The sequence below is a fragment of the Maniola jurtina genome, chromosome 23, assembly GCF_905333055.1.
Source record: "Maniola jurtina chromosome 23, ilManJurt1.1, whole genome shotgun sequence".
In the NCBI taxonomy this organism is placed as follows: Eukaryota; Metazoa; Arthropoda; class Insecta; order Lepidoptera; family Nymphalidae; genus Maniola; species Maniola jurtina.
Genome location: NC_060051.1, coordinates 9,055,487 through 9,312,105, shown reverse-complemented (window position 1 = coordinate 9,312,105; position 256,619 = coordinate 9,055,487). Strand labels below are relative to the sequence as shown.

At 37.8% G+C, this 256,619-nt stretch overlaps 7 protein-coding genes and 2 long non-coding RNA genes across 18 annotated transcripts; 5 read left to right on the top strand and 4 right to left on the bottom strand.

Annotated features, from left to right (window-relative positions):
* Positions 1-1,906: 1,906 nt before the first annotated feature.
* On the bottom strand, positions 1,907-22,287 carry LOC123877184 (histone lysine demethylase PHF8-like). The gene is made up of 23 exons (XM_045923701.1): positions 22,172-22,287; positions 21,615-21,700; positions 20,567-20,749; positions 19,692-19,804; positions 19,254-19,390; positions 18,669-18,864; positions 17,750-17,845; positions 17,504-17,649; positions 16,982-17,108; positions 16,371-16,493; positions 15,867-15,983; positions 14,875-15,467; positions 14,101-14,324; positions 13,494-13,633; positions 8,336-8,461; positions 7,645-7,855; positions 7,049-7,193; positions 6,375-6,497; positions 5,608-5,717; positions 4,819-4,921; positions 3,761-3,944; positions 2,960-3,035; positions 1,907-2,292 (listed from the first exon to the last, which is right to left on the bottom strand). The coding sequence occupies exons 1-23, from the start codon at positions 22,270-22,272 to the stop codon at positions 2,213-2,215; spliced, it is 3,540 nt and encodes a 1,179-aa protein (XP_045779657.1). The 5' UTR covers positions 22,273-22,287; the 3' UTR covers positions 1,907-2,212.
* Positions 22,288-26,990: 4,703 nt separating this feature from the next.
* On the top strand, positions 26,991-44,314 carry LOC123877173 (facilitated trehalose transporter Tret1-like). Of its 4 annotated transcripts, XM_045923681.1 has the most exons (5): positions 26,991-27,437; positions 40,740-40,742; positions 40,907-40,955; positions 41,988-42,123; positions 42,774-44,314. In XM_045923681.1, the coding sequence occupies exons 3-5, from the start codon at positions 40,935-40,937 to the stop codon at positions 44,117-44,119; spliced, it is 1,503 nt and encodes a 500-aa protein (XP_045779637.1). In that variant the 5' UTR covers positions 26,991-27,437; positions 40,740-40,742; positions 40,907-40,934; the 3' UTR covers positions 44,120-44,314. The 4 variants fall into 4 exon arrangements, with proteins under 4 accessions (XP_045779637.1, XP_045779638.1, XP_045779634.1 ...); XM_045923682.1 differs by lacking the exon at positions 40,740-40,742 and having other exon boundaries at positions 26,991-27,449; XM_045923678.1 differs by lacking the exon at positions 40,740-40,742 and having other exon boundaries at positions 26,991-27,460.
* A 4,186-nt stretch (positions 44,315-48,500) lies between these two features.
* Positions 48,501-85,901, top strand: LOC123877174 (glycine receptor subunit alpha-3-like). The gene is made up of 9 exons (XM_045923683.1): positions 48,501-48,865; positions 49,492-49,639; positions 53,246-53,328; positions 54,762-54,988; positions 70,927-71,061; positions 72,408-72,508; positions 73,024-73,184; positions 82,922-82,994; positions 84,755-85,901. Exons 1-9 carry the CDS (start codon positions 48,786-48,788, stop codon positions 84,881-84,883), a joined length of 1,137 nt encoding a protein of 378 aa, XP_045779639.1. The 5' UTR covers positions 48,501-48,785; the 3' UTR covers positions 84,884-85,901.
* On the bottom strand, positions 79,494-80,215 carry LOC123877188. Its single transcript, XR_006798518.1, has 2 exons — positions 79,994-80,215; positions 79,494-79,703 (listed from the first exon to the last, which is right to left on the bottom strand). It is a non-coding gene; the product is annotated as an uncharacterized LOC123877188 (long non-coding RNA).
* Positions 85,902-91,957: 6,056 nt separating the features above from the next.
* LOC123877161 (chloride channel protein 2) lies at positions 91,958-139,218 on the top strand. 5 transcript variants are annotated; one of them, XM_045923656.1, is made up of 25 exons: positions 110,816-110,958; positions 111,927-112,137; positions 123,723-123,882; positions 124,389-124,511; positions 125,607-125,735; positions 126,062-126,195; positions 126,803-126,959; positions 127,374-127,462; positions 128,001-128,122; positions 128,336-128,437; positions 128,875-128,977; positions 129,481-129,609; positions 129,990-130,152; positions 130,284-130,375; positions 130,903-131,041; positions 131,524-131,627; positions 131,947-132,147; positions 132,588-132,681; positions 133,132-133,288; positions 134,176-134,299; positions 134,717-134,833; positions 135,133-135,234; positions 135,846-135,932; positions 136,486-136,657; positions 137,352-139,218. In XM_045923656.1, the coding sequence occupies exons 2-24, from the start codon at positions 112,057-112,059 to the stop codon at positions 136,639-136,641; spliced, it is 2,865 nt and encodes a 954-aa protein (XP_045779612.1). In that variant the 5' UTR covers positions 110,816-110,958; positions 111,927-112,056; the 3' UTR covers positions 136,642-136,657; positions 137,352-139,218. The 5 variants fall into 5 exon arrangements, with proteins under 5 accessions (XP_045779614.1, XP_045779612.1, XP_045779613.1 ...); XM_045923657.1 differs by having other exon boundaries at positions 111,894-112,137; XM_045923655.1 differs by having other exon boundaries at positions 110,816-111,016.
* Positions 139,219-144,961: 5,743 nt separating this feature from the next.
* LOC123877175 (inhibin beta B chain) lies at positions 144,962-166,076 on the bottom strand. Its single transcript, XM_045923684.1, has 5 exons — positions 165,673-166,076; positions 149,267-149,373; positions 148,598-148,816; positions 147,995-148,270; positions 144,962-146,753 (listed from the first exon to the last, which is right to left on the bottom strand). The coding sequence occupies exons 1-5, from the start codon at positions 165,980-165,982 to the stop codon at positions 146,598-146,600; spliced, it is 1,068 nt and encodes a 355-aa protein (XP_045779640.1). The 5' UTR covers positions 165,983-166,076; the 3' UTR covers positions 144,962-146,597.
* A 6,520-nt stretch (positions 166,077-172,596) lies between these two features.
* Positions 172,597-231,187, bottom strand: LOC123877164 (ATP-binding cassette sub-family D member). 3 transcript variants are annotated; one of them, XM_045923663.1, is made up of 16 exons: positions 230,896-231,187; positions 222,890-222,914; positions 186,929-187,558; positions 182,020-182,148; positions 181,263-181,467; positions 179,803-180,034; positions 179,203-179,342; positions 178,361-178,533; positions 177,728-177,902; positions 177,255-177,361; positions 176,582-176,738; positions 176,145-176,298; positions 175,719-175,865; positions 174,965-175,189; positions 174,189-174,314; positions 172,597-173,265 (listed from the first exon to the last, which is right to left on the bottom strand). In XM_045923663.1, the coding sequence occupies exons 3-16, from the start codon at positions 187,091-187,093 to the stop codon at positions 173,118-173,120; spliced, it is 2,283 nt and encodes a 760-aa protein (XP_045779619.1). In that variant the 5' UTR covers positions 187,094-187,558; positions 222,890-222,914; positions 230,896-231,187; the 3' UTR covers positions 172,597-173,117. The 3 variants fall into 3 exon arrangements, with proteins under 3 accessions (XP_045779619.1, XP_045779621.1, XP_045779620.1); XM_045923665.1 differs by having other exon boundaries at positions 230,964-231,187; XM_045923664.1 differs by lacking the exons at positions 222,890-222,914; positions 230,896-231,187 and adding an exon at positions 211,802-211,975.
* On the top strand, positions 196,525-209,631 carry LOC123877187. Its single transcript, XR_006798517.1, has 3 exons — positions 196,525-196,536; positions 197,905-197,907; positions 209,558-209,631. It is a non-coding gene; the product is annotated as an uncharacterized LOC123877187 (long non-coding RNA).
* Positions 231,188-233,051: 1,864 nt separating the features above from the next.
* LOC123877176 (guanine nucleotide-binding protein G(I)/G(S)/G(T) subunit beta-1) lies at positions 233,052-256,211 on the top strand. Its single transcript, XM_045923685.1, has 9 exons — positions 233,052-233,300; positions 244,020-244,156; positions 246,788-246,933; positions 250,130-250,300; positions 250,817-250,939; positions 251,944-252,145; positions 252,599-252,815; positions 253,140-255,655; positions 256,184-256,211. Exons 2-8 carry the CDS (start codon positions 244,100-244,102, stop codon positions 253,244-253,246), a joined length of 1,023 nt encoding a protein of 340 aa, XP_045779641.1. The 5' UTR covers positions 233,052-233,300; positions 244,020-244,099; the 3' UTR covers positions 253,247-255,655; positions 256,184-256,211.
* The last annotated feature ends 408 nt before the right edge of the window (positions 256,212-256,619 follow it).

Sequence of the window (256,619 nt, the reverse complement as noted above, 5' to 3'; positions counted from 1 at the left end):
GATGCCGCCCCAGATCATTACAGATCCTTCTCCATAAGCAAGTTTCCTCGATGCAACACTGAGAATAACGTTCTCCAGGGCAACGATAACTCTGAGGTCGATCATCTCACTCTGGTCTCATCAGTGAAGAGTACATTACCCCACTGTCCTAACGTCCAGTCCCTATGCTCTCGAGTAAACTCAAGTCGTGCTTCACGGTGGGCTACCGTCAATGCTGCGCCTGTAGCAGAACAGAAGTTGGATATCGGGCGTCGGCATTCGTACAATGGACTGGTCAGCTCGAAGTCCGGACTTAAATCCGATAGAACACTTATGGGATGAGCTGAAAAGTCGGGTTCGAGCCCGGATAACTGCTCCAACAAGGCTTCCATAGCTGGATGCAATTAAAGAGTATTGGAAGGCAATTCCTCGAGATTTCATCGTCAGGCTCGTGAGGTGGATGAATACGAGGATGCTGGCAGTTATCCGAGCAAGGGGAGGGAATACTGAATACTGATCAAAAACTTTTTTTAATTTAATTTTTGTTTCTGGCTTTAATTTTTGTTTTCATTTCATGATTACTAACGATTAACATGGCTGGAAAACACTCTTCTTTGTAAAACCCTTAATAAACACTTAATTAATTGATTAATCCTAATGAATTTCCATTCATTTTAATCATCATAAAATGCACTTTCAGCAGGTATAATTTTTATAGTTGTAAGTTTTTTACTTTTTGAGAAAATCGAATCAGACTTTCAAGGTAGCGGGTGGCCCGGTTTATTTGCTGTCCAGTGTATAAAAAGTGAGTTCATTTCTAGCACTTTTAGTTGGCGCATGTCTGTTAATAAAAGTTTTTTCTTATAAAATTTCTAGGTTTTGCCCGCGGCTTCGCTCGCATGAATTTTGGTTTATCATAAATCCCGCGGAAACCGTGGATTTCAGGATAAAATATACTCCTTCAGGAGTTCTCCTACATCACAAGTCTCAACTGTTTATCCTATTTGGCTGAAATTAGAAATGGAAATAAATTATACCCTGACTTAATACACAGGCTACTTTTTATCGTGATAAAGCCATTCAATAAAAAAAAACAACATTCACGCAGGCAGCGCCGCAGGCAAAACCTAGTAACTTTATATTTAAAGAAACCTTTTATTATCAAACATTAATTTAAAACACCTTAGATGCGCCAGAAATCAACTCTTTTATCAACTTACTTTACATTTTGTTATGTAGGAAATACATAGTTATTTATACAAAATACTTATGTACGTTTTGGTAATTATTCAGATACATAACAGTTTTAAATAGGTATAGAGGGTATAGAGTAAGAAAAAATACAGACCAGGTACTTTTTCATATAAGTAAAAAAAAAAAGTTCTTATTATAATTTTGACGACCCTAAGGGCAGACGAAGTTAGAAAAACATCACATTACAGATTGTATCCTAACATTGTCTGCCCTAATATTTCTGTAGTAAAGATAGTAGTAAAGATTTAAAAAACTTACCTCCAAGCAGTATTGAGTAATGACACAAATTTTCGGGGTCGGTAAAAAAGAAGCGTGTGCGTGAACCGAAGTTACTCACGATTGTGACAAAATGGCCACCAATATTTTGACAAATGACATTGCAAAGTTGCCATGATTAAATATGTATACTTCCCAAATCACTACAATTAGTGTTTCCATAAAAGGAAAAAAAATATTGAACTTTTTAAATTTTAGCCGATGTTAGGCATATAAGTTGAAGTTAGGAGACTCTACGGTTCGGTGAAAATTATCCTCAGTCAAGCATAACATGTCTATGGAATAATGCCATTGAAAGAATTTTTTGCTCTTTCAATCAATACAATAGCAAAAATTTTTTTGGAGATCGCCACTTTACTGGATATATAATATAACATACCCAGGTCGATTTTTTTTCGTATGAAATGTAGCCTATTTCACCCGGTCTTTTCGTTATTATGGTCGAATAACGAAAAGACCGGTTGAACGTTTGCAATAGCTGAGACAACGAAAGAATCTATGGGCATATTATCATCTCATTTTTCATGTTATTATGATTTATCAAACACCTTCAGTATAGCTATACTGATTGAAGCAACTCAAAAAAAAATGTCCCAAACTTTAGGGTAATTTTTGGGTCAAAAACGGGCCGACAGTGCTGTGTCCACTACATATACAATTAACTATGTTTACAGTAACTAATGTTTTAATTAATTTACTTAAGCTAATATATCATTTTGTGTATTTTGAGGATTTTGCCGAGACGCTGTTTCGCAGTCTTCATACCCTTTTTCAGTCTCATATCTGAAAAGGAATTTAAATTAATTAAAAACATAACACGAAATAAAACTTACTATTTTGGGTATTCGAATTTTTACATTTAAATAGATTAAAAAAAATATGAGTTTTTTTCATATTTTCAAAAAAGGCACAAACGGAGCTTAGAATTATAGATTTGATTGGAGTGGATCGGATTCGGGTTTATCGATGCGATTCGGTCTAATCCAGTCAGTCAGTCAATATGAATATTTTTACTGTAAAATTTTCAAAAATCGCAAGGAGAAAAATCGAGAGGAGTAACTGTTCAGGGTAATGGCTCTCTTCAGTAGTGGCTATTCAATAAATAAAAATTAATAAATCGGTAGATAGGACTCGCACACTCCGTGCAACACTGCCAGTTAATGACGGACAGTGCCATCTATATGTGCTAAAGTAAACTAGTTATTTCTTCCTGAACTTTTTTTTTTTTTTTTGTGATGCAACCACAAATTCGCGGTTTTCCGATTTATTCCTTTACTTGTGCTATAAGACCTATCTACCTAATAAATTTCATGATACTAAATCAACGGGAAGTACCCTATAGGTTATCTTGACAGCACGACAGACGGACAGACAGACAGCCAACAAAGTGATCCTATACGGGTTCCGTTTTTCCTTTTGAGGTAGGGATCCCTAAAAATGATAAACTCACTCTTGCTAGTCGCGGGCGTGTGCACGGGCGGCGGCGGTCGCTTGCTCTTCGTCGCCAGCACCGCTCGCTTCGCGCTCTGCAAGTTACACCATTATTTACATTTTCGGGTAACAGCTGATTTAATCTTTCAGGAATATGGTCGCTAACTAAGAAAGCTCCGAGTCACTCAGTGGGTGATGGCTAGAGCTATGCTTGGAGTGTATCTACATATTCAAATCAGAAATGATAGATCCTTTAGAGAACCTAAAAGAGCAACTCTGCAGATTGCGTAGCTGAACTGGCAATGGGTATAGACTGTAGACAACACACGTAGACTGGACGACCTCACCACAGATAGCTAGAAGTGGTTGGATGGGGAAGCTTGAAGATCGAGTGTAGTGGCGCTCATTAGAGAAGGGTTATGTCCCACAGTGGACATCTACAGGCTGACGACGATGGTGATGATGATTACCTATGGATGATGCTTGTCACACACCGTATGATTGTGTTCGTCTCGTGCGGTCACACAGTGTACGTGGAGACCGCCATAAACGCAAGCGCAGTGAGCGGGAAATTTTTCCTCACCACTTTGGGGCCATCCATAAATAACGTAACACGTCAAGGGGGAGGGAGGGAAGTGTGACATTGTGTGACAAGTGGGTGGGAGGGGTCCTCGTGACGTTACATTCAAAAATGAAATAAAACATATTTGGGAACTGCTGTTTAATTCAATAATTATTTCTATATGTAAACTATGTGACTTCACACTAGGGAGTCAAAATCATGAAATTCATGTGACGTAATTGATGGATGCGCTATTACCTGCGGATGATGCTTGTCGTGCGCCGCGTGGTCCCTGTGCTTGTCGTGCTTGTCCTGCGCGTTGCTGATGGCGGCGGCGTGCAGCGCGGCGCGCACGCACTCGCGCCGCACGGCAGAGCGCGCGGGCCCGCGCAGCCGCGGCACCACGCGGCCGAGCCGCGCGCGAGGGGACCACGACTCGTCTCTAACAAACAAAACAAAACGGCTCAAAAGCGTGTCGGCCTCACAGTTCCGATGCCATCAATAGATTATAAACCTTAATAGCTCAACGGTTATAGGAGCGGACTGAATTCTGAAAGGTCGGTGGTTCAAACCCACCAGTTGCACTATTGTCGTGCCTACTCCTAGCACAAGCTTTACGCTTAGTTGGAGGGGAAAGGAAAATATTAGTCATGATGAACTGAACGTGGCTAATATTCTTTACTTATTAAAATACAAAATACAAATAGATCCTATATTTTACATGCTGTCAAATACCCTATTCCAGTGTTATGCGAAGTTCATCTCCTGTTTGGTTATATACTGGTGCCGTACAGGCCATTGCCACGCGCAAGAAAAAATAAGAAAAAAAAAAATAAAAGCCGGCGATAGAAAGAGAGGCAACTTCTAGGTAAATATAGCGGCAGGTAATAAAGCGCTGTGCGACCTGAATTGCACTTTATTGTGTTGTAGTTAGAGTTACAATTTATTTAAATGATTTTGCAGAGCGAAACTACTGTACCACTGTACTAGTATGTATTCTGAGACTATCACACTTCACACTAATCACACTAATATTATAAAGGCGAAAGTTTGTATGTTTGTATGTGTGTGTGTGTGTGTGTGTGTGTGTGTGTATGTTTGTTACTCCTTCACGCAAAAACTACTGGACGGATTTGGCTGAAATTTGGAATGGAAATAGATTATACCCTGGATTAGCACATAGGCTATTTTTTATTCTGGAAAATCAAGAGTTTCCACGGGATTTTTAAAACACCTACATCCACGCGAAGTCGCGGGCATCAGCTAGTACCTAATAGAAATAGGTTAGTTTACTCAGTTATAGTTAGTAAACTCACTTGTCGGTTTTGCTTCTGCTGTCGGTCCTGCTGCGCGGCGCGCGGCGTCGCCGCACCGACCACTCCTCGTCCTCGTCCGAGCTCATCTCCAACGACGGGTATACTGCCAAGTTATACAGAATATCTGTTTATCTGTTTGTATATACTTTTTTTCTATTCACTATTAAGGCAAGCGCTTGACCCTAATCACACCTGATGGAAAGTGATGATGTGGCCTAAGATGGGACGCGCTTATTGTATAGAAGCAGGCGTTATTTTGCGGAAGTCGATGATATACAAGAAATCAAAAGCTTAATTTGCTATAATCCGCTAAACCAGACAAACCAAACCAAAAAAATTGTATGGTGCAACATGTTGCACCATACTTTGTTTATGTGTGTGTACAGTGTGCGATATGCGACTTGTATCTGAATAAATAAAATTAAAAAAAATTAAAAAAATGTTGGGCACGGCGATCTATCGAGTCTAATGATTACATTGAGTTGGTCCTTGGCAAAGCCATATGGAAACTCTGAGATACAGGTTTTCCAAACTTAATTCAGGCCCCCCGACACAATTTGTAAAAAGACCTATGTAAAAAAAAAAACAAATCATTTCATCATATAGGTGGCAGCAGTACTTCTTGTCAGACCGAACCTGTCGGATATCTAATTATCTTCTCTAAGAAGTCAAAGTATAAAACTACTAACTGATACGCCCTGGCTTCGCTCGGGTACTAGTCCGCGCTGCTGGCTGCTTTGCGCGACTTTCGCTACTACTGCTACAGCAATAAAGCTCAATATCGCTTACCATACTCCTCGTCTCGATGCACCTCCTTAATGACGTCTTCTTCATCATACTCGTCGTCATCCGCGCTGCTGGCCGGTTTGCGCGACCGCGACCGACTTCCACCACTACTGCTATAGAAATAAAAGTCAATTTTCAATAACATTAACAAATGACCTTTAACGTTTCGGTGCTATGCGCTTTTTATGCAATTAAATATCACTTGCTTTAACAGTGAAGGAATACATCGTGGAGAAATGCATGCCTGAGAGTTCTTCATAATGTTCTCATAAATTGAAAAGTCTACCAATCCACACTGGGCCAGCGTGGCTGACTATGTAATGACCTATGCCCTTCTCATTCTGAAAGGAGACCCGTCCTCAGTAGTGAGTCGGCGATGGCCTTATGATGATGTACCCGTTACTTACATTATAACTCAGTCGCGCTAAGTATGCTCCTCGCTGGTAAGCGGCGCCTCTCCCACTTCCCCGCTCACCTCCCCGCGGTCGTCTTATCGCGTCAGTACGGTTCGCATGCCGTACCTAAGCGTTAGTGTGACGTAATCGACGTTAGGTGCAAACTTAGCTTGACCGAGTAGTATAGTATGTCGTTAGACCAATAAATAAGTCGAAAGGTCGGCGGTTCAAACCCCACCCGTTGCACTATTGTCGTACCTACTCCTGGCACAAGCTTACCGCTTAGTTGGAGGGGAAAGGGGAGTATTAGTCATGATTGGCATGGCTGATATTCTTTGAATAAAAAAGGCTAAAATCATTAAGAAGATGCCATACCTTTCAACTCTAGAGGTATCAGTGGTCGGCTGGGGGGTGTCTACTGCTAGTCCGAAGGTCCGCGGAGGGGCCTCAAATCGCTGCTCACCGATACTCAGCATACCCGCCACTGCCGCATCCTCGCTAAAGAAATCCAAATTAAAAGGTACCTTAAAACATCATTTTTTAGGGTTCCGTACCTCAAAAGGTAAAACGGAACCTGTATAGGATCACTTTGTTGTCTATCTGTCTGTTGTGTCTATCAAGAAACCTATAGGGTACTTTCCGTTGACCTACCTAGAATCATGAAATTTGACAGGTAGGTAGATCCTAGGTAGGCACACATGGAAAAATCCGAAAACCGTGAATTTGTGGTTATATCACAAAAAACCTTATTAAAATGTGGTCTTGAACAAATAAATTAGTATTTTCGACTTTCAAAGTATGATTACTATACCAAGTGGGTTATCATATTAAAGGGCTTTACCTGTATCTCGGATCGAGCCGAGGATTGTTTAAGAATAGACATTCTTTATTACGTTTTTTATTTATTTTATGCATAATAAATAGTTTTTGATTTATCGTGTAAAATGTCGAAAAAATATGTCTATAGTACGGAACCCTCGGTGCGCGAGTCTGACTCGCACTTAGCCGGTTTTTATGTCCTTGTCGATATGTGCTAGATTTAGACTTACGTGTCATTAACAGGCTGGTCTTCGGCCAACACGGACGCCTGGATGAGCGACTCGATGCCGTTGGCGGGCACCGGTCTCGCCGGCGGGGGTTGTTGTGTTTGTTGTAGCGCCGCCTGTTGTTGTCGGTATGCGCTGCTGTTTGACGCTGCCACAAACCAATCCACGTTATACATTAAAAAACATACATACACACACATGCTTTATCTAGCGTGATTGAACTTTGTACAACGCCATCTAGTATCTATAGAAACTAATAATCCAGGTAACCTAAGTACCTGTGAGGATACGGGCAAGGCAAGGCAAGGCTACTTGCCCGGGCAAGGAGGCTCGGCCTCGAGACCCTGATAGACTTTAGTTTGTCGAGAAAACACCACAACAAAGTAATCAATCATGCATCATATAAAAACCTCAACCACATAGGTATGGTGTGCATATGCTGAGCTGCGGAACACGTTCAATGAAGCAAGACATGCGCAAAAGCGCAGTGTGTATAGTGAAGCAAGCTTTTCTAGCGCGATTGAACTCTTTACAACGCCATCTAGTATAGATGGCTGGAAGCTGTAACGAAGTTTTTATGGATAGTTCAGATAGTTTACCTGCATTTCGATGCGCATGATGCCTCTGGTGTTTGGGTTTGGCCGCTCTCCGCCTTGTGGGGGGAGGGGCTTCGTCTATGTACAAGTCCGCGTCCTCGTACTCGTACGTACTGGAGACACGTCTTCGTACCGGACGCTCGGACCGTCGTACCGGAAGTGGGCTTGCGTTGGCTGGTGGTGTTTGTATGACAGGCTTTTGTTCTTCGACTACCTGTTTAAAATTAAAGAATGAACCGGTCAAGAGCGAGTCGGACTCACACACGAGGGTTCCGTAGCATTGTACACCGTAATTTTTTTTTGTGATGTTAGCACAAATTCAAGGTTTTCGGATTTCCCCCTTTACTTGTGCTATAAGACCTACATACCTGCCCTTCATGATTCTAGGTCAACAGGAAGTAACCTATAGGTTTCTTGACAGACACGACATACAGACCACAAAGTGATCCTATAAGGGTTATTTTTCCCCTTTTGAGGTATGGAACCCTAAAAAACAGTGAAGTGCAATTTTTTACACACAAAAGTTGGCCAGTGTAAAATGACGTTTATAATACTTAGGTTGAAATCTATAGAGCGCACTTTGCTTACACTTAAATTTCAGTTAAAACGAGACAGATTTATGCCAGCAGTACAACGCTGTCTCGTTTTAACAGTGCCTTAAGTCTGAGCAAAGTCAAAGTGCGCTCTGCCTTACATAGTTAGTGGTCTGGAACTGGTGCGCTACCGCGGCGTCGTAGGACGGCAGCTGCGTGTGCGCGTACGCAGGGTCACCGCTGAAACTTGCTGCTTGCTGCTGATTAAAAAGCATAAAGTTAAAGTTCTTTTGTAGTTGTACGGGAGCGGTTTGGGGCGGACCATACTAAAGGGTAATTTCCCATCGAGCGCTGGGAAATTTCCCTTCAGTGGCTAGGTAGCGCCAGCTGGCCGACGCACGGTGGGGCAGATCCGGGAATTAGCTGGCCATAAATCGATTTCTCAAAAATGGCCATTGACAAACAAAACTTACTACCTTAGGTAATTAAGTAGACACCGAACATAATGCCACCTCTCCATTCCTCTAATTAGGGGTGTTCACCATTTTGTGTCAGTCTAAACCTGAGCGTCACTCTACGTGTTCATATTGCGTTAACTGATTCAATTAAAACAACTTTTTAAAAAGTGATTTTTATATGTTAGTGAGTTATTTTTGAAAAAAATCTTAATGGATTCGATTATAACAGGTAAGCGCCCATATATTACATTTATAAAAAAGTTTGAATAACGATAAAATAGATATTTTATGGCACTTGCAAAATAATGCTTCTGTTGCGGTCGAAAAATCATCTTTTAGATACTCAAAAAGGTTTTACTTTAACTTCCCACCGAGTCCCATCGGTTTTATTCATTGTAAATAAAAACTGACTATTATCCCTAATTGAATACATCGAGATTAGCTGCGGTCTCCCGCGGAATCCATATTTTGAAGGCTATGAAGTACATAGCGGAAAATCGCCGTATTTCACAAATTTCTTTTTTTTCGGTTTAAACCGGTTTTTATTTCCTTCCAGAATAGAAAGGCACTTTAGGGACTCGCACCGTAACACGTGGATTTCTTTTTACTAAAATGCAATAACAAGACTTGCCCGATTTTGATGCAAAATTGATTTATCTTGAGAGATATATTCTATCACAAGATAAATATTGTGATGAACAAAAGAAGGAAGTTAAACATAATTTCTCACGTCTAAAGTCACAATTTAAGAAAAAATGGATTGAGTCACATAAAAAGGCCCATACTTTCATTCAAAAGAATGATGAATGGTTAAAAGGAACATACGAAATACCGAGACCTAAAAAGCCTTCTTCTGGTAGACCATCAAAGTCGTTTGAAGATTCAAGTAAGAAAAGTAAACGCAGAAAAACACTCAAAATGCGTAGCACTATAGAAACAGACCATAAAACTTTATATTGAGTTGTATCCCTGGCACCCTATGTCTCCAACAATGCATAAAATCTTAATACATTGTGCAACTGTAATGGATCATGCACTTCTGCCTATTGGATTACTATCCGAAGAAGCAGCAGAGGCACGAAACAAACATTTTCGCCAGTATCGGTATTTCGCAAGAAAATGCTCAAGGGAGCAATGCAATTATGACGGCCTTAATAGGTTGTTGCTAAGTTCGGATCCATTAATATCGAGCATAAAGCCAAAACCTAAAAGAAAAAATGTGCCTCATAGCAAAGAAGCGTTGGAAATGCTTATTTCCGCTGAACTCAACACAGCAGAATGTCCTCTCATGAGGAATCTGAACCGGACCAACTTGACAAGGATGAATTGAGCTCTAGCTCTGGTGAAGACACTTGGGATTGATCTGAATCACATTATGTTTATTTTTGTATTTTTTTATTTACCATTGCATCTTTATTTTCTTAGTTTTTGTTTTTATATTTTCTTAATTTATCATAATCACGATTTTAATTTACTATTATAGTTTTAGTGTTTTTAGTTTTTTACTATGTTTTATATAGAAATAAAATCTGTTTTGGCACTTTATTGAATTATTTGTTTTTCGTGTCAAAAAACGTTTGTTTCTCCTTATCGGTGAAACTACTGAACCGATTTGGCTGAAATTTCGAATGAATATAGATTATGCCCTGGGTTAGCACATAGGTTACTTTTTATCTTAGAAAATCCATGGTTTCCACATGATTTAAATCAGAATTTCGACAAACAGGATTTAAAACCAAAATATACGCAAGCGGGGCCGCGGGCATCAGTTAGTTTTAAAAAATAAGTTCCCAAAATACTAAAAAATATAATTTAACCTATTTACAACACATATATGGGAGAAAATAATATTGGCCGCCTAATTCTTGGATCGGCCCCACTGTGCGACGTATGTATGTATCTTAAAATTTCTATATTATATATAATTTATAGTGCAGATTCCTAAACGCTCCGTTAGCGCGATTCAGATTTGTGTTCTACTTGAGCTTCAGCTGTAAGGTACTCGTGCTGCCATCTAGTGAAAGCGTCGTGAGTGGCGTCCGACTTGGGTTCGTGTATCGAGTGATTGTTTATTGATTACTTCATATGAGTGAGAGGCGCCATCTGCTTGTGAGTGTGGCAACCGCCACATAATTATGTATTAACAACACCCATTTTGAATTAGTAATGAAAGTCATAAATATTGCGCTAAGAAATAAATTGAAAATATGTCCTCCACTGAGAACATTCAGTTAGCTGGTTACCTGGTGTTCCACCTCAGGGTAGCGCTGGTAAGCAGGCTCGCTGTAGGCCAGCTCGGGCTGCTGGTAGATCTGCTGGTAGCCCGCGCGAGCTGTGTCGCCGTACTGGTTCTCTTGTTGCATGACCTCTGCTGAGAACATTCAGTTAGCTGGTTACCTGGTGTTCCACCTCAGGGTAGCGCTGGTAAGCAGGCTCGCTGTAGGCCAGCTCGGGCTGCTGGTAGATCTGCTGGTAGCCCGCGCGAGCTGTGTCGCCGTACTGGTACTCTTGTTGCATGACCTCTGCTGAGAACATTCAGTTAGCTGGTTACCTGGTGTTCCACCTCAGGGTAGCGCTGGTAAGCAGGCTCGCTGTAGGCCAGCTCGGGCTGCTGGTAGATCTGCTGGTAGCCCGCGCGAGCTGTGTCGCCGTACTGGTACTCTTGTTGCATGACCTCTGCTGAGAACATTCAGTTAGCTGGTTACCTGGTGTTCCACCTCAGGGTAGCGCTGGTAAGCAGGCTCGCTGTAGGCCAGCTCGGGCTGCTGGTAGATCTGCTGGTAGCCCGCGCGAGCTGTGTCGCCGTACTGGTACTCTTGTTGCATGACCTCTGCTGAGAACATTCAGTTAGCTGGTTACCTGGTGTTCCACCTCAGGGTAGCGCTGGTAAGCAGGCTCGCTGTAGGCCAGCTCGGGCTGCTGGTAGATCTGCTGGTAGCCCGCGCGTGCTGTGTCGCCGTACTGGTACTCTTGTTGCATGACCTCTGCTGAGAACATTCAGTTAGCTGGTTACCTGGTGTTCCACCTCAGGGTAGCGCTGGTAAGCAGGCTCGCTGTAGGCCAGCTCGGGCTGCTGGTAGATCTGCTGGTAGCCCGCGCGAGCTGTGTCGCCGTACTGGTACTCTTGTTGCATGACCTCTGCTGAGAACATTCAGTTAGCTGGTTACCTGGTGTTCCACCTCAGGGTAGCGCTGGTAAGCAGGCTCACTGTAGGCCAGCTCGGGCTGCTGGTAGATCTGCTGGTAGCCCGCGCGAGCTGTGTCGCCGTACTGGTACTCTTGTTGCATGACCTCTGCTGAGAACATTCAGTTAGCTGGTTACCTGGTGTTCCACCTCAGGGTAGCGCTGGTAAGCAGGCTCGCTGTAGGCCAGCTCGGGCTGCTGGTAGATCTGCTGGTAGCCCGCGCGAGCTGTGTCGCCGTACTGGTACTCTTGTTGCATGACCTCTGCTGAGAACATTCAGTTAGCTGGTTACCTGGTGTTCCACCTCAGGGTAGCGCTGGTAAGCAGGCTCGCTGTAGGCCAGCTCGGGCTGCTGGTAGATCTGCTGGTAGCCCGCGTGAGCTGTGTCGCCGTACTGGTACTCTTGTTGCATGACCTCTGCTGAGAACATTCAGTTAGCTGGTTACCTGGTGTTCCACCTCAGGGTAGCGCTGGTAAGCAGGCTCGCTGTAGGCCAGCTCGGGCTGCTGGTAGATCTGCTGGTAGCCCGCGCGAGCTGTGTCGCCGTACTGGTACTCTTGTTGCATGACCTCTGCTGAGAACATTCAGTTAGCTGGTTACCTGGTGTTCCACCTCAGGGTAGCGCTGGTAAGCAGGCTCGCTGTAGGCCAGCTCGGGCTGCTGGTAGATCTGCTGGTAGCCCGCGCGAGCTGTGTCGCCGTACTGGTACTCTTGTTGCATGACCTCTGCTGAGAACATTCAGTTAGCTGGTTACCTGGTGTTCCACCTCAGGGTAGCGCTGGTAAGCAGGCTCGCTGTAGGCCAGCTCGGGCTGCTGGTAGATCTGCTGGTAGCCCGCGCGAGCTGTGTCGCCGTACTGGTACTCTTGTTGCATGACCTCTGCTGAGAACATTCAGTTAGCTGGTTACCTGGTGTTCCACCTCAGGGTAGCGCTGGTAAGCAGGCTCGCTGTAGGCCAGCTCGGGCTGCTGGTAGATCTGCTGGTAGCCCGCGCGAGCTGTGTCGCCGTACTGGTACTCTTGTTGCATGACCTCTGCTGAGAACATTCAGTTAGCTGGTTACCTGGTGTTCCACCTCAGGGTAGCGCTGGTAAGCAGGCTCGCTGTAGGCCAGCTCGGGCTGCTGGTAGATCTGCTGGTAGCCCGCGCGAGCTGTGTCGCCGTACTGGTACTCTTGTTGCATGACCTCTGCTGAGAACATTCAGTTAGCTGGTTACCTGGTGTTCCACCTCTGGGTAGCGCTGGTAAGCAGGCTCGCTGTAGGCCAGCTCGGGCTGCTGGTAGATCTGCTGGTAGCCCACGCGAGCTGTGTCCCCGTACTGGTACTCTTGTTGCATGACCTCTGCTGAGAACATTCAGTTAGCTGGTTACCTGGTGTTCCACCTCAGGGTAGCGCTGGTAAGCAGGCTCGCTGTAGGCCAGCTCGGGCTGCTGGTAGATCTGCTGGTAGCCCGCGCGAGCTGTGTCCCCGTACTGGTACTCTTGTTGCATGACCTCTGCTGAGAACATTCAGTTAGCTGGTTACCTGGTGTTCCACCTCTGGGTAGCGCTGGTAAGCAGGCTCGCTGTAGGCCAGCTCGGGCTGCTGGTAGATCTGCTGGTAGCCCACGCGAGCTGTGTCCCCGTACTGGTACTCTTGTTGCATGACCTCTGCTGAGAACATTCAGTTAGCTGGTTACCTGGTGTTCCACCTCAGGGTAGCGCTGGTAAGCAGGCTCGCTGTAGGCCAGCTCGGGCTGCTGGTAGATCTGCTGGTAGCCCACGCGAGCTGTGTCCCCGTACTGGTACTCTTGTTGCATATCCTCCGCTGAATACATTCCTGGAAAAATACGTCCATTTAGTAATTTATTATGGCCATTGGTACGGATTCTGAGCATAACTAAATTGTAGAGTATTCGTATCCTCTTCTTACTAGTGTGATATGAAAAGGATAGACACAGTTTGAAAGTTTTTTTTTTAATTTAGAGCTGTCAAACCTCATGACTTGCCAGTCGCGAGCCTATTCTTTTTGTAGCGAGCACTAAGTCTTCAAATGTAAAATTGATTTTCCGTCTTTTTTTTAGGAATATCACAAAAAAAAAGATGCAGATACTCTATTTTTAAGCTTAAAAAAGCATAAACTTAGCATCCACCTATACTTTATCTCTGTTACGTAATCCCATACAAATGACAGAGACAAAAATCTCAGTGGGCGTTAACCATTTTGAGTCACCAACCAATCACAAGGTCCTATTTTGAAATGGTTCACTGCTGAAGTGGTTTGAGGATATGTGTCAAGTTCCTTACCTGCTCCATAGTTCATCTCCTGTCCCTCAGGGCGTATGTTGGGGAGATTCTCGTTGGTGAAGAGAATCTGCTCTTCATGGTAGTCTCCAATGTCCTTCTTTGAGATGGTCCACTGTTGGAGCGGTTTGAGGGCGCGCTCCGTTCGTATCAGATGGGATTTGAGGATGGAGTGTTCCGGAAGGCTGTATGGAGGCGGTTCTTCGCGTGATGATGATGGGGAGTTGCTGAAAGAGAGAAAGATGCCTATAGGTTGCGTCGAACTAGTATTTGACTCAAGACAAAGCGATGCTACAACCCATAACATGATTAGACTAAGAACTTATAAACCTGAAAGTTTAACACAAGGAGGAACGATCAGCGACTATTAAGTTTGGATCATTGTGATTTAGGCAGATACCAGGTAACAAAGTATAAAATCTTACGTCAAAGTATATGGCTACATAATATGACTCAACTAAGCTAAGTCAAATCATTTATTCAAAATAGGTACCATTGTACATTTTTTGATCCTCAATTGTTGGATTTGTAAGATAATGATGTAATGGTGATAAAAAAGATTGCTCTTGTGTAGCATACTTTTTTAGAAACATCGTTTTAACAATTGATAACTCAAAAACAATTTTTTTGGGGTAAGCTGCTTTTTAGAAACAGAATCCATCCTTGATATTTAAAAAATCTGCAATACTTTTACAAAACTGTATAAGATACAAATACCTCATAAATATTTCAATACTTTTGAGTCTTTTGTGTCTTACACAGTTCTTAAAAACTTACTTCAACTTAATCTTCAAGCCAACCTTCTTATCTTGTCTATCCACATATCCGTTCCCATCTTGATAGGCAACCTCCTCATAATTTTGATATGCATATTTCTCCGAAAAATCCTTCTCCAAACCATACTTAACATCAGGTACGCCGTTCACATATTTAACATCATCTGTCATAATTTTCACATCGCCTTCCACATATTTAACACCATTGTCCACATATTTAACATTAGCGTCCAAATACTTAACATTAGGGTCCACATATTTAACATCACTGTCCACATATTTAACACCACTGTCCACATATTTAACACCACTGTCTATATATTTAACACCATTGTCCACATATTTAACACCACTATTCACATATTTAACATCGCTAGTGACATATTTAACATCCTGTAGATATCTCTCTGGGTATACAACTTCTTTATTGTCTATGTAGAATTTGTCAGCATATACTTTTTCTTCAAAATCGCCATTTGCATTTGGTTGCATATGCATAATAGGTTTGGGTAAGGTTAGTTTCAGCGATTTTTTTGGTGTTGCTTGCTTTTTGCTCTGAGCTTTGTTTGGTGAGTGATTCTTGACTTTTAAATCCTGCAAAAAAAAATTAAGTAGTATCAATGATGAAATTCTAGAACTTATAGCAAATACCTTCTAAATTGAAACTCAATTGTTTGGTTGTTATGGATATCTGAGCTAAAAGGTGGTGAAAAAGTTGACAAGTATTAATTTCCACTATTTTATTAGTTTTGCTATTTGTATTTCTAACCACAATGAAGTGGACAATGTATATGCGTTTAGGGCATGTTTAGGGTATGTATGTTTGTATGTATGCATGATACCATTTTTCTAAAAAAAGACTATTTTGCCCATTTCATGAGATATTTTGCATATGTATTACCCCTGCACGCGTAACATATTATAGTGTTATACTTACGATAACTTATGGGCTACCAAAAATGATCTGTAGTCTAATGGTTATAAAAAAATTACCTTATCCTTAGTACTAGAACTCCTTTTCTCCAAAACGCGCAACTCCTTACAAAGTTCTCTGACCAGTTGTCCAGAGTTTAAGCATTTGGGCACGTTGTCACGTTTCGACGAATCCGACTGTTAAAAACAAATGGAAGTTTCTCAAAATAAAAATTGTGAAAATTAAAAATTTATAACACCCCCGACAAGTGAAGGTTACAGTAACTAGTAAAGAGCTGATAACTTTGCTGAGCTGAACCAGCCGTTTGAAAGTTACTTAGTTAAGCTCCTAAACTAATGAACCGATTTTAATTTAGTTTTTTTTTTGTTTGAAAGGAGGCTTGATCGAGAGTGTTCATAGCATAATCCAAGAAAATCGGTTCAGCCTATAAAATATCTGAAAGTTATCAGCTCTTTTTAGTTACTGTAACCTTCACTTGTCAGAGGTGTTATAAATTTTTAATTTACACTTGTTTTTCTAAATAATGATGCAATTTCTGAGGAAGTGGGATGAAAGATACTTACGCTTTTGAGTGCATGCCACTCTTTGAGAGCATTGGATAGTATTTTGATCCCTCGCAGCAACAAGGGAGGCAATTCCGCCGGCGGAGTCGACACGCAGCTCTCGCTTAGTGTGAAGTCTTCATCCTGGTAATGAAAAACCTTCAATTTACCTCAATATTACAAAATACAACTTGTACTGTAAAGTCATTTTTAAAAACCCGGCCAAGCGCGAGTCAGACCCGCTCACCGACGGTTCTGTACTCGGGTATTTTTTCCGTCAGTTTGCACGATAAATCAAAAATCATTATGCAGAAAATCTGTATTAGATTGTATAGGTAATATGATATGATATTTCATATAACTCACAGTGTATAGTTATCTTACTTTGAAAATTGAAAATACTAATCATTATTTGATTATTTTTGTAATGTGACCACAAATTCACGGTTTTTGGATTTTTTACTTGTGCTATAAGACCTACTTACCTGCCAAATTTCATGATTCCAGGTCAACGGGAAGTACCCTCTAGGTTTTCTTGACAGACACGACAGACTGACAGATGGACAACTGTTCATTTTGTTCGTGATCTGTCATCAATGGCGACTATTCTATATCAATGGTACTGTACTTACCTGAGTTTCTTCATTGTGCCTACGGAGCGTAGTCAGTAACTGCGCAGCCGCGTACCAGTGTAGCGCTTCGAAGAGGGGGTATCTGAACATCATGGGCGTCTCCACTCGACCCTCGATTTCATAGATCCTGTAAAAAATATAACCAAGTTTTGATTTTTAGGTTTTTATATCTCGAAAAGGAAAAAAGGAACGTTTATAGGATTACTTTGTGATCTACCTGTCTGTCTGTCGGGTCTGTCAAGAAAACCTATAAGGTAAATTTAGCGAATAAGGTAGGTCTTATAGCACAAGTAAAGGAAAAATCTGAAAACCATGACATTGTGGTTACAACGCAAAAAAAAAGTTAAAAATGGATGATTTTCAAAAATCCTTTCTTAGCAGATGTCTACGTCATAATAGCTATCTGCATGCGAAATTTCAGCCCAATCCGTCCTGTAGTTTAAGCTGTGGTTTGATAGATCAGTCAGTCAGTTATTCAGTTATTCAGTCAGCTTTTCCTTTTATATATTTAGGTGTACTTACTGCAACTGCATCTCAATAGCGTAAGAGTGCAGCAAGTTGCCGCCGAACACCAGCGAGTCGCACGGAGTGTACACCGCATGGATCCAGCCCGTCGGGATGAATAACGTTTCACCCGGACCAAGTTCCGCTGTACCGTACCATTCCACCTGGAACAAAGTAGTCATTTATAGGATATTTTACACCAAAAAAGAAAAAATCTAAAAATGATTCAGTTTTTTTTCGAGTGTCTACTATAACCAAACTCACCATATCACCAAAGAACCTCTCGGACTGGTTGTTGGCAGCGCTCCACTGCTGGTACAACGCCAGATTTGTAGTAGTTGGCGGAATCAGGTAGAATATCTGGAACAAATTGTATGGGTTTTAAAATTAATGTGGATAGGCCTCTCAGGGTGAGATCTACAGATTGCACTCTGACTTTGCTTAGACTTAAGCGAGCGACTTAAAACGAGACAGATGTATATCTCGCACATAAATCTGTTTCGTTTTGCTCTTAATCTCACCCTCGGAATGAGAAAATTAGGCCATAGTCTAGATGAACCTGAGACGCGGGTTTGCAAACTTACTTCAGGGTTCCCAACACAATTCGGAATGACAATACTTTCTAATGTCTGCGCGCGCAGACATAAGACAGTATCGCTGCATGGTAGGCAATACATTATGAGCCCATTCCAGACACCGAGTGATGTCGGGCGGATCCACTAGATTGCACCTACAGAGAATCATACTACAAAAGGTATTCATATTACCTTTCGTCCATGCAGCACGTGGTACCACACAGTGGTTCCGCCGAAATCCACGTGGAAGTCGGTATAAGAGGCGCGCGCAGACATCAGACAGTATCTCTGTACATACAGGCCATACGTTCTGATCCCAGACTAGACGCCGAGTGATGCCGGGCGGGTCCACTATATTATACACATGCTGCAATAATACTACAATAGATATTCAAATTACCTTCCGTCCATGCAGCACGTGGTACCACACAGTGGTTCCGCCGAAATCCAGGTGGAAGTCTGTATAAGAGGCGCGCCCAGACATCAGACAGTATCTCTGTACATACAGGCCATACGTTCTGATCCCAGACTAGACGCCGAGAGATGCCGGGCGGGTCCACTATATAATACACATGCTGCAAGAATACTACAATAGATATTCAAATTACCTTCCGCCCATGCAGCACGTGGTACCACACAGTGGTTCCGCCGAAGTCCACGTGGAAGTCGGTATAAGAGGCGCGCGCAGACATCAGACAGTATCTCTGCACGGCAGGCCGCGCCGGTTCGCCGCTTGCAGGCCATACATTCTGAGCCCAGTCTAGACGACGAGCGATGCCGGGCGGCTCCACTAGATTGCACATGCTGAAAAAAAAATGCGTACAAGTGAAACTTACTGAAAGTGAGTGGCCATTTTCAAAAACTCGAGAAATTTTCTGTTTTATGATCACAAGGAATTCTAGTATTCCTTATAATCTGTTAGTACTCAGGTATTTTTTCCGTCATTTTGCACGATAAATCCTAAGCTATTATGTATAAAAATAAATAAAAAATATTATAATATAAAAATCGGATTCCTTTCTTTACTTTTGCTGTAAGACCTACCTACCTGGCCATGATTCTACATCTACGGGAAGTACCCTATAGGTTTTCTTGACAGACACGACAGACGGACAGACAGACAACAAAGTTATCCTATAAGAGTTCTGGTTTTCCTTTTGAGGTACGGAACCCTAAAAAGAAGTGAAACTAACTTAGTTTCAGTAAACTCCAGGCTGAGCACGTTGAGCACTTTGTCGTCGCGCAGCTCGGGCGGCGTCTCGAAGTACTCGACAAAATCTGCCAGCGGCATGCGCAGTGTCGTTTGTCTGCGCACGTCTATTACTTCCACCTGTAAAAGTAAATAACTTCAGAAATTTAAGGAGACATGCAATATTGAAACACTTTTTCAGGCAATTGAGAAGTCTTTATATTTTTGTTTCATCATTAACATGACAATTTTATTGTTAGTTTGCGGTGTTCTATTCGTGCATGTTTTACGCCTTTCAGCAGATGCTATTGGTTCATTTTTTAAGTTAGTAAGATAACATAAATTTTTCTAGAAAATAATTTGTACTTGTCAATGCAAAATGAACCTAAACTATCTTCTTTCAAAGTTCAAATTCATCATTGAATATTAAAACTTAAATTACCTCTAACTGTGCTCCACAATATCTCAGCACGGATCTGACATTGAAAGTGGCAGGGTTTGGGATCTTCATGTCCAAACCCTCATTAGTGTTGAATATTACCGGCTTGGTAAACCCTGCAACAAATTCATACAACCTGTAGATTTTATTGAGTATTTATTTGGAACAGTAAAACGAAATGATCAAAGAATCATATCAGAGAAGAAATTCTGGTCCAAAAGTGCTGGAATGGCAACCTCATATTGGAAAAGGCTGTGACCATCACACATGTCATATGACCACAGAAATGTGGTTTTTGGCGCGGTCTTTCAAACAACTTTTATCATTCATTTTAATTCTCATACAGATCTTACAAAAATATCATCATCATCTTCTTCAGTCTGTGGACGTCCACTGTTGGACATAGGCCTTCCCTATAGAGCGCCACCACACTCTGTCCTTAGCCTCCCTCATCCAGAAAAATATCAATGGTGTGCTTATTATGCAATAAAGAATAATTTAAAACAATTCCCGATTTCCAAAAATTAGTCAAATAGAATATTACACACAAAAAAATCTCTTCTTTATAATATTAGTGCAGATTGAGCAAAAATATTTTGTTTGAATAGATTGATAAGTATGACAGTGTTCACAGTTTCTGGCTATTCTTTGGTAGAATGGTGAAGCAAGAACAGGTTACCATTATCGCTGTTGTATAAAAGCAGGTGTTACTTTGTGTAAGTCCATACAAGGAACCAAAAGCTTAATTTGGTAGCTTGCTTTTCCTGCATGTTAAGCAGTGGGAGGGCGGGCGGTGCAAATCGCATGCTACATAGTGCACTATACTTTTGTCTGGTTTAGTGGACTATAGCAAATTAAGCTTTTGGTTCATTGTATACCATTATCTCTGACAAATTCCTCGGTAAAGTGCTGAGGTCTCATCCGTTGTAGAGATGCAGCAGTTGGGCGCAGAGGCCGGGCGGCGAGTGCTCGCACCCAGGCGGGCGTCCCTGCTTGAGAGGGCCGAGTCTCCGCCCCTATCTCGTATCTGTCCGCACGGTGGTTGTTTGTGGGAATTTTCACTGAAAATATTTTGTTTTTTTTTACTTTATTTTTTTAATCACTTAAATCTAGCCTTACAGGATAATTCCTGATTTGCTTGTGTAACATTCAAAATAAATACTTATGAACCTTATAACAATATTCATCATTCACCTATGATATATATTCATCATATAATATATTATAGGTATCACCACCAATTATTTTCTGACCATAATCAACCTCAACAACTCTACAGGGGTCTCCTCTCAGAAGGAGAAGGGTTTGGTCTACCATGCTGGCCAAGTGAGGATTGGTATATTATGATATTTTAATGTATTTATTTCCCTATTTTACTGGCAAGATGCATCCTGGGAATAAACAGGCTTTATCCCAGAAAATCCAAACTATTCCCATGGGATTTACCCATGAGAATAGTCTACTAGGTTCATCATAAAGTCTAATAAGAATACTTTATAATATTGATGCCTTAACATAGCCCTAGATTCATTTCCGAAGTCTGTCTATATCTAGTAAGTGTATCAAAGAGTCACAAAACCAACTATAAGAATATACACCATATTCTTAACTTGTATTCCTCTTATTGTTGTACTCAATTCAAAAAACAACACAAATGTTAAGCTTATTCTGTCAATTCAAGATTTAAAAACATATTATTGCCTTTAAATGGTCGTCTGCCAGTGCTAAGCCTGAGATCTTTAGAGCATTCTTTAACTTTGCTCCGACTGAGTTATAACTAAACAGATTTACTGAGCTAAGTCAAAGTTCGCTTTATAGATCTCAGCTTAAGTACCTTAATAGCACATAATAACACTGTATCGTTATTATTGCATAATGTTATACTGTATACAAATAGCGAATCTATAAGGTACTGTTTTTACTTACATACAGAGGGTCCATAGGTTTGAGAACATTTTGGGCAATGGTACTTGTCAATATCATCTGAATGGTATATTTTGACATCGACACAGCTGAAAAAATAAACAATCAGAACCTTATTATTTTGCACTAGGAGCACCTGCATATTTTGATTAGTAAAACATTAAAATCTAGATATTAACATGTAATACACGTGATAAGCTGAAGTTTTGAAAATTTGTTTATGCGTTTCATGTTTCTAGTATTAGAGGAAATTAAAAATAATATTAGACAAAGCTTTGGTATAAAGAAACACGCATTTTATGGCCCTATGGTGACCGACAATATAAACAAACACCGGGAGCGAGAAATCGCCTTAAACCCCAAAAAAAATATTGGGAAGCTTTAAATAGGAAAGTTACATTACCAATATCGTAGTTTTCGGTTGATTTAATGTACAAAAATTAAAGAAAACATATCTTTACAACATGATGGCCGAAGAGCCGAGTGCTGTCAAATTGATTCAATTTTTTCTCACACACAAAAGGGCTTTAACTGAAAAACTTTGACATTTTCCACTTTACCTCCCATGAAACCACTCGCGGCAGCAGTCACATTCTATCATAAATTGTCCAAGATTATATGGTTGACCACACAAACAATAGGTTTCCTTCGATGACGCCATTTTGATGGCGAATAGACAATTTTCTTTTTTTTTTCTCCACGTCGCTTTGGGGTGGTCATTTAAAAAATGCTTACAAATCATAGACAATAATTCACATTTTGATAAAATCGAATATTTTCAAAAAAAAATTAGCATTAGATTCAATCATGATTCAATGTTTTTATCTAATGTAATTTGCAAATTAATTAGTTTATCAGGAATCGTTCCAGATTTATCTCCTTTATTTCTCTAAGAAAAGCGCCTGTACAAATTATAAAGCAAAGATTACTAAACGACAATCTAAACGTGCTCTATATTTTTTGGCAGGCGCAATGATGGCGATTGGCGTCTTTAGCTAAAGACGAGGCAATGCAGCACCGAGCATGTGTTACTCGTAGGTCTTCGATGTAAAACAAACCGCTTTTATTCTGAACAATAAAATTCCTGAAGTGCATTAAAAAAAATTACTATTTTTCTTTAGATAGGTAGCAGTAGAACCTACTGTTCCTATTTACTGGCCTACATTTTATATTGTTTGTGATCGTATGACAATGCAAGTTGCATTGTTGCTCGACTGTATCTAATCTACTAGAATATCAAATGCCTACATAATAAAGTACTAAGGTCTCCTACAGTAGATATATAGGTTTTTTTTGGGTTCTTTGAAAAAAACATCAGGGACTACCCCGCACATTCTTTTTGCTTTTATTTTCCGGGACAAAAAATTAGGTAACTAGGTCTGTGTCTGTCTGATGTAAGCTACGAGTAATTCTAGATCTTTCATTAAGTTCTGTGGAATGGCTTGACCGTGGTATGCTGACAGACAGACAGACAGACACACTTTCGTATTTATAATATTAATTTAGTAGTCAGGAATGTATGACATGGAGAGTGACACAGGCTAATTTTCATCCCGGAAAATGAAACAGTTCACACGGGATTTTTAAAAACCTGAATCCACGTGAAAAAAGTTACGAGCAAAAGCTAGTTTTCAATTACTTATGTATGTATAAGTTATAACTAAGTGCTTACTTCCTTAATTTTTGGTTCTTTATTTGTGTATGTAATGAATTAAATAAATAACTATGTATAACTATTAACAGGGCTCTCTCCGTCACTCGTTTCATACAATCGTAGTTCCAATTTCATTTGAATATTCTAAAAATATGTAGTTTTACAGTTACAGGGGCTCAAAGATTTGTATGAAAATTTTTAAGACTGCGTAACTTTGAAACCGAATATTTTAACAGAAATCTAGAAAACCACAGACATAGATATTAGTTTCTAGAATATGTCTGCAAAATTTCATGGACTTTGGTTGCTTAATATTCAAATGAAATTGGAACTACGATTGTATGAAACGAGTGGCGGAGAGAGCCCTCTATCTAATGATCGTGTGCATGATGTCCTTAGGTAGGTAGTAGCTGTTCCAATGCAAAATGTATTATCATAGGTAAATAATTAATTACTTACTCGTATGTTGCTATCTAAATTCGCAAGGTGTACAAAGTCGATAGTGCCTGGGCAGAGTGAACTTTGCACGGGTCCAGGGTAAACTTATCGGGGTTACGTGCGTTTTACCTAGTTAATTAATATCATTTGCTTTAACGATGAAGGAAAACATCGTGAGGAAACCTGCATGTCTGAGAGTTCTCCATAATGCTCTCAAAGGTGTGTGAAGTTATCCACCCTCACTATATAGGCATTAGTGATAGGCTAGCTATGAATCGAGTACTTCTCGTTTTGAGTGGAGACCCATTCTCAGTAGTGAGCTGGATAAAACCCGCATACCTGAGAGTTCTCTACCTATAATATTCTCAAAGATGCGTGAACTCGGGCTATCTGCACTAGTTCAGCGTGGTAGACTATAGCCTATATTATTCTAAGAGGAGACCCGTTCTCAGTAGTAGGCTGACGATGGGTTGGTAATGATGTGTATTTGTGTAACATCGATTCTGCCCGGGCAGTGCCTTTGCCCACCCTGTGAACTTTGACTGTAACATAGCGTTTGTACTGAAATTCATTTATGTTATTGTTATTATTACCTACTTCCCGGTTTAAACATTATTTTACTCGATTAGATCTATTTTGAAATCATGAATAAAACCAATTAGTTTATCGCCAAACGTCGATATTTTGAACGCTTTTTTTCAATTAAAATGAAACGTGCTCAGTTTAGAGATCCTTTGTTAAAAAATAATTAAATCAGAAATCATGACTTGACAAAAGATATTATAGACTCCAGACAGGCAAGCCCATTCATCTTGCATACGAAGGATTCCATCGAACGATAAATAGGTAGGTAACTAGAGAACACTTTTTAATTTTCATGCCATTTTGCAATTTTTTGGGTTCCATTCCTCAAAAGGATAAACAGAATCCTTATAGGAACACTTTGTTGTCTGTCTGTGTGTCTATGTATCTGTCCGTCTGTCCGTCTCTCGTGTCTGTCAAGAAAACCTATAGAGTAGGTACCTACTTCCCGTTGGCCTAGAATTATGAAATTTGGCAGGCAGGTAGTTCTTATAACACAAGTAAAGGAATAAATCCTAAAACCATGAATTTGTGGTTAAATCACAGAAAAAAATTAAAATGTGTTTCAATTTTCAAAGTATGATGACTAGGTATATCAAGTGGGGTATCATATGAAAGGGATTTATCTGCAAATTCTATAACAGATTTTTATTTATTTTTAAGCATAATAGATTTTGATTTATCGTTCAAAATGTCGGAAAAAATACCAGAGAACGCGGACCCTCTCGGTGCGCGAGTCTGACTCGCACTTGGCCGGTTTTTTATTATTTGTTGTTATAGCGGGAATAGAAATACTCTCCTTTATACATAGTACCTAAAATAAGTAGTTCATTCTGACTGTTCCGAGTGTAGTCTTTGATACAAAATTCCTAGTCACAATCGTCATAATAAATACTGAAAATCAATGAAAAAGTGGTTGTCCCTTTGTTGAGTCAACACCAAGTTTTTGTGCCAAAAATTCGCGTTACTAAAAACTGAACAACTGAAAACCTTGCTGACTTTTTATAGTAGGTACTAGGTAGGTACCTAAGGCAAAAAAAACATATTTCGCTAACAAAATATCAGTTTGATTCATTCATTATTTTTTCAATCATAATCATCATCATGATCATTAATCAACCCATCGTCGGCTCACTACTGAGACCGGCCTTCTCTCAGAATGAGAAGGGGTCTGGTCATAGTCCACTACGCTGGTCAAGGAGTGCGGTTTGGTAGAATTCACATACTTTTGATGAGAACATTATAGAGAACTCTCAGGCAATAGGATCCTCATGGTGTTTTTACCCGACTGCGGCAAAGCCAAAAGGAAGGGTTATGATTTTAGCAGGCTATGTATGTATGTGTGTGTTTGTATCCAGATTCTGTGTGTTCCACCGTAGCGCCTAAACTACTGGGCCGATTTTGAAGAATGAGGTGTCAATCGATTCGTTGTAAAGATCCGGGTGACATAAGCTACATTTTATAAGAAAAAAGAATATTAACGGATATAACATGAAAAAAAGTGGGGGTCTCCAAATTTTATTTTTTTGCTATTGTATCGAGTGGGGTGTCAAATGAAAGAGGAGAAAATTCTGATTTCATAAATATATGTGCTACAACATTAAAATATACCAAGCGACAGAAAAACAATTTTACTATAATAATTTTCTGCGTTTATTAAGACGATCGCAGTCGGGTTTTAGTTTTCAACTTTATCTTGTTACCGTAAAAGCATGTGACGCATATACCTACCTAGTCAGAGGCAAGTTATACATGTCCGGGATCGAATCGAACCCCGTGGGTAGCCGAAGTCAAGAAATCGCAAGTGCGTGTCCAACTTTACCCCTTTTTAGGGCTCCGTACCTCAAAAGGAAAAAGGAACCCTTAGGTATGTGTCACTTCGTTGTCTCTCTGTCTGTCTACACTAGGTAAGTGATAGTATATAATGAGTACATTTTGAGAACTCACTCGCCATATTTGCTCTATGTACTATTATGCGACTATTATGTATTGTCTAAGTATGTGTAAAAGGTCATGTCAAAAGTACGGTTTACCCTTAGATTAAGGACTAAATTCGTGTTTTTGACACATAGTTCAGATCAGTTGACACATAGACAAAATATGGCGAGTGAGTTCTCAAAATGTATGTACAATATACCTACCAGTTTTAAGCAGAGATAGATGTCAAGGGCGAACGTAGTACCTAATTTGCTTATTGTCCGGAAATGAGTGCCGATGCTTCTGGTTTCAGGTGATAAATTCATCTCTTTTAAGAAAAACCGGCCAAGTGCGAGTCAGTCTCGCGCACCGAGAGTTCCGTAATCGGGTATTTTTCCGACATTTTGCACGATGAATCATAAACTTTTATGCATAAAAATAAATAAAAATCTGTTTTAGAATGTACAGATAAAGCCCTTTTATATGAAACCCACTGATAGTTATCTGAATTTGAAAATTGAAACACATTTTTTGTGATGTAACCACAAATTCACGGTTTTTGGACTTTTCCTTTACTTGTGCTATAAGACCTCTACCTACCAAACATGATTCTAGGTTAACGGGAAGTACCCTATAGGTTTTCTTGACAGACACGACAGACAAACAGACGGACACGTAACCCTCCTTTTGGGCCTCGCCGCAGCGCAGTCGGGTAAAAACTTATTATTCCACCATGGATCTCTAATAACACGTAAGAAGCAGTGTTGCAATCGCGTGCGATGCACTGACGACAGTCGATTTGACGGTGAGGGAGAAATCGACCGCTCACACACACTTTCCCCTCACTAGTCGACGCGTTCCTCAATTTAAAAACGCAACTTTTTAATTTTTAAAAATCGAATAAAGATTACGCCCGCAAACAGATGGCGCGAGTTCTAAAATTAAATCGAAAAAATGTGAAAGTGAATGCTATTTTTTAATCGATTAAAACAAATTAATTACCTATGTTAAAAAAAAATAGAATTTTTTAAAATCGAATGAAGATTACGCACACAAAAAAGATGGTGCAGATTATAAAATAAATATACAAAAAATGTGAAAAGTGAATGCTATTTTTAAATCTTATTATTATACGGTTAAATCAAATTTATAAATGCTTAAAAAATTATATGAAATTGTTACGCTGTGAAGTTGCGTCAGCCAATGCGTGATGTGACCTAGATGTGAAAAAAAAAGTTTGGTTCACGGTTGTAAGTAGGTAGGTACCTATACACGTAATTTTTTTTGTGGTTGCAAGTATGATGGCATTGAAGCATTGGTCAATGAATAACAGCAATGGTTATCTAACACATGAATTCAAACGACATTATACTTAATATCATCATCGTCGATCGATAGGCGTCCACGGCGGACATGGGTCTCTTGCAGGGTAGACTGCCTCATAATATGAGATCGCAGTCAAGTAAGTTAGCGAACTTATATCAGAATTTAAAAAAAAACTAGCACTAGACCATGCATAGGAACTATAGACCCTATACATATATACATTATATTATATTTAAAATTATGTTCCTGGAAAAAACATATACAATTGAAGATTATGTAAATAATGAAAGAGCGTGGATTTGACCTGCAGCTCGCAGCAATGCCCGGGACTAATACTGTATATCAAATCTTTAAAAAGAGCAACCGCCGAGTTTCTTATTGGTTCTTCTCGTAGTAAAGGCATTCCGAACCAGTGGTAGATGCATTTGACAATTCAAAAGTACATACCTGTAAAAGTTTAATTGAATAAAAATATTTTGATTTTTTTTTAATTCCCGGCTAGGCTATTCCTGAGGCCTTCTCATTCTCAGAGGAGATCCATGCTCAGTAGTGATAATGATGATGATGATGATCGATTTTAAAAGTCATAGTTTTTCTTATGGCTAAGAAGATATTTACTATGACTACCTACCTAACTCAGTGATCTGATAAGTTAATCAGTTGGTTACACAATTCGAAATCGCGTGATTGCGTGTAAAGTTAAATCCCATAATTCAGATATTCTAAATTACTTACCTACCAAGCCATAATTACTGGCTAAACAATATAATTAATTTGCTCTTCAAAAGTCAAATCAAATTTCAAAAGTCATTATTGTAAGAATGCTAGGTAAAATGTTAAAAAGAAACTGGCCAAGAGAACACGTAGCTATCATCATTACATTAACCCATCGCCGCGCCGGCCCACTACTGTGCACACAAGTCTCCTCTCAGGTTGAAATCTATAGAGCGCACTTTGACTTTGCTTAGACTTGAGTTTCAGTTAAAACGAGATGGATTTATGACCGCGGTATAAGGCTGTCTCGTTTTAACAGTGTCTTAAGTCTGAGCAAAGCCAAAGTGCGTTCTATAATAGTTGACCATAGTCTGCCGTAGTCCGTGTAAAAGTGCACACTTTACACACCTGAAAACATTATAGAAAACTCTGAGGCTTTCTCACGATATTTTTCTTCACAGTTAAAACAAGTGAATATTTGGTTGCTTAAGACGCACGTAACTCCGAAAAGTTAAAGGACCTGGATCGAACTTCGGACCCCCCGAATTCCTATTCGGGGGGCCGACGAGTCACAGCTTTTAGCGTACCTGCCGCGTTTCCCTAAGGTACTTATTTTTTATTTTTCAAAAACTGTCTACGAAACCTACTAATGATTTTAAAAGCCCATAAAGATATCACCTCGAGAGAGTAAACCAATTTTTTTCGACTCAACTTTTCATACTCTTCTCAGTACCTAACCTGAAAATTGAATTTTTCAAAATTTACTTATATTTTATACTTTATTTTTAAAAATATGTCTGTGACACACAGACAGACGCGCAGGCGGACTGGACGAAACTTTTAGGGTTCCTTCTTTTATCACGGAACAATAAAAATGATTAAATAGGTGTTCGTAACCTCACGGGAACTCTGATTTTCCAAAATAATTCCAAGGATGCAAGCTGTCTCTGAGCCAGACTTTTTCACATTTGGCTCAGCACTTGAGGTGATCAAAGTGAACAAACAGACAGATAGACGTCGACACATAGAACCTATCTGTTGGTTCGTGATGGCATGCCGTCTTGGAAGAGCCATTTGTTTTCGCGGATTAAAAAACACCTAGCCTGTCATTCTCCAAATCTATTTCCTATCTTTTTATGCAAAACATCACGAGTTTCCTAAAATACCTAAATCCCGGACGACTTTCTGGGCATCGGCAGATTTTCTTATTATAATACTTATTGATAAGTATTTTAAAAATCGCAAACAGTACAATAACACCTTCTCTACCTCCCTCTACCTCTATTTATTTAATTTAATGCGATATTACGTGTCTAGAGACCATTTCAATCAGTAGTACTATTTCCTAGTAATAAACCTAACAATTCTTCTAAATTAGCTTTCTTCAAAGTCAAGGTCGAAACGTGTGAATAAGCTTATAATTTGTTTCCCAAACGTCAAAGATTTAGTTCTCATCGCCAGTTCATTGTTGGAGCAATAGGAATGGTGCTGTAGTTTTTTATGTTGGTGTTTTTTTTTGTTGTGAAACGCGATTTTTTTTACGGTAAGTTTTGTGAAAAATAACCTAATCAGCATCATGATAATAACAGAACCTTTTTTAAAATCATAAAAAATAATAACAATGATTTTTTATTTATTTTGTTTAACACATTCGAAGCTCTTGATTTTTAATTTTTAAAAACTAAATTTTATTTAGTAAACCCTTTTTTTTTTTTTAATTTAAATCATATTTTTATTTTGCATAATCTACTAATTACCTACTTAACGCAGATTGTAGAGCGATCTATAATTATATTTTGATAAATTATTTAACCGATTGTAAAAAAATATATTTTGGTAGTAACTTTTCTTGTTAAAAATCTGTCTAAAGAAAAAGAAAAAAATTAACAAGTGTTCATAGTTTCAAGTTCAGCAAAAAGTTACGGGAAAGGTAAACTAGAATATAAAAGTTTTATTATATTTTTTTTGGAAAAAAACGGTAGGAATTGAAATTAATATTCAATAGGTACCTATGTAGTACGGTAAGGGTGAGTGGTAATAACTCAGGGGTCAAAAACTTCGGTCTCCTATTGGAGGGTCCGAGGTTTTGATCCCGGGCACTCATCTCTAACTTATCGGAATTATGTGCGTTTTAGGCAATTAAAGTATCTCTAATTGCTTTAACGGTGAAGAAAAACATCGTGAGGAAACCTGCAACCTAGGAGTCCTCCTAATCCGTGTTTATAATGTTCTTAGTGGTGTGTGAAGTTTGCCAATCTGCACTTGGCCAGCGTGATGGACTATGGTCTAAAACTCCAAACTCATTGTGAGAGATGTCCCGTACTCATAGTGGGCAGGAGATGGGTTGTGACGATGATGATAATGACTTACGTATAAGTATTATATGTCTAGCGGTAATTCTTCTAAAAGGATTGCAGACAAACATGAAAATATAATATTTGCACACATTTTACATACAAACATAAGCTTTGTATATATTTATTATTCGGTCAATGCTATCCATCTGTTTTTGCTAAAAAAGCAAATATAACTTAGGTACCTAATAAGCTAGCTGATTACGGCTGCATGAATTTAGATTTTTAGGGTCCCTTACCTCAGAAGGAAAAAAGGAACCCTTATAGAGAACCCGAAGCGATCCGCTTCGTTGTGTGTCTGTCCGTCTGTCGTATCGGTCGAAAAAATCTATATCCTTATTAGTAGCGTTTTTACAAACCGGCAATTTTCCGATTGATGGAATAGGGCGTAAGTACTTGATCGTTTTTTTTTTGATTCCGCAAAAAAAGAGTTTTTTAGAGTGATTGTTGCTATCTCGTCTGCAAATGGTTTTACTGTCTAAAGGTGCAGACACACTACTGGCAGAGTGAACTAGAGTGAGTAGGTTTGATCTTGAGTCGACGATAATATGTCAAATATTATACATAGATAGACAGTACTGAAGTAAAATAACAGGTAACACACACATAAAACACACAAACCAAAACTTAAATTATGACCTAAAATCATGAGAAAATATGGCACCTTAGGGCTACCTGCGTCAATCATCGAATCAGGATCAAACCGAGAGTTCCCTCACTCTAGTTCACTCTAGTAATGATGTGATGTGTTGCAATTTGACAAAGCTATCCGTCGTAACGTCCATTGTGCAAATTGATAACATTGCGTTATATTGTGTCGCCTAACGTCTTCAGAGATACAGAAAAATACCTATAATAAACTTGAAATTTTGTATTTAGGTTATGACGTCTCTGGTTATTCAAATCATAGATATGATTCAAATAAACAAATTCCTAAACAAGTGTAAATTAAAAATTTAATTTAACACCCCCGACAAGTGAAGGTTACAGTAACTAGAAAAGAGCTGATAACTTTCAAACGGCTGAACCGATTTTCTTGGACTATTCCGCGCCTACGATCCAAAGTATCTGAGTTTTCCAAAACATCATTTTCAAATAAATAATTATGTATCAAGGCAACGTCCATCTTGACAGCTTGACATTTGTTAATTGAAATAATATTATGAACCTAACGGTTATCTAACCTTTTCTACAAGAAAACTAGAAAAGAGCTGATAACTCTTAAACGGCTGAACCAATATTTCTGGATTATAGCTAAGAACACTCTCGATCAAGCCACCTTTCAAACAAAAAAAAGTAAATTAAAATCGGTTCATTCGTTTAGGCGCTACGATGCCACAGACAGATACACAGATACACACGTCAAACTTATAACACCCCTCTTTTTGGGTCGGGGGTTAAAAAGCCGGTAACGCATTGGCGGTTCCCCTGGTGCTACAAAATGCAAATGTTCATGGGTTCAATATCAGGTGATTCGCCTGCTTGTTTGCTCCTAGGTATTTAATTTTGACAAGTGTAAATTAAAAATTTATAACACCCCCGACAAGTGAAGGTTACAGTAACTAGAAAAGACCGAAAATACCTGATAACTTTCAAACGGCTGATGGACTAAATTCCGCGCCTACGATCTAAAGTATCTGAGTTTTCCAAAACATCATTTTCAAATAAATAATTATGTATCTAGGCAACGTCCATCTCGACAGCTTGACATTTGTCAATTGACATGATATTATGAATTTAACGGTTATGTAACCTTCTTTTCTACAAGAAAACTAGAAAAGAGCTGATAACTCTTAAACGGCTGAACCAATTTTTTTGGATTATAGCTAAGAACACTCTCGATCAAGCCACCTTTCAAACAAAAAAAACTAAATTAAAATCGGTTCATTCGTTTAGGCGCTACGATGCCACAGACAGATACACAGATACACAGATACACAGACACACAGATACACAGTTACACAGATACACACGTCAAACTTATAAAACCCCTCTTTTTGGGTCGGGGGTTAAAAAATGTAGGTTTCCTCTATACTTCAGAGGCTATAGAGTCTATAGCTTAATATCTACCTACTTACACCTTCTACTTAGAAAGGACTTTCAGATATTGCATACGGTGCGGGTCAAATATAAAAGTAGAAACTTACTGACTGATATACATATTTATTACAGTACCTACCTTAGCATAAACTAAAGAGGAATTTGTATTGAAGTTCCCGAAGAATCCAAAGATGTTTTGGACCCACGCTAAAAAAAATCTAATAATTTTACATCTACATCGGCAATTTCGAGGGCATAAGCTCGTCTTGTAATTAAAAAAAACTGTCTAAGCAAATGTCTGAAGTACCTATTTCAGATACCTTTGAACCATTTGATTCTACTCGGAATCATTATAAAATCGGTTATGCCTTTATTCTACTCAATTGTAAAACTGCTGATCCGTAAAACCGAATACGGAAACAGACATAATGCAGAATGGAATTTTATTGTTGTCTTTTCACTAATTTTACGGAATTAAATGGTTTTTTTAATTGGAAGGGCAAGATGTTATTCACTTGTTTTTGGTTTATTGATTTGTTGGTTTTTCCTTCAATCACGTTGCAACTGAGCAAAGGTTTGACGTGATTTTTAACTCCCGAGCTCCCGACCCAATAAGACGGGTGTTATAGGTTTGACACGTGTATCTGTGTATCTGTCTGTGGCATCGTAGCTCCTAAACGAATGAACCGATTTTAATTTAGTTTTTTTTTTATTTGAAAGGTGGCTTGATCGAGAGTGTTCTTAGCGATAATTGAAGAAAATTAGTTCAACCGTTTGAAAGTTATCAGCTCTTTTCTAGTTTTCTTATAGAGGTTTTTGTGTCGGGGGTTTCTTAAAATTTTGATTTATCATCTAGTGAGAAATAAAGCCTTATGTAGGGTATAATTTGAAACGTAAATACGCATTACAGTCAGCGCCATTACTTATTTATAACATTTCGCAACGTTACGTGCGCTTATACAATAAGGACAATTTGATACCTAAAGACTGACGTACATTAGGTATCCATTATATTATTATCGTTGTTGCGCACGCAAAATCTGCTATGTATTTTTTGAGAATTTTCGTTTCTGAAATCTTTTTAACCTACTGCGGCAAAGCCAAAAAGAAGAGTTATGATTTTAGCAATCTATGTATGTATATGTATGTATGTTTGTATCTAGATTCTGTGTGTTCCACCGTAGCGCCTAAACTACTGGGTCGATTTTGATGAATGAGGTGTCAATTGATTTGTCGTAATGGTCCGGGTGACATATTCTTTACGAAAAAATTTACCTAACGGATGTTGCATCAAAAAAAGTGAAGGCCTCCAAAAAATTTTTTTTTTTTGGTTTTGTATATAGTGAGTGAAAGAGGAGAAAATTAGTGTTTGCAATTTTCAGCCCAATTAGACCGTAGTCTATACTAGGGCCATTGATATAAATGACAAGGGCTGACAAAAATCATCGGCTTTACAAGATTAATTGATTTATTTATTATTCTTGCTTTTAGTATACGATAGGATTCACTACCATGACTACGGAACCCGACGTTGCATCTTCAAACACGTACTTGACCGGTTTATTTCTTTGTAATTTACACAGATCATGCTCTAAATTGGCATTGATTCGTTTATATCAATTCCCTTCATGTCACGTTTTAAAGTCACTAAAGAATTAATTTTTTTCAATATCTAGCCGGATTTATCAACAAAAGGTTTATTTTATTTGTCATTTACTTTTTTTACTTCATTTCAGTTTTTATTTCTGCCTTGCCACGTGCCAATCTCACAAAAAAATGTTATACTTTTATTGCGGTCTGTGTTTTATTGATATCAATTCTCAGTAGGGAGGTAAACAGATGGTTATTTGAGTGTTATTTTTAACCCCCGATCCAAAAAGAGGGGTGTTATAAGTTTGACGTGTGTATCAGCTGTGTATGTTTATCTGTCTGTGGCACCGTAACGCCTAAACGAATGACCCGATTTTGATTTAGTCTTTTTGTTTGAAAGGTGGCTTGATCGAGAGTGTTCTTAGCTATAATCCAAGAAAATCTGTTCAGCCGTTTGAAGATTAGAGGTTTTTGTATCAGGGTTTTTAAATTTTTATTTTTAAGTTACTAGATAATGAGACTTGAGGTACTTGTAGGTGTAGTACGCCACAGGTCGAGATGGCCGGGGTAGGTATGAGGCGAGCGGAGGCCCCGCACATCGTTATCCCGCTCGGGGTTAACGCGGGGGTTGTACGATTGTGCGGGGTGAGTGGTGACCCCACCCTGATTGCCATCTTGTCCTGTCGCGTATTATAGGTACCTACACGATCTTTAAACTAAAGTAAGTGTTCTCTTTCTTAATGCTCCTCGTGAATCATAAAACTAGATTTTTAACCTGTCCAATTTATATGAGTTTAGAGAAATTGTATACGACAGAATAATTAGCTCTTCATTGATTATACAAAAATAAGTAGGTACTATTTTTATTAAAAAAGTACCTAAGTTTTCTTAATACTAGACTTATTATCAAGAATCTAGGTACAATAGTCAGAAAGGTAGACGTCTACCTCCTATTCTTGGGGTCAGGGGTTCAATTCCGGGCACGCACCTTAAACTTTTCGAAGTTATGTGCGTTTTAAACAATCAAAACATCACTTAGCTTTATGGTGAAGGAAAACATCGTGAGGAAAACCTGCCTGTCTGAGAGTTCTCCATAATGTTCTCCAAGGTGTGTGAAGTCTGCCAATCAGCAGTTGGTCAGCTATGGTCTATGGTCAAACCCTTCTCATTCTGAGAGAAGAGTCTGTGCTCAGTAGTGTGCCGGCGATGCGTTAAACATGATGATGTTAGGAAACTAATAATATATTACATACAAATTACAATGGAACCCTAATAACTTGACATAGCATTGCACAACCTTATAGCAGACAATGCAGAGTAATCTGATAAACAATGAAATAATGATTGTTATAATGCAAAATGACTTAATTGCGAAGTGCTGACTTCAACAAGTCCTACTTATCTATTACAGCTACAATATTAAGTTATTTAATTATTATTGTCTAACTAGATGATAATCGCGAATTTATCCCGGTGGATTTAGGTTTGAAAATCCCGTGGGAGCTCTTTGATTTTCCGCAGTTAATGTAGGCTACATTCACTTCATGTCACTCTCCAGGTCTATAACTATATCAATACAAAAAATCATGTCGATCCGTTGTTCTTTTGCCACGTGATTGAAGGACAAATTAACAAACATATTTTCTTATTTATCAAGACACAACTTCGTGTGTCGAATGGTCGAAGCCAAGTAAATACTCCCTGGCCCGCATGGATTTAAGTTTTTAAAAATCCCATGTGAACTCTTTGTTTTATCCGGGATAAAAAGTAGCCTATGTCACTTTCCGTCCTATCGGAACTATCTCTACGCCAAAAATCAAATCGATTGGTTGCTTAGTTAGGGCGTAAAGGAAGGACAAACAATCACACTTTCACATTTTATAATATTAGTGTTATTGATAAGAAGTATGTACAGAAGTAGGTATCTGTAGGGATTAGTAGGTTGTGTTCTATTGTATATAACTAACTACATGAAATTATAATTTAAGTGTGAAAAGAGCAAAATCTACTGAGTTTTATGTCGGCTCTTCTCAATAGAATTTTCTTTCCGAACGTAGAGTCTTGACACGCATAAGCGGTACAAGTTGTCCTATTGAAATAAATATGTCATTTCATAATATTCTGTGGTACAATAGGCAACAGCTCAAACCGCTTGCTGGGTCATGAAATTTGAGATTTTGCTGGTATGTCTCTATGACTTCAGTAGACTCTAAGGGCGCCTTCAAAGCCGCAAAGTGCCGCGCAAAGGCAGCGCGGCTGCAGCGCTGCAGCCGCGCTGCCAAATCTCATGATTCTAGGTCAACGGGAAATACCCTATAGGTTTTCTTGAAAGACACGACAGACGAACAGTTTTCGGTGTAATTTTTTTTTTCTATCCCGTGACAACTCGTTAATTTTCCGGACGGGGCAAAAAGTAGCTTATGTCCATCCCCAGGATGCAAGATAGCTTTGTAAGTTTCTTTGGTAAAAATCGGTTAAACGGATGGGTCCTCAAAAGCTACCAGAAAGACAGACAGACACTTTCGCATTTATGTATAGGTACATCTAAGTAAATATACCTACATTTAATATGTACACTTTAATAATATTTAACTTGTCTTTACTTAACGGTATTTCATACCTATAATAAGGAAGTATACCGATAGGCATATATTTATGACCTTAACACTAATCTAAAGTGACATAGTATCTAACGGGACCTAACAATAGCATATATAAATCTAACCCTGACCTCATTTGTATAGTAAATAGCTCAAAGATTAGTAATAACACAGGTAATAACTAGGTAATAACCACAGAATTCAAAATCGGCACAGAAGTGGTAAAGCAGCGTGATGTCTAGGGAAACATTATCATCGTCGTCAACCGATATGCGCTCACAGATGGACATTGGTCTCTTGTAAGGATTTCCACATGCCAGGGTCTTGCACTGCCACCATCTAGCGGTTCTCTTGTTGGTTGTTCTGGTTCTTCTACGGGGATCCTCATTCCTAATTTGATTACGTAAAGAAACTCCGAGTATAATTACTGTCTTTATGACTTTGAGCCTTCTTATAAGGCTCATAGTTAGCCATGCATGTCTCGGATCGAATAGCAGGTAGGTATGCCATTTCTATTAACTTACTTAATTAGAATTCTTTGGTAATAACCTTCAGCTAGTGCATCTAAGATCTAAGTAAACGATCTAAGAACGCAATAGGTACATGATAATTGATTACCTACCTAATAAATATTATATCTGCATTAATTATATAACGAGCTCATATTTTATCATCTACTAGCGATCCGCCGCGGCTTTGCACGGGTAGCTTATTACAATTTCGTAGGGATCTCTAATGTTTTTTATTAAAAAATTTTTAATTATAGCCTAATGTCTATACATATACAATGAATCGAACCCACTTCCACTTATTATTATAAGACCACTGTGCCAGGGAGGTCCTATAAATCCTATTGTCAACTACGGTTTTAAATATCTCAATTTTATATGAAGTAGCGATAATAAGCCCATTTTCGAAAAGCCTACGAGCTAACCTACCTATGATACAACATACCATATAGTATGTTACCGCTAATGTGAGGAAACTAGCAAAACACGTCATCCCATCGCATCGGTCCAAAGTTATCTCGAAGATTGTCTCTTTCTGAATTTGTATAGAATCAGGCGTTACCTGTGGCGTTATTTCATGATATGAACATAGGTAAGTCCATGATATGAAAAGAATCAAAAAATGCAGGAAAAGGCAGCCACCAAGCAAGCCCCAAGTACCACCACGCAACACCACACAAATCCACCATGTTTAGCAGTGGGAGGGCGGGTGGTGCATGTCGTATGCTGCATGTTGTACCATACAGATTTGCCTTTTAGCGGATTATAGCAAACTAGCTGATCCCCGCGACATCGTCCGCGTGGATTTACGTTTTTCAAAATCCCGCGGGAACTCTTTGATTTTCCGGGATAAAAAGTAGCCTATGTGTTAATCCAGGGTATAATCTATCTCCATTCCAAATTTCAGACAAATCCATCCAGTAGTTTTTGTGTGATTGAGTAACAAACATCCACACTTTCATATTTATAATATTATTAGGATTAGGATTAGGATTAAGCTTTGGTTTTGGATTCTTTATAATTCTTACTGAATTTCTATGCCTATGAAACTTTCCTGTGGGGTGCTGTAGGTAAAATATGTTAAGAGTGCTCTCCATAATCGCTACAAGTTAAGCGTGAGTGCATGCTGTTGCAATCAACATTTATATGCGGGGACATAAGAGTGACATGGACAATGTTTTATATAACTACGCGAATCAACGTTTGGTATATTATTCGATATTTTTAGATGACATATATCGATTTGGTTTAGTTTTAGATCTACGAGTAGAACAACAAATAATATTAGAATAATATAATCGGAGTATATTCTATGCATTTAGATATAGAATAACTAGGTAAAGTGGAAAAAATTCCGGATAACCGGGCTACCTTCAGACTGTCCCGTATTCTGTACTCTAACGGTAGCCCATACATAAGTTAAGAGCATGTAATCGCTCTTGATATAATGGGAGTTGGGTCACATTCATGACGACCGCGATGCGAGGCTTATAACAAAAGACGTGTAATATAACAATTTTGTTATACTATATGTATGTGTATAACACAAGTATGAAGACCGATTTCATGTTACAGTGTCGATACTTTTAATTTCTTTTCTTTTTAACCCCCGACCCAAAAAGAGGGGTGTTATAAGTTTGACGTGTGTATCTGTGTATCTGTCTGTGGCAACGTAGCGCCTAAACGAGTGAACCGATTTTTTATTAAAGGATTTGTGCCATCTGAACATGTCACCCTTGTAATAAATCACAATAAGTCTAATTATCGTCTTTTTAAAGTTACATTCAATGGTTTATACAGGGTGGTAATTAGTATATAATGACGACACGTACCCATGCTACTTTGATCTGATAAACACAATGCTGAAGTATAATGACGAAAAAAGATATAAAAATTTCCGTACAAAATTTAAAAAAAAAAAAAAGTTATTTAAGTTTTCATGACCCTAACGTGCCCTAACTCATAGGCCTTGGCCTATCTAAAGATGGCCAACGATCTCAGTGAGTTAGGGCACGTTAGGGCCATAAAAAAACTTGGTCATAAAAAATAAAAATAAAAATTGTAGTAGTAGTTGAATTTTCAAAAAAAAAAAAAGAACTCAATGGATGTTTACGTCATAATTGCCAAATTGCAGCATAATATATCTAGTAATTTGAGCTGTGCGTTTATAGATCAGTCAGTCAGTCAGTGAAAGCTATGATTCTCGAAACATCTCTACCTATTTGTTTGAAGTAAAATCTTGAGGCAATTTCGTTCGTAAATGATTCTTCATGTAAGAAACTATAAAATTGCGAAAATAGCTTTAAGGCAAACTTTACTTAATAGTTACTCCAAATGTGTTAGGTTTATTTGAAAATATTTATTAGTTTTCAATATAATAACGTAAAACTAAACGTTGATTTGCGCTATCGAATCATCGTCCATCTTAATATTGATCGGAACAGCATGCAGTATGAGCTGACGCGTAACTAGGGCCGTGAAGAGCACTCTTAACAGGGCTCTCTCCGTCACTTACTCCATACAATCGTAGTTCCAATTTAATTTGAATATTAAGCAACCAAAGTCCATGAAATGTAGACATATTCTAGATACTAATATCTGTGCCTGTGGTGTTTTAGATTTTTTTTTAAATGTAGTTTTAAAATTACAGAGGCTCAAAGATTTGTATGAAAATATTTAAGAACGCGTAACTTTGAAACCGAATATTTTAACAGAAATCTGGAAAACCACAGGCATAGATATTAGTTTCTAGAATATGTCTGCAATATTTCATGGATTTGGTTGCTTAATATCCAAATTCCAAATGAAATTGGAACTACGTTTGTATGAAGCGAGTGACGGAGAGACCCCTCTTAATGTGATAAGAAAAAGTGCATGACCTTCAGCGATGAGGAATATGACGCAGAGAAAAAAGCCACTTCTCTATCTTTGTAGTCTCATTATAAATGGGTAAAACGTTACATGAACACTACTTAGTTTAACCAAGTACCCTCACAACCCAGTTTGAAGTATAGTGACATTTTACGAGTACATGTAACTTAAGAGACACTTAACCTGATTAAGTGTGCGTTTGTCACGGAACAATGTCAATTGAATAATGTGTGAGAGGGTAGTTACAAAAATTACATTTAATTTTTACACGGAAAGTTATTGCACTAAAATGCGTTCTCATTTGATGGTGCTCTAACAGTTTTAAGGCCAAATTTTCAATCGTCAAATAACTTTTATCTGTGAAATAAATTTGACGTATTGACAGATTTCCTATACGAAAACTGTCAAACCCACTTTATTCCTCAGATAAAAGTTATTTGACGATTGAAATCTTCGGCCCTTGGACGTCAATAATTACAATCAATTAAAAGTATAGGTAAACGTAGTTAACTGCCTTTACAAAGTTGATTGAGTTTGTAATAGAATGATCCTTCGAACCAGATTCGACCTTGTGGTTCGAATCTAATCTTAAAAATTCTTGGATCCAGCTATGAGATCAGATGCAAAATTTTATGGTACTAAAAATCAAACATAATAATTTACTTTTTTATAAATTAAGAAATAATATTTTCTGTTACAGCTCGAGTTCTTGATGAAGCCGTTACAAGATGAAGCCCTTTATTAAACAGGTAAGTCAAAAACGTTTGGAGCCTACGGCACGGTAACAGGCTAAGAGTGATAAGCTAGTAATTAATCATCCATCATCACCATCGGCCTCCTATTCGGACAGTACGGGGTTCGACCTCGGGCACGCACCTCTAATTTTTCGGAGTTCCCTACTAATATGTGCGTTTTGAGCAGTTAATGGAGGTAAACATCGTAAGAAAACCTGCACGATACTCCAAGCAAATTCTTACTAAATACTTCGCCCTCTGAGTGACTCTGACCTTCCTTATGAGGCCCTTTATTATTTATACACAATACACATGCTAATGCCCGCGACTTCATCTGCATAGTCTATACAAATTTCAAACCCATATTTTACCCCCTTGAGGTTTAATTTTCAAAAATACTTTCTTAGAGAATGTCTACGTTATAATAGCTACTTGCATGCCTTTCAGTCCGATCCGTCCTGTAAGTAGTTTGAGCTGTGCGTTGATAGATCAGTCAGTCGGCTATTCTTCTTCTTATCATTATCATCATTATCAGCCTTTGGACTTCCATTGTTTGACATAGACCTTCTCTAAATAGCGCAACCACTACCCAGTCCTCAACCATCCTCATTCAGCCACTTCCCACCAGTCACTTTCTTCTATATTAATATTATAAAGAGGAAACCTTTGTATTTTTGTATTTTTGTACGTTTGTATTGAATAGGCTCAAAAACTACTGGACCGATTTCAAAATTTCTTTTACCATTACTTAGAAGGATTCTTCCGAATCCGTATAGGCTATATTTTATGACTTCTATAGAAAAGTTGTAGAACTCAATAATGCCTACAAAAAAGTCCGCGATAGTATAAACCAAACATTTATATTTTAGCCATTATAACCACTTTTCCATTAGTTTTACGATAAATTATAACTTTGACTTGCACCCGTGCGAAGCCGGGGCGGGCCGCTAGTTTTAGATATATACATTACTAGCTGATGCCTACTTGCTGATGCTAATGCTTTATAATATTAGTGTGATTTTAAGATGCTCTACTCCAATGTTCCAGGCGTTCGTGGTATCCGGCGCAGCGCTGAACATCGTGGGTCACGGCTGCGCGCACGGCTACCCAGCTGTGCTGTTCGCGCAGCTCATCACCGACGGAGGCCCAGTCACGCTGACCGATCATGACACGTCCTGGATTGGTAAATACCTCCTCATTAATCCTCCCTCCTTGAGTCTGCTCCTGCAATACATTTTTTGCTGGTAGGAACTGGGAAGCTTCAGCCGTGGCTAGTTACCACCCTGCCGGCAAAGCTGTGCCACCGAGTTATTCAGCGTCTCGGTTCGATACCACGTAGAAACCGATCAGGTGTATGGATTTAATGACATTGCTATACCCCTTCCAAGTTAGCCCGTTTCCATCTTAAATTGCATCATCACTTACCATCAGGTGAGATCGCAGTCAAGGACTAACTTGTAGTCGTGTAAAATCACTGGTGAGGCTGACCGCAATTTATCTGAAGCTTCCAAAGGATGGCAACGATTTCATCCGCGTGGATTTAGGTTTTGTAAAAATCCCGAAGGAATTTTTTGATTTTCCGGGACCAAAATGATATATGATAATATGATAATGATAAGTATGAGTATTAGATCTAATCCCTTACTTTACTTGCTTAAACATCGACAAAACGAAGCTAAGAATTATCTTTTGAACAGTCGAAAATATTGAAATGTCCATTATGTATTTTTGGAGCTACTAGCTACAATCTTTGAAAATCTACAAACGTACAAATATTTCAAGTACTCTTTTTGAATCTAAGTGTATCTAATTTGAATTCTTTCTCCTTTTCAGCGTCAGCAGTAGGCGTGATGGGTATCGTCGGTAACTTCATATCACCAGTCCTCATGACCCGCTTTGGCAGACAGAAATCTCACCTCATCTGTACCATCCCAGCGTTACTCGGCTGGATCGTATTCGTTCTAGGAAACTCTGTACCACTTTTCTTACTAGCAAGATTTTTGCACGGACTTGCATTAGGTCTACGTACTCCTTTAGCTGCCATATTGGTAGCAGAATATACAGAACCCAAATACAGAGGAGCATTTCTGGGAACTTTCGCTATATCTTTAGGATTAGGAATTTTGTTATCGCATGTCTGGGGAGCGTATTTGTCTTGGAAAAATACTGCTATAGCCTGTTCCTTATTTCCTTTAATTTCCATGGTAATAATAAGTTTATCCCCTGAATCAGCGAGTTGGTTGATTTCCAAAGGCAGATTTGAAGATGCTAAGAAAGCTTTTAGATGGGTACGTGGGGAAGGCGAGGCGCAAGTAAAAGAATTAGAATCCATGATCAGAGCGCAAGAAAGAGAGATTCAGTCAGCAGAAATGAGGAAGAACAGACAAGTAAGAAAGGAGTTTAAGATAAACAGGATTTTCCGGTCAATAACGGATACACTTAAAACTATAATGAGGATATTTAAGAAGAAAGAGTTTTATAAACCTTTGATAATAGCTATATGTATGTTAATTGTGTTTGAATTTGGTGGAGCACATATGGTGCCGGCATATGGAAACTTAATTTTACAAGCAGTTTTGGATAAAAGCGACGCTAAAGATGTAGCGTGGCAGTTTACTGTAATAGATTTGTTACGGACAGTTTGCGCTTTACTCGCTATATTTTTACTCAAAACAGTTAAAAGACGAACAATTTTATTTACTAGTGGTGCTATGACAGTTTTGTCTCTTGCGTTAATATCTGCTTTTGTTTACTTGAGGAAAGCTGAGATTATTACTCAGACTTGGCTGTTGGATACTGTACCTATGACTTTGATGGTTCTTTATAGTGTATCATTTTGTTTAGGCTTAGTACCTTTAAACTGGGTAATTTGTGGAGAGGTGTTTCCTTTGACGTACAGAAGTTTAGGGTCAACGTTATCCACTTCATTTTTGACCCCTGCTTTTGTTGTTTCTATGAAAACAGCTCCTCACTTTTACTCCTCTATAGGCGTAGAAGGTGCTTTCCTAGTCTATTCTGCTACGTTGACAGTATGTCTGTTGGTCATGTACGCGATGCTGCCAGAGACAAAAGACCGTACTCTGCAAGATATAGAAGACAGTTTCAAAGGCAAAAAGAATTGTGATATCGAAGTACAACTAAGTTTAATGGACGATAAAAGTAACCTAGTTAGTAAATAAGAACCAAATTATTTAACAATAGTATAAACAGTAATAATAAGGTTAGCAAAAATTTAGCGCTATTATTATACTACCTAAACACAATCCAATATACACTATTTGTCTTAAGCTTGTAGTTTTAGTACAAAACTCATCAATGCCTACGACGCGACGTAGCACTGACCCCGCGGCACCTATCTACGCAACGTTCGTAAACTTTTAATAAATCGCGTTTTTGTGGTAATTATTTTATCTTACCAGTAATCATCAGTATTGTCACCTGACTTCCTTTTTGCTAGCGTTATAATTACTTATGTAAGAAGCGCTGCCCCACGTTGGGGCAGCGCTTCTTACATCTGGCGCCCAACGTGGAACTTTTCCCCCGCTTCTTACATCTGGCGCCCAACGTGGGGCGCCAGATGTAAGAAGCGCTGCCCCACGTTGGGGCAGCGCTTCTTACATCTGGCGCGCAACGTGGAACTTTTCCCCCGCTTCTTACACTTATAATTAGAAATAAGTACCAAAATAGTTACTATTTCGTATACTGCGAGTTGTGATACGTTTTTGTACCACTATTTTGTAATAATGTTAATAAATAAGAATTTTGAATACCAATACCAATGTACAAAGACAAATAAAGCTTATAAGTGACTTTATGAAGTTTTTGTTTCATTGAAACTGGACCCTATTACCATTATTAAGCTTCCACTATCCGTCACTCCGCCCGTCCATCCGTCTGTCTGTCAGCGGGTTGCACCTCGTGAACCGTAATAGATACTGAGTTGAATTTTAATAAAATTTGTATTTTATTACCTCTAACAACAAATAGTAATAATTTCACAAATGTAAATTAAAAATTTATAACACCCCCGACAAGTGAAGGTTACAGTAACTAGAAAAGAGCTGATAACTTTCAAACGGCTGAACCGATTTTCTTGGATTATAGCTAAGAACACTCTCGATCAAGACACCTTTCAAACAAAAAAACTAAATTAAAATCGGTTTATTAGTTTAGGAGCTACGATGCACAGACAGATACACAGATATACAGATACACAGATACACACGTCCATCTTATAACAACCCTTTTTTTGGGTTGGGGGTTAAAAATGACCGCCATGAAAATTAAAAAAATTACCACTGCCCCAGGGAAGGTTTCTGCGATTCAGCTAAGGAAAACTAAAGTAAGTAGGTATAGCTACCTAATTTATTCAAAAATACCGAAGCGACAAATCTTTCTTATTCGGGATCCAGCTGCGGGTGGCTGACTCCTGGAGAGCGCAGCGTCGCCTCTTGAGCACGCAGACGGGACGTCTCACATTATATATATATATTTAGCACTAACTGAGAGCTGTATTACAACATTTATTTGAAATTAAAAATAGCGAGCAAACGAGCAGGCGGGTCACCTGATGTTAAGTGATTACCGCCGCCCATGAACATTTGTAGCACCAGAGGTACCGCGGATGCGTTGCCGGTCTTTCAGGAATTTGTTGGTCCGCCCCTTGAATAACCCCATGTATCTAGTGGGAGCACCGCCGATGGGAGTTGATTCTACAATTTGCATGTTTCTTTTCCGTTCCTCCGTTTCCTTTTACGACGTTTTTAGGGTTCCATATCTCCAGAGAAAAAAGAAACCCTTATAATATTACTTCGTTGTCTGTCTCTCAAAACGTATAATGTACTTCCCGGTGACCTAGACTTTTTGAAATTTGCTAGATAGCAATATCGTAAAGCGCAAGTAAATCCAAAAACCGTGAATTTGTGGTTACATCAAAAGTGATATTTCTTGTACAACAGTACGGAATCCTTCGTGTGCGAGCTAAGAGCCCAACTTTACATTCTATTATGATTTAATTAATACTGACCAAGTAAAAGCCTTCATAGAATGATCACAAAAATACTGGCTGCAGCTCTGCACTGAACAGCCAGGCTGATTCTTTGTGCAAAAAATGAGCAGCTATTCTCTTACTAAATAACCGCGGTAATAACATCTCTATACACTGCCTTTAGAAATCAGGCAAACGTGCTCAAGTGAGGCAGTGGCGAGCCTCGATGCTGATCCAATAATAGGCGAGGTATTACAAGATACCCCACTCTTGGAGATGGGGCAAGTGTTCTTACATGGTGTACCGATTTAGGTCAAGTTCGACAATGGAGATCAACACCAAAACCAATCACTTGCGCTAAACAGTAACTTTTCCAAAATATTCAATTTACTAGAGGATGCCCGCGACTTCATCCGCGTGGATGTAGGTTTTGAAGATCCCGTGGGAACTGCTTGGTTTTCCAGGATAAAAAGTTGTCTATGTCAATAACATGGGCGCAAGCTACCTCGGTACCTTTCATAAAAATCGGTTGAGCAGATGGGTATTTAGAGATCCCGTGGGAACTCTTTGATTTTCCGGGATAAAAAGTAGCCTATGTCCGTCCCCGGGATATAAGCCTACTCTGTACTAAATTTCGTCAGGATCGGTTAAACTGTTGGGCCGTGAAAAGGTAGCAGATAGACAGACAGACAGACGGACGGACAGACAGACACACATTCGCATTTATATTATATTATATTATATTATATTAGTATATATATATTATATTAGTATAGTTATATATTTGTATGGAAGAATGGAAGTATGGATAAAATCTATTTAATACTCGTAGTTCTAAGCTTGAGGTAAAATCCCATTTGTAGAATAAAACTTAATGTAGCCTGTGTTAAATTCAGAGTTCAAACCTCTAGATTCCAATTTCCAGACGACTTCCCTGGCACAAGTGGTAAGCGGTGTGAGAGGCCCCGGGTTCGATTCCGGGTTTAGGATTTTATAATTTCAAAATTTCTGGTCTGGTGGGAGGCTTCGGCCCGGGCTAGTAACCACCCTACCGGCAAAGCAGTGCCGCCAAGCGATTTAGCGTTCCGGTACGGTGTCGTGTAGAAACCAAAGGGGTGTGGGGTTAATAAAACTTGCCATAGCTTTTCCAAGTTAGGCCGGTTCCATCTTAAACTGTTTCATCACTTACCATAACTTGTATCTGAATTTAAAAAACAACCCTCAAATCTATTCAGTCATCGACCATGGTGGCGGGAAGGAGTAGGGTAGGTAAGTTCTACCTAACAAACATCCAAAGTTCATATTTTTACATTAAAATAAGTAAGATCATCATCATCAACAACAACCCAATGCTGGGTCATTACTGAGCATGGATCTGGCCATTGTCCACCACACTGGCACAAGTATGCATTAACAGACTTCGAATCTGGCAAACGTCGCGATATTGATCTTTAGAGAAGTGACATTCAATTGCTTAAAATAAATAAATTAGTAAATTAGTAAGATCATCTGATACTGACTTGTCCATAATTTGTATTTGAATCTTATAGTAAACCTAAAGATAAAGTGTACCTCCCTATCTAGCTACCTATTGGTATAAAAATTCTTTTCTATTGAACATTCTAAAAATGGAGGTCCGATTCTTGTACATTTCAAAAGGAAATCAAAATCCCTCAATTTTTCATTTCAATAGACGTGTTTTCCATTTTTTCTAACGAGCATTTGGCAAACGCTGCGAAGGACCGTCTATACAAAAAAGCTTTGTCAAAAATTCATTAATATTTTGCCAAAAATAGCCTGTATCAAAAATTAGTGTGTTATTTACCTAAATACTTAACAGGGTTCACTCCGTCACTCGTTTCATACAATCGTAGTTCAAATTTCATTTGAATATTAAGCAACCAAAGTCCATGAAATTTTGCAGACATATTCTAGAAACTAATATCTGTGTCTACAGTCCATATACAACCCCATATAATCTAGTGGGAACACCGCCGATGGGAGTTGATTCCACAATTTCATATGGAAAAAAGGATCTGGAACAACAGGTGGTCAAAGTACACCAGTCACCCAGGCGGTGAGGGTGAAGGTTTTCTTTCACCGTTAAAACTTTTTATTTTGATTTTTAATTTCTTAAATTATAAGTGTAAATTAAAAATTTATAACACCCCCGACAAGTGAAGGTTACAGTAACTAGAAAAGAGCTGATAATTTTCAAACGGCTGAATTGATTTTCTTGGATTAGCTAAGAACACCCACCACCTTTCAAACAAAAAAAAACTAAATTAAATTGGGTTCATTAGTTTAGGAGCTACGATGCCACAGAAAGATACACAGATACACACGTAAACTTATAACACCCCTATTTTCGGGTCGGGGGTTAAAAACGCACATAACTCCGAAAAGTTAGAAATGCGTGCCCGGGATCGAACAACAGACCCCTGAACAGAGGTCCGATGAAGCCACACTAGGCTATCCCTATGTTAGTTAGTATTTTAATAAAATTCCTGCATACTTCATCACGCATGTGCAAAATATTTGAAAAACCATTTTTTTCACGTCGCCCATCACTGTTTCGCGCGCTTTCGACGGCTGCTGTCAAAGCGGCGGAGTTTCAAACTTTTAATTTTTTAATTTTCCCAAAAAAAATATATCGAGGCAACGGGCGTTACATTTTCAGCCCAATTATGTCGGACAAATGACAAAATATAGATAGGAAATAGTTTTAATTTAACAAAATTGGAGTGGGAATATTTCGATGTATTTTCTTTTGATTACCTGATTAAAAAACTAGTTTCTTAAATTATTTATTGAATAAATATGTAGAATAATAAATAAGGAACGTGATTTAAGTGAAAATGGCAGCGGGAAGGATATTATGGATGTCCTTGCTACTAATTCGCCTATGGCTCGGTGCAGGCGATCTTTGCTATGCACAGTAAGTATCAAGATATGGCTAAGATTCGATTTCAATTATTCAAAAGTAGATGATACCCGCTAGTTCATGCACGTAGATTTAGGTTTATTGAAAATCCCGTGGAAACTGTTTGCTTTTCTGGGAAAAAAAGTTGCCTGTGTCCATTTCCGGGATGCAGTTTACCTCCATACCAAACATATAAATAGGTTATTAAACGGAGGGGGCCTTTAAGAATCCTGTGGGAACGTTTTGATTTTGCGGAGTAAAAAGTAGCCTATGTCCATCCCTGGGATATAAACTAACTCTGTACCTTTCGTCAAAATCGGTTAAACTGTTGGGCCGTGAAAAGGTAGCAGACAGACAGACAGGCACACTTTCGCATTTATAATATTAAAAGTATGGATGGATTACTATCCATACTTACTCCATACTTGGATGGGTTTCATTGTATGTACAATTTGTAAGATAATGATTGTTTGGGCAATGTCAGTGACCTTGGTTCTTTGGCGGATCTCTGCATTTCGAATCTTATCCTTCACAGAAACCAACATAGCTCTCTCCATAACTCGCTGAGTAACTTTAAACCAAGACACAGAGTACCTATTCGCATATAAATAAAATTGGTATGTTTGTCACAATATGGCCAGGTCAACGCTGGTGGCGTTCCAGGACCTGCTGCCCGAGGATCCCCGCCTCTACGACAAGATGCGGCCTCCGAAGAAAGACGACCAGCCCACCATCGTCAACTTCCACGTCACCGTCATGGGGCTGGACTCCATCGATGAGAACTCCATGGTAAGATAGACCAGCACCCGTATTCACAAACGTTACTATGAGGTCCCATAGTGCGCTCGAACTCACAGTGTAGATTCCACCAATCAGATGACTGTGTCACTTCAATTTACAATGATCTGATTGGTGGAACCTACACTATGCGTTCGAGTGCACTGTGAGACCTCATAGTAATGATTGTGACTACGGCCGTGAGATCTGTAGTCTTTGCTCAGACGTCAGACTGAAGCTGAGCTCTACAGTACTTTGACTTGGGTTTGATTTTTTACAGTTGAAAAGAGACCTATTCAGCCAGATAGCGCTATCTCCTTTTAACCGTGTCATGTCTGGGCAAATTCCAAGTATAGATTTTTACCTAAAACAAGGCAGATTTATTAATGTCTAACATAAATGCGTCTAAAAAAGCTCCGTGTAAGTATTTAGTTCCAACTGCTTCGTAAAAAGGATAATTTGCATATGGTATTAAAATGAACTGACGAATGCAACAAAAGTATAGGACTTATCTACCTAGGTTCAAAGGTGTAAAGTAAAATAATGCCTACTTTCAGTTTTAATTAAGTATAGCTGCATTGAAGTTAAAAAAATATTCAAAAAACGATGCTTTTCAGTTGTCTCGGATAAAAAAATAAATCTCGACTTTTACTAGCATATTTCGTATCTTATACAGCTCAAAAAATCAGGCAACCCTATCTTGTAAGCCTTGTAACTACTTAACATCAAAGCTTTTTGTAAGTAATGATGCAGTCTAAAAATAGAACCAGCTAACACGAACGAGATGTGGCATTTATTACGACCATCTCCATTTGAATGTAAAGAAATGCGAAATCGCTAACTGTACTTGGCCCTTTCAGCTTTGATATTATCCATTAGGTTATTAATATTTTTGTGAGGTTTTTAATATTATGAATAAGTTAGCAAACGATCGTAGGTGAGTCACCTGATGTTAAGTGATTATCGCCTTCGGTAGCCACAAGGGGAACCACGGGTTTATCCACACATTTGGAAATCCCACATTTGGAATCATTTTGATATCAAAGTACCCATTCCAATAAAATTGAGTGCGGGAGATTTTTGAAATGCATGACCAACTCTACCATGATCGTATGAACCTACCAGTACCTACCTACCATGAACCCATCGCCGCACGGGCTCACTCTTCTGAGAATGAAAAGGGTCTGGCTGTAGTCTACCACGCTGGCCTAGTGTGGATTGGCAAACTTCACGCACCTTTGAGAACATTATACAGAATTCTCAAGCAGAGAAAGTTTGAGAACATAATAGAGAATTCTCAAACATGCACGAGGTTTTTCTTCACCTTTATAGCAAGTGATATACCTAATAATTGTTAATAATATAAATTATGCGAAATAAATACACATTAGTACGAAAAGTTAAAAATGCGTGCCCGGGATCGCTATGGCATGCGATTTAGAAATTCCCGTAGGTACTCTGCATGTACTCAAATCCTGTCGTAAAATAAAAAAATAGCTTTGAATTCAATCTGAACTCTTTCTTCAGATGCTTCATAATTAATTTTAAGCGCACACATTAAACTTTTGCTTTGCATTAAGACTTTCTAAGTGCAATTGTCTGTGAAAGTCGACTCTTCAGATTTTGTCTGTTCCAACTAGAACTCTCCATGAATACGGATTTCGCGACTTTTCTGTTTGACTGTCACAGGAAAGCATTATTTAAATACTGCTGCAACTTTAGTGAAAATCAGTACACGAGTATATACAGGGTGTTTGGTAATTAGTATATAATGACGACACGTACCCATGCTACTTTGATCTGATAAACACAATGCTGAAGTATAATGACGAAATAAAATTATAAAAATTTCCATACAAAATTAAAAAAAAAAAAATATGTCAAAATTTTCATGGGTCATGAAAACTTTGACATATTTTTTTTTTCTCTTTAGATAGGCCGAGGCCAACGACTCAGTAAGTTAGGGCACATTAGGGCCATGAAAACTGGGTCATAAAAAAAATTAAATATGGAAAATTTTATAATTTTATTTCGTCATTTTACTTCAGCATTGTATTTATCAGATCAAAGTAGCATGGGTAGGTGTCGTCATTATATACTAATTACCAAACACCCTGTATACAGTACATATTCAAATATATATACCTAAAACTTGACCTGAATATCAAGCAGGCGAAGCATATATTATTTAAAACAAATATTTTCAAGTGCAGTGTCAAGTGCAAATAATAAATATCAAAACACGATCGTCATACCTATTAATTAAAAAAAAAATAACGACTGCAATGCTAAACACGAAGTAAGTAAAAATTAAAAATAATCGTATTGGAAAATACTCAATACAGCCGCTACGTTATTTTTTTTTTTTCAAAAATTTTATAACTGATGTAAGGATTCTAATGATACCCCATACATCCAATTCAGAAGTTATGGTGAAATAGAGAAACTCGTTTCCATACATTCAAACCTAAAAATGAAAGCTAATGAAACAAGTACATACAGGCATCGCAAAAATTGGTTTTAAAATACCTTTGCAATGAGAAATCTATGGTGAGACCAAAAATAAAAGCGCGAGCGAAGCGAGTTTGAAACAAAAACAAATTGACGAATTTCAAGACTTTATACAATATTTTTAGGATTCCCTATCTCAAAAGGAAAAAAAGAACCCTTATAAGTTTAATTCGTTGTCTGTCTGTCTGTCGGTCTGTCCTATCTGTCGTGTCTGTCAAGAAACCTATAGGCTATCTAATCTATTTACCTATAGGGTTTTATGACTGGATTATTATAATGGATATTTAGATGGGGTTTGAATTCCGTCTTTCTCTAAGGTCAATAACAGTCGACTTTTCAGTTTTTGTCTCCTCAAACTAGAGTTATCTATGAATAGGCATTTTACGACCCCCTTTGATCCACGGCGCGGCAAATTGCGAAGCTCGCGGAAAGAATTTGCAACCGCAATTATTAAACCTAGATTCTACTAAGTATAGTTCAGAGGCTTACTGATCCATTGAAATGATAGTTTTAAAGAAAAGCCTGTAAGTAAGTACTTAAATATGCTTATTTGCTGGGCAGATTTCTTATTGCTATCTTGACTTATGAACTGATGATGGCAAGCGGCCTAATGCATTGAGGCTGGTTCCCTGACACATTGTAAATTATAAAAAAGCATGGATTTGATTCGCTCCAGCAGTGCGCGGGGCTGTAATTGCTTGTATAGTATGGAATATTATTGTAAATTGAACAATTGAAAAGAGCAACCGCCGAGTTTCTTGCTGGTTCTTCTCGGTAGGAACGGCATTCCGAACCGGTGGTAAATTATTTTGAGGATTCAAAAGCACTTGTAAAGTTTATTTGAATAAAAATCTATTCTATTTTATTCATTCCGAATTTCAGCCAAATCCGTTCAGTAGTTTTTGCGTGAAAGAATAACAAACATACACATAATTATATACATATTCACTTCACCTTTGTAATATTAGTGTGAAGTGTGATATTCAATTTTTAAAAACTAAAGAACTAAGCTTAAATAAAAGTATATAGCTAAGTTAACCTATGTAAGCTGTAAGTTTATGGAATAGCCTACTTCCTATTGGTTACATATTTTTGTTTTTGTTCCAGACTTACGCAGCGGACATATTTTTTGCTCAAACCTGGAAAGACTTTCGGCTCCGACTGCCGGAAAACATGACGACTGAATACAGGTGATTAACATTCGCTTTTCTTTGCACAACTTTTACATTTACTCAGGCCATTAACTCATCGATGTATGAACTCAACTCTCTAAAAAACCGGCCAAGTGCGAGTCAGATTCGCGCACTGAGGGTTCCGTACTCGGGTAATTTTTCGACATTTTTGAACGGACGGACGGACGGACGGACGGACGGATAGACAGACAGACAGACAACAAAGTGATCCTACAAGGGTTCCGTTTCTCCTTTTGAGGTACGGAACCCTGAAAAGGCATTTTTTTTACTTTTTCGTTTCGCCGAACGGGCCAAGAGGCGCAACTATGAAAACCTCGATGGGAGCTTCATATTTGTGCCTTTTGGCGTGGAGACCTCTGGGCCGAGGGGCCCGGGGGCTCGAGCCCCCGAAAAAGAGCTCGAGCTCTTTTTGAGGAAATTTCGAAAAGAGTTATCGAGTCAACCGGGGACCCGAGAGCTGGCAGCTAACTTGGACAAAGAATTAGTTTGGCCATCCAAAAGGTAATGCTGCCAGCATCTTGGGTACAAATTACAATGCCTCGCTGCGGTTGTCTCGTTGAGGTTTTAGATTCAATTTAGTTAATTTTAGTTTTTAATTTTTTTTAAATATTTTAATTTGTTTTTAGTTTTAATTTAGATCTAAGTTTATTTTATTAAAAAATTTTTTTCAAATAAATGTATATTACTTTATTTTTTCCATTTATTTTAAATCCTTACCTACAAGTAAGTGTATGAGTTTGTTTGAAGGAAGTAATATCTGGAACTACTGAACCGATTTTGAAAATTCTTTCACTAGTTTTCAATATTCACTAGTATCGTTAAATTCGTTTCATACGAGTATCTTGTGTTTGCTTACCTCTCGCAAAATTATTTATCCTTATATTTTACTGAGAATTTTGAATAATCGAACTTAGCATTGCTTTGAACTCTTTTCCTAGACCTAAGAGGAGCTAATGATTTGAGCTCCAATGGAAAAGAGTTCAACGAGCTATAGTGTGCGACAGGATGGGATGGCAACCGGGGTGGGGACGCCCTGCACACCCGCACAGTCCTAGCACTGCATGTGGGTGTGCAGGGCGTCCCCCTGCCTCATACTCCGATTGCCATCTCAATCTGTCGCATACTATAGGTACACCCACGACATCAAACGTATCTTAAGGAGCAATATTAAAACTACCCTCACCAGTTTCAACGATGAAGGAAAACATTGAGGAAGCCTGCATGCCCGAGAGTTTCCATAATCAAAGACAAAGTCAAAGTCATTTATTCAAATTTGGTATTGTACACTTTTTGATTGTCAAACAATTATGTAGTGGCGAGTGGCGATAATTAATTACATTAAATTAATCTTTTCAGAGGTGTATGAAGTCTACCAGTCTTCAAATACATATCTACTCGTATAGCAGTAATTATTGTCTTCATTCCACCAGGCTGCTCGAAGTGGACTGGCTGAAGCAGATGTGGAGACCAGACTCCTTCTTCAAGAACGCCAAATCCGTCACCTTCCAGACCATGACCATCCCCAACCACTACGTGTGGCTGTACAAGGACAAGACCATCCTCTACATGGTGAAGCTGACCCTGAAGCTGAGCTGCGCCATGAACTTCCTCATCTACCCCCATGACACGCAGGAGTGCAAGCTGCAGATGGAAAGCTGTGAGTCATTATTGATTTTTTAGGGTTCTGTAGCAAAGTGCTAAATTTTAACTTTAGACGCGATGGACGGATGGAATTTACAAGAGTTCGCCTAATAGATTCTTCATCCACTCCACCTTTTTTTAAACCCCCGACCCAAAAAGAGGGGTGTTATAAGTTTGACGTGTGTATCTGTGTATCTGTCTGTGGCATCGTAGCTCCTAAACTAATGAACCGATTTTAATTTAGTTTTTTGTTTGAAAGGTGGCTTGATCGAGAGTGTTCTTAGCTATATAATCCAAGAAAATCGTTTCAGCCGTTTGAAAGTTATCAGCTGTTTTCTAGTTACTGTAACCTTAACTTGTCGGGGGTGTTATCCCGGGATCGAACCCCTGACTTGCGATTAGGAGCCGGACGTTCTAACCACTAGGCTATCACAGCCTCCGCAAAAATTTGCACAATAATGTACAATCGTCAATAGCATGCTTGTATGAAATTAATATTTCTAAAAATATCATTAATTAACACTGACTAATTAATAACACAATGGTACGTAAATAACAACACAAATAGATAAGATCTAGTAATTGCTTTCAGTGAGGGCTTCATTTTAATAGCAGAAGCACTTGTCATGATGGAAATAGTATTCGAATACTTTCAATACTTTATTAAAATTTAATGAAAAGCGTTGCCATAGCTATAAGCACTCATAACACAAAAATATAATTTTTCAATAGGTACGTTCATCGTTACAAAATGTTTTATTGCAATTCTCGATGCATTGCAATTCTTTAATAAGTATCTCATTTTCAATTATCTATTAGAAACGCATGGTAGGGGGCTTTCCAAAATGCATCAGAAGCAAAAACGGAACCCTTATAGGATCACTTTGTTGTCTGGGAGAGACAGACTCTCTGTCTGTTTGTCTCTTTGTCTGTCTGTCTGTCAAGAAAACCTATAGGGTACTTCCCGTTGACCTAGAATCATGAAATTTGACAGGCAGCTAGATCTTATAGCACAAGTAAAGGAAAAAAATCCGAAAACCGTGAGTTTGTGGTTACATCACAAAAAAATTTAAAATGTGTTCATGAACAAACAATTAGTATTTTCAATTTTCAAAGTAAGATAACTATACCAAGTGGAGTATCATATTATGAAAGGGCTTTACCTGTACATCCTAAAACAGTTTTTTATTTATTTTTATGTATAGTAAGTAGTTTTTGATTTATCGTTCAAAATGTTGGAAAAAATACCCAAGTACGGAACCCTCAGTGAGCGAGTCCGACTCTCACTTGGCCGGTTTTTTTTAATGCATAATAATTTTTGATTTATCGTGCAAAATGTCGGAAAAAATACCCGAGTACGCAGCCCTCGGTGCGCAAGTCTGATTCGCACTTGGCTGGTTTTTATTATCATTAACAACCAGTGAAAAGTAGCTTAAAGCCTAGGTATGTGTACTACGGATTAAAAATATGTTACAGTTTTTATGGTATTAAAAACTTCGTACGTATGTTACACGTGGAAATTTAACTCTCGGCACTTTTGGTATTATACTCTCAGATTAAAACTTTCGCCTCGTTTTTCACTGCCGAATTTGATTTTCGAAAAAATTAAAGTGTAATAACTTAAAATTTAAAAAACCCCCGACACAAAAACCTCTTTAAGAAAACTAGGAAAGAGCTGATAACTTTCAAACGGCTGAACCGATTTTCTTCGATTATAGCTAAGAACACTCTCGATCAAGCCACCTTTCAAACAAAAAACTCAATTAAAATCGGTCCGTTCGTTTAGGAGCTACGATGTCACAGACAGATACACAGATACACGCGTCAAACTTATAACACCCCTCTTTTTGGGTCGGGGGTAGAGACTTGAAATTTGCACAGAATGAGTATTTCTGTTGCCGCTATGAGTAAAGAACATATACATAACAATAACAAGTGTTATTTCTTGTTGTACGGATCCCTTACTGAGCGAGTTCAAATCGTACTTGACCGATTTCAACACGGGGTCTATGTCCTAGTGAAATAATAGTTTAAAGAGCCTTTAGGAACTCACAAGTCTTGTCATTTTCAAGTCCTGAACTACCTACTATTTGTGATCGAATAAAATAGTTTTTTAAAATAGAAAATAAACCAAAAATCTCCCGTAAAGAAAAATGTGTCATGTAGCAGCTGTTTTATAAAGAGATGTTAGGTAGTGAAATAATGAAGCGCCTTGGCACAGAACACATCTATGTGGTACAGGAAGCGTCGAGACGGACAAAAGACCGACTTAGATGCAAAAACTGACTTCCACAGGTTTTAGAACTGTGTCTGTAAGGCAGACGATCGCTTTTTGGCTAACCCCATTTTTAAGCGACTACTGCCGCCTTTAAAATACTTAATAGCCTTGTGATTAAGACCTCTCAAGGTCTCCTAGTCGGCGTGTCTGGGGGTCTATTCCGTGCACGCACCACTTATAGAGAGAGAGCCAGCAAGGGCCAGACCTTCGCTATTTCATAAAAGCTGAAATTTTAACTGTATTGGCCCCAACAAACGGAATAACGATTAGCGACTATGAAGTTTCGATCATGGAGGATTGGAAAAAGTGTAAAAAAAACGACAGAGTATAGTGTTTTTTTGGAATAGTATTGGAAATCAAGTCATGCATTGTCAACTCAGTATCGTGGCAACCCCCTGTCACCCCCTAAAAGGGTTAAGAGGGTTGCCATGGTGCTCAAGCCACCATGGCTATACAAAGCCAGTACAGCCACCATGATCCAAACTTCATAGTCCATGATCGTTCTTTCTTGTATTTGGGACAATACGCAGAGAAACGTTCAGCTTTTTTAAAATAACGAAGGTTTGCCCTCGCTGGCTCTTAGACCATCATTATCTTAGGCATTAGGATAGTATTGTTTTATCGGTGAAAACATCGTGAGGAAATTACATGCATAAGAGTTCTTGATAATGCTCTCAAAAAAGTGTGAAGTCAGCCAATCCGCACTTGGCCAGAGTGTGGCCTACTTTTGGCCTAAAGTCTAAACCCTTCTCATACTGACAGGAGACCTTTGTCAGTAGTGGGTCAGCGGTGATCATGATGATAATGAATGCCTTCTAACTCCTTTTGTGGATGCATTCTGTAGATTTGGAGTCATGCCAATGACAAAACGAAATGATGATCCGGCTCGAAAATACGACCCATAAACGTAAATTAGTACGTCGACGACCTTCCTGGCGTAGTGGTGAGCGCTGTGGTCTTATTAGTGGGAGGTCCCGGGTTTGATTCCCGGCAGGGGAAATTTGGAATTTAATCAGTAGAAACCATAACTCGAAATTTAAAAAACCCCCGACGCACAAACCTCTATAAGAAAACTAGAAAAGAGCTGATAACTTTCACACGGCTGAACCGATTTTCTTCGATTATAGCTAAGAACACTCTCGATCAAACCACCTTTCAAACTAAAAAAAACTAAATTAAAATTGGTTCATTCGTTTAGGAGCTACGATGCCACAGACAGGTACACAGATACACACGTCAAACTTAAAACACCCCTCTTTTTGGGTCGGGGGTTAAAAACTGGTTCCTAATTAGACATTCAAAATAAAGCGTAAAATAAATTAAAAATATATAATTTTATTTTGTAGGGCTCTTTCAAAATAATTACAGTCTGTGTGCGTACTTCAGGTTATTTATAATGATGTTTTTGAACTGGTAACCTTATTAACCAACCAGGCTTCAATTAACAAAGGCTCTCTGGTGCAGAGTGGTGCTGTAGTCTCAAATCGGTGCTCCAGGGTTCGATTCCCGGTAAAGGCTAATTTGAAATTTATAATATCTAAGTTTTGAGTTTTCGGCCGTAGCTATATAGGTACCTGCATAGGTACTGCCTTACCAGCAAAGACTTGCCAAACGATTTAGCGTTCCGGTACGTTGCCATGTAGAAACTAGAAACCGTGTGAGTAATTAAAATTGCCACAAGTACTCCTTCCAGGATAATCCGCTTTCATCAAAAGACTGCATCATCACTTACCACCAGGTGAGATCGCAATTAAGGGCTAAGTCATCGAATCAAAAAAAACATGCTTTTCAAAATAAAATAGCGAGTAAACGAGCAGGCGGGTCACCTGATGTTAGGTGATTACCGCCGCCCATGAACATTTTCAGCACCAGAGAAACTGTTGATGCGTTGCCGGCTTTTCAGGAATTTGTTGGCCCGCCCCTTAGGTACTTTTATTGTATAATTGCATTTTCCGAAACTTTACGTAAGTAGTACTTCTGCATGCACCATTAAAGCAAGTGACACTTAATTTCATAAAAATTAAAAATACACATAGGTAAAGTAACTTCGAAAAGTTAGAGATGCGTGTCCGGGAGCGAACCTCCGACCCTCCCAATAAAAGGCTGACATCTTCACCACTAGGCTACCACCGCTTCAAGGTTTTTCGAAATGATAGTTTATTTATTTTAAAATAAATTATACCTAATAAAAATAATATTTTTCAGTAGGTAAATGTTTTTACGCTTGCAATTTTTTAATAGCAACGTTGCCTAATTAAAACTTTGCTTTAATTTTTATGGTTAAGTGTTTCATCTAATTAAAACGTAAAGTGTGTTAATCTATTTATTTAATTAATTTAAACGTTCATACTGAGAGTAAATGGTAGGCAAAAATGAGTTGCACTTCAAAATATGATTAAATAATATGCATATAGTAAAAAAATGTTGGCATAATTTCCTCTCCTTATGAGAAATTAACAGTAGGTATAGGTATCATTAACTGCTAATCAGTATTGTTCAAAATACAAGAATAATTCCAAAGAACGACCGGTACGCGTTCTTCGCTCCAGAACACACCTGCCCCATCGGTCAAAATGTGGATTGGCTTTATTATATCTACAACAAGGGGGTCTTAGGATGTTATATTCCTTCTTTACCTACTCATCATTCTTTACATTCTTTACTTACTTTTACAACACACACAACAACACAACACAAGTTTAAAAAATCTATGCTGAGAAAAGCATAATATTATACTGGTAAATCTCAATAGATGGCGCCACCTACTTCAAAACTGCATTTAATCGCATAACAGGGATGTGGGTATTCCTCACTCACTCTATCCTATATATCCTTTCCTTTCCCACTCATGGACTCAACGCAACGCTAATGTACGAACAAAAACCGACACCTCAGTGCAATATAATCTATTGCTGGCGTGAGACACTACTTTCGTGCATAATAAACAACCGCAAAATCACCGCGACACGCCATGTGACACACCCCGGAGTGCAACAGCGATTTACAAATATACCCTGGCCAGGGATGGTGAAAGTGTGGTGACGAGAAAGCTGCAGTTCGGAACAGACCTTTGAACCATTCCAGCCACGTAAGTCCAAATTTACCTAACCACTCCCTGGAGGACACACCCCTTTTTTTCTCCTTCGTCGAATGCTACGTTTTTATGGGGCAATTAACCGCTAATACAGTCCATTAAAACCAAAAATAATTTTGACCGCACGTTTTCAAATATGGTGGCATAAGGCCCCCTTTAATTTTTATTTTGGAGCTACCATATTTTATGGTCCTTCGAACCGGATTTCAGAATCTTTTAATCGGATTTATGGGCTTATCCATCCGATTTCATAATAAAATTGACTCGACTCTTTAATTTAATCAAATTATAGTAATATAATTTTTAGTACCGCCTACCTACGTCGAGTCAATAAGTTTGAATTATTTCAAGTAGCATTCACGATTTATGGATACCTAATGTTGCATCGTGTCGTAATATTGCAGAATTATTAGATTATAAGTACGGCCTACGATATACCTACGTAATTCTATCGTTTGATATTCTAGGTTAGAAGTAATAAAGTATTTTTTATAAAATTTCATATTTACCCGCACACCTTTATTATTTCGGTATAAGATTTAACCATAATATAATTCCGCAAACCTGGGAAATAAAACGTATAGATCTACTTATAGGTACGTAGTAGTTAACATTTAAGTTGTCGTTACTTATAAGACGCGAATAAGGTAGGTACCTACATAAGTTCCGCTGTCGATTTTATGAATAGACTAATGTAGGTACGAGCCATTGCGCGCGGAGTAGGTATTCAACCAGCATTGTGATTATTGTATGCACTCAAATACGCGTTCCGTAAATAATATTTTTACGTTTGCAACGCAATAATTTAACCGCTCGCCTAAATATAGGAGTTGTGTGTTTTCACAGTATAACCAACGCATTTTATAGTATATACTTACCGCTAAACTATATTGGTTACATAATATCGATATTTTTTAATTGACATATTTAACCAACCTAGTTAAATACCATATTACCTTGTGTTCGATTTATTTAGGTACTTTGAGTTTTAAAAATGACTACAAAGGGTGATTCAGATTTACCGCGTACACATGACGAATGTCAAATGTTAATATTGGAATCGAAGCGCGATGCGATGTTTGCGCGAATGCAACGAATCTACGATGCCGCCTTGCAAGTAGAAATTGATTCTAGTAAACTACCTAATCTTTTATGCCAGTCAGGTAACCTAGACATTTTACGAAAGGAATTCGAGCAAACACTAGATTCATATAACGCTATACAGTTGAAATTGAATCCTAAAAATCCTATTAATTATCAATCATGGATGTCATTCGAGGAATTATTTTGTTATGTCAAACAAGTCTTAGCGACTAACAGCAATAAAGAATCTGAATCTAACATGGCGTCTTTGTCAAAGTTCCCTAAATTAAAATCGCATCTTCCGCCTATTGATCTTATTTCATTTAATGGTGATTTAACTAAATGGCCGTTGTTTTATCAGCAGTTTAAAAGTATGATTCATGATAACCCGAATTTAAATAATAGTGAAAGGGTATTTTACCTAGTCGGAAAATTAACTGATAGGGCTGCCGCAGTTTGTTCAGGGTTGCCAGCAACAGCTGAAAATTATAATATCATCTGGGATGCCTTAATACAGAAGTACGACGACCCCCGCTCGCTCGCTTCCGCTTATTTAAATCAAGTGTTGCAATTCAAGCCACTTGCTAATAATAATGATACCGCACTAGATAATTTCATAAACACTTTTGATTCATCGGTAGAAGCACTTAAACAGTTAAAAATTGATTTGACTGATTTTATATTCCTTCATTTGGCTACGCTTAAATTAGATGAAGATACCGTTAAAATGTTTGAGCTTATTAATCGTAAAAAACAAATTCCAACATATAAAAGTCTTATAGATTTTGTGAAGGAACAGAGCAAGGTGCTGTCTAGAGGGAGCAATGTTAATGCACAGTTGCAAAATAAAGCTCGCTCTAAACACATACCTACACCTGTCACGAGGTCTACTAAGTCTACTAAGTCTTTTGTCAATACGGAAAGCGCTCGTAGCTCACATGAAAATCATAAGTGTGTCGTATGTAAAAATGAAAAGCATGACCACTTATACAAGTGCACTGAGTTTATGAAATTAACTCCTAGGCAAAGGTACGAAATTGTTAAAAATAATTCATACTGTACAAACTGCTTAAGTACCTCGCATAAATATTCCGCTTGTAGCAGCACTAAAAACTGCTCAAATTGCTTTCCGCTTAAACGTCACCATTCAAGTTTGTGTTTCGCTAAATCTAGTAAATCAAATTGTAGTGTCGTTGTCAATGCGCCAACGTCACATATCTGTCCGCACCTTTATAATTGCTCATTGTCGCAATCCGCTAATTCGGATGATATGCCTCGCACTGTGCCGAGCAATCATTCTGAAAATAATGTAATTCAACCCGCTCATGCGTCAGCTCCGACGTCCGCTCCGACGTCCGCTTTGACATCCGCTCGGACGTCTGCTTATACGTCCGCTAATCAACCCGCTCATACGTCTTCTAATCAACCCGCTCATACGTCTTGTAATTCACCCGCTCATACGTTTGCGCATACGTCCGCTTATACGTCCGCTAATTCGCCCGCAAAAATTAATGTATCAGAATCGTCTAATGATTCATCCGCTAACATTGCCGCTTCTTTATGTACTATATCTCGTGAACATCACGACCGCACCGCTACAACCGCCTTATTGGGCACCGCTAAAATTAAAGTACTAGATAAGTACAATCGCTCTCACTTTGTGCGTTGTCTCATTGACCCCGGCTCACAAAGTGATTATATTTCTATGGCTTGCTGCAAGAGATTATCATTACCTGTTCACACGCAAAGCCGCTTCTCTGAAGTTCAGGGAATCGGTGGCACTTCTCAAAAGATACTTGGGATTTCCGACTTTAAATTTAAATCTCGTTTTGATGATACTAAAGAATATTTCATACGCCCGCTTGTGGTCGAGCAGATTACGTCACAGCTGCCCGATGCGCGTGTAGACGTAGCAGCTATGAAATCTTTAATACGAAATATACCTCTCGCAGACGATGAATTCTCGGAACCAGGAACTATTGATGTGTTGTTGGGAGTAAATCGCTATTGTGAAATCTTACTTTTCAATAAACTGACAGGTGGTGATAATTCGCCTTCCGCCGTTGAAACCACGCTAGGTTATATAATTCTGGGTGACGCACCAGTCGTCCCTCAGCTCCCGCATACCGCTGCTTTTTGTGCATTTGCTCGCGAACCGCTTCATAAAAATAATAATTTAGAAAACCTTCCGATCTTGGCAGAACCTGAAATAGGATTCTTGAACATTGCTCAGCCAGATTGTAAAAATATTAACACCGCAACAATTAATCTTAACTCTGACGATAGTTTCGCTGTTAACATTCTTTCTAAGGACACCACTGCAAAGACAATCAATACTTGTATCGCAGGTGAAGAGAATGATTTGATGCTTGATATTAAAATTTCCAATTCTGACTTACGCGTAAGAGACAGTGAACCTATTCAGAAGAGTTCGGAGAAGGATTCTATTTCAGAGGTTCTCCCTGAGAAAGGTACCGCGTCTGGGTTTAAATTGTCACATAACTCTGTCATATCTAATGATGTTATGTCGACCACTCTCTTCAGAACTCTTCGTTCATATTGTAACCTGCACGCTGAGATTCTTAATACTTTGTTCAATGTTAGGTTTTGTAAAATCGCTTTCTTTGAAAACGTGAGGCAAATGTACCTATATTTCGAAATAAATTCCCCGCACCGCAAACATCAAATAATCTTATATAGATTTGATAGTGATGACCCGCCTTGTAAACATACATTTAACCGCGTCACTTTCGAATTGCGCTCCTCTCCCTTTTTGGCTCTTTGCACTCTGCGCGAAGTTGCTAAGAAGGAGAGAGAGAGATGGCCTCTTGCCGCTGCAATTTTCGAAAGGGACATCTGTATTGGTGACCTTGCTTCCGCTGCTTCTTCCACTGAGGAAGCAGTTGCGATAGCAAACGAGCCAATCCAGATGTTCAAGTCTGGAGGATTTGATCTAGTCAATCGGACTAGCAACCCCTCTGAACTGATACAATGTATACCGCGGTCTGAAAGTATATCTTTTGCAGATGAGCATACTTTCAAGCTTCTAGATATACATTGGTTTTCCGCATTTGATAATTTTGTTTTTAAAGTTTCGCAACCGCTTACATCTTGTACAAAAAGAGCTATCCTCTCAGCTACCGCACGTCTGTATGATGATTTAGGCCTTGTAGGTCCAGTCATTTTATTCGCTAAATTAATCATAAAAGAGTTATGGCTTTTGAATATGGGATGGGATGATTCTCCACCGCAACACATTGTTGACCAAAATAAAATTGTTTTGCTTACTCGTCTAGTAAATTCGGTCTACGCTACAATATCATCTCGCGTAAAAATAAAGGAAGTTCTCGCATTCCCAGATTCAGAAGTCGCCCTCTGCTGGGCACTCTCGTCACCGTACAAATTTAATATTTATGTAGCTAACCGCATTTCTGAAATTCATACGCATTTGTCGCCACTTAAGGTGAATTTTTATCATATCTCAGAGGTTCAAAATCCTGCTGACTGTGTATCTGGTGGTCTTATGCCCACACAGTCCTCAGGATACGCACTTAGGTTGGAAGGTCCTTCATTGATTTCTGTAACTTCAGAAGAATGGCTTTCAACCAGGCGCTCACCTTGCGATAATTCATACTTACCTGACGATGAATTTCCTTTTCAAAAGTTTTCAACCGCTTTGATTAAAGGTTTATATAACACCTCTCAAAATTTTGAACATAATTCAGTTATTGATTTGAGTAAACGAATTGTAGTTCGAATTATTTATCTAAAAACCGCTACATTTGTGCTAGTTCTGTTAAAGGACTACCTAAATGCGAGATTATATTCGCTATTATTAAATAGGTTTCTATTATTGTACTCTATAATTCAGTCCTTCTGGAAACATTTAAAATTTAAACACTTGTACTCATTGCGAGTTCACATAAAGTTCAAAGTCACTTCGCATCCAGTTAAGGAAAGAGTTGTAGTTTTCTTTATTATGGAAAACGCACCACCCCTCCAATGGCCAATTGGAATTATTACCAAAGTGATGCCTGGCCGAGACGGAGTGGTTCGTGTCGCACAAGTTCGAACAAAGTCTGGAACATATCTATAGTTAAGCTTTGTCCGTTGCCAACTCAGTAGTTTTAATTTATATTTAAGTTGTAGTTTTACTTAGTTTTAAGTTATCTGCAATATTACGCACCCTTGCAATATGGGTTTTAATTTATAAGTTTAACGCTACTTTATATCCTTTTTACTTAATAATTTGATGAAGCAGAGCCTTCATGCTGAGGGGCGTGGTAAATCTCAATAGATGGCGCCACCTACTTCAAAACTGCATTTAATCGCATAACAGGGATGTGGGTATTCCTCACTCACTCTATCCTATATATCCTTTCCTTTCCCACTCATGGACTCAACGCAACGCTAATGTACGAACAAAAACCGACACCTCAGTGCAATATAATCTATTGCTGGCGTGAGACACTACTTTCGTGCATAATAAACAACCGCAAAATCACCGCGACACGCCATGTGACACACCCCGGAGTGCAACAGCGATTTACAAATATACCCTGGCCAGGGATGGTGAAAGTGTGGTGACGAGAAAGCTGCAGTTCGGAACAGACCTTTGAACCATTCCAGCCACGTAAGTCCAAATTTACCTAACCACTCCCTGGAGGACACACCCCTTTTTTTCTCCTTCGTCGAATGCTACGTTTTTATGGGGCAATTAACCGCTAATACAGTCCATTAAAACCAAAAATAATTTTGACCGCACGTTTTCAAATATGGTGGCATAAGGCCCCCTTTAATTTTTATTTTGGAGCTACCATATACAATCGAAGATTATGTAAATGGTAAAAAAGCATGGATCTGACTCGCTCCAGCAATGCGTGGAGCTGCAATTGCTTGCAGCATGGCATATAATTGTAAATTGAACAGTTGAAAAGAGCAACCGCCGAGTTTCTTGGCGGTTCTCGGTAGGATCGGCATTCCGAACCATTGGTAAATTATTTTGACGATTCAAAAACACTTATAATTACTTATAAAAATATATTTTATTCTATTCATCAAAAAAGATAAAAGCAGCTCCCAATTTTTTAATCTTTTAATTTAGCAGTAGGTAATTCTATAGCCTTGCTCGTGTATTTAGGCAGATACCTCGCGTGTAGAGAGCTTCGTTGGCGCCTCGTTAGATATTCAAGAGCTCTTCAAACACTGCCTGAGGTCTAATTTTATCGTTTAGCTCTTTGATCTTTTTTATATTAATATTGAATATTAATGATTTACCGAATAATACCTGAAAATATAGGATACCTATTACATAAGTACTAGTACCTAGTACCTAAGTACTAGGATACCTATTACCTAAGTACTATCGAATTAGTAGGCAAGTGGTAACAAGCATAAGAATACAGTAATAGAATACATAGAAGTGGTAGAGAAGGTAGGTATATTAGAGGGGTAGAGAAGTGATAGATAAGTGCCGAAATTGCGGGCATAAGTAGTTATGTACAATATTATGAAAAGCAGAATCCGTAAAGGTAAATTTCCACCAAAAAACCGGCCAAGTGCGAGTCAGACTCGCGCTTCGAGGGTTCCGTACTTGGGTATTTTTTTCGACATTTTGCATGATAAATCCAAAACTTATTATGCATAAAAATGCGTTTTAGAACGTACAGGTACTCTTTCATATGATACCCCATTTGGTATAGTTATTTTCAACACACAAATTCACGATTTTTGGATTTATAAGACCTACCTACCTGCCAAAGTTCATGATTCTAGGCCCACGGTACAAGTACCTACCCTATAGGTTTTCTTAACAGACACGACCGACGGATAGACAGACAGACAGACAACAAAGTGATCCTATAAGGGTTCCGTTTTTCCTTTTGAGGTACGGAACCCTATAATGTCCCTCACAAGTCACAACCTATAACTCCAAAGAACTTGAAAAACAAATAACAAGCAAAGTCGAGTCGTGTAATAAACAACCTTTAAAAGTCGCCCCACAGAAATAGCCTACAAGACTTACCTATTTATGGACTCCGCCACTTTATAACGCGGCGGTCCTCCATCGGGCCCTCAAAGATCTCTGCGATAAAAACGAGCTGACTTCAGAAGCCCTGAGCATTGTCGAGACCTCTTGGCCCACATTTTACGTGCTCTCGAGAAATCAATCTCACTGTATCACCCCACAAACTTTACCTACAGAGTGGAGAGCTTTCGAATGTTTGCCGATCGAGCATACTCTATTGTTGGGGGCTTTAATGTCATATTTTCTCTCTTTTAGCGCAATTAATTTTTGCTATAAATAAAGATAAAAAGTAACCTATAAATATCTGTGCTTTCTCCACAAAATACAATGGATACATCATACAGGGGACTATGTAAACGTGAAATCTCGAATGAACTCCTTGATTTTTCCGGAACAAAAAATTAGCATATCTCTTTCCTCGGGATGCAATCTTTATCTGTATACCAAATTTCGTCAAAATCGATTAAAGCAATGAATGTGAAAGGCAATCAAACAAACAGACAGACATACTTTTACATTTACATAAATATTACTTGGTTCACATTATTTTTAAGTGAACTCGAGAAATAAGTCCCAATGTATCACCCCACAAACTTACAGAGGCTGGAGTAAAAACAAGTGATATTTAATTGCTTTAAACCGCACTTCTCCGAAAATTAGCTTGAACCGAAAAGACAAGATCGACTCCGGACCCGACAACCGAAAGGCCGACGTTTTAACCAATACCACCAAATCAAAATAAAAATATTCTTTTTCAATTTAGCTTTTACAAGTACTTTGGAATCGTCAAATGCATCTACCACTGATTCGAATGCTTTTCCTAACACGAAGAATTCTCAGTAAGAAACTAACCACCACTTTTTTATATAACACACTTTTTAGGACCCTTATAGGATCCCTTTGTCTGTCTGTTTGTCTGTCGGTCAAGAAACCTATTGGGTACTTGCCGTTATCTTAGAATCATGAAATTTGGCAGGTAGGTAGGTCTTATAGTACAAATACAGGAATAAATCTGAAAACCGCGAATTTGTGGTTACAAAAAAAAAACAAAATATGTTTCAATTTTCAAAGTATGATAACTATATTATTGGCGTCACTCAGAAAAGCAGGTATTATTTAAATATTTTTATCGAATTATTGGAATGTCCTCTCCAAAACCAACACAAAAAAACACAAGTTTAATGTGTAAGGTTATCCGAGAGTTTTAATCTAAACAAACTAATGCCAAAATAAATAATTTAATTAGAGCGTGATTGCTATCACAACATCTAATTATTCAGTTCACAATCCAAATACCGAAAATATGCGATATCGCTCCGAATCTCAGAAGGAGACTGAACTAAAACCTTCAAAACACCCGTATTTATGCAAGTTCAATCTTGTTGGCCTCCTAGTAACAGATTGTATGACATCGAATGAGCCAAATATCGATTTTACCAAACTACCTTCATCAGCTAAATTAATAATTTTATATTATTTTTGACAACTCAAATCAACTTTTTAAAAACAACCTTACAGTTCGGCCGTCCTGAATTTAACACGCCCTCGTGTTTCTAAATAATCTTGTCATGTCAGTCGCGGGCTTCCTTGCCCTAAGTCAAATCCAAATCATGGGCTATCCTGCCCTCCGTCAAATCATTAAAACCTACCCTTGAACTGCCGAACTCTCAGTTTTAATATCAAGTCAACAATAAATCCAAACGACTAACTTCTCATTCGATGTATACAAAATCTGAACCACTTATTGCAAATTACTTTCCACTTCACAAAAGACTAAATTCTTTAAAAAAAAACTTAAAAATTTTAATCACCAAATCAAACTCAATAAAAATTTTAATCAAATGTGGGTTGTTTACAAAAAGATACCAAAGCGAAATTAAGACAACGTGAGACACATCCCGCTTCTGAATTATTGGCGTCACTCAGAAAAGCAGGTATTATTTAAATATTTTTATCGAATTATTGGAATGTCCTCTCCAAAACCAACACAAAAAAACACAAGTTTAATGTGTAAGGTTATCCGAGAGTTTTAATCTAAACAAACTAATGCCAAAATAAATAATTTAATTAGAGCGTGATTGCTATCACAACATCTAATTATTCAGTTCACAATCCAAATACCGAAAATATGCGATATCGCTCCGAATCTCAGAAGGAGACTGAACTAAAACCTTCAAAACACCCGTATTTATGCAAGTTCAATCTTGTTGGCCTCCTAGTAACAGATTGTATGACATCGAATGAGCCAAATATCGATTTTACCAAACTACCTTCATCAGCTAAATTAATAATTTTATATTATTTTTGACAACTCAAATCAACTTTTTAAAAACAACCTTACAATACCAAGTGGGGTATCATATGAAAGGGCTTTACCTGTACATTAAAAAGATTTTTATATATTTTTATGCATAATAGTTTTTCATTTATCGTGCAAAATGTTGGAAAAAATACCCGAGTACGGAACCCTCAGTGCGCGAATCTGACTCGCATTTGGCCGGTTCTTTTTCCATTCCATTCCATCAGCCTGTATGCGTTAACACAGTTGGACGTAGGCCTTTCCAAGCCATCATTTATTTTATTTACATAATTAACATGCTTACTTGGGGTTAATTAAAACTGAACAATGTGACGCTGCAGTTTGCAACTTATAAAATTCTTTTTATTGAAATCGCGGCTCAAAGAGAATAAGGTCGAACTGAAAACTGAAGATGATTCCACTTCACATTTCTTTGACCTTCCTTTTTATATTGAGTATTATCGATTGGACTAATGACGTATATTTTTTACTTTCTTCTAGTAGAGGTAAAATAAATATAAGCGTTTTGCTGCTAAAGCACATCAATGAAAGTTTTTTTTGATAAAGAATATTAGCCATGTTAATCATGACTAATACTCCCCTTTCCCTCCAATTAAGGTTTACCTTTACAAGCTTTAGCTTGTGCCAGGAGTGGGTACGACAATAGTGCAACGGGTGGGGTTTGAACCGCCGACCTTTCGGAATTCAGTCCGCTCCTCAACCGTTGAGCTATCGAGGCTTATACTTTGTATAATATAACTTTATCTTGGCACTAGAAATCTGGATCTGCCGAGTCCTACCAAAATTTAGGGGTCCTAACCCCTCCCAGAGGATATGGGCAGGGGGGAAATTTTAAAAATGCACAATTTCCAAACTTCAATATATTTCTTCTATCTTTACAAGTACTTTTGAATCATCAAATGCACTTGCAATTGCATCACTGGTTCGGAATGCCTTCCCTACCGAGAAGAACCAGCAAGAAACTCGGCGGTTGCTCTTTTCAGGCTTGATATGCAATATTATACCATGTAAAGTGGTATTAGTGGTGGTGGTAAAGGTATTTAATTTCTATGTAAGTCTGAAAGTTTACAAGTCCGATGTCGCTATAACCGTTGTCTTATGCCAAAAAAAGTTAATACAACACAGGAAGTTAAAAAGAACTTTTATTGCAGTATCACACACGACAGATGACCTGATCTTCCAGTGGGACCCTGAAGTCCCCCTGGTGGTGGACGAGAACATAGAACTGCCTCAGCTGGAGCTGGTGCAGAATAGAACTGCCGACTGCACGCAGGTTTATTCTACAGGTAAGTGTGTTTTTACCCCACTGCGGCAAAGCCAAAAGGAAGGGTTATGATTTTAGCAGTCTATGTATGTTTGTATCCAGATTCTATATGTTCCACCGTAGCGCCTAAACTACTGGGCCGAGTTTGATGAATGAGGTGTCAATTGATTCGTTGTAAAGGTCCGGGTGACATAGGCCACATTTTAAAATTGGGGGTCTCCAAAATTTTTTATACGTACATACTTACATAGACTGATAAAATCATAACCCCTTCCTTTTGGCTTTGCCGCAGTCGGGTAAAAATAAATTAGAACACGAATCCTGAAAAAGATGTTAAGCCTTGATCTAAAAACTATGCTTGCTAAGAGATATTAAACTCGTGAGAACATTGAAAACTGTTTCAAGATTATCGTAAACTAGAGCATAAATATGATTAGCCTAATCCCTGTGTTAATTTCTTCTAATCTTCGAGAATTTTCTGTTAACTTTAGATTTAACTGAAGTTAAGTTAAACCTTGTCCTAGTTTTGAGTTAAATAGATTATGGTATATGCTTTTATGCTTTTGTTTTTCAGCCATACCTACTGTGAAGCTCATTTTTCATTATTAAATTATTTTCATTTTTTGCAAATAAATGGGATCGATGGGGGCTTTTCACAATTTATTTAGATTATTTGTGTTCCCGACATTCGTACCAATGTTTAGCTCTATGCGAATTATTGTAAACTTGAATGTCTATTTTGATCGGACTATAATAATTATAATATATTCCATAGTGAAAACGGCCAAGTGCGAGTCAGACTCGCGCACTTAGGGTTCCGTACTTGGATATTTTTCCAACATTTTGCACGGTAAATCAAAAACTATTATACATAGAAATAAATAAAAATCTGTTTTAGAATGTACAAGTAAAGCCCTTTCATATAGTACCCCACTTGGTATAGTTATCTTACCTACTTTGAAAATTGAACACATTGTAATTTTTTTTTAATGATGTAACCACAAATTCACTGTTTTCAGATTTATTCCTGTACTTGTGCTATAAGACCTACCTACCCGCCTCATGATTCTAGGTCAACGGGAAGTACCTTATAAGTTTCTTGACAGACACGACACGACGGACGGACAGACAGACAGACAGACAACAAAGTGATAAGACCTACCTACCCGCCTCATGATTCTAGGTCAACGGGAAGTACCTTATAAGTTTCTTGACAGACACGACACGACGGACGGACAGACAGACAGACAGACAACAAAGTGATCCTATAAGGGTTCCGTTTTTCCTTTTGAGGTACGGAACCCTAAAAATCAGCTTGAATGTATTTTAAAGCTTCACTAATTAAGTGTTTAATTGCTTGCTTTTCAGGAAACTTCACCTGCCTTGAAGTGATATTCAAGCTGAAGCGTCGGCTTGGGTACCACTTGTTCAACACCTACATACCGACCTGTCTAATTGTTATTATGTCTGTAAGTTACCAATACTCGTTTACTTAAAATGCCATTTTTTTTTATTCACTATAGGCAAGCGCTTGACCACAATCACACCTGATGGAAAGTGATGATGTGGTCTAAGATGGGACGCGCTTACCTAGAAGGTGCCTATTCACTTTTGTCTTAAAGATACCCGGATTGTAATTGCCATAAGCCTACTTTGTCGTATCAGTTTACAAATTGCGAAGAACCAAATTAAATTAAGCCTCAATAGCTCAACGGTCGGCGGTTCAAACCCCACCCGGTGCACTATTGTCGTACCCACTCCTAGCACAAGCTTAACGCTTAGTTGGAGGGGAAAGGGGAATGTTAGTCATAATTAAAAATGGCTAAAATTCTTTAAAAAAAATTGAATATCGCGGGCAGACCCGTCTCATGCACCATAATCGAAAACAATCAGTTCAAACTGGTAACTGGTGTTTTAGCAAGTCTTGATTCTCGTCCACCGTGATTTTATCTGATGGGTGATGACAGTTCGGTTGTTGTTGCAGTGGGTTTCCTTCTGGATCAAACCTGACGCAGCCCCGGCGCGCGTGACGTTAGGCGTCACGTCACTACTGACTTTGTCGACGCAGCACGCCAAGTCCCAAGCTCAGCTTCCACCTGTATCGTATCTGAAAGCTGTTGATGCATTCATGTCTGTTTGTACTGTGTAAGTATTGTAAGGTTATTTTTAAAAAGTTGATTTGAGTTGTCAAAAATAATATAAAATTATTAATTTAGCTGATGAAGGTAGTTTGGTAAAATCGATATTTGGCTCATTCGATGTCATACAATCTGTTACTAGGAGGCCAACAAGATTGAACTTGCATAAATACGGGTGTTTTGAAGGTTTTAGTTCAGTCTCCTTCTGAGATTCGGAGCGATATCGCATATTTTCAGTATTTGGGTTGTGAACTGGATAATTAGATGTTGTGATAGCAATCACGCTCTAATTAAATTATTTATTTTGGCATTAGTTTGTTTAGATTAAAACTCTCGGATAACCTTGCACATTAAACTTGTGTTTTTTTGTGTTGGTTTTGGAGAGGACATTCCAATAATTCGATAAAAATATTTAAATAATACCTGCTTTTCTGAGTGACGCCAATAGTATTGTCCTCTTTTTCCTCCGTGTTTTAATCATTGAAATCATCATTGTCAGCTTTAAGGCTCTTTTTATTTTATTTTATTTTATTGAAAAGGCACACATAACTGGTTGTATTTAAAAAATATTAAACATAAAAACAATATATCAGGATCTAAGTAACAAACCCTAATTACCTAGTACCTACCCGTAACTTTCTATGTGTAAAATTATCTAATTAAATATACTTATGAATTATAATAGATGATCAAACGAACTTCTTGAAGTGAAGTTCGATCGTTATTATATGAGTCGCTTCATTCGAAGATATAAACAATGTAGTCCCCTTAACCTACAGGCAACATCGCACGATTTCAGAGAGTAATTGACATTTACCCTCTTTTTTTTTTTTTTTTTTTAATCTACCTACACTACGACACTATCGACGTTATCCATTCTTTTAGAGATTTATCCGAACAATACTTGTAGGGTTAAAAGCATTGGAATAAAATGAAATGTGATTTTATGACGGGAGAGGTGGGTTGTTATTATATCTTCGAATGAAGCGACTCATATAATAACGATCGAACTTCACTTCAAGAAGTTCGTTTGATCATCTATTATATTTCGTCGCTTCATTCTTCAGATATAAACAATGTAGATGTTTAGAGAAATAAGTTTTGTTCGGATAATGTATCTTTTTATTCATGAAACCGAAATATCGACCTCATATCAAGACCGTATATTTGTAACGAAAATATAATCCTTGAAGACTGCAGCAGGACATATTATGTTAATAATAATAATTTATTGTCTCGAAAGAAAGGTAAGACCGGTTGATCTCATCCGGGAGCAGAAGTCTTGACAATATCTGTTATGGCCATCATAACTCCGGTTGGATTGATTGATATATTACTTAATTTGATCTAAGTGCTTGTACCCTATGATTTATGTAGATTACCTATCAATAAGATAGCTAGTTTTTTGGTAATTTTTGAATATTTAACACAGCTAACTTATACATTATAGTACAATTGAACACATGATTGTATACCAGTTGTGGGTCACAAGTTAAAGTATATTTTGGCTTATCAAGTTTAAGTTTGTAAGCTCCTTGCAAAAGTCGTTTTATGCAAACGTCGGAAACAACATTAAAGTTAAGTATAAGCAACAATGCAGAGCGATGACTATTGAGGGAGTCATCATGAATAACCTTTATTGAATTGCTTCGTTAATAAAAGAGAAGAACAGATGTTTCTAAAGCGCTACAACCGTCAATGTTATGTGAAGAGCAAAACTGACCCCATTAGGTACCTATACTGTTTGATATTCGTAGTACTGCCGACTTGCGCAGCCATCATTAGGTGTAATGATTCGAACGGGGTGTGAAAGCCATCCCCTACCCAAAGCTTGTAGAGAGGAAGGTGCTCCCCGAATTGAGATTTGCATGTGGTTCTTGTTTCCAAAGAACGAATAAGTCACATTTGGCATTAACGCGAGAAACAGAGGTCAATATCGGGACAACCAAAACGTCCCTTAATAATCCGATAGTTGTGATCTTATAACCCCCATTCTGTATTGGTGCTAATTAATCTTTCTAGATTCAGCAGGATTAGGTATCTTTCGTGTTCACGTTAGATGCGAACAGCTGCTAAAATATTGTACGCTTCTCACACCACTGCCAAGTGCGTCTTGCAAGAGCGTTTAGATGTGGGAACTAGGATTCTACCTAGACGGTTTAAGTAACTTATTGTGGTAGTATTGTTTACAATCTACACTCAGCAAAATTTTGCAGTTATTATCATGACTGTTGAAGCTTTTTAGTCCCAGGAAAAGCTAAAAGTTCTATTTAATTTATATTGTGTACCACTACAGACGACACACCAATTAATATATTCTAGAACCGTTTCGGGAATATTAATCTTAGGATCGTAATCATTATTTGATATTTTGTTGTAATGCTATCTAGCTTTTCAACAATTTTGTTTAATATAGAAATCAATATCGAACTACTGGTCAAACAGGCCCTAGAACACCTGTTAGATAATAATAATACTGTGCATACTCTCTAATTGTACACCTTTGCAACCCGTGAGCGTATATGTAGATAACTGTTTAATGTAGATACGTTTATCAATAAGAAGCGACAGTTTCATATACTGCGTTTCACATACAACTCCAAGGAAGTTACAGTTTTGATATGGTTTTATGAACTTTTATCATAATTAACTACGAAAAGATTCACCAATTATGTACTTCTAGAAATTTTTAATGGAATAAATAGCATAGTCCAGTTTAAAATGATGTAAGTAATATTTTATTCTGTAACAACAAACAGAATTGAACGAAGGAAAAACAAAATTGAGAATTAATTTTAGTAAGTAGGTACTTGTTTATATTAGTCTGAGTAATCTTCCGCTAGACTTACGAAGTCAAGCTTGTAGTTGGAAATTGCCAACCTTAAAAATCCAATGTACAGTATACGACGTACAGATAAGCGTCTGTCAAGCGAGAACAATGTTAACATATTATTTGTTATTTTAAGTTGTAAAATATTGCATCGACTAGACTACTTAATACCTGCGTTCAATTGTTCGATCGCGATCCAATGGTTGGCCATCCCTGCAATATGTCATCTAATCTAAATTTATTACTGACTTGTGACAATGTACCTTCATGATATTCGTGAAACGCTCTTGATGCTGTGGCTAGTCCGCACGGCATGACAATAAACTGTATGTGTAAAGTCCTAGAATCAGGAATCTGAAAGTTATACCTAATCGTTAGTATTTTTGATCGGATTTCAATGCAAACTAATGAGTAGCTGGTTTTAGGTCAATTGTAGTTAAAAACCGCCTTGGGATTAAATTTAACCACTGTTCTGTCCCATTTTGCAATATGTATATTTTGTAATTTATTTAATAACTTTTTTAAGCAAAATCGCTTGCTTCCGTTAGGTATAGGAACTAAAAATATTTTGAATAGGTATGTATTGATAATGGGTTGTGATATGACGTGATAATATCACGTTGTTTATATTGTCATCCCCTTATTCTAGAAGGTAATTTTAAATTGCTGCATGCATATTTCGAAACACATGGTACATGAGGGTTGAAAATGCGAGACTGATGTCTCTCGAGTCCACAATGGAATTGTTAAAACCTGTTCTATCCTTCATATGATAACACAACTGTGTTGAAGGTTATGTGAAACCATAAACTAAGGTTGATAATGTGAATTGTATTCCGCCTGCATGACCTTAGTTATTTGCTTTGAAATGCTTGACTCTTCGAAGCATAGGAGTTCTTTGCTTTTGACTGCGATGGGTAAGGCCGAAATGCGGTCACTGGCGGTCTCTTTTTACCCAGTTTTCCTGAGCGACCGTATGAGAGTCCGACGACGATTGAACTATACTGGTGTAGTAATTTAATCAAATCACGATATTTGGTCCCTCGATCTTGTGTAACCTCCCGGTGCGCGTCAAAATACAAATATCTACTACATAAGCCAGAGGAGTTTCCACAAACTGGCTAAGCTCTTATGAATGTTTTCTCCAAAAGTCTAGCGTATAAGATGTGGAAGACCCCAACGCATACAGTAGCTTCGAGTCTAGGGCTCCAGACTCTATCGTTTGCTTCGACGACGACGGAACAACCGCATCATCCACGAGGATTGACTTATGCGGACTGACTTAAGCGGGAAACTTCATAATTATAAAAAACTGACAGGCCAGTTAGTGACTCTCGGTGTTCGACGTCACTCGTAAGTATAAAAAATACGTCGATTGAGCGGACGAATCAGGGGGTAGGTATTTAACACGTTGCGCATTAGTATTGCTACAGAATAATATAACAGTACTGTATTGTCTCGCAGATAGTAGTTTGTAAGTAGTTCCGTGCATATCTTTTCAAGATTAGGTACACGTATTTTCTACATAATTGTCATAAATTATGACTCATAATTAGCTCGCAGCTAATTATGTTATCGCAATTGACTCGCAGTCAATCCCGATTTGTTTATAATTTACGTAGGTAGGTACTAGGTACCTACTCGTAAGTAAGATGTGATCGGTTAAGAAGAACACTTTTTATTAAGAACGTATTTTCTACATAATTGTAATAAACTATGACTCATAATTAGCTCAAAGCTAATAATGTTATCACAGTTTCTTAATATTTTAAGTATTACCCCGTAAGTAAAGCGCGATTGATTAAAAAGAACACTTGTGGCACTTAGTAACAAAAACTTCGACTAACCTGTAATATTTTCATCGTTCGATGAATCTAACCACGGTCTTCAATATTTCACCTTATCCTTTTCTTCTAATTTTACCTTTATATTTCTCTAATTTCCTCTTGTCGGTACTACTTTTCGGTATTTTTACTAGGCGCGTGCACTCGTTGCCTCGCACGAAAAAGGAATGGATAACGTCGATAGTGTCGTAGTGTAGGTAGATTAAAAAAAAAAAAAAAAAAAAAGAGGGTAAATGTCAATTACTCTCTGAAATCGTGCGATGTTGCCTGTAGGTTAAGGGGACTACATTGTTTATATCTGAAGAATGAAGCGACGAAATATAATACAAGATGACGTAGGTATTTTGATTTGTTTTATTGTCCTCTGTTGGACATAGGTCTTCCCTAGTGAACGCCAAACTACCCGGTCCTCAGATTTCCTTCGGCCACATACCACCACCTTCTTTATGGGTACTTCTCTGATTTGGCGCAAATCGGAGAAAATAAGAGAATTTTTTAAATTGTGAAAATTGCTGAACTAAACTAAAATATAGGTGAAATTAAAAAGAATGACCAAGTTATATCAAATTGCACCCATGAATTTCAGAGATATATGCATTTGAAATTTTCAGTTACTGAAGGTAATGATTTCTAGTGTGCTGGTAATGATTTTGGTGGAGAAGGCGTTGATGTTTATCTGATGGCAATGAAGCAATATTTCATTTTCAAAAAATAACGTGTTTCTTCATCTTATTAATCAAGTAAACAGAATTAATAACGGAAATATTGCAAACTTTAACAAAAATATTATTCCAGACATATCATCACCTATAAATTTTACTTGAAATGTATAAAATAATCATGCTGCGAGAGCATATTATCACGAAAACAAATGTATTGTGATAGAACAGTATGAGCGAAAACATGATTATTTGATTTGCATAGAAATGGTAGACCTGCGAAGGGTGTCGTATATAAACATTTTAGTTGATGATAAAGTTAAACCAATTTTGGACCCTGAAGTCAAAAAGAATTTGTAAAACGATTTATAGAAAATGATATGTTCGCAGACACATGTCAAGGAATCATTGCAACATCTTGGGAATGTTAAGACATGCAATGAATACCGCACTATCAGCCTCATGAGTCATGTTCCAAAGATGTTTCTACTTATCAGCTCTTAAGGGATTAGAAATAATTAATGTGACAACTACTTCAATGAGAGTCAGTTTGGATTTAGATTTGGTGTTGGAACCTGAGAAGCATTATTTGCTATAAACGTACTAGTCCAAAAATATAGAGACATGCAAACTGATGTATGAATTTCCTTCATTGATTATGAGAAAGCCTTTGACCGTGTACATCAAGTGGTACTTATTCGTCGTTTGCAGTATGTTGAACTCGTTGGCAAGGAAATAAAGATCATTAAGAACCCTTACTGGTGGCAGACTGGGACAGTAATAGTTGAAGTTGAGGAAACAGATGAAGTAGCGGTAGGCCATAGGGTATGACAAGGACACATCTTATCTCCGCTTCTGTTCAACTTATACTGAGACGCTATCATCTCAGAAGCATTGGAAAATAAGGAATGGGATGTCAAGGTAAACAAATAAATATAAATAATATTAGATACGCTGATGATACTGTTTTTTTTGGCTTCTAGTTCCCAAGATCTTTAGAAAATAATAGATAGCGTTTATAAATGTAGCAGAAAGTCGGGTCTAAGCATGAATCTCTCAAAGACTAAGTTTATGTACAGTATCAAGAAAACCGCAACAAACCTCAATAAGAACTCTCACATGTACAACACTCGAAAGAGTTTCAATGCACAAATATCTTGGTACATGGGTAAATGAAGAATGGGATCCAGATTCTGAAATAAAGACCTGAATTGAAATTGCCCGTGAATTCATGAAAATGAAAAAAGTACTGCGCAATAAGCAACTGCTACTGAAAATTACTGCGAGTAAGTTGGGTTCAAAAAATAAAAATGACAAAGATGCATCGGTAAAGATAGAGACCTAATTTTGGCGATCAAATGCAGAAAGGTCGGTTATCTGGGGCATGTTCTCAGACATGACCAGTATCAGTCGTACGCGTACTATCTTTAAGAGGTAATCTGCCATTAATAAAGAAAGGAGTATTAGTCCAATGGAAACGTACATCAGAAAGTATTTTTACTTTTGGTGAATTCCTGGCTTTCCTGGAAACTTCTTCCGTTTTATTTGTTTAACTGATAGAGTTTCTTGTAAAGGTTTGTTATATAATCCCATCCTCGTTGCCACTGAAATATACTACAAGAAGTTAATAACCATGGTCATTTCGATACGCCATTTTATTCGAAAACACGTCAAACCGTCGAAACAAAAGCCTAATAATTATTGACATACACCATCGACAATGTATATTACACAAAGCTAGCCCTTGACGTCAATTGTAGAGGTTTTGACGAATAAATAACATCTTTTATAACTATAGGAGTAGTATGTTCACAAGGAGCATATTATTTTTCTGTGGATGATTTTCTTCTAAATCCCTTGTTATCTTAAACAGTATTTTCTCAATCGGCTTACTTCTTTTTATTTTTTCTATATGTTTTTTTAATTTTCAAGTATTTTTTTTCTCTGTACTCTTTGTTGTCTTGCAGTCAACAAAAAGTTTTGATTTTCTATTCTTCTTTAGTCTCAAAATAATCCGTAGAGTTAAGTAAGGATGTCTTCCTCACCACTGTTATTTATCTTGCTTATCGACGAAGTTATGCGTCGTGTCACCAATAGTCCGAAAGGGATATCATGGAGCAGTAGGCAACTTGAAGACCTTGACTATGCGGATGACCTTGTTCTCATATCAGATTGACTCGAATACATTAAGTCCAAATCAAAATACCTACAAGACAAAGTTCCTTAACTAGTCTGCCGATTACCACAAAGAAAACAGTGAAGATGAGGATAAGTTCTACTGCTTCAGAACCATTTTATTTAGAAGACAAACCAATTAAGCAGGTGGAGGAGTTCTATAACCTCGGTAGGATCATTTCTCCTAGCGGCGGTGCCGAGGCTGATGTCAATAACTGGATTATAAAAGCTAAAGCTCTCTCTGTTTGAATCGCTTGTAAATTCAGTCTTCTTATACAGGTGTGAAACGTGGAAACAACTATATCACTAATCCACAGAATTCAGGTTTTCCACAATAAGAGTTTCAGTGTTATTCCCCGCATTTTCTGGTCTAACACGATCAGAAATGAGGACTTGTGGTACAAATGCCAATACAGTAAATAAGGAAATAGCTTTGAGGCGATTGTGATTGGATATTTTGCGAAGAGAGGAAGAAAACGTTGCTCAAGTGGCATTTATTGAAACCTGCCTACCTGGCAGCCTGGCGGTCAAATGAGACCTGGTCGAACAACAAACTCCTAGAGGAGGCCCATTGAAGCAGACCTTAAAAGAGTGGAATTCTCGTGGAACCATGTCAAAACAGCAACCAAACGTAGGGAGACCTAGAAAACAACTGCTGCAGCCCTAATATCCAAGAAGGAATGAAAGGACTCCATCATTCTTCTTTACGTTTCGCATATTTTTCTAGATCTTTCTTTAGTTCTTCGTTTTTGTTTGTTCTTTGTGTTTTTAGTCTGCGCTAATTTTTTTTCGCGCGTTTTTTGACTATTTCTTTTCACTATGGTAGTTTCTAAAATCGATATATGATGGTTATTTTTAATATTGAAATACCTCGAGTTGCAAGGATTTTGAATAGTTATTTCTAAATTGCTTGTAACAATATGGGCTACTAATTCAACTGATTAGTTACACAATTTTGGAACAACATTATTTCCTGAAAAATTGATCACCTCCTTCAATTCAACATCATTACCTTCAATTTAAAAACGGAAGGAAAATTACGGTAATGATAGAGCGTAAATGAGGTTTTGGCAGTTTTAATTTTATAACGTCGTATTTTAAAATGCAATATATATGAACATCAAACTAGATACTTATGTTGTTATTAGTACATGAAAGAAAATAAAATTATTAAGAAAAACTAATTGTTTGTCCTAAAATGATGTTGAAGGCAAAGAGTGAAAAGTCGTGCCAAACACCAGTTTTGGCACCAAAAGCGTAAATATTTTTTTTTCTACAAGTGCACGGCCACTTTCCGCAACATGCCTAGATAGACTGATTAGGACTTAGTACGGGGCAGGGGAGAACGGATGGCAATATGTATACTAGAAGGATATTTTGGAGGTGCCATCTCAGTTGCAGGTAATGACTTTTTTTCTGTGCCAAACATTTGTTATTTTTTTATGACGTAATTATATGATTCGTACGTGTAAAAATGCATTTTAATTGCTTCTCAGGATGTATATAATAATATGTGAAAAACTCGAGCTCGTTTAAAACCGTCTTCTTTGAAAATCATAGCGATTTTTCCTGAGACTCCTGTTTTACCCGTAGAAGGAGGTGAGTTTTTAATATCAAAAATATTATTTCTGAAGTAACCTTTGTAGTTACAATTTTGAATTTTGGGGCACCCGTAGCTGAATATACAAGAGTTCTTTTGTAATGCAATTCTCATCTGTAACTTCATTCATTATTTTTTTATTTGACCTGACATGCGATTTGCGCCAAATCTGAGAATCACCGTTATATCATCAGTCTTTTGTGCTATCTGAGGGCACGGCCCATAGGCCCACAGTACAATGACACTTCTACGCAGTCTCCACTCTACGGCGTTTAAATGAATGGCATTTTTTTTTTTTGGTTTGCTGCGCAAGTTATTTCAACTATGTCGTCGTTGGAATTTGCAACATATGCTTATGAAGGATTTGTGGCTTAGTTATGACAGTGCTTATCAGTCGATTGCTCTGGTTAAGCAACATTGACATAAGTTGATAACTAGATGGGCCGAATATGGAGGTAATAATTGACCTTTTCGTTTCCTCCGAACCTCGAAGAGCAAGTTAAATCGTCAGTCACGGTTGTTAAGATATTATGAAGAATCAAAATTCTGTACTTTTAGATGCAGTGGATACATGAACATATTATACCCCGTATAATATATCCATAAATTGATAATATTTTTGAATTTTCATTTCAGTTTCGTGTTCATGGCACTGATGGAGTACTGCCTGGTCAACATCATCCTTGATGACAGAGGCGGGAAGCCGAAGGTAATGAATAATACTTACTTTTAGGGTTCCATACGTCGAAAAACTGATCTCTAATAGGATCACCCGTGTGTCTCTCGGTCGGTCTGTCGGTCTATCTGTCACTGTCAATTTGCTCTGATTCTACTGGACCGATTAAGTTGAAAATGCACTATTGCCTTATCTCCGAGACCACTGAAACTAAGTGCTACTCCTAAGTCCAAACCTCACTCTATTGTGCTAGTCTAAAAGTCGAAAAAAGAAGGGAACACTAAGGCTGAGATCAGCTATAGAGCGCACTTTAACTTTGCTTAGACATTTAAAATGAGACAGATTTATGCCAGTGCAGCGGTATAACGTTGTCTCGATTTAACAGTGTCTTAAGTCTGGGCAAATTCAAAGTGCACTCTATAGATATCAAGGTAAGTGGACAGCTCTTCTTCGAAAAGTCACAGTTATTTGAGCATATTAGATTTTAGGATTTTATCATCGCTAATCTGTGTCGAGGACATTGGGTCGAATGCGAAAAACAACCACATCAATGACCAACAAAGATATTATGCTGTCATCACTTATGATGGATTGGATGTGAATGTAGGACAATTGATTCAGTCCAAAATAAATCTCGTAAATATGTCGTGTTGTGTCTGTGTAGGCTAACACTAAAGGCATTGTTAACAAGGTCAAGCAAAACTTCAGAATGCACCAAACAACTGCTTGCTTACTTTGTATCAAGCACAAGTTAAATCGTACCTACATGGAGTACTGCTGTAGTCACTTTTATCAGAGTGATCTCTCGGTTTGACCCTGAACCGACGATATATCAAATGGTGCTACAGCACAGCTATGATGACGTAAAATCAAGGAATAACAAGTGTAAATTAAAAATTTCTAACACCCCCGACAAGTGAAGATTATAGTAACTAGAAAAGAGCTGATAAGTTTCAAAAATCTGAACCGATTTCCTTAGATTATAGCTAAGAACACTCTCGATCAAGCCATCTTTCAAATAAAAAAAACTAAATTAAATTTGGTTCATTCGTTTAGGAGCTACGATGCCACACACAGATACACAGATACACACGTCAAACTTATAACACCCCTCTTTTTGGGTCGGGGGTTAAAAATTGCGTCAAATATGTACTAACATTTGACGCCTGCCAGTGACGTCTGAAGCCTCGACGTGTTGTTAGAAGTTCTCTGTCGTGAACTGTGCCTCCATGATGGCTCCGCTAAGTAATAACCACGGTAATATCGGTAATATACATAATATTACCGTGGTAATAACTAGCGGCTTTAGGATACCGTTGATCGTCAACCTAGGAGACTAAACGAAGAATCTCCTATACCTACTGGCAACACTTCTTGATCACCGCCGCGATGCCGTTGCCGGCTTGCCGTTGTTTTATTGAATATATTTCGGAGAGTGTACTCAGGAGCTGTTTATCTTGTCTCTCCTTCCCCTTTTTACCACCGTACCACAAGATATCGAGAGAGTTTCCATCTTAATATCTCCGACATATTTAAAACAAGAGTAAATAGGCATTTTTTACGCACATGCATCCTATCTTAAACCACATCATAACTTTCCATCAAATATCATTGTGGTCAAGCATATGCCTATAGTGAATGCAAAATGAGAAAGATTTTCAAAGTTAGCCCTTGACTGTGATCTCACCTGGTGAAAAGTGATGATGCAGTCTAAGATTGTAGTGGTTAACTTGGAAGTATAATATAAAGAATGACTGTACCAACCATTCCTCATACTCACTGCATCTTTCCAGGAACCAGCGGAAGCAGCCAAGGCCCGCATGCGCGCGGTGAGCATCGACAGATTTTCTCGGGTCTTCTTCCCTCTCCTCTTCGCGGTGCTAAACGCCACCTACTGGATCCAGTTCGCGCAGTACATCTGATTGTCCTAAACGACACGTTATTGTGTCCTTACTTCCTTCATGCATCTTCAGATATGCCAACTTGGTGACCGATTGTAAATGCCAATTTATCGTACAATCGACCGATTAGGACTCTTGGATTCTAGGCGTTAATTTTAAGTTGCTCCGGTTTCTTTAAACTCGACCTACATCGACAGGTCTAAATCTAGTGCTATCCTATTCCACGAGGAGCTTTAAGAAAGAGAGTAATACCTTTAGATTTGTCCCTTTAGTCTAGTTAAGGTATAAGAATAAGCTACAATGGCTGTTATTCCTTGGAACTTGCAATCCCTCTAGCAGCTTTTTTTTTAAATTCAAGCTTCTCTACGGGAGCTATGAAAAATGCTATCATTTGAATATCTGAGCTGCTCCCTGATAGGTACGACGCTCAGCTTCTGAAAAAAAGTGATATAACCTACTGGGCATCGAGTCCAAATTATCTCAAAAAAAAAATCTGGACCAATTCGCTAAAAATTGCATTTCTGGAAATTAAAATCAAGATTTCTATCGATTTTCAGCAGAATCTACTGAAATATATATATTCTGAATATATAATAAAAAATTCTTCATTGTACGTCAGTCAGCAGCTATACTTGTTCTGATGGTTCAATTGATTACATTTCCTTGGCAATTTACTGGTGGAATCTAAAGTTTTCTGGCTTGCGTTGCTGGCAGATCTGTAGATGCTACTCAACCTTTATTAATTGGAGCTAATCTGTTACTAGTCATTGCTATAAATGTAACGGTATTATGTTTGATTTCTTGAAAGCATTCTGCTGAATGCAGTTCGTACTTCTCTTTAAATAATAATCTGATTTAATTTAAACCTTTTCTTTCATGAGTATAGGTCTAAACTTTTAATGTTATCTTAAGTTTAACTTACTTTCGAATGGTGTTTTATTTTTCCGCCTTTCACTCTTTTTTACCCCACTGCGGCAAAGCCAAAAGGAAGGGTTATAATTTTTTTAGATAGCTTTAGAGCCAACTCATTTTATAATTTATGAGAGTAAAAAATATATCGTAAATACATCTTTATTTTTTATTTGAAATTTTTATTTTTTTTTATTTTTTAAAATACCGTGAGAGATTACCATCACACTAATATTATAAAGGCGAAAGTTTGTGTGTATGCGTGTACGGATGTTTGCTCTTTCACGCAAAAACTACTGAACGGATTTGGCTGAAATTTGAATGGAGATAGATAATATCCTGGATTTGCCATAGGCTACTTTTTATCCCGGAAAATCAAAGAGTTCCCACGGGATTTTGAAAACCTAGATCCACGCGGACGAAGTCGCGGGCATTAGCTGTTATAAATATATTATAAGAATCCGGCTTTACTCATATGGGACTCAGCTCGCAAACCCGTCAGGGTTGAGGCCGCGTTTGCGAGCTGAGTCTCTATGAAAAAGTGGCTATGACATATTACGGACGGACAGACAGACAGACAGACATGACGAATCTATAAGTGTTCCGTTTTTTGCCATTTGGCTACGAAACCTTAAAAAGGACCCTTGATGGGTTCGAAATTAATCGCGCTTACGTCAACTAAACACGATTCTTATATATTTATAAATCTATTTGCATAGCAAGATTAATTTTACTTACCAATTTCAAAGCGATTTTAAACAAAATAATATTATTATTCAAATGACGATAATCGTTAATGAATTCAAGAGACGCAAGTGTTAATTTTATAGCTTTGTTTTATAAGTAGTTCTCGGAATAAAATTTAAACTGATCACTAACTTTTTCATTTTATATAGCCGTGAATTGTTCGTTTCTCGTATCAAATTTCTCTAATTATATTATGTAAGTCTCGAAATTTATCTTGCAAATAAAATAAATAACTTTACCTAATTTTAATCTATCCATTTACCTTCATGTGGCATTTAGGTTTTAATTTAAAACTACTTTATTTTTAAATGTCTTTTTTTACTTGTCGCTTAGTTCGCAATTTATTTGTTCTGATTAGACATCAGATATTTTGTAACACTTTAAGAGGAGTCTCTCCGTCACTCGCTTCATACAAATGTAGTTCCAATTTCATTTGAATATTAAGCAACCAAAGTCCATGAAATTTTGCAGACATATTCTAGAAACTAATATATCTGTGTCTGTGGTGTTTTAGATTTTTCTAAAAATATGTAGTTTTAAAATTACAACGGCTCAAAGATTTGTATGTAATTTTTTAAGACCGCGTAACTTTGAAACCGAATATTTCAACAGAAACTACGATTGTATGAAGCGTGTGACGGAGAGAGCCCTGTTACCTAACTACTTTTAGTAAATTATTTACTTCAAGCATAATTTATCTTTCTTCATTCATCTTATCTGTTATCTTAAAAGTCTTAAATCAATTTTTGTGATAAAGAAAGATTATGTTATGAAAGAATATTGTTACTGTATATCTTATATATTTTAATTGTTAATACTTAATTAAAAATATCTTGAGCTGCATATGGTACCTATACGATAAAAGTCAATTCACATAGAGATAGTTATATCGAGAAGAAGGAAAATATATAGCTCCACCTAAATTAATTATATAAGATTGTGAATACATACATGACAAATTAAGTATTGTTCTTCGCGGTTTAAATTAGACTCTACTTATGATAGTTTTTGCGATATTTTCATTTGGATTAAGAGTTGAAAATGTAAAAACCTAAACAGTAATGCTAATTCGGTTGTCCTCAATATTTCAAGAGACCCTACAAGAACAGGTAATTAATAAATTTAAAACAACTCCTTATTTAACTTACAAACGTAGACCTTTCCCTTTCCTTTACCTTTTATTTCCCTTTCCTTTCTCTTTCCCTGCCCTTTCCTATTCCTTTCCTTTCTCTTTGCTTTCCATTTCCTATCCCTTTCCTTACCCTTTCCCCTCCCTTCCCTTTCTTAGTGGCAAAGCATTGACAAAGCAATCGTGGTACCATGAGTATTCGCCACTTCTCTCTACTGACTGACAGCCTGGGAAGATCAATGCCACGACAGCCCTAGCTCAGTCAATCCATCGTAAGGGCAACCTTCCTGGAAATACTTTGCCCCTCTTACTTCATTATCTGTTAGTTTAGTTTTACAGTGGCCAATGGCCATACATGACCATAATCAAGGATTGAAAGACTTGACTTTGAGAACATGATGGAGAACTCTCAGCCATACACGTTTCCTCGCGCTATTTTTCTTCACCGTTAAAGCAAGTGATATTTAATTGCTTAATACGCAATTAACTTAGAAAAGTTAGAGTTGCCGGAAACCGAACCCGAGTAATGGAAGGCGAATTATCTTAACCACTGGGCTATCAGTATATTTAGTTTTGAGAACAACCGATTAGCACCAATATTATGTATATTGTATTGTGATAGCTACTGGATTAGGTACCTGTATCCTATATAATTTAAATGTTATCTACATACTCTCTATAAAATTTATTTCAGTTGATAACTACAAAAATATACGATACGTTTTAAAAGTGTTGTTTCATTCGTTTCATCATCCTTTTTTAACCCCCGACTGTGAATGATCCGATATTGATATAGGTAGTTTTTTATGTTTGAAAGGTGACTTGATCGAGAGTGTTCTTAGCTATAATCCAAGAAAATCGGTTCAGCCGTTTGAAAATTATCAGCTCTTTTCTAGTTACTGTAAACTTCATTTGTCGAGGGTGCTGCGAATTTTTTATTTACACTTGTCATAAAAGTAGAGAGCAAACGAGCAGACGGGTCACCTGATGTTAAGTGACTACCGCCGCCCATGAACATTTGCAGCAGCAGAGGAACCGCCAATTCATTGCCGGCCTTTCAGGAATTTGTTGATCCGCCCTTTAAATAACGCCATGTTGAAATTTAGTGGGAACATCGCTGAGGTCATTAACCCAGGGCCGGCTTACTACTGAGCACGGGTCTCCTTTGAGGTTTTTGCCATAGTCTACCACACTGGCTAAGTGTGGATTGGCTGATTGGAAGTAGGTACCTAAGTATAATATGTATATCTTAAAAATAGCAATTTACGATGTCCACGTTTCACCCTACAAACTGCATCATATTATTTTTAGGGTTTTGTATCCGAAGGGTGCCAACGGGACCCAAATTCTGTCCGTCCGTCCGTTAATCTGTCAACGGGTTGTATCTCGTGAACTGTAATAGTTAGCACAGAATGTGTATTTCTATTGACGCTATACTAATAAATAGTAAAAATTTCAAAATGGCCGCCATGAAAATTAAAAAAAAGGTGTTATTTCTTGTACAATGGTACGGAACCCTTCGTGTGCGAATCCGACACACACTTGACCGATTTTTCACAATCACGTGAATTATTAGAGAAACTGTATGTAGTCTATCGAATTTAAAGATAATGAAACCTAGATTGTTTCTAATTTTCATCGAATTTTAGTTGATTTTAGCTAGCTATTAGGCCATTACAGACGCCTGTCACAACTCGGGATATTTTAACTAGGTACCATTTAAGCTATATTACACAGCAAAACAATGGTACTTAACGTCCTCCGTGTGTACGTATAAATAAAATTGCTAAACAAAAGTTATTCATGCTATTGTTTCAGTGATCAGCCATTATGTAATGCTTCTGACTAGATGATGTCCATGACTTTGTCCGCGAGGATTTAGGTTTTAGCCTTAAGAATCCCGTGGGAACTCTTTGGTTTTCCGGAATAAAAGTAGCCTATGTCTGTCCCCGGGATGTAAGCTAACTCTACAGGGTGTTTGGTGTATATAAAGACGACACGTACCCATGCTACTTTGATCTGATAAATACTTACAATGCTGAAGTATAATCACGAAATAAACTTATAAAAATTTCAATACAAAATTAAACAAAAAATTATGTCAAGCACACAAACATCCTGTATACCTTTGATAAAAACCGGCCAAGTGCGAGTTAGACTCGCACACTGAGGGTTCCGTACTCGGGGTTTTTCCAACATTATGCACGATAAATCAAAAACTATGAAAGCCCTTTCATATGATACCCCACTTGGTACAGACAGACAGACGGACGGACGGACGGACGGACAGACAGACAGACAGACAATAAAGATTTAAAAATATTAACTATTATAAGTATGGAGTATTGCAGTATGGAAGTATGGATTTGGCCCGGTTTTATTTGTTACAGTTAGGTACTAAGTATAATATATATATTATTGGCGTCACTCAGAAAAGCAGGTATTATTTAATTATTTTTTATGGAATTATTGGAATGTCCTCTCATTTACCAACACAAAAAACACAAGTTTAATGTGTAAGGTTATCCGAGAGTTTTAATCTAAACAAACTAATGCCAAAATAAATAATTTAATTAGAGCGTGATTGCTATCACAACATCTAATTATTCCGTTCACAATCCAAATACCGAAAATATGCGATATCGCTCCGAATCTCAGAAGGAGACTGAACTAAAACCTTCGAAACACCCGTATTTATGCAAGTTCAATCTTGTTGGCCTCCTAGTAACAGATTGTATGACATCGAATGAGCCAAATATCGATTTTATCAAACTACCTGCATTAGATAAATTAATAATTTTATATTATTTTTGACAACTCAAATCAATTTTTAAAAATAACCTTACAGTTCGGCCGTCCTGAATTTAACACGTCCTCGTGTTTCTAATCAATCTTGTCATGTCAGTCGCGGGCTTCCTTGCCCTAAGTCAAATCCAAATCATGGGCTATCCTGCCCTCCGTCAAATCATTAAAACCTACCCTTGAACTGCCGAACTCTCAGTTTTAATATCAAGTCAACAATAAATCCAAACGACTAACTTCTCATTCGATGTATACAAAATCTGAACCACTTATTGCAAATTACTTTCCACTTCACAAAAGACTAAATTCTTTAAAAAAAACTTAAAATTTTAATCACCAAAACCACAGAACTCATTAAAAAAATTTATCAAATGTGGGTTGTTTTGAAAAAGATACCAAAGCGAAATGAAGGCAACGTGAGACACGTCCCGCTTCTGAATTATTGGCGTCACTCAGAAAAGCAGGTATTATTTAATTATTTTTTATGGAATTATTGGAATGTCCTCTCATTTACCAACACAAAAAACACAAGTTTAATGTGTAAGGTTATCCGAGAGTTTTAATCTAAACAAACTAATGCCAAAATAAATAATTTAATTAGAGCGTGATTGCTATCACAACATCTAATTATTCCGTTCACAATCCAAATACCGAAAATATGCGATATCGCTCCGAATCTCAGAAGGAGACTGAACTAAAACCTTCGAAACACCCGTATTTATGCAAGTTCAATCTTGTTGGCCTCCTAGTAACAGATTGTATGACATCGAATGAGCCAAATATCGATTTTATCAAACTACCTGCATTAGATAAATTAATAATTTTATATTATTTTTGACAACTCAAATCAATTTTTAAAAATAACCTTACAATAAGTTAGTTTTAGGTAGAAAAAGTGGAAAAAGCTCTGTACGAGAGTGGAGGCAGGAATAGGTATATTTCTAGGCATGCGGGACACCGGGACCTCTATCCAGCAAGAGGCGTCTATCGGTTTATAATGATGATGATAATGATGATTACCTACATAAGACCCTTTGTCTTTAAAAACAGTAGTATTTTTATTTCCTAGCCACATAATTATTTATTTATCGGACAAAGACATCGGAGAGGAATATTTACAAGTTGTAAAGATAAAATAAATCATAATAATATGATAAAGTGTATTTATTCGCGAACATTTTGAGGTACCTATATTATATTCCTACCTCTTTCTTATCTTATCAACTGGACAAAACAAGGTGTTTGTGCACTTGTTTTATACAAACAGATAAAGACACTAATCAAAAAAGTAATATTTAATATTTAAATATTTCGAATTTATTTCAATTCAAATCTAACGCGGAAAAGTCTAGGAAAAGTTGATTGAAATGAATAGTTGCGTTCAAATAACGATAACTTTGTAGTCTTGTTAGTAGATCGAACGTCCTTTCAATTTAACATTTAATTCAATTAATTGAGTAGGTAACTTTATTTCGTCTTTTATTAAAGTTATATCATTGATATGAAAAGATTACAACAGATCGAAATCAGTTTATTGTGATAAGCCGATAAATTCCTAGTTCACGGCCAAATCGTCCCCGTTTCCCAAACATTGAATGCACGAACTGTCACCGCGTTCGGTAAATATTTGACAGCCAACAATTGTCATTTCAATTCAAACTGTCAACTTCGCAGTCGGTCATTGGACGAGATGTGATTTGAACGTGTTGATTGTAGCTATATTTCCTGTTGCTCACGCGCAATTTGCATTAAATCGCGTTTATTCAATTACAAAATAATCGTGTGATACACACCGGACCATGAATAAGGAGGTGGTTACTGAACGGACGTCATAAGTCAAATCAAAGCCGGTTAAAAAAAAAAGTTACAAGTCCGCGGACCGCGCTCGGCCGACTGTGATTTGCGGAGTGCAAAGTTTTCGCGTAGTGTATTGTTTTGGAACTTAGTTTATTTTGATTTGTGAGGAACTGCAGCTATGAAGGAACTGAAAAAGGAAGAAACCTCGGACGATGAGTCCGGTCTGGGATACCAGAACACTTTGGTAAGTGTTGAGATAAGTTTGCGAAATAAAAGTCGAAAGTTGAAACTTTCTTTTCCATCTAGAAAACGTTTCCACATAATAATTTCTTTGCAGGGTTATTAACATCCGTGTAATTTTGCAATATTTATGTCAGAAACAATCGTAATCAGTTCTGCTTATCCATATGAATAAATAATAAACAAGTCTGCGAACTGATTTAATGATTGTGTTTTAAGTACCTAGACGTCATAAGCAATATAAAATCTTTATAAAATTAATATTTTATAATTTTTCGCCAACTAGAATTTTCTGATCATACTCTGATGTTTATACTGTTTCAGTGAACTTTAAAGATAATTTTTATTAGGTATGTAATTAAGTAACATGTTATACCTTAGGCAATTGTTGTTCCATTTAATCTTTATCTTAATTTAGCATCATAATTAAATAGTTACTTAATATAGCACAGATCTGAGTTGTCTTTTTTTTAATTTATAGATCAGGCTTGGCTATTTATATATTTAAAGACTTCCTGTATAAAATCGTTCTCAAGCTGACAACAATTTATTTCTTTGCAATATTGAGTTGATGGTGAGACAATTTATCTACCACAAAGTTTTTTAAATAAAACATTAAACCCTTGTTAATTGCCTGATAATGACTTTGAGAGCATAATGAAGAAATCTGATATACAAGTTTGCTCACTATGTTTTCTTTTACTGTTAAAACAAATGATATTCAATTGATGATAATGCACATTGTGCAGTATGATACAGTGTGAATGTATCCAGTCTTAGGTGCATGTCCGTGGTTCGAATGCCATACCTCCCAAATAGGAGACCAACTTCACTATGTTACCTAATAGCTCAACTAGCTATTAAAGAACCAGCAAGAAACTCGGCGGTTGCTCTTTCCATTATGCCATACTATACATATAGCAATTGCAGCCCCGCACATTGCTGGAGAGAGTCAAAGTAAGTGAGTAAGTATTGTAAACAAAATACTAATTCAAATGTATGTAGCAGTCTCCAACTTAGATAAATATCTATTGTCTATTATCTAGAGCACAAAATTTGAAGTTTTAAGCTCAATATATCTATGCATTCAGACACTATTTGCTAAATTAATCGGTCAGTCCAGACATTTATACCATACTTAGTTATGTAACAATAGAAAAACTGTGCATTTGGAACCAATTGGGTCATTTAAATGCAAATTCAACAGTTTTGTGATTTCAAAACTCATCAAAATAATAATTGACTTGAATTGTAGTGTAACTAACACAATTTACATAAATTTTGCTAAATTGCAAAGTAAGTCACATGCTGACTATTAAAAAAAAGTAGTACACATAATGTATTATGTTTTGCCAAAAAGCGACACAGTTCCTATAGGGGGAGATGCTGTATGCATTATTCTTCTATGTACATATTTGCCCACTGGGTCATATAAGTTCCATGCTACTATAATCAAGATAGTAGGAGTATGGGAATTAAGATGATACAGCAAATTTGTCAGTGTGGATTTTTTTTTAAATCTCATGGGAAGTGGGTTTGATTTACAAAAGTAAAAAGTAGCATATATCACTCTCCAGGTCTTCAACTATGTTAATTTTTGTATCCATGCAAAAAAAAGGATTATGGGTCTAGGATTAAACTGTCATATTAACTATCCATTCCAAGCTAGCCTGCTTCCATATTATATGCTTTTTGTAGTATATTTCTATAAAATACTGCAAATTAAGTTTGATTCAACATGCTATGCCTGGGATAAACTGTCTATAGTATTGCTAATATAAGTAGACATGCGTCGGCATGTGTTAAATTGCAGTTTCTTACTGTACAAGACACAAGCTTTGTCTACTCCTAAATGTGTTACTCTAAAAAATATGCTGTAAGTATACCATTATAATATTATAAAAATCTATTGTATGACTTTGTCTAGTCCAAATTCCATGCATATTAGTTAACAATAATATTTGAATGTTATTGAAAGTAATAGAGTTGTAATTGTAATTCTGCATGCCTCTTTATGTGTTTGTCGAATCTGTGAAAAATTTAAATGTTAATGGCTTTATCTATTAGTATAATAGGCGTCTAGGTGTATTATTACAAACATGTGCATTTACTATCTATACTAATATTATAAAGAGGAAACCTTTGTATTTTTGTATGTTTGTATTGAATAGGCTCAAAAACTACTGCACCGATTTCAAAATTTCTTTTACCATTACTTAGAGGGATTCTTCCGAATCCGTACAGGCTATATTTTATCCCGGAAAATAGAAAAAATAAATGTCCACCCGTGCGAAGCCGGGGCGGGTCGCTAGTAGATAATAAAACTAAAATCGAAACCTAATCTACCACTGGTTTGGGAAGCAGATACTTCTGAGAAGTTACTTTTTTTTTAAACCTTTCTTCTTTCTGTGCTACACATATCCTATAGCTCTTCTTGATAGACACAACAGACAGACAGACAGACAGATAACAGAGTGATCCTATAAGGATTCCTTTTTTCCTTTTGAGGTACAGAACCCTAAAAACAAACTATTACAATATGTTCTTACATAAATAAGGAATGTAACTATTAGGTACAGTCAAAGGCCCTAAGTGGTGTAGCACCTTAATGATCATATTCGCGTGGCACGTTTATGCAGTATGCGTTAGGTGTGTGTGGCGTATCTATAGAAAAAGGTCATAAGTACGACAGACTTTTGATGCAATAGTTTCGCGGAATCGCTACTCGAATTCTGAGCTGCTGGGCTGGTGGATGCAAAGCCGACTGTTTCCATGCAACCTTGTCATTAATTAGAAATTCGTCAATGGTATTTAATAATCTTTAAGCGTTCAATTCGCTTGTATGCCAAATGATATGGAATTGAAATTGATTCATATGCGAATCTTTTTTAGATTCTCCAGGGCTATGGACGACTCATCTCATCAATCGATTCAATCATTTTCGAGCTGAATTGGAACACGCAAACAAACCTCTTTACTTTTCACATTGAGTGTAGGTATTAACTAGTTCGATAAATCACACTAATATTATAAAGGCGAAAGTTTGTATGTGTGTGTGTGTGTGTGTGTGTGTGTGTGTGTGTGTGTGTGTGTGTGTGTGTGTGTGTGTGTGTGTATGTTTGTTACTCCTTCACGCAAAAACTACTGGACGGATTTGGCTGAAATTTAGAATGGAGATAGATAATATCCTGGATTAGCACATAGGTTACTTTATATCCCGTAAAATCAAAGAGTTCCCACGGGATTTCGAAAAACCTAAATCCACGCGGGCGAAGTCGCGGGCATCGGCTAGTGATAACATAATTATTGATCCTAATTCGGTTGTACCTACACACAATCTTTAACTAGAACAAATTGACAGATCGAAATCTGCTGCTATCCTTTTTTGCTGGGAGCGTTATGAAAGGGATGGCAATACAATTTAGACCCGATAGTTTAGACTTTAGAGGTTAGGAAGCTAAATAAGCACCAATTTGAGTAATTTTGCTGTACACAAACTCTAAACTTAATAGACAATATAAAAAATACATATATTGCTATCTCTTTCATAATGCTCCCTACTGAAAAGGATAGCAATAAAAGGTCTATCAATTTAAATATACTTAGATATTATGTACAAAATAATTAGCCACATTAGGCACTGATTCTATTGAAAATTTTTAGACTATTTGCATCTTTTTCTTATCAATGCCAATGTATGTATATACTTAATTAGAAAAGGACAGACCATGGATGTATGTACTAATAATTCTTATTAGGGACAGACAAACTTGTTTTAAGACCCTATAAATTATATATTTTTTGTCATTTTCTCATCCTTTTTAGCAATATTAAAAAGAAAAAGATGCAGATACTTAAGTATTTTAAAAGCTTAGACAAAGACATAAGAATCGACGCCGTCTCGTTAGATAGTAAGTAGTAAATTATAAGTGTACTGATATAAAATACATTAGGAAATGAGATACCACGAGCCTTGGAGTCAATGCAATGTTGAGGAAAAAAAAATGCACTAACTACCTGTACTTAGTTAACTATTCTTTACTTCACGATCACCTATCAACTAAACTCCGGGAAAATGTAGTTTTTTTCTAAACATTTTGTAATTTATGGGGTTACGTAACTCATAATGAAAAACTTAAATAGTTAGATTGTTGTCCGTCTATCTGTCAAGGCCTATTATTCTCAAAAATAAAATATTTTTATAATTACCGAAAATGGCTAGTCCCCCCCCATTCCATTATCGTTGGTCAGTAGTGGGCCGACGTGTTTAGATTTTGATGATGAATAGAGAAACATAATGTATCTAGGATATTTAAATGAAAAAAAAAAATTAAAAAATCTTTATTTTTCTCCCATTATTAGTAACAAATTGTGTTGCTGTTGTTAACGCCCACCTCAAGATTGTCAAAATTAAGTACTGATGAGAAGAAAAAAAAATTATAATCTTAAAAATCAATGTGTGTTTGTATGTGTGTGTATGCGAGTGTTTTAAATTGTATTCAGGTTGAATAGATTAAACACGCACAAAAACATTTTGGCTGTGCTTTAAAAAACAAAAGTGTTTATGACGTGAAATAATAGACTAGAGCGCTAATACCCCGTGTTAACCAATCTAGCTATCTTAATCCACACAGACTGACAGATCTACCTACTATAATACCTACAGAATTTGTAGCCTCAATAGCTCAATGGTTCAGGAGCGGACGGAATTCCGAAAGGTCGGCGGTTCAAACCCCACCCGTTGCACTATTGTCATACCTACTCCCAGCACAAGCTTTACGCTTAGCTGAAGGGGAAAGGGTAATATTAGTCATTATTTAGCATGGCTAATATTCTTTAAAAAGAAGAATTGGACGCTCAAGGCAAAAAGTTTCCAAGTCCATTTTTGGCAGTTTTAAAATGACAATGCAGGTTAAAAGAACCGAGCCATATAAAGTACTAAAACAGTAAGTCCTATAAAAAAATAAAAAAGCATTATCTTGTATATTTAGTTGTATAGGTAGGTACTTATACTTAGGTACTTTCCACGAAGATCTAGGTTAATTAAATTAGGCTTTGATCTAATTAGCGTATTTTTGACGAATGTAGACATCAGTAGGTAGTTATCTGTGTTTTGGTGGGATTAAAGCGATTAATTTTGTTCTTGTTTTAGTCACTCAATTCTATTGTTTGTAATGTTTGCATATAACTTGCGACGGTAATTATTAAGAATGAAAGGCTCACTGGCGAACCAATCATGCGGCAGCATAGAAACCCCCGCAGTCGTACTCTTGCCACATTTCAAATCCATACTTTTTAATGTTATAAATGCGAAAGTGCGTCTATCTGTCTTGTCTGCTAGTCTTTCACGGCCCAGCAGTTTAACCGATTTTGATGAAAGGTACCTACAGAGTTAGCTTACATCCCGGGAACGGACATAGGCTACTTTTTATCCTGGAAAGTCAAAGAGTTCCCACGGGATCCTTAAAGTTCCATCTGTTTAACCGGTTTATATGAAAGGTTCAAAGGTACCTTGCGTCCCGGAAAATGACATAGGCATCTTTTTATCCCGGAAAATCAAAGAGTTCCCACGACATCGACTATCAAAAATCATGACAAATCATGACTGACAATGCACCCTATCTTGTAGGCATTGGCAATATACACATCTACAACCGCTGCACAAGGTCTTCGCCAGCGAAGACGAGGTCCCCGATTTCTAACGTCAGCCGTCACGTGGACTCACGCCACGGATTCGGGGGCGTACCGTTGGACTAATCAAGTCCAACAACGAAAAAGTATTCAAGGGGCGGACCAACAAATTCCTGAAAGGCGGTTCTTCTGGTGCTGCAAATGAACATGGGCGGTGGTAATCACTTAACATCAGGTGACCCGCCTACTCGTTTGCTCGCTATTTCTTACTCAAAAAACCCAACCCATACGTTCCAACGTCATCCTAAGCAGTTGTGCGAGTGCTAGATTCGCCAAAGATGGTCTCATGAAATATTGCAAGAACTGGTAAAAGTTCGAACTTAGGTCATACAAAGAAACGGGTTTTGAAAACGAGCGTGCTTACTGCTTAGTGCTTACCATTAGGGTGCATTCACGTAACACCGTATATGAGCCGGTCCGAGATCGAAGATCTGTATTTCTTTATTTCAAGTTATATCATGAACACTCGTTCTCACGAGATCTTTTTAACAGGGCTCTCTCCGTCACTCGTTTCATACAATCGTAGTTCCAATTTCATTTGAATATCAAGCAACCAAAGTCCATGAAATTTTGCAGATATATTCTAGAAACTAATATCTGTGTCTGTGGTGTTTTAGATTTTTCTAAAAATATGTAGTTTTAAAATTACAGGGGCTCACAGATTTGTATGAAAATTTTTAAGACCGCGTAACTTTGAAACCGAATATTTTAACAGAAATCTGGAAAACCACAGACACAGATATTGGTTTCTAGAAAATGTCTGCACATGGACTTTGGTTGCTTAATATTCAAATGAAATTGGAACTACGATTGTATGAAACGAGTGACGGAGAGAGCCCTCTTAATGGAATTACGTAACATAGAGAGCGCTATACTAACTTCTTTCCGCGGATAGAGTATAGCACATACCGTAAGATCTGATGAGTATCTTTCTATCTGCAATTAATTTTATGCAAAGAGCAATCGCCGAGTTTCTTGCTGGTTCATCTCGTTAGGGCAGGCATTTTGAACCAGGTGGTGTATGCATTTAACTATTCAAAAGTACTTGTAAAATTTTATTTGAAAAAAATCTTTCTATTTTTTTTAATCCAATGAAGCAAGCTGTAAGTTAACTCTTTTGCGAAAGCGGATTTAAGGCGTTCATGCAATACTGTGCCTCACCCGTGCTAGGTGTCCAGTCAAAACTATAGACAGCTCCACGGTTGGCCCGTGAATGGTGTAGCATGAATCCACCTTAATATGTTTAAAACGGTATTTCCCTTCCGACCTAGTTATAAATTATGCGTTGCAAAAAAAATGCAAAAAATCAACGATTTGCGCGATGAAGAACAATTTATGCAGTAATGCCCGCATGGGTAGCATTAAATAAATTGTAATTAGCTAATCGGTAAATACCCAAACGAAAGAAATAGAAAAATACTCTTTAGGCAAAAACCCCGTTACTTTAACAACCCTAGCCCTCGAGAGGACCTGTGGGTGATGGACACAGGGCGGTCCGTCGTTTATAGTGTGGTCCTCAGGTTAGTTGGCGTGCTGTGGTTCCGGCATGCCTCTAACGGTGTTTGGGACGCGTAGTGCTCCAGTGGTGGCTTTGCAGAGGCGCACATCCGCTGGCGAAGTAACGAGGTGTTGTCGGTCATTTGTGCTCCGTCATCAGCGGTGGGATGGAACTCCGTGAGGTTTTTAGTCGGTAGGAGTCCGACATAACCACTGTGCACCCCCGTGGTCAGTGGTATCTATGACGGATTTTCCTCACGAAAAACAGGGGTACAGGAAGCGAGTTAGCTGTCATAACTCACGGCATGACATTGACTTTGTACAGATTATCTCGCCTTATCAAATCCGCTATCACAGCTTATATCACACCTAATGCGTATGATAGCTTATCTGATAACGCGGTCATGTGCCTAATAGTCGATACGCCGAATTCTTTCAATAAGGCTACCTTTTCACCAGAAAATTGCGAGGATGTCTAATGTCCATCTTGGACTGCATAATCACTTACCACCAAGCAACCCTTGCACCAACTTGATTGCATTCAAGAGCTAACTTGTATAAGAAATAAAAAAATGAACCTGTATAGCGTTCGTAAGCTCATAAGAATATCGCCTAGTGCTTTAGAAAGAAAGAAAAAAAGAAGGAAAGGAAATAAGAAAGAAAACCGTTTATTTCTTAAGTAGGGATGATGATGATTGATGACTACTCGTCAAATCAGCGACTTTTTATTAAACGTCAACACGCTCGCTTAGTAGGGTATGGGAGCTTGTATGAAATACACAGATGTGACGTCATACACATTTGACGTAGGTACTTCTTAGTTAAATCGATAGTAATTTAAAATCGTTAGTAAACTAGCTGCGATTGTGGATTTTACCAATTTTGGAAGACAAAGAAACCAAAAGCTTAATTTGGTTCGTCACCAATTAATGTGTCCACCGTCCACCAAATCCAATGCATCAAGCCTGTACTTGGCAGTGCCATCCCATAAATGGTTTGAACGGGTACATGCCATTATTCATAGAGAATAGAATACATTCATAGAGAATAGAATCTCTCTGAATATTTAATAATTGAAGACAATACATTGTAAGTAACTTATTGTCTTGAGTTATTAAATGTTCACTATCATTTACGATGTAACCCAATTCCTGAGAGCTATTTTTAGCAATTTTCCTTGTAGAGCGGTTATAAATAGCGGCAGTACTAATTGCGTTTATTGCTGGATATTCTATATCGTTCCGCTGATTCACGGACTCTTTAATCATCATCATCAGTTCTTAGAATGCCATAGCTGTGCCGCCCCGGCGTCACAAGAATTTCAGAAAACCCTTGCTTTGTAGAGATAGATAGATAGATAGAACACTTTATTGCACACAAAAACACATGTAAAGGATCACAACACAGAAAGAAGAAAACAGAAAAAACAATTGTGTGCAAAGGCGGCCTTATTGCTTGGAGCAATCTCTGCCAGGCAACCTTTCCTTCCTTATAGAAAAAAATATATGCCCTCAAGTTCCTAACCCTGGCGGCGCGCGATGAAGCTATTCGTTGATAATAATTTAATTATGTTATTTGATGTCCCTTTTTCATCAAATGCAGTCTTACCGAAAGAATTCGACCTTTTTTATTCAGATACTAGTTAGTCCTTGACCGCAATCTCACCTGGTGGTAAGTGATGATGCAGTCTAAGATGGAAGCGGTCTAACCTGGAAGGGGTATGGCAGTTGTACCTCTATCGAATACGTCACGGCTGAACACAATATTGGGTCTTTGGAAGGTTGAGGGCTTTTATTTACGTCCAGATAACAGATCTCCCGTTTTATGTGAAACTGGAGGTATCGCCTCAACTGGATGTCCAATGCTGGTTCGCTGGCGTCAAGCACAGCTGTCTGTTGATAAACGCCTATCTCCAAAATAAGTAAATAGCTGCAGTACTTATTGGATTTATTGCTAGATATTCTATATCGTTCCACTGATTCACGGACTCCTTAATCATCATCATCATCATCAGTACTTAGAAGCTTACTTACGTACTTACCTGCCCCGGCTTCTCTCTTTGATGTCGTTCCTCCTGTGTTGGGAGGGAATGGTATGTGGTTGGGGACAATGCGCATAGAAACTTTCAGCTTTTATTAAATAACGAAGGTCTAGCCCTCGCGGACTCTTAGTCCAATAGGTTATTCGTCATTGAACTTCGCAAATCGCAACAAAGAAAAAACATAAAGTAGATAAGGTATTTAGTATTTACATACGTATTGTTATGTTACAAAGAAAAATCGTTGAAGTACCTAGGAATATCAAAAGTCAAATTTCATTATCGCCTGTTATCACCTATGTTCCAATTATGACTAGGTACTAGTACAGTAGCTTAGTGGTTTAAAGTATGCACAAACCTACTTACTTAATACTTAAGAGGGCTCTTTCCGTCACTCGTTTCATACAATCGTACTTCCAATTTCATTTGAATATTAAGCAACCAAAGTCTATGAAATTTTGCAGACATATTCTAGAAACTAATATCTATGTCTGTGGTTTTCCAGATTTCTGTTAAAATATTCGGTTTCAAAGTTACGCGGTCTTAAAAAATTTCATACAAATCTTTGAGCCCCTGTAATTTTAAAACTACATATTTTTAGAAAAATCTAAAACACCACAGACACAGATATTAGTTTCTAGAATATGTCTGCAAAATTTCATGGACTTTGGTTGCTTAATATTCAAATGAAATTGGAACTACGATTGTATGAAACGAGTGACGGAGAGAGCCCTGTTATTGGACCATACGCCTAAAATGAGTGCTGCGTACCTAGGGCAAGGATAATGTGCGATTTTGTTTTACCAAGTTTCCCTCACAATTGTTTATAAGTACACTAGCTTATGCCCGCGACTCCATCCGCGTGGACTACACAAATTTCAAACCCCTATTTTACCCCCTTAGGGGATGAGTTTTCAAAAGTCTTTGCTTAGCGGATGTCTACATCATAATAGCTATCTGCATGCTAAAATTCAGACCGATCCGTGTAGTAGTTTGCGCTTTGCGTTGATAGATCAGTCAGTCAGATTTTCTTTTTAACCGACTTCACAAAAGGAGGAGGTTCTCGATTCGTCGGAATCTTTTTTTAAATATATTAAGATATATTTCACGGTCTTCGAATGCATAAAAAATAGTGGAATGTGATGTCAAAAACATTTGCTGTCCTTTTTTTAGTTAAATCGATAATTTTGGGTATTTTACTTACTTTGAAGACCAATAATATTGCTTACTAAGGAATATTATACCTTATATAATTTATTTTTGATATAGGTGGCATCCCTAACAAATAGATTTTCGCAAGACCATACTTGGCGACTGACCTAGACAATATTGCTTGGTCAACACCATTGTATTATGAATCTTTAACAATGTACAATGCCTTACGCATCCATTACAATAAACAAACAATAAATATTTATGAGAGCAATCTAGTTTGTCGTGTGAGGTGTAACCTTTTGACGTCACTATAAATTATGACGTCACACATCGCCGGCCGCGAGCATAGATTACTTAAATTGCGGCGGATTTGCGGTGAGATTACGAGACTATTATCTTAACATGTTACAGCTAATATTCAAATTGAGTCCGATTCAAAAGTTTCTAGTTCTTCACACGCACTTTATCCATCGACTACTCAAACATAGCTTAGAAACGTGGTTTCATTATCATCAACCTATAACCGGCCCACTACTGAGCACGGATCTTCTTTCAGAATGAGAAAGGCATAATTCAAAGTCAGTCACGCTGACCCAGTGCGGATTGGTCGACTTCACACACCTTTGAGAACATTATAAAGAACTCTCGGGCATGCAGGTTTCCGCACGATGTTTTCCTTCACCGTTAAAGCAAGTGACATTTGATTGCTTAAAAACGCACGCACATTAACTCTGAAAAGTTAGATACGTGCCCAGGATCGAACACTCCTCGACCCAAACTACTATAACAACAAATAATAATAAAATCAAAATGGCTGCCATGAAAATTAAAAAAATTAAAAAACATTATTCGACAGTTCCGAAACCCTTCGTCCGAATTGCACTTGACGGTTTTTTATTACTTCACGATAAAAGTAGTCAAAGTTTTGAATATTAGAAGTAACTATAGGTTGCGTAAATCAGTCGGTCTCACGTCCAATATTCGTACTAGTTAGGTGTCAAGGTTTAATTATATTATTTATCGGAATTTCAGGTGTCTCGTTATAGGCTCAAGGTAAGTACTTGTGCTGTAATTGTGTACTTGAAGAGTGAAGATATTATGAAATTGGGATTATATTATTTCGTAGATACTTGTGTTTCTTGTGAGGAAGCATCAACGGTGAAGAGATCGATGTGGTATGCAGAGTGTTTTTGTATGGAGCTTCTGTAGATCTCTTTTTTTCATGAAAATAGCGAACAAACGAGGACCTGTAGATTTCTGGTCCTATCATAAAAATCCTAAGGCCTGTCGTTTAACTGTAACACTGAAGTCAAAGACGTGTTAGTGCACTGTACATTGTACATAATATTAGGTTTCTCGGCAAGAAACCGTACTATGGTAAATATTTGCGCTCTTAGGAAGGTAGGTGCTTATGTGAACTACTCATACATGATACTAGATCGTTACTCTCTTCTTTATGTTTGCCATCATCATCATCATCATCTTCATCATGGTCAATCCATCGCCGGCTCACTACAGAGCACGGGTTTTCTCTCAGAGTGAGAAGGGTTTTGGCCACAGTCTACCGCCAGTGGAGTGCAGTTCATAGAAGCATAAAAGAACTGCTTACACAAGTTAAAATAGCTTCGTGCTCTTTTTTCGTGATTTTTCATCAAGATATTCAATAATAGGTAATCTAACTAAGTAATGCCTACCCTAGCTTCAAATTCTGCGCATGTCACTGTCAAGTGCGCGTTGGCAGACTTTAAGTTTGTACTACTTAATACAAAAATCTGTAGCGAAACGAATTATAAGAGGCTTTATCCTAGCGCACTTCAAACGTAGTCTGGTTGATCTGGGTCTCATATTTTGGATACTAACCAATCAAACTCGCAGACTCGCAACTCTAAGCAAACTCGAAGAAATGTAGACACGTTTTAGTAATTATTATCTGAGTCGGTGGTAGGTATATCCAGATTTCTATAAAAATATGTAATTTTTACAACGCATATCAATCGATTATGATTGTCAAGCAACGTTGACCAAAGTCGGTAACTGGATGGGTGACCGACTTAGAGGTCCGAATTTGGCCTTTTTGTTTCCTCCGTGTTCTCGGTCCGTCTCTATTTATTATTATTATCACTAACATCTCTCGGTTATTATCACTAACATCTGATAATAACTGTAAAACGTAAGAGTCGAAATATCGTTTTCTTAGTCGAATTGTACGCGGAAGGATCTGGGAACCGCATTATTATCTCAAGAGAACTCCTACTATTATTGGAAATAGGGTCACGGCCCTCAGTAATGAGGAATACGACAGTAATGATGTAATTTTAAAGTTCATCAAAAAGAGTACAATAGTACCACATACGAGTAGTACCAACTTTGAATAAATTATTTGACTTTTGTTATACCTACCTAGTAGGAGTCTACTGTATATAATATCTCGTTGAAATAGTTGTGGTGTCTCGGAGCGGACATAATAGGTATCGCCCCCTCGCAAGACGTCCATTATGTATGCTCCTTCACGTACGATAATTGCTCCAGTGTGCTATATGTACGTACAGACGGCACCGCGTGCAAGTTTGCGGAAGACATTCGTGTCAATAGAATAGCGTTGACGGCACAAGATCATGTTTTAAGGTTCCGTACCCAAAGGGTAAAAACGGAGCCTTACTAATGCCATTCTGCTGTCTGTCTGTCTGTCCGTCTGTTCGGATCATGTCACAGTTCTGTACTTAGCTCGTAGACGAAATGAGTTACAAATCTGAAATTTTGGTATTTGGTGTAGAACGTTGGCCCAAAACCAAATATTGAATTGAGCATTCAATGAAATTATTTTTCAGGGGGCTTTCATACAAGAAAAACCGGCCAAGTGCGAGTTGGACTCGCGCACCGAGAGTTCCGTACTCGGGTATTTCTTCGACATTTTGCACGATAAATCAAAAACGATTGTTCGCTACAATTTTAACTAGATGTTTTTCCTTTTCTAACACAAAGTGATGTCAGTGCTCTAGCTCGTACGCTCTTTAGCTCCAATCGATAACCGTGTGTACGCGAAAAAAAAAAAAAGCGGGGTTTTTTCATTATTTAGGTACTTTTGTAAGATTCTGCTTCGTGCGTTCAAGGTAGCAAGTGTTTATAATGAAAGGGCTTTTCACATGATTTTTCACATGCTACCTGTGAAATGGTCCACCTCTACTACACACAGGCTAATCCATAATTCTGTGTCACGAGCTATATGCCACTCACGAAGTAGGTACGTAATTATTATAATAATTACAAGTGGGCATTATCAAACACTTGATCTAGTAACTTGTTGCGGTTAGCTATTAATTATAGTGATAAGCACTGGACATCATAAGCACTTGATTATGTAACTAGATTTTAGGGTTCCGTACCAGAACGGTGCCAACGGGACCCTATTACTTGTACTAAGCCTTCGCTGCCCGTCCATCCGTTTGTCCGTATGTACGTCTGTCTGTCAGTGAGCTGCATCTTGTGAACCGTAATAGATGTAGGGTTGAAATTTTCAAAGAGTGTGCATTTCTATTGACGCTATAGCAGCAAATAATAAAAATTTCAACCTGGCAACCATAAAAATTTAAATATAATCACGTGTGCGAATTTTATTCGCGCTTGACCGATGTTTTAAGTGCGAGTCGAACCATCGTACAAGATTAATATATTATATTATGTACTTTTTTAATGTAAGTACATGGCGACCATTTTAAATTATTATTATTCTTCGTTATAGCGACAATCTATACTAATAAATAAAATTGGAGTGTCTGTCTGTAATTTCGAAATAACTACCTCATATTAAGCTCATATGGTTATTTGAACGATACCATAACTGAATCACGTGATTTCAAAGTTTGTGAGCACGCATACCAAGATAATTATAAATTTTACATTCAAACGCATGAAAATTTAATAATAAAAAATTTAATTAAAATATTTCCGGCAAATCAAATCCACGCTGACCAAGCAAATCTTGTTCGTCTAAACGTGAAGTTTTATTTTTTATTAAAAATATTAGAATCCGTGATCACGGAGCTTTCAGGATTGGTGGCTCCTCGCCTACAACGACACACTCTGTCAAAATTTTTACTCTCTAGTCTCTACCTATTGCGGTTCATGAGATAGATACAGCCCGCTGACAGACAGACAGACGGACGGGCAACGGAGGGTTAGTAATAGCACAGTTTTATGATCGTACAACTGGTTGTAGGGTCCCGTTGGCGCCCTTCGGGTGGGGGCTAAGTACACGCGCATTTAAAATACGAATATTACTAGGATGGGAAGTTAAATTAATTTAAAGAATTGAAGAGCATTAATAAACGATATCATTTCAGCATGGTTTAAAGAAATATTATTTTACTCCAACACTCAATCCCGGGTTCGATTCCAATCAGGGGTTTGGAATTTTATAATGTCAAAATTTCTGGTCTGGTCACTGGTGGAAGGCTTCGGCCCGTGGCTAGTTACCACCCTACCGGCAAAGCCGTGCCGCCAAGCGATTTAGCGTTCTCGTACAATGCCGTGTAGAAACCAAAGGAGTATGGGTTTAATGAAAACTGCCAGGTTAGCCCGCTTCCATCTTAGAATTCATCATCACTTACCACCTGGTGAGATTGCAGTCAAGGGCTAAGTTGTATCTGAATAAAAATAACTCAAGCCTCCATAGCTCAACAGTTAAGCAACGGACTGAAATCTGAAATGTCGGTGGTTCAAACCCCTCCGTTGCACTATTGTCGTACCCACTCCTATCACAAGCTTTACGCTTAGTTGGAGGGGAAAGGGGAATATTAGTCATGATTAACATGGCTAACATTCTATTAAAAATACTATCAATTTACTCAAACGATCTATAAATAATTCCAAGGTTTACTTATTGAATAGCGAACTGTATCCCTAGAGATCTAGATTTTACACGTCGTCTTAACTTCTTACCGCTAGGATTATAGAGTTCACATTTCTATAACAATATAGGTAGCTTTTAGAATGATATAAGGACTACTACTTGACTATTAGTAAAATTCCCACGGTAGTTAGATATGGTACGTTTTGATTTCTAAACAAGTGTAAATTAAAAATTTATAATACCCCCGACGGGTGAAGGTTACAGTAACTAGAAAAGAGCTGTTAACTTTCAAACGGCTGAACCGATTTTCTTGGATTATAGCTAAGAACACTCTCGATCAAGCCACCTTTCAAAGAAAAAAAACTAAATTAAAATCGGTTCATTAGTTTAGGAGCTACGAAGCCACAGACAGATACACACGTCAAACTTATAACACCACTCTTTTTGGGTCGGGGTTAAAAATAAGTTTCATGCTGGCGTAATGACGTCATTTCCATACAAACCTTCAACCCCTTACAGCCCTATTTTCGCATGAAAAAGTAGCCTATGTCCTTTCTCAGGCTCTAAACTAGTACAAAATTTCATTTAAATCGGTTGTACCGGGTGTTAAAAAAAATTAAATAGTAATTAGGTAGTTCAGTAGTTTAGGTGTGATTGCGTAACACACAGACAGACAGAGTTACTTTCGCATTTATAATATTAAGTAAGGATTAAGCTTGCTGTTCCTAAAATAATATATTAGACCTAACCAGGGTAATTAGGTAAATATAGCCTGAGCTGTGCACACTTAGCCTAATGTGAAAAGTGACAATGGAAACACGCAGTATTCACGGTCGTGTGTACTTCCGCACGACTTCTGTATGAAATAGTATTGTGGGTAAGTTTTTAGGGTTTCGTACCCAAAGGGTAAAAACGGAGCCTTATTAATGACACTAATTTGTGTCTGTCCGCCTGCCTGTCCGTCTGTCTGTCTGTATGACCGCGTGTCACAGGTCTCTAGCTCAGAGACGAAATGAGTTACCTACAAACCTGAAAGTTATATGGTGTAAAACGTTGACCCAAAACCAAATATTAAATTGTACAAAATCTAAATCCACGCGGATGAAGCGGCGGGCATCAGCTAGCCTCTGTAAAAAAAACGGCCAAGTGCGAGTCAGACTCCCTAAGGGTTCCCTACTCAGGTATTTTTTCAACATTTTGCACGATAAATTAAAAACTATTATGCATAAAAATAAATAAAAATCTGTTTTAGAATGTACAGGTAAAGCCCTTTCATATGATACTCTACTTGGTATAGTTATCTTACTTTGAAAATTGAAACACATTTTTTTTTAAATGATTTAACCACAAATGCGCGGTTTTCAGATTTATTCCTGTATTTGTACTATAAGACCTACCTACCTGCCTTTCGTGATTCTAGGTCAACGGGAAGTACCCTATATTTAGGTTTCTTAACAGACACGACGGACAGACAGACACAACAAAGCTGGCTGTCTCCGCTTATAAGACAACAGTACTCACTACTAAGGTTAAAATCTATAGGGTACACTTTGACTTTGCTTAGACTTTAGTTTCGGTTAAAACGAGACAGATTTATACCAGCGGTATAACGCTGTCTCGTTTTAACAGTGTCTTAAGTCTGAGCAAAGTCAAAGTGCGCTCTATAGATCTCAGCCTGAGTCACATAGGTAGCCGAATTTACAAAAAGTCACGTGCAAAAATTCGGGACCGGACAGTTATCGGCAAATTAGTGTTGTGAATAGATGTCGATTAACATTATAGTTATCGATGTTGGGGGACTCGCTAATGTGAACTGCAAACTCTTACACACTATAATAATATGTATAGTAGGTATAATATGATGAGACCATGACAAATGTGTTAGGCTTTGGACACAATGTGTCTTTAAATTACAAGATGACTAGCTTAAACTCAAACTCAAAATCACTTATTCAAAGTAGGTAATATTGTACACCTTTTGATAGTCAGAATTATTAGATTTGTATGATGATATAGTGATCATAATTAATTACGTAAACTTAAAACTAAAGCTACGAGGGTTACAAACGCACCCAACTCTGAGAAGAGCCCATAAAAAACTCAGCCGGGTATTCTTTTTTTAATGATCACCATTTTACCAAACCACATACGTATTAGGACTATCAAAGCTGTTTAACAACTCATTCCCAAGCTTTCTTATAAATTAAATAATCCTTTACATTTTAGGCCCGCGACTTCGTCTGCGTGAATTACACAAATTTTAAACCCCTATTTTATACCCTTAGGGGTTGAATTTTCAAAAATCCTTTCCTAGCAGATGTCTACATCACAATAGCTATCTGCATGACAAATTTCAGCTCGATTCGCCCAGTTTTCGATTTTTCGGGGCCCAAAATAAGCCTATGGCCTTCCCTAAGCCTATGGGATGCAAGCTAACTGTGTACTAAACTTCAAAATGGCCACTTGGCCAGCGTGTTGAATAATAACCATTTGTCCTGCGTGGTGGAGTATGGCCAAACCCTTCTCATTCTGAGAGGAGATCCGTGTTCAGTAGTGAGCTGGCGATGTTGTTAACCTATAACTTTTTTTTTAGTCACTATAAGCAAGCCTCATGCCTGATGGAAAGTGATGATGTGGCATAAAATGGGACGCGTTTACCTAGAAGATGCCTATTCACTCTTTTTTTATTTTAATTGGTAGGAAATACAGTTCGCGGAAGAGTATTCCAAACCTTAGCCATGTCATAGCATAGGCCATGCGTATGGGGAATGATGACGTCAAAACGTTAAATGCGTGAAGATGGGATGTCGACGACATAAGGATGGAATCTCGCCCGATGTCTTGCGGTTCAGTGATAAAAGGGCAAAGTTTGCCTAGGATTTGGTGCGAGTTAGTCCAAATAGAATTCGAATGATGGACCGTTTATATTTCAGTCGGCCGCTGAGCCATCCTTTAGGTCTCATTTAATCATGAAAATAACACTGGGCTATCAAGTAAATGATTGAGTAACATGAAACATCCTCAGTTGAAAATGAAGCAGGAAAATTAGCTAAATTAGTATAGTGTGTCCACGGCTTAAGTTTCAGAGTTTTCAGCGTGTGTTGGCGCTCATGATTAGGTCAGTCTACCTGTACCGACACTCCGCGGTCGAGGTGTTGGATCTTTACAAAAAAAATTAAAAAAATCGTGGTTTTAAAAAAGTGTAAAAAAAGAAATTTTAAAATTCGCGGTTTAGTTACGAGGTGTGATTCTTTTACTCTCTCTAATACTCTCTTTTTTTTGTCTGACGTAATTTTTGAGGTTAATATTAATTTTCTGATAGGGAGTGAAGTGCATAATTAAATTTAATATCACTCGCTTGAAATTTAAAATAATTAATTGCATCTCATTTAAATTTGAAATATTTATCCCAAGGATATACCTAAGTAATTGTATAAAAGTATGAGTCAACTCATTATAAAATTATTATCTCCTTAATCTACATACCTAACACTTGAATTACCTAACTTCACTTTTTTATATTTTAACTTAATAATTAGGAATTCTGAAAAAATCTTCTTAGTATGGGTTGCCTGGCAGTGATCACTGTAGTGATAAGGCCGCCCTCTGTTTGCGTCTCCTGTATTTTTATTCTTTGCAATAAAAAATATTAAAAAAATAAAAACTGACATTTTGCACGATGTATCAAAAACTATTATGCATAAAAATAAATAAAAATCTATTTTCGAATTTACAAGTTAGGCCCTTTCATATGATACCCCACTTAGTATAGTTCTATCTTACTTTGAAAATTGCAGCACATTTTTTTGTGAATTAACCAAAAATTCACGGTTTTCGGATTTTTTCCTTTACTTGTGCTATAAAACCTACCTTCTTGCTGAAATTTCATGATTCTAGGTTAACGGGAAGGGCTCTATAGGTTTTCTTGACAAACACGATAGACGGACAGACAGACAAACAGACAACAAAGTGATCCTATAAGGGTTCTGTTTTTCCTTTTGAGGTATGGGAACCCTTAAAAGATGCAGATACTCTTTTAGTTTATAGAAAGACAATAGAATCGGCGCCATTAAATATGACTTGATAAGACTGAGAGAGCTTTAAAGTAGGGTCAGACAGTATTATAAACCTAAGGATCCCGTTAAAATTGTAAAAATGATTGAGTAAACTTTTTAAGTAAATGCTAAATAACTAACAATAAGTTATTCAGTCATCGATATCGATTAAAAAATCGTAGCAAACGACCACATCCCTTTTAAAAACAAAATGCATTCGAAACATAAATAGTGAAATTAAAAAGTGTCATAGATTTTAGTATAAAGTGCTAAAGATAGGTAGACATGAAGTGGAGGAAACAACAGACCCTGGTGTCCGGGGACACCTCGGAGGAGGACATCGGGCACAGCTATTTGGGGACATTGGTAAGTTAAAGAGTTCCTCGGCAACCTGGGCGGTCTACTTGGCTTCTGGAGCGAGCTTGGATGACTGGAGTGAAGACTTCGGCGGGGAGGGGCAACGCACGCACAACAGACGGAAACGTTTAAGTGCGGAAACCAGCCCAGAGAGAAGAAGAAGAAGAAGTTAAACAGTTTAACAACTGTGACGGCTTAGCGTAGTGGCAGAGTGAACTAGAGTGAGGGAACTCTTGGTTTGATCCTGAATCGACGGTATCTATATACTATATAATAAATAAAATTGCAGTGTCTGTCTGTAATTTCGAAATAAATACCTCATATTAAGCTCATATTATTTGAACGGTACCATAACTGAATCACACGTTTTTAAAATTTTTGTCTGTGTGTCTGTCTGTTTAAACGGGCTAATCTTCGGAACGGCTGAACCGATTTTAACGGGACTTTCACAAACAAGTAGAGGATTAACCAAGGAGTAACATAGGCTACTTTTTTAACCGACTTTCGAAAAGGGAGTTGTGTTTTTCTACCTATGTACACTGATATCTCTGAGATTTCTGAACCGATTTGCGTATTTTTTTTAATTGTTTAAGGAACTTTGCGACGTTGTTCCATAAAAAAATTGGATTTCAACTCCTCATTCCTGATGCTGCAGGGGATCTGAGCAATCCACGCGGGCGAAGCTGCGGGCATTATCTAGTGTCAAATATTAGGCTATGGTGACATAAAATCAAAGAAAAATAGGGCTACTAGGGTAATGATAATTTTAATAATTTTAATCCTATTCTTATTGTATTTTTAATATTAACCATTTTATTGTACCTAAAATTGTATTTGCAATACCCTGACAGGGTCTCATGTATTTAGCTTTTAGCTTTAAGCACCCACCATCAATTAATGTAAATGTACATGAAAGCAAATAAATAAATCTGAATCTGAATCTACTTTAAAGCTACCTGCGTCAAATGTACTAACATTTGACACCTGCCAATGACATCGAAGCCTCGACATAAGTTCCCTAACTGTTCGCATGAACTGTGTCTAAACTCTAAAAGAAATCTCCACCTATGTAGATTAGATAGTCTAAATAGTGGCTTCATAGTTGCTCCTAGATAAGCGAGTTAAGTGGTATTTTGTACATACGTAGAGTTAGAAAACCTCTAAACCGACATGTTCGTGTTATACACGTAGTTACTCCTAAAGGTATCTTTAAAACAAGAGTGAATAGGCACCTTCTAGGTAAACGCGTCCCATCTTAGACCACATTATCACTTTCCATCAGGTGTGATTGTGGTCAAGCGCTTACCTATAGTGAATAAAAAAAAAAAAGGTTGCACAAAAAAAAACGTTAACGAGATCTCGGTCACCCATCTTCCCAGACCTTCAAAAAAAATGTTTCTAACTGCATGCGACACTCTTCCAAAAAAAAATTATTGAAATCATACAGGTTAACTTTTCGAGTTATCGTAAACTGTGCGTAAATCAATCAATCTGCCTATCACCGGTACATTACAGAGCACCGGTCTCCTCTCAGAGTGAGAAGGGTTTTGGCCATAGTCTACTACGCTGGGCAAGTGCGCATTGGCACATGCGGATTGACCAATATGATCACACTATCACATCACACTTCACACTTATAATCCTATCCTCATCATAATCCATACTAATATTATAAATGCGAAAGTGTGTCTGTCTGTCTGTCTGCTACCTTTTCACGGCCCAACAGTTTAGCCGATTCTGACGAAATTTGGTACAGGATTCTCGGGGACAGACACAGGCTACTTTTCATCCCGGAAAATCAAAGAGTTCCCACGGGACTCCTAAAGACCCATCCGCTCAACCGATTTGTATGTTTGGTACCGAGGTAGCTTGCGTCCACGTTGACATAGACAACTTTTTATCCCGGAAAACGAAACAGTTCCCACGGGATCTTCTTAATAATCTTATAAATGTGAAAGTGTGGATGTTTGGATGTTTGTTAATCACGCAAAAACGGCTGAACGCATTTAGATGTGGAATGGACATAGATTATACCCTAGATTGACACATAGGCTACTTTTTATACCGTAAAATCAATAAGTTCCCATGGGATTTTTAAAAACCTATATCCACGCGAACGAAGTCGCGAACATCAGCTAGTAAGTAAATAAATCTACCAAAATTACGCTGATCAAATCGCTACCTTTTTTCGTCCCTTTCCCGTTCATAAACCAAGAGATTTGTGCACACCTGAAAAGTGCACTAGAGCCTTGTATTGACGAAAATATCTTCGCCAAAATTCGTCAGCTAAAAAATGACAGGCGATGGAAGAGTTTTTAAACATTCTTTGTCTACGCGATTAACTGCTTGTTTGTACAAAGATTAGCGCTGCGGTAGGTAATTACACGGTAACTAGGTATCTCCTAATTATAGCTACTAATTACGTTAAAAAGTGTTTGATTGTTCATGTAGATCGCACCTGTTGGGTTGAATATCATGTGATTTTTTGATTCCATTACAAGTTAGTCCTTGACTGTGATCTCACCTGGTGGTAAGTGATGCAGTCTAAGATGGAAGCGGGCTAACCTGAAAGGGGTATGGCAGTTTTTATCAAACCCATACTCTTTTGGTTTCTACACGGCATCGTACCGGTACGCTAGATCGCTTGGCGGCACGGCTTTGCCGGTAGGGTGGTAACTAACCACGGCTGAAGCCTCCCACCAGACCAGACCAGAAATTTAGAAATTATAAAATTCCAAATCCCTGCCGGGAATCGAATTCGGCACCTCCCACTAATAAGACCACAGCGCTTACCACTGCGCTGTATTTTTTTTTTTTATATTATTATAAAGTTTTTTTTTTCAAACGATTTGCGCAAGGGCTGTCAGCAGATTGTTATTTATTGTGACCATCTTTGTCAATTAAAATGTAAAATAAATAATAATAAATAAAAATGCTTTATTTATTAAATTAAGTTCGCTGGAATTAAGTCTTAAATTAATTGTGATTAATCAGATTTGGAATGTATTAGTAACCGGGCGCTAGTTGCACACAAAAAATAAACTTACATACACATTTTATTATTTGCATTTTGTCATAATCATAATTAGTATAATTACCTTACTACAAAATAAAAATAAAATCAATACAATGCTGCGTGTTTGCTCACGTCCGTCCCACTAACCGAATGTAAACATACCGTATCTTGCGCAAATAAATAACTGACTGGAGACTATCTGTTCGTCTGTCCGTCTGTCGTGTCTGTCAAGAAGAATATAGGCTACTTCCCAATGAACTAGAATCATGAAATTTGGCAGTTAGGTAGATCATACCACAAGTAAAGGAAAAAATCCGAAAACCTTGAATTTGTGGTTACATCACAAAAAAAAATTGTACATGATAAAAAAATTAATATTTTCAATTTTCAAAGTACAAACTATACCAAGTGGGGTATCATATGAAAGGACTTTAATGTGTACATTCTAAAACAGATTTTTATTCATAATAGTTTTTGATTTAATGCAAAATGTCGGAAAAAATATTTGAGTACGGAGCCCTCGGCGCGCGAGTCTGACTCGCACTTGGCCGGTTTCTTTTACATGGAAGTTTTAATTTGTTTCACATATTTTCTTAATTTCCCCAAAGTGGCAACTGGCAACCCTATATTTGATAGGAAGCCCTAAGTGGTAAAGTAGCACTTACGATATGCAAACCAGTCAAATGGCCTATTGCACGCTACTTCCACTAATGTAGTAAGTACACTCATTTACTTAAACTGCGTGTTATTTTATAGTTCTCGCTACTTTTCTTACATTTTGAAATAAATAGTGTTTTTATCTCTTCGTTGGTTTGGGGATGATTGTTATACACTTTCCTCAATATATTGTGATGTGTGACAAATAGTTAGGGACATATTTCTATCGGAGTTTCCGCAAAGAATTTTCCTCGAAGAATGGCCTACTTTAAGCAAACCAGCCATCTAGTCATAGATAACAGGAAAAGAGCCACGTTTTTCGTCATGTCATGATTGCTGACAAAAAAACTACTAGTATTAATAAATACTAGTATCTAATGAGAAGTCAAGAACAACCCATCACCGGGTCACTACAGAGCACGGGTCTCTGACCAATGTGGATTGGCAGACTTCACACACCTTTGAGAACAATATGGAGAACTCTCAGGCATGCAGGTTTCCTCACGATGTTTTTCTTCACCGTTAATGCAAGTGATATTTAATTACTTAAACTCTAACTTTTCGGAATTATGTGCGTCTTAGGCTGAAATCTATAGAGCGCACTTTGACTTTGCTTAGACTTACGTTTCTGTTAAAACGAGACAGATTTATGCCAGCGGTATAGCGCTGTCTCATTTTGACAGTGTCTTAAGTCTGAGCAAAGTCCAAGTGCGCTCTATAATAGACTACTCTGTGCTATAGATCTCAAGGGCTCCGTACCCGAAGAGTTCCAACAGGACTCAAACTTCTGATTTTAACTGGATCCGATAGTTGCGTAATAACGTCTAAAACCTTTGTGTTTAGTATTATCCTTATAGGAGCAAATTCAGGGTTAAGGTCCGACCCGGTCCAAAGTCGCGATCTTATCGGTACGGATGCTGCACGCACGCGATGCGTATACGACGGATGAGGAACTGAGATGATTACCAAGATTATACAGAATTAACTGATGTCCGCGACTTTGTCCGCATGGATTTAGGTTTTTAAAAATTCTCTCTCTTTGGTTTTTCGAATAAAAAGTAGCGTATATTACTCTCAGCTCTCCGTCCTTTTAACAATCTCTACTCCAAAAATCAAGTCGATTGCCTGCTTAGTTAGGGGGTGAAGGAAGTACATACAAACAGACACACTTTCGCATTTGCAATATCGTATCTACTTAGTTATCTAAGCTGTGTGCAAATAGCAGGTAAGTGGCTGCGAACTTGATTGCATTGATCTTGACAGTGATGTCTCGCGGCACGCCACGTATGGAAACGTCACGCTGTATGGAAGGCGATCATGACGTCACAAGGCATAAACGACAAATATTTGTCCATTTTTAAGGTTTCCGTACCTCAAAAGGAAAAACGGAACCCTTATAGGATCACTTTGTTGTCTGTCTGTCAAGAAACCTACAGGGTATTTCCCGTTGACCTAAAATCATAAAATTTGGTAGGTAGGTAGGTCTTATAGTATAGCACAAGTACAGGAATAAATCTGAAAACCGCGAATTTGTGGTTACGTCATTAAAAAAAAAATTAAAATGAGTTTCAATTTTCAAAATAAGATAACTATACCAAGTGGGGCAATATGAAAGGGCTTTACCTGCTGTACATTCTAAAACAGGTTTTTATTTATTTTTATGTAAAATAGTTTTTGATTTATCGTGCAAAATGTTGGAAAAAATACCCGAGTACGGAACCCTCAGTGCGCGAGTCTGACTCGCATTTGGCAGGTTTTTTAACATAATTTATATAGAGTCACTAGCTGATGCCCGCGACTTCGTTCGCGTAGATGTAGGTTTTTTAAAAATCCCGTGGGAACTCTTAGATTTTCCGGGATAAAAAGTAGCCTATGTGCTAATCCAGGGTATAATCTATCTCCATTCTAAATTTCAGCCCAATCCGTCCAGTAGTTTTTGCGTGAAGGAGTAACAAACATACACATACACACACACACACACACACACACATACAAACTTTCGCCTTTATAATATTAGTGTGAAGTGTGATACAGTCCAAGACCCTATTTAGAAATTGTTAATTCTCAAATTGCCCCTGCCGGGAATCGAAGCCAGGACCTTCACTTACAAGACCACAGCGCTCCTGTGCCAGGGAAGTAGTCAAGACGGCAGGTTGCAACATAATTGCAATAAATTGCAGTAAAGGTCTAGTCTATAATGGAAATGAGCAAGTATTGCACATCGTACTAGTTATCTAAGGTATGTACAAACAGCAGGTAAAGTGGCTGCGAACTTGATTGCATCGATCTTGACAGTGATAGCGGCGCGCCACGTCTGGAGGTTAACCGCCGTCTGTCTGTTCGTCTACGTCGCAGAGTCCATACTTAGATCCATACTAATATTATAAACTAGATTATGTCCGCGACTTCGTCCGCGTGGATTTAGGTAGATAGATAGATAGAACACTTTATTGCCAACAAAAACACATGTAAAGGAACACAACACAGAAATAAGAATAAACAGAAAAAACAATTGTTTGCAAAGGCGGCCTTATATTAGGCCTTGGGAACCCTTTGATTTTCCGGGATAAAAATGAAGATGTAGGGACTCGGCTCCTTACGAGTCGAGTCAAAGAGAAAGTCAAACCCCCGACCTTCGGAATAGAACACCAACGTCTTAAACCACTAGGCTTTCACGATCTTTACTATCAGTTTACCAAATTGCATAGCCTTAATTAACACGAAGCGATAAAGCTATTACTCCGCAAAGTAGGAAGACCAGTCTCAACTCCCAGCCACCTGAGCCGTCTCGTCAGATAATTCCCGCCCAGAATCCCGTGGGAGGAAAGGATATACGGTAGGATGAGGTAAATTTAATAATTGCCCATTCAATTGTTGTGACTCGGCCGTGTGTAAACTATGCCGAGCGGATAGCAAGGATCTGTCTACTCGTATTTAAGAGAAGTAACCAAAGTCTTTATGTTGCCAGTGATCATATAATATGGATCCGAGACATGGTCGCTAACTATGGGTCTCATAAGAAAGCTCAGAGTCACTCAACGGGCGATGGGGTTTGTCTACGTGATCTTTCGTACGAGTCTGTTTTCTTTCTTTCATAATATGAGGAAATCCGCAGGAGAACCAGAGTATACAAGTATAAATTAACCGAACCGATTTTCTTGGATTATAGCTAAGAACACTCTCGATCAAGCCACCTTTCAAACAAAAAAATAAATTAAAATCGGTTCATTAGTTTAGGAGCCACGATGCCACAGACAGATACACAGATACACACGTCAAACTTATAACACCCCTCTTTTTGGATCGGGGGTTAAAAACGGGTTGCAAAGCTCGAATGCTAGGTACAAAAAAGTGTGGAGTGGTGTGGAGCTTGTGATTTTTTTGCTATCGTTTCTAGTGAGATGTCAAATGAAACAGGAGAAAACAAGAGGAGGAGGAGTTCATAAATATAATGGACTAAGAGCCAGCGCGTGCCAGACCTTCGTTATTTTATAAAAGCTGAAAGTTTCCCTGCGTATTGTCCTCAACACAGGTAGAAACGATCAGCGACTATGATATTTGAATCTTACGTCAAAGTATGAAGTCATTTTTTTAAAACACTTGAATACTATATTAAGATTTATAAGCGGATATTAGTTTTAACTTTATCTTGTTTTAATTCGGTTAACAACATTGTGTTTATTTACGTGGTAATCAATGTTTCGTTGGACGCATACGTGCCGCGTGAGACACTCATTATCTGTGGCCACTAATTATACTACTCATTAGATAATTAAGACATACAATATAAACTAGACGATACCCGCGGTTCGTCCATTGGATTTAGGTCTTTTTAATCCCAAGGAAATTCGATTTTTCGGGGCAAGTTTTTCCTTTTTGGGATTCTGTACCGCAAAAGAAAAACGGAACCCTCTTCACTTTCTTCTCTGTCTGTCCGTCTGTCATGTCTGTCAAAAAATCTATAGGGTATGGGTATATACTTCCCATTGACCTAGAATCATGAAATTTTGCAGGTGGGTAGGTCTTATAGCATAAGTAAAGGGAAAAATCCGAAAACTGAATTTATGGTTACATAAAAAAAAAATGTGTTCATGAACAAATATTTAGTATTTTAAATTATCAAAGTGATATTGATAGACACGGCAGACGGGCCGACAGACAGATAGACAACCTAGCGATCCTATAAGGGTTCCGTTTTTTCTTTTGATATATGTAACCCTTAAAAATATCTACCTATGTAAAACACTGTCTCCCATAAAAAAACTAAAACCCGTTTTTAACCCGTAAATCAAGAAGTGGCAAGTAGCAACCCGAAATCTTCATTATACGAGTAATTGGGTATTTCAAAGCACAAAATTGTGTATTAGCGATGTATCAGTGACGTCATTATGAGGAACATTAGGTATTACCTATTCCGCAAAAACAAATAAATCGTGAGCTTGCAATTATTACATAACGCAATCTCGGCTTCTTTGTAGGAAAACACATTATGGAAAGAGATTACTTACCTATTTTTTGAGTGTTTTTAGTCGAGTCAGTTAAAAATCAATTAAAACATTTCATCATCAATTCAACCTTCGAACGTCCACTGCTGAGCAAAGAGCGCCACTGCACCTGGGCCTTAGTCTTTCTCATCCAGCCAGATGAGAAAGGCTGAGGGCGGCCTTTTTTTTATTCAGATGCAGTTAGCTCATTACTGCAATCTCACCTGGTGGTAAGTGATGACACAGTCTACCAGACCAGAAATTTAGGAACTATAAAATTCGAAACCCCTGCCGGGAATCGACCCCGGGACCTCCCACTAATAAGACCACAGCTCTTACCACTGCGCCAGGAAGACCGTAAAAACCGTTGTTTTATAATCTGTACTATGTAAGGATACACTACACCCCTTTTCTCTTATGAAATGGCGGTTTTGAATACAAGGCAAAATCCTTGTGTGCAGACTTTGAACTGAAGATTAGCGGCCTAAGATAACTGGAGCAAGTTAAACACTTGCTGGTTTACCTTGTGTTGAATTTGGAGAAAACGTTTGCCATTTTTATACCCGCTTTAAATACTTAGGCACCTAATAAAGCTGATTCAAAAACTCCTCAGAAGACCTCTCTTACCGAGAGTTACATTTTCGTGCTGTTTGCCGTGGAGACTCTGCCCTGGGCCTGACTCTGACTGTGCTTTGATAGTTAAGTTTCAGTGAAAACGAGACAGGCTCATGCCAGCGGTATAACGCTGTCTCGTTTTAACAATGTCTTTAGTCTGAGCAAAGTCAAAGTACGCTCTCAGCCTTATTCCGCAAAAAGTAAGCCACCCATTCTGTCACCAGATGAGGCAATGACCCGCGGTAAAGTCTCTCGTAATTTTTTTTATCACTAATATTCCATTGCCCTAGCGTTTCCCTGGACGAGGCCTTAGCCAAGCCAAGCTGAAGCCATTTACCAAAAAATCCTGTAAGTATCCATAGAAGGTTCTGCCTAATTATTCAGAGTGATTAAAATTCGCATCAAGCACAACCTCTCATAAATACATAAGAAGTCAGTCCGTCCTTCTGTCTGTCCACGTCCGATGAATTTGTAGGCTCAGGAACTGTTTTCCTCTATGCAATTTGCGCATCGATTTCGCATTATCCTACGCTTTGATATGTTTTATTCATAATCGATATGACAACCTATTGTTTTATAGCAGGATACGATAGCTAATATCATCAGTAAGGTAAATGGTCGTAAAATTATTCCGAACAGATGTCGCCAACGTGATGATAATGATTTTTAGGGTTCCGTAAACGAAAGGTGCCAACGGGACCCTATTACCACAAAACTGTGCTATTACTAAACCTCTGTCCGTCAATGGGCTGTTCATATTAATCAGTCAGTTTCTCCTTTAATATAGATAAAGAAAAGGTGACTGACTGACTGACTTATCTATCGCCCAGCTTAAACTACTACACGGATCGGGCTCAAAGGCATGCAGATAGCTATTACGACGTAGACATCCGCTAAGAAAGGATTTTTGAAAATTCAACCCCTAATGGGCTAAAAAAGTGTTTGAAACTTATGTAATCCACGTGGACGAAGTAGTACATAATGCACATAAGCTGGTGTAACGTATAGAAGGGCTCTTGTTTGTTCGAAATGACGCGTCCAATACGTAGTACTTACATACGGGTCGTTAGTATGTCAGTCAGTCAGTTTCTCCTTTGATAGATAACTTACTATTTTGTTTTGTGCTATTGCACAATAAAGTAACGCAGACCGACGACACTCAACACTCGAATATGCGCTAATCAGGCAGTCAGGTATTAACACTTTCAAAGAGCATTGAAAATTTAGGTCATTTAAATTTGACACATGATAAATATCTGTTATATTGAAGGCACGCATCTCTCACTTTTCTGAGTTATTGCGTTTTAAGCAATTACTTCCCTTAACGATGCAGGAAAACATCGTGAGGAAACCTGCATGTTTGAAAGTTCTCCATAGTGTTCTTAGCTAGCGTGGTAGATTATGGTCAAATCCTTTTTATTCTGAGAGGAGACTCGTTCTCAGTAGTGAGCCGTTGTGTTAGTGATGATGTACTAGGAAGAAAGTAGTCGTGGAATCTTGTGTCCAAATAACACACGCTTACATCTTTTTGTACAAATCTAATTTGTCTTTCATCTTTAACGTACATTGCAAAGGCATCCGATCGTTTATCTTTGCTAAACAGAGGAGATTAACGATATCTTTGGCAAACAAAACCATGTATTCAAGGCTAGCTTAAGCGATTTCACCATAGTTTAAATCATACGCCATACAGTAGCAGTGAGTGTAATTTTTTTTCTCTACTACGGCCAAAATTAAAATCAATCTATCTGTAATCTGTCGATAAGTTACTTAGCAATGTTGTTATTCGTCAAAAGTCTTTTTGACAAATTACAGCGTTGCTAAGTAACTTATCGACAAGTTAAAGATAGATTGAGCATTAATTTTGACCGTTATACGACGCGACCGAAATAATCTTGCTATAATATAATATTAATCACTTGTAATAAATGTTATATTATGTGGAGATCATAAAGAAATTGAGTGTAAAAAACTGTAAATTATTAAAGACTTATTAAAGAATAATTACAAGTGTTTAAGATAATAATAGATAGTTTGATGAGTTACTGTTTCTTAGTTTAGTAAAATAAATATAGAGCATAAGAACTTAAATATTCTGGATCTAATATTTACTTCAAATATATTTGAAGACATACAGAAAATAAAAATGACACTACTTCTTTTCTATTTTCTGTAGAAAAGCTAAGTATGGGAGGGAGCTTAAAAAATGAATCAAGAAGAAATTATTGAAAGAGGAAGAAGGGTTCTGGTAGTTTTACTTACTTTACTACTTATCTACGAATTAAGTACAATATATTATAGTATTTAGTTGCATTGAAAAACTCTTGAGATAGAGGCAATAAATTTGGACTCTACGAAAATCTTTTGTGATATGTTTAAAATTCAAATGGCGGTGAAAACTGCGTTTTCAATCATTCATTAGAGTTTCAAACTTTAGAGGATATTAAAGAATACAGACAAATGTAAATTGCGTTTGTTTTATAGTTTTAGATCTATTGATTCGTTGTCTTCTTTTCTCTTCTAAGGAAATACAAGAATAAATAAAGAAAAACCAATAACCAAAAGAGCGCAGATACTTTTTTTATTGAAAACATTACAATTAAACTTAAAGCTAGCCTTATCTAATTACTATACAAATCATGCCCGCGTGGAATGTTGCCAACAATACTCCTGCATTTCCACGCTGGACAGCCAGGCTGATCCGTTGCGCAAAAAATGAGCCAGCCCTTCTGTCACCCTATGAGGCTATTATAGAACGTCGTCTTGAATTTTAAAACTACATAATAACTGCATAACTAAATATATTTTCTCTTCTCTTCTAGATGTATGGTCGCTATCAACGCGACCTAAGTGAAGCGGCAAGAGAAGAGGCTAGAAGACTCAGAAGACTAAGAAAGAGAAGACGGAAAGATGACAAGCTGCGGCAGAAGGAGTTGGAGACGGGCAAACATAGACCTAGGGGGAAATTTTTTAAAGTATTAGGTAAGTTTAAATTACAGTTCTAGATGCTAGGCAGTCATTAAAATTTATACTTACCTACTTTACATAGACTTAGGGAATAAAACATTTTTTGCTATTCAATGAACTAAGGTTTCTCTATTTAAATTATTACTATCTAATCCATTGTGAATTTCTTTTGACTCATAAGATTACAATGCAAGGCTTTTATTATCTGAACTTACAGTCGTGTATTTTTCGTTTTATATCAGCATGTGCTCAATGATTAATTTCTGGTAAAGGCTTCTGCTGTGGCCATTTACCACTCTACCGGCAAAGCCGTGTCGTAGTAACACTAACAGATTAGAAATATGAGTTTGAGGATAATAAAAATCGCCCTATCCTTTGTCCTTTGACGAGATCACAGCTCAGTTAAAAGCTTATCTTTATGGATATAAAACGTTTGCTGTTTAGCTCTTTCCCCATCAATATGTAACTGGTCATTATAATAACCTGATACAAAGCTTATTCAATGATATAAAGTTAACTAGGTTACGTGTGGAGGCATACGTTCGCGCGGCTCGGCGAGGACTGGGTGTTCCTGGCGCTTCTCGGCATCATCATGGCGATACTCAACTTTGCGATGGACAAAGGCATCGCTGTTTGTAATAATGGTAAGAAAAACATATATAACACCTTCTAAATCAGACCAAAGAGGCCAGTTGCCAAATCCAACTCAGCTGGGCAGCGTACATGAAGCTTCGAGATGTCTTCTCGGCCAAAATTCCTCAGTGCTTGAAGACCAAAGTCCTCGAACAATGCTTGTTAGCAAAGATGACATTTGGAGAAGGAAAGCCTCATAAGAAAGCTCATGAGTCACTCAACGAACGATGGAGAGAGCAATGCTTGGAGTTATTCTACGTGATCAAATCAAAAATGAGGAGTTCCGTAGGAGAACCAGAATAACTGACAAAGCTCTACTCGACTATGCGATGGACAATGGCACCTCTATATTTGTATTCATGCTAAGAAAACTAATAGTGGAGTCATTTTAAGATCAAATATGAAGCATACATACAGCTTTCAAGCCATTATAGGTAGACGTCATTTATCTTATTCAAATGTTAATATCTGACCTTAAACTGCATCATAACGGTGTCGTTATTGTATATTACATGCATCTTATACAATAATAACGGGCACTTATAATTCACTAACGTGACCGCGAAGACATTAGCCTTTAGTAACTGAATTGCAAAGTTAATGCATTGCAATTCAGTTACTAAATGATTTACATAATACTTCATGTACTACAATAACGTTATTATCTTTATTATCTTTACAAGCAAGCTGTGGGATGAACAAGTAAGTTACTTACTTATGGGAATCATATATAGATACTTTAGCATAAAATCGCAACATCTGCTCGCATATAATATTTTTTTTCAACGTTTCTGATATGAATCACTAAGATGTGGATTGCCCTTCCGGCTTTCGAGTTTCCTGCCACGTATAACTTGAGTACCTTCAAGGCGAGGGTGAATAGACATCTTCATAGCAAGCGTGCTCCAACCTAAACTCCATCATTGCTTTCCATTAAATATGATGATGATTCCATCAAAGTGCAATCCTGTTATTTTTTTATTAGCTTTAGGAATATGGGTCTGTGCCAAATTAAATAGACAAAATTCTAAATTTATTTTTTAAAGAATTTCAGGGGATCTTTATCATTATCGCCGTAAAGTAATCAATTAAATTTTTACTTGCAGCTCGAATGTGGATGTACAAAGACTTAGCCACGTCTACTTTCAGTCAATATGTAGCGTGGGTCTCCCTCCCTGTATGCTTAATTCTCTTCGCCGCTGGATTCGTCCATATAGTAGCCGCTCAAAGTATCGGTAAGTTTAAACCTTTGGCCATTACCTATTATCTCATTTGTTGAATTATCTAATTCTGTAGTCACTTGGATATATTTTACTTCAGATAAATATAGCAAAATATTACTTTTGTTATCAATGAAGTTTATGAATAGTAGTGGTTCTAACTCCAAGGTATACCTTGGGGAACACCAAGCAACACTTTTACAAAGTGCTTTCGCATCTGCTACTGAATCTATCATTGATTCAGAATGCCTTAGCTACCGATAAGAAAGAGCAAGAAACTCGGCGGTTGCTCTTTTTAAAATAGTTTGTGTAAAGTAACAGAGATTTAATTTTATTTTTAGGTTCCGGTATACCAGAAATGAAGACAATATTAAGAGGTGTTCATCTGAAAGAGTACCTAACGTTTCGTGCTTTAATCTCTAAACTCATTGGTCTCACTGCCACTCTTGGATCTGGTCTGCCGCTTGGGAAAGAAGTAAGAATTTATTTACAAAAATACGTCAACTCAATCTTCTTAGTTCTAGATTAGAACATCAATAAAGCTTGGAATTAATAAAGCTTTAATTTTTTTAAGGTTCCGTATCTCAAAAGGAAAAACAGAACCCTTATAGGACCACTTCGTTGTCTGTCTGCAGGTCTGTCTGTCCGTCCGTCTGTCCGTCCTTCTGTCGGGTCTGTCAACAAAAGCTATAGGGTACTTCCCACTGATCTATAATCATGAAATTTGTAGTAGGTATCATAAATGTAGGTAGGTAGGTCTTATAGCACAAGGCAATGAAAAGTCTGAAAACCGTGAATTTGTGGTTACATCACAAAAAAAATAGTTAAAATGTGTTTCAATTTTCAAAGTAAGATAACTATTCCAAGTGGGGTATCATATAAAAGGGCTTTATCTGTACATTCTAAAACAGATTTTTACTTATTTTTATGCATAATAGTTTTTGATTTATCGTGCAAAATGTAAAATACTCTAGTAACCCTCGGTGCGCGAGTCTGACTCGCACTTGACCGGTTTTTTTCAATCATCGTAACCAATCCTGCCATGTCCATCTCATTGAATAACTATAGAACCATTATTCCAGGGCCCATCAGTCCACATAGCGTCAATGGTAGCCGCATTGCTGTCCAAACTGGTGACGACCTTCCAAGGCATCTACAGCAACGAGTCGAGAACTACGGAGATGTTGGCCGCCGCTTGCGCCGTGGGTGTCGCCTCGTGCTTCGCCGCTCCTGTCGGAGGTGATGATATTATGTTTGATTTTTTTTCATCATCATCACCATCGACATCATTATCACTACTTTGCCTCCTTGGTACAGTGGTAAGCGCTGTGGTCTCATTAGTGGGAGGTCCCAGGTTCGATTCCCGACAAGGTTTGGAATTTTATAATTTCTAAATCACTGGTCTGGTCTGGTGGGAGGCTTCGGCCGTGGCTAATTACCATCCTACTGGTAAAAACCGTGCCGCCAAGCGATTCAGCGTTCCAGTATGATGCCGTGTAGAAACCAAAGGGGTTTAAGTTTCATTAAAAAAAACTATCATATAAACCCTTGACTGCAGTGTCACCTGGTGGTAAGTGATGATGCAGTCTACGATGGAAGCGGTCTAACCTGAAAGCCTTTATCTTGAACTGAAAATGTAAATGTTTCTTGCAGGTGTCTTATTCTCCATCGAAGTAACCACCACGTACTTCGCAGTCCGCAACTACTGGCGCGGGTTCTTCGCTGCTTGCTGCAGTGCTATTGTGAGTACAACACCTATGAATAGTCATAATCCAGCTGGATAGGTCCACCATTGTGGGCCACCATTTTGAGTCACAAATCAATCACAAACGAAACTATGCTTTCGAATTGAATTTCGAATGTTTTTTGAAAACATTTTCGAATTTAATTTCGAATGTTCTTTGAACATTTTTGTAATTAGTTGGTGTCTCAAAATGGTTAACGTTCAAAGATGGATCTGTCATTTGTACTGGATTACAGAGAGGATTGTAAAGATAGCGCTGTACTGACTTCTTTCCGTGGATAGAGTATAGGTGGACAGCAGTGGCGTACACAGAATTTGCATCCCGGGTATACATTTACAAATGAACCTATTTTCTGGAAGGTCATAACGAAAATAAGCATCAATTTATTACAATTAGAGTAAGCAGAACTGTTGAGCCTCTATGAGCTGTATGCTACTGGTGGACAGATGATATCGAACGAGTCTGCGGTAGTCGTCCGTGTGTCCCTCTATCGGTTGGCTATGATGATGAGATGATGATGGATCTTGTTTCGCAGATGTTCCGTCTACTGGCGGTGTGGTCGGGCGCGATGCCCACGGTCAAGCCACTGTTCCCCACCAACCTGCCTCAGGACTTCCCGTTCGACCCTCAGGAGTTCGCTGTGTTCGTATTACTGGGGTAAGGAACCTCGAAACTTATACAATTGTGAAGTTTATATCAATCTCTCAATAGAATAGAATAGAATTGAAAATATTCAAGTAGACGTTTACAAGTGTTTTTGAATCGTCAAAATAATTTACCACTGGTTCGGAATGCCGTTCCTACCGAGAAGAACCAGCAAGAAACTCAGCGGTTGCTCTGCTCAACTGTTCAATTTCAATATGTTGGCAGTATCGTGTGTGGATTGATGGCAGCGCTGTGGGTGTTCCTACATCGGCAGTACGTACTGTTCATGAGAAACACCAAAGTCCTCAGCAATTTCCTACAGAAAAAGTGAGTGCTAAATGTTTTCAATCTATTGTCTTTTGTAATAAAAGGTTTATTAAAAGAAACCGGGTGCGATAACAGGATAAGTTTAATATTGAGATACTTTTTTAATTTTATTAAAATTGCTAGCCTACACCCGCGAAATTTTCAAAAATTCCTTTTTTAGCGGGTGTCTACATCATAATAACTATCTGCATGCCGAATTTCAGCCTGATCCGTCCAGTAGTTTGAGCTGAATTTAGATAGATCAGTCAGTCAGCTTTTCCTTTTAAATATTAAGATATATTTTTTTTAATTTGAGATCCTCGTCTTTCAGTTTGATAATAATGTGTATGGTACGAGTACAGTTTGTATTTTCTAATTTAGCCGCTGAATGTGACTCCCATATAAAAAAAAATTAAAAGTATTATAACGTAGTTTTCAAAAGTATGTCGTATTTGCAGTCGCTTCATCTACCCGGGATTCATGACGCTGGCGGTGATGTCGATTCTCTTCCCGCCCGGCATCGGCAAGTACATGGCGGCCGATCTGGGCAACCAGGAGCAGGTGAATATATTATACTAGATAATGCTGGCGACTTCATCTTCATCCCCGTAGATTTCGTTTTCTTTAAATCCCGCGGGAACTCTTTGATTTACCGAGATAAATAGTTGCATTATGTCCATTTCCGGGATGCAAGTTACCTCTGTACCAAATTTCATCAAAATCGATTAAACTGTTGGGCCGTAAAAAGCTAGCAGACAGACAGACCGACAGACACATAGACAGACACCTTTTCGCATTTATAATATTAGTATGAATTAGTTTCAAACTAACATCTATCTAGGACAAGTTTAACGAACGATTCTTTTTCTATCGCGTAAACTCTCTCTTTAACTCTCACTCTATCATAAGAGATAAGAACTACGCGAGTGCCGTCGAAGGGTCATACCACCGTAGGTATATTTCCCGGGTCGTATGACCAAGTGAGCCCGCCCTGAAACTACTAGGTACTACCACTATTTAAAATCTAAAAAGCGTGATCTCTACTTTAATATCTTTTTTCACAGGTGTTGTCTCTATTCGCCAACTTCACCTGGTCGGACAGTCTGACGGCGGAGCAAGCGGCCATCGTGGACCACTGGCGGACGCCTGAAGTGGACCACTTCGGATGCCTCATCATATACTTTTTCTCTATCGTGAGTTAAACTCAGGTGTTGTCTAGTCTAGTCTAGTTGCCAACTTCACGTGGTCGGACAGTCTGACGGCGGGCATCCACTTAATAGCAAAAAAAAAAATTTTGGAGACCCGCACTATTTTTGATGTAACATCCGATCAGTCAATTGAGTTCGTATAAAATATAGCCTATGTCACCCGGACCTTTACAATGAATCAATTGACACCTCATTCATCAAAATCGGCCCAGTAGTTTAGGCGCTACAGTGGAAGAAGGGACAATAGACAAATTTAACAATTCCAACCATCAAAAGAGTACAATTGTACCTGCTTTGAATAAATGATTTTGACTCTGACTTTATCCTTCTGAGTTCTTTTACACTCGAGTATGCATTTCTTACAGTTTTTCCTGAGTATGGTGGCTTGCACGCTACCTGTGCCGGCCGGTATCTTCGTGCCGGCGTTCAAGATGGGCGCTTCGCTGGGCAGGTTCACGGGCGAAGTGATGCACTACTTCTGTCCGCTAGGTGTGGCCTACGGCGGGCACATACAGAAGATTCTGCCAGGTCAGTCATTAATAGGGAATAGTCAGGTCTATTTTAACATATAGTGAGTGGCTTTGTATGTGTTTTTTCTGTATTAATTTTGTGGTGTACAATAAAAGTATATTCATTCATTCATGGTTTGTTTCTATCAGGTGGGTACGCGACGGTGGGCGCGGCCGCTTTCACCGGCGCGGTGACGCACACCGTCTCCACCATCGTCATCTGCATCGAGATGACGGGACAGGTATGTGGGCCACCACCCTAACCTCGAGAGCATCGATAGCTCAACGGTTGAGGAGCGGACTGAATTCCAAAAAGTCGGCGGTTCAAATGCCACCCGTTGTACCTTTGTCGTACCCACTCCTGGCGAGGAGTACCTACGCTTAATTGGAAGGAAAAGAAGAGTATTAGTTATGCTTAGCATGGCTAGTATTATTTCTAAAAAAATAATAATAGGGTACTTTACACCAAGTGAGAAAGAATCGGGAACCCCGCTCAAGTGCGAGTTGCACTAGCATATGTAGAGTTACCATCGTACAAGATACATATTTTAACATTTTTATGTGCAACACTGCAAGTTAATGACAACAGCGCCATCTATTTCGTGAACGCATTTGAATTCTTTTTGGTGTGATTTAACCACAAATTCACGGTCTTCGGATTCATTCCTTCCGTATACTTGTGCTGTAAGATCTACCTACCTACCAAAGTTCATGATTCTAGGTCAACGAGAATTACCCTACAGGTTTAATAAACCATTATATTTGGCAGGTGACCCACTTGCTGCCAATCATGGCAGCAGTTCTGGCAGCCAACGCGACAGCGGCGCTACTGCAGCCCTCGTGCTTCGACAGCATCATCCTCATCAAGAAGCTGCCTTATCTACCCGACCTACTGTCGTCTGCCAGCCGTAAGTGATTTTTTAGGGTTCCGTATCTCCAGAGAAAAACCCGGTCAAGTACGAGTCGGACTCGCACATGAAGATTTTCGTATTGCAAGTCATTCACGGACAACGCCATCTATGATGTAATTTAGTAAACTAATACCTTATTCATGAACACAATTTAATTTTTTTTTGCTTGTACTATAAGATCTAACTACCTGCCAAATTTCAACGGACAAATGCCAGATAGATAGACAGATACAGACAACAAAATGATCCTATAAGGGTTCCGTTTTTTCTCTTGTGGTACGGAACCATCACGAATCACGTCGATCCGGTGCTCGGGTGTGACGAAGGACAAATAAACAAACACTTTAGCATTAATAATATGGGCAGTGAAAGGTAGTGAAATGTGGATATTTATATTATAGGGCACTCCCTATGATATAAATGTCCTTATTTTTCATCATTCATCGGCATGATACAGTGAAACTTGTCCTTGCTCGCAGGTATGTACGACATATGCGTGGAGGACTTCATGATCCGAGACGTGAAGTACATCTGGAACCGGATGACCTTCCAGCAGCTCAAGGACATCCTCAAGGAGAACAAGGTGAGTTCTAGACTATTCCTATCCTTTATCCCATACTAGATGACGCCTGCGTGGATTTAGGTTTTTAAAATCCCGTGGCAACTCTTTGATTTTCTGGGCTTAAAGTAAAATAAATCACATCGATCCGTTGCTCCGTTCTAACGTGCTTGAAGGACAAACCAACAAACAAACACACTTTCACAATAATATGGGTAGTGATGTAAGGCGTCACCCAGAAAAGCGAATATTATTGAAATATTCAACCCGTTGAACTGTGTCCGTTATTCTGGTCCTACACAATATCTTTCACGAATCTATCATTTCAATTCTATTTCCACAGACAATCAAGAGTTTCCCACTAGTGGACAGTCCATCATCTATGGTTCTGCTGGGGTCTATTCACCGCTGGGAGCTGGTGCGGGTGATAGAGCAGCAAGTGGGCCGCTCGAGGCGCCTGCAGGTGGCGGCGCTGTGGCAGAGAGAGGCCGAGGCGAGGCGCCGGGACGAAGAGAAGAAGACGAGGCGCCCTTCCCGCTTCGAGGTGAGTGAACTACCCTCATAGGAAGAAGAAAGGGCGTACCGTGTGACTCGAAAGAAGAATCTCTTATGGCGTAAAGTATCTGGAGAGTGGAAACTCAGGCTGAGTTACCAATCTATACATTTTTTCTATCGAGCTTCAAGAAGAAATTTTATTAGCGTGATAAAACTTAGTACAGCGCCATCTAGTTTGTTTAATGGAAAGTGCTATCCCTCGGTTGCTGCAGTTGAGAAAAGCAAAGCTTGTCTGTGATATCTGAGTGCCTCATAACCCCTCATTTGTGTTGACCACGACTGCTCAGCCAAGATTGCTAAAAAGAGAAAAAGACGGTCAAGTGCGAGTCGGCCTTCTTCAGGTAATCGGACCAGCGAGTTTGAGGGATAATTCGCTCAACTGCTTAAATGAGCTCATTCATTTTGGTCATGATGATCATGTTTTTCCAGGTGACGCCAGCGCCAGACATGCTGCAAGTTCCCGGCAGTGGAATGACCCGGGGCAGTTCCCTGACCACACAGGACCAGGGCGGCCTTATACCAGGTCAGTCAATTTTTGTTTAACTTTTCAAGGAAATGCACATTCAGCCTTTAATTAGCCAAGAAATTAGCTCTAGCATCGACTAATTTGTGAGTTTAGTCGATACTAGAGCTAATTTCATAAACTGGACCCTTTCAAGTAAAGATTTTTATGTAAACCTGTGAGGATGAAACTGCCATTGTCGTAATTAAAGTGCCATGTAACCCTACTTTGTCGTATTAATTTACAAATTGCGAAAAACCAAATTAAATTTGAATTTCGTGGGCAGATCCGTCTCATGACCCTTAAGAACCTCGTCAGCATTATGTAACTCTCCAACAATTTCTAGCTTTACTAGAAATTACTAGCTTGTTTATTGCATACCGAAAAGAACCAATTAATGTATTGTTTTTAAATCACAAACCAATTCCTGAGCAAGTAGCAGGAAAATTGAAAATTTGGAACTTGTTTCAGCCCCTGGACAACTGTTCAGGCCAAAATCGATCCTCAAGAAGACAAATTCGTTCACTTTGACCCGCGGCGGAGGGTTGGTGTCGCCCGGCAGCGGGCCGCAGACCCCCGTGGCACTACACCCCTCCGTTTATACCACTGTCACCGGCGCGGAGACCAGGTATGTTTGAAAGACAAGAAAAAAACCGGCCAAGTGCGAGTCAGACTCGCGCACCGAGGGTTCCGTACTCGGGTAATTTTCCCGACATTTTGCACGATAAATCAAAAACTATTGTGCATATAAATATATAAAAATCTGTTTTAGAATATACAGGTAAAGCCCTTTCATATGATACTTGGTATCTTACTTTGAAAATTGAAACACATTTTAATTTTTTTTAATGATTCACGGTGAAACCGTGAACAAATTCACGGTTTTCGGATTTATTCCTTTACTTGTGCTATAAGACCTACATACCTGCCAAATTTCATGATTCTAGATCAACGGCAAGTACCCTATAGGTTTTCTTGACAGACACGACGGACGGACGGACGGACAGACAACACATTGATCCTATAAGGGTTCCGTTTTTCCTTTTGAGGTACGAAACCCTAAAAACAGGTCAATTGAAAGAAAGAAGAAAGAAAACACTTTTTCAAAGCTGTGTGATTGACAGTGCGCTAAGCCTTCACTGTCCATCCGTCTCTCTGTCTGCCAGCGTGCTATATCTCATGAACTTTAATAAGTAGAGAGTTATAGCAACAAAAATTCAAAATGGCCGCTATATGAATTGAAAAAATTAAAAACTGCATAATCTTGTAGCATCAGTGTGTGAATCCGACTCGCACTTGACCGGTTTTTACTGCTCTTAAAGCCCTTTCGTGACTCATCCTTTTTCATACACCCTACTACCCCTTCGTTTCGAAAATTTCTTCAAAATCGGTTAAACTGTTAGATCGTGAGAAGCTAGCAAACAGACGGACACACTTTCGCATTTATAATATTAGTATGGATGTTCATAAATTGTAGCGGCGTATATGGTTTAAAAATTTTGCTTTCATTGCCAGAATTCGGGCAGCATTCGAGGCAATTTTCAAGAGGTCTACCCTCTTGCCCGATGTTGAAAGCGGGTTGACTGAACAGTTGGGCGGCTTGCCTCGCAGCCCCTCTATCAACAAGAAAGTGCAATTGGTAAGTGCAAATTAGGGTTTTATTTTAGTTTATTTAGATACAAGTTAGCCCTTGACTGCAATGTCATCTGGTGGTAAGTGATGATGCAGTCATAAGATTTAAACGGGCTAACCTGGAAGGGGTATGGCAGTTTTTACTATACCCATACTCCTCTGGTTTAGTTTGGTTGGAACGCTTAATCGCTTGGCGGCACGGATGTGCTGGTAGGGTGGTAACTAGCCACGGCCGAAGCCTTCCACCAGACCAGATCAGAAATTTAGTAATTATAAAACCCCTGCCGGGAATTGAACCCGGGACCTCTCACTAATAAGACCACAGCGCTTACCACTGCCACTGCGCCAGGGAGTCCGTCAAAATTATCGTTATTATCTTGTGCCTGTTTAACATGAATGTAAGTCGACATGTGTGTTTGTGCAGCCTCGCGAGCGAGTGTGCGACATGTCTCCAGAAGACCAAAAGGCGTGGGAGCAAATGGAAATGGCCAAAGAAATAGACTTCGACCGGATGCTGCAGATCGCGAGAAAACGAGAAATTGTGAGTAAATCTTATAAAATGCGTAAAAAATGAGTTCTCACGCACCATTTTAACTTTATGTGTCAAATGTCATGTCAAAAGTACGATTATAGTCATTATTTTAAAGGTGTATTTCAATACGGAAGTCATGTACAGTGTCTGTATCTGTCGTGTCTGTACGGACTATACTTATATTATAGTTGATACTATTACTTTACGCTTAATTGGAGGGGAAAGGGGAGTATTAGTCATGATTAACATGGCTAAAATTTAAAAAAAAACCCCATACAAGTGATAGAGACAACGTTATATTTTTGCAGCTACAAGACGTGGATGATTCGGAGTTCGAAGATGAAAACCTGTACATCTGCCACATCGACCCCGCGCCCTTCCAGCTGGTCGAGCGGACCTCGCTGCTTAAGGTACTATCCCAGTCATACATTCATTCTAAACTTTAAAATTCATTTATTCAATCAAAGTTCTAACCAATTTTTAGGGTTCCGTACCTCAAAAGGAAAAACGGACCCCTTATAGGATCACTTTGTTGTCTGTCTGTCTGTCCGTCCGTCCGTCCGTCCGTCCGTCCGTCCGTCCGTCCGTCCGTCCGTCGTGTCTGTCAAGAAACCTATAGGGTACTTCCCGTTGACCTAGAATCATGAAATTTGGCAGGTAGGTAGGTATTATAGCACAAGTACAGGAATAAATCTAAAAACCGCGAATTTGTAAAAAATTAAAATGTGTTTCAATTTTCAAAGTAAGATAACTATACCAAGTGAGGTATCATATGAAAGGGATTTTACCTGTACATCCTAAAACAGGTATTTATTTATTTTTATGTATAATAGTTTTTGATTTATCGTGCAAAATGTTGGAAAAAATACCCGAGTACGGAACCCTCAGTGCGCGAACTATTTTAGTACAGAAAGTTATCTTAAATATTATTTATAGTAAATAATTTTATAAATAATTGGCTATAAATAGTTAGTAGCTAAGTAATACTATAAAATATTGGCTATATATTTATTTATTGCAGGTTCATTCGCTATTTTCGACCCTGGGCGTGAGTCGCGCGTACGTGACGGCCATCGGGCGACTGATAGGCGTGGTGTCTCTCAAAGAGGTGAGTCCATTCATTTATTTGCTATTTATTCTGTTACGGTTATGGACGATGCACTTGAAAACTGGAGTGGTTTAATCACACTTAAACGACGGTCTGACGAATATCTTGTTAACTTGTCGCGTTTCAAAGCCAAAGGTAAAGTTCTTTCGAGCGGAGGCCGAGGACCGTTGACTATCTAGTTTGAAATATTATTTTAAATAATATCCTACCAAGATAGAGCCACAGTTTGGCGATCTATACAGTTGCGCAACGCCTTTGTTATATCGCTGTCTCGTGTTAACAGCATCTTAAGTCTGAGCAAAGTCAAAGTGCGCTCTATAGATCTTTGCCTTAATGTCTAAGTTACAGCGCTATTTCAGTCGCGTTTATTAGCTTTTTAATAACCGACATAATTCCGCGAGCGAAGTGAGCAAGAAAATTTTCAACATGCATTTTTTATATTTTTCCAGTTATAGTGGTAAAATGTATAAGGCTCATGAGACATTATGTTGTACATATTGACAACATATTGTACCTACATTTATTGAATAAATCATTGAATTGAATTTTCCAGCTCCGCAAGGCGATAGAGGACGTGAACTCCGGAGCCCTAACCCCCCTGACTAGACCGGAGCCTCCCTCGCTGCCGTCCCCGGTGCTCATCAAGGTCCCGCGCTCGGAGCCCGCGCCTCCCTCTGACAAAGACACTGACAAACTCACCACACACTGACAAATCCACAGAAAAAGTAAGTGAAACTTTATTCATTGCATTTAGTTACTAACCCCCGACCCAAAAAGAGGGGTGATATAAGTTTGACGTGTGTATCTGTCTGTGGCATCGTAGCTACTAAACTAATCAAACGGAGTGCAATATTATCTACTTTAAATAAATCATTTTGAGTTTGAGATTATTTTTTACTAGCGACCCGCCTCGGCTTCGCACGGGTAGATTATAACAATTTTTGTACGGATCTCAAACTTTTTTAAAAATAAAATATAGCCTATGTCACTCAGGGATAATGCAGCTTTCTATTGGTGAAAGAATTCAAAATCGGTTCAGTAGTTCCGGAGATTACTTCCTACAAACAAACTTACAAACTTTACCTCTTTATAATCACGATCAACCCATTGCCGGCACACTACTGAGAACGGGTCTCTTCTCAGAGTGAGAAGGGCTGCTATAGTCACGCTGACTAAGTGCGGATTGGCAGACTTCACACACCCTTGAGGACATTAAGGAGAACTCTCAGACATGCAGGTTCCCTCACGATTTTTTTCTTCACCGTTAAAGCAAGTGATATTTATTTGCTCTAAACGCACATAACTCCGAAAGTTGAAGGTCCGTGCCCGGAATTGAACTCAGACCTCCTCACAATAAGACACCGAAGTAATAAACACAAGGTTACAATAATTACAATGGGGATACTTTTTTTTTTGCAGATAATGAGACGAAATATACAAACGATATGATAAGGAAAGAGACAAATATAGGTAACCAGCTGGTGCCCTCAAATATGACCGCGAAAGATAAATGACGATTGATACAGTATTTTTAATGTTAGTCACAATTCTAAACTAATGCGAGTTTTCTAAATAAACTCCATAGATAAAAATATATTACTATCATATTTATTATATTAATTATTGTTAATTTTTTGTAAATGTAAGCTAGTTAGTAAATCAATTTTTGACAGGATTTCGCCATCTTGAATTTTTTCAAGGTCACAAAGGTTGTGTATATATTTAGCTTTTTTATTTATACATAAATTATTATTATTACTGTAATATAACATGAAATATTTCAATGTTTTTTTAAATACATTTTTTTTTAATTGATTTTTATACAGTACTAGGCAGGATATATTGTACATCGATCTTTAGAAAGAGATATATTAGAGAATAATTGACAGAGACACCACTCTACAAAGCCGAAAGCTCTTTCTAAAGGTCGATGTACAATATTTTTTGTCAGCTACTGTAGTCATATTGTGTTAGACAAAATATGAACCACGTGATGATTTAAAATTTAAATAAATGATTATATTTTTTGGAAGTATCTAGACAAGCGGTCGTTTGATAGTGAAAACTAAGATTACAAGTTTTTTATAGCTTTTAAAATCTGTTTCTTAACGCTAACTATTAAGGTTCAATTTTTAATGGAATAATTTCATTTGAGGCTAAATACTTTTTTTAATCAAACGACCGTTTGTGGCTTTCTACACTTCCTTATTTAAGAACGTGAAATTGATTGATTGAGCGATTTCCAGCAATTTTTTTTTCGGTAAGGGGCGTGTTTTGCTGTTAGCATTTGGTCTAGTTAAAATCTTAACAGCGATCTAAATTTTTTCCAAAATCGAAGGCTTGTGATCGAAGAAATCATTCCAAAATGTATAAAAAATTTAGTTTGTAAGCGTATAATTATTTAAAAACTAATTACAAAAAACCAAAACCTGCCAAGTCTAAAAGACATTGAAAGTATATGAGAAAAGAAAACATAAAATTGTGCCATTCTATTTTACCACCGTTTAGCAATCATACAGTTCAGAAACAACAATACATCGCAGGTGACTGCTGCTATTGTAGTTTTAGTAGTATTTCAAAACCCTGAAATCCTGATGATCGTAAATATTGTGGTTGACTAAATTTATGATAACTAAGTATTATTGTTGGTAGAGCAAATATTTCAGTGGGCGCTAACCATTGCGAGTCACCAACAAATCACAAACGAAACTATGTTTTCTAATTGAATTCCGAATGTTTTTGAAAATATTTTCGAATTGAAATTCGAAAGTTTTTTGAAAACATGTTTGTGATTGGTTGGTCAAAACGATTAACGCCAACCAACAGTTTAGTCTTTGTCATTTCTATGGGGTTACGTTAATAATATTTTAATAACAAGATTGTATTCATGACTGTCTTTTGTATGCCGTAAGGTAGAATTTGGCAGAACCTAACATTAGTATTAAGATCCGTAAACTAACCCAAAGCAATAAAGATGAATTGAATTGAATTGTTGAAATTAATATAGCGCTCTCTCCGTCTAATTTCTTTCCTCGGATTTTAGTACGTTTATTTCTGAACTGGATGATTGCTAAGCTGTGATTTTACTCAACAGCGTCAACTTTTGACCTATTTATAATTAAATGTATTTTAAAACGTTTTTAGTTAAGGATAATGTCCAACTATTAAGGCAACTTTGGAGCGAACGCCCAACTCTGTGATGTTTTAAACTTTTAAAAATAACTATGTAAGTAACAGATTTTTGTCTGTCTTTTTATATTTAAGGTGAATTATCACATTACTGTTACTGTTGGGTACGTAGGTACCCAATATAATTTATTAAGTTATTTTAAAGTTCTCAAATATATACAAAGATATTTTTTTTACTAATTTTTTTTTATACTAAGGCAGGCCAAAGGGCGTAAGTCGTTTAGCACCTTAATGATCATGTTCGCGCAGCACGGTAATGCACATGCGTTAGGTGTGTGTGGCGTGTTTATAGAAAAAGGTCATAAGTGAGACAGGTTTTTGATGCAATAGTTTCGCGGAATCGAATTCTGAGGCTGACTGTACATTAAGGTGATAAATGCTTAGACTGTTTTTACATTGGGCTAAATATTGGACACTTCCTTCAATTGAGTATAATTCGTATAATCCGGGAAAATTCAAATAATTACTTTAGCGATACAAAAATTATTCAAATAGCATCACTTTTTTTATAACATATGGCCAATGTTTATAATTTCCATTGATTTTTAGAAAATGTGATTATTCGCCTTAATGTAATTTAGTGTAATTTTAAATAGTAGTAGCATTTTTTTTTGTGTTGATGGCGAGAACTATGATTAAACTGTTAATTGCATAATTGGGATAGTCATTTTTATTTTTATTGTTTTAGTACGATTTTGAAGGAAATATTTATATTTTGTATTTTTTTTTAATTATTACCTTTACTCTGAATCTTAAGATTCAAGTTGAGATCTGTAGCTATCACTTTGGCATTGCTCAGATCCGATCCGATCCGAGTCCATGAAAATACGGATATAAAAAACTCGGACCGAACTCGGATATTGCTTACGCACTAATCCGATCTCTGATCCAAATCCAAGCTATTCAGTGGACATTTTTGACATATCTACGTCATAAGACAGATTTGGATCCGAGGCACATCCGAGATATTCTCACGGATGAGGAAAGAACTCCGATGACGAAAGTCTGAGCTAGTGCGTAAGCTACCATACAAATAGTTCTATGACTACTTCTGAACGTATTTTCACGGATTCGGATCGGATCCAGTGCGTAATCGCCCTTAAAATAGATTTAAAACGAGTTTGATGGTATGTTTATGTGAAGACATAAATCTGCCCCATTTTAAATTTGAGCAAAATCAAAGTGTGCTGTAAAGAACCTCAGCATTAAGTAGGCACCTAAAAATTGGTAAAATGAAAAAAAAAAAATTTAAAGGGTTTATTTCATTTTATCGGTTTTAAGTAGGTTAGAAAAAGTCTAATTTCGACTTTTTCAATCCTTGAATGCATTTTTCATTGATGGAATAAATCAAAGTGATAGTGATACTTGAAATACAGACCTCTATGGATTGAAATTAATATGATAATATCATTGACACAAGAACAACAGAGGCTCATGCTATCTCGCTCACAATTCGCGCGTAAAAACATGGCGCCTAAGCAACAACCAATAGCGGACGGAGATATTTTCGCGCCATTCATAAATAAGATATCTACGCAAATGCATGGCATAACTTATAAAACTGGCAAATTGTGTAGGTATATGATACAAGAAACTTCTGACCGAGTTTTGCTATTGTGATTTGTTGCTTTATATACGTATATATATATGTATATGTACCCTATTTATTAATAAATAATTATTATAAATTATTTAATAAATGATGTGTTGTGCGTTGAGTCGTAGTATTATTTAAATACCTACCTCAATACCTTTTTTTAGTTTTTACGGCAGAAGTTAATAATTCTTATAATCAATCTATCTGTAAGATTATAAGACGCTATTTGTCAAAAAAACCGGCCGCACACGAAGGGTTCCGTACCTTTGTACAAGAAATAACACTTTATTTTCATGGTGACCATTTTGAATTTTTTATTATAATGTAGCGGCAATAGAAATACACAGTCTGTGACAGCTCTCTTCCTATTACGGTTAATGAGATAGAGGCCGCTGACAGACAGCGGAGTCGGGTACGGAACCCTAAAGAGATCATCACCTCATGATGCAGTATCTCTCTTTCAACCTACTCCCTCAGTGATTTCATAATATCTATTATGAAATCACTGAGGGAGTTGGTTGAAAGAGATTGATGAGAGATGGTATTCAAGGGGCAGATCAATAAATTCCTGAAAAGTTGACAACGCATTGACGGTTCCTCTGAAGCTGCAAATGCTTATGTTTGGCAGTAATCACTTAACACCAGGTGCAGAGTCTACTATACTGGTTCGGAAAATAGTTTCTACTGAGAAGAGCCGGCAGAATTTCAACAGTTGCTCTTTTCAAATCATAATAAGTCATTGATGTTTTGCAATCCCTTTCATAATGCTCCCTGGGACAAAGGATAGCACTAAGAGCGATTACGCAATCATTCAATCCCAATCCGTGAAAATACGGATATAAAAACTCGGATATTACTTACGCACTAATTCGATCTCTGATCCAAATCCAAGCTATTCAGTGGAAATCTTTTACCATATATCCGATTTTAATCTGAGGCACATCCGAGATATTCTCACGGATGAGGGAGAGAACTCTGATGACGGAAGTCGGAGCTAGTGCGTAAGCTACCATACAAAATTAATAGTTCTATACTAACTACTTCGGAACGTATTTTCACGGACTCGGTTCGGATGAGTGCGTAACCGACTTTAGTGTATATTTAGACCTGGTAGTTTTAGAAATTGTGTAGGTAGAACATAATTAATTCTAGACTTATAAAGGCATTTAGAAGAATAGTAAAGAAAAGGTTACAAGGAAATGTTTAAATAAAAGATAGTTTGTAACGAATTTAATATTTTTATTTAGTCTGCATAACTCTAAAACTATAATACTCGAGCACTGTATGTCTGTACATCAAACTATTTTTTGTGAGAACAGTTCTAATTTAAGTACGAAGAAAGTAAAGCTGCTGTTCTTTTGCTAAAAAGCAGCTAAGTAACCCCAAAAAGTAGTTTTGGAGTTATCATCGCCAAAAAACATGGGAATTCAGAAAAAATATTTAAAAGTATTGGTTTTTGGTTTTTTTACTAGGTAAGTTTTAAAATAAAATAAGAAAATATTTAAAGATGATTTCCTTACCTTAAAAAAATCAATAGATTTATTTATATTGATTTTTTTATCGAAAAAAAAGTTCTTTTACTTATCTAACTACATAAAAGTAATTAAATAAAGTACTTATGGTAAGTATTTTTTCTTTTATTACAGAAAGTGATATGCTTAACGAGGTATTTTGGCTTATTGATCTATTCTAAGAAAAGATCTCCTTACGCCAGTTAATTGGTTGGAGCTAGTAACATCAATGCCTATTTGACATGGAACTTATCATTAATGTGAGACCTTTTGGTTTTACTGTCGCTAGCTCCTTGACTTTGTAACGTAGCAAGTTATGCTGTTATTGATGTGGTAGTATTAAAAAATGCTCCATCTTAAGAATTAACTTGGTGTGTTTAACTTAATCTACGAGAAAGCACATGTACTCTGTGGAGTAAGTAAGGTTGAAATCTATAGAGCGCACTTTGACTTTGCTTAGACTTAAGTTTTAGTTAAAACGAGACAGATTTATGCCAGCGGTATAACGCTGTCTCATTTTAAGAGTGCCTTAAGACTGAGCAAAGTCAAAGTGCGCTCTATAGATCTCAGCTTAAGTGTTCTACAAAGCGTAGGTAAGTACCTACTTTGACTTTACTTAGATTTAAAACGAGACCAATATATCTGCCTCGTTTTAACTCTAAGTCTAAACAAATTCAAAGGAAGTAGACAGACTCTATCTATAGATCTAAGATCTAATTACAATATAGAGGAGCCCGTGAGTTCCAGACTTTAGTTATTTTATAAAAGCTGAAAGTTTCTCTGCGTATTGTCCCTAACACAGGGAGGAACGAGCATGCTATGAAGTTTGGATCATGATGGCTTTGGGAGATAACATGGGTCATCATGTGTTATCTCCACACATAACAAAAGTGTAAAAAATCTTACGTTAAAGTATAAATATAAAGTCTAATTTTTTGATATATTCCTAGGAATAGTATTAGAAATCAAGTTGGGGGCAATACGCATAGAAACTTTCAGGTCTGTCCCTCGCGGGCTCAGGCCGCGATCTATATTGACTTTGCTCAGACTTAAGACACTGTTAAAACGAGACAGCGCTATACCGCTGGCATAAACCTGTCTCGTTTTAAGTGAAACTTAAGTCTAAGCAAAGTCAAAGTGCGCTCTATAGATTTCAACCTTAGTCGGTCAGCTTAACGGTGAGTCACCAATTTAATGCAGCACTTTCCAATAACTCTCTGCATTAATTATAGCTTAATAAGATACACGTAAATATTACCTATTTGATAATTTATCATACCAAAACAATTTCGGTACACATTTTGATGAAGGATACAAAATTTTGACATAGACTGTTTAATAGATCTTTTACAGTAAAAGGAAAAATATCGACAACGCTTTGACCTCGTAGAATGAGAAGGGTTTCGGCTAGACTACCACGCTGATCAAGTGCAGATTGGCAGACTTCACTCACCTTTGAGAATACTATAGAGAACTCTCAGGCATACAGGTTTTTCTCACGATGATTTCCTTCACCTATGTTTAATTGCTTAGGTAAAACACATTTAACTCTGATAAGTTAGAGGTGCGTGCCCGGGATCGAACCCTCGACCTCCCGAATCGAAGAGGCGGACGTCTTAATCACTGGGCTATAACGGCTTTTCTGTTCCGCTAACTAATTACTTTAATTACCAATAATTACGCACTCATCCGATCCGAGTACGTGAAAATATGGATATAAAAACTCGGATATTGCTTACGCACTAATCCGATGTCTGATCCGAATCCAAGCTATTCAGTGGACATCTTTGACATATCTACGTCATACGTCCGATTGGAATCCGAGGCACCTCCGAGATATTCTCACGGATGACGGAGAGAACTCGGATGACGGAAGTCGGAGCTAGTGCGTAAGATACCATACAAATAGTTACTGTTCTCTGACTACTTCGGAACGTATTTTCACGGACGCGGATCGGATGAGTGCGTAAGTAAGCTACCATACAAATAGTTCTATGACTACTTCGGAACGTTCCCTTCCGGCATCAGTTTTCCCTTCCAGCTATAATATGGGTACCTTCAAGTCAAGAGTGAATAGGCATCTTCTAGGCAAGCGCTAGTCTATATAGGTAATTTAAAAAAAAACGTATTTTCACGGACTCTGATCGGATGAGTGCGTAACCGCTCTGACCGTTTGGTGTGAACAAAGCCATTTGGTTTAACTAATTGTAGTACCTATCACAAGGGAATTTACAGCTATTAAATAATAGGCATATTGTTGTGTGTAAACAAAAGTAAGTCATAAATCTTTGAAGCAATTAAGCAGAAGTGATAAGCTTTGGTCGTGGAGCGACGTGAACTTAAAACGAGAGGACTTTGCTCTGTCTGTATCTAAAACACTCTTGCAGCTCTCATTAAGCGTTAATTAATTAATATTTCAATTGTTATCACTAGCATTATCTTTAAAAAACAACGAACCAAAATATCCGATGTTTTTCGGGTTCCGTACCTCAAAAGGGAACCTTATATGATCACTCTGTTGTCTGTCTGTCTGTCCGTCTGTCCATCTGTTCGTCTGTCGTTTCTGTAAAGAAAACCTATAGGGTAGGTACTTCCCGTTGACCTAGAATCATTATATCAAAAATTTACATGTTTGAAATAAAATATCCTTCATTTTAATTAAATGCATACCAAAATATTCAAATTAACTTATATACTTAGGTAACTATCCTTTCCATAAAAAAATTGCCTAGGTACTTAGATTAATGTAGGCTTAACATTTCTTTGATTTTTTTAACGAAAATTTATTAATAGTTATTTAGCTAGCAACCATTGCAATATTTTTATGAATAAAGGATAACTTTTTTAACTAACCCTAAGGTTTAACTAATGATAAAAATAAAAATTATAATATTAAATCTATCAATTAAATAACGTAAATGCACTTTAAAGTAAATAATTCTACATAAATACATCACAATTCACAACAGACCTTACACAACTATAACATAATATCGAAACAACAATATCACATAAACTTAAGTAGGACAACTATCACCCATTTTCAATTAAATCTAAGGGTGGTTCCACATCTGGATCTTTTCGTTGGTTGAAAAAAACAAGGACATTTTTTTCGAAATTACTACGGGATAAAGAATAAAGAAGATTTACATTGTCCGCGCGGATAATAAGTAGGTTTAATATGCGTTTCGCGATTGTTAAAATATGTGTACATTTTGTAGCAGCAGCCTTTGCTAAACCGATCATTGACACATTCGAATAGATGGATGATTGGACAAAATTACAATATGGCCAAAGCCAACCTGAAGCGTGATATGAGACGTGACCAATGAAACAGTTAGATGTGGATCCACCCTAATCTTAGCATATTACGCATTAGTACCTAAGTATAATATGTACATATTTAAAAAAAAATTGCTTTATCTGTATGTACATTCGTATTTATATAATCTATCATACACTTTCATATATCCAGGTACCTATAACTATCATTCAGTTTTCGTTCATCTCTTTCAGGCCCGTATTTATTCATCACATAAATTAAACTATAAATGTCGATTCAGCTAAATTCACTAATCACACCGCACTAAGGGCTAGTTTACACCAACCGAGTGTTCGGTCGAGTGTTGAGGCAACGCACTTGGTCGAGAAACTAGGCTTTAAACGAATTGTTGACTAAAATTGGCAAGTCGGACTAAGTATTTGTTGGTAAGTAGGGTAATTATCTTGAAACTTACAACCAAATCTACCTATTTATTAAGAGTTTTATTTTTGTAATAATGTATGTTCAGTAGAGTGTGTAAGCGAACGATAAAATTAGTTTATTTTGATCAATGATTATTGAAATTTTAACAAAATAGCAAATTGAGTATATTTAGATGAAATGAAAAATGGAATAAAATTTGACCGTTACTGGCACATTCACAATCACAATTTAATCTATTGAATTGAGTAATTAAAAATTTGGAACTTGAATACTGAACTCAACCTATCACAACTGGCTTGATGTGAACTAGCCCTAAAATTTCTTAATATTAAAATTAAGGCTAACTACACGGGTCTGCCCGCGAAATTCATATTTTAATTTGGTTTTTCGCAATTCGTTAACTAATACAACACCGTAGGCTTATAGCATTTTAATTACGCCAATGGCAGTATCATCTTCACAGGATTACATAAAAATCTTTACTTGAAAGTGTTCAGTTTAAGAAATTAGTCAAAATAATGAGTTTGACGTGAGTTACAAATTAGTCGATACTACGACTAATTGTAACTGTCTAATAATGCGAATTGCGAAAAAACAAATTAAATTTGAATTTTGCGGTAAGAACCGTTTAGTGCGCCTTAAACCTAAACATAAAGTAACTCTCACATACACCCACACGACTCCACCACCATATTGGGTAAAGTCTTCTGCGTCACTGTGTTGTTGGAGTCCATATACAGGAGTTGGAGAGAGCTGAAGGTGGTGGGCGCACAGCACGGGTGGAACTCGGCTCGCCTCTCCACTGTGTAGAAGTATTTCTGGAAGGAAACAGATACTGATAACCTCTTTTAACTAGGGCTTGTCGAAGGAATTTTCTTATGGAATCTCAGAGTCACTATAAAGTAAAGTAAAATAAAATATTCTTTATTGTACACCATAGAAATGAATAACAAAATAATGGATGTTTGTACAATTAGGCGGCCTTATCGCTAAAATAGCGATCTCTTCCAGGAACTATAAGAGCTATACTTGGATTCTCTCTGCGTGATCAAATCAGAAATGAGTATAGTAAAGAGGCCTATCCCCAGCAGTGGATATTGAGGTACGGAATAGTAGTATGGGGTTGTTCCACACATCTAAGAATACTTTTTATAGCACAGAAAAAATGTGTGAGAGCTGTATGTGGAGTAGGACCTCTCCATTATCATGTAGGCCGTTATTTAAGGGACGAAAGCTATTGACACTACCATGCCTTTATATTTTAGAAGTAGGGATTTTCGTAAAAAAGAACCCGCATTTTTTTGAAAATTTGGGAGATAAAAGTAAAGTTCTACTTAGGGATCCCACAAAAAAAAGAATGCCAGGCTGTAAAAGTGCCATTCTATTAAAAACTGCGCAGTAAAATCAATCATAGTTTACAATAAAATACCAAAGGCGTTTAGAGAACTTCCATTAAACTTATTTCAATTAAGGCTTAAACGGTGGCTAATAGAAAGGTGTTTCTACACAGTAGATGAATTTTTGACATTCAAAGAATAGTAGTTTAAATAAATAGACAATCACTAAGAAAGGATTTTTGAAAATTCAACCCCTAAGGGGGTAAAAATAGGGATTACAAATTTGTGTAGTCTACATGGACGCAAATGATCATTGTATATATTATATATAATTAATTAATTAAGGTTAATTTACTGAATTATGTATTAAACATTGCTACGCACATTAACAAATGTGTGATATAAATGTAGGTAGTTGGTTATTCCTGTTTGTACAGTTAAGAAAATAAAATTGTTTAATTTATTTGAAAAAAACTGGTAAATGCTGGATCCACACTGCATTGTATGTACTTGCATTTAATATAAGTGCCTCTATAAAATATTTGCACGCCATCGCATGGCAAATGTGGTGATACTAAAATGAAAATGAAAAATGGACGTCTATTGGTTAACGATGATGATGATGATGATGATGACAAATGTTTAAATCTTACTATGGGTAAATACGCTTTTGAAATAAGAATATCTTATAAAAGAAATAAGATAGAAGATTTTTAACTTACTCTAATAATGTTATGGTGGTAGCTATCCGCCTGGGACACGGCAGATATGGGTGCGCAAGTCCCCTTGCAGAAGTAGGCGTGATACCCCGAGGGCTGGATGATCCAGTCGTCCCAGCCCAGCTCCTGGAAGCTGACATACAGCGGCTCGCGGCAGCACTCGCTGGTGGAGGCGCCGCACTCCAGCGTCCTTCCTCGTCGCCGCTTGCCGGCATACTTGGTGTACAGCACGAGGAATGGACGGTGCTTCTCGTGGAAGGAGAGCGGTGCTCGGCGTAGCTGTGGAAGAGAAAACCAGGTCAGGTAGGTGGAAGGGAAAATTCTAGTCTGTCTGTGTAGTGTGTACACTGTACTGTAAATTTCTAGGTAGGTATTGCTAAGATCCTAAGGCAACATGCACAGACAAGCAGAGGTTTCTCTATGTTTGGTCTATCAGAGAGCAGAAAGGATCGACAAATGAGGTCCTAGTCAGCTCTTCAGTGTCGAAGCATCAATTGTAAATAGATCTGAATATCTTCGAATTTTAACATTGCAACTGAAACTCAATCTATGCATTTTTTTGGTATCTTGAACTGCTGCCACCCTTGCCTAGCACCCTGGTCTCACCTGGCACGTCCTGCACGCCACGTGCAGCGTGTGCCACCGCTCACGGCCTTCCAGCCACACGCGCACCGCCCAGGCCAGCTCCACCCGCACCCAGCCCTCGCCGATGTCCGTCTCCTTGATGGCGATAGGTTTAGTCTTCTTGAACTGCTGCTGGTGGTCCCAGTGCGCTGCTTCCGATATCACGAAGGTTTGGTTGTATTCGTCGAGGGGGTCGCGCTCCTGTAGAAGATAAAATTAATGGGAATGATTAATAGCTTCTTCTGTTGGCAGAATTGGACTTAGTTATTGGCATTGCAGAAAGAATGTCAATCCACACTCAGTGAGCGATGGAGAGAGCTATACTTTGAGTTACTCTACGTGATCAAATCATAAATGAGGAGATTCGTAGAACTAGAGTAACCGACATAGCTCAGCGGATGGCGAAGCTGAAGTGGCAATGGTCGGGGCACATATTTCGAAAACCCGTGGACGGACGACATCAGGCGAGACGCAGGGAGCCGCTGGATGGCGGCGGCGCAAGACGGTGGCGTGTGGAAGTTCCTACAAGAGATCTATGTCCAGCAGTGGACGTCCATCGGTTGATGATGATGATGATAACCCACCTGGTCATTCTCACGCTATTAATATAAAAAATTATACACTATAGTCCAAAATTGATACTGTCGTTACCTTATAGAACCACAGCTCCACAACGGTGACCTCCTCGGGCTCCACGTCGGGAGGCAGCTCGAACTGCAGGCAGATGAACGGGTACCGACCTGACGTTAGACATTCCCCTGGAACAAACAGACATACACGTTAATTATTAATTAGTACTAGCTCTAGCAACAATCCGCGCTATGGAGCGGGCTAAGTTGGAGATCTGTCTGAGGAACAAAATTCGTAACGAGGAAATCCGTAGAAGAACCAGAGTGACCGACACAGCTCAGCGAAAGTGGCAGTGGGCAGGCCACGTCTGCCGCAGAACTGATAGCCGCTGGGGTAGACGTGTTCTGGAGTGGAGACCGCGTATCAGCAAGCGCAGTGTGGGACGACCTCCAACCCGCTGAACCGACGACCTTAAGAAGATACTCGGAAGTTGGTGGATGAGGAAGGCGGAGGATCGTGTGTGGTGGCGCGCTCTTGGGAAGACGCAAACAGGCTAATAGATTGAGCCACCCACGCAACTACGCTTGGCGACAATATCATCATCATCAACCCATTGATCGCCGGCTCACTACTGATCACAAGTCTCCTCTCAGAATAACAAGAGTTTTGGACATAGTCTACCACGCACTTCAATTACGGATTGGGAAACTTCACACAATCTTTGAGAACATTACGGATAGCTCCCAGGCAGGTTTCCTTACGATGTTTTCCTTCACTGTTAAGGGGCTGTTTTTCGCAATTTGTAAACTAATACGACGAAGTAGGCTTATGACATTCTAATTGTGACAATGGCAGTATCATTTCCACGTGTTTATATAAAAATCTTTACTTGATAAGGGCCAGTTTAAGAAATTAGCTCTAGTATCGCCTAATTTGTGAGTTACAATCGATACTAAAGCTAATTTCTTAATTACTGGACCCTTTCAAGTAAAGATTTTTATACAAATAGGTGAGGATGATACTGTTCTTGTCGCAAATAGAATGCCATAAGCCTACTTTGTATTAGTTTACAAATTGCGAAAAACCAAATAAAATTTGAATTTCGCGGTCAAACCTGTCGCATTCACCTGAAGGCAGTGAATATTATGATTGTTTGAAAGTGAAACGCACATAACTCCGAAAATTCAGAGACTGCGTGTCTGGGATTGAACCCTAGACCCCGAGTAGGAGGCCGAAATCTTAACCACTAGGATATCTCCGCTACTTAGCTTAGCTACCAACCAAGCTATGTATTTGAAGTTTTAACGAAGACAAAGTAGGTAAGTACCTACCTACTAATCAACTTTAGTGACGTGTTCCAGTCACCTGCTCCATATGTAATACTTTTAAGCACTTAATAAAGATAATTAAAACTTAACTGTGTATCAAAAATAACAAATTAAGTAATTGGCTTCTTAAAATAGGTGATGATTTTTGCACTTCGCTGTAAACACAGATTATTATGTTATGTGTCACAGTTAAATTGAACGTAGTACGTTAACAGGGCTCTCTCCGTCACTCGTTTCATACAATCGTAGTTCCAATTTCATTTGAATGTTAAGCAACCAAAGTCCATGAAATTTTGCAGACATATTCTAGAAACTAATATCTGTATCTGTGGGGTTTTAGATTTTTCTAAAAGTATGTAGTTTTAAAATTACAGGGGCTCAAAGATTTGTATGAAAATTTTTAAGACCACGTAACTTTGAAACCGAATATTTTAACAGAAATCTGGAAAACCACAGACATAGATATTAGTTTCTAGAATATATCTGCAAAATTTCATGGACTTGGGTTGCTTAATATTCAAATAAAATTGGAACTACGATTGTATGAAACGAGTGACTGAGAGAGCCCTCAAAATAATCGATACATATATCTTAATTAACGATATGTCATGACTTATGTGATCGGTGAACCTTGATAATTGGAACTTGAGAAATATAGCTGATAGCCAATTAGGCGGAAAAATAACTTAGATAAACAACTAACATACCTATACATCCCTCTAGGTAAGCGCCACTCAATAGTTGAAAATTATGTAAGCGAGATACAAATATTACAACAGCAGTCTTAGCACGATCAGTGCGATAAATTCCTTTCGCAGTTTTTACACGACTACGACTGTATTTTTTACTCTGTTACAAGTTAGTCCGTGACTGCGATCTCACCTGGTGGTAAGTGATGATGCAGTTTAGGATGGAAGCGGACTTGGAAGGGGCATAGCAGTTTTTATTAAACCGGTACTACAAGGTTTTACACGTTGTCATACCGGAACGCTCAATCGCTTGACGATATGGCTTTGGCGGTAGGATAGTGACTAGCCACGGCCGAAGCCTCCTACCTGACCATACCAGAAAAAAAAAATTAATTCCCAAATTGACCTTGCCGGGAATCGAACCTGTGTCTTCCCATTTATGAAACCACAGCGCTCACCACTGAGCCAGCGAGGTCGCCAAGGTCGCCATTTTCAAATGTGATTTTTAACCCCCGACCCAAAAAGAGGGGTGTTGTAAGTTTGAGGTGTGTATCTGTCTGTGGCATCGTAGCTCCTAAACTAATGAACCAATTTTGATTTAAGTAGTTTTTTTGTTTGAAAGGTGGCTTGATCGAGAGTGGTCTTGGCTATAATCCAAGAAAATCGGTTCAGCCGTTTGAAAGTTATCAGCGCTTTTCTAGATGTAACCTTCACTTGTCGGGGGTGCAGTGTTGTTATTTCATTTTTAGTTCGTTTTTACAGGACAGTCGTGTTTCGCAATTTTTTTTAATTACGACTTGGTTTTTTAAGGTTAATTAAAAAAATAGATAATCTCTTCCATAACTGACGTAAGTAATTAGACATTGAACCCGATGTCTTTTATTTACAAGGCGTATATTTGCGCTTTACCTATTGAAGAGGTCGTCAAAAATAAGATCTCTCATTAGGTATTTAATTAGTTATTGGATTGGACGTTAATTGGGGCAAGGAGCGACCCCAAAGGCCGACTGTCAGATAAACAAAACCTTAGGCGCCACGCACACCGGCAGACTGGAGTGGAGCCGAACGGCATCTGTCTAAAGATTCTTTATTTCTATTTACTTTGGCATGACAGGTGGCGGCGTTCGTGAAAATACTCTTCCGGCTTCCGTTTTTCCTGCCACGTCTGAATATCTTCAAGGCAAAAGTGAATTCTGGGTAGGCGCGCTCTGACTTAGACCTCTTCATTACTCTACTTTTAATTGCATGATTGTCGTCAAGCGCAAGTCTATCTTGCAATTATAAAAAAGGAAAATCCTTCATGTCGCGGGTCAATTAGTCCGTATATCCATACTAAAACAACCACCCTAGTGTGTATATTAGGAAAGTCGGCGTATCCCTCTATCCACCCAGACTTACAATATATGTAGGTATGTATAAATATATTCGATACCACGTGTGGTATCGAATTCCAATATAATCCACCCCGTCCGGGGCGGACGAGGATATTTTAGGCTGGATAAACAGAATAAGTCAAGAAAAAACCTTTTTCCATATTATTTCAAATGAAAAACCTAACTGGCAAATACACACTAAACAAACAACTGATAAAGAATTGAGATTTTTTTATTATTTTGCTTCTTGAACTAGGTAGGTACCTGTAGTTAGGTATAATAATTATAAGCAGCTTTAGGCTGCGTGATTTGAAAAAAGTTTAACAGGGCTCTCTCCGTCACTCGTTTCCACTAGTTTCATACAATCGTAGTTCCAATTTCATTTGAATGTTAAGCAACCAAAGTCCATGAAATTTTGCAGACATATTCTAGAAACTAATATCTGTGTCTGTGGTGTTTTAGATTTTTCTAAAAATATGTACCTAGTTTTAAAATTACAGGGGCTCAAAGATTTGTATGAAAATTTTAAGACCGCGTAACTTTGAAACCGAATATTTTAACAGAAATCTGGAAAACCACAGACATAGATATTAGTTTCTAGAATATATGTGTAAAATTTCATGGACTTTGGTTGCTTAATATTCAAATGAAATTGGAACTACGATTGTATGAAACGAGTGGAAACGAGTGACGGAGAGAGCCCTCTTAAAAGTTATCATGTGTAAGGTTATTTTTAAAAATTGATTTGAGTTGTCAAAAATAATATAAAATTATTAATTTATCTAATGCAGGTAGATTGATAAAATCGATATTTGGCTCATTCGATGTCATACAATCTGTTGCTAGGAGGCCAACAAGATTGAACTTGCATAAATACGGGTGTTTCGAAGGTTGTAGTTTAGTCTCCTTCTGAGATTCGGAGCGATATCGCATATTTTCGGTATTTGGATTGTGAACTGAATAATTAGATGTTGTGATAGCAATCACGCTCTAATTAAATTATTTATTTTGGCATTAGTTTGTTTAGATTAAAACTCTCGGATAACCTTACACATTAAACTTGTGTTTTTTTGTGTTGGTAAATGAGAGGACATTCCAATAATTTCATAAAAATAATTAAATAATACCTGCTTTTCTGAGTGACGCCAATATGAAGATGACTTTTTCCTACTTCTGGGTTTTGTCATTACTTAACTATACTAATTACCTCGTACCTAATTATAACAAGAGTTATCGCAAATTAATGGTGATTCCCGAAAACTGACTAACTGACCCTTCGCCCCGCGGCTGATAACAATAATTAGACTAATTACTTATCTACGTTTAATAATTTGCTGCAATCACTGGGATCTTGCGTGATTTGATTTTGACAGTTGAAACCTAAATACATCGATGCCTAAATAATGAAACCCTACTTTGTGCCAATATTTTAATGGTCTTACCATATAATAAGTAGGTACTGTAGCTAGATACCTTGGTGTGGTACCGCCACAGAAAAAAAAGTAGGAAGATACTAATTCTTAATTAAATATTATTTACAATGAGACCTAGAATTATTATGACCTTGGATATTTAAGCCGAATATAACAACACCTCCTTTCCCAAAATCTAGTAAGATAGATATGTAAATATAAATAATGAACACACACAATTTGTAAATGTAAACAGTTAATAGATTACCTACTATAATAACTTTGGGTAGTACTATTGTTATTATTAGATAAACAATAATAGTTATTTTATAAACAAACATGATAAACTAATAACAGCTATAGATCGACATACTGGGTTTGGGTGATCCGAACCAGTGGTAAATTATTTGACGATTCAAAAGCACTTGTAAAAGTTTATTTGAATAAAAATCTATTCTATTCTATTCTATTCTATTCTAGGAAAATATTGGATTGGATTGAATTTATTTATTAACTAGCTGTGCCCGCGACTTCGTTCGCGTGGAATAGTGACTTTTCGCGCTTTATATAGCCACGGACGCTCAGGCGCGAGGCGCCGTGATTCTTTAAATTGACATAACTTTTTTATTTATGAACCGATTGACATGAAATAAACACTAAATCCTAAGTGAAGCTTGCTACAATATATTAGTGAAAACCGTATCTAAATCGAATAAGCCGTTTCTGAGATTAGCGTGCACAAACACACAGACAAACAGACAAACAGACAAACAGACAAAAAAAAAATTAATTACAATTTCGGGTTTGGCATCGATATAATAACAACCCCTGCTACTTTTTTTTTATATATTTCCATTGTACAGACACCACTTTTCTACAATTTTATTATATGTATAGATCAATACACAAAATATTTTACAAAAACAATAATAATAATTGAATATCAGTGAAATGTAAACGAAAACAAAATAATAAACAATAGAACTGCATTAGTGAAAGACTTATATTCTAATTTTTATTCAGAAAGTAATAATATAGATTTTAACAAAATTTATAAAACAAAAATATCATCCAAATCACTGTAACGAGGCAGGGTGCCCAGAACACTGGCTGCGTTATATTCTAATTAAACCTGCGTGTCTGAGAGTTCCCTATAATATCTCAAAGGGGTGTGAAATCTTAAGCCTCAATAGCTCAACGGTTCCCTGATCTGGAAAGAATGAGGAGAAACCTCAGACATCTTTTCAACAGAGCAAAAAACACCAGACAAGAACAAGATTGGGACAACTACAAGGAAGCCCAATACAAGTACAACAAACGCGTCCGAGAAAAGGAACAAACCTCGTGGCAAAAGTTTTGTACAAGCATAGAGTCGAACGACACTGCAGCTCGCATACGTAAGATTCTAGCAGACGACAACACTCGCACACTCGGTTCGCTGAAGAAAGCTGACGGAACGTACACCAAGGATGACAAAGAGATAAGCGAAACGCTTATTGAAACGCATTTCCCTGGCTGTAGAATTGTAGATTCAACAGACTGGGTACACAACCTAGGAAACCATCCCACAGACGAGGATTGGGATCTTGCCAACAACACAGTCACGCAAGATAGAATCAGCTGGGCTATTGACACCTTTCACCCTTTTAAATCAGGGGGGACCGACAACATTTTCCCTGCACTTCTACAATGGGGAAAACCTCAACTTACACCATGGCTGGAAATAATATACAAGGCCTGTTTAGCATATAAATATATCCCAACAGCCTGGAGAGAAGTAAAGGTGGTCTTTCTACCAAAACCTGGAAAGAGTGACTATACTTTGCCAAAGTCCTTCAGGCCTATCAGCCTTACATCATTTCTATTGAAAACTCTCGAAAGACTGGTTGATCGGTCTCTCAGGGATGGAACCTTAAGACATATACCCCTACACTCACATCAACATGCTTACAGCACTGGCAAATCAACGGAAACCGCTCTGCATTCCGTTGTTGGCAAAATTGAGCACAACCTAGAAAACAAACTATCAACACTGGGTGTCTTCATTGATATCGAAGGAGCTTTCGACAAGACAACCTTTGATAGCATTGACAGAGCCTTGGGACGATACAAGGCGCCAGGAACTATACGCAGCTGGATAAGAGCATTATTAGAACTAAGAATCATACAACTAGACATCAATGGAGTCACAAAAGGTATAGTAGCGAGAGGCTGCCCTCAAGGAGGTGTCCTATCACCAATCTTGTGGAACCTTGTAGTTGACGACTTGATAAACAAACTAAATACAAGCGGTTTTTACACCATTGGTTATGCTGATGATCTCACCATCTTAATCAGTGGCAAACTAGAGAATACACTATATGAAGTCATGCAACGGGCATTGCGCTTAATCGAAAGATGGTGCAATGAAAATGAACTTACTGTAAATCCAAAGAAAACAGAGATGATTCTGTTCACAAACAAAAGGAAAATAGAGCTAACCAAACCACCAACTTTGTTCAACACAAGCCTTAGACTATCCACTGAGGTAAAGTACCTTGGTGTGACTCTTGACAGCAAGCTCAGCTGGAAAAGGCATACAGAAGATAAAATTAATAAATCGCTTACGATACTAAACCAATGCAAACGCATGCTGGGGAAAAAATGGGGGCTCAAACCAAAGATAATGAAATGGTTATACCTAACGGTAGTAAGAAGCTCACTAACATATGCTGCCTTGATATGGTGGCCGAGAACTCTTCTTACGACCGCCCAGCATGAATTACAGAAATTCCAACGACAAGCATGCCTCGCCATTACAGGCTGCATGAGTACCACACCTACAACAGCACTTGAAATTATACTGGGGATCCCGCCCCTGTACTTACAAGTCAGAGAAGAAGCAACGCTCGCAGCCTTGAGACTGAAAACCTCAGGTCTGTGGAAAGAACAGAACACAAGGCACACTAAAATTCTAGTGCAAAGCATAACCAAAGAACCACGCCTGGAGTGGAAATGCGATAGAACCAGGAAAAAATACATACTGGACAAACCATATAGAATAAATCCAGAGATAAACATAGATCCGAAGCCAACACAAGATGCAATAGAAGTGTACACCGACGGATCCAAAACAAAAACTGGCACAGGAGCAGGGGCCTACTGCCAAGAACTAAACATGAGAATAAGTCACGCACTCGGTAAGGACAACTCTGTCTTCCAAGCAGAGTGTGTAGGCATTACAACTGCAGCCATAGCAATGGCAAACCGACAGGTAACAAATTTTAAGATAAACATTAACTCGGATAGCCAAGCTGTTCTTAAAGCCTTGGCTAGATTTTCGACAACCTCTGAACTCATACAAGACTGCCACAAGGCTCTGGAAACACTCGCCATGTCGAATGACATCACCCTACGGTGGGTCAAAGGACATGATGGGGACCAGGGAAACGAGGCAGCGGACGCATTAGCACGCAAGGCTACGACGCTGAAGGTGACAGGGCCAGAGCCTATGGTACCCATACCCTTCAGTGAGTATAAAACTTGGTTACACGAACTAACACTTAAAGAGCATTCTCATCTATGGGCAAACGCAACTGACTGCAGGCAAGCCAAAGAGGCTTTCCCTAACATAGATATACGACAAACTAACAAACTACTCCGCCTGGACAAAGGTAAACTTAGGAAGGTGGTGGGACTCATAACAGGGCATAGCCCACTAAACAAACACCTTTTCGTTATAGGTGTTACCGACAGTCCTCTGTGCAGGGCCTGCATGGAGGTCGATGAAACACCGACGCACGTGCTCCTGGAGTGTGCAAGCGTAGCAGAACATCGAGAACGCCATCTGGGATCCCCAACCTCACTTCATGAAGCCCTCGGCAACCTGGGCGGTCTACTTGGCTTCTGGAGCGAGCTTGGATGGCTGGAGTGAAGACTTCGGCGGGGAGGGGCAACGCACGCACAACAGACGGAAACGTTTAAGTGCGGAAACCAGCCCAGAGAGAAGAAGAAGAAGAAGAAGCTCAACGGTTATAGGAGCGGACTGAATTCCGATAGGTCGGCGGTTCAAACCCCACCCGTTGCACTATTGTCGTACCCACTCCTAGCACAAGCTTTACGCTTAGTTGGAGGGGAAAGGGGAATTTTAGTCATGATTCACATGGCTAATATTCTTTTTAAATAAAAAATAAACAAATAAATCTACCAATCCATACTTGACAAATGTGGTGGTCTTATTCTGAGAGGACACCGTGCTCAGTAATGAACCGTCAATAGTTGCTACAATATAATGATAAATTAACTAGGTATAGTTAGTAATTACTCTGCTATCAGTGATATAAACTATGTGCTTCCTTATTAAATGCGTGTAGAACTTATCTAAAAAAATGTTCTTACAGTATAAACAAATTATTACTCGAAGTATGTACATATGACTTACACAGACCACGTTGTCAACGCGTGATAAAATTATTGCGAATTGTCAATAAATAGGTATTTATATAACTTATAAGTACGTACAGATAGGTAATCTTTACGTTAAGTTACAATTATTGTAAGTTAGTTGCGTTGCACATTGTATGGAGTAAACATTCTGTTATAAAGAAACCAGATGATACCTGCGATTTCATCCGTGTGTATAAAACGTCTCTGCGCTACTTTAATTCAATATGTCCATACAAAAAATTACGTCAAATTCGATTCGAATATTTAATATTTATCATTCCTTTATAACAACCATATAATTGCCGATATCGGCAAAATTTACTCATTTACTTACTCATTTATTTACATTTATTTACTTATTTATTTACTCAAAGATAACTGGATATTTCGTTATAAATGTTATTAAAGAATGTACTAACTAACTAGTTAGTAGAATGATACCTTATAGTTTTAAACCAATACCATATAAAACTTCATTTGTTAAGTTCGGTAAAAAAAGGGCTAACTATATTATTAATAGTTAATATAATTTCAAAACAAAAATTTCATCCAAACCACCGTAACAAGGCAGTTGCCAGTGTCAAAAATAATAATTTATTGTTTGCACAGGCAACATCGCTATTAAATGTAGGTTACCTATTGGGAAGTTTGTCAGAGGAGGACGAAGTCTGAAGTGTACTTGTTCCGGGATGGATATTTTAAGACACCATTAGATACCGGTTATCTGCGTCGACCTTTTTTTAACAAATAAATAATAATTAGAGCTGGGGGTCACGTTTATCTGCCACTCGGCGCCTGCGTGAGCATCCCGCTACATTCGTGTATGATTGTAAACTAGCGTGCAATAAAGTTCGCCCACCTCAAAAAACCGGCCACGTTCGAGTCGGACTCGCGCACCGAGGGTTCCGTACCTTAGTATACATATTATATTTTACGAATATTTTGTTGCTTAAGGCCCGGTATCCACCTAATGTTTTCAGTCAACCAAACAGGATTGCTCGGCTGAACACATTTCCTCTCCTCTCCGCTTAGGGTGCCTTTCCACCAGAGATGAGCTATGCAGCTATGCTGCGAAGATGTGAAATCTACGCTACGAAAATATGTGACCGTTTCTACCAATACTAAGGTAAGTATGTACTTAGCTGTGCGAGGAAGATGCGCTATAAAAATGCTCCGCAGCAAAGTAGCTGCGCGAGAAAGATGCGCATACTGTAGGTATTCTGGCTCTGCGCCACTGTCCCATAGCAGGCATCCATAGCACGCATCCTTCCATATAAAAACATATCTTAGTTGAATCTGTTTCCACCAGTGCTAAGCTATGTGCACCAATGAATATGATGGGTGGATATCAAACGCATCCATAGCTTGCGTAGCATAGCACATCTCTGGTGGAAAAGCATTCTTAGGTGGATACCGAGCCTTAATTGTCTCCCAAGTTTAAAATAATAATATTTTTATATGATATTTAGTAAGGTAAGTACCTAGGTATATCTGAATTATCCCAAATCAACGATTTTGGATTTTTTCCTTCACTTGTGCTGTGAGACCTATGATATTAAATAGGTTTTTCGCTTTCATGATTCTAGGTCGACGAAAATTGCAACCCTATACTTAAGTTTTTCACCTCTTTCCGTACCTACCTAATGATAGAAGACTTCTTCAGATGGTAATGTGTTGGAATTCTACATCCTATCGGATATCTATGACTCGACCAAAAGTTGCTAAACGCATAGAGATAATATATATTCTAATTTCTAAGTAAGATTTTATTACGCACTAGCTGACGCCCGCGACTTTGTCCGCGTGGATTTAGGTTTTTCGAAATCCCGTGGGAACTCTTTGGTTTTCCGGGATAAAAAGTAGCCTATGTGCTAATAAAGGATATTATCTATCTCCATTCTGAATTTCAGCCAAATCCGTCCAGTAGTTTTTGCGTGAAGGAGTAACAAACATACACACACACACACACACACACACACACACACACACATACAAACTTTATAATATTAGTGTGATAGTGTGATAGATATAGGTAATCTTAACACGATATATCATGAACCTACCAACCACTGCCCGCGGCGATAGCTGGTTCGAAAAGCAGATTCTACTGAATAGAGCCAGCAAGAACATTATGACTTAAATACTCGTAGGTCCTACTTTTCAAAAGTCAATAAATTAATTATAGGTAGGTACCTACTAACGTACTGTATCAATTAATTACCTATTTGTTTATTATCTACACAAAAGTAATGTTTTAAAAGATGAAGGCATTGTTATTCTTTAGTTCAAAAGTAGCAAAAAAATGCATGACTAATCTTTAACAATAAAATTATCTTAACATAATAAAAAATAAACGACATTATCTCATCACGTTTTACAAAAAAAAAACTGAATTTTGATACAAATTGTTTCGGAATGTTTAGAAAACGAACAGGTCTGCGATGACCCGCGACCCCGGGACCCCAACACGTGGGGTCGGGATGCTCAGACGGAAATTTGATAAAAGCCATTATTCAGTTTACAATAGTTTGTATGTGAATGATTCGCGAATTAATTCAAGATAACCTCACGATGCAAAGATAGCGCGACCCATATTATTGCGACTAGTATAATATTTAATAGATAGATGTGTTGAACATTTTCTGTAAATATAGGTAAGTACCTACCTGAAATACGACGATAGTGCACTAGGCTGATCTGAACCCGAGAAAATATTAATTACTAGATGATGCTCGCGGCTTCGCCCGCGTGGATTTCGGTTTTTTAAAATCCCATAGGAACTCTTTGATTTTCCGGGATAAAAAGTAGCCTATGTGCTAATCCAGGATATTATCTATCTCCATTCCAAATTTCAGCCAAATCCATTCAGTAGTTATTGCGTGAAAGAGTAACAAACATACACACACACATACAAACTTTCGCCTTTATAATATTAATATATAGTGTGAAGTGTGATACCTATCTAGCTGTTCTAATAAAAAAACTATAAGTATTAAGTAAGTATCTGAAGTAATTGCATATAGGTACTATTTTCGCGAATCTAAACTTACCTAACGGTAAGTGGTAATATGGAGCGGGCTATTTTAGGTGTCCTTTTGAGGGACCAATTATACGTTGCGAGGAAATCCATAGGAGAACCAAAGTGATCGACATATCTCACCAAATGAGTCAGCTAAAGTGGCAGTGGGCAGGTCATTTCTGTCGCAGAACCGATGACTGTTGGGGCAGACGTGTTCTGGAGTGGAGACCGCGTACCAACAAGCGCAGTGTGGGACGAGCTCCAACCCGCTAGACTGACGACCTTGAGAAGGCATCTAGGGAAGTGGATGGATGACGAAGGCGGAGGACAGAGTGTGGTGGCACGCTCTTGAGAAGGCCTATATCCAGCAAACAGGCTGATTGATTGACCTACCCCTGCAATGGTTCAGAATATATTATGATACTCAGTTATAGAGTCGAAACTGCATCTTGTAAAATGGATTTTTCTTTAAAAAATCTATAAACACATAGGTATTTTATTTTATCAGAATGTAGGTCTGATGCAATACTTTCTCATATCTAGTCATGTATTAAAAACTACGTTGTATTCAGTTCATGTATTTACCTATTCACCTGATTTCAGATCGACCCTTGGACCTCGCCCACGTGCTCTAACATGTGCAGTGTAGTGCTTCTTTCATTATCGCTTATTTTTCAAAATATTTTTTTTTGGACTTTGAACTCAATTCCGGTTTGTCCTACCTACTTAACTCTTTTACTTAACACAAGCAACAATTATTTTTTTTGGTTTATTTCACTACATATATTATTTAGTAACTAGACTAGTATTTCAAGGAAGAGTAGGGGGCGCCACGCGCCAGGGCATGCGGTAGATCGCCCATGAGATGGACAGAACAAGGGAGGGCTGCGATGGATGTCCCCTTCCATGAGTGCACAAGGAAGGCAGCCAATTAGAGAGGAATAGAGAGGCATAGTAAAGCATGACCACGATCGCTCTGTCGAGAGCGTTACGACTAAGAAGACGAAGGAGTTGTAGGTAACTAAATAAAATGGGTAATATTTTTTATGCAAAAAAAACCCAGCCAAGTGCGAGTCAGACTCGCGCACTGAAAGTTCCGTGCTCGAGTATTTTTTTCCGACATTTTACACGATAAATCAAAAACTGTAATGCATAAAAAAAATAGAAATCTGTTTAAGGATGTACAGGTAAAGTACCCTTTCATGTGATACCCTATTTGGTATAGTTATCTTACTTTGAAAATTGAAAATACTTGTAATTTTTTCATGAACACATTTTGATTTTTTTTTGTGTGATTTAACCACAAATTCACGGCTTTCGGATTTTTTCCTTTAATTGTGCTATAAGACCTGCCTTCCTGCCAAATTTCACGATTCTAGGTCAACGGGAAGTACCCTCCAGGTTTTCTTGCCAGACATGACAGACGGACAGACAGACAGACAAGAAAGTGGTGCTATAAGGGTTCCATTTGTCCTTTTGAGGTACAGAACCCTTATAAAATCGGTAATATTTTTTTGCAAAAAAAAAAATCAATAATAAGGTTCGTGTCTATGTCGTTATCTTAATGAGTTCATCACGGAAGTCTCATTCGATTCATCTAGGCGACCTCTTGATCTTGACATAATAATATCGGCCGATATTCTTACTAGTTCACTCTGCTAGTAACAAGTCATGCCACGCCTATATTTCTGCCGATCGTTACTTAACTAAAAAGCTAACTGCAAAAATATTTTTGGGTTAACGACATAATGCGTGGGAATTTTCAAAAACTAACGCTTCTAAAAAAGAATGATATGTGATACCAAGGTTTTTAGTTAAGAGGGGTCTCTCCGTCACACGCTCCATACAAACGTAGTTCGTCTCTCATTTGATTACTAACCAATCATACCTACTTTGGTTTTCCAGATTTCCGTTAAAATATTCGGTATCAAAGTTACGCGGTCTTTAAAATTTAATACAAATCTTTGAGGCCCTGTAATTTTAAAACTACATATTTTTAGAAAAATCTAAAACACCACAGGCACAGATATTAATTTTTAGAATATGTCTGCATATCATGTACTTTGGTTGATTGGGTATTCAAATGAAATGGGGACTACGATTGTATGGAGTAAGTGACGGAGAGAGTCCTGTTAAGTAAGTACCTATGAGTTTTAGTTTGGTCCTACCTAGCATTCTTTATTATTTTATTTATTTAAATACTAGCTTTTTTAAATTGTCACGTTTTTGGTATCAACTAAAAAGAAATGTTTCCAGTTAACAACGGCTTTTTAGTCAAAGGACGGCAGATTTATCTACTCGTGTGGCAGATTTATGGATTTGTATTGATTGATTTGTATTCTCAATTATTATTAATATCAGAATGTCGTTAAGAAACCTGCATGTTCGAGAATTCTCCATAATGTCACATTTTTAAGCCATGTGAAGTCTGCTAATATGTGATAATTTCTCCAGTTCCATCTATCTGTGGCCTAATCCACCTAATATAAATCCTTGTCATTCTGGCAAAAGACCCGTGATCAATATTTGCCTGGCGATGGGTTGATCACACTAATATTATAAAGGCGAAAGTTTGTATGTGTGTGTGTGTGTGTGTATGTTTGTTACTCCTTCACGCAAAAACCACTGGACGGATTTGGCTGAAATTCAGAATGTAGATAGATAATATCCTGGACTAGCACATAGGCTACTTTTTATCCCGGAAAATCAAAGAGTTCCCACGGGATTTCGAAAAACTTAAATCCACGCGGGCGAAGTCGCGGGCATCGGCTAGTACCTAATAAAATGATGAATAAAGAATACTGACTGACTGAAAGAAAGTCTCAGTATTGTTTTTTTTTAATGGGGTATTTACTTTCCTACAGTAATCTATGGAGTATGACTGTAAACTCACGCCTAGGTTGCTAACCTCAGACTAAAGTAAAATGATAGACAGTACCTAATTGGCGCGAAAACTTTGTACCTACTCCTTTTTTTCCTGTGAAAAGCTGTAGGTTTACAAGTTTACAGCTACAACTTATTTTTTTAGTTTTTTTCATTCAGATACTAACTAAGTACACTAGGAAAATAAACAAAAATATAAAAATAAGGAAATGTAACATATTTCTTGTGAATCTAATTAGTTATTATTTATATCCGCAAGAAAGCCAATTACATTGAGATGCGACCATAATATCGTCGTACCTACATACTTACTTACATATGGATACTGTTAGTAATTAAGATAAGAGCATAAAGAGTCAGGTAGAAGCTAATCTACAGTTTCTTTAGAGTAAAACTTAATTTTTATTCACTGTAAATGAGCAATTCTTGTATAATGTATAATGAATTAATTAGTTATTATGTATATTGTATAATTTATAGTTTCTCGCAGAGGTGCGTGTGGCTTTTGTGACAGTGCGTATCAACCGAAAGTGGGTGCAATGTTGATCCAAGTCAATGGATGGGTGAACGAGTTTAGTCTTTTGGCCTTTTCATTCTCTACATGCCTCGAACACTGGGTTTTGGGCTATATGGTTTATGGAGGGAACCAAATACGAAGAAGATTTGAGAAAAAAGCTCAATAAGTATGTTTGATTGCAAAAATATGTTTCTGTTATGTATTCCTACTTAAATAAATTATCTTTAGTAAATAGCCTTATTTTTGAATCTTCAGGAAATTCCTCTGGTTTCTCTTCGGAATAAAGTCACGTACGTATTCTCTGTTCTCTACGTGTAAGGACTACGTATTTGAAGCGCTTGCGTTTGAGACTCTAGTAGAGTCTAGGCCCATGGTCATCGGACACGAAAAAATATAAACGACTTGTCCCAACAGCTGATCTACGCGTCTGGTGACCCAAGAGCTCAAGCTTATGTAACTCATCAGCTAAGCCTAGCCATTCAGCTTACAATAGCGCTAGTGTATTGGGCACAATGCAAATTAATGACCATTTGGACGGTGTATATTTTTGTAAATATATTAGTGATAAGTTTTTCTCAATGTAAATATGTATACATGTTTTCTGGTTTTTTCTTTCTAAGTATGGTAAAAATATATGTGTATTAAACTTAATACTATCTGTAAATAAACGTGTTCTCTATCATTATGATTTTATCATTTATACTTAATTGTTCGTAAATTTTACGCCATGCCCTCAAGACGAAAAAATTCGAGCTTTCCCCATACCATTTTGTTTTATTTTCTTTAACTTTTATTTTCAATATTTTTTTTGTCAGAACTACAAAAACAAGTCAATCCTTACCTTCAACAGGAAATATAATCTTCTGCTCGGTCCGTCCATAATAATCATCAAACTCTGGCGGTTTAGCCGTCCCTTGGCTCAGCGTCTGCCCTTGCGCCACCGGATTCGGCAAGCTGTTCACCGGCACAGCCACAGCCGGCTTCTTCGTCAACCTTAACTTCTTCAGGATCTGCTGTTTCACGAACTCTATTCTTACATCATTAAGTTCTCTAACATTAAGCTCCGCGTTAACACAATTCGCGCAAGAAACTATATCACCTAAACTAGAAATGTTTATAATGACTAGGAGGAGGTAAAACACACGGAACATGGTCGCGGAAGGTTCCTTCTACGAACACAGATGAAGTAGGAGAGGAGTTGAGAGTCACACATGCGTACGACGGCGGTCGGGCTACGACTGGCCGCACGCGGGTGTCGCTTACTAATATATGCGAGGGATGTTCCGGTGATATTAGCTACTGTGCTACTAGTATTTGTCGTACAGACGCAAAGGAAAAGATAGACAGTAGAGAGAGTGACAACATATGAGACAGCTCTGGAAAACCCGGTTGGATACTGTACCAAACCATAAGATGTCCAGTAGCAGCGAATAGGTAGAGCGAGCCAGGGCAAACGTCCAAGGGATAGTAATAGCCCATGTCACGGGTGCCGTGGCAATGCACTCGATTTACCAAAATTATTAAAAAATGCTGACATATTGGTATATTGCATGTTATTATTTATATTTCGTAAGCATCAACAGTAAACTTCTATGATTATGCTTCATTAGTACCTAAGTTTTTTAATATTCATCAATTATGACAATTTCAAAGCGCTTTTATCTGAAATTAAATAAATTTTAGTTTTCGTACTATTTTAAAATATTATACATAAACTAACTATTACCGACATAATGTAATGAATTAAGTAATATTTATTTTCGAACAACCTTAAATGTTAAACCTTTTACAAAATAGTTACTAAATTATTTACTAAACAGCCAGACTGTCTTGCTGATTTCTTCACGGCAAAATCTGCCCTGCTCCTGTTTGGTGGTACAGTCACTATAAAGTCAATAAAAGTTAAACTTGACACAGAATTCGGAAATGTTTTGAATTCCATCGAGACAATATTCAAAAGAACGTGTACTTATACTTATTATTCCATTCCGGCTTCACACGATACGAATGACATCACTTTTGAACACGTGTTTGCCAGGTCTCCATCTATGTTTCCGCTGTAGTCTGTGTAACGAGTGAGTATATCAACACCTCGCTCCCGGAGGTCAAGTAGCGTTGTTCTTGGACAATGGACCCGCGTGATAGGGAGACACAATCGACTCGTTGTATGAGCTTTTTTCGGTTTTGACGCTTTTTCTACATTTTCGATGCATGATTGAGTAGTAGGTACCTACTTGGTAAGGTCACGTACCTCAAGTATCAAACGCTATCGGCCCGAGGCTATTCCGTGCCTGAGGTCTAATAAGTTTAAGTAGGTAGGTATTTTGCGTAGTCGCGAATCAGAACCTAGGTACCTAGTTGGCAATGTTGTTTATATTCCTGAATTTTGGCTTTAATACTCAAATGGAAGAATGGCTGTGGCACAATTTGAGAAATACACACGGCCACGTATCAAGCCAAGTTTGAATAAAAAAAATTCTTCTAAGAACGGTGACAGACATAAACGTTTTTCTTTCTTTCTTTTTTTCTTATACCTATGCTCTCTAGGAGGAGGCATAATATATTCGGTGATAAATTAATTATTTTTTACTTTTTAGTGTATGTGGTTATATTATACCTAAGTCGGTTTTTATTTTTATTTTGAATTTTTTTATTTCAATTTTTAGTCCCTATTAGTTTAATCATCATCATCAACCCATCGCTATTTCACTACTAAGCATTGATCTCCTCTCAGAATGAGAATTTGCCATAGTCCACTGGTCAAGTGCGGATTGGCAGACTTCTGAATACACCTTTACTAAACTAGGTATATCAGAATATCCTTCTGCGAGGAGGTAATGTCGCAGAAGGAGTCGGCGAAGCGCATGAGAGAAGATGATATTTTGACTTCTCATGCCATCCGTCGTAGGGTTGGGCGTAGGCGAGCCGCCCACGACCACCGCCTACCCCCTTGAGAAGGGCTCTCGAGTCGGGAGGCGCAGCTTTGTGTGCCTCAGACGGTGTGTAGGGACTATATGGGTCCCCTGAGGAGAGTCCTTAGCAGGCGCCGCTTGCTAGGTTGCGCGAACGTGTTTGGCCCCGTAGCCTGGCCACCAGGTGATGCGTGGAACACCGTGGGGTTTTAGTCGGTAAGAGTCCGACATAACCTCCGTGCCTCCCCGGGCGCGGTGATATCCATGAGGATTTCCCCACGACAAAAAAAAAAGGTATATCAGTTTGTACGCTTTTCTGCCGATGCGAATTAGAAAAGTGGCTGTATTTTACCTACCTTTGATGATAATAATTAAACTCTTTCGACCCAATTCCTGGCTATTTGCCTCTAGAGGAATTTGCCAGTTCGTTGACCCGGAGATAAGCGCCGCTTATTTTTGCGTCGGATGGACCGGGATCAACAATCTACCATTTCTCCACACTACGGCACTATTATCAATTATATTTAATTACTATTTACTATACCTATATAGTGTGTTGCTACCTACTTATTAGAGAGGTAGGTACCTAATTATAATGTTATTATTTAAAACTGAAAATGTGTAAAATCTACGTCCTTTGTTAGTTTTAAGTGTAATAACCATTTTAAATTATCGATTAACAGGGCTCCCTCCGTCACTTACTCCATACAATCGTAGTCCCAATTTAAAGTCCATGAAATGCAGACATATTCTAGAAACTAACACCTGAGCCTGTGGTGTTTTAGATTTTTCGAAAAATATGTAGTTTTAAAATTACAGGGGCTCAAAGATTTGTATGTGAATTTTTAAGACCACGTAACTTTGAAACCGAATATTTTTCGAGTGACGGAGAGACCCATCTTAAACTAAAAAAACACATCAAATTATTGTGACTCATATGCCAGTATTTTAAAGAAGCTCGCATACTAAGTGTGTGATTTTGACGTTTGATAAAAAGATAATGATTTGTCTACTATAATGTTTGTCGCATTATAAGTGAGATGGATCCTTAGACTATTCATATAGATCAAAGGATGGATCACTTGCTTTAAGGGTAAACGAAAACATCGTGAGGAAATCTGCATGCCTGAGAGTTCTCTCATCCGCACTGGTTGGTCTAAGAGCTCTAAAGTGGCTCTTATCAATTACTAGTAAGTACTTACGTAGGGTTTAAAAAATAAACACATTAATCATATTTGTACTATTCGAGATCTATTTCACCTTTCCTATTATGCCAGAGCATTACACTTTTAACTACTATATTGTTTTTGTTTTGTTACTACTATTGAATATTGAGCCAATTAAAAAAAGTTTTATTAATAATAGATTATTATTATTAGTAATCGTTAACCTATAATGCGCGGTTAATCCATAGTAGGTAGGTACATCGACATATTTCTTTATTATTATTACTTATCCGAAAAGTCGATGACCTAGTCTTGTGGCGAGAAAAGTAGCTAGTTCGGAAATTTTTAGATATCTGCATGATCAACCCATTGCCGGCCCACTACTGAGCACGGGTCTCTTCTCAGAGTGAGAAGGGTTTAGGCCATAGTCTGCCACGCTGGCCCAATGCGGATTGGCAGACTTCACACACCTTTGAGAACATGGAGAACTCTCAGGCATGCAGGTTTCCTCACGATGTTTTCCTTCATCGTTAAAGTAAGTGATATTTAATTGCTTAAAACGCACATAACTGAAAAGTTAGAGGTGCGTGCCCGGGATCGAACCCCCGACCTTCTGATTAGAAGCCGGACGTTCTAACCATTAGGCTATCACACCTTTTTTTAAATTTAGATATCTGAGCTTTTTAAATGTACTTTCAGTACAATAATTGCTATAAATTAAACAGCTTATAGGTAGGTATTGCATCCCATTCCCAAAGACTTATTCATTATTATCCTACCTGTTATCCCGGAAAATAAGTTTCCTCGGGATTTTTAAAAACCTAAATCCAGCGTATCTAAGTAGCGGGCATCATAAAGTCTTTTAATAGGTTCATTTTTAGGGTTCCGTAACCAACGGAACCCTATTACTAAGACTCCGCTGTCCGTCCATCCGTCTGTCTGTCAGCGGACTGTATCTCGTGAACCGTAATAGGTAGAGTAGAACAACAAACAATAAAAAATTAAAATGGCCGCCATGAAAAAAATGTTTTTTCTTGTACGATGGCACGGAAATCTGACTTAATTTTTGCCTCGCTAACCTTTCTCAAAATAACACCTTTATTTATTTTATTAACCCCCGACCCACCCAAAAAGAGGGGTGTTATAAGTTTGACGTGTATCTGTGTATCTGTCTGTGGCATCGTAGCTCCTAAGATATTGAACCGATTTTAATTTAGTTTTTTTTGTTTGAAAGGTGGCTTGATCGAGAGTGTTCTTAGCTATAATCCAAGAAAATCGGTTCAGCCGTTTAAGAGTTATCAGCTCTTTTCTAGTTACTGTAACCTTCACTTGTCGGGGGTGTTATAAATTTTTAATTTACACTTGTTCAGATACAAGTTAGCCCTTGATTGCAATGCCACCTAGTGGTAAGTGATGATGTAGTCTAAGATGGAAGCGGACTAACCTAGAAGAGGTATGGCTTTTATTAAACCCATACCTGTACAAACCTGTATGGACTTGATAAGTATAAAATGAAACAAATAAGCAAGTATATAGAAAACCCCGTTTATTCTTATCACCACGAACATCACTGTCGGTAGCCGCTACTCTACACATAGTATATCATATATTACACTTATATACAGCCGTATTCACACTTACATCACAATCTAATAAATATATAACTACATTCCGTACAAATATACATCGATATGTATCGCTTACTGACTGCCCAGTGGGTAAAATTTCGGATTAAGGTGCAGGGCACGGGTCTGCCCGCGGAATTCAAATTAAATTTGGTTTTTCGCAATTTGTGAGCTAATACGACAAAGTAGGCTGATGACATTCTAATAGTGCCAATGGCAGTATCATGTGCAGTTTATTTAAAAGTATCCAGTTTAAGAAATTAGGGAGTGAGCCCTAGGGCTTGCAAAAATAAAATTAGAGAGATCGGGAGTAATGCCATCTTAAGGCGTATGGCTTCTGAAGACAGATCTAATCGATGAACATGTTGAACTTTATCTTGACCACTTAATATTCATATTTGTGAAGAACAAAATATACTCAATCTCTCTTTCACATTTAGATCTGTAGTCAAAAAAGATGGGAATGGTTTATGAATTCCTGAGAAAGTTATATCCGATTTTTTACACCCTCTGGACAGTCTCACATAAAAAAGAATCATTTTTAGACAGCCATCTTGGATTACCATAGTATAAAAACTAATATAGTCTGTAGACACATGATTTTCTAATGTTACAATATGATTATTATTATATAACCAGTCGGACTATTACGAGTTTTTAAACGTTTACAGTACTACCACAAAAAAATTATACAAGTACGGGTTTCTTCTCAGAACGAGAACAGTTTAGGTCATATTCCACCACGCTGGCAAAATGCGGATTGGCAGACTTCATACACCTTTGAAAACATTATAAAGAACTCTCACGCATGTAGGTTTCCTCACGATGTTTTCCTTCCCCGTTAAAGCAAGTGATATTTAATTGCTAAAACACATACATAACTCCCGAAAAATCGAAGAACCCAGAATCGAATCCTAGACTCCTGAAATTGGAGGCCAATGTCTTCACCACTTAGCTATAAGCGAGTCATAATTATTTTGTGGTGTATATAGTCCGAACAAAATGACTTCTCACGCGCCATTTTAACTCTATGAGTCAACTGTCATGTCAAAAGTTCACCTTTAAAATAAGGACTAAAATCGTACTTTTGACATGATATTTGACACATAAAGTTAAAATGGCGCGTAAGAATTCATCTTTTATGCATTATAAGGCCATTGTCACAAACGTCAAAATATTTGTATGAAAATTCTTACAGTTTTCCAAGCGATTGAATGAGGAACTATGAATTATCATAGAAATATAATTATTATATATAAAACTCGCAATAGCCCTACATTTTTTTATCATTCAAATATTTTAATAATAATAATTATAGGCTATTAAAACTTCATATATACCTATATCTTAAACTTATATTATGTTCTTTGTGTTATCACAATAAAAAAATAGTACTAAGGTAACATTCAATTTAAAAATATTTTGAAAAACCTTAAAAAACACTAAAATTAAACTAAAAACTGGTATACTTTGATATACGTTTGACTGAATGACCTAAAAATCAATCTACATATAGACTGCCTAGGTTTTATCTCGATTCTACTTAAAGTAACGTAGATTTGGATCGGATTGTCATCACCAAAATTCGGTGATATTTTCGAAAAATCTCATTTTTTACAAAATCTCTTATTTTATCTCGGTTTAGTAGCTTGTAGTTTACTCATTTCGAAGGTAAAAAGTAGTAATTACATTGAAAAAAATTAAAAAACCACGACTGCCTGCCAAAAAAAAATTTTGCATTTAAAAATGGCGTCACTTTAGAATCGATATATTATATTGACTTTTTCAAAAAAAAATTATAGCCAGAGTCACTCGGGGTGATGTAAGGACACCCCAAATCTGTTCAGATATTAGAAGTCAAGGTAGAATAAAGAAACTCAGATACAATACACTCTGAAAACATTACACTCTCCTTTATGGGCAGTTGTCTTTTTTATTCACTATAGGCAAGCGCTTGACCACAATCACACCTTATGGAAAGTGATGATGTGGCCTAAGATTGGACGCGTTTACCTAAAAGATGCCTATTCATTCTTGTTTTAAAGATACCCGGATTGTAATTGGTAGGAAATACAGATCGCAGAAGAGTATTCCAAACCTAAGCCGTGCGTATGAGGAATGATGACGCCAAACGTTTTGTGCGTGTAGATGGAATGTCGACGACATAAGTTGTGTAAAAATATATCACTTGTAGATCGAAGAACTTATAAACGCTGTATTTTTAAACGGTCAATATTGCAAATAAAACATTTGACTGACGCTAGAGGTCCACGAACGTTACGTAAATAGGCTACTCGGAGTCAATGACACGTCGTAAGTGGGGCATTGACCCGAGTTTTCCACGCTATACATTGCGGGTTTGAAAAATACTAAAGCAGCAAAACTACAAGATAAGGCAAATGGTTATTGCCATTATATTGTGTTTAGGTAGTATAATAACAAAGCTAAGTTTTTGCTAGCGTTCTGGTCACACTCTGTATGTTTCTCCGAGAAGCTTTCTGCGATTTGTGTATCTTTTAAGCGAACTTAGGAAAAACGGAAGTTATAGTTTCAGTCACAATTTAAATAAGTTTTAGGTACAAATCACTCGATGGTCTGTTCCTTGTCGAGCGTGTCGGCGGACTCGGTGATGCGCGGCAAGGTGGGCGTGATGGCGGGCGCGTCCTTCTCCAGCGCGCGGAACGACCAGCCGCCCGCGCCGTCGAACTCTAGCACATGGGTGTGGTACCTCCTGGAAGACAATCAATGTTTATAGAGAGGTAGTTTTTAAGCTATTGCATAGCTTTTATCGCGGGCTTTGAGCACGGCGATCGAATCAAGAAATTCCGTAACGAAAATAAATCTAACACCCCCCACTCCGACCGGCACAGCGGCGCGGCGTTGAAAGCCGTGCATCGCAGAAGTTCGGCAGACTTCGGCACGGTGTTTGTGTGCGTGCGACTAGACGTATGCGTGTAGACTAGCTGCTAACTGCTCATAACCGATTCTATTGCATGAGTTGATAAAAAATGCTTTGCAATAGCTTTACCGCGCCAGTTCCCGAGTGCCACACGTATTTTTTTTTTTTAATAGGGAGATTATCTTTGAACTGTTTTATTTTACATTTTATTTGAATTTGTTATTTTTTCTTGTGAAAACTTTTAACATTAAAAGAAACTTCGTGGCCACAGTCATAAGCATAAATGCTAAATCCCAAAAACACAGGTTATATCAAAATGTGAACGTCGAGGCTATCCAGCTCCTCGACAACACAGACCTAATACCTATGTAGACTTAAAAGGACTAAGTCTTTTGAGCTAGTGTAGTCATAGTGAAAGTATACTTAGTGTAAGTGCAATTCAAAGAACACAAGAACAAAGTGTTATCCAATAAAAACTCTTATAAACTGAGATAAATCAATGGACCGACGTCTATAAGTTTCACTCATAGCCTAGATTGCAATGCTAGAAAAGTACTGCTGTCAGCAAGCACTTTACAATAAAAAAACTAAAAGAAACGTCAGAATTTCACGGAATTAAAAATCAGACTTTACATAGAGCTCATTTTCCAGATACAGGTCTAACTTTAAACGCAGTTTCAGCAAAACAGCATATTTTGGATATGGCCTATATCCAACAGTAAATAAGTACAGGCTGATGAGGAAAGTAAACTCACCAAACGCTCGGGCGATGCGTGATGGACAGCAAGGTGATGCCCTCCTTGATGGCTTCCTCATACATCACCACTTCCGTCTCTAGGGACACGGCGCTCGTACATTCATCTAATAGCGCGTATACTGGTCTGAAACATCATATTTAAGAATTGACCTCAGAACGGCGGCGCTCTATAGGGAAGGCCTATGTCCAACAGTGGACGTCCACAGGCTGATGATGATGATGATGATGAACCTCAGACTAGGTTGTGAAAGGAAGTGTAACTATAGTACGCGACAGGTTAAGATGGCAATCGGGGTATGAGGCAGAGAGGCGCTTCGAACACCCGCACGTCACCCGCGCTATCCTGCACGTCGGGTTAGCGCGGGGGTTGTGCGGGTGTGCGGGGCGTCCCCTCCCCGTTTGCTATTTCAACCTGTGTCGAACCGTTTAGTTCGACAGCCCCTCAATAACTGTGGCAAGTTCCGTACATCATAATGAAAAAACGGAACCCTTATAGGATTACTTTGTTGTCCGTCTGTCAAAGTTTTTTTTTTTCAGAAAATGCTTGAAGTATACAATTAAAATTTATAAGTTCTGATTGCTTTTGATTTCTGTAAAATATTCAAGTTTCTAGTTTAACTTATAAAAAAGTAACAGCATATCATTTTCACAGAATGTTCCATTTATTGACCGTCATCAAAACCTATAGATTGTTTCCCGTTGAACTTCATTTATCACGAAGTCTTGTGGCATAAATAAAGCGAAAAATCCAAACTCATTAATTTCATGTCTCACCTGTGATAGAACATTCTAGCGCACGCCATCCTCTGCTTCTCCCCTCCAGACAGCGTGCTCCGCCAATCACAGACTGCCCTCAGTCCCCCGTGTCGTGCTGCACACGCGTCAAGCCGCACCACTCGCAGTATATGCATAGCGCGTGCCTCTGCTGCCGTGTCGTCGTCCGACACGCGAGAGGGATAGGTAATTTGGTCTATTAACGAGCCCATTGACATGTATGGTCTGCAAAAGAGGATACTCCTGTTGATTATACTGTCATAATGGTAGCAATTTGTGTGACTTAACTTACAAAAAACAAACTGGATGGCACTAAAAATACCTTCAACCACTTACTACGAATGTACCAAATACTATAACGATCGCGCTAATAGATTTTTAACCTCAATAGACTATATACAGTATATCCAGAATAATTTATGGACGTCTTCTACAATTGAGTACCACTCTAAAACTATTTCTTTTATATATTGAGGCTTTCTTTAATAAAAAAATCAGAATCATTAATTCAAAGTAGGTACTATTGGACACCTTTGGAAGGTCAGAATTGTTAGATTTGAAAAATGATAAAGTGGTGATAATTAAACTAAAGCTACGATTTAAGAACTTCACAAGACGTTTAAATAAATAGCGACGCTTTTTCCAAAGCAATAAAATGCAATTCAGCTCGCACAGTACTGCAGTCTACAGTTTAACGAACGCCTCTCTTTCGATCGCGTAAACTCTTCTCTCTTCAAAGATCAAAGGGACTTGCCTCTGAGGGATGTAGAACATGACAGGTCGCGCAAGGCAGTGCGGCGGCGCACCGGGCTCGGCCGCGCAGTGCGCGCACTCGCAGGGCTTCGGCACGCTGAGCTCCCCACCGAACACGGGCCATAGACCAGAGATGATGCGGAACAAACTGTGGACAACATTACATTTTAGGGAACCCTTAGAGCTCGTTCACACAGGCTGCGTAAGCGTAGACGTAGCGCGTACCATTGCGTTGTAATGTATGAAACATGGCATACCGCTTGCGTGGCGTGAACGTTCACGTAGACGTAATGCGTGCAGTTACGTCTATGCGTTCACGCACGTCACTCTGCGCACGTGTCATATGTACGTGCTGCATACGCAATTGGTGTGAATCGACCATTATAGGGTCACTTTATTGTCTGTCTGTCAAAGAGAGAGTACTAACCTTGACTTCCCACAGCCGTTGGGTCCAACAATGAGTAGATGCGTCCCCGGCTTCAGTTCGATGGTGACCCCGCTGGCGACCACGTCGCAAGCCGGAGTTACGATCGGCACGTTCTTCAGCCGTATTGACAGATCCGTTGTGTACGAGATTTTACCTATAACAGACACAACTCTATTTTATTAAAGTTTTAGGCTGTAAGAAATTGCCCATACAAGGTTGTTATTTGACCCGATTCGGTTTCGCTAGAGGCGAATTTTTGGAAATCGGTGAAAGAGTGGAAAATTCTGGATTGTTACACAGTATTGTTTTTTTTACCAGGACGTTGAAATCCAAATTGTCATGGATTTAACTGGAAAAAAAACATGTGTGACACCTTGTTAGCGCAGTGTATTGTACAAGTGGCGCCATCTATTTAGCGGCTCAGACGGTTGTCTCACCTTGTGGGATGGGCTGCTTGTCGCGGAAGGTGACCTGGAAGCCGTGAGTGGGCGCCGACACGTGCACCGCTCGCACACAGCGTCCTCGCGCCACTTCGCCGAACACCACCAACATGTCTGACACTCTGGTCGCATAGCCCGCCAGGGTCACCACTTCCTGGAAAAGAGTTTAGTTGTTTATTGGTCAGGGTTAAACGCACACCATCTTAGTTATTATTCAAATTCTTTCTGTACCTGTAAATATTATTATTCTTTATTTTTGTTTAGGCCAGCAACAATTATTATTAATACAATTTATGGCACAACAAAAAGTCACTGGTAAAACAATTAACATCAACAAGATATCCACATTACAGTTCATTCTCTGTAGAAAATGTATATTATGTAATAGTGCAATATATGAGCTCTTTCACACTGTTCAATGATTAATAAAAATGGCATACGTTTTCAAATCCAAAATGGCGGCTTATTATTTTCAAGTTTGAGTTTTCACTTTGCGGTGATCTCCATTTTTTTTTAATCATTTATTTTGAATTTGTAATTATTTAACATTGCAAATGAAATGTTTAATTTTATTTTATTGAGTATCAGGCCTATTTTGTTAGTAAATTCAAAGACTTTTATACAAATTAAGAATTATTATTAAATACATTATTTAAGTAAGAACACATACCTTATAACTAGACATGAGCCTCTCGATAGCATCAGCAGCTGAGTTGAGTAGATTCCGTGACGTCGTCATGTACTCTGTTCTTGCACTTATGCTTTCGTCTGATTTACCTTAAAAATAAATGTTAAAAATCTGAGTATAAGACTATTTTAGTTACATTTGGATTTCGTAGCGTACAGGATATCAAAGCGTATACAAAAGATATCATCGTTTATATCATTGATTTCATTTTCATCATTTAGTGTCCTAGTTCCTCGTCGTAAAACTCCATCATTTTATGTACCTTCCGTCAAAACCAAATATGCTGAGAATAATTTTTCGTGTTTGTCACAATTATAATAATAACTTTTTGATTTGGATTTGTTATGTTTAACCCCTTATCACCATCACCTTGCTGTCGCCAGATCGCACGTACTTCACGCAGAACTGCTCCTGCATCACGTACCACAGCTGCTTGTTGTCACTAGACCACGTACCATCAGCCCTGGTGCCGGTGAGGATGGGCAGCGCCAGCATCACCATGCCCGTGCCGGACCACACGTACTTCATGCAGAACTGCTCCAGCATCACGTACCACAGCTTCTTGTTGAACACCGACGTCATCTGCGCCACCAGCTCCTTGTAGGCCGACTGGAGCTGGCCTAGCTCCACCTGGAATAAGTCATCATCATCATCATAATCCCTTCAACGTTATTTTTAGGGTTCTGTACCTCAAAAGGTAGAAAGGAACCCTTATAGGATCACTTTGTTGTCGGTCTGTCTGTCTATCGTGTCTGTCAAGTAAACCTATAGGGTGCTTCCCGTTTGATCTAGAATCATGAAATTTGGCAGGTACGTAGATCTTATAGCACAAGTAAAGGAAAAACTCCGAAAACCATGAATTTGAAGTTACATCACAAAAAAAACCTGTTCACGAAAAAAATAATTTACTAAATCACATATAGATGGCGCTGTAGTCATTAACTTGCAGTATAGCACATAAAAATGTAAAAATATTTTGTATGATGGTGTGGAACCCTTCGTGTGCGAATCTGACTCCACTTGGCCGTTTGTTTTCTAATTCACAACAATAAGTACACTACTCGACGGCGAGTTTGTTTGGCACTCACCTTGTGTCCGCCATAGAAAGCGACCTCCTCCGCGTGCGCGATGAGGCGCGAGTGCACGTGGCGCAGGTTGGCCTTCATGCGCGCCTCCTCGCCCGCCAGCGCGCCGAACCGCGGGCTCAGTATACGCAGCAACTGCCCCGTGAGGCATATCACCACCGTCGCTATGCCGGGGCCTGGAGAGTAACAGCTTTTCTTCATACCATTTCATTAAAGTTGTCCTATTTGACGAAGAGCGCTCATCCGTGGTTGTAGTGGTGAGTGTACCGATAAGCGTCAACACATTTGTGTGCGTAAACCGCGTCGCGGTCAAGATTGAGCGCCACGCACACTATAACAATGTGCACACAATACTCACACAGCCATAGCCAAAAGCTCTTCGTGAAATATAACATCTATTCCACTATTATAGCTGTGATTAAGCCTTTTTTATGGCATGATAGACTTGTGCTTGACGACAGTCAGTTGAACTTTCTGAAAGTCCATCAAAAACAGGTGACATCGATATAAACACAAAAATATCTATATAAGGTTTGTATTGATTTATGTTACGCCGAGAAATACTTTGTGAGATGTATTCTGATAACGATACAAATTTCGTCGGTTGTGAGCCCTTTGATTGATTCTAAAGAAACAGCACGAATTTCCTAAATTCTTTCTTAATTGAAACTAAATGTTAAAGTTAGCTAAAATATAAATATATGAAAGCCCAGCTCAAACTTTAGGACTTAGAAATTATGCACAGAAGTTCACTGTACTTATATAGAAGGAATAAGGTCGGATTTTTCGAAATTCCCATATGAGCGAAGCCGAAGCGGTTGCTAAATGTACTAGAAAAAACTCACCAATAAAAATGTTCCCCTTCATTTTACTAGAGTAGCTTGCGAGAGTTAGTACGATGAGTAGCAGATCGAAGCACGGCTTCGTGAGTGAACTGTACAGGTGGGCTACCGACTGTGTGAACACTGACACGTCTTCTGTTAGCCTGTTGAAAACAACAAAATACAAGTTATTATTTAAATACAAAAAAAAAACCCCCCCCGGCCAAATGCCAGTCGGACTTGTGCACCTAGGGTTGCGTACTCGGGTTTTTTTGCCCAACATTTTGCGCGATAAGTCAAAAATTGTTATGCTTAAAAACAAACAAAATCTGTTTAAGAATGTACTAGTATAGCCCTATCATATGATACCCCACTTGATATAGTTGTCTTACTTTGAAAATTGAAACATATTTTTTTCCTGTGATGTAACCACAAATTCACGGTTTTCGGATTTATTCCTTTACTTGTGCTATAAGAGCTACCTACCTGCCCTTTTAGGTCAACGGGAAGTACCCTATAGGTTTTCTTGATAAACACGACAGCTGGACAACAAAGTAATCCCTTCCTATAAGGGTTTCGTTTTCCTTTTGAGGTACGGAACCCCAAAAATTAATGAAAACTTACCTGTGATCAGCGTTTTCTATCCTAGCGTCGAGATTAGCGACTTTATAATACGTTTGGTTCTTGAAATACAGCTCGTAGGCGTGGTTCACCAGTCTGGTCCTGAAGGCAAGAGCCAGCCTGCTCTCCAGGTATCTGATCATGGAGTTGACGAAGGTGGCAGGGATCGCGATGCCGAACCACTGCATCAGGAGCGAGGAGAACGATCGGAGATCTTTTTGGACTATATGTTTTACTGTAGGAAGAAATAAAAATGCATGATAATCTGGATATTACTATAGTTGAGACTTGAGCCTTTACAAACGTGCGAACTGAGTCATGTACCATTTTTATCGGACCTCTGGGTCGCACCTACAGTCTTTATGAAACTGGAGAACAGAAAAGCCTTACGGAAGTAGATATTTTCATAGATGCCTTACCGAGTGACATATTCCGAAAGGAAAAAGCTCCTCAAATAAATAATATTAAAAAAAAACCTGATGATCTGGTGTTGTAACAGTTAAAAAGGGATTTGTCGATAGTCGAAGTCCTAACTACCTCCGTCTGGACGGTATCGATGACAGCTTCTCACAACCCTAATATCGTAATGATTTATATGACTCAGTTCGCACGTTCATAATGGCTCAACTATAATGCCAAGTTCATTAACAAAATAAAAGTAAAATAAGAAATAAAATAAAGGCAAAAATGTATCGGTCAAGGGAGACCTGGCTAAACCTTTCATTGTTATATTCAAACAACCACTATTACCCATGAACTTTAGCTAAGTCAGGGTCGAATTATTTACTTGTTCCTTATTTTCAATGCCATCCATCGAAAACAATACTTTTATGTATTAAAAGTGTTTAAGTCGATTCCTGCCGTCATGTTGGCAGCATTGCTTGGTTAGCTTTATTCCTTAGAATTTGGGGAGTTTTTTGTAAAATAAAAATAACGAGCAAATGAGCAGGCGGGTCACCTGATGTTAAGTGATTACCGCCGCCCATGAACTTTTGCAGCACCAGAGGAACCGCCAATGCGTGCCGGCCTTTCAGAAATTTGTTGGTCCGCCCTTTGAATAACCCCATGTTTTTAGCAATTCAATATCACTTCTTTAACGGTGAAGAACCCCATACAATAAAATACAATAAAGTAAAACAAAGCAAGTCGACATGGCAATCGGGCTCCGATATTCATCATTCCCCGATCGCCATTTTGATTTGTCGCGAACTATAGTTATTGTTTGGTATCATTTTAATTGAGGTCCTTTGAAAAAATGACTAAGCTCAAACTCAAAATCATTTAATAAAAGTAGGTACTATTTATAGTACCTACATCTTTTGATGGTCAGAATTGTTAGATTTGTAAGATGATATAGTGGTGATAACTAATTACGTAAACTTAAAACTAAAGCTACGAGGGTTCCAAACGGACCCGGGTGTGAGAAGAGCCCACAAAAAACTCAGTCAGTATTCTTTACTAACCTATTGAACCTTCCAAGGTCGCGACGTATATCGACAGGAAGGTTCTAGAGAACAGGCAAACTGTATGCGCGGCCAGCAGCGCCACCTCGTGGCTACGGAACCCCGGCACCATGATCCTCGCCAGGCTGATCAGCTGTCTAAGGAACTCTAAATTAAGGCCGGGCACGTGCTCCGGCTCTGTTGATTGTGTTTCGTCTGCATCTTCCTGTAAATAAATAAATATTTATTTATTTGGGACCCAAAGCGCAACACAGTACACCGAATAAAACACAGCAGCAATATGAAGTCGGAAAGTTTTTGAGTGGAGACCGCGTATAAGCAAGCGTAGTGTGGGACCCCCTCCGGCACGATGGACCGACGATATAGAGACTGGCGGGAAGTGGCTGCATGAGGAAGGCTGAGGACAGGGTGTGGTGGCGCTAGGGTGTAGGCGAGTGGTGTCTGTGTGCTCGACCGTACCAAAGAGAGACCTCTCACCGAGCGATGGTGTGCTCGGTAACGCCAGCTGGCCAACGGCTGTATCTTGAAACTTCAAAAATATAATGCAGATTCCTAAATGCTCCGTTAGTGCGATTCAGATTTGTGTATTCTACTAGGGCTTCAGATATATGGTACTCGTGCTGCCATCTAGTGAAAGCGTCGTGAGTGGCGTACGGCTTGGGTTCGTGTATCGAGTGATAGTTGAACACCACAAGGGAAGGCGTATATCCATCAGTGGACGTCCACAGGCTGATGATGATGGTGGCTCATAACTTACAATGTTCTGCTTGTTGTCCGTGTCAGCGTCTCCTCTGCACAGCGCGCACTGCTCCGCCCCGCAGCGTCCCCCGCAGCTCTGCACTTCGCCGCCATTTTGTACCGGTTGCAGTTGACCATTTTTCGCTACCTGAAAATATGAAAAATTAATAAGTTTAATATTTGATGCCCGCGATTTCTTTCCCGTGGATATAGGTTTTTAAAAACCCCGTGGAGACGCATTGAAAAGTAGCATAAGTATGTGTTGATCCAGGGTATAATCTGTCTCCATTCCACAGCCGAATCCGTTCAATAGTTTTTGCGTGAAAGAGTAACAAACACCCATACATACATACAAACTTTCGCGTTTATAATATTAGTAGGATGTCTTTTTTTTTAATTAATTTATTTTAGTTTTAAAAGACAATTTTTTTCAAAGACATTATTTGCGTACATATTTTTTATCCCGTAGCAACCTATAAGTCCATTAAAAATGTAAATCCATTAATTTTAATGTCAACCCTAATATTTACATTGTTTTAATTAAAAGTTCAAACAGTTAATATTGACTTTGAACAAGTAGGTAATATCCTAGGTCGACTTAAGGTGGACTTAAGTATATAATAATTTAAAATGTTAATATAAGAATGTTAATAACATATTTATTTGTTTTATATTTTACATTCCATGGAGAACTCACCTGTCACATTTAATTATAATAACAAATAATATTGTATTACTTATTTTTTTTTAACATTCCCAAGCTTGATTTAATATTTCAGAAACTTATTATAAAAAATGACAATTCAATAATTTAAACAGCAACCTATCATTATTAAAAACCCATTATTAATTACCCGCCCGCGGGTATTTCTTTTTTTTTTTATTTAAATCCTGTAGGAACTCTTCGATTTTCCGGGATAAAAAGTAGCCTATCCTTCCCCGGGATGTACCCCAAGTCTGTTCCTTTCATAAAAATTGGTTCAGCGGTTGGGCCGTGAAAACGTAGCAGACAGACAGACAGACAGACACACTTTCACATTTATAATATTAGTATGGACTAGCTGATGCCCGCAGCTTCGCCCGCGTGGATTGGTCAGATCCCCTGCAGCATCAGGATTGAGGAGTTTGACTCCAAATTTTTTATGAAACAATGTCGCAAAGTTCCTCTATCGATTAAAAAAGAAATGACGCAAATCGGTTCAGAAATCTCGGAGATTTCGGTGTACATAGGTAGAAAAACACAACTCCCTTTTTTAAAGTCGGTTAAAAAAGTAGCCTATTTTACGCCCTGGTCAATCCTCTACTTGCCTGTGAAAGACCCGTCAAAATCGGTTCAGCCGTTCCAAAGATTAGCCTTTTCAAACAGACAGACAGACAGACAGACAGACAGACAGACAGACAAAAATTTTAAAAACGTGTGATTCAGTTATGGTATCGTTCAAATAACCATATGAGCTTAATATGAGGTAGTTATTTCGAAATTACAGACAGACACTCCAATTTTATTTATTAGTATAGATTAGCTTCAACTTCAACCTCAAATTATATTTCTATCACACTATTCATACTAATACTAAATATACTAAATAATATTAAAAAGGCGAAAGTTTGTGTGTAATATGTGTGGATGTGTATGTGTGTGTGTTTGGCACTCTTTCACGCAATAACTACTGGGCGGATTTTTTTTAATTCAGATTTTTTTTGGGATCTTTTAATTTTCCCATTAGGGTTTCCCATTTCATTTCCCAGGGTAGTCCCATTTTAGACCCTGGACTAACACATGGGCTACTTTTTATCCCAGAAAATCAAAGAGTTAGACGATTTTAACCCCAATTCAATTGGCATTAGACGTTAACGTTCAAGTGTTCAAGTGGCCGATAATAATTATGACGTTGTTGGGCATTGACGTTAACTCGCAAACTTAACTGTTGCTATTGAGGCTATTGAGGATATATTGAAGCTTTTCTAATAATCGGTATACACATAGATAGATACATGAGAATAGAATAGAATATAATAGAGTAGAGTAGAGTAGAATAGAATAGAATACATTTTTATTCAAGTAAACTTTTACAAGCGCTTTTGAATCGTCAAAATAATTTACCACTGCTGGTACGGAATGCCGTCCTACCGCGAAGAACCAGCAAGAAACTCAGCGGTTACTCTTTTCAAGTGTCCAATTTACAATAATATGCCGTACTTTACAAGCAATTGCAGCCCTGCGCATTGCTGGAGGGAGTCAAATCCATGAGAGAGAGACAGTAAGTCAGGTCATGGAAAATTCTAGCCATGGCATGTTTACGTTTGAATACATTATATTTAAATATTGAATAGATTGTAAACAACATAACATAATAAGTCAGTGGTGATGTGAAACGCAACAGGTTTCGGTGCGGCAGGTTATGGTTGCGCAACTGTTACGCATTCGCGTGTGACTGACTGACCTCGTGTATCTGATCTCGGTTGATATTGTGTTAGTGGAGTTTATCTTCTTGTATATCTTAAGCCTCCAGAACACGTTAGCCTAATGTTTTCGGCCAGTGCCGGCCACTGTGAGGATTCGTTCAGGGGGCATTTTAAAATTTGGCGCCCTAGGCCTTTAAGGTTAGCCGTCCTAAGGTCATAATTCATTAGAGCCATCCAGCACCCGACCTGCACCACATGCCTCGACTCGCGCGCTAAGTATTCTTATATGGACTTCATGGACAACAAACGATCAAGTGGGTCATCTGATGTTAAGTGATTATTGCAGCCTATGAACGCTTGCAGCACCAGAAGAACCGCCGGTGCGTTGCCGGCCTTTCAGGAATTTGTTGGTCCGCCCTTTAAATAACTCCATGCTGTAGTCTAATGGGAACATCGCACAAGGGAGTTGATACCACGGTTTGCATGTGCGTGGAAAAAAGAATCTGGCACAACGGACGGTCGAAATGTACCAGGCACCCAAGTGAGGTGGTAAGGGTGGAATTGCTTACGTTGGCGTGCGGTGCGGTTGTAGAAAAAGGAGGGTGGAATGAGGTCAAACAGCTCTTCAGAGCACTCCCCATTATAAAGGCGATAGAGCATGCAAAGAGAGCCTGCATCTCTGCGGTGCTCCAGGCTTTCCAACGAGCCAGTTAGTTTTGGATCATCCACAAGTCGAACAGCTCGCCTTTGGATCCGACCAATGGAAGGAGATCGTACTGGGGTGCTTCGGCCCAAAGGTGTGTGTGGTTTGCCAAGTATGTTGGGCCAACGTGTACGAGGGCTCTTGCTTATCTAATGACATGAGAGCTAGGATACAAATCTCAAATCGTATTGACCCGGATTGCTTTGTAGGTTTTTTATTATATCATACGTCATAACTAGGCATGGTACGCAAAAGTCGGTCAAATATAAGTTATGTTCGAGCTATCGCAAAGGTCATATTATGAAACCGAAAGATCGCGAATACGGTATTTTTGCATGCATATAATTCATTATTTATTCAAATAACATGATAAATTGAAGATTCCTTTTACTTACTTGCCTTGTACATACTATGTTGAAATTATAAAATACCTAAAATGGTAAGGTAACCAGACGTCCTTTCTTAGAATCCACTTATATTAAGCCCACGACTTTGTTCGCGTGGATTTAGGTTTTAAAACCCGTGGAAACTGTTTAATTTTCCGGGATAAAAAGTAGCCTTTGTAACTTTACCCATGCAAAAAATCACCTCGTGAAACATAATAGGTTAAAGATCTGAAATTTTCACAAAATGTGTATTTCTATTGCCGCTATAGCAACAATCACTAAGAATTTCAAAATTGCCGCCATGAAAAAAAAAAGTGTTACTTTTTGTGCGATGGAACGGAAGTCGGAAGAACCCTTCCTGTGCGGCTCCAACTCGCATATGAACGATTTTTTTTGAAACATTAGTTTTTTTAATTCCCATGTTTTTTGTCAAAACCTGGTAAAATAATATTTTTTGCAAGTACCTAACAGGTTTTTAAGTAAAGATCAGTGGAATGCTAGACATAGCTCTCTTGAAGTCCTCAATGGATGGACACACTTCAATTGAGATGAATTAAATGTACCTATCGCATAATAATCTTATCTTAAAATCAATCTCGGTTGCCAGAGGTATTATTATATCACGTGAAAAAACAATGTGTTATTGACAATAAATTTTTTATCGATACATTTAGAATGAATATGAATAACATAAAACGTGCGGATCACGCGAATCAATATAAAAACTCATTTAAATTTTAAATGGTGCATAACAATTTATGATATTAAGATGGAATGATTAGGTATACGACAGTCCTTTGGACCATTTTAAAAGCCTCTAATTATATTAATAAAATTATTATTAACTTGTAGTATAGAAGCATTATAAACTAAATTAATATTAACTTGATATAACAGAGAGCACTATTTACTCTCTCTATGGTTTCGTAACATTAATCAAATTACGGGAAATATTAGCCTGTTTATTTTCTATTTCACATAGAGACATACTTCTCTAGATTAGTGATGTCCAAATGTCATAATACTAAAATTATCGATACCAAATATTCGCGCAAAATTTCAACTTTGAAAACCCATCGGCCGCCCCGTCCTACTACTGAACACGGGTCTCCTCTCAGAATGACAAGGGTCAAGGTCACATTCCACCACAAATGCAGATTGCGGAACCTTTGAGAACATTAAGGAGAACTCTAAGGCATACAGATTTCCTCACAACGATTTTCCTTCGCCATTTTAAAAGCAAGTTATATTTGGTTCCGTTTCAAGCAGTTCGGACTTGGAACTCCGAAGTTCCAAGTCCGAAATTAAAAAGAGTCTCGAAAGGGATAAACCGATCAATCTACTTCTCGCTTGACATAATATAAAAAAAGTTAATTGTGATGTATTTGCTCTACGAATCATCGAAAAAAAAGAAAATAAAGATATTGGCTTACCTTATAGTTATTATTGTTATGACAGGGTGGTGATTGCTTCTTCTCCCTGGTTCCGTACACAGCACAAGCCGCTAGCGCTACGCCGACGCCAACTCCCACCGCAATCGTCGCCGTGGGCTGGACGCGAAACGCTTGCTCGCGAATCTTCGTCAGAATCGCCGGCATTTTGGTTTATTTCTTATCTATACCAGTTATTTATCTATAATTATATTTAGTCTGAGTCGAACCTATTTTTTTAATATTTCACGATCAATATTGTAGCTTTTAATCTGTATCACTTTTGTTTTCCTTCAGACTATCGATATGCAAAATACATATTAGTTACATCACTATTTTTAATTGATTAAAATTTATATCATTGAACAGTTGAAAATCAATTTTTGATTATTTAAAGTAGGTTGTTTTTTATGTAAAAAATTAGGTTTTTGTTTATTAGTTTAGACTTTGATGTTGGTTTTTTTTGTTATTGAGTTTTATATATATAAATTATTGTAATTAAATTAATAGAGATCGTGTTTTACGTATAGATTAGAATCACAGTCTGCAACTGGTTAGTGATTAGTTTTAATATTATTTCATTTGTTTTGTCAAGTTGTCATCGGCTGCGTGTGTTCTTTCTCCTCCATTTTTCTGAAACAATTAGAAACAAGTGTAAATTAAAAATTTATAACACCCCGACAAGTAAAGGTTACAGTTACTAGAAAATAGCTGATAACTTTCAAACGGCTGAACCAATTTTATTGGATTATAGCTAAGATAAGAACACTCTCGATCAAGCCACCTTTCAAACAAAAACAAAGTGAATTAAAATCGGTTCATTAGTTTAGGAGCTACGATGCCACAGACAGATTCACAGATAGTCAGATACACACGTCAAACTTATAACACCCCTCTTTTTTTGGGTCGTGGGTCAATAAAACAAGTACTGAGAGGCTATCGCCGCTCCCATAGAGGTGTTCAAATCCTGTAACCACGAGGCTATTAGGTACGATTAACCAAATATTTCGTATACATTCGCGAAAAATATAATGAATAGGTATACACATTAAACATTTTATAACACCAATTCACACCTCCGGACTGTATCCTCAATAATAATTTAAAACATTTACTGAAATGAATTTTTAATTATTCTCCGGTAGTAAATTATATTATCCCTCATAAAAGTTATATTATTTAAAGGGAAAACAAATATTTTAATTTATATGACCAATGACCACTGGTCATGGACGTTTAATTTGAAACTGTCTGAGCCGGCTCTATAAAATATAATTTTTGTTAAATAATATCAAAATGATATAAATAAAATAATGTATAAGTGTTTCCTGGTATTAAACATTATAAGTACGACATTGGTAATGATTAACGTACACTCCAACCTCCCTGGGGCGCAGTGGTAAGTGATGTGGTTGTATTAGTGAGTGTATCGAATCCGGGACCTCCCGGATTCGATTCCTGGAAGAGGTTTGGAATTTTATAATTTGTAAATCTCTGGTCTGCTCTAGTGGGAGGCTTCGGCCGTGGCTAGTTATCACCCTACCGGCAAAGCCGTGCCGCCAAGCGATTTAGCGTTCCGGTATGATGTCGTGTAGAAACCAAAGGTGTGGTTATGCCCTATCCCTTTCCAGATTAGCCCGCTTCCATCTCAGACTGCATCATCACTTACCAACAGATGAGATTGCAGTCAAGGGCTAACTTGTGTCTGAATAAATAAATAACACTCATTTTAAAAACCTAATCAGACATACCTACATACCATAGCCAGGGAATGGCCGTAAGGTGAGTTATTACTTTCTAGAACGCGTCTACAAAATTGCATCGAGTTTGATTGGTTAATATTTAAATCAGAACCAAACTACGTATGTATGGAGCGAGTGACGGAGAGGCCGCCGTTAAAGAACCGCGAGATCTATAGAGAGGATCTCACGGTCTCGTTGCCAAACTTTAATGCAATCAATGCGAGTGTAAAGTGGATAAGTGGCAGCTTCCGATTGGCTAGCACTCTTCCACTATTGGATTAAGGCACAATTCACGACAGTTATGAAACGACGACGCTTCACCTACACTGGCAGGCGTCAAATGTTATCGAAAGTTGACGCTAGGTAGGCTATAAAACGACTAGTTTTCTGATTTTACGTAAACCCTAGCCTAATATTTGACAGATGGCGATTCAGGGATCCAAGCTGAGAGTTTCTTGTACTTGTGCTCTAAGAGCTACCTATACCTGTTAGGTCAACGCGAAGTAAGCTAAAGGTTTTCTATTTCTTGACAGACACGACAGACAGACAGACGGACAGACGGAAAGACAGACAGACAACAAAGTGATCCTATAAGGATTCCGTTTTTCCTTTTGAGGCACGGAACCCTAAAAAATTATCGTTGTCACTGGTTGTCACAGACATTAGGAGATGCAAGCGAGTTTTAGCGTCAAAACAAAATAAACAAAAGCAAGCAATTTGCATTACGTTGATAAAAAGTTATATTTAAGTGGTTTTTGTGTAAAATGTTTTTTTATACAACATAAACCTGAGCTGCTAATAACAATTTTGTTCTCAGTGTTTAAACTATCTATAATATAATACATACTAGCTGATACCCGCGACTTCAATCGCGTGGATGTAGTTTTTTAAAAATCTCGTGAGAACTCTTTGATCTTCCGGGATAAAAAGTAGCCTATGTGCTAATCCAGAGTATAATTTATCTCCATTCTAAATTTCAGCCCAATCCGTCCAGTAGTTTTTGCGTGAAGGAGTAACAAACATACATACACACACACACACACACACACACACACACACGCACATACAAACTTTCGCCTTTATAATATTTGTGTGATATAGCCGGAGACCCAGCTACCTTGGACAAAGAATTAGTTGGTCATCCAAAGGGGCAATGCTGCCAGCATCTTGGGTACAATACTACAAATAAATAAAAACTGGCTTACACAAAAACCCATTTACAAGATCACTTATTGTGAAACAAAAAACGATATGTACGAGAAGGTACCTATTTAAGATAAAAAGATATACCTAAAAAAACTGGGATGCCACACATTCATAATATTATTACTTATGCAAAATAATTAAGGCATTCAATTAATTTTATCAAGTCACTTCAGAAAAATATCTTAATTAAAAGCAATGCAAGTACAGCTTTAACAATTATATATTTTAATTTCCTATAGGTACCTATTTACTTGAGCAAAGAATAAATATTGTATTAACATTAATATCAGGATGTGTAACATGTCTAAAATGATACTCGTGAAAAACCATTACGTACCTACCTATTTAGGCGAGTGAAGAGCTAATAACTTGTTATCAAGTGACAAAAAAAAATCGGTCAAGTGCGAGTCAGACTTGCACACTTTTTTTTCATAGTTTTTTTATTTTTGGAATGTTTATTATTTGTTATAACGGCAATAGAAATACATATTCTGTGAAAATTTCAACTCTCTACTTATTACAGTTCGCAAGATACAGCCCGCTGACAGACAAATAGACGGACGGACAGCGGAGGCTTATTAATAGGGTCCCGTGGCACCCTTCGAATACGGAACCCTAAAAATGTTCCAACCCAGCAAAAAAGTAAACTCACATCAGGCAACATCCATTAGTCAAGGTAGACGAAAGAAAACAAAGAAATATTCACATTAACATCGCGCTTCCGTTGATTTGATTATAATATCAACTCTTTTGATATGACATCACAGTAAAAACTGTCTGTGCCGCGTAATCTGGCAGAACAGTCGTCATTATTTAATGACAGTTGTCATTATTTGAGGACTGCGCAAGATTATACATTGCACGCTCATTATAAAGCATTTATGCGTAAATATGGGAACAGATCGGTTTGCTTCTTTGGTTTCGACGCCGGAACGAGTTTTTTTTAATGAATGAATGAATGAATATACTTTTATTGAACACCACTTTAGTACAGGAAAAACACATACCTACAAAGCACAACAAAACATAGGCAGGTAGGTACAATTTCCTTATTGCAAACGACATTTTACACGACTACGGCAAAGCCAAAAGGAAGGGTTATGATTTTGGCAGTCTATGTATATTATATAATTGTCAGTGAAGTTTTACAGGAGAGTAATAAAACTAAAATATTCGTTAGTCTCAAAAACGAGATTTTCAGACCCCTACCAGCTAGCCAGCTACTTCCCACCACCTTCTTTACCCTTATCGCCTGTTAAAAATTCTTCTACATTTTCATCTAAGATTTTACAATAATATGCCCACATAATACAAATTGATTATTATTATTTATCAAAACTCTTCTGGGTAGGCGTATTGTTCTGATAACACTTTGTTGGACAGTTGGTAATTATGGTTTTTTTTTCGAAAAATAAAGGTTGCATCAGTTCGTCAAAAAAACTAGCAGCAGATTTTTTTGTCAAATTTATTTATTTTGCTAAGATCTTTAGAGATATGTCCGAACAAAAAGCATAGCAATTAACTGGCTGCAAAAGGATGAAAATACCGGATGATAATTAGCAGACAAAAACTTCTTTGAACATTAATTCTAATTTGTCCAAACGCTCGGTTGTAACTAATGACTCGTCAGTGACAATCCATTAATAGTCAGTCACTGATTATATAACTAGATATAGTTAAAAGTGTAAATTAAAAATTTATAACACCCTCGACAGGTGAAGGTTACAGAAACTAGAAAAGAGCTGATAACTTTCATAGGCTGAACCGATTTTCTTGGATTATAGCTAAGAACACTCTCGATTAAGCCACCTTTCAAACAAAAAAAAACTAAATTAAAATCGGTTCATTAGTTAAGGAGCTACGATGCCACAGACACACAGATACACACGTCAAACTTATAACACCCCTCTTTTTGGGTCAGGGGGTTAAAAACACAACAGACCTGTAGCTCGATTCCGTAAAACCTGCATCAATCATTATTACAATCGCTATTGTTGTTATTGGCCAAAATGCTATTCTTGTTGCAACAATGCATTGAAGCCAATAGCGAGCGAGCGTCAACCAATTAGAAGTGATTGCGATCGTGACATTGTATCTGTCATTTTACCGCAATCGAGCTCCTTCTTACATAGTACTATTATCCCTATGCTTATAGTCTGTCGGCTGATTGCAGCTACTACAACAGAAAAAAAAACCTATGATAGATTGGACTTAAGGAATTAATATTTACATTATGTTTAGCACCATTAATCTTTGCAAACAGTTCGGAAATGTTTTTCGCAATATCGATGTAATCTTTTTGCTTGATATAAATCTGCTGTAAAGTGCTGTCAAGCGTTGTTTCCTGTGTAGTTTTTGCGTAATTCCTTGCTTAGATTTATTACCTATACATAAATAACGCATGTTGGTTTAACCTTTTAACTTATTACAATACGTTTGATCTTTTTTAGTGTATCTTATCTCAAAAGGAAAAAAAGAACCCTTATAGGATCACTTCGTTGTCTTATTGACTTTATGTCTGTTGTGTCTGTCAAGAAAACCTATAGGGTACTTCCCGTTGACTTAGAATTATGGCAGGTAGGTATGGTAGGTAGGTCTTATGGCACAAGTAAAGTGGAAAATGCTGTGAATTTGTGGTTACATCGCAAAAAAACATGTGTTCATGAACAAATATTAGTATTTTCAATTTTCAAAGCAAGATAACTATACTAAAAGGGGTATCATATTATGAAATGGCTTTGCCTGTACATTCTAAAACAGATTTTTATTTATTTGTATGCATAAGAGTTTTTTAATAATCGTGCAAAATGGAAAAATTACCCAAATATGGAACCCTCGGTGCGCGAGTCTGCCTCGCACTTGGCCGGTATTTTGTGCATAAGAATAAAAAATCTTCTACTAGAACTAAGAAGAAAAGAGTCTTTAGATTATTATCACACTTCACACTAATATTATAAAGGAGAAAGTGTGTGTGTGTGTGTGTGTGTGTGTGTGTGTGTGTGTGTGTGTGTGTATGTGTATGTTTGTTACTCCTTCACGCAAAAACTACTGGACGGATTGGGCTGAAATTTAGAATGGAAATAGATTATACCCTGGATTAGCACATAGGCTACTTTTTATCCCGGAAAATCAAAGAGTTCCCACGGGAATTTTAAAAAACCCACATCCACGCGAACGAAGTCTCGGGCATCACCTAGTTAATTATATTACTAACGCAATTACATCTAATCTCGTTGTTAAACTATTAAGTAATACAATTCCTAGTTCTTTGACGGTTAATTGTCAACGTTACCTTGGAGTTACACGTTCCTTTTTTAAATCTCTGTTATTTCATGATTCACCGATATGTATACTCATCATACATTCATACCCTAATGCTAAAACCTTTTTTTTTCATAAAAAATCCATCAATATTTTTTGTACAAATCTTTTTAGCTCTTGTATAAAAACTTGTACTTATTATTTTTTGTGATCAAAAAAATTCATAATCCTCTTTACATATTATTATGATTTATCCTCTACGCTACACCTAACACGAATTCAAAAAAATACAAGACGTAGAAATAAAAAAAAATATTATTAATCTGAAGGCAGAATAAGACAAATCTTCTAATAACAGATATTTAATAAGTAGTAAGTACGTAGATATACTGTACACTTTTGGAACCACACAAAATGATTTATTTAATCGTGTAAATGAATTAAGAGGGGTCTCTCCGTCACTCGCTTCATACAAACGTAGTTCCAATTTCATTTGCATATTAAGCAACCAAAGTCCATGAAATTTTGCAGACATATTCTAGAAACTAATATCTATGTCATCTATGTCTGTGGTTTTCCAGATTTCTGTTAAAATATTCGGTTTCAAAGTTACGCGGTCTTAAAAATTTACATACAAATCTTTGAGCCCCTGTAATTTTATTTTTAGAAAAATCTAAAACACCACAGACACAGATATTAGTTTCTAGAATATATCTGCAAAATTTCATGGACTTTGGATGCTTAATATTCAAATAAAATTGGAACAACGATTGTATGAAGCGAGTGACGGAGAGAGCCCTGTTAAATTGGTAATGGTAAACATTAAAGAATCCTATACACTTTTATTTTTGTCATCGCCAGTCCACTACTGAGCACAAGTCTCCTCTCAGAATAAGAATCATTATTTCGAGTTGAATGAAAAAAAAACCTACATGTTTGAGAGTTCTTTATAATGTTTTCAAATGTGTGTGAAGCCAATCCGCACTGGGCCAGCGGACTAAAGCCTTAGAATACGTTGTAAATGTTTTTAAATTCATACATTTCAAATTTAAATCATTTATTCAAATTGAAGCACTTTTTGATTTCCAAATTGTGGAATCTGTAAGATAATAATGTAATAATGATAATTCATTTCGTAAACTTAAAACCAAAGCTACGAGGGTTCCAAACGCGCCCAAGCTTCTAACCATTGCATTCTTCAGGCCATCTATTATGATTGCTTATGTATTATTATTTATTGATGTCGTGACTAGAAGCAGATATCTATATACATATATTTCATGTTTTATAGTAATAATTAGTTTCAATAAGTTTTTTTTTAAATCGAATTATTATGAAAAAGATTGAGATAACCATTCAATCAAATAAAATATGATAAAATATCTATTATAGAGGTAACATTTAAGTGCTAGGTTATATTAAACGGATATGACGTGACATTTATGATGTCTTATAAATCATGACACTGCATGTTAAGATAATATCTGAAATTATCATTTTAGAGCGACTTAAAAGGCTAAATATTTTCATAAAAGAAAATGCCTAGGTACATTTGCTTAATAGGTCTTGGATCTATTATTTAGTAATATGTCTAGGTTTCTTGTTTAATCTTATTATGGTTCACATTCAATATTTTTATCTATTATTTTATTCAATTTCTTTATTTTTCCCTCTTTTCTTTAAATTATAATGTATAATGTTAATCTTGACATTTGCATGTTAACTTCACTGAGCTCGGATTATTCGTAAGGGGTATTTAGTCTAACAAATCAATGTTATGTACGAGAAATAGTACGGACCCCGACTCCCGAGAGCTCTAAAAAAACTAAACTCATAAAACTCTAAACTCTTTAAACCCCTCATACTAATTAACAAAATTTTAGTTAATTACGTTTTTCTTTCCAAGTAGCATACACAGAGTCAATTAAAATGTTTAAGCAAAGTTTAGTTTAAAATTCTATATTTTTCCCAAAGTTTGGCACTCTCATTTGAATAATAAGTACATAATTATTTTATTTGCTAACGTGTCTTATGTCCTTGTTATTTATTTATCCAGGTAACTTGATTCAAACGCATAAACCCGGCAAAGTTCAACAATCAACGATGTATAACAGGAACAATTGCGGCCCCAGGGTAACTCCTTGACCCTTGTGAAATCATTGCATGTGTAAGGTATTAGCTAAACAATAATTAAGATAACAACTTACACGTGAGTGCAGTGAATTATTGCTATATAAGTTATAGCAATATGTAGTTTTTTTTGTCTGTAACGTCTAAACCAGAATAAAAATTCATATGAATATCTTCTTTTCTTAACTAGTATGCAGCTTTAGACTAAGATCCGCTTTCCTATTACTCTGCTGCTTAATTTTGCTTATATAAAGCATATATATGTATAGTGTCTTGAATATATTTTATCTCTCATGTCAATCAAAGTTTCTAGACATACATGGCTGCGTGTTCAATTTGATATTTTTCAAAGGTATTATATTTATATTTTTTATCCGGATTGATATCATATTTCAATTAGGTACCTAACATGCATAAAATGTTACAGTCAGACCAAATCATCCAGTTAAAACAACTTTTAAACAACAAAAACCGCTATCTTATCTATTCTACTACTAACCAGAGTGCTTTCAATTAATGAGCTATGTCAGAAGGTTTATTCACACATATAAAAGGAACTAAAAGCTTAATTTGCTTTAATCCGCTGAAATTATAAGTTATTGGTTGCTTGTATAACATGGACTTCCGCAAAGTAACGCCAGCCTCTATACAATATTTATCCACACAGTTTATATATTTATTCACATAGTTTATTATTTATAATTTAAATGCATTAATGTATGATACTAATATTAGCACTAAGTTTTTCTACTCTGCTTTTAATAAAATTATTATTCACGCGGTTTATTTTTTATAATTCGACATGTAAATATGTAAATGCATTTAATGTATAATTTTAATATCAGCACTAAGTTTTTTGCACGCCAATAATAGCTGATTGTAAATTGCATGTCTTATATTATAAATTATGTAACATCGTACTATGTATGTACTTTTCATTATCATCATAATCAACTCATCGCTGGTTCACTACTGAGTACAAATATCCTTTCAGAATGAGAAGGGTTGCGCCATACGCAATAGGGTTGGAAGATGAACCTACTTACAATCATGCAAATAAATGTATTCTTAATCGACCTAATCTTGTTTTGATAGAGGTTCTATAGTAAAAAGTACTTTTGAGTGTTCTTTCTTCTTTGTGATTTTTGTTTGTTTTCTAACTATAATACTTCTAATTTGTACCTACTGTATCGTTCAGAACATCCCAAATAAAGAGTTCTTCATTTATTATTTGCAGCTAAGAATAGTTTTGATCGGCTAAGAGTTTAGACTGTAACATGTAGGTACGTACATCCTGTACAGTTAACAATCAACGTGGTATAATAGGAATAATTACGGCCCCAGGCTAACTCCTTGTGAAACGCCTCACGTGTCGCTACGCACGCGAGCGCTTGCCTTGACCTTACCTTAGATTGACAACCAGGCTGCGATTATGTACTAAAGTAGGCATTACAAGTGGATATTACAAGTAGACGGTAGTGCCGTGAATCAAATCGTTCAAATAACTCAAAATTTAAAACCCCCCGACACAAAAACCTCTATAAGAAAACTAGAAAAAACGGCTGAACCTATTTTCTTCGATTATAGCTAAGAACACTTTCGATCAACCTTTCAAACAAAAAAAAACCTAAATTAAAATCGGTTCATTCGTTTAGGAGCTACGATGCCACAGTCAGATACACAGATACACACGTCAAACTTATAACACCCCTCTTTTTGGGTCGGGGGTTAAAAAGTAGCTTGTAGGCGTTAAACAGAAGCTTTTATTCCCATTTTTTGCAAAGTTTGAGGAAACCAAAGCCGCGATAGCCTAGGGTTAAGACGTCCGCCTCGTATTCGGGAGGTCGGGTGTTCGAACCCGAGCGAGCACCTCTAAATTTTCGGAGTTTTGTGCGTTTTAAGCAAATATCACTTGCTTTAACGGTGGACGGAAGGCTACTTGCCTGAGAGTTTTCCATACTAGGCTCAAAGGTGTGTGAACTGTAACGATCCGCACTCGGCCGGCGTGGCAGACTATGGCCTACACCCTTCCGGTGCAAGATCGTCTTTCTACATTGGAATCCCAACAGCTATCGTTTTTTCGAACTATGTGGCCTGCCTATTGTCACATCACACACACAGTGGCTCTAAGTACATTATAATGTAATACCTACAACTAAATTACAAAACAATTTTTAGGATCTGTTTCCGCATTTAACGTGGCCAAAAATCCAGTCAAGTGCGAGTCGGACTCGCACATAAAGGGTTCCGTACTATCAACAAGATTATGAACTTTTTAATTTTTTGTTATTTACATGGTGGCCATTTTGAAATTTTTATTAGTGAAAATACACACTTTATGAAAACTATCTCTTTATCATTCAGATTCATGAGATACAGCCCGCTAACGGGCGGACAGACAGACAGACGGACAGCGAAGACTTAGTAATACGATCCCTTTGGCAGCCTTTGGATATCGAATCCTAAAAAAAATTTTAGGGTTCCAGTGTTTTTCCTTGGAAAAAAATAATCAAAAGCTTAAGCAAACGTATGAAACGTCATTAAGTTTTATTCATTTACATAAAATTAATTAACCCCGTCGCGCATATCATTAATCTTTGAATCTAGATTAATTGTAGAGCTTGAGCTGTTGCCTACTAGAATGTGTTATGGAAATATTAAATAACAACCTCCATGACGCACAAGTGTGAAAAAACATATCTTATGTCACAAGTTGTCCTCAATACGAAATATATATAAAACTATGTCAACTTTTCTGCAGTCCTCTATATCTAAAAAAGCGACTAGATGCAAAAAATAGTAATAAAAACAAAATAATACGTCAAAAAACATGAAGAAAAACTAATGTTTCAAAAAAACTTTACCGCTTAGAACATACTAAAAACCTTGGCCCTACGAAAGGTAAGTACAGTTTAGAATTCTGGTCCTACGTAGCATTCGTTTTTGAAAATTCACACGTTTTTTGGTGATAACTCAAAAACCACTTTTTTGCATTTAACGGCTTTTTAGATATCGGACAACAGTACAATAAAAAAGCTTTTTGAAACTTGTCTTTCTCAACGTTTTAGCCTCGTAAAAAATATTGAATAAAAACATTTTTTTTCCTTAATTTTAACTAACACAGCTATCACGTGTATTATCTATGGCAAAAAGTTGAATCTTAACGCACATGTCTTACTTAACAATCGATTCTCGTCCGCGTGCAAAAAAACAGCATAATTATTCAATAACTTTGAGATGTTACATCGATTGACGTAAGTGGTTAATATATTTATTTAAATCGGTCACTCGGTATGCATGTTACTGCCTTTACAATCATACATTACCTTCCTACTGTAAGTAGATATATTATCTTAGCAACGAAAATGATTGTCTTTAAAGGTGCCCACGCACTTGAACTGCACTGCAGCGGAACTGCGCGTCGCGTCAGCGCCCCGCACGATATTCTCTCCAGCCGCGACGCGCGTACGTCACTGACGCGCGGCGCGGCTGGAGAGAATATCGTGCGGGGCGCTGACGCGACGCGCAGTTCCGCTGCAGTGCAGTTCAAGTGCGTGGGCACCTTTAGAGATTGCTTTAGCAATAAGACCGCCTTTGCAGAAATGGCTGAAACTAACCAACTACGCCTAAAAATCCTTTAAGTTAGTACTTATTTAGTTATCTCCTTCACGCAATTTGATAAAAGTACGAATAGGTACGTATTTTGTCTTTATGTACATAAATCCTTATAAGGATGGACCGACAATGACATTATCTACAAGTATGTATATGATTTTGGCATACGCGCCAAGAATTAAAGACAAAGGCGGTTTTGAATTAACGATGCGCGAAAAGCTTACGTGACGATCATACAGAATGACTTACAAAAAGTGCGAGTCGCACTAGCACACGAATGGTTCCGTACCATCGCATCGTACAACAAAATCTTAAACCAATATTATAATGATGTGATTTGGTAAACTATGTAATTATTTGATCGGGAACAAACCTTTTTTATGTAGGTAACCTTAAATTCACGGTTTTCGGATTTTTCCTTTAATTATGATATAAGACGTAGGTAGCTACCTGCCAAACAGACAGACAAATAAAGAGATAGGTACTATAAGGGTTCCTTTTTTCCTTTTGAGGTACGGTACCCTAAAAACTCTTAAAAAACCAAAAGTGTATATAGATTTAATCAATACAGATACGAATCAATCAAGTTGTTGGATGGCCTGTCGATTTCGCGAATCGAGGATAGAATATTGTTGTCTATACTATTTTGGCATGGTCTCTTTTAATAAACAAAAGAATTTTGTACAGTGGTATTATTAATATTCATAACTAGAGGATGCCCGCAACTTCGTCCGCGTGGATTTAGGTTTTTAAAGATCCCGTGGGTACTGTTTGTGTTTCCGGAATAAAAAGTTTATCAATTACCTCGCTACCAAACATACAAATCGGTTAAGCGAATGGGTTTTTGGGAATCCCGGGGGAATTCTTTGATTTTCCGGGATAAAAAGTAGCCTATGTCCATCCCCGGGATATAAGCTAACCCTGTACCAAATTTCGTCAGAATCGTTAAACTGTTGGGCCGTGAAAAGGTAGCAGACAGACAGATAGACAGACACACTTTCGCATTTATAATATTAGTATGGATAATTTATTTAATAACTCTAAATACACAAGCGTTATTATAATAATCCATCACACTACGCGTGCAAAGACTTTTAATATACTTTATACAGTTTTTATCTTCTGAGATAATAGTGTGAACTTAGACCTTAGCCCCTAGGTCAGATTGCACTAAATGTTTGCATTGTTTATAACTAATGACCGCAATATTCTTCCCGTATTACTATAATTAAGTTTAATAGCGTTTTTAATAGGCCACTATTAAATCTGACTTATGAACTTGGGACCATAAGTTTGAGTCCAAAAACTATAATAAATCAAACCGACCCGCCCTGAATATCGACAAATAACTGAATATTTTTTTGTTGATTATAATCAAGAGCAAAACGATGTATTTGCACAATTTTTTTTACTGTAATTGTACCGTTTTGATCGAATTCACGAGCTTCGGACTCAGTTTCAGCACAGTTTTAGGTCGTTTTTACCCGACTATGGCAAAGCCAAACGAAAGGGTTATGATTTTAGCAGTCCATTTATGTATGTAGGTTTGTATACATTTGTGCTCCACCGCAGTAATGAAACCCATAAGATAGTAGTAAAATGTCAAAAATTAAAATAAAACCTTTCTAAGAGCAATTAATTATCACTTTACATCATGATCAGATGGACGGAAGGACAGGCAGACAGACAATCAAGTGATCCAATAAGGGTTTCTTTTTCCTTTTGAGGTACGGAACCCTAAAAAGCTGTAAATACCTTTATAGTTAAGCAGAAACCGCAAGTTGGCAAAGGTGAAAAAATAATTGACACAAATAAGACACACTAACACAGACCTAAGTACCCGACGATAAAAAGTTTCTCTTACTTTAGCCCACTTTTTACAAAATGGCCGAAAACAGGGTCAATCTCGACGAATCGCGATACGGCAGACGACACGATCGGAAAAACTTTAGTGATAATAGTCTGCCAATCCGCATTGGGCCAGCGTGGTAGATTCTATAGTCTAACTCTGTAAACACTTCTCATTCTGATAGGAGCTCCGTCCTCAGTAGTGGGCCGGTGATAGGTTGATCACGATGATGATCAGGCATGCCTAAGGTAGGTAATATCAACATTGAAGCAATACTAGGGTACTTCTCTGATTTGGCGCAAATCGGAGAAAATAAGAGAATTTTTTAAATTGTGAAAATTGCTGAACTAAACTAAAATATAGGTAAAATTAAAAAGAATGACCAAGTTATATCAAATTGCACCCATGAATTTCAGAGATATATGCATTTGAAATTTTCAGTTACTGAAGGTAATGATTTCTAGTGTGCTGGTAATGATTTTGGTGGAGAAGGCGTTGATGTTTATCTGATGGTAATGAAGCAATATTTCATTTTCAAAAAATAACGTGTTTCTTCATCTTATTAATCAAGTAAACAGAATTAATAACGGAAATATTGCAAACTTTAACAAAAATATTATTCCAGACATATCATCACCTATAAATTTTACTTGAAATGTATAAAATAATCATGCTGCGAGAGCATATTATCACGAAAACAAATGTTTGGTGATAGAACAGTATGAGCGAAAACATGATTATTTTAATTTGCATAGAAATGGTAGACCTGCGATGGGTGTCGTATATAAACATTTTAGTTGATGATAAAGTTAAACCCACCCTTTTGTGGACCCTGAAGTCAAAAAGAATTTGTAAAACGATTTATAGAAAATAATATGTTCGCAGACACATGTCAAGGGAATCATTGCAACATCTTGGGAATGTTAAGACATGCGATGAATACCGCACTATCAGCCTCATGAGTCATGTTCCAAAGATGTTTCTACTTATCAGCTCTTAAGGGATTAGAAATAAATGTGACAACTACTTCAATGAGAGTCAGTTTGGATTTAGATTTGGTGTTGGAACCTGAGAAGCATTATTTGCTATAAACGTACTAGTCCAAAAATGACATGCAAACTGATGTATGAATTTCCTTCATTGATTATGAGAAAGCCTTTGACCGTGTACATCAAGTGGTACTTATTCATCGTTTGCAGTATGTTGAACTCGTTGGCAAGGAAATAAAGATCATTAAGAACCCTTACTGGTGGCAGACTGGGACAGTAATAGTTGAAGTTGAGGAAACAGATGAAGTAGCGGTAGGCCATATGGTATGACAAGGACACATCTTATCTCCGCTTCTGTTCAACTCATACTGAGATGCTATCATCTCAGAAGCATTGGAAAATAAGGAATGGGATGTCAAGGTAAACAAATAAATATAAATAATATTAGATACGCTGATGATACTGTTTTTTTGGCTTCTAGTTCCCAAGATCCTTAGAAAATAATAGATAGCGTTTATAAATGTAGCAGAAAGTCGGGTCTAAGCATGAATCTCTCAAAGACTAAGTTTATGTACAGTATCAAGAAAACCGCAACAAACCTCAATAAGAACTCTCACATGTACAACACTCGAAAGAGTTTCAATGCACAAATATCTTGGTACATGGGTAAATGAAGAATGGGATCCAGATTCTGAAATAAAGACCTGAATTGAAATTGCCCGTGAATCATTCATGAAAATGAAAAAAGTACTGCGCAATAAGCAACTGCTACTGAAAATTACTGCGAGTAAGTTGGGTTCAAAAAATAAAAATGACAAAGATGCATCAGTAAAGATAGAGACCTAATTTTGGTGATCAAATGCAGAAAGGTGGGGCATGTTCTCAGACATGACCAGTATCAGTCGTACGCGTACTATCTTTAAGAGGTAATCTGCCATTAATAAAGAAAGGAGTATTAGTCCAATGGAAACGTACATCATAAAGTATTTTTACTTTTGGTGAATTCCTGGCTTTCCTGGAAACTTCTTCCGTTTTATTTGTTTCAACTGATAGAGTTTCTTGTAAAGGTTTTTTATATAATCCCATCCTCGTCGCCACTGAAATGTACTACAAGAAGTTAATAACCATGGTCATTTCGATACGCCATTTTATTCGAAAACACGTCAAACCGTCGAAACAAAAGCCTAATAATTATTGACATACACCATCGACAATGTATATTACACAAAGCTAGCCCTTGACGTCAATTGTAGAGGTTTTGACAAATAAATAACATCTTTTATTACTATAGGAGTAGTATGTTCACAAGGAGCACATTATTATTCTGTAGATGATTTTCTTCTAAATCCCTTGTTATCTTAAACAGTATTTTCTCAATCGGCTTACTTCTTTTTATTTTTTTTATATGTTTTTTTAATTTTCACGTATTTTTTTTCTCTGTACTCTTTGTTGTCTTGGAGTCAACAAAGAGTTTTGATTTTCTATTCTTCTTTAGTCTCAAAATAATCCGTAGAGTTAAGTAAGGATGTCTTCCTCACCACTGTTATTTATCTTGCTTATCGACGAAGTTATGCGTCGTGTCACCAATAGTCCGAAAGGGATATCATGGAGCAGTAGGCAACTTGAAGACCTTGACTATGCGGATGACCTTGTTCTCATATCAGATTGACTCGAATACATTAAGTCTAAATCAAAATACCTACAAGACAAAGTTCCTTAACTAGTCTGCCGATTACCACAAAGAAAACAGTGAAGATGAGGATAAGTTCTACTGCTTCAGAACCATTTTATTTAGAAGACAAACCAATTAAACAGGTGGAGGAGTTCTATAACCTCGGTAGCATCATTTCTCCTAGCGGCGGTGCCAAGGCTGATGTCAATAACTGGATTATAAAAGCTAAAGCTCTCTCTGTTTGAATCGCTTGTAAATTCAGTCTTCTTATACAGGTGTGAAACGTGGAAACAACTATATCGCTAATCCACAGAATTCCGGTTTTCCACAATACGAGTTTCAGTGTTATTCCCCGCATTTTCTGGTCTAACACGATCAGAAATGAGGACTTGTGGTACAAATGCCAGCAACTCCCAGTTAATAAGGAAATAGCTTTGAGGCGATTGTGATTGGTCGGGCATATTTTGCGAAGAGAGGAAGAAAACGTTGCTCAAGCGGCATTTATTGAAACGTGCCTACCTGGCAGCCTGGCGGTCAAATGAGACCTGGTCGAACAACAAACTCCTAGAGGAGGCCCATTGAAGCAGACTTTAAAAGAATGGAATCCTCGTGGAACCATGTCAAAGCAGCAACCAAAGGTAGGGAGACATAGAAAACAACTGCTGTAGCCCTAATATCCAAGAAGGAATGAAAGGACTCCATCATTCTTCTTTACGTTTCGCATATTTTTCTAGATCTTTCTTTAGTTCTTCGTTTTTGTTTGTTTTTTGTGTTTTTAGCCTGCGCTAATTTTTTTTCGCGCGTTTTTGACTATTTCTTTTCACTATGGTAGTTTCTAAAATCGATATATGATGGTTATTTTTAATATTGAAATACCACGAGGTGCAATAATTTTGAATAGTTATTTCTAAATTGCTTGGAACAATATGGGCTACTAATTCAACTGATAAGTTAAAGAATTACTGAAGATTAATATTTTGTCACGTGATTTAATGTCAAAGGATATGAAGAAAATTACACAATTTTGGAACACATTATTTCCTGAAAAATTGATCACCTCCTTCAATTCAACATCATTACCTTCAATTTAAAAACGGAAGGAAAATTACGGTAATGATAGAGCGTAAATGAGGTTTTGGCAGTTTTAATTGTCTAACGTCGTATTTTAAAATGCAATATATATGAACATCAAACTACATACTTATGTTGTTATTAGTGCATGAAAGAAGATAAAATTATTAAGAAAAACTAATTATTTGTCCTAAAATGATGTTGAAGGTAAAGAGTGAAAAGTCGTGCCAAACACCAGTTTTGGCACTAAAGGCGTAAATATTTTTTTTTCTACAAGTGCACGGCCACTTTCCGCAACATGCCTAGATAGACTGATTATGGCTTAGTATGGGGCAGGGGAGAATGGAAGCCAATATGTATACTAGAAGGATATTTTGGAGGTGCCATCTCAGTTGCAGGTAATGACTTTTTTTCTGTGCCAAACATTTGTTATTTTTTTATGACGTAATTAAATGATTCGTACGTGTGAAAATGCATTTTAATTGCTTCTCAGGATGTATATATTAATATGTGAAAAACTCGAGCTCGTTTAAAACCGTCTTCTTTGAAAATCATAGCGATTTTTCCTGAGACTCCTGTTTTACCCGCAGAAGGAGGTGAGTTTTTAATATCAAAAATATTATTTCTGAAGTAACCTTTGTAGTTACAATTTTGAATTTTGGGGCACCCGTAGCTGAATATACAAGAGTTCTTTTGTAATGCAATTCTTATCTGTAACTTCATTCATTATTTTTTTATTTGACCTGATATGTGATTTGCGCCAAATCTGAGAATCACCGACTAGCGTTATTAGCATGTGTTCTAGAGAAGTGACCGGTCCGGAAAGTTGCGCCATGCGTTGCTAGCCATTTGCTAATGTTACGAAAACATTGCTGTGTTTAAGGTATTGAAGGTATTGTACACTAGTATTTTAATGTTTAACAGGGCTCTCTCCGTCACTCGCTTCATACAATCGTAGTTGCAATTTCATTTGAATATTGAGCAACCAAAGTCCATGAAATTTTGCAGACATATTCTAGAAACTAATATCTGTCTGTGGTGTTTTAGATTTTTCTAAAAATATGTAGTTTTAAAATTACAGGGGCTCAAAGATTTGTATGAAAATTTTCAAGACCGCTTAACTTTGAAACCGAATATTTTAACAGAAATCTGGAAAACCACAGACATAGATATTAGTTTCTAGAATATGTCTGCAAAATTTCATGGACTTTGGTTGCTTAATATTCAAATGAAATTGGAACTACGTTTGTATGAAGCGAGTGACGGAGAGACCCTCTTAAACTATCGTGAGTGATTTCCATTTTTAAGACTTCAAAAAAAGGAGGAGGTTCTCAATTCGTCGGAATCTTTTTTTTTTTACTTCTCAATGCATAAGAGTGAATTGCTCGCGATCAGTGTAATAGCTTAGTAAACAGTAGGTTTTTAACTAGGCATAGCATATTTTAGTACTGAAAATTTTAGGGCTACTGAAAATTGTGAAATTAAAATATCCTAACCCATTCCCAAGTCCTTTATCTAGTAGTTGCTTGCGAGTTGCACATAAAGAAATACCTACCTACCTATATTTTTATAATTTTTATGATAGTGTTTGTATCTACACTTCTGCAAGGAAATATCTAAATGATTTTTAACCCCCGACCCAAAAAGAGGGGTGTTATAAGTTTGACGTGTGTATCTGTGTATCTGTGTGTCTGTGTATCTGTGTATCTGTGTATCTGTCTGTGGCATCGTAGCGCCTAAACGAATGAACCGATTTTAATTTACTTTTTTTTGTTTGAAAGGTGGCTTGATCGAGAGTGTTCTTAGCTATAATCCAAAAAAATTGGTTCAGCCGTTTAAAAGTTATCAGCTATTTTCTAGTTTTCTTGTAGAAAAGAAGGTTAGATAACCCTTAGGTTCATAATATTCAAGTGTCAATTGACAAATGTCAAGCTGTCAAGATGGACGTTGCCTAGATATACATAATTATTTATTTGAAAATGATTTGTCGGGGGTGTTGAAATTTTTTAAATACATTTAATATCAAAAATTGCGGAATCGGCAGGATTCGACCCTACCTTAATTTTTAAGGATAAGTACCTTGAGATAGACAGACAGACATACTGGTCTAAACTACAATATACATAAAACAAGGGTGCCTTGTTTTGTTTTACTAAAACTTTCCTTGTTTTTGTGAGTCTAAAAAGGGATATGTTAATTACTTATTATCGTAACATCTATGAAATACGAATATGTTAAATAATAAGTATTTAATATAAACTCGTATTTCATATAAATGTTACGCCACGATAGGAACTTTTGTACAAACTATACCTACTTTCGTATTTTTTTTAAAGAATTAGACTAATATTCCCCTTTCCCCTCCAACTAAGCGTAAAGCTTGTGCTAAGAGTGGGTATGACAATAGTGCAACGCGTGAGATTTGAACCGCCGACCTCTCAAATTTCAGTCCGCTCCTATAACCGTTGAGCTATTGAGGATCACTTTCGTGATTCATCCGGTATTATAACATAATAAGCTCCGTCATCATTATATAGTAACAGTTTTGATCAACAACATCTAAATTGATACTGACGTGGAGAAAGTTGTCGGTTTTTGCGTTATTTTTTTATACAAACTTGTTTTGATAAGACTTTCTCCTTCGTAACGCCTTTCGTTTAGGTAGAGACTCGAGTGTTTATGAAAAGAGCCCGCTATCGCCATCAACTTTGTATTTAATTTTGACCACTTCAATAGGTAGGAGTTCCCAGGCAGAGGAAGCGCCGTTATTAAATGTATTTTAATTTCTCATATGGAGATAGTATCATGTGGCACAATTTATGCATAAATACATTTCTCATTTTTTTTATACAAAAAATAGCGAGCAAACGAGCAGGCGGGTCACCGGATGTCAAGTGATTACCGCCGCCCATGAACATTTGCAGCAGCAGAGGAACCGCCGATGCGTTGTTGGCCTTTCAGGAATTTGTTGGTCCACCCCTTGAATAACCCCATGTTGAAATCTAATGGGAACACCGCAGAAGAAGGTTGATTCCACAGTTTGCATGTGCGTGGAAAAAAGGATCTGGCACAACGAGCGGTCGAAGTGCAGCAGGCACCTAGGTGGTGCGGGTGAAATTGCTGGCGATGGCAGCGGTTTTTAAAAGGTCCACATTAACAAGTGTAAATTAAAAATTTTCACACCCCCGACAAATCATTTTCAAATAAATAATTATGTATATCTAGGCAACGTCCATCTTGACAGCTTGACATTTGTCAATTGACACTTCACACTTGAATATTATGAACCTAAGGGTTATCTAACCTTCTTTTCTACAAGATAGCTGAATACAAAATAGCTGATAACTTTTAAACGGCTGAACCAATTTTTTTGGATTATAGCTAAGAACACTCTCGATCAAGCCACCTTTCAAACAAAAAAAAGTAAATTAAAATCGGTTCATTCGTTTAGGCGCTACGATGCCACAGACAGATACACAGATACACAGACACACAGATACACAGATACACACGTCAAACTTATAACACCCTTCTTTTTGGGTCGGGGGTTAAAAAGAAAAGCTAACTGCATGCACAAGTTCTAGAGTCTTGACCCTAACAGTTAGGGATGTACGATGACATACGTATAGTCCGCGACAGATTGAGATGGCAATCAGGGTATGAGCTAGGGGGACGCCCCGCACACCCGCGCGTCACCTGCGCTCACCCACGCGCGGGGGCTGTACGGGAGTGCGGGGCGTTCCCTCCTCGATTGTCATTTCAACCTGTCGCGTACCTACGATAGTTTCTCTTTTTAACCCCCGACCCAAAAAGAGGGATTATAAGTTTGACGTGTGTATCTGTGTATCTGTCTGTGACATCGTAGCGCCTAAACGAATGAACCGATTTTAATTTACTTTTTTTTTGTTTGAAAGGTGGCTTGATCGAGAGTGTTCTTAGCTATAATCCAAAAAAAATTTGTTCAGCCGTTTAAAAGTTATCAGCTCTTTTCTAGTTTTCTTGTAGAAAAGAAGGTTAGATAACCGTTAGGTTCTTAATATTATGTCAATTGACAAATTTATGTCAAGCTGTCAAGATGCCTTCACTTGTCGGGGGTGTATAAATTTTTAATTTACACTTGTTAAGTATTACATGATGTAGTTACTAACAAGGCCACGTAATAAGCCTAACGATGGTAATCAAAAACAATAAGTTAGTGTAACTTTCTAAGTTAGCAAGGTGAAATCACTCTGGTGAAAGTACTTAATTGACTATTTCACTAGACATAATATTATTATTTATGCCTGGCTAAAAAAATCTAGAGTCATAAAAGGTATAGAGATCTTTGGTCAAAGTATGACTTTGCAAAAGTCTTGTTAGAAGCAGTCGTTACTTTGCGGAACGCGGAAGTCCATGATATACAAGGAATCAAAAGCTTAATTTGCTATAATCCGCTGAATAAGGCCTGTATGATAAAACATGCAGTATACGACATGCACCGCTCGCCTTTCCTCTGCTAAGCATGTAAGAAAAGCCAGCCACCAAGCAAGCTTAATTACTTGGAGCCTGGTAAACCACGGCTATTCTGTTTTTAACCCCCGACCCAAAAAGAGGGGTGTTATAAGTTGGACGTGTGTATCTGTGTATCTGTCTGTGGCATCGTAGCGCCTAAACGAATGAACCGATTTTAATTTACTTTTTTTTGTTTGAAAGGTGGCTTGATCGAGAGTGTTCTTAGCTATAATCCAAAAAAATTGGTTCAGCCGTTTAAGAGTTATCAGCTCTTTTCTAGTTTTCTTGTAGAAAAGAAGGTTAGATAACCGTTAGGTTCATAATATGATGTCAATTGACAAATGTCAAGCTGTCAAGATGGACGTTGCCTCAATACATAATTATTTATTTGAAAATGATGTTTTGGAAAACTCAGATACTTTAGATAGTAGGCGCGGAATAGTCCAAGAAAATCAGTTCAGCCGTTTGAAAGTTATCAGGTCTTTTCGGTCTTTTCTAGTTACTGTAACCTTCACTTGTCGGGGGTGCTATAAATTTTTAATTTACACTTGTTAATAAAAGACTGAGTAATTTATCTTTGAGTAAAAACTCACACTCTACACGCAGCTGTTTACAAGTAATGGACGTCATCAACCATTCGGCCAATCACAGTCGTTTACGATCACGTGATTAAAGTAGACTACAAAGTGATCCTATAACGTAGGGTTGCCAACATTTCTTCAGTGAAATATAATATTTTTGAGACTAAACTATAAAAATATAGTACACTTAAAAATATATATTATTTTACGCAAAACGCAAGAAATAGATGTAACTAGATACATTATACACAAAATAAATTTAGTAAGTTATATTTAGTATTTTTTTTAAATATGCTGTCATTTTTGGGCTGTTGTTTTGTCAGCAGACTCACTACAATGTTTTACTTAAATTTTTTTAAATAAAAGATTTTTTTGTTAGATTTCAGTGTTGAAAATATAGTATTTTTGCGTACTATATATATATTTTTTCTTCGTCGATTTTCTCTTAAAATATCTCGTATTTTCTTAACAGACTAGATAGTTGGTTTCCAAAATTCATATTCAATACGGATACCATCAATAGACCCTATATTTTACATGCTGTCAAATACTCTATTGGCATACTGTAGGTACTAATTATTAATTTCTTTATCTAGAAGTTATCGCGAAATAATTTATTATCGTCGCTAAATTAGCTTTAACCTGCGATATCATGATAACAAATAAAATCAAATACCAAAAATGTACATAAATATCAATAAGTACGTATTTAATCTATATTTTATCAGTTTTCTATAGTATAGAAAAAGCTAGCGCGTGCCAGACCTTCGAATTACATAAAAGCTGAAAGTTTCTCTGTACATTGTCCTCATCATATCAATCATATCATACATTTTCAGTCACTTACTGTTGTGGCCACCTCCTGCCGGATGCCCTTAAAGTTTAAAAGTTTAAGGGTTTCTGGCAGGAGGTTGGCACGATTTGCACGCTCATTTTACACGCAAATACACCTTTAACTGGTTAGTAAGTCAAACTACGTTAGTATGGATCACGCTACGAATAAACTCCTCTTAAACAGGTTTCACGTTAAAAATCAGCTGGTGGTTAAGTTATGAATTTATGACGCAAACTAATAATATGAATATAATTAACGTAACTGACGTGATTTCAAAATTCTACAAATATATTATTTAGACTTGTTTTGTTATACTTATAAATTATAATTAACATTAAGTTGCAAGAAATGGTTTTCGACACCAAAATACCCACTTATGTATGTACCTACGTCGTCTTCATTTAAACTAAGGAAAACAGATATTTTATGTAAAAAATATTATCTTTCCTGGGAAATCATTGGCATATTCATAGATACCTACATACATAAGGTTATACCTACATAAGTGACATTAGTTTTTAACCGACTTCAAAAAAGAGGAGGTTCTCAATTCGTCGGTTTTTTTTAAATGTATGTTCCCCGATTACTCGAAGACGCCTAGACCAATTTGGATTTTTTTGTTCGAAAGGGTAAACTTTCCCTGTGGTCCCATATAAACGTGAAGATCTGTTGAATAATTTCATTAAATTGCACATTTATAATAAAAAAAATACATAAATCATTACAATGACGTACCTACTAAGTATATGCAAAAAGTAGCATACTTCATTTGCATGTAAAATGACAGTGCTTGCTGAGTGCAGCTCATAATTACTTAAATGTCATACAAATGTCATTCAAAATTAATTATTTACTTATGCTTGATTAGGAGCCATTTGATTTTTTGTATATATCCTGGTAGAGACGTCAAACAGGAATAAATTAAAAAAAAAAAAAATGTTTTTTTTTTAGTCAAGGAAGTGGAAAAAATGAATAAAATATCTGTGAATTATTTTTCCTTGTTGCCAATATTTTTTACGATATCTCTACCATTGTAAAGTTGTTACAGTTTATGTGTGCAAGAATCCTGCAACAAATTACTGGACCGATTATGAGGAAACTTTTTAACGAAAATAAACACACTTGGATTGTCATAAATCAAAATCGGTAGTAATGAAGCATGGATAATAATTGCATAAATAAAATATTTGTCTACATTATAACCTTTATTCTATTATTATTTATTAAATAATCTATAAAACAACAAAAATATATTTTATAATCATTTTAATCAAATATTGCACGAAAACGCATAAAATTATTCGATAAACAAAGAAAAATTTCCAGAAGGCATTGGATATGAACTGACGACCTTCCTCTGTGCTTCCACTACCAATTCTAGCTACCTAGCATTAAACAACACTAAAAACACACGTATATTTCTGAAAAACTTACCAAAAACACATAAAATCCTCAAAATACACACAGCACTAACACTATACACGAGACTGTTAACACACAATGATTATCTAGATAATCTAAATCGATTTTTAATCGAGTCGACGTATAGTTTTATCGATTAACGCACGTCCCTCGCGATTGTCGGACACGTACTAACTGAATCGAGATTCTCATTGTGAATCAGACCACATTCAAGCAAATCACTTTCAAGATGATCGTAAAAATACTTCACGGTAATTTAGACTGAATTAATTTATTGATAAGGGTTAAAATCGTGTGTATTAATAATCAGGCACACAATTATATTGTGGTGGGGTGTAGGCTCTGCGTGCAAATGTCTAAATTAAGGTTGTCACCTTTTTCTGCATTTATTCGCGCCCAATTTTTACATCAGTCAATGGGGGTTTCTAAAACTAGATTTTTCGAGACGGGGTGACGGTTCATCACTTTTTAACCCTAATATATACTTAACTAGCTGATGCCCGCGACTTCGTTCGCGTGGATATAAGTTTTCCGGGTTAAAAAGTAGCTTATGTGGGTATAATCTAGGTCCGTTCTAAATTTCAGCCAAATCCGTTAAGTAGTTTTTGCGTGAAAGAGTAACAATCATATACACATACACACAAACTTTCTCCTTTATAATATTAGTGTGATAGTGTGATGTGATATGATAGTGTGATTATGAATGAGGCAAGCTATGTGCCTTGGTCACGAGAGGACTGCTGTGCTGCGAGAGATGCCCATGACAGCTCGAACTTCATCTCTCATCCATATTGACAAATCAAAATCATCAAATTAATCATGTACCCGTTATCTACAATATAATAAAATATTATGTCCATAATCCACGAAATAAAAAAAAAAACATTAAATAGGCTCCTCTTAGTGAGACGCGAGAACTTCCTTTATTTAAAAGAAAATTGAAAAAACTATTGTTGTAAAAGACATTTTAGTCGATTAATGATAACCCTCTCAGAAAAGTTTTAATTTTTGAAATTTTGCTACTATTATTTTAAAAAAATATTAAAATAATATATTTTGTGACATAGCGACTAATTTTACCAAACCATAGATTATGTTGTATTATACAAGTTGTTATATAATAACATATTGCATGCTAATAGGCAGAATTTGGCTTTACCCTTTGTGATTTTGTAAAATCTCCACTGTTTCCCCATATACGCAATGCGGCAACCCTAATATGAATGTACAGCTATTGTATCTATGATTAATAATATTTTTTTGCCAGCACGTAGACGATGACGCTCTGTAATAACTTGACCTTATTTCTGTGGAGTTGAGGCAAACGTATAACTTAGATATGTTTCTTTAAGTTTTGATAGAATAACAAATAAGTTCGTTTTAAGTAAACCAGTTAACTTCGAAGGTTGAATGATTTGCGTCTGTTTGAAAAGCTTCAATAGGTGTTTTATTAGAATTTGTAATGTTAACCTTATTTTGAAGGAAATGTTTAGAATTTGTAATGTTAACTTATTATGGAGGAATGCAACTTCCTACTAATATTATTAATGCGAAATTGTTTGTGTATTAGCCGTGATAGCCTAGTAGCTAAGACGTCCATCTCCTATTCGGGAGATCGGGGGTTGGATTCAGGTTCATTTTTTTATAAATAACAAGTGTAAATTAAAAATTTATAACACCCCCGACAAGTGAAGGTTACAGTAACTAGAAAAGAGCTGATAACTTTCAAACGGCTGAACCGATTTTCTTGGATTATAGCTAAGAACATTCTCGATCAAGCCACCTTTCAAACAAAAAAAACTAAATTAAAATCAGTTCATTAGTTTAGGCGCTACGGTGCCACAGACAGATACACAGATACACACGTCAAACTTATAACACCCCTCTTTTTGGGTCGGGGGTTAAAAATAGCGAGCAGGCGGATCACCTAATGTTAAGTGATTATCGCCACCCATGAACATTTGCAGCACCAGAGGAACCGTCAATGCGTTGCCGGCCTTTCAGGAATTTGTAGCTCCGAACTAAAATGAAATGCGTTCTCGTCCTTCATACATTTAGCATTCAAGAAATTCGCAAACTATTTCACGAGTTTCCTGTAGAGCTTTTTAACCTTAATAAAATAATTATTATTATAGTAATTCTCGGCAGCTAAAGCTAAATAATAAGAGTCAAGTATGTAATTATCCTTTAGGATGCCGTTACTTTAACTGGCGACTTGCGATCACTGACGATCGCGGTAATTGCACTGGCATGGATGGTGGGCCGGTTATGGATACCTGGCTAATAGAGCCTTCTGGGCCTTGAATGCTTTAAGTTTTTACCTGACTACGGCAAAGCCAAAAGAAAGGCTATGTATGTATGTAGGTTGATGTGTTCCATCGTAGCGCCTAAACTACTGAGCCGATTTTGATGAATGAGGTGTCAATCGATTCGTTATTATGAAGCCTTCTGGGACTTAAATACTTAAAGTTTTTACCCGACTACGTCAAAGTCAAAAGGAAGGCTATGTAGGTTTGTATTGATGTGTTCCACCGTAGCGCCTAAACTGCTTGATGAATGAGGTGTCAATCGATTCGTTATTATGGTCCGGGTGACATAGGCTACATTTTATATGAGAAAAATTGAACATCCAAAAAAGTGGAGATATCTGCTAAATTGATAACCTGAAGAAGGTGGCGGGGAGCGGGTTTATGAGGAAGGCGGAGGACCGTGTTTGGTGGCGCGCTCTTGGAAAGGCCTGAGTCCAGCTGTAGACCCATACAGGCTGATGGAATGGAAAAAAATCTAGAATCTTCTATTCATATTACTTAAACACGTTTCAAAACCAACTGACGACGATAAGACCACAGTAATTAGAATAAAATAATAACAGCTGCTGTCCGTCGTAACGTACTCATAATATTACGATAAGCATTGGACATTGCGCCCTGGGCCACTGATAATGACGCTCCATTTTACGCCATTGGTGATTATTAAGTAGGTATTAACTAATACAATTAATCAGTGATCTATATGGATTCTCAGGCCTCCGAAGATTATGTAAATGATAAAAGAGCGTGGATTTGATTAGCAGCTCGCTCCAGCAATGCGCGGGACTTCAATTACTTTTATACATGGCATAATATTGTATATCAAATCTTTGAAAGGAGCGACCGCGAAGTTTCTTGCTGGTTCTTCTCGGTAGGAAAGGCTTTCCGAACCAGTGGTAGATGCTTTTGACGATACAAAGTATCTACTTGTAAAAGTATAATTGAATAAAAATATTTTGAAATTTGAATTTTCGAATTTTAAGATAAAAATATCGAAATTCAGTGGATTCCATCTCCACATAGGCATACATGGAATTGATAAAGCGGACCAGCTGGCTGACATGGCAACGTACGAAGGAGATTTTTCACAAGTACTTTTTATACTTACAGACTGTACAAATATGTAAAGAGGTGAATGTGTAAAGTTATGGAATGAATACTTTGACCGACGTTCGAGAAACTAAGGTATCTGGTAGGTATCGTACTATTTATTCAGTTATGGTTGGAGTCTCTTACATCTTGAGTTAGCAGCAACTGTTCTTTAAATAGATAAATATTCCACTAAATAAATTTACCTGACCTGATCAACCCATTTCCGCCCCACTACTGAGTACGGGTCTCCTCTCAGAATGAGAAGGGTTTAGGCCATAGTCTGCCACGCTGGCCGAATGCGAATTGGCGGACTTCACACACCTTTGAAAACATGGACGCATGCAGGTTTCCTCACGATGTTTTCCTTAACCGTTAAAGCAAGTGATATTTAATTGCTTAAAACGCACATAACTGAAAAGTTAGTGGTGCGTGCCCGGGATCGAACCTCTGATTTTAGATTAGGAGGCGGACGTTCTAACCACTAGGCTATCACAGCTTCAACAAAATAAAATTCAAAAATACACTTGTTTTTATCAAAAATTGATGAAATTTAATTTTCAAATAACGGAGAAAACAGGATATCATACTTTTACAAACATGAAAAATTCTTACTGCATGTCCGTAGGATGATTGATTATGCATTTTTATTCACTTTTTAATAACCACTTTTAATCTTTTACAAACTGGTGCCTGGACTGTCGGGTGTAACAAGATTTTGATTTATGTCTGAAGAATACTTAACTTACTAGCGACCCGCCCCGGCTTCGTATGGATGCAGTGTAGATTACTATTTACTATACAGGATGTTTGGTAATTAGTATATAAGACGACACGTACCCATGCTACTTTGATCTGATTAATACAATGCTGCAAAGTAAAATGACGAAATAAAATTATAAAAATTTCCATACAAAATTTTAATTTTTTTTATGCCCAAGTTTTCATGGTCCTAACGTGCCCTAACTCACTGAGATCGTTGGCCTTGGCCTATCTAACGATGGCCAACGATCTCAGTGAGTTAGGGCACGTTAGAGTCATGAAAACTTTGACATATTTTTTTTTAATTTTGTATGGAATTTTTTATAATATTATTTCGTCGTTATACTTCAGCATTGTATTTATCAGATCAAAGTAGCATGGGTACGTGTCGTCTTTATATACTAATTACCGAACACCCTGTATAGATGAATAACTATATTATGGTGACAGCCCGACACCGGAGCATCCTCAGGGGATGTAGACCTTGCAAATGCAAAGACTTTTGACATAATTGCGCATTGTACGGTGTCGGGGCGAAACGCGTGCTTGGTGGCTGGCTTTTCCTGCATGTTTAGTAGTGGGAGGGCGGGCGGTGCATATCGTATGTTGCATATTGCACCACACAGATTTGTATGGTTTAGCGGATTATAGAAAATTAAGCTTTTGATTCCTTGTATATCATGGACTTCCGCAAAGTAACGCCTGCCTATAGGTACGACGGCGACGTAATATTTATCAAAATCGGTTTAGCCGTTGAATAGTTACGAGCGGACATAGAAACGGACATACATACAGATCAAACACATAACCGTCCTTTTGGGCTTCGCCGCAGACGGGTAAAAAATATTATGAGCACTAAAGTATGTCGTAATTCCCAAGTTACATCACGTTAGGTCAACAGTAAAAGTGAGGCGTCATAAGTAAGCCATTCAGATTGAATACAGCGACATCGCAGTCAAAGGAAAGCAGAACCTTTACAAATGACGTTTCATAACTCGCTCGGACCACTAGTGATGTGCTCATGCGATAATAATGTCGATAAAAATAGACCGAGATAAAATAAAAGCGATAAAAATTACACAAAAAAGTTACAAAAGAAATTTTTAACAACTTTCACAGCGTAAAATACAAAAAAAAAACATGTTTTTGGGTTTGGCATCTAGATCTGTCAATATTAATAAAATAAAGGAAGACATGACAAATAAAGTAAGTGAAGCGTCATACCTCATAAAGGTGCCACGTACAGTGACGCGCGTACCGCGTAGCGCGTCACTGCCGCGCGTCGCGGCTGGAGAGAATATCGTGCGGGGCGCTGCCGCGACGCGCAGTTCAGCTGCAGTTCAGTTCGAGTGCGTGGGCACCTTTAGTAAGCCATTCAGTTTGAATATCGCACCATCGCAGTCAAAGGAAAGCCTTTACAAATGACGTTTCAGAAATTCACGCCAGTTATTTGTGACGTACCTAGCCGATGATAATAATTATATCGATAAAAATATACCACGATACATACAAATAAAAAAACAATTTCTAAAACTTACTAAGCACACTAATAAACTACTACCGAATATTTTTATGACAAAATCTAAGCATTTTATTGTTTTATTATATCAACAACTTTTGCCTCAGTTATTTACGATTAAAATGAGCCATTTATATTATTTCTGTAATAATATCGATCTTGAGGGCAAAAGAACTTAAAAACTTCGGCAGACTTTAGATAATAATACGATAAGTATTTTTGTTTATCTACGTTATCTTATTATCTCTCTAATCTTGTAATTACTCGTATATGACCTTACGCAAATAAAAAACAAGGTGGAAGGCATAATAAGTGAAGTATTCTGTGATTCAGTATCAGTTCGAATACTTAGATTCTAGATTATTTCATTTGATAGTTTATCAATACCAGTGATCCAGGTTTAAACGGAACACACCAGTTTATCTTTCTTTTTTAATTTATAGACTAACCCTTGACTACAATCAGACCTTTTTTTTTTTTTTTATACACAGGAAATGCCTAACGCATACCCTTCCGTCAGGGGAAACGGAAGGGTTATGTGGGGCTTGCACCCACTAAAACCTGTGTTTGTTCCTCAACGGACTGGCGGTTGCGCGGGTATCACTAATGTAGTATTCACCGCACTCCCGCCAGGACTTGACCCGCCGCCAAGCAGACGGGTCCCATCGCTAGGCTGGCTGCTACCAGCTCCGTCTCAGAAGCGCACCCGGAACACGGCGCGCTACCTCCTGACCTGGTTATGTATCGGCTGACGAACACCGACTACAATCAGACCTGCTGGCAAGTGATAATACAGCCTAAGATGGAACGCGCTTGCCTAGAAGATGCCATTCACTTTTAACTTGAAGGTACCCACTACCCATATTAAATTTGGAAGGGAAAATCATGCTGAAAGGGCGTTCCATATCCTAGCGGTTTGAATTAGAAACGAGGAAGCACATCGCTTCGTACGCATCCATGGAATTTCGAGTAGGTACGTACGGGTGTATCTTGGCGATGCCTTGCGTTACGATAGTAGAGAGGTGAAAGAGGAACCAGTTCAAAAAGTTCTTGGGTACACTTTCCAAAATATATCCTGTAGAAAACCGATACATAGATCTTTACATCTACGCACAGGTTTCCGTAAAATAACGATTGAATTCTTTAATTATTCACAATTTTTTATGTTACCTTGTCAATTTTAACCTTTACAATTTACAATTTGGCAAACAATAGAATAAATTATAACTTTAATTGTTAATGTATTTTTAAATATTTTCTTGCAACCAAAAATTTTAACATTAGGTACATTATAAAAAATATAACTATTGTATTGCTTTTTTTGCTATACGCTGATGAGGTTTTAGATATTATTATAAAATAACAGTAAATTCTAACGTTTTTATGCAAACACTAAAATTACTTACAAGTCACACTTTATAAATGTAAATGACTTAATAAGAATCGAATGATAAAATGAATTAATTAATCTTATAAGGATAGACAATGGGTAAATAGATAAGGCAATGCTCTGACAGGGATAATATATAATGTTTTGCATGGTAACATAGTCATTCAAGTATGTTATAGCTAATGTGTATAGACTAAGTCAAAGTACAATATCACATAGACAAGAGTGAACTAGAGTAAGGAAACTTTCGGTTTGACCCTGAATCGACATCTACGTGAAATCAAAGATATCTATATTTTTATAATTTTTATGATAGTGTTTCTATCTACACTACAAGGTCTAAATATTTTTTAAATACATACCAAAAATTGCGGAATCGGCAGGATTCGAACCTGTGTCTTCTGGGTTCGCGCCCAACGCTCTGACCTACTACTTTATGTACCTAACCTAATAACATACTGGTAAGTAGTAACTCTATTGTTCTTTCTGATTTTCTCTTTTCCATTTCCTTTCAAAAGGAAGAACTTTTCCTTTTCCGATCACCTACAGAAAGGGAATTCCTACCAAAATCGTAAAAAAAATAGCTGCCCGTTTTAAAAGGAAACGATTTTGCTAGGAGAAAATCACAAGGAATGACAGAAAATTTATCTTAGTGAATTTGCAGACGTACTACATAATGCGCACATTGGCATATAACATTCAAATAATTACAGCACTTCATTTATCGATACAAATAAGTTAGCGAGTATCGATACAAATGTTGCACACATCACTAGGATCCGAGATGATAGTGTAACGAAAGTGGCATCTTGGGTTTAGTGACACCGACAGACAGTATGTCAGTGTTATGCAATATGTAGGACAAAGGCACAGCAACTCATTCTTTTAAATAAAACAGCGCTTTGCTGCAATCAGATCTGCTGGTAAGTGATCATGCATCCTAAGGTGGAGCGCGCTAGCTTAGATGTTTATTCATTCATGACTTAAAGGTCCATACTTATATTAAAAGTGAAGGGAAAAACCGGCCCAGTGCGAGTCAGACTCGTGCACTGAGGGTCCCGTACTCGGGTATTTTTTCCTACATTTTCACCACTAGGCTATCATGGCTTTTTCTAATCGAGCATCAAAATATAATATGTATAGTAGGTATGCGACAGGTCGAGATTGTGGTAGGGACGCCCTGCACGCCCGCACAGCCCCCTAACGTGTGCGGGGCGCCACCCGCCTCATATCTCGATTGCCATGTCGACTTGTCGCGACTATAGGTAATTTAGTCACACTAATATTATAAAGGAGAAAGTTTGTATGTGTTTGTGTGTGTGTGTGTGTGTGTGTTTGTGTGTGTGTGTGTGTGTGTGTGTGTGTGTTTGTGTGTGTGTGTGTGTGTGTGTGTGTGTGTGTGTGTGTGTGTGTGTGTGTGTGTGTGGCTGAAATTTAGAATGGAGATAGGTTATACCCTGGATTAGCACATAGGCTACTTTTTATCCCGGAAAATCAAAGAGTTCCCACGGGAATTTTAAAAAACCTACATCCACGCGAACGAAGTCGCGGGTATCAGCTAGTAGGTAATATTACTTAGTTACCTCAGCAATAAACCGATTGCCACGAGGGAAGGAAAAGCTATGGAATAACCATAGCCTTATGGAATAACCACAATAGTCAGTCTGAATTAGGGAAGACAGTGAGGAAAACATGTCAATGATTCAGCAGTGTTTAGAACTTATGGTGTTACAAGTTACAACGTGACTCGTTTGAATCGTGGTTCTGAGTCGAGTTATGATAACTATACTGTTTATAATGATCTTTGTAAAATAGACTAGACAATCACGACTTTTAATCCACAATAATAATTGTAAGTTAGAGTTTAATTATAACAACTATACTGATTAAATGACCTAGCTGAAACGCCCCGGCGTCCGTCGCTTGAATCGATCAAGAGTCTAAATTAACTCAAGTCGAACTTCCTTCGAAGTCAAATCGAACAAGACTCGAACTCGATTCGAAAAGTCGAACTCGATTCGAACTAGAGTCGAAAAGCTATGGAATAGCTGAGATAGTGATCTAAGTCTGAATTAGAGAAGATTCCCGTATCTCTGTATAATAAAGACTTAATAAAAGGTTTATTGTTACTCTTAAATCTTAATTACAAAACCCATGAATACTTCTTGGTTAACATTAACATGCCATTAAGCAACTTTGTGGTTTTATTTTAGTCATCAGCTTTTTTCTATCAGCTATTTCACAAATCCACATTTTAAAAGTAACTTTAACTTAAGTGATAACCAGTTAAAATGTCATAAAAGGTTTTCGTAAGCACGTCTGAAATAGTTTCGTCTATAGATAGTTGCTTAATTTCATTCCAAGCATAAGTATGTATTGCTTCTTACTCAACTCAACAAGACTTTTAACCTTCACACATTAGAGAGGGTACAAGCTCCTAAGCTTAGAATAATAGATTCTGAGCTCCTAAGGTATAAACACCACAATCCAGAAACACTAAATGATATTGTTTTGAAAGTGTCCAGGTCGAAATGGAGATGGGCAGGGCATGTCTGTATGACTACAAATGATTGACGGACTTGTTTGCTGCTGGAATGGTGGCCACGTACTGGAAGGACGAACGTATTTTTTTTTTTGGACAAAGACTCCATAGCCAGGGTCTCCAATGCAAGCGGAACAAAAATGTAGATAACTCACGCTAAGAGAGACATACTTGCGCCGCTTGCGTTTTCAGCCATTTCTGCTGCGACTCCTGGTCTTGATGCCGACTCCCTAATATGGCACAGGGCCAACGTGTCAACGCACATTAGAGCCTGTCCCCGTTCCCAGGGAACCTGCGTCAATCCATCAGGTCTTTTGCCATCATCCCGACTAATTCATGCTGGATCAATGAGTGCAGGAATCCTTTTGACCCTACCAGCGCTCCTTTGGCAAGAGAGTCAGTTTTATAACTTACTCTTTTACGCACATATTATGCACAGAACGAAAATAGCAACCACGAACGCACTTGACCATTTATGCAACGTAGGAACCAAGTTGTTAATGCATCCAGTCGACCGATGCATGCTCTGCGCCCGCGCAATCTTGGTAAACATACAAACATAACATACAAGTGATAATGAACTGTAATACGTATGGTGTAAGGCGTGAATTAGACTGGCTGTGTGGATTGCATTAATGTGTCTCGTCGGATGTGAGTACAACATCCTATAGTAACGCATGTTCTTTTATTTAAGCTAGTATTTTTAGGGTTCCGTGAACCCGTGTTGTCGTCTCACTTCGTTGTCGATCTGTCGAGAGTCGAGACCCGTTAAGGGAATCAAAACCTATAGGGTACTTCCCGTTGACCTAGACTCATGAAAGGCAGGTAGCAATGTCTTATAGCACAAGTAAAGGAAAAATTCGAAAACCGTGAATTAGTATTTTACATCACATATGAAATTAAAAAGTGTTATATCTTATACGGAACCCTTCGTTTGCGAGTCTGACTCGCACTTGACCGATTGTTTTTTAATTTTTTTTTTCATTCATTATTTTGTAATTTAGTAACACCTATTTTAGAGATCAAATCTTAGTATCGCAACTTGCTCTCAAAGCAACCACGCAATTTTTAACCATTTTTATTTTTTAGGCAATGAATTTGTAAAACACGGAAATTAATTATTAGAGCAAGCTACCTAGTTATAGAATAACTAGCTCATGCCGGCAACTTCGTCTGAGTGGACTACATTAATCTCAAACACCTATTTTACCCCCTTAGAGGTTAAATTTTCATAAATTGGGAAAATCAAAAAGTGTAGAATGGCATCCATTTTGATTCTTTGAGTTTTTTTCGAGAAGTGCGCGCCAGATATGATTGTACTTTCTCTTTACATGTTAGACTCAAATGTTACGAGGTTAGATGTTAGGATATGTATGAAATGTGTAGTTTCAATTATTTATAGTTATGTACGCGGTATGTGTAAGCGGGTTTCCACATAAACCTAACCGACATCAAAGGCTGCGCCACCAAAAAATATAGATAAACTTACATTTGTTGTATAAGCCCACGTAGATCTGAAATAAAAACAAAAAATATTGTTAGTACAATAACTACAATGCCAAAGTAAATAATAAGTTAATCCATACTCCATACCAATATTATAAACGCGAAAGCGTGTCTGTCCGTCTGCTAGCTTTTAACCGGTTTTAACGTACAGAGAAAGTTTCCCGGGGACGGTCATAAGCTACTTTTTATTCCGGAAGATCAAAAACTTCCAAAGGGATGTTTACAAACCTAAGTCCACCTAAATCGGACCTACTTTTTATCCCGGATAATCAATGAGGAGTTCCGAAGAAGTCGCGGGCATCAGCTAGTGGTCACTAATTCAGTTGTGTGATTCAATGTTTAGGTATTATCATAACAGTTGCAAACACAATGAATGTTGCGTGTTAATCCCAAGCTGTGGCAAAACAAAGAGATAATAGCAATACCTGTATTCGAAAATGTAATTATAAAATACTAGATGATGTCCACGACATCGTCCGCGTGATTTCGGATTTTTTGGAAATACCGTGGGAACTCTTTGATTTTCCGGGATAAAAAGTAGCGTCCATTTTCAGGATGCAAGCTATCTCTGTATCAAACAGATGATAGGTATGTACTTACGAATTCGTCCACGTGGCTTTAGGTTTTTTTTTTTTTCAAAAATGACGTGAGAACTATTTGATTTTCCGAGATAAAAGGTAGCCAGGATGCAAGCAATCTCTGTATCAAACAGATGATAGATATGTACTAACGAATTCGCCACGTGGCTTTAGGTTTTTTTTTTCAAAAATGACGTGAGAACTATTTGATTTTCCGAGATAAAAGGTAGCCAGGATGCAAGCAATCTCTGTACCCATAGAAATCGGTTACACAGACGGGCCGTGAAAAGCTAGCAGACAGACATACACACTTTCGCATTTAAAATATTACAATGTACTGGAAGTGGGTCGAATTGTATGAGTTTCGTAATGTAACATAGAACGCGTTGGAGAAACAATGTCTAGTTGGCAATAAACTACGCAAATCCGTGCAAATCAATATGATAGCCGGTAGGTATATAGTATACCTATGTTATATTTCTTCATAAGTAATAGTAAAGTAAGCAAATAAGTATAGGTATATGCAAATGAATGGGTTAAATATGCTTTATTTTACACCAAAACAAAACAAGTGTAAAAAAAAAATTATAATACCCCCGACAAGTGAAGGTTACAGTAACTAGAAAAGAGCTGATAACTTTCAAACGGCTGAACCGATTTTCTTGGATTATAGCTAAGAACATTCTCGATCATTCGGTTCGGTAGTTTAGGAGCTACAATGTCACAGACAGATACAGAGATACACATGTCAAACTTATAACACCCCTCTTTTTGGGTTGGGGGTTAAAAAATACAATTAATAGGTAACTCACGGGTAACTGGTATGTATCAGAACTCAGAATGAGCGAGGTGATCTGTGGACAGAACTCAAAACACGCATTCGTTCCGAAGCCATGTTATAGTTGTCAAAAACTTTTGGACTATTATGATCCAAACTTCATAGTCACTGATCGTTCCTGCCTGGTTTTGGGGACAATACGCAGATAAACTTTCAGCTGTTATAAAATAACGAAGGTCTGGCACGCGCTGGCTCTCTCTTTATTTGGCTTGGCGGTCCATAAACAATTTCTTAAGTCCATTCTAGGTAGTTTAGTTCATACTTAATGGGCATCATATTCTATGTAATAGGTACCTACTACTTAAATAATGTTAAAATTAATTTTCTACCTTTTATAAGCCTGTAAGTTGTATGGTTTCACAAGGTATTGCAAAATTGGATTTACTCAGTATACCTAGGCTAGGCTAGATAGTAGCTTAAGGGCTTAGATGGCCAATCTAGGCTATACTTCCGTCGCAGGCATGCCTAAGGCCGCCTGGGTTATACACGTGCGGTACCTCTCACTTTTGAAATTGGGTTAACTTCGTGGCAACTTTTTATTGGCATTTTAAATATGATCAATTGTTCATATACCGTGAGACATCATACACAAAAACCGACCAAGCGCGATCAGGTCTTACTCTATTAGGGTTCCAAAAGAGTTGCGTATAATAGTGACGCAGCAATGTATAGAAACCAACCAACCTCGGTGACTATCACTCAGTGTTAGACACTAAGTTAGCGAATCACCTAGCTGGTGGCAATCATCGTCGTGCATATCACGCATCATGCATGCCTGATGCATGATGGTTCTCTTAGGATGAGAAGGATTTTCTTTCTTTTTTTTCTTTTGTTTTTCCTTTTTTTACACATGTATTTCAGATATGTTTTAAGTCATAATCCACCACGCTGGCCAAGTGCGGAACGGCAGACTTCACACACCTTTGACAAAATAGAGGACATCTTTTAGGCTGAAATCTATAAAGGGCACTTTGACTTTGCTCTGACTTAAGATTGAGTTAAAACGAGACAGATTTATGTGAGAGATATAGCTCTGTCTCGTTTTAACTCTATCTTAAATCTAAGCAAAGGCAGAGCGCGCTCTATAGATCTCACACTGAGACATGCAGGTTTCCTCACGTTTTCCTTCACCGTTAGTAATAGGCATAATGTCGCAGAAGAAAGCTAGATATGTTATTAGCATGCCAACTTAAACACTAACTTACTGCTTGCCTACTCAAGCTATGTTATTGAAAACTGTGAGAAGTCAAACAAGAAAACGGTTCTCAGGCTAAAAGCAAATGTGTTTGACACACTGACATGTATCAATATGGGTATTGGGACATCGTCGCCTCTTCAATCTATGCTTAATATGGGTATTTTGTAACAAATTGACTGCATTCACGTATTATTGATTTATGGCTTTAACTCTAAACAGACTTCACGACAGGGAACTGCTAATAAAACAGCCAGGCTTCGACGTCACTGGCAGGCGTCAAATGTTAGTACATTTGACGCATGTAGCCCTATTTTTAGGGTTCTGTACGTACCACCACCGCAAGACGTCGGGCTAGTTTCCATCCTTATGTCGTCGACATTCCATCTACACGCACGAAACGTTTTGCGTCTTCATTCCTCATACGCATGGCTAAGGTTTGGAATACTCTCCCGCGATCTGTGTTTCCTACCAATTACAATCCGGGTATCTTTAAAACAAGAGTGAATAGGCACCTTCTAGGTAAACGCGTCCCATCTTAGACCACATCATCACTTTCCATCAGGTGTGATTGTGGTCAAGCGCTTGCCTATAGTGAATAAAAAAAAAAAAAAAACCTCAAAAGGAAAAACGGAACCCTTATAGGATCACTTTGTTGTCTGTCTGTCTGTCAACATGGGTACAACGCATTAACAACATGGGTACCTAATGATAAGATTCATTTTTTAGCTCTCACGACAAAATCTCTTAAAAGTTAACCGTTTTCGCCTTGATTTTCGCCGTCATTTCGCAACAGCCCCATTAGCCTACGCAAGCGCATTGAGTCCACGATTAACGTCTACGTGACCGAGTTTGTACTTTATCTCGTAAATCCATTTCTAAATGGTCAAAATTAACCTTGCAGCTTTTTTAATTATGGCGATGTGTGTTAAACATGCAATTACAATGGTAAGTACATACCGACAGTAATTTACAGTATTTAAAAGTGTTTTTCCTTCAATCACGTCGCGCGTCGCAACGCATCGACGTGTTTTTTGGGTTCCGTACCTCAAAAGGAAAAATTGAACCCGTTTAGGATCACTTCGTTATCTGTCTGTGTCGTGTCTGTCAAGAAACCTATTTTTACCGCCCAAGATTCTGAACCATATAATGTGACAGATCTAACGACAGTTTTGTAATTTAAGTTTAAAGGGCATTTTCGGGTCACATATAACACCTGAGCACCTGTCGCCATTTCAAGACAAGTAACTTGTATTACTAGGTAATTTTAGAAGGGAAACCGTCGACCTATACCCATTTTAATGACATAAAAACCATTTCCAATGTTCAGCCAGCGAGAGCGCCGCAAGCAATTATGTACAGACAAGGTCGGGGTACTTAACTTCTATAACCGCTAGATACTTACTTACTTTCTACTAGCTACGAGTACGTAAACTAGGGTTGACACCTGCTACTTTTTCTTATACATATTATAGGCACAAGATAGCCTAAAGGTTAAAGACATCAGCCTCCTATTAGAGGGATAGGGGGTTGCATCCCGGGGAGACAGCCAGGCAACCTCCCAGTGTGCCTGGGTGCTGCTGGTCCCCTTTGAATGTGTCCACGTAAACGCATTTTCCAGCGATTAAAAGGGAGTTCAATCCCGGGGCAAGCTGTGGTTAAGTGGTTAAGTGAATTTTTTAGCAATACTTACAAATTTAAAAAAAATGTTTTCCTGTTTCATCGCGCGTCCCGTCTTAGCATGTTCTTCTTTCTTCATGGAAAGCGTTTTATAACATTGCTTTTTAACATTTTTTTTTTATGTATGCATTATAATTGTTAATTGTTGAACCTACGGGAGTGACATAGTCTTCTTAGACTAAACCCCCACCAAAAAAAAAAAGAAAAAAAAAATAACATTGCTAGAATCACTATTCACTACCCATATTACAAATGCAAAGGTGTGTTTGTTTATTGTGGTTGGTTTGTCCGTCAATCAGGTCGATCAATGTGATGTTGCATGGATATGGTCAAACTTCGGAAAATCAGAGAGTGGGATTTTTAAAAACTTTTATCCACGCAGACCAAGTCACGGGCATCAGCTAGTTATCTATATTTTAACAGCCTATATCCTTTGTATTGAGATGTAAAAAAATTAGGTTTGTGACTCATTTCGACCTATGGATCGCGGATAGATAGATAGATAGATTGCCCTTTGGATACGGAACTCTAAAAATCATATAAGCCGGCACAGTTACTTCCTACTGGAAATGGAACACCTGTTTCTTCCCGCATCCTGTCTTGGCATGCTCTTATTTCCGTTAATAGTGGCAATGGTGGAGGAAAGGGGAAAGCGTTTGTACTACTTAGCTTAAATACTTGAGATGCTAAGCCACAGTTTTTTAGCAACGTGATAATCTCAATTGACTTTCTAGAAGTTCTATCACTATCATCTATATAGAAGCACATAAAACGAAAAGCTGACTAACTGACTGATCTATCAACGCAGTTCAAACTACCGGACTATTATGACGTAGACATCCGTCCGCTAAGAAAGGATTTTTGTATATTCCGCCGAGCATAGACTTTGTTATTGAATTCCAAGTTCCAACTTTCCAATCCTGATGCTGAAAGGTACTGAATTCCTAAACAGTGTGGATTTGGAGAGTTTTGATGGGTTTTCAAATATTTTTTGCAATATTTGTTTAGTGGAATGAGGTATTCAGTAGGTAGGTACCCCATTATAAGTCTTATGCCTGGATTTCATGTTATACCTAAAAAAATGACGAAATCCCTAATTTCCTAGTTTCTCCGAGAGTGTGCGAGGAAAGAAGGTTTACTGGTTTCCGCAAATTGAATGGTCGCATGGTGTTACTATGTTGTATACCTTTCCTAGAGGACTGGACGAGCGTGGGAACTGGCCCTTAGATTTAATCTTATTTTAATTTGTTTCTTAAACCATACAGCAATTTATTGGGAAATTGTGCCAAACGACTTTTAGTTCTCAATTAACCTTAATTTGATACTAATGATTATCTTCTGAGTTCTAATACATATTAACCACGCGTCGATATTAAGCTAAGGGTAAACGTATACGCTAAGGGACAGACGGACAGACAGACAGACAGACAACAAAGTGATCTTATAAGGGTGGGCACCCTTTTCTTTCTTTTGAGGTACGGAACCCTAAAACAGTTTGCCGCTCTACTAATTTAGAACTTTAGGGTTGAGAATACTTTCATAGTGGGTATAAAACTTTTATCTCGTAAGTCCTACTTCAATGTGAACGGAAATTAAACCCAGGACTGTACCAGAGCGAACTTGGTTACGATTTCGCATAGGTAACTAATAAGGAGGTAGGTATATTTTTATTTTTTCATTAAGGAGTTTTAATATTTAGACAGATTTTTTGCTCCTCAAGGATTAAAATAGTAATTTGTGTATCTTGAGAGATTTTCGCACGTTGATACCAGTGTTATTATATCACAATAGTAAATTACCGTAGAGTAAATAAAAAAACCGTTTCCCGTTTCGAATTATAATTAACTACCTTAAGAAACAAAAAAAAACTTTAACGTAATAGACTCGAATTTGAGTCTACGTCAAAGTGATGACTTTTCGTGAGTCATAGGCAGCAAACTCCTTTTTAAGTTTTAACCAAAGCCAAAAGGAAGGGTTATGGTTTTAGCTGTCTATGTATGTATACATGTATGTTTGAATCAGACTCTGTGTGTTTCACCGTAACGCCTAAACTACTGGGCCGATTTTGATGAATGAGGTGTCAATTGTTTCATTGTTATGTCCGGGTGACATAGGCTATATTTTATACGAAAAAAATCAACAAAAAATCAACATGACGGATGTTACATCCAAAAATACATCCAGAAATGTAAATGGACCTTTAGAAAGAGATAGTGGACAGGAGTATCGTACTTAACAGTGAACAGGCAATGGGTTGATCCTGCTGATGATGATTATACCTATTTAGAAGTTAGAACGCTTGGTTTAACCGCAGTTAAGCCTGCAGTGAAGGGACCTCCAAGGTCACTATTGCGGGTTCTGCAATACCACCTTCGAGTTTGCCCTTAATTTTGGTTCATAATCCATGAATAAATTTTATACTTGACTAGATACTGTAAACTTGAGTTTGAACCTACTTGTAATTACTTAAGGCTGTTGTGCACTGGGTTCGAAACTATCTAAACTACAGAATATATCACTACTCATATATATATATATATACGAAAATGTTTTTTATGCTTTGCCGTAATCCAGTAAAAAAAAAACAGTCAAATGAGAGTCACTCGCACATGAGGAATCCATACCATGGTCCAAAAAATTTTCATGGTGGCCATTTTGGAATTTTTATTATTTATCATTATGGGGACATTAATTTTTTAACACATTCTATGAATATTTCAACAATCTCAATCAATCTGTTCACGAGATACAGCTTGCTGACAGACAGACAGACAGATAGACAGATGGTCAGATTGACAGACAGCAGAGGCTAGTAATAAGATCTTGTTGGCAACTATCAGGTATTGAACCCTAAAAAAACACAGATTTATTATGTACATAATTTATATGTAAGCTACATTTTATCCAGGCTTTGCCTCCTACCCCAAAACCAACAAGGATGACTAAGTTGGTTCAACACAAAGGCATTCTTTGTCAATTGAAAATGACTCATATCTTCATATTTTCAAGGTTGATGATAATTTGTTCATTGTCACTTATGTTTTTTTATCAAATATTAAAAGTATGTGTGCTTAAGTTCTCTTCTCATTCTGAGAGGAGACCCGTTCTTAGTAGTGAGCCGGTTATGGGTTGATGATGATATTGATAATTATACTAAGTAAAGGTTGGCCCTACAGTAATAATAACAATGGTTTCCTGATAGAATTTCAGCCACGGCCCACAGTGTCCAATCTCAATGGAGATTAGTTAATTCATCTGCATAGGAGATAATAATATTAAAGTGCACAAGTGTGTGCACAAACACAAGAGCACTCTATTCCCTCACTCTCATAGTCTGATGGCTTTACATGCTCTCTGGAAACAGATGGGCCCTGAAACGCTAGTAGACAGGCACACTATGGTGTTTATAATTTTTTATAATAAAGTATGGACTATGTAGGAGCATTTGAAGTTGGTTTGTTGAAAGGAGCATTTACATTATAGATTCGAGCTAATGCACCTTAATGAATGTCCTCGCGACATTAAAATGCTTACAAATATATTTTTAAAACGACTAAGGAAAAACTTGACTTCATAATAAGATTCTTATCAGAACAATAATATTGAGCATTTTCAAGGTGAAATTTGTTTTAAGAATAAATTGTTCTCACTGTACAATTAACGGATATAAATGTTCGTAGAAAATTGTGAAAACTTACCATAAAACCTCCACAACACAGACGATGAAGTAATAGTTTGAAATACGTAGTTAAGATAATAATATTACCTACGATTTTGCCGAAAGATAAATCTTCTTTAATAGCTAGCACTAAAGGATTTAGAGCTTAGCACTAAAGCCAATATTCACACTATTATTCCTTAAACAAATACACCGATATTTCTGAATGTGTCGATGATTTCGCAGTAGTTATTAAAATAATAATATGCACACGAAATCCACCTCAACTTGCAATAACAACAAAGACAACTGGTGAACTGTCAAAATGAAATCGCTTTTATGGTCAACATGACATTATTGATGTCATTTAAAAACCTATTAAAACAAAACAGCTTTAATTAAAAGAACCAATAACAACACGAGTAGGTTATTATACACCAATAGTATGAAAACCACAGTATTGATTTAACGATTTCGACCAATCACAAATGAGCAGTTTTAATGTTGGTATTGGTGACTTGACGTATTGAAAGTTGCCACACAAAATAATGTTTTAACATGTTTTTTTTTATTTATGTAGGCCTTGGATGCAAGTTTTTTAACTACTATTTTTTTTTAAAGAATATTAGCCATATTAAATGACTAATATTCCCCTTTCCTCATCCTTTCCTCTCCAACTAAGCGTCAGGCTTGTACTAGGAGTAGGTACGACAATAATTATAGTGCAACGGCGGGGTTTGAACCGTCGACCTTTCGGTTTTCAGTCCACTCCTTTACCGGTTGAGCTATCGAGGCTCTATTGAGTATAGGTACAGGCTTCCTCTTAGGTTTAGGTCGTAGTCCACTACGCTGCTCAAGTGCGTATTGGCAGACTTCACACATCATTGTAACAATATGGAGAACTATGAGGCATCCATGTATCTTAGCCATTGATTTTGAAAGAGCCACCCCATCTTAGCAATATTTTCTTCACCGTTGTAATTTAAAAGCAAGAGTTATTTAATTGCTCAAAACGTACTTAGCCCCGACAACTTTATAGCCTAGAGATGCGTGTCCGTGATTGAATCCTGGAACCTCCGAATAGGAGGACGAAATCCTTAAACACTAGGGCCTAGGCCCTATAGGTTAAAAATTTCGTCCTCCTATTGACTTCTGCGGGTATCATAAGTGAACAGCTTTAACTCGTTTCCGTAAATTAGGGATTACAATGTACATTCACTAAATATTACAATTATTGATATATAATTAAATCTTTACACTGAACGAAAAACCTACTCGTAAATGCAAAGACTGGTCCTTCTCAGGGTTTCATACTCGAAGGGTGCCAACGAAATCCTATTTTATACCAAGACTCAGCTGTCCGTCCATCCGTCTGTCTGTCAGTAAGGTGTAGTTATCTCATAAACCATAATAGGGAGAATATACCTCACAGAATGTACCTATTTTTATTGCCACTATATCAACAAATACCAAAAGTTGCGGACCCTTTATAAGGGGGAGTGCTCTGAAGAGCTGTTTGACCTCATTACACCCTCCTTTTTCTAGAACAGCACCGCACGCCACCGCGAGGTCCTTTGTGCCAGGTCCTTTTTTCCACGCACATGCAAACTGTGGAATCAATCAATCAACTCCCATCGGCGGTGTTCCCACTAGATTACAACATGGGGTTATTCAAGGGGCGGACCAACAAATTCCTGAAAGGCCGGCAACGCAACGGCGGTACCTTTAGTACTGCAAATATTCATGGGCAATGGTCATCACTTCACATCAGGTGACCCGCCTGCTCGATTGTTCGCTATTTTTTGTATTAATTTTTTTTTTAAATTGCCGCCATGAAAATCAAAAAGTGTTATTTCTTGTGGTACGGAACCCGTCGTGTGCCAGTCTGACTCTTTATTCTTATTTTTTTTAATTTGCAGCCATTTTTCACAACTAGAAAAATCATTACATGAAAAAAATTTAAATGTACCGCGTCTTTAGAATCTCACGCCCAGTTTGACGTCACGATACGGGGGTCTCAGCTCAGCCTTACCGCACCCTATTTCAATCTATCCGAAACAGCATATGTCTAACTTAAACGTCTATAAGTATGCCTTAAGCTAAGGTGATAGGGTGTATTTTTACTTAACTGAAACTTTAGTTCCTTCACTTCTCTCCAGAGAGCGTGATCGAATCTGTCCACAGTAGCGCAGAATCTACCAATCGCGATGAAGGAACTTTGACGCAATTTGCAAATGGCCGAGAAAAGGATTGTGCTTCAGGGTGTATGAAATACTAAATGGTGGAAAACTCCGTGATAAAAACTTGTGATTAATCCCTAGTTCAGTGCAGTGTTGTCAGAAAGATACAAAATGTGCCAAAAGGATAAGATCCAGTCTTAATGGTGGTTTAGGTAGCGCCCGAAAACCACTGGAGAATCAATCGAAGAGATTTGCTGATTGTGGGGTAAAGTCCTTATTCTATTAGTTACCGTAATATTACATTAGAATCTCACGTCTATTGTTGTAATTGTGTGAATATATTTTCGATATTTGGGTGTGACACGAATGATATGGTATTGGGCTGAAATGGTCGCCGGTCGTGCGTGGTAGGTACACCCTATCTCTGGAGTTATTGTTTCTAGGATGAACTAATCAATTCAGTAGTTACGATGTAGTATTAGTATCGGTAAGGGACCTACTTTGGCGAAGGATATCCTGAATTAGCCAAAGCATGGCAGTGACTTGGTGAAAATGGGGCTTTACGTTCGGGGAATCGTATAGGCCCGGCCCTGTCGATGAGACATCGATTCGTTCGTACTTCGTTCGCCTTATCAATTTCTCTCCTATGTTTTGGGCGTTATTTGATTACTATTCGCATTTGTTTCAGCTATATCTCTATTGTAATACAGTAATCTGCTTGCTTTATTATTTATTCATATTGGACAAACTGAGGCTTACATTTCCTTGTTTATTAATCATATGAATATTTCATACTTCTGTTTGCGACTCTGCAAGTAAATTTAGGGTGTAAACATCTATTTTGTATGTAATTTAGATATAATTGATACCTATTGTTAGTAACAAAGGTGACTAACAAATTTTTATAGCAAGAACTTACTTAGATATAAAATTGAACACATGATATTATTTAATTTTATTTTAAAATGAAGTACTTAATTACAATCAACATATCTTCTCCAATCAACTCTAATTATTTTGGAGATCATAACATGCATGCAATAGTAAATAATCATAACATCAATACATAGTAAGTAAGTCTTGAAATAAATTGGTACACAAAAACCCACATTCAAGTTTGTCATGTAATTATAGAGGAAAATTAATAGAAAATAATATAATTGTTGGTACCCAAATGAATAACTTGGTGTTACAAAACTGAGGCAAACTATGAAATACTAGCAACCGGGTAGCTTATTACAATTTTTATAGGGATCTCTAATTTTTTGAAAATAAAATATGTCATTCAGGAATAATGTAGCTATTGGTAAAAGAATTTTCAAAATCGGCTCAGAAGTTCCAGAGATTACTTCTTACAAACAAACTTACAAACTTTACCTCTTTATAATATTGGTATAGATTACTAGCACCCCTTTACTCTTGTGAGGCCTTACTACTGTAATAATGATGGATGGAGCTTTTTCAGACTCAACCAGCACTAGCAGGAAAGCTGCATCAATCATTATTAGAATCTCAATTGTTGTGATTTGCTGAATCAGGGGGCACGGCAGTGCCCCCGCCAAGACGAGCCAAACGGCGGCTTTATGGTATTCTTGTTGCTAAAATATATTGTAGCCAATAATGAGAGATTATTGGCCAGAGGTGATTGCAATCTGCACTCTGTGTCTCCCAAATTACTGTGGTAGGGCCCCTGGAATTGACTGGCTCAATACATGCATATTTAGTTGTGGTACTGTCAAATCCATCAATTTTGCCTCAATATGGAATGTGATACATGTGAATTGTGCGATAATACTGGCAGTGTAATAGGCACCAACAAGGAATGTTTGCAATTGTCTGCAATGGTGCTACAATCACAGAACAGTGATAGCTTATTAATTAACCCCCGACCCAAAAAGAGGAGTGTAATAAGTTAGACGTGTGTATCTGTCTGTGGCATAGTAGCTCTTAAACTAATGAACCGATTTTTATTTAGTTTTTTTTTGTTTGAAAGGTGGCTTGATCGAGAGTGTTCTTAGCTATAATCCAAGAAAATCGGTTCAGCCGTTTGCAAGTTACCAGCTCTTTTCTAGTTACTGTAACCTTCATTTGTAGGGGGTGTTATAAATTTTTAATTTACACTTGTAACAAACACTTCTCATTAGCTGAAACTGTTAGATACCATTAGCAGAATGAACTAGGGTAAGGAAACTCGGTTTGTTCCTAAATCAACATCAGCTGTCAAATATTACGCTAGGGGTGGCTATAAATCAAAAATACCTAATCATAGCCTACCTAGCCTTCCAACTTTAGACCCCTGCCAGTGTAGGTGAAGCCTGGACGTTTTGTTAAAGTTTCATAACTATCGTGATCTGTACTATTAGCAAAAGAAAGGGTAACTAGATGTACCATAATTCAGCCAATACCAATGATTGAGATAGCAAAGTAATAATTACAAGTTACGTGATTTGGCCTCTGATCTACATAATCTTAAGTTAATCTATAAGTTTGCAAATCTATAAGATTGTTAAATCATCACACTGTAATGTATATCATTGGTTGACTTTACTTTCATCTTGTTGATATATTTAGTAAGAGTCAAATACTGACTTTTACAATTTTGTGATTTCTGTCACATTCACTCATGATATTTCTATCTATTTCTAATATATTATTATTCCCAAGGGATTCCTAAAGACCCATCCGCTTAACCACTTTGTAAGAAATTTGGTACTGAGTTAGCTTGCCTTGCATCCCTGAAATTGACATGGGCAACTTTTTATCCCCGAAAATCAAACAATTCCCACGGGATCTTTAAAATCCTAAATCCACACAGACATAGTCACGGGCATCCTCTAGTTACATATGAAATTGCCCTGATATTTCTTTATTATTGTTGTTGCTATAGAAAATGCCAGCTTAGTCTGCAAAAATTCTAAATATAGTCATTATCATAATTGGGACCCATCGCTGGTTCACTAGTGAGCATTGGTATTCTTTCAGAATGAGAATTTCCATTGAGCTTGCAATGTTTTGTTAAGATTATGTACCTACCTACCTATTGTATTTAATTACATACAAGGCACGTAACTCTGAAAAGTTAGAGGTGCATGCTTGGGATTGAACCCCGGACCTCGATTGATGTTTTAACCACTAGGCTATCACGTTCCTAAAGCTTGGAAGATATCAGTTCCTAATGTCACCTAGCAGAGTCAAACCTGGCACCTCCTACTAGATTGCATATGCATACAATACTACGCTGTAGCTACAACATACTATAAAATATGATGTAGTCTTGTATGTTGTCTTGTGGGAGGTCCCAGGTTTGATTCTGGCAGAGACAATTTGAGAATTGATAATTTCCAAATTGTCTGCTCTGCTCTGGTTGGAGGTTTCGGCAGTGGCGTTACCATCCTACTAGCAAAGCTGTGCCGCCAAACGATTCAGCGTTCTGGTACGACACAGAGAGGGGTATGGGTTTAATGAAACTACCTGCCATGTTAGCCTGATTCCATCTTAGCACTGTCACTTACCACCAGGTGAGAATGCAGCCAAGGGCTAGCATGTAACTGATAAATAAAAATATCTTCCCTGTACGCCATACCTGTTTAGTTCATCGGATATGCCTTGCATTGTTTTCCCTTCACATCAAAAGGTGCGATACGACGAAACGTGACTTGGTTTCACCATAAGCATTTTCACTCTCCATCACTACCTATAATAATATTTTAACCATAATAAATGCGAAAGTGTTGGTTGGTTTGTCCTTCAATCATGTCGCCACGAAGAAACGAATCAACGTAATTTTTGACATGGGTATGGTTAAAGATCTAGATTCTAGAGAGTAATAGGTGTACTGGAGGAATTGAAGTGTTAGGCTTATAATATTATGCACTGATTTTGATCAAATATATTTACTATAACTAGAGCCTCGATAGCTCAACGGTTGAGGAGCGGACTGAATTCCGAAAGCTCGGCGGTTCAAACCCCACCCATTGCACTATTGTCGTACCCACTCCTGGCACAAGCTTTACGCTTAATTGGAGGGGAAAGGGGAGTATTAGTCATGATCAGCATGGCTAATATTCTATTTAAAAAAAAAAAGTTCTACTATAAGTACAGGGGCTTATAGTGTTAGGTTGGGTTGAGATCTATATAGCGCACTTTGACTTTACAATCTTAAGACACTGTTAAAACCAGACAGTGTAACTGACATAAATCTGTCTAGTTTTAATTGAAACTAGTCTGAGCAGAATCGAAGCGTTCAGACAATGTCTAGTCTCTTAGGCTGAAATCTATAAAGCGCACTTTGACTTTGCTCTAACTTAAGATTGAGTTAAAACGAGACAGATTTATGTGAGAAATATAGCTCTGTCTCGTTTTCACTCTGTCTTAAGTCTAAGCAAAGGCAGAGAGATCTCACCCTTAGAATGTCTAGTATGCTAAGCGCCCAGTGTCCTATTACGTTCAGACCTACAATATCTAGAATGAATACACATTCTAGGAGACTAGACATTGTCAGCCTGAACGAGTCAAAGTACGTTTTATACCTAGATCATCTCACCCTTGCGCTACAGATGCGTGCGAAAACAGGTTGTATAGTAAGTACCTATTTTCCTCAATAGCATGACAATTTATTTAATAAATTCATTTACAAAGGAAATTTTTCCCTAAACATCCTAGTTTGAAAATTGTTGTTTGTAAATAAGAGGAAAATCTATTCCTTTTTTTCCCAATGTAGGTATCTTTTCCTAATTTTTTTCATAACCTTATAAAATAATACTTAGAACCTTATAAAATTTTGGTGTGAAGTATAGGAATTGCCTAGAAATGAAAAATACTGCAATTTTTTAACAACAAAGTGATCCTATAAGGGGTCCGTTTTTCCTTTTGAGGTATAAAACCCTTGAAATGATATTCCGGAGTTTTGGTTGTTTTGACAACCCTACTGAAATGCCAGACTCAACTTTGAATATATAATTATGAAATTAGTCTTCCCTCCCTATGATTCACAGGGGAATTCCCGAGCTTGCATTACATAACCCTTGGGCTCTGAAGGAATGAAATAGGGGAAGGTGGGTTTGTTCCACCATCTAAATGCCTTAACAGATTTGGATGTATGTGATACCTATTGTTAGAATCCTTACATCATACTGAGTGACACTGGCTGTAAATTAAAAAAAATCGATATGGCAGGGGAGTCATGGTTTTTAGAGTTCCGTACCCGAACGGGTGCCAACAGGACCCTTCTTTCTGGGCTGGTTTCCGTCTTTCGTGCGTTTTTAAGGCCCCTGTTACTAAGCCCCCGCTGTCTGTCTGTCCGTCCGTCCGTCCGTCCGTCCGTCCGTCCGTCCGTCCGTCCGTCCGTCCGTCCGTCCGTCCGTCCGTCTGTCTATCTGTCAGCGGGTTGTATCTTGTGAACCGTAACAATTAGGTAGAAATTCAAAACTTTCACAGAATGTGTATTGCTATTGATTGTCGCTATAACAACAAATAATGAAAATTTCAAAATGGCCGCCATTAAAATTTAAAAAAAAAGTGTTATATCTTGTACTATGGTACGCGGAACCCCTTATGTATGAATTCACCCTTGACGGGGCGATTTCATTTAATTAATATTCGCATGTAAGCCAATTAGTGAAAAGCGCCAAGCGAAAAGTTTACTATTATTACCTGTATCCGTCAGTTTGGCGTTACAAACATAAAACATCGATTGATAACGTAGTTACTACTATAGTAGGTACAACTACAAACGTGTTGATATCGCGGAGTTACGCGCCATAGATTTGGAGCAGTGTTCCGTACCCGGGTATTTTATTAACCCCCGACCCAAAAAGAGGGGTGTTATAAGTTTGAAGTGTGTATCTGTGTATCTGTCTGTCGCATCGTAGCTCCTAAACTAATGAACCGATTTGAATTTAGTTTTTTTTGTTTGAAAGGTGGTCGAATCCAAGAAAATCGGTTCAGCCGTTTGAAAGTTATCAGCTCTTTTCTAGTTACTGTAACCTTCACTAGTCGGGGGTGTTATAAATTTTTAATTTACACTTGTCGACATTTTGCACGATAAATCATAAACAAAATAAATCAAAATGCAAGATATAAAAAAAAAAAATTAACATAAAAACCCACTTGGTATGGTTAACTTATTGTACTTTGAAAATACTAATTTAATTGTTCACTAACACATTTCAATTTTTTTTGTGATGTAACTAGAAATTCACGGTTTTCGGATTTTTTCCTTTACTTGTGCTATTAGACCTACCTACCTGTCTTTCATGATTCTAGGTCAATGGGGCATACCCTATAGGTTTTCTTGGCAGACACGACAGACGGACAGACAGACAACAAAGTATTCCTATAAGAGTTTCGTTTTCCCTTTTGAGATACGGAACCCAAAAAAATGTGTTCGCGAAAAAGACAAATCACATAGACGGCGTTGTCCGTAATTAACTTGCAGTGTTGCACATAAAAGTGTTATATCTTGTACGATGGTACGGAACCGATGGTACGGAAGTCGGAACCCTTCGTGTGCGAGTCCGACTCGCACTTGACCGATCTATTGCGTAAAAACTAGGTATACTTAACTAGCTGTTAATTATAAATAGTAATTAATAAGCATTAATATTGTGAATTGGGTCGTAAGGCCTACTGCACTGGTATGCTGTTAGATACCTTACATACTTGCCTAATTTTCTTTAATTAATACCTACTGGATGGTGCCTTGATAGTGGTTAAGATGTCCGCCTCCAAATTCGGAGGTCGGGGGTTCGATTCCACGCACGCACCTCTAACTTTTCGGAGATATGTGCGTTTTAAGCAATTAATTCCTCTTTTGTCTCAACCGTGATGAGCATTAGTCGATACTAGAGTTAATTTCTTAAACTGGACTCTTTGAAGTAAAGATTTTTATATAAACTTGTGAGGATGATACTGCCATTGCCGCAATTACAATGCCACAAGCCTACGTTGTCGTATTAGTTTACAAATTGCGAAAAACCAAATTAAATACATATTTAAAATAAGCATAGATGTCTTCATTTAGCTATTGTATTTTATTTCAAAGAAGTTTCAAAAGTATTCCGAAACAAAACTTGGTAAAGTTAGGTTTACATATTGATCAGTAGTTACCTATATATTATCTTGTCTAACCTTGTTTATGTAATTCAAGTGTGAAAAGCGTCGAGTTGCTTGGACATATTTCTTTGAATAATATTTATAACGTGTTTCATGGCTGTTACATTGGTTTAGAGTTTTGAAATCATTTATTATGCTGTTGCAATAGGAATAAATAGACATGTTTTTGACTAAAATATTAGACATGTTAGTTGTTAATTTAATTACATACAGTAGCTGGCAAGAAATATTGTACATCAACCTTTAGAATGAGATTTCGGTTTTGTAGAATGTTGTCTCTGTCACTCATACCTATATGATGTTTTGTCCGTCTGAACGACAGAGACAACGCTCTACGAAACCGCTATCTCTTTCTAAAGGTTGACATACAATATTTCCTGCTGGGTACTGTACAAATGTACAGAATTACAGACCCAATAACATAGGGAGGAAATCTACATGCCCAAGAGTCCTCCATTATGTTCTCAAAGGTGTGTAAAATCTGCCAATTTTCATTTAATCATCATGGTAGACCATGGCTTAAACCATCATGAGAGGAGACCCGTACTCAGTAGTGAGCCAGAGATATAGATGATGGTAATGATGAAAAAAAAATGCCTTAATGGTAGAGCAGATATTAAGATCAGATAATCCTTTATTGCACACACTTCAACAAGGAAACAATATTCTGAGGAATGAAATTGAACGCCACTCAAAAGCTATTTAATATTATAGTAAAAGCGAAAAAAATATAAATGATTTACTGAAGAAAGGAAGAATTTATACTGACATAGTCATAAAGGGTAAAATTTGCATTAACATGCCAGATACAGCATAAAAATGAGCCTGCATTACAAAACAGTCTCTGCGCCGCGTCTGTCTGTAATATACCTACTAAGTACTAATCTCAGAAACTACAGTAGAGATTTTCATTCGTCATCATCATCATTATCAACCGATAGACGTCCACTGCTGGACGTAGGTCTCATATAAGAACTAAGGCGCCATCTTCACATACGAGAGAATCGCGGCCAGTCTCGCCGTGTGTCAAAATTCGATTCAAATTCTGTGGGCTTATCTCCACAGGGCGCTAGTTTTTTTTTTTTTAATAAAAAGCAGCAGCAGGCGGGTCACCTGGTGTTAAGTGATAACCCGCCCCCCATGAACATCTGCGGTACCAGAGGAACCGCAAATCCGTTGCCGGCTTTATATGCCGAATGATGCAGCAATGGTGGTCAATTATTTACGGAACCCTAAAAGAGCGAGGCCCGACTCACACTTGACCGATTTTTTAAGTTATGTTAAAAATTAATAATTGGGCTTTTGGTCAAAAATAGAGGTCAATAATAGGATTTTTGAAAATTACACTCCCTCACCGATTTTCAAAAATTCGAGCGAAGCCGGGGCGGGTCAGCTAGTCACACTAATATTATAAAGGCGAAAGTTTGTGTGTGTGTACTGTGTATGTGTGTTACTCCTTCGCGCAAAAACTACTGGACGGATTTGGCTGAAAAGAATGGAGATAGATAATATCCTGGATTAGCACATAGGCTACTTTTTATCCCGGAAAATGAAAGAGTTCCCACAGGATTTCGAAAAACCTAAATCCACGCGGGCGAAGTCGCGGGCATCGGCTAGTTAATCAGAAAGGGTAAAATTAACATTAACACGCATACAGATGGGCTTATAATAGGCTACTTTTTATCCCAGAAAATCAAAGAGTTCCCACAGAATTTCGAAAAACCTAAATCCACGCGGGCGAAGTCGCGGGCACCGGCTAGTTGTCGGCTGTAAAGGGTAAAATTAACATTAACACGCATACAGATGGGCTTATAATTGTTGTCTGCATGCAACATCCTTATTGTATTTTCTCCGTAGGTAATTTATTTTAACTGATCTTCATGTTAAAGATTCCACTAGTAATTGTAGGATAGTATGTGAAATTATTTCCTTATGTTTTCATTTACTACTTTTGTTGGTTACATCCTCATAGCTGTGAATTATCGAAAGAGGAGCAAAAATGTAGTCCCATAACGAAAACTGTCTTATTTTTACCCGACTACGGCAAAGGAAGGGTTATGATTTTAGCAGTCTATGTATGTATATTATGTTTATATCCAGATTCAAACTCTCCACAAGTGCGCAGTCAGTCTAAATAGAAATAAATTAAGTATTGCGAGTGAAATAAAAACAACACCGATAATGATACCTCGCTTTATCTCAATGCCAAACAAAACATTATTGTGTTGTTGAAAACAGCTTCATTTCTATAAGGGCTCTCCTATATTCGTAGTTGTTTGTTTTTTTAGGGTTCCCTTTTGTAGTAAAACGAGAAACCATTATAGTTTCATCCCGTCCATCTGTCCGTCTGTCTGTCACAGCAATTTTAAAAAACAGGCGAAGTGCGAGTCTCGGGTTCCGCACTCGGGTATTTTTTTCCGACGTTTTGCACGATAAATCAAAAACTATTATGCATAAAAATTAATAAAAATCTGTTTTGAATGTACAGGTACAGGAATTCTGTTGAGAATGCACAGGTAAAACCCTTTCATATGATACCCCACTTGGGGTATCATAATATATCCTATAAGGGTTCCTTTTTTCTTTTGAGGTACAGAACCCTATAAACGTTTTCGTTGGTAGGCAAGCTCATTTCCATCACTTGACAGAGAAAAGTTTTTATTCAAATAAACTTTTACAAAACTTTCGAATCGTCAAGTGCATCTACTACTGCACTGGTTCGGAATACACGCTCCCCCGAGAAGAACCAGCAAGAAACTCGGCGATTGCTCTTTTGTACGATACGATATCGTCAACTTTTTAGCGGTAAAAAAACCGTGTGGTTTAAAGTTGGTTGCAAATTGAAAGCATTAGCGCCACTGTGTAAGCGTCAATACTCCATTGTGCCTTGTATGGCAGGCGATTGTGATGGCAAGGGAAACCATGTGACGTAGGGGCATACTATTGTCATTCGTGCGTAACGAGAGCTTTTGTCCAACGCATAATGCGAAGTAATAAACATCGGTAAAACAAGTCAAACTCGCGCACCGAGGGTTCCGTACTCGGCTATTTTTAAGCGTTTATAAAATACCGAAGGTCTGGCACGCGTTGTCTCCCTCTCTGCACGCCAAGGCTAGAGGCTAGAGTCGACAGCCTGCCTAAAAAACCGACCAAGTGGGAGTCAGACTCGCGCACCGAGGGTTCCGTATTCTGCTGTTTTTTCGACATTTTGCACGATAAATCAAAAACTATTATGCATAAAAATAAATGAAAAACTGTTTAAGAATGTACAGGTAAAGCCCTTTCATATGATATCCCACTTGGTATAGTCTTAGTTTGAAAATTGAAAATGCAGATACTCTAAATTTAATATAGTTTAGACTTTAGAGAAAGACAACAGAATCGGCGCCAATGATTGTTTGATGCTTGGAGTCAAGCATTTACGTGCTTGTCGGTGATTGACGCGATTTTATATTTTTGACCGCCGTCAAAAAAGGAGGAGGTTCTCTATTGTCGGTATTTTTTTTTAGCTTAACGCAACTTTCTGGCAGTTTCAAGAAATCAGAATAGTCCCTTTTGGCTCAAGCTGTTAGGCGGGGCGCAACAAAACTACGTGCTTGCCATCAAGCCACTTGACCATCTCGGATGCCCTTATAATAGACTAGCTTATGCCCGCGACTTCGTCCACGTGGACTACACAAATTTCAATTCCCTATTTTACCCCCTTAGGGGTTGAATTTTCAAAAATCCTTTCTTAACAGATGTCTACGTCATAATAGCTATCTGCATGCCAAACAGTCCGATCCGTCCAGTACTTTGACCTGTGCGTCAGTCAGTTTTCCCTTTAATATATTTAGATTTCAATCATAAAAACATTGATGTTGTGTTGCAGGTCGGTGCGGTGCAGAGTGCCTGCGTAGCAAGAGGCGCGCCGGAGCGGAGTAGCGGTAGTAGAAGGATCTCAGCAGCACCATGAACGAATTGGACAGCCTGCGCCAGGAAGCGGAGACGCTCAAAAATGCCATCCGGGTACGTACCACCAACATTATTATCTCTTCCTCTTCGTCGTAACACTCGTGGCAGAGCGGTCATGGTCATCACGAAGCACATCGCCTCACGAGCATTCGCCACTTCTCCCTGCTGGCCGACAGCCTGGTACAATTGTGCAAGGGACCGCCCACAGCAGACTTAATTTGGTCGGTCCATCGCATGGGCGACCTTCCTCGCCCTCTGGTGCCCTCCAACCTGCCCTGCACGACAAGACGCTTGATGAAGTTACTCTCACGCCGGGAGACGTGTCCAAAGGATTTCAATATGCGACTCTGTACTAACGCCGAAAGACTTTACTTTTAATGCCGAGTTCTTGGAGTATAGACACGTTGGTACGTTGGCGGTATTATCTCTTACTAGCTGATGAATCCCTACTCTCTATTCCCGATGGGACTGAAGTCCGACACGACCGGAGAGAGATCAGGATCAGAACCAAGGGCTTTACGTGCTCTCCGAAGCACCGCCAAGTTTCAAACTCCGGGCTACCTATATCTGGCCAGCGAGGGCCAGACCAGACCTTCTTTATTTTATAAAAGCGGAAAGTTTCTCTGCGTATTGTCTCCAACTCAGGGAGGAACGATCAGTGACGAAGTTTGGATCACGGTGGCTTTGGGAGATAACAGGTAAAAAATGTGTAAAAAATCTTATTTCAACGTAAACAGTGTAATTTTTTATGTTTTCTTTGGAATAGTAGGACATTTCCGGGATGCAAACTATCTCTGTACCTCATATAAATTGGAAAAACGGATGAGCCTTTAAGAATCCTGTGGGAACTCTTTGATGGTCCGGGATAAAAAGTAACCTATGTCCGTCTCCGGGATGTAAGCTAACTCTGTACCAAATATCATCAAAATCGGTTAAAATGGGCCATGAAAAGCTAGCAGACAGACAGACACACTTTCGCATTTATAATATTAGTATGGATTATCATGAGACTGGTCAACCCAGAATAAACCCATTTGTAAAATATAGGAAACTCCACGTCACGGACAAAGGCGCTCTATTTTCCTGTAATAAAACAACAAATGAAGAAAATACTAGGTCGAGTTGAAACGTAAAGGCCACTAGTAGAAAATATCTTTAGCCATCGACATAAAACTAATTTATTATCATATTCTTCTAGATATATATCGACCCGTCCGTCCGTGACCGGTGGATATAATAATAACTAGCCGATGCCTGTGACTTCGCCCGCTTGGATTTAGGTTTTTCGAAATCCCGTGGGAACTCTTTGATTTTCCGGGATAAAAAGTAGCCTATATGCTAATCCAGGATATGATCTATCTCCATTCTAAACAGCCAAATCCGTACAGTAGTTTTTACGTGAAGGAGTAACAAACATACGCACTCATACACACAAACTTTCGCCTTTATAATATTAGTGTAATTAGTGTTAAGTGTGATAGTGTGAAGTGTAGTCACACTTCACACTATCACCTCAATTTCAAACCTCTATTTTAACTCCCTTAGGGGTTGAATTTTCGAAAATCTACTATGTGTACGTCAAACCTACCATAGTCTACGTCATAATAGCTAGCTGCATGCCGGATTTCACTGCGATCAGTTCAATAGTTTGAGCTGTGCATTGATAGATCAGTCAGTCAGTCATTCAGTCAGTCAGTCAGCTTTTACTTTTATGTGTATAGATTCTTCTAGATATATATCGACGCCCGTCCGTCCGTGACCGGATATACCCGGGCAGCGGCCTTGCGAACAGTTCACGTGAAACAGTGCAATAGCCCATTTCTATGTTTATGATTAGATCATTTCTCTTTCTACGAATGAAAAAAAATCTTGTTTATCACACTTCACACTAATATTATAAAGGCGAAAGTTTGTATGTGTGTGTGTGTGTGTGTGTGTGTGTATGTTTGTTACTCCTTCACGCAAAAACTACTGGACAGATTTGGCTGAAATTTGGAATGGAGATAGATAATATCCTGGATTAGCACATAGGCTACTTTTAATCCCGGAAAATCAAAGAGTTCCCACGGGATTTCAAAAACCTAAATCCACGCGGGCGAAGTCGCGGGCATCGGCTAGTAGTTGAAATAAAGGAAACTTTATAGGATCACGTCGTTGTCTGTTTGTCTATCTGTTTGTGAAGACCCGTCAAGAGTTTCAAAACCAATAAAGTACTTCTCGTTGTCCTAGAATCATGTTTGTCAGGTGCAATGTGCACAAGTAAACGGAAAAACCGAAAACTGTAAATCCGTGGTGACATCAAAAAAAAATTACACTACGCTTAGTTGGAGGAAAAAGGAAAAATTGGCCCTATAAAGGTTAATAATATCCTTAGTGCCGATTTCAATAACGTCGAGTGACGTTTAACCAAGGAATAAATAATTGGGCATTATGACAGTTTTTGTATATTCAAAACCTGCCAAAATATGAAATTTAATCTCGGATAAGAATTATTTTACGTTGTATTGGTGAAATCGGCCCTTAATGGAGCTCTTAAAAGCTTACTTGACTCAGGAACTCCCACTTTATTATAACAGTGCTCAGTGTGCCAAAGAGTTGGTCAGAGAGTTATTTCAAAGGTATGTGTTGTTGTTGTGTTTGTCTATGTTGTTCTAATAAATCAATAATGTAATGTTTTGTACACAGGATGCGCGCAAGGCGGCGTGCGACACGTCGCTCGCGCAGGCCACGGCCAACCTGGAGCCCATCGGCCGCATCCAGATGCGCACGCGCCGCACGCTGCGCGGACACCTCGCCAAGATCTACGCGATGCACTGGGGCAGCGACTCCAGGTACATCTATACTAATAAATAAAATTGGAGTGTCTGTCTGTAATTTCGAAATAACTACCGCATATTAAGGTCATATGGTTATTTGAACGATACTATAACCGAATCACACGTTTTTAAAATTTTTGTCTGTCTGTCTGTTTGAAAAGGCTAATCTTGGGAACGACTGAACCGATTTTGACGGGGTTTTCACAGACAAGTAGAGAATTGACCAGGGAGTAACATAGGCTACTTTTTTAACCGACTTTCAAAAAGGGAGTTGTGTTTTTCTACCTATGTACACCGAAATCTCCGAGATTTCTGAACCGATTTGCGTCATTTCTTTTTTAATCGATAGAGGAACTTTGCGACATTGTTTCATAAAAAATTTGGAGTCCAACTCCTCAATCCTGATGCTGCAGGGGATCTGACCAATCCACGCGGGCGAAGCTGCGGGCATCAGCTAGTAATAACTAATAACCAATCGAAAGAATCATCACTATCATCACTGTCAACTGGCAGATGTTCACTACATGCCATAGGTCTCTTGTAGAGACTTCAACACGCCACGCTCTTGCAACGTGAAATAAATAATTAGAAAGAATTTGAAGGAAATAACTCGTTCGTTTTTTAGGGTTCTCAAAAGGAAAAAAGAAACCCTTATAGGATCACTTCGTTGTCTGTCTGTCTATCTGTAGGTAGGTCTTATAGAACAAGATAAGGAAAACCGTGAGTTTGAGGTTACGTCACAAAAAAAAAAATTAAAATGTATTCCGAAAAAAATATACTATTAAATCATACATAGATAGCGTAGTCCGTCATTAACTCTCAGTGTTCTACATAAAAGTGTTAGGTAGGTATATCTTGTACGATAAGTACGGAACCCTTCGTGTGCGAGTCAGACTCGCACTTGGCCGGTTTTTTTATTATTTGTATAGCGGCTACTCTATCTATTATGGTTCATGAAATACATCCCCGTACAGGCAGCGGAGGCTTTGTAATAGGGTCCATTTGGGACCCTTGGGGTATGGAACCCTAAAAATGCCAAATCTTCTCGTCACCTTCAATTCACTTTGATCCTTTGAAAGTAAACGTAAACGTGTTGTACATTTCTCAAGCGCCATAAAAACGGCACTTCCGAAAAATAAATCTATTTATATTCGACAATTTCCAAGACACGTTGCGATCTGTACACAATCTTCTAGTTTTCCTCAATATCGATCGTTCGAAGGAATCGAAGCTTTCGAGGAAACAATAACAAATTGAGAGAGTACTTACATCCAACCGAATCTCCGAAACCCGGGTGTAAAATAGGTCGGCCAATGTTTGAATTGAACGAGAAAATAGTATAATTAGATATAGATATTGAAGAGTGCAAGGAAAGATAGAGAGTGTGTGTAAGAGAGATAGCAAAACAACTAATGTGTATTTGAATTTTTATTATAGTGTATTGGTTAATTCATAATCCATACCTTTAATCAATACTTTTCATCCATGATATATCACGAAGTATCTGTTTCGGCTAATATGACTACCTTATGTCTGTGGCTTCGTCCATGTGGACTACACAAATTTTAAACCCCTGTATGGCCCTTATTTAACTGGTAGAGAAACTTTATTCTCATTAAGAATGACTGAATTCACTTATGTGAGAAATCTATACATATAATAAAATTGTAGAAAAGTGGTGTCTGTACAATGGAAATATATACAAAAAAAGTAGCAGGGGTTGTTACTATATCGATGCCGAACCCGAAATTGTAATTATTATTTTTTTGTCTGTTTGTCTGTGTTTGTGCACGCTAATATTAGAAACGGCTTATTTGATTTAGATACGGTTTTCACTAATATATTGTAGTAAGCTTCACTTAACATTTAGTGTTTATTTCATGTCAATCGGTTCATAAATAAAAAAGTTATGTCAATTTAAAGTATCACGGCGAACATTTTTAACGTACAGAGTACGTACTACACGCCTCGCCCGAAAAGTCACTATTCCACGCGAACGAAGTCGCGGGCACAGCTAGTTTAACAATATAATTAAACATAAGGGTATCTTATCCATGAAGTTTTACTTTCTTAGGGGTTGAATTTTGAAAAACCCTTAGTGGATGTCTATGTCATAATAACTATCCGAATTCTCAGCCTGATCTGTCCAGACTTCATTAGTTTGAGCTGAGTGTTGATAGATCAGTTAGTTAGTCAGTCTGTAACCTTTTCCTTTTATATATTTGAAAGGTTGTCAGATAATATAATATAAAGGATGGCCTATACAAAATATAATATAATATTTGTCATATAGAAATAGGCGGTTGGGAACGGGAATAAGAAATTTGATTTATTACATTTCGTACCTCGAACCTGAAAGCAGAATTTAATCAGGATTCTGTAATGTGGTTTTGAGCCAATCTAAATAAAAGAATCAAACACATAACTGTCCTTTAGGCTTTACCGCAGTCGGGTAAAAAGATGTCTGACTGACTGACTGATCTATCAACTTTTATATCTATTTTCAATTATACTTTTATCAATTTTAGTTCACGTTTATTTTCTGATAATATGACGTATCACAATTCAGTTTGCGTCGATACTTTTATTGTATTGTTTCGATGAATATAATAGCTCTGTTTATATTTTTATCGCAAACGTCAATTGTTAGAACATGGCGTGAGAAAATTTGTGTTTAATTGTTTATTATTATATTTAACTAGACGATGCCCGCGACTTCGCCCGCTTGGATTTAGGTTTTTCGAAATCCCGTAGGAACTCTTTGATTTTCCGGGATAAAAACAATCTATGTGCTATCCAGGATATTATCTATCTCCATTCTAAATTTCAGCCAAATCCGTCCAGTAGTTTTTACGTGAAGGAGTAACAAACATACGCACTCATACACACAAACTTTCGCCTTTATAATATTGGTGTGAAGTGTGATGTAAGAGACATGCAGGTTTTCTCGCGATGTTTTCCTTTACCGATGTTTTCCTTCACCATCACAGCAAGTGATATTTGTTGTTTAAAATGCATATAACTCCGAAAATTTTAATATGCAGATGTAACTATAATGTATCTATGTTTTGCTCAATAAACGAAGTTAGAGGTGTGCCCTGGATTGAACCCCGATCTCCCGAACGGAGGCGGACTTCTTAACTACTATACTATACGGTCAAGTTCGATGGTACTGTTCTGATATTTGTTGATCTAATTACCTTGTCCCCAGGAATCTAGTCTCAGCTAGCCAGGACGGCAAGCTGATAGTATGGGACAGCCATACAACCAACAAGGTGCACGCCATCCCACTGCGGTCGTCCTGGGTGATGACGTGCGCGTACGCGCCGTCCGGTTCCTACGTGGCGTGCGGCGGCCTCGACAACATCTGCTCCATCTATAGGTCGGTAGTGCTGCAAGTGTATACAACACCACCACCATCATCATCATCGACGCTACAGCTTTGTATGGGCTGCTCAAGATTTCTTCAACTTCTTACACCAATCCACCTGGGTTTTCCCTACTGGGCACCAGAACCTCAAAGGTCTTCTTATTGAAGGATTTGACCAGCAGCACCAATTGAAATTATGTGTCCATCCAGTGTAAGGCCTTCTAACAGCGCGTTTACTGGTGCCGGGTAGCCATACTAGCACCTTGATATTCCAAAGTATTTTCTTAATTCAGGTTCAAGTTAAACCTTGACTGCAATCTCACGTGGTGGTAAGTGATGATGCAGTCTAAGATGGAAGTGGGCAAACCTGGAAGGGGTATGACAGTATTATACCAATACCCCTTGGTTTCTACACAGCATCGTACCTACTGGAACGCTAGATCGCTTGGTACGGCTTTGCCGGTAATATGTAGTATGAAAACTGATAAAAGTAATCCACTAATAAAATGGATATCGTCTTATTTCCAGTTTGAAGACTCGCGAGGGCAACGTGCGCGTGTCCCGCGAGCTGCCCGGACACTCGGGCTACTTGTCCTGCTGCCGGTTCCTCGACGACAACCAGATCCTCACCAGCTCCGGGGACATGACCTGGTGAGTCCACCTCCCTATAACTTCGACATTACACTTAAAATCCTATAGCAAATATATCTAATTTTCTTTACCAGGCAAATCAATATATAAAATTTAAAATTTAAATCAATATTAAAATTTTTCAAGTCAACTCCTGAAGCTGTAAAGGCTTAGCAGCCTTTAAATACTATTTAATTTTTTTGTGATATCTCAGGCCTTTGGAAGCGACTAGGAACCTTGAAGGTGTAGACTATAGTGTATCTTTAACTAATCTTTAACAGGGCTCTCTCCGTCACTCGCTTCATACAATCGTAGTTCCAATTTCATTTGAATATCAAGCAACCAAAGTCCATGAAATTTTGCAGACATATTCTGGAAACTAATATCTGTGTCTGTGGTGTTTTAGATTTTTCTAAAAATATGTAGTTTTAAAATTACAGGGGCTCACAGGTATGTATGTAAATTTATAAGACCGCGTAACTTTGAAACCGAATATTTTAACAGAAATCTGGAAAACCACAGACATAGATATTAGTTTCTAGAATATGTCTGCAAAATTTCATGGACTTTGGTTGCTTGATATTCAAATGAAATTGGAACTACGTTTGTATGAAGCGAGTGACGGAGAGACCCCTCTTAAGGTGTATTAGGGTATTTTGACAGAGAAATCTGCTTCTCTCAAATGGTCACCCCTTGACTCTTAAAAATGATTGTTTCAAATCAAATCAAATTTCTTTATTGCAAATATGAGTAAACAGTGGAGATGTTACAAAAAAAGGTTACAGCCAAATTCTGCCTATAAAATCATGCAATATGTTATGATAGGTATAACAACTTGTATAATACATGGTTTAGTAAAATTAGTTGTTAGTAAAATTAGTAATTTAGTTGTCTAATCAATAATTTTATTGTCTGAGTTCCATCTAAAACTGGTTTCTTCTAATTTATTGCTAATGGCACAATTGAAAAAAAAATTGCTGTATCCCTCAAAATCTCCCCATTTAAAAAAAAATTATCTTTCCTAGTGCCCTATGGGACATCGAGACGGGCCAGCAGTGCGGCCAGTTCACCGGGCACACGGGCGACGTCATGTCGCTGTCGCTCGCGCCCGACCAGCGCACTTTCGTCTCCGGCGCCTGCGACGCGTCCGCCAAGCTGTGGGACATCCGCGACTGCCAGTGCAAGCAGACCTTCCCCGGACACGAGAGCGACATCAACGCGGTCACGGTGACTGTCTCCCTCTGTCTCTCCATCTCACGTTTCTCTTTCCTTGCCTCTTTCTGTTTCTTTCCCTCTCCTTTTTCTCTCCATCCTTGCTCTCTGTCCCCTTCCCTCTTTTTCTTTCTCTCTCTTCTAGTGCACATTGTATTATTAATAGATTGGTTTTGCTGATCTAGTAACCCAAATAAAATCGGGGCTTTCTTGAAAACAGCCATTCATGTCCTCCGCTGCCACGCTGCAGTTGGCTCTTCACTCAGAGCTCATAGATATGCATGCGCTGTCCATTCAGCATCCAACAGGGGACATTATTCCATTGGACGCTCCAAGTATACTTTTCATTCACCACAAGCTTCTATCTTTTCTCTCTTTTAGTTGACAGTGATCCCCTCTAGGCGTCCAAGTCAGAGGTTTTGTGCCGAGGTTCCTATCGACTAATGGATGAATTGATCGTGTTCGCAGTTCTTCCCGTCCGGGTTCGCGTTCGCGACGGGGTCGGACGACGCCACGTGCCGCATGTTCGACATCCGCGCCGACCAGGAGCTGGCCATGTACTCGCACGACAACATCATCTGCGGGATCACGTCCGTCGCCTTCTCCAAGTCGGGCCGCCTGCTGCTGGCCGGCTACGACGACTTCAACTGCAACGTCTGGGACTCCATGAAGTCCGAGCGCGCCGGTACGTGCCACTAGCGTGCCCTCCACACCACGTCCGCGGCTCCTCCAACACGGGCCGGCTACGACAGCTTCCCTTAAATATTAAAAAAGTTACAGCGTGATTCTACAACGTACAGCGCCATCTATTAGAGCTATTTGAAAGTATTGATACTACCCTCGTAGCTTTAGTTGTAAGTTCACGTAATTAATTATCACCACTAAATCATCTTACAAATCTAAAAGTTCTGACCATCAAAAGGTGTACATAGTACCTACTGTAAATAAATGATTTTGAGTTCATTTTTGTAACATTACAAGATTATAATTAATCTTTGTTTGTCCGCAGGAATCTTGGCGGGCCACGACAACCGCGTGTCGTGCCTCGGCGTAACTGAAAACGGCATGGCCGTGGCCACCGGCTCCTGGGACTCGTTCCTGCGCATCTGGAACTAAGCGCCCCCCACCCCTACTATACCACCTCCCCACCACCGCGTATCACATACAACACTATCCCACCATCGAATTTATCCTACTGCGACTGTTTATATCAATTTTTTGAGGTTTTCGGGAGTCTCCGAAAAAGCGCTTTTATGTTTAATTGATACTTCTTCGACAACAATAAATAGACAACTAGTACAAAATTACTTTTTTAGGGTTCCAAATCTCCAGAGAAAAAAAGGAACCCTTATATGATCACTTCGTTGTATGTATGTCTGTCTGTCAGACCTGTCAAGGAAATCAAAACCTAAAGAAGTAGTAACAAGGTCCCCTAGGCACCTTTTGGATACGGAATTCAGAAAACCCATATATAACAATTTTCTATCAAAAACCTCAATAAATTGATACATACTGTACCCGACTTGCGCGTTTCGACATTTAGATGTTAGCCACGAGCAAAATGGCCGACCAATTCAAAATGGCGGCCGCATTTATACGGTTTTTTTTTACAATCGGACGCGCACGTCTTTTCCTTACATAAATATGATTGCGGTGCGTGATTGTGTCGGTTCAATGCTTTTGTCTATGCATTATAAACTATTTCTAGAATCCTCCAATCGCGATTTTACTGGAATGTGAACTTTAAGACGAACGATGTAAAGTACGTAATTGAATGAACGCTCGATTTGAACCAGTTTTGCAATTTTGAACTTTGAAAGCCTGTTTTTGAAATGTATTTTCACGTGAACTAATCAGAAGCCATAGTGTGAACTTTTGAGTTATAAAAACGTGACAAGGGAGTTACGTTCATTTGACTTTGTATGGAAATGTCAAACCACGACGTTTGTCCGTCCATACATATTGACAGATTTACGTAATACCATGTTATCATCATCATCATCATTATCATCTTCATCATCACACACGCCACGGTCTCGGCCCCTCGCCATCCAGCGTCCCTACGAATCGTTTGATGTCGTCTGCCCACTTAATAGGGGGTCTGCCATCGCTGCGTTTTCCGATGCGAGGTCGCTATTCTAGAACCTTGGGATCCCAAATGTCACGTTAGTTAACATGAAATGTAAGGCCCTGTATCTACTTATATGGTGCGGCATAGAAATTTTTTCAGTGGACCAATCATATTTGTAATCAAATTTTTTTAACGCCATTTATTAAGAATCTGATTGGTCTGCTAAACACATCTCCACCCATTTCCACTTTGGTGGATACCGAGCCTTACACTAAGGCTTCTGATTCATCAACTGAAGAGTCGTAGAGTCTATACTTTTACTACTAAAAAAACCTAGTTGCATGGACTCTGTCCGGTTTCAATATTCAGTCTATCTGTAATCTGTAGATAACTTGCTTAGCGACGTTATTTATCAAGATATAATTTTTGACAAATAACACCATTTCTAAGGCTATAGAGCGTACTTTGACTATGCTCAGACTTTAGACACTGTTAAAACGAGACAGCGTTATACCACGGGCATAAATCTGTCTCGTTTTAACTGAAACCAACTAACTAAGCCAAGTCCAAAGTGCGATGTATAGATTTCGACCTAAGTTACTTATCCACAGTTTATAATATATAAATATATATATTATATGAAATAAGATTTTAGGCTATATAAAGTCGAGTTTTGAAAACATGGCTTTCTTTGATAATTTATTGTATAGTTAACATGTATGGAAGCTTTTAAACTGCGGCCGAAGAGGCATTGATATAGAAAAAACAAAGATACACAGCTCCTTAGAAAATTCACTATCAAAACTTTTATGTGTTGTACTGTGTGCGATGCAAAGCAGTACAAGTTCCATTTTCCTATCAAATTATGATAGACTTTATCGAAAAGTTATGATTTTTTAATGCAATTTCTATGGATACCATGTGGATATATACATGCCTCAGAAAAATCAAATGTTAGCACTTTTTGAATGGACGTTTTCAAATATTATTAACAATCATCACCAGCTGTGTTCTCTCAAAACTACAGTATGGGGCTATTCAAGGGGCAGATAAAAAAATTCTCAAAAGCTGTAATCAATTGACATCAGGTGACCCGCCTGCTCATTTGCTCGCTATTTATATTATAAAAAAATGATAATTTTTTTCATTTCATTTATTTGCATACATTGAGGAGTAAACAGATGTTATGCTTATGGGTACAGTAACTACAATAGCCATGGAGTGGCAAGCAAAATAGTTTCTCATTTTAATCTTTTAAAGTTGTATATCTAGGTTTTTAGTATATCAATGCTCCGGCATATAGTTGTACGTGTGAGAGGTTAGTGTGTCTGTGTCGTCCGTTCACGGTATATCTCTTATGTATGTATATTGTATATGTATAATTGTATATGTATAGCTTAGCCTTTCGGAGCCTGAAGGGAACGCTGTCTACTATATAATGATTCTTTTTAATGGTGAGTAATCATTTTTTCTTCTTTAGTAATTAGTCTTATAATGTACTAGCTACCCGTCTCGGCTTCGCATGGGGAGATTATTAAAATTTCGTAGGGATCTCTAATTTTTTGAAGTCGGACTCGCATACGAATGGTTCCGTCTTCCGTATCATCATACAAGATTACGTACTTTATTTTATTTACATGGTGGCCATTTTGAGATTTTTATTATATTTTGTTGTTATACAGCGGCAATAGAAATACACACTGCGAAAATTTCAACTCTGCCTATATTAGTATATGAGTATTACAGTTTATGTTTGCGGTATATGAGTATTACGGTTCATGAGATACAGCCTATAGACAGACAGATCGACGAACAACGGAGGCTTAGTAATAGGGTCTTGTTGGCAGCCTTCGGATATGGAGCCTTTAAAATAAACTGTCTGTCTGTGTTGGTATTTTTAAGAACAGTAATCTGGTTTTAGCTTTGTAAGTTGTTTAACAGCTACCTATCTTGCTAACTAATGTATTCTGTTCCCTTTTCAGATAATGAACGCACACCACACACGCACTACAAAAAAATACGTGAAAAATAAAGTTCATAAACAAAAAAATCTTTTACTAAAGAACCAAAAACTATTTAATAATAATCGTCGTGTAATTTATTGAATGGAAATAATAATATGTTTGTCTCTATATGATTACTATTATTATAATATAATATTATGTATATTAATTTTAATAATTTATGGAGGTCACCCACGGTGACTTTTTGCAGCGATTTAGTCGCGATACAGTAGCGATGCGTCGCTGTACCGTATACTCTGACCACGATTTTGTATCGCGACTGTCGCTATTCAGAATCGCGGTCAAGATTCGCGCGTCTGCATCGCTACTCTTGGCTGTTAGGGGCATCCCCCATAGCTACTTTTTGTGGCGATATAGCCGCGCGTATTTTGAACGCGATTCTGAATGGCGACAG

Excerpts from the sequence above, each read along its gene's own strand:
- LOC123877184 (XM_045923701.1), bottom strand. The coding sequence starts at position 22,272 with ATGGCGTCATCGAAGGAAACCTATTGTTTGTGTGGTCAACCATATAAT. Across the intron at positions 17,650-17,749 it reads AGAGGTTCTTTGGTGATATG|GTGGAATGGTACGGTACAGC; the intron begins GTGAGTTTGGTT and ends ACTTTGTTCCAG. Across the intron at positions 2,293-2,959 it reads CACGCCCGCGACTAGCAAGA|ATATGAGACTGAAAAAGGGT; the intron begins GTGAGTTTATCA and ends ATTCCTTTTCAG.
- LOC123877173 (XM_045923681.1), top strand. The coding sequence starts at position 40,935 with ATGAAGCCCTTTATTAAACAG. Across the intron at positions 40,956-41,987 it reads TGAAGCCCTTTATTAAACAG|GCGTTCGTGGTATCCGGCGC; the intron begins GTAAGTCAAAAA and ends CCAATGTTCCAG. Across the intron at positions 42,124-42,773 it reads TCATGACACGTCCTGGATTG|CGTCAGCAGTAGGCGTGATG; the intron begins GTAAATACCTCC and ends TCTCCTTTTCAG.
- LOC123877174 (XM_045923683.1), top strand. The coding sequence starts at position 48,786 with ATGGCAGCGGGAAGGATATTATGGATGTCCTTGCTACTAATTCGCCTA. Across the intron at positions 49,640-53,245 it reads CCATCGATGAGAACTCCATG|ACTTACGCAGCGGACATATT; the intron begins GTAAGATAGACC and ends TTTTTGTTCCAG. Across the intron at positions 53,329-54,761 it reads AACATGACGACTGAATACAG|GCTGCTCGAAGTGGACTGGC; the intron begins GTGATTAACATT and ends TCATTCCACCAG.
- LOC123877161 (XM_045923656.1), top strand. The coding sequence starts at position 112,057 with ATGAAGTGGAGGAAACAACAGACCCTGGTGTCCGGGGACACCTCGGAG. Across the intron at positions 127,463-128,000 it reads CTGCTTGCTGCAGTGCTATT|ATGTTCCGTCTACTGGCGGT; the intron begins GTGAGTACAACA and ends CTTGTTTCGCAG. Across the intron at positions 132,148-132,587 it reads GGCGCCCTTCCCGCTTCGAG|GTGACGCCAGCGCCAGACAT; the intron begins GTGAGTGAACTA and ends ATGTTTTTCCAG.
- LOC123877175 (XM_045923684.1), bottom strand. The coding sequence starts at position 165,982 with ATGTTCCGTGTGTTTTACCTCCTCCTAGTCATTATAAACATTTCTAGT. Across the intron at positions 149,374-165,672 it reads GATTATATTTCCTGTTGAAG|GGGAATGTCTAACGTCAGGT; the intron begins GTAAGGATTGAC and ends TGTTTGTTCCAG. Across the intron at positions 146,754-147,994 it reads ACCACCATAACATTATTAGA|AAATACTTCTACACAGTGGA; the intron begins GTAAGTTAAAAA and ends GTTTCCTTCCAG.
- LOC123877164 (XM_045923663.1), bottom strand. The coding sequence starts at position 187,093 with ATGCCGGCGATTCTGACGAAGATTCGCGAGCAAGCGTTTCGCGTCCAG. Across the intron at positions 180,035-181,262 it reads GACCTTGGAAGGTTCAATAG|TAAAACATATAGTCCAAAAA; the intron begins GTTAGTAAAGAA and ends TTCTTCCTACAG. Across the intron at positions 178,534-179,202 it reads GAAGGGGAACATTTTTATTG|GCCCCGGCATAGCGACGGTG; the intron begins GTGAGTTTTTTC and ends GTTACTCTCCAG.
- LOC123877176 (XM_045923685.1), top strand. The coding sequence starts at position 244,100 with ATGAACGAATTGGACAGCCTGCGCCAGGAAGCGGAGACGCTCAAAAAT. Across the intron at positions 246,934-250,129 it reads CACTGGGGCAGCGACTCCAG|GAATCTAGTCTCAGCTAGCC; the intron begins GTACATCTATAC and ends CCTTGTCCCCAG. Across the intron at positions 252,816-253,139 it reads CATGAAGTCCGAGCGCGCCG|GAATCTTGGCGGGCCACGAC; the intron begins GTACGTGCCACT and ends GTTTGTCCGCAG.